Source organism: Embiotoca jacksoni, unplaced genomic scaffold (assembly GCF_022577435.1).
Source record: "Embiotoca jacksoni isolate LCO1_2020_lvr unplaced genomic scaffold, fEmbJac1.0.p SCAF_34, whole genome shotgun sequence".
NCBI classification, from domain to species: domain Eukaryota; kingdom Metazoa; phylum Chordata; class Actinopteri; family Embiotocidae; genus Embiotoca; species Embiotoca jacksoni.
The window spans coordinates 1,382,409-1,649,807 of record NW_027185386.1 but is presented as its reverse complement, the minus strand read 5'-3'; the positions used below and the strand labels follow the sequence as shown (position 1 = coordinate 1,649,807).

The 267,399-nt window shown below is 43.2% G+C and overlaps 17 protein-coding genes, 1 long non-coding RNA gene and 1 other non-coding gene across 28 annotated transcripts; 9 read left to right on the top strand and 10 right to left on the bottom strand.

Annotated features, from left to right (window-relative positions):
* Window positions 1-32,094: 32,094 nt before the first annotated feature.
* tmem104 (transmembrane protein 104) lies at window positions 32,095-74,696 on the bottom strand. Its single transcript, XM_069165456.1, has 10 exons — window positions 74,448-74,696; window positions 73,877-73,930; window positions 72,922-73,043; window positions 72,281-72,362; window positions 69,297-69,390; window positions 68,573-68,653; window positions 63,262-63,361; window positions 61,503-61,599; window positions 42,938-43,031; window positions 32,095-35,042 (listed from the first exon to the last, which is right to left on the bottom strand). The coding sequence occupies exons 2-10, from the start codon at window positions 73,919-73,921 to the stop codon at window positions 34,279-34,281; spliced, it is 1,479 nt and encodes a 492-aa protein (XP_069021557.1). The 5' UTR covers window positions 73,922-73,930; window positions 74,448-74,696; the 3' UTR covers window positions 32,095-34,278.
* Window positions 74,697-75,427: 731 nt separating this feature from the next.
* On the bottom strand, window positions 75,428-79,960 carry LOC138207735 (5-hydroxytryptamine receptor 3A-like). Its single transcript, XM_069165215.1, has 9 exons — window positions 79,921-79,960; window positions 79,663-79,826; window positions 78,839-78,883; window positions 78,589-78,698; window positions 77,638-77,810; window positions 77,400-77,560; window positions 77,109-77,319; window positions 76,874-77,032; window positions 75,428-75,943 (listed from the first exon to the last, which is right to left on the bottom strand). The coding sequence occupies exons 1-9, from the start codon at window positions 79,958-79,960 to the stop codon at window positions 75,657-75,659; spliced, it is 1,350 nt and encodes a 449-aa protein (XP_069021316.1). The 3' UTR covers window positions 75,428-75,656.
* Window positions 79,961-81,052: 1,092 nt separating this feature from the next.
* tsen54 (TSEN54 tRNA splicing endonuclease subunit) lies at window positions 81,053-87,158 on the bottom strand. Its single transcript, XM_069165505.1, has 12 exons — window positions 87,095-87,158; window positions 85,897-86,055; window positions 85,741-85,804; window positions 85,568-85,651; window positions 85,375-85,473; window positions 85,011-85,063; window positions 84,498-84,629; window positions 83,277-83,757; window positions 83,066-83,201; window positions 82,634-82,694; window positions 82,103-82,216; window positions 81,053-81,481 (listed from the first exon to the last, which is right to left on the bottom strand). The coding sequence occupies exons 1-12, from the start codon at window positions 87,148-87,150 to the stop codon at window positions 81,331-81,333; spliced, it is 1,590 nt and encodes a 529-aa protein (XP_069021606.1). The 5' UTR covers window positions 87,151-87,158; the 3' UTR covers window positions 81,053-81,330.
* Window positions 87,159-89,185: 2,027 nt separating this feature from the next.
* On the top strand, window positions 89,186-90,548 carry LOC138207839 (C-reactive protein-like). Its single transcript, XM_069165368.1, has 3 exons — window positions 89,186-89,237; window positions 89,813-90,020; window positions 90,143-90,548. The coding sequence occupies exons 1-3, from the start codon at window positions 89,186-89,188 to the stop codon at window positions 90,546-90,548; spliced, it is 666 nt and encodes a 221-aa protein (XP_069021469.1).
* A 553-nt stretch (window positions 90,549-91,101) lies between these two features.
* trnat-cgu (transfer RNA threonine (anticodon CGU)) lies at window positions 91,102-91,173 on the bottom strand. Its single transcript has one exon. It is a non-coding gene; the product is annotated as a tRNA-Thr (tRNA).
* Window positions 91,174-91,845: 672 nt separating this feature from the next.
* LOC138207907 (uncharacterized) lies at window positions 91,846-94,846 on the top strand. Its single transcript, XR_011179048.1, has 2 exons — window positions 91,846-92,027; window positions 93,028-94,846. It is a non-coding gene; the product is annotated as an uncharacterized lncRNA (long non-coding RNA).
* Window positions 94,847-97,099: 2,253 nt separating this feature from the next.
* LOC138207899 (polycomb protein suz12-A-like) lies at window positions 97,100-108,172 on the top strand. 2 transcript variants are annotated; one of them, XM_069165470.1, is made up of 16 exons: window positions 97,100-97,271; window positions 97,854-97,900; window positions 98,021-98,085; window positions 101,071-101,139; window positions 101,254-101,303; window positions 101,396-101,481; window positions 101,569-101,815; window positions 102,494-102,596; window positions 102,691-102,796; window positions 103,775-103,949; window positions 104,036-104,124; window positions 104,564-104,707; window positions 104,810-104,967; window positions 105,277-105,475; window positions 105,606-105,685; window positions 106,255-108,172. In XM_069165470.1, exons 1-16 carry the CDS (start codon window positions 97,100-97,102, stop codon window positions 106,739-106,741), a joined length of 2,277 nt encoding a protein of 758 aa, XP_069021571.1. In that variant the 3' UTR covers window positions 106,742-108,172. The 2 variants fall into 2 exon arrangements, with proteins under 2 accessions (XP_069021571.1, XP_069021572.1); XM_069165471.1 differs by lacking the exon at window positions 97,100-97,271 and adding an exon at window positions 97,300-97,404.
* Window positions 108,173-108,751: 579 nt separating this feature from the next.
* Window positions 108,752-119,614, bottom strand: crlf3 (cytokine receptor-like factor 3). The gene is given in 10 exon segments (XM_069165480.1): window positions 108,752-111,017; window positions 111,560-111,672; window positions 111,773-111,911; window positions 111,999-112,188; window positions 112,190-112,246; window positions 113,008-113,185; window positions 113,279-113,366; window positions 113,485-113,692; window positions 115,675-115,802; window positions 119,535-119,614. Coding segments are annotated over 9 exon segments (1,341 nt in total). The 5' UTR covers window positions 115,792-115,802; window positions 119,535-119,614; the 3' UTR covers window positions 108,752-110,766.
* A 1,682-nt stretch (window positions 119,615-121,296) lies between these two features.
* On the top strand, window positions 121,297-123,579 carry mpv17l (MPV17 mitochondrial membrane protein like). Its single transcript, XM_069165507.1, has 4 exons — window positions 121,297-121,603; window positions 122,113-122,183; window positions 123,039-123,068; window positions 123,364-123,579. Exons 1-4 carry the CDS (start codon window positions 121,297-121,299, stop codon window positions 123,577-123,579), a joined length of 624 nt encoding a protein of 207 aa, XP_069021608.1.
* Window positions 123,580-127,797: 4,218 nt separating this feature from the next.
* Window positions 127,798-137,009, top strand: LOC138207885 (nuclear distribution protein nudE homolog 1-like). The gene is made up of 9 exons (XM_069165454.1): window positions 127,798-127,819; window positions 128,624-128,768; window positions 129,538-129,691; window positions 130,875-131,023; window positions 131,122-131,258; window positions 131,708-131,923; window positions 132,218-132,303; window positions 132,870-133,015; window positions 133,122-137,009. Exons 2-9 carry the CDS (start codon window positions 128,662-128,664, stop codon window positions 133,168-133,170), a joined length of 1,044 nt encoding a protein of 347 aa, XP_069021555.1. The 5' UTR covers window positions 127,798-127,819; window positions 128,624-128,661; the 3' UTR covers window positions 133,171-137,009.
* A 2,797-nt stretch (window positions 137,010-139,806) lies between these two features.
* LOC138207793 (myosin-11-like) lies at window positions 139,807-156,939 on the bottom strand. 4 transcript variants are annotated; one of them, XM_069165301.1, is made up of 41 exons: window positions 156,775-156,939; window positions 156,528-156,698; window positions 155,486-155,642; window positions 154,598-154,625; window positions 154,270-154,369; window positions 153,560-153,580; window positions 153,367-153,459; window positions 153,206-153,269; window positions 153,016-153,114; window positions 152,533-152,676; window positions 152,355-152,450; window positions 152,135-152,253; window positions 151,895-152,047; window positions 151,206-151,379; window positions 150,825-150,998; window positions 150,584-150,698; window positions 150,291-150,484; window positions 150,091-150,212; window positions 149,410-149,479; window positions 149,062-149,222; window positions 148,867-148,975; window positions 148,501-148,632; window positions 148,221-148,427; window positions 147,331-147,468; window positions 147,115-147,238; window positions 146,380-146,551; window positions 146,023-146,235; window positions 145,596-145,740; window positions 145,295-145,501; window positions 144,659-144,763; window positions 144,422-144,574; window positions 144,082-144,330; window positions 143,179-143,391; window positions 142,872-143,084; window positions 142,625-142,786; window positions 141,797-141,925; window positions 141,577-141,662; window positions 140,781-140,904; window positions 140,278-140,486; window positions 140,078-140,186; window positions 139,807-139,983 (listed from the first exon to the last, which is right to left on the bottom strand). In XM_069165301.1, exons 1-41 carry the CDS (start codon window positions 156,937-156,939, stop codon window positions 139,807-139,809), a joined length of 5,796 nt encoding a protein of 1,931 aa, XP_069021402.1. The 4 variants fall into 4 exon arrangements, with proteins under 4 accessions (XP_069021402.1, XP_069021403.1, XP_069021404.1 ...); XM_069165302.1 differs by lacking the exon at window positions 153,560-153,580 and adding an exon at window positions 141,407-141,409; XM_069165303.1 differs by lacking the exon at window positions 153,560-153,580 and having other exon boundaries at window positions 153,367-153,492; window positions 156,775-156,858.
* A 3,702-nt stretch (window positions 156,940-160,641) lies between these two features.
* On the top strand, window positions 160,642-161,260 carry hoatz (HOATZ cilia and flagella associated protein). Its single transcript, XM_069165306.1, has one exon. The coding sequence runs from the start codon at window positions 160,674-160,676 to the stop codon at window positions 161,166-161,168; it is 495 nt and encodes a 164-aa protein (XP_069021407.1). The 5' UTR covers window positions 160,642-160,673; the 3' UTR covers window positions 161,169-161,260.
* Window positions 161,261-166,877: 5,617 nt separating this feature from the next.
* On the bottom strand, window positions 166,878-187,900 carry gsg1l (gsg1-like). Its single transcript, XM_069165445.1, has 5 exons — window positions 187,329-187,900; window positions 181,590-181,637; window positions 176,677-176,829; window positions 173,949-174,060; window positions 166,878-170,998 (listed from the first exon to the last, which is right to left on the bottom strand). Exons 1-5 carry the CDS (start codon window positions 187,615-187,617, stop codon window positions 170,632-170,634), a joined length of 969 nt encoding a protein of 322 aa, XP_069021546.1. The 5' UTR covers window positions 187,618-187,900; the 3' UTR covers window positions 166,878-170,631.
* A 31,007-nt stretch (window positions 187,901-218,907) lies between these two features.
* Window positions 218,908-224,365, bottom strand: LOC138207832 (uncharacterized). Its single transcript, XM_069165363.1, has 4 exons — window positions 224,324-224,365; window positions 222,086-222,217; window positions 221,056-221,185; window positions 218,908-220,394 (listed from the first exon to the last, which is right to left on the bottom strand). The coding sequence occupies exons 2-4, from the start codon at window positions 222,201-222,203 to the stop codon at window positions 220,157-220,159; spliced, it is 486 nt and encodes a 161-aa protein (XP_069021464.1). The 5' UTR covers window positions 222,204-222,217; window positions 224,324-224,365; the 3' UTR covers window positions 218,908-220,156.
* Window positions 224,366-225,497: 1,132 nt separating this feature from the next.
* Window positions 225,498-237,631, top strand: ift70 (intraflagellar transport 70). The gene is made up of 19 exons (XM_069165418.1): window positions 225,498-225,665; window positions 225,963-226,028; window positions 226,940-227,149; window positions 228,125-228,181; window positions 228,263-228,398; window positions 228,797-228,901; window positions 229,031-229,159; window positions 230,512-230,561; window positions 231,743-231,895; window positions 232,231-232,296; window positions 232,413-232,466; window positions 232,868-232,933; window positions 233,127-233,203; window positions 234,048-234,255; window positions 235,079-235,150; window positions 235,431-235,534; window positions 235,946-236,024; window positions 236,693-236,822; window positions 237,255-237,631. The coding sequence occupies exons 1-19, from the start codon at window positions 225,618-225,620 to the stop codon at window positions 237,389-237,391; spliced, it is 1,947 nt and encodes a 648-aa protein (XP_069021519.1). The 5' UTR covers window positions 225,498-225,617; the 3' UTR covers window positions 237,392-237,631.
* Window positions 237,632-237,731: 100 nt separating this feature from the next.
* Window positions 237,732-243,678, bottom strand: cunh16orf89 (chromosome unknown C16orf89 homolog). 2 transcript variants are annotated; one of them, XR_011179042.1, is made up of 9 exons: window positions 243,418-243,678; window positions 241,728-241,880; window positions 241,043-241,193; window positions 240,682-240,799; window positions 240,319-240,481; window positions 239,660-239,764; window positions 239,490-239,579; window positions 238,511-238,666; window positions 237,732-238,347 (listed from the first exon to the last, which is right to left on the bottom strand). XR_011179042.1 is itself a non-coding variant. In XM_069165419.1 (8 exons), the coding sequence occupies exons 1-8, from the start codon at window positions 243,593-243,595 to the stop codon at window positions 238,563-238,565; spliced, it is 1,062 nt and encodes a 353-aa protein (XP_069021520.1). In that variant the 5' UTR covers window positions 243,596-243,678; the 3' UTR covers window positions 237,732-238,562. The 2 variants fall into 2 exon arrangements, 1 of the variants encoding a protein (XP_069021520.1); XM_069165419.1 differs by having other exon boundaries at window positions 237,732-238,666.
* Window positions 243,679-244,869: 1,191 nt separating this feature from the next.
* Window positions 244,870-251,255, top strand: alg1 (ALG1 chitobiosyldiphosphodolichol beta-mannosyltransferase). The gene is made up of 13 exons (XM_069165578.1): window positions 244,870-245,190; window positions 245,787-245,864; window positions 245,969-246,072; window positions 246,515-246,663; window positions 246,748-246,837; window positions 247,339-247,452; window positions 247,763-247,878; window positions 248,203-248,241; window positions 248,329-248,388; window positions 248,659-248,769; window positions 249,238-249,352; window positions 249,844-249,919; window positions 250,666-251,255. The coding sequence occupies exons 1-13, from the start codon at window positions 244,899-244,901 to the stop codon at window positions 250,798-250,800; spliced, it is 1,479 nt and encodes a 492-aa protein (XP_069021679.1). The 5' UTR covers window positions 244,870-244,898; the 3' UTR covers window positions 250,801-251,255.
* A 2-nt stretch (window positions 251,256-251,257) lies between these two features.
* eef2kmt (eukaryotic elongation factor 2 lysine methyltransferase) lies at window positions 251,258-254,771 on the bottom strand. Its single transcript, XM_069165579.1, has 8 exons — window positions 254,643-254,771; window positions 254,088-254,150; window positions 253,846-253,926; window positions 253,629-253,730; window positions 252,693-252,826; window positions 252,317-252,552; window positions 252,078-252,221; window positions 251,258-251,358 (listed from the first exon to the last, which is right to left on the bottom strand). The coding sequence occupies exons 1-8, from the start codon at window positions 254,751-254,753 to the stop codon at window positions 251,258-251,260; spliced, it is 972 nt and encodes a 323-aa protein (XP_069021680.1). The 5' UTR covers window positions 254,754-254,771.
* A 1,010-nt stretch (window positions 254,772-255,781) lies between these two features.
* Window positions 255,782-267,125, top strand: pigq (phosphatidylinositol glycan anchor biosynthesis, class Q). 5 transcript variants are annotated; one of them, XM_069165405.1, is made up of 16 exons: window positions 255,782-255,848; window positions 256,297-256,359; window positions 256,928-256,951; window positions 257,091-257,282; window positions 257,625-257,811; window positions 258,362-258,588; window positions 258,709-258,905; window positions 259,789-259,920; window positions 260,083-260,203; window positions 260,568-260,694; window positions 260,825-260,978; window positions 262,936-263,047; window positions 263,177-263,257; window positions 263,903-264,017; window positions 264,107-264,168; window positions 264,627-267,125. In XM_069165405.1, the coding sequence occupies exons 4-16, from the start codon at window positions 257,130-257,132 to the stop codon at window positions 264,777-264,779; spliced, it is 1,821 nt and encodes a 606-aa protein (XP_069021506.1). In that variant the 5' UTR covers window positions 255,782-255,848; window positions 256,297-256,359; window positions 256,928-256,951; window positions 257,091-257,129; the 3' UTR covers window positions 264,780-267,125. The 5 variants fall into 5 exon arrangements, with proteins under 5 accessions (XP_069021506.1, XP_069021507.1, XP_069021505.1 ...); XM_069165406.1 differs by lacking the exon at window positions 256,928-256,951; XM_069165404.1 differs by having other exon boundaries at window positions 255,794-256,359.
* Window positions 267,126-267,399: the final 274 nt, after the last annotated feature.

Sequence of the window (267,399 nt, the reverse complement as noted above, 5' to 3'; positions counted from 1 at the left end):
TCATATCTCCGCCTCTCATGCCGTGCAGCCTCTCGAGTGTGTTCACGTTGGCTCGGAGACAAACGGGGATATAATGGTGCAGCGATGAGGCATTTCTGTATTCTGCGCTGCTCTCTGAGACCTGCAGAATTGATGGGAGGGCTGGCTGATTGCACTGCGGATGATAAATGATTCTACACGTGCAGATAAAATATGACCGACAATTTGCTATGTCCCAACTGCCCACCGCCGCCGCCGCACACAGGAAGTGCTGTCGTGGCACTGGACTGCGTGCCGCTGGAGGGATGGAAGCCGTGGAAGAATCACGGGTGTTTTTAGAGCAAACGTGGAAAAAAAACAAAAAACTAATGCCACTGATTAGTCATTCCACATCAGCAGTCGAGTGAAGCTGTTTCCATAAGTGGCATAAATTCATCATATTTATAACTACCTTCATTTAGTTAACATGCAGTACAACGTCATTTCACTGGAGGTTCTGTCAAATGACGAAATGATAAGCAATCATACGGCATGAGGACGCGGTATGACTAACATAGGAGTTTAAACGGCTCAGTTAGGGAGCACCGAGATAAAAGTAATGTAATTCTCCATTTATATATTCATTGCAACCAAAACTGTTTCAGATACAGAAAGACGACGTTTACAGCTGCTGGAAGAAATTTGAGTGCTTTTAATGTGTCTTTTTTTTTTAATGTAACGATGTGTTAACTTTTTTCACCAAAGTTTGGTCAGTTCGACACTTTTCATCTGGAATTTAATATCCATTTAATGCACTCATGGTGCCCAGAGGATGAACCCGAATCACTCCGGTGAGTTCTATGAAATATCCCAACATCTCCTCGATGAATGGGGACAAAATTTGGTGTAAACATTCATGGTCCCCAGAAGATCAGCTATCATCTTGTGGTTTTTCAGTAGTTGAAGATTTTAGAGTTTTTTAGAGCTGCTAACACATAGTCCAAAATCATATCCAATTAGTTGAAAATTGCCTCAAAGGAAGGAAAAATGTGGTGTTGGTGGTATGAAATGTTACTATGCAAGACAGTGAGTGACTTTGAACGCAGCTTGAGCGGCCAACTACATCAATTACATGTCAGAAGGACAAGATTTGAAGTCCAATCTGGTTTTTCGTCAGGCAAAGCTCATTTTCATTGGTCGAAACTTAATAGGACACTAAATGGGCCTGTGGGTGATGATGCACACTGAACGACCTCACCGTCTCCTGCTCCTACACTTACTTCAACGATACGGACGCCATCATGGTTAAGTGATACCCGTAAACAATGAGCAGCTGCAGCAGTTGTAATATATTCCCTGTGTTCTTTTTTTCCAAAGAAAAGTTGACTTTTGATTTAATTTGAGAGGACTTTTCGGGGTTAAACGCTGCGCGGCTCCCTCTCAGCATGGTGCACTCACTTACTGGAGCTTCTCGCCGATATCGCCGGCCGATGGGCACTCGGTGTCGTACAGAAACGTGACGTTTAATTGGACGGAGAGAGATTAACGCCAAAAGCACTTAATAAGTGTGAGAACCGACTCTCAGCTGAATAAACTCATTTCTGAAACCCTAAAGTAAATCTCCACAGTACATGTATGATGTATGAACTCTTTCACTGAGCCCACTGGCCAGACCAATCTTCATTAATTTCATCCAGTAATTAAAGACTAATTCTGTGATCTGTGCGCTTTGTGATGCGACGAATTCATTCCTTCTCGCTCCTCTTTGAAACGTGTGAAATCACAGAATGATGAGCCGTGCAGGACAATTCATTTCCCAGTTTTTACCATGTAAATACTGGACAAGATTATATCTAGCATCAGGGGATACTGTATGAATATGATTTCACTCTTGATTCCCTCAGCATATTGGAAATATTGAAATGAGGCTGCCGCAGGTACATCTGGGCTGCTGATGTGCGTCTGAGGTCGGAGAAAAGTTGACCACCAGCGGCCTCAGAGATCCACTTTGTATGGATTTTTCAAAGGATGAGCTCATGTACTCTAATCCAAAACTGCTTGAATTATTGTCTCCTTTCTGATTCGCTGAGATAAACTACAAAGCAAACAATATTATCTGGGAATGACAAACCTCACAGACCCTGCAACAAACACCTGAACCTCACATGTCCACTGGATTTCCTCTGTAGCTCACAGGAAATAAGATACAACTGATCGTACTGGGCTGGGAACACAGGAGGGGTTTCACTTTATCTGATTGTGCTGGTGCATCTTACAGAGAAGCAATAAGGGACTATACATAAAAGTGTTCGTAGCTTCCAGGTCTGTAAAATGGGTCCGATCCAGAAGTGTCTTAAGATGCAATACCAGCGAGTGCCACTAGAGGTCGGCTCCAAAAAGCCTCCGGCTCCATAGACTCCCATTCAACTTCTCTCATCAAATCCAAAGTGAATAAAATGTGTCCATCAGTTATCTCGGTGTTGTTAGCTAAAGTCACTCCTTCTTATTAGTTTTCTGGAGGTCCATCTGAAAATAATCCCTCATTCATTAGAAAAGAAGATTCAAGAAGACCTGTTTTTGGGGGCGTGTCTGTTTGATTGACAGGCCTGTGGTGCAGTCAGGTTACAGCTATCGGTGGGCGGGACGTAGTATCGTCAGGTTTCCAATCAGATCGGTCAGATCCACCGCTGGCTCCTCCCCCAGCTCATCCAAATATGGTCACTTCCTGCTCCAAACCGCTCCGAACTAGCAAAGATGGTGACGGACAAAATTTGAACTTGAGGCTTCATAACGTTCACAAACCAACGGGTGACGTCACCCTTTTTAAAAATAGTTTTTTTTTTTTTTTAAATAGAGCATGTCAGTGCTCAGGAAGATGAAGGAAACTGTCAAGTCGATAAAATCGATGTCGAGTCGTGTGACTGGTGACGTCACTGCTGGTTGCTGCGATGTATTACATGTTTTGAAGAAGAAGACGTGGAATTATATTTCGTAGTTTGGCCTCGTTAAAAAAAAGAGCTTCCACACAGATGATTACTCAGTATGTTGCAGTAAATATCGGAAAAATAAAGTGTGTTTCTCTGGATAGAATAGTTCTCTCATTGTTTGTTTCCTCTTCCTCCACTTTACCCTTCACACGTTTTCCTCCCAGACCCCTCTGCTTAACCCGGAGACAATGTGTTAGTGATGTGTTTAATCAAACCACCTGGACGGGTAAGAGCTGGCCGGGAGCCATGACTTCACACACACACACACACACACACACACACACATGCACACACACACACACACACACGCACACGCACACACACACACACACACTCTCTCTCTCTCTCTCTCTCTCTCTCTCTCTCTCTCTCTCTCTGACCCATCGAGGCCCTTCTCATTAGCTCATTCGTGATGTGTGGACCTGAGCTGACCAGCTAGAGCAGCTTTCTGCAGAGACTGAGGCCTGCTGTTTGTTTGATGAATCCTTGAACTCCCCTTCCACTGGAGGGATGACAGCTCTGCGGATGGAGACGCGATGCCGCAGGGCTGGGTGGACAAAATAACAGAAACAGCACATGAAAAATACTTTTTCAACTTTTATCTTACCGAGTCAGAAAGCGACATGGAGCGTGTCACCTTTAAAAGAGTAATCTGCGCCTTTTATCAGGTAACTTTTCAAAGCTAAATGATGCAACTCCGAAGTGCAAACAGTTGGTGCAGCGCTGCAGGTGGATCAGTGAAAACTTGGCATCTCGGGTGAAGAGCCCGGTGATACCGGCGCGAATAAAATCTCACTCAGAAATGTGGTGATGAAGAAATTAATCCAGGTGAGAAGGAGGAAATCAATGCACTTATCTCTCTTTAAAGGTTTTACTTGATCCTATAAAAACAAGTAAAAAAAAAAACCACACAAATAAAGATGTTACGCGTGAGATACATGGAGGAGGAGACATGCGAGGTTTTTATTTCACATTACCATATTTATGACTTTTATTAATTACTTTTCTGATGGACTTTTTTTGATGTACGGCTGTCATACTTTGACAGGCATCACCTGAGGGAACAAATTAAAAGTGTGTATCGTATTAGGTCAGCTGTGTCAGTTTAGACTTGATGAATGGGCTGGATCCATTTCATCAGGATGTACTGTGTGGACGTCATTAATGTGTGAAGCTCAGAGGGTAAAATATTATTATTAATAATAATAAAATATCATGTGAAGGGTCAGGGTTATATAATCTGATAATTTTGTAAGATTACGTGGCATTGCATAAAAACAGCAAACATAATCTTGATCCAGGAATAAAAAAAGAGAGAAATGTGTTCATGTTGTGACTGAATGGATTAAAGCAGCTCCAGTTTGTAGAGGATGGATCCATAAGCCTGAGGAGACAGTCTGGTACCGGCCTCTGGTTGTTCACCCTGCAGCGTTATGTTGTGTTTGTGGGCAGATGCCCTGGCATCTGGACCCAGGGTTAGTAAGCAGCCATCAGCATGTGCTGGCGGTGGGCGAGCGACAGGCTACTGGGCCGGCCAGCGCGCTGGGCCAGGAGCCCTCAGCGGAGCAGCTTGGTGGCCATGATGGAGCCTGATTTCCATCATCCATTATCCAAAGGCCTGCAGATAAGTCAGCGTCCCACGGGGGCCTTCCTCTGAACCGCACTGTCAGGAAAAGATGCCGGGCCACATGTGAGGGTTCGTGGTGCCAGGACAGAAGGGGAATGAGATGACGCAACCAGGAACAGTGGCGGTACTTGGAGCTCAAAGAGACAGTGTGCAGCATGTCTGGCTCAGATTATGTGAGGAAGTTGTCTGGTTTGGAGCTGGTTGATCATGGACCAGACTGGATCGACATCAAGATACAACTGTTGTTTGGTTTTGGAGCAGAATGAGTGCCATTGTGTTTGTGTGTATTGTCAATCGAATTTTTGTTTTGCAAACATTTGCATGAAGAAAACACCCTGAAATTATATTATATTTCATATTTAGCTTGTATTACTTTAGTGCCTCTATCAACAGGTCCAAATCCCTTTTTTAACGCTCGTTGAAGTCTTGTCTTTGTTTGATATCAAATGCAGAGAAAAATATGACATTTTACATTAATTCCTAATATTTAATAGCTCAACAATACTTTTTATGTTTGGTACAATACTGCCATTGTGGCCTTTTTGCCCATGTGACATCTGTACCCTTCAAAATTTGATTCCACTGAAGACCATATGGCCTTCTCCTCAACGTTCACCCTTTAATCATTCACTTTTTTTAAATCACATTTTGCCATCTGGCTGCGCGTTCAGACCAGTGACCCACTGTTCGCGAGCACTTCGCCGCACCGCAGCAGGCGGCGATGATACGTTCGCCATCAGCTGCATCGTTCAAATTAAATGACAAAGAGGTTATTCAAAGTGCGTTTCCTCTGAAATGTTTTAAACCTGTCACAGAAAATATAACATAAAACGCCACATGATCCTCGTCCTGTTCCTGCAGGCGAGTCGGCTCGGCGACCTCGGGACACTGATGAGTATTTATTCTCCATTAAAGTGGCACTGCATTAATTATACCACAGTTTGATCAATTAACACACGAGGTGGTGAATCCAGACCGTTTAGAAAACACAATTGATTTTAAGACCTCTGCCGGTTCTCCTCCCGCCTGCTTTTAAGCCGCACTCACTAACATCATGCCACTTATCTGCTCCGCGGCAGACGGGCCTGCATTCAAATTAAATGTGTGTTCACGTCAACGGTGTCCCGTACGAAACCTTCTGTTTTCCTCTTCACTGCACCGGATACAGAAGATAACGAACGCAACATATAAAAACATATGAAGGGCATGTTTATGACTTTGCTTTTATGGATATAAATGACTTTCCGATAAACGGCCTTTTAAAGCGCACACACATAGAAACACACACCGGCTGCCGTCATCCTTCTGTCCACGCGTTCGTCCACACTTTGAACAAATTGTCTCACACTCCATAAATTTTCCCAGATGCAAGGGGCCACTTTGACTTTGGTGGGGGTAGTGATGGGGGGCTGCGAGGGTAAAAGTGTTGATGAGAATAAAAAGAAGATGGAGTTCAACAGATGAGACAGAAGAGGGTGAAAAAACTATCCGTAGTCCAGATAAATCAGGTTTTCCCAAAACAGGAAGTGAGCGTGCTGTAATCTCTTATTTTGAAATACCAGAGTCAAAAATACATAAAATACAATGCAGTTTTAAAATATCTGAAATAAAAATAAAAACAGGTTTTTTTTACATGTTTTTTTTATATTTGGATGAGGTAAAAGAAACATGTTTGGACATTAAAACTCGACATCAGAATCCCAAGGCATTAAGATAATTTGCAAACAACTGAATCCTGGAGGAGATTGTTTACTTGGTCTTGGATGTTTTTCGATGCTTAAATTTAAGAAGCAAGTAACTTATTCATAGCTAACTTTGAATAATAGATTATCTCATTAAAGGTTAAACCTCCACAATGGGATGAGACATTATTGGGCTGAGAAGGACTTTTTGTTTTATACTGTAATAAATATCTGGAGGTGAACACAAAGTTAATGTGTTTATGAGAATAAACCTTTCAGTGAATCTCATCTATTCATGCTAATAAAGTTGAAAAATATAAAATGAATTAGTTCTTAAGGGCTCATGATTTAGTTGTAGCTGAGATATTATCTGCATTAGTGTTTGCATAAAATACTGGACTGGATTTTTGTACCGCGTGAGACGAGTTCACAGAGGATCCGCCGAAGCTGAACGTAAGTATAAACCACTGTTAGGACTTTAAGAACTCACAAAGGAAGGAAGCTTTTACAATATTGATGTAACTGAACATATAAGATGCATTTAAAAAGTTCAGAGACAGTTCCTGTTGCACACAAACGGAGTGCGGCACAGCAATTTTTGCATGAAGCAGGAAGAAGCATTAACTTTAAACAGGAAGTATTCCAAGTATCGTTTCTTGATCAACATCAGCACCTGAGTTCCACACATTAACGTGACCACTGGTGCGTAAACATTTGTGATGTCACCATGGAAACCTGAAACTGGAAGCAAAGAAAAAAAATGCAGGAACAGAAAATCTTTAACAAGTGTTTCTGAGCCCATGCAGTGATTTCCACTACAGAATCACGGCTGAAGGCTTGTGTGCATCAACCAGATACAACACCATAGACACCGCCTGCCTTAAGATAAACTTTGACCAGTGTGTATGAATCCTGATCAATACGGCCCAGATTGTCTTTTGGTGAAAAACTGGACATCATCTGATCAGTGTATCAACCTCTGAATCAGTTCGACCTTCAAAAATACCATATCAGTCACATGCCTCTTGTCATCATGAGCTTAATCCTCTCGCATTGCATGTCTTTGGTTGTGGCTGGTGCAAGGGCAATGGGAGTGCTTTAATGGGGTCCTCCCTTTTCTTCCTCCATTTCATTTCCCCATGTCTATGGGATGGACATGAAAGGAGGACAGCCAGATCATTATGGAGAGCTATTTCCTTTTCTGGTGATGAGACACGGCCAAGGTTAAGCAAAAAAAATAAAAACTTCTGTTTCCCATTCAGTTGTTCACCTTTTTTCTTGAGAGTTCTTTTTTTTTTTTTTTTAAGCACATTGTTGAGATTGTGTTTGTGTGCACACAAAGAGGCCTGCGAGTAATCAAGGTAAAATCAATACAAGCTTAATGTCCCTCAAAGAAACTCCAATGTCAACCTGTTTGTCCATTTTGTCCCCCAACCACCACTTCCTTTTTAAAAAAAATTTTTTTGTTTTTTTTTGTTTAAAGGACTAGCTTTTGGTCAATCAATGGACCAAAGGGACTGAACAATATGAGACATGTTCTGGCATAAAAGGTTAAAACAGGCCGTGCTAGTTTGATCAGTCTAGACCGGAAAGTGAATGAGAAGTTGTTGGTTTGAGCTCAGAAAAACTGAGTTGCCCTCGAGCAAGGCTGCAGCAGCGATGACTCAAAGGTCTTTCCCTTTTTGCTTTTTGCCAAACTTCCCTTTTGACCAGGATCCGTCCAGACTCCAAAAGACAATTCCTATGTCGTATTTGCCCAAAAGGCGCCCGCCAAGTGCATCTCTAGTCATCCCGAGTGCCCTTCTTGTCAATGTAAATCCAGAAGGGCCGCCGGGGTTTGATTTAAATTACCTTTCCGTTCACTCCGGCGCTTCTCTGCTTAGTCCGAGATCCCTTCGTGTCAGTCCAAACGCCCGAGTGCCCTTCAAGACTGTTTAAATCACAGAGTAGTCCTTGTGGTAAATTGAAGGCCTTTTTTACTCGGTCTAAAAACTGCTGTTGTTCACCAAAGTGTTCTTCTTGTTGGTCGTAATCTTCCTTAGGTTTGACATGGTTAAAAAAAAAAAAAACTAAAAAAAAACCTACCCCTGGAATTGGTGACATTTATTCACATAGCTGAACTTGTTTGTTTTCTGTTCGTTGACAAAAGCGCGTTCATGCTCGGCGAGTCTCCCCGAGATAAATAAAGGTGGCAGCAGATATCAATCAGCGGCTGTACATCAACATTATAAACCACTCGAAGCGTCTCAAAACCATCTTCAAGGCCCGCGAATGTATTTACAGTACGAGTGTCATAAAGCACACCCTCAGCTCCCTCTGCCTCCAGACAACAACATCCATCAGCGAGACTTGATCCATGAATTGTTTTCTGCTTCGTGGGTAATGAGCCTGCGGTCCGGCAACAAGGAATCGACTCACCCTGATTCTCTCCGATGGATTTCACCACCGCGGACATTAAAGATGGTCGACTTGTGATCATTTCTGTTATCGATTTTCATCACAAGGCCAAATTTGGCACGGCCGAGACACACGGGGAGGAACGACCACATAAATCTGCCGTGATGCATGCAAGGAAGGTTCCACTCTGCAACGTGTTTTCAGTCTGCAACTCGGAAACAGATGAGCGGTAAGGTGAAACGTCAAGTTTGGAGTTTAATTTAAGTTTTGGACAAATAGAAACAGTAACTTTCAGGGGAAGACAGAAACCACAAAGGTTTGTTTGCTGTTGTGAGTCTTTTGGGGCGTTTTAGGACAAATAATGCAGCTCACACGAACTTAACTCTGGTCACAAACTGGACATAAAAGAGTTCATAGCTTCAGGTCTGTAAAATGGTTCCGATGCAGAAGTGCCTTAAGCTGCAATACCAGCGAGTGCCACTAGAGGTCGGCTCCAAAAAACCTCCGGCTCCATTGACTCCCATTTAACTTCTCTCATCAAATCCAAAGTCAGTAAAATGTGTCCACGAGTTATTTAAATTTAGTCTTTCCTGGTTTTCTAGCGGTCCATCTGAAAATGATCCCTCATTAATTAGAAAATAAACTTTAAAAAGATGTGTTTTTTTGTTTGATTGACAGGACTTGTTGAAAAGGACATCGGTAAGAGGAGGAACTGCATATATTTACACATTATTATATATTTCTTTTTACATTTCGTGCACCACACGGAAACAATTTCCAAATAAAAAAAAACATTTATTTGTCCGTTCACCTTGCTGCGAGAACTCTGAGAAACAAGAAGACCTGCTCCCACAAGGACAAACATTAATCTCTGCTCCTGCACACGGAAGACACCACAAGGCAAGAAATCTATGCTGACTGGCACATTTCATTAAAGGTGCTTTATATTATAATGTGTACAACAAAAGGATGACACGCACCAAAAAACAATAAAAAAAAAAACAACAAAAAAAGGGAAATGTAAGAAAAGACAAAGATAGTTTACGTGTGTGTGTGTGTGTGTGTGTGTGTGTGTGTGTGTGTGTGTGTGTGTGTGTGTGTTGGGGGGAGGGGGGGGGGGTTGATGAGTTTACGGCCACTCTTCTCTGAAGTGGAAATTTCCCCCGAGGAAATCGGTGAGAAAGTAGAAACCATTTATAACCATTCATTCAGTCCTCCCTATTGCACAGAAATTATCCCGTCTGTACAAACGAAACCCCCCCCCCCCCCCCCCCCCCCCCACACACACACACACACACACACACACGTCTCCGGGAGTCGAGCTAGCCTGACATCCAGCATGCTCCACCTGTAAAGCCTTTCAATTTGCAGCCCATTTTGCATTGAATAGAAAAGTGGAGCGCAACAGAATAACGTGCACCGAAAAAAACTAACTGACATGGGAGAAGAAAAATAAAAAGAGGCGCCCTGTGTGCTGCTGAAATTTAGGAGTAAACGGAGATATGCAACAACCTGCAACTCTGCACAAACTTTTACCGAGTCAGGTTATTAATCTCGGTTCTACAGATTACGTTCAGTCCAAACTCGGTAATGAAGTTGTTTTCTCAGTTTGTTGCTTTGGCAAGAAGGCTCAGATTTATAATAGTAGAGCATTAAAACTGTCTGAGCTGAATGTTTAAAGAACTTTTTCTGTTAGCAGAGTTGGAGTTGATGGTAAAATATATATTTGCACCGTTTAGATGAAAAATCTCTATAAATTAAGAGTTTCTTGCAGGAATCTTGTTCTGATAAAAGACTTGATCGGCCAAAACAGATTGAGAAATTCTTTGTACTTTTTTAAATGCATCTATTCCTGTTTACAAGATACAGGATAATTATTCATGTTAAGCACACTGATATTGAGACACTTTAACAGTTCAATTAAAACAGCAGCAAAATACACACTGATTTTCAACAAACTTATATAAAGCACCAAAAAAAAAAAAATATATATATCTACAATGCAAACCACGTAGAAAAGCAATATTTTAGTATATTTATACTAAATATAACCTGTTTTCTATGGTTGTATCTTTTTTATTCGTTGGTGACTGATCACATGACCGAAGATGAACTATAATCATTATGCCGATTGTGCGCCTGTCATCACGTGATTTAAAATCATCTTCATCAGTCAGCTGGAACTTCTGCACGAAGTTCCACAGCAGCGAGTTCAGTAAACGTTTCTGGTTACCACGGCGATGGTCTGATAGCGGGAGACACTGCGCTCATTGTTCCTGTTTCCCTTTCACAGCGGTCAGCGCACAGATAAGGCAAACAGACAGCTCAATGAGCAAAACAATAAGAGCTCGAGCAACGAGGAGGAGGAGGAGGAAGAGGAGGAAGAGGAAGAGGAGGAAGAGGCTGAAGGACCCAACAGCAGCACGAAGAGGAAGAGTTTTTATCAGGAAACAGGGGAACTGGTGTTTAATCTCTATCTTGTGAGGCTGGCAGACACTTTAATAGATCTGTGCAGTGTGTGTGTGTGTGTGTGTGTGTATGTGTGTGTGTGTGTGTGTGTGTGTGTGTGTGTGTGTGTGTGTGTGTGTGTGTGTGCCCTCTGCTGCACCTTCAGTCCCACAGGGCTCTCTCTCTCTACACAAATTTGTTCCCTCCTCGCTCGCCCTCTTGACTCTTTCCCACCAACTCAGGTTTTATTTAGCTTTTTATTTTTTTTATTTATTTACGAAGGGAAACATTTCAAAGTCACCGGAGACAAGGTCAAGAGTTTCTTTACATCCCATCACATCCCTCCGGAGGACACAAACAAATTAAAGCAGCCAAACAACGCTGCAATAAATATGAATAATAATAACTCTAATAAAATACATATTTTTAACAACATTAAAATATAAATGTTTGTGAGGAACTAGAGAGATTCGAGGGACGTTTTCTGATTGTATGATGATTTAAAACTGGCAGTACAACAAATTGTATTATTTGGATGTGCCTCAGTTTAATTCTAGAGTTTTAGATTCATGATCTTTCAAGTCAATATTTTACATTTTTATGAATTTCTTGTTGACATGAATTATATAACTCTGTCTCGCAAGCATAGTTTTAATTGTCTATTTTTAAGCGATGTCGCTGTAAATATGCTAATTTCCTCCAGCATGTTAAAATGAGTGCAGCAGAAAAAAACAGGAGAAAAAGCTCAAAGTATGACGAGTGAAACATGAAGAAGGCAGGTTGGTCTGCTCTTTTAACTTTGATTATAATTATTATAATATATATTTAATGGAGGGATGTTCCACAACTGAGAAGCTTTTATTTTGAAGTGGCCAAAGGATATTTTCGGCCGCTCTTATTTCTCGGAGTTTCTAATTGCTTCTGCTGTTGGAAGCCACAGAAGTTTGTGCCCTGCTGAGCATCTGCCTTTGCAAATTGATTACCCAGGGGGCAGCCATATTGCCCCCCCGCCTCCACTCCTCTACACACACACACACACACACACACACACACACACACACACACACACACACACACACACACACACACACACACACACACACACACACACACATAGCTTTGATTAAAAGCCAAATACAAGTCGCTGTTTTCTCCTCACAAAGGTCCAACAGTGAAGTGAGAGCAACGTTTTCTTCGGAGGACAGAGACACGGAGACGCTGTGGACGAGACAGACGACAACCATGAATAGGACCATCATGTCATTAAAGGTGCCACCCAACGTTCACTTCCATCAGTTTAAACAGCGTTCTCACCTGCACAGATTAAAGTCCTTTTTACTCCGTTTCATCAACATTTCTATATTTTTTTTAATTCACGCAATAAAATGAATTATTTGTAGAAATCCTTCGTCCAGGCAGCGAGAACACAGCTGGAGGTCAGCAACAACATTTAATGCTCAAACCAGAGTTTTGGGTGTAAATTGATTGCACAAATAAATTGAAGTTCACAGATCAAAAAGTAATTGGGTTCGTATTTTTCTATGCAACATTAATATCAATTAATACACGTCAATTTCTGCTTCGGTAAACTCTCGTATTACAACTCCAGTCTCTGTTTATTTGAATGGTTCTTTATGGTCTGACTGTTTGGGCTGAAACACTCTCGTGTCTTGTCCTTGATGTGTGCAGTAATGAGTGTTGCTATAAACAACTCTGACCTCTTCAAAACTTTGCTGCACAGTCAGAGAAGAGAGAAAGTTACACAGGAAATTGGTCTGTTGTTCATCCTGCCTTCACAAAATCACATCTTCATGCACCAACGAGAAGAATCTCGATGTGTCTGCGCTTCCAATAATTAACTCAGCCGCGTCTTACGGAAACAAGAATTGACCTTTGACTCTTATTTGACTACTCCAGGACTTGACATCGATTTTATCGACTTGACAGTTTCCTTCATCTTCCTGAGCACTGACATGCTCTATTTAAAAAAAAAAAAACTGTTTTTAAAAAGGGTGACGTCACCCGTTGGTTTGTGAACGTTATGAAGGCTCAAGTTCAGATTCTGTCCGTCACCATCTTTGCTAGTTCGGAGCAGTTTGGAGCAGGAAGTGACCATATTTGGACGAGCTAGGGGAGGAGCCAGCGGTGGATCTGACCGATCTGATACCATGTCCTGCCCACCGATAGCTGTAACCTGAATGCACCACAGGCCTGTCAATCAAACAGACACGCCCCCAAAAACAGGTCTTCTTGAATCTTCTTTTCTAATGAATGAGGGATTATTTTCAGATGGACCTCCAGAAAACTAATAAGAAGGAGTGACTTTAGCTAACAACACCGAGATAACTGATGGACACATTTTATTCACTTTGGATTTAATGAGAGAAGTTGAATGGGAGTCTATGGAGCCGGAGGCTTTTTGGAGTCGACCTCTGGTGGCACTCGCTGGTATTGCAGCTTGAGCTACATCCACTTTTATATACAGTGTATGGTCACGTCTAAGTTTGTTTTGGATTCCTCGGCTACATATTTAAACATAACATGGCAGAGAAGATGCCAAAGTTCATGTCCATTAACATCAGAACGAGTTGTTGCTTCCTTCTTCTCTGTTTTTTCTTTGTGTTGATTCAAATGAGAAAATAAATCCAGTCTGGTTTCTGTTGTAGAAAAAGAGAATCTTTGATTATGTGCACTGCATTAGTAGGTTACAGCTCTTTCAAACACGACGTGCTCCGAGTATAAATATGAGGATGAACAAATATTGATGTGCCCCTGAGTTGCGTTATTAGAGCGCTGCAGTGAAGATTCATCATCGCTCGCGTGCAGGCGCTTGATTTGAACTTTAATAGTTATTTATATTAGAGACGAAATGCTAAGTGAGTTTTGTTTGAGCGCTCTGATGAGAGAAGAAAAAGATTTCATGATCGTAAATATAGAACAGGACTCAACATTTGCTGACATTAACAGCACTTTGTTTAGAAAGTTAAAGATCCTCCTAAACTGCAGCCTCGAAAGTGATAATAACTTCATCTGAAAAGCACTTTTCTAAAGAATCAACAGCGAATCCTTCCTCCTCTTAAAATATTTAACATATTATCAAGTGCTTTGAAGACCTGAAGGTCACTGAAAATGGTTTTAAAAGCATAACCTGCCTTTTTAGTCTGGCCTTCTATTGGATTTCTTTCCATCTTGTTTCCTTTTTGTTTGTCTATTTATTCAGTTTGACTACCTGCTACATCTTTTTACCCCGTTTTAGTACTTTATTTCACTTTTAACAGATTTTTATTAATTTTTGACCATTTATGTTTTCACATCAGTCTGTTTTTACTAGCTGGTATATTATTTTTCTCTATTTTAGTATTATTATTATTTATTTTTTTTTACTGTTGACTGAATTTTATTGAATTTTTTCATTTATTTAAGTATCTATTTTGGTATATTTATAAATTTTAGTTGGTTTTCCCAGTCGGTATACCCTTTTACTCTATTACAGTATTTTATTCAACCTTTTAAAAGCCTGTGAATGGGGAGGAGAGGGGTGTGTTGTACTGCTTTGGTATGAAAAGTCTGATTGATTGATTCATTTATCCTTTAGGGGCCACCGTACATATATGACTGCACTGCCTGTACAGCCACTAAACTTCTTCCTTTTCAGTTAGTCGAGGTTATAAACATTTTGTGTCGATTCCATCCACTTCCCGGCTCTTATCTGAAGTCGGTCACGGTGGCAGCCGGCTGAGTCGGGTCGTCCCTCTTCTCTACAACGTCCCCCACTTCCTCTGCAGGGATCCAGAGGACATGTGAGATATATAATCCCTGCAGTTTGTTCTGGCTGCACCCCTGGGTCTCCTGCCGGGGAAACTTCCAGCAGGAAACTCCCACCAGGGGATGTTACGATCAGGTGCCCGGTGCTCCTCGACTGGTTCCCTTCAAACAGGAAGCAGCAGCGGCTGAACTCCGAACTCCCCGCGGACGTCTGAGCTCCTTACCTTATCTCAGAGTAGAAACCCTGCGGAGGGAAGTCATTTCAGCCACTTGTACGCAAGATCTTTTGGTCAATACGTAAAGCTCACAACCATAGAGGATTAATATCGTGACTAAAATATTCCCTTCGTCCTACAAGTCATACTCATAATGCTCAAGATAACAAATACAGACGGTTCACAGCGCAATCAGCAAACAAAAAGCAGGAATTTAATTGTAATTTCTCACGTTTTGGTAGAAATATTACAGGATTTAAAAAGGTTTCTATGGATTTTTTGGGATTATGTTTTTCCGCCATGAAACTGGGTCACTATTAAAGTCCATTTTAATTAAACAACCGCAGCTGCTGCCTCCAGCAAAAAGACCAATCTCCAAATGTTCCAGAGTTTTTCAATCGAAGAAAACAGTATTTGGGTGGAGTTTTCCTGTAATTTGAGGATGCAGATTGATTGAGCTTCAAATTTAAATGATTTTCTTCCTCGTGGTGCATCAAAGAGGAAGAGTATAAGTGGTCGTGTGTGTCCGACGTGTCATAATTCATCTGATGTGACTGTGTTTTGGTCGTAAAAGTAGACTCTCTCTCAGAAATAGCCTGCCGGCACCGTGACAGAAAAAAAACAAAAAAATGATGCCGGCGCGACATGAATTATGAGACAGGTCAGGTTTGATTGTGTAGGAGGCCAGCTCCCATTTCACTCCTTAGAAAACATAGACAGACAAAATAACATAATATCAATCCGCTGTAATTCCTGGAGAGATGTGGTGCAAAAAGGTGGTGAAGGCAGAAGAGGAGGAAGAGGAGGAAGAGGATGGCATGCAAGCAGAGGTGGTGCAGAAATAACATCTTTAGGATAAATGGAGGGAAATAAAGTAATGCGACTCTCTCTGCTCTCTTTTTCTGCTGCTTTATGTGACGCCATAAAATGGGACAGCTGAGAGGGGCAAAGGAGGAATGGCCGTTTTATCAGCTGGAAATGAGTCTGTCTCTCTCAGCCCCAAAGACTCATATTAGTTTTATTCTTGTCATGGTGTGAACTTCCCAGAAGCCTCCCGCCACATTTACCAGTGTGCTCGTTTAGCTCCTTCTGCTCAGATTTACACACTCCGCCTGCTTCCCTCGCCGCTGGAGGAGCCTCTTCTTTTTTATTTCATGTCCTGCCTGGAGTTGAGCAGGCAGAGAGGCGGTACTGGATGCTGAGAGATTAACTTTTCTTTCTTCTTAAATTTGCAGTAAGGATGGAAAATGGGCTTCAAACCATTCACGATTCATCCAAACAAATAGTCCACAACACTGTGCACCATGAAACTGTAACACAAAAGGAATCAGGAAATTGGCCAAAAACTTACACCAGACTACAGTTGAATGTTACAAATGAGTAAATAAAACCCACTTTGACACCTCGAACCCAATCCATCAAGTGGTTGACGACGTACTCATTTTCTCAATACCAAACATAACAAGCTCATGGTAACCATAGATATAAACATCACAGGATCTCTAAACCTTACAGGATACATCTTTTGGGAACCTTGAATGTCTGCACCAAATCTCATGGTGATACATCCAATAGATGTCAAGATATCTCCGTTTGGACCAAAGCGGTGGACCGACCAGAGAGCGCCATCTCTGGAGCTAAAAACAAACGAGCCCAAACTCATCACTGCACAGTCTCACACATACAGTGTCTTTGTGTCCAACCTTGAACCTTGGCAGCCTCTTCAACAAACGTCTTCATCATAAATTGACCCCTGAAGGCCACAGACCCGGAGGAAGACTGATTATCCTGCAGGTCTTACATGCATGCAGGAAGGATTTGTAGAAGCAGCAGCCCGACACTGCAACTAATGAGATTTCGTCATCACAGACGATCATCAATCTCAAATCCAATCTACGAGGCCGTGACAAAAAAAAAAAAAAAAACGAGAAAAGTATGAGCTTGTTAATATGGATCACACGGGCCACTTTTACTCAGTTTATTCAAAGCTGTTTTCTACACAATCACAACTGTGAACGCCTTCTAGCACGGCGCTAAACAACCCGTCAGCTGGCGCACAATGAATGGACGAACTCCCAATCTACAGCAAGGGCACCGGGGTTAACAAACAGATCCTTCATTACAGCCAAAACAATCTCCTTCTCCTACACAATTAGCGGCGGAGCTCCCGGCGGAGCCCCGACTGCACAGAGCTGCCGTCTGGCTGCTCCCGGCTCCGTCCGGGAGGACAAACGTCCGCTCACAGTGGCTTCCTTCCACTCTGCTTTCAGAGAGCGTTTCCAGAGCCAGCAGTGAGCAGACTGAGCTGCTGCTGCTGAGGGCTGGCAAAGAGTCCCTCAACACACCAAAAAGGAAAACAATAGGTTCAGTTTTCCAGAAGACTTCGAGCCATGTGGAGGTCTCCTGAGAAAAGCACCAATAGTCTGGATAAACTAACTATTTGGAAATATTTGCTGTTATGGCTATAAAAATATATCCTTTGATAGACCAAGGGTCACAAGAAGCATCAGCAAACATTGATAGTATTTAAATAAATCTGCTTAAACTTTTGCACATTTTCTAGCCAGATTCGAAGGATACGATATGAAAAACCACTAAAACATCAATGTGCTGTGGCTACTCTGCATGATATAGTGTTTCTTATCATTTTAGGTGGATGAATAAGTTTTTAAGGAAAGCAGAAGCACAAATGAAGAAGCTGTCCAATGAGTGAAGACTCCTTTTGCACATCCAAAATATTCGGAGTGTCAACCCCAACTGGAAAATCAGAAACTTGAAAAATTGGATTCAAACAAACACTTTCTTTGTTACTTTAAGAGGACTCATGGGTCCATTCAGTTATAAAAGTAGTAGGTGGTAAAAAATATGGAGAAAAACTGGGCCAATTCGGGGCTGACACCTCAGTACTAACCCAGTGCCAAAATCCATTGAGTCATTTACACATTATGAGCCTCCCAGACTCGGTATATGACAGCTGAAGGGCCCCTCTTTCATTGTCATGTTGGATTTACGGGGTCGAGCCAAGTGGCTCGTTGGGATGAGATGCCGGCACTCGACGGTCCAAGCTCGTCCCAGCGTGGTCGGCGAGAGAAAATGGATGAGGAAAACAAACATGACAAGCAGTAATGTGGCCATCCACAACGTGCTGTGCAGATATCCCATAATTGCTTCACACGTCAGGCTCCAAACATACATTAGCATTGATCATTACAGCACGAAGATACCTGGTTGAACCAACCGATGACACCAATCACGGCCATAATGAGTCCCACTTAGCACCAGTGGCTAGTTACTGCAGAGTGATTACTTTCCCAGTGAATTAGAGGCGCACATCTGTCACAAAGTGCTACGAATGCTTCAGTTTCCTGCACATCAACATGACAATCAGCGGAGGAAGTGTTACCGAGAGCTTGTGCTTTGCAGTCGTGTTCCGTTTCATGGTTAAAACAACTCTGAAGGTTTTTCCTCCCTGCTGGTTTTTCATGGTGCCCTTTAGGTGAAAGTAAATGGAAAAAAAAATACTTTGCATTTTTTTTTTTTTTTTTCAAATGACTTTGGTCATTTAGCGGAGCAACGAGCTGCTACACGCAGCCCTTTAACAACTTTCCTCTTTTCGGCGGAACAACTCAGTGGATTTACAGCTCGCGGTGGCTGAGTGTCAGATCTGAAGTAAAATGACCCGGATTATTATTCTCCTCAGAAGCAGGGCGGGAAGGACGGAGCTTAGAAAATAACAAGGTACTTAATGTTTGTGGGGGCGTACATTGTAGAAGAGAAAAAAAAAACTATGCTTGGAAGTGATGTTATTTAGTGTAGCACCATTCACAGAGTAAATATCACAAGAATAAAATGGTCTACAAACAGTGAAACAGACAGTAATAAAACCATAATAAAAAAGTAAAGAAAATGCAATAAATAATAAGTTATCAGACTATTAACGGGTTAATCACTCGTTAACCCGTTAATAGTCTGATTGTTACGTGCCTTTGCTAATGGCCCAGGGGATGAGTAGAGATGAACACAAAGCAGCCCAAATAAACAAATAGTTCAACGAGGAATTTGAACAATAAACAATATTTTTATGTCACTCACTTTCCAATAAAAGTGAGTCTTACACAAAGTGGGAGAGGATGGGACAGGTGTGGTCGTGCCAAACAAATGAAATCAATATAACAAAACCAAACCTGACTAACTACCTCTGAAACAAAAACAAAATGGCTTCTCTAGCTTCTCTAGATGTTACTTGACCAAACACAAATACAGAGGGAGCACCGACCAATAAACCTAATGTTTCTAGACACAGAAAACAACATGTGTGTACCAATGTACGTGTTTCATGTGATCCACCAGCTCGACGTAGCATGTGAAAGTATGAAAAGTGTAATTTCCCGTGTCCACCAGGGGGCGCTATGACAGTGAATATTACCACACAGGGGTCTTCAGGATGGGGCTGTTATCATACCTGTAATGTTTGGAGAAGGTAGGTCCATGTACATAAGATTTAAAGTAACTTGTAGTTTCATGGTGAGACCGTGAAAATGACCGCCACGTGACAGGCACACGCATCGACAAAAAGTAATTCTTTCGATAACTTTTCATCCCAAACATGTTAACTGTGCACAGAAAAAATTTCAAGTCGGTCCGACAAAATCCCTAGGAGGAGTTCGTTAAAGTAATGTGCAAATCGCCCAAAATGGTGACTAAATTCAAAATGGCGGACTTCGTGTCGAGGTGACATAATGGTGGGATGTAACTTTTTGGTACCTCTAGGTGTGATACACATGTCCACCAGATTTCATGCATGTAGGTAAATGTGGCCGCCGGGGCATCTCTTTAGGGGGCGCTAGCGATCCATTTGGCCACACCCCCTCGCGACTCCACTAGAATATGAAATTTTTCACCGGGAGAGATGTGTAAAACCTTTCATGAGTTTTTAAATATGATAAAGCCTAAAAAAAAATGCAGTTCTTTGCAGAGAAAAATAAGGAACTTTGGTGCTCGGGCCCTGATAATAATAAGGACGAAAAAGGGCCCTAATTAATGATCTCTATTAGCGGTGTGGTGTTTTTCCCTTAAGGATTTGTTTTACATCTAATAGAAACTGACACTGATGGGAAAATGTTCCCACACTTCCCTGCCAGCCGGCCCACCTTTCAATGCCACTCTCCTTCTTTAATTGGCGAAACAAAGGCAGCGTCCAACAGCAATTAGGCGCCGGTGCGAACAAAGGGAATTAAAGAAAAAGCTCAGGTGGAATCCAGAGGACGTTCAACCTGCAGCCGATCGCGGCTTTTCTCACGGCCGTGAAACAAATTTTAAAAAAAGAGAGAGAGAGAGTCTACCACATGCCAAGACGCATTAGCAGAGATTTAACCACGGCGTTCCCGGCTTCCCTCGGGAGCGCTGGACGCCGGCAATAGGAACGAGGCAGCCGGCGGCAGCCAGGAAGAGAAGGACACGTGTAAATCTCAGGGCGGCTTCAGAGACGATGTTTCAGGGGGACAAATATTGTGTCATGTCTCTGTAAATACCAGCAATAAAAACCGACGTATCCTTCGGTCCTTGGAGAGCTTTCAGACAAACCAGCTCCGATTACGGAGACGGCAAGGGCAGCGCTGTTTATCAAACTGGACGAACGTGTGGATCACGGCGGTGTTTGGACGGGATATTAAAGTGATATTTCTTTTTCTTTAACTGGTTTTACTCTTTAGCTCGCTTATCAATACAAAACAGGAAAGTTCTGTGAGCTGTGGTCGAGGAACGTCACTTCATATAAAAAAAAAAATCTAGATAACGCTTCAAAAAAAGAAAAAAAAAAGTTTACAACAAAGCTTCAGATATTACCATTTATTTTATATTTACAGGAATTTACAGGCTTCCAGGTAAATTCTTGCTTTCAGAGGTGCAAGTTTTGTTTTATGCAGAAGTAAAAAAAAAAAAGCCAAGAATGAGCTGGTAAAATGGGGATTCATTAATGTGCTCTTTCATCAAAAATTCTGATTTTCTTTGTGGATCAATTAATTGACTTCTTGTTTCAGCTCCATGTTGAACAGAGTTACCTTCCAATAAAAAACTAGAGTAGTTGTCCTCATATCACAGCTCTGGAATCCATTTTTCTCCTCTTCTCCACTTCAATAAGCTTTTTTTTTTTCTCCTTACCTCTCAGGCGTGACCTCGGGTGAGGTCGGTCCTGCCAGAGCTCATGTGTGTCGAGTACAAATTGATAGCAGGCTTTGGATGTCATATCTAATTAGTCTCCAGGTGCCTTTTGTTTCTCATCCCACCCTCATCGCTCCCTGACTTTGGTCCATTAAATGCCCCCCCCCCCCCCCCCCCCCCTCATCTCCCCCCGCCCCCTAAGTGTCAAACTGTAGTCGACCGATTTCCTGCATCGTAGCTACAATTGTGTTTTGCGGGAGAGAAACTCGCCTTGTTTTCAACACGTCGTGTTTGAGAAGTTGCAGAGCGACTCTTCAGCGTTTATTCACGGTTCCCAGAGGATGAACGCTTCTGATTTTAAAGGTCCAATCGAAAGTTTATTACCAAGAAGAATTTAGGTTTCTGTGTTCGACTCTTCTCTGAATTTCACATCAATAAAACTTCTGTTTTCACCTTCGAAATATTTCAAATATGAGGCATATTTTACCTTTTGAAATACAGAGGATTTAAGTCGGTGCTTTTGTAACCTCAGGGTTGGACTATAAGTCATCCGACGTCCGCCTCAGTCAAGGAGCCGCAGATCATCTGCAGACGACCTTTCCAACAAGGACGCTGCGCTCTCTCCACCGGCTCGATATAAAACGTTGGCTGTCAGACTCTACACGGTGAAGCTGCTGAATATATTTTAGATTTTGTTTGTCTGAACTGATTTGAAGTGTCTCAGACTTGCCGAGCTCTCGACTTTGTGGCCTCTCAAACTTTCCCAAAAGACACCCGACACCGGTTTTCTCTCCAGCTCTGCTCCGGTGCATTAACGAGGGATCACAACCGGATCTCCAAGACTTGACACCCGGCTGGAAACGAGCACCTTTAACCCGATTTAAAGCGGCGTGGGAACGGGACGTAGAGCTCTCCTATCTCTGATGACATCCCAGAGAGGCTGCAGTCATCTTATGAGTCTCATTAGTCCAATTTAAAATGATGCACAGAGAACACATTAAAGAGAAACGTAGTCCAACTGCAGTAAATAAAAGGAAGCTAAGCCATCTTTGAGCTGCGTGTCTACAGGGAAGGAAGCTGCACATATTCAAACCGACTATTAGCTGTGATCTACATGAGTCTGAGAATAAGTTTCACAAGCTTTGGAGGTCTTTTCAAACAAACTTTCAGAGCTCCTCTGTTGCATTTGGTGCCACACGGCTTTAACTTATTAATTTCGCTACTTTGCATAAAGACTTGTTGCAGGCAGGGAGGTGAAGTTCAAGGTTTTGTTCCAGACTGAAAAACATCTACTGTTGTGACATTGTTCATCTATTTCTTCTGGGTCTTCATCTATTTACTCCAAACTTGCCTTTCGGCGCATTTTGTTGGTGCATTTTTGTTTTTCCTGATCAAACAACGTCTGGAGATGCCATTAAGGACTGACACCGTACATAAAAGGTTTTTTTTACATCTTAGATAAACCAGCTGTTTCTTCAGAAATCACTTTTCTGAGAAAACAATTTTGAAAGTGGGATAAAACTTCAAAACCAACAGTTTTTTTCCCCAGAAAACAGCCGAAATCGATAGTTTTGTTCATCAACTTCCCACATCTGCCTCGACCGGTCGGAGGGGAGAGCGGAGAGAGAAAAGAACAGCGTAGAGAGACGACAAAATCATAAACACCGGGGCGGGTCGTTGGGGCCGGTTACCGTAGCAACATGCAGCTCCGGAGGAACCTACAGGAAGAGAGAGAAGACACGTCAGTGACATGCGGTGGTGGTTTATACATGCAGGGTTCCTGCTGTCTGACGGCCTCACGCTGAACACTCAGAACAAGATACACCATCAGATTTCAACAAATAACCGTGTCCGACTGCAGGAAGCAGCAGCAGAGGAGGGCTGAGACGGGGGGGGGACAGATGGCTTCGGACGGAGGAGGGGAGGAGAGGGAGGAGGGGGAGGAGGGGAGGAGGGGAGGAGCGTGTGTGTGTGTGTGTGTGTGTGTGTGTGTGTGTGTGTGTGTGTGTGTGTGTGTGTGTGTGTGTGTGTGTGTGTGTGTGTGTGTGTGTGTGTGTGTATGTGTGTGTGTGTGTCATTGATTCATTTGAACTGCAGCCTGAATCCCAAATGATGCTCCTGTAAAAAAAAAAAAAAAAAAAAAAAAAAAAAAAAAAAAAAGATTTCAAAGCAGCAGCAACAGATTGGAGAGCGAGAGAATCCGGGAGTTTAATTGGGAGCGAAAAACATGCAAATCCATCGCAGCATCAAAGATCCGCTTCGGTTCCTACAAACCTGTCGGCTCTGGGTGTTTTACTGAAAGGAGTCGCTCCGGAAGTTCGGTGGCGAGAAAGTTCAGTCCGATGATGTCACAGCAGCAAGCTGCAGGATAGACGCACAACGAGGTCTTCCACCCGCCGACTGAAGGAACTCTTTACTCTGCTGGACTCGGGCATGTCGGAAAATCAATGTCAGCTCGAGTCGGCGGAGTCAGACGGGGAGCCGAGGCCTCCCTCGGATTTCGCGGCGCCGAGGAGATCGGTCGCCGGCAGACATGCCGGATGGTCCCAACTTGTGCGACTGATACGACGCCGAGCGTCTTAATCTGCTCCGAGAACAGCGAGACGCCGGGATAAGATGCACGACCTCGGGAATCTTCTCGGCTCAGGCGTGTATTAAATCCAGGATCTGAATACAAGGACAACAAAGTGTGTGTGTGTGTGTGTGTGTGTGTGTGTGTGTGTGTGTGTGCGTGTGTGTGTGTGTGTGTGTGTGTGTGCGCGTGTGAGTGTGTGTGTGAGTGCGTGTGAGTGTGTGCGTGAATGTGTGTGCGTGAGTGTGAGTGAGTGTGTGTGTGTGTGTGTGTGTGTGTGTGTGTGTGTGAGTGTGTGTGTGAGTGCGTGTGAGTGTGTGCGTGAATGTGTGTGCGTGAGTGTGAGTGTGTGTGTGTGTGTGTGTGTGTGTGTGTGTGTGCGTGAGTGTGAGTGTGTGTGTGTGTGTGTGTGTGTGTGTGTGTGTGTGTGTGTGTAAACTGGGTCACCACCGCAGCAGCGACACCGTAAACACATGTTGAGACAGAGAAAAACAGAAGGTGAATGAAGCCGAGGATGAACGAGAAGTAGGTGAACTAAACAAATAAACAAACAAACAAACAAACAAACAAACAAACAGAGGAAGACATTACTGGAAATATTCAAACTCACAAACATCTCTGCTGGGAGATCAACACGAGGGCGCCGCTGTGTTTAATAATCTGAGTGCAAAGTGAGGTGCGTCGTTTAAACGGGTTCTACTTCATCTGAAAAGGTCATGAGACGAATTATAAACATGAGAAATAAACTTTCGCTCCATTAAAAAAAGAAAAAGTCAACGTTGATTGAATTTAAGTAACTCCGATCTTTTCCACATTGTTTACGGTGCCACAACATAAAGAACCTGAATTTTCTTTCCTTCTTCAAACTGTGGGACTCAGAGGTTTCTGTGCCCCCCCCCCCTCCCCCCGTCATCGCTCTGCAGTGTTTAAGCCGCTGTCACTTCCTCCACTTTGCATTCAGACTACGAGCTTTAACGAGCAGCGTGGAGGTGACTCCCCCCCCCCCCATCCTCCTCCCCCTCCTGTCCGTCCACATCAATCCTAACTGAATCCTCAGCGGGTTCCTGCAGACGAGGACAGCTGACCTTAAATCTACACAGGAAACTGATGTTACTGAATGTTATGTCTAAAAATATGGATGTCTAAGTATACGGTGCAAAAAGTTGTCATTATGGTTTCCGAATTAAAAATATCTATTTCACAATAAAAGTGACATAGGATGATTAAAAACATTACGTTTTGAGGGGACTGAAGGAATTAGTCGACACACAAACTGCTGTCCTGTTATAGGATGTAAACAAACCGTCACAATTCTTTCAAGTAAATTACATAAATCACCTGTATGCTGACTGTAAGTGAAGAAAAGTAATACATCACATTACTATTACTTATGTTATATATTATATATTACTATTACTTATTAGGTTGGAGATATACTGTACGTCCACAGAAATTACAACTGCAAGATGCAATATACAGGTGGCCTGTGGGGGCAGCGTGGAGGTGCGACAGTCCAAAACACATTACGTCCATTCATGGCGGGAAATGCTATAAAAGAACCAGAGTGTGGGCGGAGCCTGTGATCTCAGAATCAGCAAAGTGGCGACCCACTTGACTGTCATGTCATGTTTGCTGTTTACGTCATGCAAATCCAGATGTTCTAATTAAATCCTTGGTTCTCCGTTGCGCCCTCTGGTGGAGTCCTCCAGTACCACGCAGAGCACAGAGGAGAGTACGTGAGGGATGAAGCAAACAGAAATTCTCTCAACTTTACAGCCGTTTCACAAAAGTGTTTCAGAAAAGGCCAAAAACCTGCAGGGACTAAAAAGACATTTAAATAAGAGGAAAGGTGGCAGAGAGGAAGGTGACACTATTAAACATTTAAATATATCGGCAGGATAGTTTTTCTCTCCCTCCAACTATTTCTCTCTTTTCTGAATAAAGATCGTCTCCATAGCTGAAGTTTGTGTTTTCTCTCTCTGCGCTTCGCCGCCGCCCGACAACAACACACGACTTCATAATAAAGATGACGTGGTGAATGGATGATGAGTCGTCGTCACCCCGCGGCCCCTCGGGAGGCCCGTTAAATATGAAATAATTAACTCTGTTAACCTTCCCGCAGGTTTCCCACAGGTGTGGCTCCGACTTCACCTCGGTGAGCCGACGGAGACGTGGACCGGAATCCTAACGAACCGATTTGCGATGTAACCATGACGACGGAAACAAAGCAGAGAGATGCAGAACTTTTTCGTGAGAGCAGCTTGGAAGATACAGCAAAAGCAATAAAAACTCCAGAATAAAAAGAGAGTTAGTAAAAGTATATAACATGTAAAAATGCACAGTATGTACAAATAAAATAGAATAAAATTTAATTCAATGAAACAACAGTGTAACTGTTAATGGTGAATCTTGTCAGACTAAATGCAGGTGCGACAGATGTTTTTGGAGATGCATGCAACAAGCAGCAAGTTTGCACGTACTGAACATGTGCGTGACTCATGCAGGGATGTAAATGTGTGTTGTGGCGTGTAACACGACATCGACTGGTGAAGGATGAGGAGGATGAGGAGGATGAGGAGGCTTCAGACAGCTTTGAGGGATGAAGGAGAGTCTTCACAGCCTCCTCCTCCTCCTCCTCCTCCTCCTCATCTCACCGATACACCGGGATAATGTCGCCTTTTTTTTCTCCCGTGCGTATAAACTGAGGACGAACCTGCAGGCTGCAGTCAGGAGATGTCGGCTTGTGAACGTCTTTTAAGACAAATCCAAGTCAAGGTTCAAATCTAGGACTTCGTACTTATTCGCAGCAAGAAACGTATCCAGACTTTTTCCCTGCATCCTTGTTTCGCAGAGTTTCGGACGGCGGCCGCTCTCGAAGGTTCCGCCGCGACGCGGTAAAACGATCGGCAAACCTGCACTCGTTAAAACTTTGACAATAAAGCGACTGTCGGCAGAACTGTTGTAAAGGTTACACACTTCTAAAAACAACACTGACAAGGCGAGGAGATCCTTGTGAAAACAGAATTCCTGTCAGCGAGTTTTTTTTGGTTTTTTTTCAGCCGGCTGTTTGCGCTCGTCTACGGGACGACGTGACGGAGAGAAGAAAATACCGGCAGCTCCGGCTCACGGCCGTTTGCTCTCGGCGATCCTGTAACGCTGAGCTCGGGAGAGGACGCTACGCTGGTGGGATCCGCTTCGTCTTCATACCCGAGTTCAGTGAATCATCTCTGAGCTACTGGGGGATGATTCAGATCAGGAAATCAGAACATGCATCTGTATTTTCATTGGTTGAATTATGATGGTATAACGGTCACGGTCTAAAGAAGGCGATTTCAGGTGTTTACGGTGACCTCTGACCTTTTCCTTCAGCATCACCTTCAAGACCAAAAGGTCTTATAATCGAACTAGAAATATGCTGTGAATCCTTCATGCTGAGCCTGATCGAGGTCGTGACTTCTACCGTGTTTTGTCATTTCCTGTTTTATTTTGATCTCGTTCCTTCTCTCACTTCCAGGCGTCTTCACTTCCTGCCTTCGCATGTGTTTAGTCTTCGTTCAGACTTCCGAATAAATCGGATTTGTTTCTCAGATCAGATCTTTAGGACCCAGACGACACCAACCCTATCTGCATTAGTTGCCATGGTAACAATGTGGCTATGCTGGCGACGCGGCTTTCCAATTTCATTTTCGAAACCCGGAAGCTACGAACATTTTAAAGTCTGTGGTGGAGACCAAACCAGAGCTACGAGCAGGAGCTGAAGTGTTAAATAGGCGACTGTTTGCCAACATGTTAGAAATAGATGTCCAAGCTGTGTTTACAGCTGGTTGCAGTGAGCCTGAAAGGTCAAAAGGTCAGTTAATGAGAATGAAAGTTACTGAAGGTAAAAACATGTCGGTTTGTTTCCGTTAAGGTTGAATTAAGAAAGTAAATTTCAAGTCCTCCGTCCTTCCCTGTCGGAGCGCCTCTGCCTTCGTACTCCTTAATTGTTTCGGAGGAGCGGTGACTCATTATTTGTTGGCAGAGCAGCGAGCCAAAGTTCATTTAGAGGAGTACATTTGTTTTTCCTCCGAGACTGTTGGACTGATTCGGCGCAGCTTTAGTCCATTAAACAAACAGGTTCCGACTTCTGGAAGTGAAACGGAGTTAAACATTAAATTAACCCAACTGTCCACTGAAAGCAGTTTCTGGAGACTCTATTGATCCGAACGTGCTGAAAACACCGGCCGGTTCACTTTGTGTAAAAACCCGCTCGGGTGGTTCCTCCCAGCCGACTCGTCTCACGTCGCATCGTCAGATATTGTCAATTTAATCTGAGAATAAAAATACTGAGCGCAGCAGAGTGACGCACACAGGAAGTATTCCACGTGTCGTCTCCTGATCAACATCACGTGAACGTGACCACTGGTACCTGAATATTTGTTTCACCGTGGATCTGAAACTGGAGCAGAGAAACAAATTATGGATGAAATTTAACAAAAATTAACAAACAGCTAAAAAACGCTAACAGAGCTGAAAAAGCAGATACTTTGCTTAAAAATATTTTTATAGTTTGTCTCTAGTCATTCATTCATCTTACTTTGTCCAAAAAAATTATATTTATTCATCTTATTTTATTGTGTACGTAATTTTTTCTTATTGTGTTTCCCACTGTGGGATTAATAAAGTTTAAAGTCTAACAATCAGCTAACAAAGAGCAAATTTTGCTAAAAAAAAACCAACAACAGCTAAACAAGTTAAAAAAAACAGTTAACAACGCTAACAATCAGTTTAAAATGCAAAAGAATAAAAATAGCTAATTTAGCTGAAAACCAGCTAAACAAAACACTAACAACACCAACAATCACCAAAAAAACAACAATAAACAACTAATTTTGCTAAAAAACAAACAAACCGATAACAACGCTGAATCACGCAGTCTCTGAACTTTCTGCACGAATACTTTTTTCCCAGAATGATTCAGTGCGATATAAAATCAGCCCGATCAAAGAGGGAATTTTGAAAAGCATTTTAAACCCAGTTCACAATTCATTGTAATATATTACAGCTGTTAACATCTCCTCTCGTGTAATAAACCGACTGCCTGACTGACAAACTGCTGAGCGTGCACGTGTAGCACGAAGCTGCGATAAATCACAGCGGCCTTCTGGACGCACAATAAATCTACATGCAGGAGTTCAGCCGAGCGGTTCTGAGTGACAGCGAGCGGGACGGGTTGTCAGAGAAGTCCGGTTCCAGTAAAAAGGTTTTCCTCAGTGAAGCGATGAGCCGGCGGCCGTCGTCAGAGCTGCACGAGACGCCCGTCGGTCGGCACGACGACCAGCTCGACTCCCTGAAAAGTTAAAACTCCCATGAAAAAAAAAAAAAAAAAAAATTCATGGAGAAATTTGCCGAGGACAGAAAAAAAACCCAAAAAACAAGCTGCACACCTCTTTCTAACACATTTTTTTTTTTATTTATTGGACTTTCTTTTCACCCTCTGAACTCTGACGCTTCCCGGAGGTGCAGGAACGTAACTGAGTGGATTAGGATTAAGACCAAAATGTGTTTTTTTTGGAAGCTGATACTGCCTCAAAGTACAAGCATGCAGGATTAGTGTTTCCCTGACGGGGGGAGGGGGGGGGGGGGGTGCTCTGAAGCAGCGTTTCCTCCATCACGTCACACCTAAAAGTCTCGTTTTAGGTGGACGGACGTCACCTGAAGGGCTAAAACAAAAAAAACATTAGTCGTAATGAGTGCGGTTTGATGTTGGTGTGGAGTGATGAACGACCGCCGGGCTGCCGGGGTCAGAGGTCGGCCGGGAACGCCGCCTGAATGTAAACAAGCGTTAACGGTTATAAATCATTCACCGACACGACGCGGACAGAATATCCACCCGCTAGCTTCTTCCTTTTTCTGTCGACACGTCAAGAGACGGAGACAAACTGAGAGGCCGAGACGCGCTGCGAGAGAATAATGAAATATTTCTAAAATACAGAATAGAGAAAAATACTCCGTTTTTTAAAAAGGATTTCTGACAGTTAGCTCGACCCAACACAGCTGCGCTGATTCTATGACTCCGTGTGTGTGTGTGAAACATCCACCTTTCAATCTGTAGAAATCTTCGCAGCAACAGACGTAATTTGAAGCATCGTCTGTCGTCATGGCAACGACTTTTATCAGAACAAATTCCTTCGAAGTTTGGATGGAAATCGACACAGACGAGACGGCTAACTGATGATCAGGCTGCCGGAGCGGCTCGGTCGGGGGTTTGGCCACCGGCCCTAAAATACTGTGACCCTAATCTCTCCCCAAGACTTCTACTAAGCCCTGTTTGTGCTAATGAACCTCACAGCGGTGAGGAGAGGCCTAAAGGAGGGAGGGAGAGGGAGATGGAGGGGGAGAGAGGAAAAAAAGAAAAGAGGTCATTAAAAAAAGCATCTGTCCGGAATTAAAAGAAAGGCCATCTGTCATTCTGAGATGAGACCCCACCTGGCTGGTAACGACTTCCAAATGTGCTGAAAAGCTGCAGCAGGTAAATATGAAATGCGAACGATGTCGGAGGCGAACAAAGGGAGGTGATGGATCGGGGAGGATTTTTAATCCAGCAGCCGGTAAAACAACAAACCTCTTTAGCTTCCGTGCTCCTCGTGTCGTATCTCGTAGCGACTCTGTTTACCGCCACCGTCTGAGATGACTCCCATCTGTCCACGCGGTAGTCTATAGTGATGATTTGTTAGCAGGTTAACAGACCATCAACACCCGAGTTCTGCTGGAACCATCTGTGCTTCCTGTTTGATTTTTAAGTCCTTTGTATGATTGTTTGGCCCCGCCCCCCTGATTAGTTTCACCTGCCCCTCGTTGTCCTTCCCTCCCTGCTGTACTTAGTCTGTGTTTTCTTTTTCCCTTCGTCAGTTTGTTTCAGTTACCGGTCTGTTGATGCGTCAGACAGTAATATCGTCAGTAACGTCTTTAAAAACATATAGTAGAGGATAAAATGCAGCTTTTGCAACATATTTATTAAAAATGTTAAAGGTGTTTGCAAAGCTGTGCAAAGTGAGCTCCTCTTACATATTTACGGATATATATTAACAATTAATTACGGTATCATTATGTTAAATTTAAGGAGAACAGGAAAATAATATGTAAATTAACAAACACCCTTAAAAACCAGCTCATTAATGAAAGTTTAATTCTGCAGATAATCAGATTGTGTTGCTGCTTCAGTGAAGAAAAGATTCAATCTCAGGTTGTTGATTAGTTCTGATGAAGCCGGCAGTTAAACATTTGTGTATTTTTTTTTTGTTAATCCTAAATTTCCCTCCAGGTGATGAAATGTTTGTGAAGTCGAGGCAGCAGCTACCTGCTCTGCTCCAGCATGAGTAACCTCACTGTACACAGCAATTAAACACCCTGCGAATTAATTAAGCAGCGCTACGTTTGCATTTCCAATTACAGCTCTGCCCCCCCCCTCCCCCGAACACGCCGACGCTCCCCACATACAGAAAAGGGGGCAAATTGAATTACGGCGGAGCAGCTCTGCTGAGATTGAAATTCAGAGAGGGAGGTTTGGTTCGATAATAAAAACAGCGATCTGGTGTATCAATAAAAAATTTTTTTTTTAAAAACAACAACCGAGGTGCTTCGGGGAAGATTGAGGTGAACAGAGGAGGGAGAAAAAAGAAAAAAGAAAAAGATGCCAATTACCTGCAGAGCAAATAAAGCCAACCGAGAGTGAAATGGTGCTGAGGATGTGACGGGAGTAAAGAAACAGAGAACACACCGACTCACACTTTCCATCCTCAGGAGAGTTTTACTGTTGGAAACCGCTCGTTTGAGATCTTTACACTGAACCTGATGAACAGTTTAAATTTAAGCCAAAAAAATGACTCTCAACCTGATGAATTTATTTGCATAAAGAAAATATGCTGCAGAAGAGCTGTTGAACAAACTGGATGTTCAGACGAGAGCCGGTGCGTCTTTAAAGACACCAAACACGGATTCATGTTTTTCTGTTTTGTGCACTTTGTGTGAAAATCAGTTGATAAATGAAAAAAACAAAACTTCACTAGATTACTTCTTTAAAGCATCCTTACTTCAGTCTGAGTGGTTAAAACTTTTGCAACAAGACTTTAATGACAGAATAAACTCTGGAAACTGTCGGTAAATAAAATGTAGCACTTAAAACTTAAATTTTTTTTAGAAAAGAAGCCACAAATTCAAACATTTCTGATCCCCAAAAAAATCTGCGAAATCCTGGAGGGACTGACTGCAGCCGTCAGAGAAATGTAGAGGAAGATTCCAGAAGTTCAGATCATCAAAAACCTTTTTATTTTCTGAGTGAATCAGAAAAAAAATCAAACCCAACATCCATTAAAGCAACAAAACGTTCACATAAACAAGCAGAATGAATCACAGAAAAGTAAAAATCAGAAAATAAAAAAAAAAACAGTGAAGGAAATTTAAAATAAGAACATAAAGGAGAAGAAAACAGTTTTTGGCGCCAAGAATATTGTCAGAAATAATTAAATGGACTTACATGCAGATGAAGAAAAACAGAAGAGTTTATGAGTCGAGGGCGAGAAAGAAAGACCTAATACCAAAAAATAAAGGCACGAGTCGGCAGAACGAGAGACACACACACACACGCACACACACACGCACACGCACACACACACGCACACACACACACGCACACACACACGCACACACACACACACACACTGAGAATCTGCTGCGTCAGCGTTCTGGTTGGTCCGGAGACTCCGTAACCTTCCAGCAGGAGCAGAAAAGGCCTCAAAAACTCTGGAGTCACAGCACATTACCTTCCAATTTAAACTGCATTACAGCAGAGGAGAAAAAAAAGAAAAGCTGCACTGAAGTACAACATACTCAGTTTGCATTTTAAAATCGACAACATTTATTTAAATACGCCGCTCTGCTCGTGTTTTTCCTGTTTGAGTGCCGTCCGACGCTCTTCGCTGCTTGCGGCTGTTTCACTTCTTTTCAGCAGCTGCTGCAGGATTTCAGAAGAACCTTCATAGTTAATAAACCATGAAAACCAGACTCAGAACCTGGAAACGGGTCAGAGACGGACGTCGGAGCCGCCACGTGTCAGTAAACTGAAAGAGTAGGCGGTGAAGCCCCCCCCCACCACGTAGATCACCATTATCCTGTCAGGCGGGCGGAGCTGTGATGGATCCGGTACGAGGTGGTGAGCGGGTGCTGAGTGTCGACACACGTGAACTCCAGCTGTGATAAACAGACATCAGCTCGTCCTGGCGGCCGATCCGTCAGAGGATCTGTCAGCGCACCGAGCTTCACCGTTCATGGGGGGGGGGGGTCGCCGGTGGACACCGCTGAGGGATGGAGACGTGTCAGCTGGCGAAGACGAATCACCTCCGATCTCTTCGGTGCAGTAACGGAACACGAGCCTTCATTTTCTTCTCGCTACTCCGCCGCTCTAATATATTTCTATCGGATCTCCGAAGGATCCGGCAGCGTCGGGTTCTTCTCTCGTCGCTCTCCTAAAAGTCTTTATTCAAAATCCCAAACCAGAGAAGCAAGTGTCCGTCGGACCGAAGCTTTCCGGCATAAAAAAAACAAAAAACACACCCGACATCATCTTACAATAACTTTCCACAGCAATCAGACCTGTGAGGTGGGCGGCGTTCACCAGTCCAGATTATTTATTTGTATTAATAGTTGCTAATGAGAGAGACGCGTTGTTTTACCCAGCCGTCCAATCACAGTGAAGGAGGGGCGGGACCGAAGCCACTTAGGCCTGACATCAGACAGACGTTCCTTCCAGTAATTTGAGTCTTTCCTTGACATGAACCAAACTACTCCTCCGACCGGGCTGCAGCCAGCTGAAGCTTTCGTACTCGCCGATTACGTTTCCTCGAAGAAAGAATCTGATGAACCCAAATGGGCCGGCGGGTCCGTCTTCGATCCCTCCTTCATCCGGAGCGAGCGGTACTTTTTCCTGCCGGTTTTCACACCCGGGAATTTGTTGATTAAAATCTGAAAATGAACCGTTATTTCAGCGGAGATTCTGTATCATAGCAACCAAAAACCTCGCTGCCGGCTGGATGTTTCCAGAAGAAAAAAAAACGACACAGTTTTAAGTCCTCCGTTGTCCTCCGTTGTCCTCCGGATGGTTTCGGACGACGCTGCCGATGAACTTGTTCGTTTAAAACTCGCCGAACACTTTTTTTTTTAAAGTGCAACACCTCGTGAAACCTTCAGACTTGTCAGGCGTTTGTTGACAGAAGATCCTTTTAATAAATTCCCTTTTATTATCGTCATGCACCGTTCCAGCTCGGAGCAAAAACATTTGACATTTGGTCCCTTTTTATTTTTAATTTTTTTTTTTTAAACAAATCTGATAAATTACATTTAATCGACGCGACGACAGTTCCGATGAAAAGGCACACTGTCCGACCAGCAGTAGAGTAAGGCCTCTCGTTCGGGAAGGAAGGAAAGTGGCCGTTCATTTCTTGGTGTCGGTCAGGATGATGTTAGCCGTGACGAACATGAGGCAGAAGGCGGCCCACAGCAGGACGAACCACACCCAGAAGGCGTGGCGGAACGGGGACCGGTGCTTGTTGACGGCGTCCCGGCCCATCACGGGCTCCAGGTGGCGCCGGGCGTAGTACACCAGGCAGGCCGGGACGATGTACTGGATCCCCGTGCCGGCGTAGGACCCCGTGATGCCCACCAGGGACTCCAGGTTGTGGGTGCAGAAGGCCACCACGATGGGCGGCACCAGAGTGATGAGGGGGAAGACGACGCGGTCGACCACCCACGGGTACGTGCCTCCGTCGCGGTGGAACAGCGTCTTCCAGTTGTTGCGCAGCGTGACGGCGATGATGGGGAAGTTGGTGCTGATGGTGAAGACGGGGAACAGGCCCAGGAAGTAGCGCAGCACCGGGATGTCCAGCACGTGGCAGTTGTCGGTGAAGTTGAGCGTGTACATGTCGTGCAGCAGCGAGCTGTCGAAGCAGAAGATGGCGGTGAAGGAGAGCAGCACGTAGAAGCCCAGGATCAGCGTGTAGTCGGCGAACACCAGCGCGCCGACGCGCTTCTTGTCGGAGATGGGCGTCACCAGGGAGGGGAGGGAGTGCTGGCACATGAAGGAGTAGACGCACACCCCGAACAGGTTGGGCACGCCGGAGAGGGAGGCGACCGGCGGCCGGCCCTCGCCGGTGCCTTTACCGATACGGATCAGAGCCAAGATGATCATCATGGTGAACGCTGCAAGAAACAAAAACAGGAAATTAAACTCTCAGAAGGTGACAAAAAAAAAAAAAAAAAAAAAAGTTTATCCAGCTGATCACAATCGAGCTGCGACCAGCAGTTTGTGAACAAATGTTACGAAGCCTCCAGTTCAGATTCTGTCCGACGCCATCTTTGCTAGTTCGGAGCGGTTTGGAGCAGGAGGTGACCATATTTGGACGAGTTGTATATAAAATATATTTTTATTAAACATTAAAATAGCCACATCGAAGTTCGGTACCGAGCCCTGCAGCTCTTAGTTCATCCTCCCGGTGCTGAACTGACTCCCCGTTTGTCCCACAAAACATCAGGCGTATAAAAATACAACCTGGGGAACATTTCACGGGGCCGGTATAAAAACTAGGAGGAGTGTCTCCGCCTCCTCCCGTCCAACTCCTGCGTCCCCAATCGATTCCTGGACGGGCCTCGCTGGAGACAAGCAGGAGGCGTGTCTAAAGGAGGCTCCGAGTGCCACATGCGGTCCCGTTACGGGCTGATGATCATGGAGGCCGGGAGGCGCACACGCACACACACACACGCACACACACACACACACACACACACACACACACACACACACACACACACACACACACACACACACACACACGATCAGCCCGTGACACCAGGAGTTAGTCATAGCCCCTCCCCCTCAGCTTTCATCGGCCGTCCTTTAAACACAGGGTGACATTTAGGAAATGGCACTCGGACGGCGATCCTGCCCACAACACGAGGAGAATTATTCCATCCCATAATGCTCCACACGTTCAGGACCGGCTGAGATCGCTGCAGCGTGTGATGGAAAATACTGAAGAGACACGGAGGGAACTTTACGTCTCCGACGAGCTCCATCCGTCAGGTACACCGCGGCTCTTTAACGAACGTTGGGAGGATCGAATTATTATTCCAATTATCAGACAGAAATTAACAAAACGATCGGGAATTAAACAAAAGACTGAAAAATATTATAGAAGTAAGAACATTTGCAGTGAGGTTGCGAAAATCCAATTTTCTCCTCGAACACACATTAAAGCTAAAATGTTTCCTGAATTCATGTTTGGATAATAAAACCATGAGTGTTTCAGTGTGGACTTAAACGATCAGTGGGCGGGGCATAGCGTCCTTGGGTACCCAATCAGATCAAGTCCGAGCCACGGCTCTCTCCTCCCCCAGCTCGTCCAAATATGGTCACTTCTGGCTCCAAAAAAAACCAAAACAGAGCTGGAGACGACTAGTGGCCCTCGGCGGTACTACACTCGACCTCGACCCCGCTTTAAGAGGAAAGGCCAAACGTGTGGGCACGAGACCAGCTTTCAAGGACGAGCACACAACACGCCGTATCCCAAGAGACGCCCGTTATTACATCCTAACACCTGAAGCCGTAAAACAGCCTCCTCTCGTCTGCTCCGTCTTCCAAAAACATGCGTTAATGTGTGAAAGAGTCCCGACTACAACCCATCTGTCAGCTTTCTCCTTCAGGCCTCTCTCCCAACCTTTCTGTCTTTTCGGGAGCTTTTGTTGTGTGAAACAGAAACCGTCTGTACACGAGGGAGGAAGAGGTTGCTGGGACGGCACTCGACACTCGTGGGCGGCCGCAGGAATCAAACTAGCGTGGGACTTTTAATTAAGAGTGCCTCAGGGTGGCCGGACGCCGTCACATCACACGCAGCAGCTTTTTTTTTTTTTTTTGCGAGTCGGGCCAAGATTAAGCTGCAGCAGGAAGGACGGGGCTGCTGGGTGCACCGGGAGGCTCCCGGTTAAATGTTAACGAGGGTTAACGACTAAATAACATCCAGATTCTTTTCATTCAAAAGTTTTTTTTTAATGCCAATGAGATCATTTATCCAAACTAAGCCGATATTTATCAGAGTAACTCAAAATCAATCACGGCTGAATCGCCGAGAACGAAGCTTTTCCCGACCCCTCAGCTGCATGATGCCACACGAGGTCGGCCAATCGCATCCGCCGCTGACAATTTCATCGCTCTCTCGCCTGCAGCTACAGCTCCGGATCTCCGTGGCGAGGCCGTGAAATAAAAGCACGTTAGCTGTGATCACCTTGAAGGAGCCGAGCGTGCGAGTTTATTTACATATCTAAATTCGACGTGGCCTCGCGGGGGTCCGCGGCTCGGAGACGAGCGTGAATAACGCTCACATGCATTATTCAGTGACACGGGGGGGACGGAGATCCATCAACCTGACGCTCGCTTTAAAAACCGTCTCTTTTCTCGGAGACGTCACAGCTCCGGACCTTCCTTTCATTAGACGGCGCCGCCGACCGTCCGACCTGGCGAGGAATGCTTCAACTTAACAACCCTCCAGAGGAGCACTCTTATGGTCTCCGATAGCAAACATGAAGCGAAGGCTGGCGGACGCTGTCGAAGCTCCGAGGAGTCATCGAGCGCCTCGGGAGAGAGGAAAACACTCTCCGCTGACTACCGCCGTCCAGATTGGGAATCCTGGACTCGATTAATGGCTTGAAGATGGTGGAAGGTGAGAGGCGATTAATCTCGGGTGCAACCGAGCAGGAGGGAGGGTTGGGAGGAGGGGGGGGGGAGGGAGGGAGATGGGGAGGGGGGCACGCGGACACTTAAACGTGAGCGATTCATTGATAATGGCGGGAAGGTCGAAGGCTCCTCAGCTGTGGTTTTAACATTTAAAAAAAAATTAATAAGAAAAGCGCCGCTGCTCTGACAGCATCTTTAAACCCTGTCATGTGACGTGAGGTGCCGCTCCGCTGTTTAAACACCCCCCCCCTCCTCCTCTAGTGGTTTCAGAGCACAGCAATCATCCCATCATTAATTAAGAGACACACTCCTTCAGCACTCTTGGATAATCTCTGCGGTAATTAGCAGCGCCGCCTCTTCACCACGACTTTCTCACTCTGCTCCGGAGCACACTTCAAACCCCACCCGGGCCGGAGCTAGCGGCCCGCCGCCGCTGTTTGTGTTGGGCGACCAGGTGATAAGTGGCTGCTTCGCCTCGTGTGATGTCAGATAAGACTATCAGTAAACACAGCACAGAGCAGCGCAGCAGGAGGCCGCTCCGGTTCACGGCCGAAGAGCCGGCCGACCGCGGCGACGCTAACAGCTTCACCAAAAACATCAATTAGTCAGATCACCCGGACGGAAAGCGGAAAAACGTAAACACAGAAAGGAGGTCGATGCCTCCGTTTCCACAACCCGCAGAGGAAAGGAAGAATACAACGACCTCTTTTTGTTTGCTTGTTTGGCAATTTGTTTTTTTTAAATGTCAAAATAAATGTGCAAAATAATCTCCAACATTTCTCTGGTTTCAGTGTCTTTATTAAAAGGATTTTCTGCTTTTCTGTTTTATATTATTGTAAAGTAAATCTTTGACTTTTGGCTGGAAAAATAAACATAAATACGTCACCTGGATTAATTGTAATGAATTAAAACATTTTAAATGACAACAATCCTGCCAGCTACATCAAAACAAGCGCTCCTACTGTTTTGCTGCAGAGTTCTGCCCGCCCGCTCAGAATGAAATGCATCTCAGGACCGCGCAAGGCTGCCGTGAAAACTACACCGTAATGATTTGTCTGCTGTTTAAATGTATTTGTATGAAGTGATGATAAATCATCTGAAGTCTGTAGTTTTTGAACATTTTGAGTCATCAGTGTTTTATCAGACTCAGTAGCAGCATTTCATTGATACGATTTATCTGAAATTTACATTTCCTTGATTAATCGCAATATTTATAATATTGTTAATATTTTACTAGAATATCTTACTTCCTATATCAGGCACCATCATATTTTATATTTGTCTTGTGTATCCGGTAAATAAAGCAATAAAAATGTATATTGAAAAAAATGAAAAAACTTTTTTTCTTTTTTAATCGATTTTGCTGACAATGCAGACGATCATCTTTGGTCAAAATGGCAGATAAAATAAAATAAAAACTGGGAGCGTGACAGCGGTGTGCAGGAATTAAATCATCTTTAAAAATAACAAAACTGATTAATAAGGACAAACACCGAAATCAATAATTAACAAACCTTTTACTCTTAATTGAATGAAGCATTAATGATTTGTTGTGAAACAAAAGGCTGAAGCTGCAACTTTACGTCTGAATTCCTCTAATTAAATCTGTTTTTTTTTGCAGAGCAGTGAAGGCGCCTCGGAGGTAAACAGAGAGCTCAAGGGTCGTCCACCATCATTAAAAGCTTAGTTAGTGGGTGGAGGACCAATTGATCACGTTTCCCAAACATCCCTCTAATCGGCCTGAAACTCGACAGGAAGTCAAACTGCTCTGAAACATCGATATGAAAGGCAAAACAACTGTTAGTAGAAAGAAAGACGCCACAATCATCCCTGATAGAGAAAGTCGGATGTTTTAGTCCTCGAGTGTCATCAGAGGCCAGAACAGAAAGGAGGTTTCATCTGTTCATCAAGACCGGCTCATATTCCCCCAAAACACACGGAAAAATAAATATGATTGCGGCGTGTTTTTCCTGTTAACGTGGCCGCAGAAGTGAAAATGAAGACGACCGCCAGCCATTTCAAACAGAGATCACACAATACTGCTGGAAATGGGAGCCGTCGTTACACCTGCTTTGCTTTTCTTTTCTTTTTTTAACCCTGAACCAAACACAGCGTCAGCGTCTCGCCAGCTCCACCTTTCATTGGGATCTGTGACGACCTCTGGTGGCGGGTTGACAGCAGCACAACGACGCCCGCAAGCGAAGGCGGACGAACGCCTCCAACACGTGCTGTTTAAAAATCCCTTTCAGGCTCTTTTGAGCTTTGTGCTTCACGGAGAAAAAAAACAAAGCTTTCAATCCAGGAAATGTAAAAACCAATAACGAGCCGCCGTCGTTTCAACGAGGCGCTCCAGACCCCCAAACAAAAAAAATCTTTCATGGTCTTTCCTGAGACATGAATAAGACGGTTGTTCTGGAGAGGACGGATCCATACGGTGCCGCCTCAACAGTTAATCCAGACAGAAGCTCCTCCTGAGGATGCACACAGCTCTGCATGCATCCCGGGAGAGACGACGGGAAGTGATTAATACTCGCTTACTGAGCGAGGAGGCCGTTGACTTATTCCCTTCCTGTCACGCCACTCGGTATCAATTAGAGGAGCTGTGTGCTGCTGTCGGTGTTCGGGAGTCCTTCTGCAGAGATAACGATCCTCTCTGCTGACGGTGGACACGTCGACTGCAACGGACCGCGGCGCAGCCGGTGGAGAAGCTCTCAGCGCTTCACGAAACTAACGACTGAAGGCTTTTCTTCTCCACTCGCAGCCTCTGTGTTGCTTTAAAACATAGAATATATACCAGTAAATACAACTATTAGCAGTTTAAAAAAAACAAAAACTGCCCCTTAATAAAGTAAGAAATTACGACACGCTGCTGTAAAGTCGTACTAAATGAAGGCAGTATGGAGCTCAGGGTCGTACTGAAGGTGTCCCACTGACCCGGGCTAATGGCTACTCCACTAAAAAAAGAAACTCCCAGCATGCTACAGGAGCAGCAGGCGGCCGCACCATCACTCATGTTGGGTGTAAAACGCAGGGTTCGCCCGGACAACAAGGTGACTGCAGTTGAGTGGCAACAAGCGTGACCAGGCCGGGGCTGAGGGCAGGAGGCGGAGCCCCGGGCTCACCGGGCCGGGGCTGAGGGCAGGAGGCGGAGCCCCGGGCTCACCGGGCCAGCTGGTACCCCCTGACATCCAGCGCACCATGACCTCACTCAGGGCTGCACGGGTTTCAGGTCTGCAGCCTGTTCAGTAAAATGGACCCAGAAATGAAACTGAGGGAAGCGTTAGCATCTAAAAGAGTAAAACAGGAAGCTGAATTCACTCCGCAGCCGAAGTTATTGAGCATTTAGAACTATAGCCGACCTTGATGTCATTTATATGATGTAACCACAGACTGGATGTAAAAGTGTTCATAGCCTCTGGGTCTGAAAAGCTGAAATTTTATCTAAAAAAAACCAACCAAAAAAACTTTGGCAGTAAAAAGTTTTTACAGCTTCTTCAAACATGTCAACGTTACATCAACTTTCTAAATAGCCAGCTTGAAGTGAAACTGCCTCAATATCAGCTTTAAGGCATCAAAAAGTCACAAACACGTTTTTTTTTTTTTTTTTTTTACGAACTATGTTGACAGCGATGGTGGAGTGTGACGTCAAAATTAGGACCAGGCGATTATGTCCGTAAATATCTGAGCCATTAAAAAGACAGCGGTCTGTTTTCTGCAGCGCGTTACAGCTCCTCTGAAGAGACACTGGAACTTAATGGGATGATGCATCGTCTCGTCCTCCAGAAGCAGCTCTTCCAGAAACATAAACAATATATAACTCAAAGCTTTTGTCCACAATCGGGACAAGTGTGTTCGGTTCTCTGCACCGCAAACAAAGATGCACAACTACAGAGAGAACATGAAATAAAAATTTATAAAAGGGAGCAGAGCCGACGCTCGAGATTAACGACCTGACGGACGAAGTAGGCCGAGACAGAAAGTCTGGTTTTTAAAAGGATCATTTTCCTAAACTCTGTCGATCGTTATTAATGTTTGTGATCAGCACTTGTGTAGTTGTTGAATCCTATTTTTGCTTTTAATGCCGATTCCTCAGTATACATAGTGTAATAGTTGTGTTTTGGCCGTGATGTGAAAAGAACCAGAGTGTCTTCTTCCTTTAAAAGTCAGGTGAGTTTGCACCTCGGTGGATTGGTGTTTTGCAGGTGCAACGACAACTACAGCAAAGAATCTGATCTGAACATTATACAGGAAACGGAGTGAAAGTCATTCTGTTTCATTATGACGGTGGTCTCAGTTGTTGAGGTAAATCTTCTGGTTATTTTCTGGGGCTGAACACATTTCCTCAGAGAAAAGAGCTTAACAATAATTTCCCCTCGTTGATGAGAGAGCCAATAAAAACAAATCTGTTTTCAGATAATAAAAGGAAAGTGTGTTTAAATTCTGATTAACTCTCTTGGTTGTTTTCAGTGTAATTTTGTCAACTTTCCCATCTTCAGCAGGTCACATTTAGCCAGATGTTTACTGCAGAGATGACTCAACAAAAGCGAACAACTTAATAATATTACAGCAGAGTGTGTTTTTCTTTATCTTCTGTCAGAACTGAATCTCAGAATGATTTTCAGGAGTTTAAATCCATTTTTTTCTGACCGCTGGACGTCGGAGCATCCTCTCCCTCTCGCCCTGTTATTTGTCCCGACACATGAAGGAAACATGAAGCTTCCACCGGAGCCATTTTGAATCATTAGCCTGTGCTGTAAAGAGCCCTGCAAAAGTGACACGGCCAATCAATTACTGAGCCGGGGGGGCGGGGGGCTGAAACCCGGCCGTGCGGGCGGTGGACAGCGCTCGCATGTCGCCATGTTTGTGTGTTGTTTGTGCGAGGCGGCGCGTGGCCGTGCGGGGGCGGTGGCCATGATTCAGCGGTGTTGTGATTTTAACAGCGGGTCCAGGACGGACGGTTTATTTTCATCCGTCGCCCTGTGAGTGACGGTCCAATCAAGCTTGGGACGGGCTGTCAGGCCTGTCAGGCTGAGGAATGAGAGGAGATGGGAATCAAAGACACAGAGCAGGACCGAACCATGATGGACGGACCCGGAGCACAGCGGCCAGAGACGAGGGCAGGAGGGGGGATGAAAGGGAGGAAAAGAGGGGACGGGGGGGGGGGGGGGGGGGGGGGGGGACGGGGGGGGGGGGGGGGTAAAATGGAAATATGTGTGGGTAGAAAGAGAGGAGGATCAGACGAAGCAGAGGGAGCTTTAAAAGAGGGAGGAAATGGTGACAAATACCATGTTTGAAGTAAAAATCTTCAATATGTCAGTAAATGGAAGAAATCAGAGTTAGCGAGGAAACACTGGAAGTTTCTTCTTACCGATCCAGCGCATGAGAGACGTGAGAATCTGAAGGTATTTGGTCTTCTGGGCGCTGAAGAAGGTGAAAGGTCCCAACAGGAGGGTGAACACACTCTGCAAGGAAGGAAAGGAAACAGAAAACAACTGTTCAAGTTGAGGAACGCTGAATAAAACGGGCTAAAAACACTCGAATTATCACAGTCAGGGGCAACAAATCAAAGTCACGCTCGTGTAAAAGCTTTAAGTGAAGACGGCGTTTTACTATTTTATAGATTGAAGCAGGAAAACAGGAATCAAGACAGAATGCATCAATTGAAATAAATAGAATAAATTAAACCAGACAATAAAAAATTTTTATTAAAAAAAAATTAAATAGAACTTAATAGAAGAAACCAAAACAAAAAGTAACATTTAAAAAAAAAAATAACATAAATTTAAAAAAAAAAAAATATATATATATATATATATAAAACAAATTAATTAAAATTAATAAAACAATGAAATACAACAAAATATACAATATATTGAAATAAACTTACAAAATAAAACAAAACAAAAAAATTAAATAAACATAACCTGAATATCTTTGAATTGTTTACCACTCAATACAAGTCATATGAAGACTTTCTTTCGAGCTCTGAAAAATTGTAATCTGCAAACGATTTGTTTACCTTTTAAAACAAATAATGTTAACTGGGAAGACCCTCTTTGCCTTCATCAGTGACATTAACCCTCTGTTAGGTGTTTACTTGAACACTGCACATTTTACCTCGCAGCGTCGTTTATGACTTGTGATTCGCTCCTGACATGCAATTTAAAAAAATGCATCACCCCCGCCCCCCTCCTCCTCCCAACAGCTGTCACAATCCCATCAGCGCTCTCTCATAGGTGACGAGATGAAGAGGTGCATCAATCCACAGCACACCTAAAATTTCAAATCCTCCCAGGCCACAGCTCTGATTGCCTATCAGATACTTTCTTTATCAGGTGCTGCAATCAGAAGCCGCAGCTCGGCGACTGGAGCTCCAATTCCACCGGCGGCCTCCACTTCGCCGCCTCCCAACTTATTCCCTTCATCCATTTCTTCCCGCCGCCCTCCGACACTCTCAGGTCTGACCGCCACCGTTTGAGTGGCGTGTGATCTCAGAGTGCAGACACTTGTGTGCCATTATATCTGAAGAGCAGCCTGCAGGGGTTTCACAGGGGGGAACTCAGCCTCCCATTAAAACACACACACACACACACACACACACACACACACACACACACACACACACACACACACACACACACACACACACACACACACACACACACACACACACCTGGGACGACACGGAATACGATCTCACTTCGGTGTCTGACATGTTTGAAGAAAGACAGCGACTTGGGGCTCTGTAGTCACTTTCTCTGAGCTCGGATCAGTTTTTTTTAAATCAGCAAAAAAAATATTTCTGCAATTAAGAACAAGCGTGTAATATATAATGAAACTCAAGTAAGTTGCTAATCATAAGCCCCCTGCTCTGAGAAAACACCTGCTGCCGCCGACTGAGGATTTTTGGCATTTTGGTCGCCATCTTGTTTTCTTTTAGCCAGCCCCTAGTGGTTCTGAGTGGTATTGCGCTATACGGCTTCTCTTTTCATACTGGATGGCTGCATCTACTTATATATACAGCCTATGATTACCATAAATAATTCCCATTACACCTGCTGGAGTATAATTATATCAGACACATACACTTTAACTTAAAAGTTTCAGCAAGTTCTTTATACATTAGCAGATATATAATTTAAACTAAGGCTTGAGAAGCGGAGCTCATCAAAGCAGTTTGGGCACTTGACACCAATCTATGTTGTAAATGATTAATTTGTTCAATAAAAGACAAAAATGGTTTACGATTTAAAAGTGCCCATCAGGACCTTAAAGAAGGTTTGAACTTGTGAATGAGGGAACAAAGGAGCCATTTCAGACGCAGCAGAAAAAAGTGTCCAAAAGGTGTCCACATGGACAGCTGTGGAAAAAAAACCAAAAAAAAAACATAACAGCCTTTAATTCTGCTGAAAAATGATGATGCCTGCGTGTCTATATATTAAAGTATTACCAGCTGTCCTCTCGGGGAAGTGCAGTCGAAGCTCGGGCCGAGCCAAAGCATAAATCTGGAACGGCCATTGGAGGTAATGAATGAACCATTATGAAGAGAGATGTGTCTGAATAAGAAGCTGAAATTAATGGCAGCTGGCTGACACACACCACTATTTCAGCCCTCGAGTGTTTTCGGCCGTTTTCCAGCAACCTTTGCTTCCTGTCTAAAGATCACTTTGTATACAACGGCATCACAATCAGCCTGCGTCTGATTCTCGATATATTTACCTTTCAAACACATTTGTCATTCTCAATAAAAAAAAACAATTCCTCACGGAGTAACTGAGGTGACGCTGATGTGACAGCATTTCCTTTTCTGTTGTCCACAGTTGATGTGCAGGTACTATGTAGAGCAGGGGTGTCAAACATACGGCCCGCGGGCCGGATCCGGCCCGCCAGTGGGTCCAGATCGGCCCGCCGGATGACTTGGCTAAGTGTGAAAATTACAGAAAGACATAAATTGCATTTCTATGAGAATATGGAGGTTTATGAGTACAAACGTTTTGTAATTTTTTTTAATCGATCCAGTAATTGCTTCAAAAACAGTGTAAATGCGACGTCTGCTCCGGAGGCAGCAGCGCTCGCTGCCACAGGCAGCAGCGCTCGCTGCTCGCTTTGTGACGCGTTTGACGTCAAACGCGTCACAAAGCGAGGGAATCTGCAGAGGAGAGCCGGGGCAGATAAACAGTGGGCTGATGTCTGAGTTTTTGGTCTTTATGTTTCTAGTTTATTGTAGAAAGACCTTAAAATAGGGTTTATCATCCAAAAACCTTCACCAATGATTTAAACATAGAGAAATATTGTCGTTATGTATGCTACGATTTTACTGGTCTGGCCCACTTGAGATCAAAGTGGGCAGTATGTGGCCCCTTAACTAAAATGAGTTTGACACCCCTGATGTAGAGTATCCTGTCGAGTTCTGCCCGCCCGCTGAGAATTACATGCACCTCGCAGCACCGCGCGCAGCTGCAGGAAAGCTACCAGATATTGTAATCATTCGCTGAGTTTTGATTTTAAATACAACGTAATCTTCTCTGTCAGGTTTATCAGTGGTGACAAATCATCTAATAGTCTAATGAAACACTAATGACTCAAAATGTTCAAAAACTAAGTAGCAGCATGCCATTGATGCGCTCGATCTAAAATTGACAACATTTCCGCGATTAAGCTCAATGTCAGAATATCTCGCATCCTGTGTTAGTAATTCGTAAGGAGACATGAACATGTATTGGTATGAGGTTGAAACTCCGGCCCAGTGTGGCAGAGATTCTAGTAATATCCCCGAGGGACCGGTGGGACCACTGCTAGATGAATCTCCCAGCAGTTTCTGGACCGCTCATGAATCAAGGCTGCAGCTCCAACAGCTTACAAACGCCTATAAAACCCATTGATGGCCCGATGGCTCGATGGCCCGAGGACAGGGGACTGCTCTCAGCTGCATCTCAGCAACGAGAGCCAAATAAGAAAACACAAAGTAACGTCTTATTTGGAGAAATTGTCGCAAATAGAAGTAGATTCAACAGGTTTCATAGCAAAAAAAAAAATACTACTTCAACTAAAGTGATTTATCTGTTACCTCAATTGCGGTTTTCATGATTTTTCACCTTGCAAATATGCTTCCATGCCTCCAATTAAATTTTCAAAACCTAAAAATACATGTTACAACCACCAAGACAGTCCGTTAATAGACAACAAGGACATGAAGCAGATACTATAAGATGTGCAACACGAACTCCAACAGGAGAAGCGAGAAAGTAAGTTTGGTAGAAATCAGATCACGAAAGCACGACGGGTGAAGCCGATAGAAGCGGAGCGTGGGAACGGAAGACAGGAAGACAGGAAGAGGAAATGCGAGCGCGGCGGGATCAGAGGTCCACGTGTTGAAGGGTGACTCAGACACGCGGAGAGCGGCGGGGTCGGCGTGGCGGCACGAGGTCACACTTCACCGGTCCTGCTCGGAGCCGCTGACGTCAACAGCCTTCAGTTTAAAAAAATAAAAAATACAAAGTGTGGCTGCAGGCAACAAAGCCAAAAGCAGACAAGACTCATGACAGACTAACATTAGAGGAATCACCCTTTTTAGATGTATCATTGTGGACATTTATTATTATTTTCTGAACCCCCTGTGAGTCGTTGATGTCGTTTGCTTTAATTTAGTCACTTTTAATAGCAAAATTATGTCCAATTTCAGATATTCAGTAATAATCCCCCCCTTGCTTCCACTTTTTTTTGCAACACTTTCAGGTTAAAAGCCTACGAGCATCTTTCTATTTCCTTGAAGGCTTCAAATGTGAAACAGCTGCTCATGAATCTGAGTTTCTCGCCCACAACCACAAACATCGTCGCTCCTCACTCCCTGACTCGGCGGATTTGGTTCCCTCCTACTTCTTTCTGTTTCCCAAAAATGTTTCACAAACTTTGATTTCATAAAGAAATAGCTGACTCACCGTAACCAATATTCACAGTAATAATTCCACCTGCTTCTACTTTTAGTAGTTTTCCCCAACAATTTCATAACCAGCGCCTCAAATTAAAAGCCTACCAACAATTCCAACTCCATTTCCTTGTAGGCTTTTATTGTGAAAGCCCTGCTTTTTTTTTATAGATATATATATATATATATATATATATATATATCAGCTTTTATCTGAATATTTACATAATGTTTCATCACAACATGGTGGACTTTGGAGCAGTTTGCAGTAGAAGGCAGATATTATATATTTGATTGTATTTTTTTAAAGGTAGTGTGTCCTCCTGAAAAATCCCTCTATGCTAAATGTCACTAACGATGTCCCTTTAAACCGGCAGTAATCATATTAAAATCAAAAGACAGACTCTCATGCTCTGCCGCAGCAGTGTCAACTAGAAAACTTAAAAACTGCCAGACAGCGAGAGATGAATCCACCTCGGATCTCCAAATGTAGACAGATTGAATGACACTTGGCTCCAATGCATTTATTCATTTAATACTTTGTTCGAGCCGTTTCCGGCGGTTTCATCTCACTCGGTGTTTGCGAAGCCGACGTACAGAAACTGCTTACGTTTCATGCTCACTTTAATAAATGTCCCTATAAACAAAAACAAATTGTGTCGAGAGAAAAGTGGCGTGAATCAATTTTGTCTCGAAGCCCCCCAATTCCGCTTTCTTCCTCTTCCTCCTCCTCCTCAGACAACACTTTGAGCAGCAGCCGCCTGCAATCACACACTTCAGTGAAATGCAATAAACGGTGAGAGCGTGATGAGAAACTGCAAAGGTGACCACAGCGATGACGGATACAAACACCGGATCACCTCTCTCTTCCACAGAGTGCAAACCGATGGTGCATCAGCAAATAATGAAGAAAAAAACAAAAACAAGGTCTCCTAGTTACAATAAATTATAATTGTACTTTATAATTATAAAGCACAGTTTTTGATCCACCATGGATTTTTTTATTTTAATTTAAAATCCAGGACCTCCGGGCAACATTTGCTGAATACGGAATAAATAAAGGCCCCATACTTTACACTTTTACAGTCTTTTATTTGCAATCTTCATCTCCATAAAAAACATGTTTTTATGGTTTTAAGTACCAAAATCCATTTTAGTTTTGTTCTAAATCTATTTTCTGTGTCTCTCTGCAGGTCTACCAACAAAAGGCTGTTTTTGTATCTGTGTCTTTAAGGTGCATTGATATCAGCAACCATAGACCACCGCCCGAATTAATTGCATGCTCAGTGGACACCATTTTTTTAATCAAAGCCACAGGGTCCAACAACCTGTTTTCTAAACCAATTCCTCTAATTTCCATGGTTCCTTTACAAGGCGTCGCTAGAACTAAATTTAGGGTCCCGACGTACTCAATGTGGACCACAGATTGAGCGTTCATATGTGAATATTGAGCATGGTGGTCCAGAAAGAAAGCTTCACTTTCAGCAGAACTAACCTCTTTTATAAATGTATGATTTTTAAAGTAAAAAAAATAAATAAATAAATTAAAAAAAAACGTTTCTAGAACTTTTCATGCACTCTCAGTGACACAATGTTATTCCCAGAACAAAGTTATAATTCAGAAGCAAGAGATTAATGGGGCTTAGATATGGTGAATGATCTCAATAATGGTAAAAATCCAACACCAACTGGCAAACCAGGCTACAGCTGTCAATCATTTTCAGAGTCTATAAAGACCCGGTGTGTTTTTGGATTTGCTTGGTTGAGAGGTTGCAGCGGCGGCGACAACGGTGGGAATTTCATTTGCTTCGGGTTGCGTCACTCGGAGCTGGCGAGCCTTTCCTCCGGCCTCTTTAATCACCACACATGGGAGCGTTTTCTCCGGAGCCACGTGTTGCTCTTCATCCATCACAGTTGGGCTACAGAAGTCCAACCCATGACCCTTCACCCCATTTAAGTAATTAAATTGACATTTTTTCTGTTCTGTTCTGTGGGGTCGGCTAAACACTGGCGGCACAGATGTCCTCGAGCTGTCGGCTGAATTTACAGCCAGGAGGCTTTGGACACCTGTGCGATAAGTTAGTTTGACTGACACAAAATAGGGTCGATGGTAAAATACCCAGAGGACAGGCAGGGTTCACGTTAGAGAGTCCAACAGTGAAAATCATAAGTGACCCGGTGGTTCCGTGCGGTGATCCAGCCTGGACACCAATAATCCACCACATCAATCAAACACGGAAAACAAGGATTACAAGTCCCAAACTCCCTGAACATTTGTGCGGGATTTTCATCTTTATTCCAAACAGATTTTAAACAAATATGCCATCCATCGATTCCCTCGTTCATCACTTGTGTTTTCGGTGCGGTTTCGTATGTTTGTCAGCGGCATTACGGGAAAAACTACAGGCTTGCTTTTCATGTAAATTGGTGGAAAGGTGTAGCATGGGCCAAAGAAGACTAGACTACATTTTGGATTGGATCCATGAATTATTTTTCCACTTTCATTGACATTGCGACATAAGGCATTTGGCCTTATAAATCGACAAGCACGGAGAACGTTTCCACTTTATCTTCCTCCTTGAAAAAATGACATACAATCTTAAAGTACTTGAGAACGCCCGAGTTGGATGTTCCTAAAAACCAACTACACCAACCGGACATCCGCAACACAAAACACCAAAAAGAATTGACCGTTCAAGCAGCCAGAAGAGCTGGTTCATTAATATCGCACCTTTAAAACAACGTTCCTTCGGAAAGCGACCAATAAAAAAAACACTTCCACCACCATTCAAAAAAAATAATTCACTGAATTATAAAACAATAAGAAAACCCAGAGAGGAGTGGTTTCATTGGTTTTGTCAAACATCCCCACCTGTTTGAGCCATTTCCTTCTAATATTCCAAGTTTTCTAAACTAAACTCTGATGTTTTTTTTTTTGCTGAAACATGGCTGCAAAGATTCATGAAATGAATGTGCTGAGTGTTTGAACCATAAGACAGACACGATTCATCTTGGTATCATGGGGAGATGACGAGCGCCTCAATCATTAGTGTGGTTTTATATACGCTGTAAGTTACTGAAACAAATCCAATTTATCTCCTTTGCAGATGTCAAAAATTTTGATAAAAAGCCATGGAAATGTTGTCAGCTCAATAAAATACATTTTGCATGACATATGCTAACAATGCATCTTTCTGTTTAAAACGCCAGCTTTAATTACAAGATGCATTTCACAGCAAAGACGTATTTGCATAGTTGCAATGCTCCGCACATATTGAAATAGATGTGGGCCGCTTCCTCACCAGCTACAATGATTTAAGACCTCTGCAACCGCATGCATCATTTAATTTTAATTAAGACCTTGAGTTGAGACCTTGAATGAGTCGTGAGATCTCAAGACTTTTTTTTTTTTTTTAAACTGTCTGACAGTTTGACAAGAAATTAAAACGTTGCTCACATTCCTGGTGTGAAAGAACCAATTTGATTTTGGAAATCAATCAGCTGAGAAAATATTTAAGATACATTTAAATAGTTCAACAATATATATAATTTGTGTTCATGACAGGAATGAAAGCATTACCCCCCCCCACACCAAAAAAAAAGACAGATTATTTCGATTTCAGACGATATGTCATCTTAATGATGCATAACCAAATAAAACACCACTACAACTGCATCATACACAGACTCCATGTAGTATTGGACATTATGGGACAATTCACTGCCTTGACTTTGACATGTATGATGAAATACTTGGGAAGGTGGGGGTGGGTGGGAGGGGTGGGGGGTGGTAGTCACCTGACCGTGGTGGTATGGAATAAGATATAGGCCATAAAAGCCCAAAAGATACGCAAACCCTGATGATAGCAATAACAAGTCAACTGATTCAATGAACATACGGAAGAAAAAGATGCTCCCAGCATGATTTTTTGTGTGTGTGTGTGTGTGTGGGGGGGGGGGGGGGGGGGGCATGGAGACAATGCCCACGAGGCATCACTCTGCAGTTAAAACCATCCTGGAAACTTTGCTTTGTTTGACAGGATGAAAGAGAGACGACGTTCAGCTTCATTAATCACCAGCAAACAGCTCCATCACGCAGATATAATTAACTTTAAATAAATAAATAAAGAGTGGACGGACAATTAAGACATATGGAACATATTATGAACCTCAATGTTATTATGTTTGATAAGTCACTACGAACAATAAAAAAACAGAGTGTACTTCGATGAAGGGCATATATGATATATAACTATGACCGCAGCAAAGACTGAAACTTTAAGTTATACTGAGGCGTAGCGAGGCTACTTCCAGATAAAGGCGTAAGCAGAAATTCTGGTATATGATTTTTGATTTATTTACTTTGACAGCACGTCAGAGTAAATAAATTCATGATATAAGGAAGTCTGCTCCTTTAAGAGATTAATCAATAATGAAAATAACTGGCGGTTGGAGGACTGACGAAGAGACGGAAAAAAGAACTAAGAGTAAAACCTAAATCTGGAGTAAATTAAATCTTTAAAAAAACAGTGACCCAATGTTATTGTTTTTTTTTTCCTTCTGTAAACTCACTGATTTTGTTTCTCTTCAGTGTCTGCAGCAACTTTTTTACCAACGAGTTTCTGTCTGGGTGTTATTTCAAAGCGTCGACATGAAGGACACAAGTTGGCGCGGAGAGTTTTGGATGACAATCCGCTGACTCAGCGTGTAGAACAAAGAAAACGCTGGTCCAAATTGGTTCAACCTCTGCGGGACACCGAAACACTCCTCAGGCTGACGAGTACACTTACAAGATTCTAATTATAAACATTATTAATAAAAGATAGATTTAGGTCAGTGTTATGGTAATTTATCAGTGTGTGTGTGTGTGTGTTTGTTTTTATTTTGGGTGGGAATATAACAGAGCTCTTATCTGCTGGCAGCAGACGCCCCTCCATCCATCTCTTATGTGACCATCTCTGTCAGCTCTGGCTGCTGCTCTCGCCCCTCTGGGTCATCGTTTGGCCTCCATCGACACACACACACACACACACACACACGCATGCACACACCACGTGTGTGTGTGTGTACCGTATATAAATAAATCAGGCCGCCTCTCTCTGAACACGTCTTGTATCCGACAGATAACCGGAGCAGGCTTCAGGAAGTCAGTGACCCAGACTGGTGATGGAGTGTCAGGCCAGCAGGGAGTACCAGTGAACCGAAGTATTACAGTCATATTATGTTTGTAAAGTTACCCAACAAGTCAGCACATAAAATATATTCTTTCCATTTCAATAATTGCCCAAAAAAGATGTTGCAGTGAAGGATGCAGGTGTTTATTCGACGGATAAAGAACATTTGGAGAAAGATTTTATGGGCTATTTTACTTGGACGAGGTACTTTTAAAAGGCACCGTCGATACTTTTATGGCATCGACCGACTTACTTCAGTACTTTCTATTAATGCATCACCGACTTTGATGCATCCACACCACACAGTTTTTTATTTTTTTTTTAAGATGCATAACTTTTGCTACGTTTATAAAATAATAAATCTCAACAGCGTCAGTGAGCGTTTGCCACGAAATATCTACAGAAAACAACCTGGGTTACGCTCTCCCCCCTCTAAACTGCATGAGAACAAAAGATTTGTACCGTAATTTTATTTTATTTTTCTTAAAAAAGGAAACATTTTGAACGATACCAAACCTTATACTTTACAAAACTAACACCTGAGGAGGGAATATATTTTGCTGCAGTATCTGTGCTGCTGTGAAAAACCTCTTTCTAATGTTTCGTTCACCAGCAAAACAAACTCAAACGGAGCTTTTCCAACTGGGCATGGAGGAGGTGCAGCTTCGACAGCGACAATTCTACTTATATCAAACCTTAAAAAAACAAAAAACACCAGTGGGTCAGGCTTGATTTTTAACCACAACTCTTGCGAAATCCATCAACAATGAAAGGGACTAGTAGACACAGCCTGAGAATAAACTCGTTTCAGAAAGTACTACCGACTACAAATTTGCTTCCTTAAAAGCCGGCGAAAGCGAGCCGCCTCTGAAGCCTGAACTGTTAATTAAGCAGGAGTCCCTGGGGACAGCCGTGCCCCTACGATTAAAGATAGAACCGTAATGAGGGGAACTCTGACAAGAGCAGAGGTGGTGGAGGAGGAAGAGGAGGAGGAGGAGGAGGAAGAGGAGGAGGGATGAAGTCAGGGCAGAGATAACAGATCGTGGTTCCTGCATCGGTACAGGAGGACCGGTAATTACATCTTAAACTGTGAACGCGTCGCTTAAATACAACAATGGGGCCACGATGCAGAAAAGTTTAAAGGTCACAACGTCTCATCACGGTCAACCAAAGAATGTCGCAACATGCAGGTCATTAGTCGGCTGTTGTGTAAAAGTTAATCACACATCGGTCATCCGTAGTGATTAAGGAGGCGACGTTCCACTTAAGATTTTAATAACAATGAAAGGTCCTCCGACAGGGAGCTCGTACCCACAAACTTTCTTTCTGTCCGTCCGCCCTCTGATTCATCATCCTTTCATCGTGCCTCTTCAGTCACTTCTACCTGCCACTTTGCCGTTAGCCTCATTCTGTGAACTTCCTGTCCTCCCTCGCTCTGCTAAAAGCGTTGGACCAAAATAGTGTTTTGTAAATGAACACATGAAGGCATCTTTCAGTAGAATCAGACTTCTGGTGTCTTTCTGGAGTCACTACACAAATATTAACAACTCGCATATCAGACATCATTCAAAAGAGTGTCCCTAATTCATAATTACGGTGTTTAATAATGGGGGCATAACTTTTTAAATGATAACTCAAACCTGTATCGACAACGTTCTTTCCTTCTGAAAGAAACGTTGAGACAGAACAGACGAGTGTCCGTTTTGCTGCTGTGACTTTGAACGAGGCCTCATTAGAAACCTGTGCTACACAACTCTGCTCCTCAAAAAGGAAACCGAGCGAGGTAAAAATAACAAGCTACAGACCACGGGGAAGATTTATGACGGGCTGGGGACGTATCTGCAGGCGGGGGCCGATAATTTGCCTGTTGTTTAATAGGACGATAGCTATTTCACCTCCCAGCTACCGTGGAAATGAAACGGAGAAAGAGGAGGATGTGATACGGGACACTTTTCCTCCCAAATGAAGCAAAAGAGCAAATCAGCGAAGAAAGCCTCGTGTGAATCCGCAATATGTCTGGACCATAATTGAAAAAAGACAATGATTGCATATCAGGGGAGGTTTGGACGGGTCAGCGGGCAGCACTTAAAGCAGACGCTCCCTACAGAGTCGCTCCGGAGCTCCAGCCAATCAGTTCAGAGAGACGATGAAGTGCTCGAGCGGCCGTCTTACAGCGTCCGACCCGACGCACACGGGAACGAGCTCAAGGTTGTACACCGGGTCTCCGAGTAGACGGCTATTGTTAACCTGTCTGCATTTTAAACGTGGCCATGAACTCCTGTTTGTTTCAAGGAAATCACATTCATTTGACTTCAGCGGGTGAGACGATTACATCACTCCGAGACGTCCTTGTACCAGATAACCGGCTTTTCCACTTCTGGCGCTCAGCATGTAGATTTGACTGACTGCACCACAGGCCTGTCAATCGAAGACACACCCCTCAAAAACATGTCTTTTTGAAGCTTATTTTCTAATTAATTGCAGATTATTTTCAGATAGCCCTCCAGAAAACTAATAAGGAGTGACTTTAGATAACAACACTACAAGAAGTCGTTGAAAAAGTGGAATGATTTCGTATTTCATGAGAGAAGTTGAATGCGAGTTTATGGAGCCGAACTCTAGTGGCACTCGATGTTATTGCACCTTAAGACTCTTCTGCATAGACCTAATTTTTCAGACCTGGAAGCTATAAACAGTTTTACATACAGTCTGTTGGTAGAGACTCCAAATCTCGAACGACTGAACAGGAAACCTGCATTTACAGGGCAATAAACTTTAATTTATTGTGGGTGAAAACGTTTCAGCTCTAAAACATTATCAGCGTGGTCACGATGCTAATGATGTCCTTTGAATGTTAACACGTCATTGTGGGGTTGAAGCAAATGATGCTGTCATTTTTCTCATCAGTGCCACACATCTATACACACACACACACAAAGGTTGCCCTTGAACATGATAAAAAAAATTTTTTAAAAAAGCATGATGCATGAGTGTACAGCCCATTATCAAGCATGAATATTATGAATCATCCCGTTTAACAGGTTGCAACGAAACAGCCCGAAATAACTGGCTGATTTCAGAAGAAAAAAAAGAAAACCCAAAAGCCCATCAGTAATTCCTCCATGACCTCCGAGTCTCCTTGACAACTGCCTCCTCATCTCCAGCCTCCACCAGTCATTCAAGCACCACCCGGCATTGTCCTGCTGATCCACTCGCTCTGATAACCCCCCCCCCCCTCCCACCCACCACCCCTCTGTGGATCGCCACTCAAACACGTCTTCCTGCTGCGATAATCTCTATTAAACCATCTGCAGTGTCATCTCCCTGCAGCTCCGGCCCGCTACAGTATGTACATCCTTACTGTACAAATCAAACATGCTATTATATTGAATACCTGCAGTCAGATCGGTAAGACTATCCCGATACTGTGATTGGGATGATCCGAGTTTGGTGACCGTTCGAAACGTCTGCTTTTTGGGACATAAAACTCCAAAAACAAGCTGCTTAAAAGTGGTGAATTTGATTTTATATAACTTTACAGTACAACTTGGATCTCACTTTTTTTGTTTTGTTTTAGTCATCATTTCTCTGATTTGCTGCAAATCAGAAGGGATAGACGAACGTATTTGGAAGAGAAATACGAAGCCAAAAAATATATGATTATTACTCAAACCATGCACAGAACCAAGGGCGCCGGATTCATCTCCAAAAGTGGCCAAAAAAAAAAAAAAAGAAGACAACTGTGATTGGCCCCGGTGCAAATATTTTTCTTGGGCCCCTTCGGCTCAAATGAACATTTCCCAGCATGCCTTCTTCCTTTTTAACTGTTGAAAATAGAACAACCAAATTAAATAGGTTAGAGTGATAGGTCGAGAATAATTGTTTTTTGTTTTTTTTGTAAAACATGCAGTTTAAAAGAGATAAATAAAATAGGTTTTGACTCAAAGGTGCACAAAGTATGAAAGTGGTAAATATACACACATTATACAATATGTGGTATCAGATGTAACTTTGCTTTTCATTTTGCTGCACAGTTCCACAGGAACACTAGGTGCTTCACATGTGCCATTAACTCTGTGAAACACTGCGGTAAAAAGATGGCGGGAGGCCTCCGAAGGTCACTCAAATCCCTCTTGGAATAAATCTTTATTAGTCAGTTAATTAATCAATCAGCTGCGTATTGAGGGACGTGGCGGGTCGGGTCACTTCTCAACTCTTAGGGGAGGGACGAGCGCCAACTTTTTAAATTAACTTTATTCCAACATGTGAAACAGTGTGCGGTTTAATGGGACACGCGGTGTAATTGAAATATCTGCATGAAGATGGGCATCGAACAATGCAGCGCAAGCATAATCCGCCTTTTTTGGGCTCATGCACCGCATTGATTTTCCATCACTTCTCCACATACTGGGAGGACAATAAATCAGCCATTTAAATTGCGCTTGCCGTCCGGCGGGGTGGAGCGGGCCCACCGCTGCCTGGCCAGCCACTGTGACAAAGCCCCCGCAGTGAGATTCAAAAAGAAAACTGAGCAGGGGACAACCAAGGACAGGGAGGTTTAATTGAGGTCTGAGGAATCTCTGCTGGAGCTGAACAAAACCCCAGAAAGACCCAACTGTTTCACGGACGCTTAATCTTTTCAATCAAAGCTGTGCATAAGGACCAGGATCAACATGGAGCGCTGCTGTTACGCAACGGCCTCCCCGTCATCTCCTTTTCACACATCCCGGCGCCAACAAATATTGTAAGAAGAAAAGAGCCCTCGGCCGTCCACTCAGGCGACGAACGCGAGAATCAATCAGCGTGCCGGCAAATCGCAGTCAATTGATCTTCGTAAGAGCTCTCCGAAGCCTCGGATGAAGAGGAAGGCCATCGCGTCGTTTCCACAGCTGATCCTGCCGATGTGTGAAGTCAATACTGATTAAGTCGAAGATCCGGCCCGATGAAATATCAATCGGGCTGCTTTCAAGGCCTCGTTATTGTGCAGTAATTAGTCCGTCTATTTGTGAGGTCTTCATCAAAACCGAGAGCTTGATACGGTACTAACATGTCGGAGAGCAGAAGAGCACCGAGTGTGACGACACGGTGAAGATCTCCGCTAATTCAACTCCGTGGAGGCCACACAGAAGCCGACTTCCCTTTAGGTTGCACGTCAACGTCACGACTGACACTTGAGTTTTACGTGACTGACACATGATGGAGGACTGGGCCGAAGGTGTGGTGGCTAAAAACAAACAGCGGTGCCCGAGAGCACACGATATTCAATCAAGCGAGAAACAAGGATCCGACAGTAAAACAAAAGCAGAGACCAGAAGCAACAGGTGGAAAACTGACGACGACAAACGGTGTCAAAACTCAAGAAATTAACCGAAGATGGTGTCGGGCTTAATCCTCGTCTCACTCCTTTCCTCATCATCCTTCCTCGTTGCCGTGGCGCTGCCGGTAGAACGGTCTCGTCGTCTGCACGGGAACAGCTGTTCTCGAACCTAAAAATAACTCACAATCTGTTGTCCACTGCGAACAAAGCACCCCAAGTGCTGCGGTCCATCCGTCAGAGGGGTGTGGGGGGGGGACCTGCCAGAACCGTTCAACAGATTCACACATAAAATTTAAGAACTGACCGCCATCGAATAACCGACAATGACATGAAGCCCGAGTGGCAAAATGGCTCGAGAAGATGGATGAGGGTCGAGGTGATCGGGTCTGGACCCGGTGGCCGAATGGTTACAGTGCAAACCAAAGACTTTATATACAATCGTCACCGTTTTCCAGTGTCTTAAAGTGTAATACCATTGAAGGCCACTAGGGGCTGGCTTCAAAAAACAAACAAACTGCTGAATAAGAGCTTGAGCCTCAAACAGCCCCTAATGGCCCTCGGTGGTATTGCACTTTAACACTAAAATGGCGACGGCCAAAATGCCAATCTGGAGGTTTCCCTGACATCACCAACGGATGACATCACGATGGGGTTGGACAACATGCCCAAAGCAGGGAGTCCCCGGTTCGATTCCGGGACCAGGCGGACCCTTACTGCGTGGTCTTTCCCTATACTCGCCCTCATTTCCTATTAAGTGTCACTTCAAAATAAAGGCACAAAAATGCCCAAATAATAATGATTAAAAAAACATGCTTATGTGCTTAAATAATCATACGGACAGAAAATCAACCAGGAGCAGATGTAATAATCACCTAATTATTTAAGTAATTTTATTAAGTAAAAAAAATCGGAATATTCATTTGTTGCTTTTCCCTTTTATTTTTTGGATTGTTGGACCAAAAAAATAAATTAAAAAAAAAAGGCTCCACATTGGGCTCTGGGAACTTGCAATTGGTGTTTTATATACAAAAGAAATATCAATTAATGAGAAAAATAAATAACAAATTAGCTTATAATGAAAATAAATACTGAAATGAAGCCGGAGATGTGACCACTGTGACCCCGAAGTGGAGTCGTAAGAGTGCAGACGACAACTTGTCGCGCATCAGAGAGCCTCCGTTCATCAATACAACGTTGTGTGTGTGTGTGTGTGTGTGTGTGTGTGTGTGTGTGTGTGTGTGTGTGTGTGTGTGTGTGTGTGTGTGTGTGTGTGTGTGTGTGTGTGTGTGTGTGTGTGTGTGTGTGTGTGTGTGTGTGTGTGTGTGTCCGTCCTCTCTCAGCACCAATCACCCACACAGGGATTAAAGCTCTTTAGAGCGACACCATAATCAGGCTGCTTTTTAATCTCTCGTCATCTTCTAAACTCTAAAAATGTTATGGCGGCGGTAATGTCTCCGTTACCCCCGGTGATCCCTCTCACGGTAGCCAACAAATTATACTGCTGCAGGCATTTATTAGTGTCTACTACACAATACAGCGTAGTACAATGCGGTAAAGGGATGCTGGCCCGACAGCTCTAGAAGCCTCTAACAGCTTTTAAAACCAGAAAAAGACACTTATTCCACATTATATAATATTCCAAATTCTGAGATAATATCTAGTTTAATATCTTCATATAAATTTATTTCCCAGCTCTAAATCAAAACTATTAAAAGTTTAAAACAAGTATGTCCTTGCAACCAATGTGTTTTAACAACATCAAAGTCACAGTACGACTCATTTTATTTCTGCACACTGATGTTTTGATATTTCCAGATGTCGTATTTGTCTTCTAATAATTCATAAATCCCTGTGAGTCATGAGAGTGGACGAGAAGGAGAAAATAAAATAAAGAAAGAAAGAAATAAAAGGGAGCTGGAGAAGTTTCTTCAGAGGGACAAAGGTCAGATTTTTATATCACACCAGTTTATCTCCCAGCTAGTCATTTTGAGCGTGCCCCCCCCCACCACCACCACCACCACCACCACGCCCCCCGGACGAGCCGTCTGAATCTCTGCACCTCTGGAGGACCCGAGTGGAAACGGTCGGTTACTAAAACTACCGGAGGAAGGGCACCTCGAAACTCTGCAGCTCAGAACGAAACACCGCGAATACAAAAGGAGAGCGGGAAGGATGCCGGCTGGGTGGGATGAGTGGACGCTTCTCTCCACAGGGTGCAGACCAGCTAATGACAAACAGTCAATTATTTAGACTCATCATTCGGTGGCCGGCCGGCTTCTGTGGGCCAGAAGCTATGACCCCCTGTGAGAGAGCACACACACACACACACACACACACACACACACACACCACAGGATGCCAACAGGACTTTCCGAATGTTTCATCACAGCTCAGTCAATTCTCAAAAGGAATTTAAGGAAAAGGTCAAGCGGGACGAAAAGAGAGATTTCTGGGTAAATCATATTTATTTCCCTGACAGGACACGAAGAAACTGGAAAACTGCAAGTGTAAACAAACTGACCGGAGATGACACATCAGCATTATTTTAATTTGCAGTAAAAAGGCTCCACAGGGAGATAAAGGAAGAGAAAAGTTCATTTACTGGCAAATTATTTTTTTGAGGTCCGCTCATTCTATTACAATATAAGCAAGGACGGGGGGAGAAAGAGGGAGGGATTAAACCGGAGAAGGAAGATCAGCACATCTATCACTGTCGCCGTGCAAAGTTAAAGCTCGGGTTGAAATCGCAGAGTTTGGCTCGCGTCAACACTTCAAGGACGCCGAAGAGAAAACGCCTCCTGTGGGCAGGTGAGGCGTCGGGGGAAGTCGGAGGGGAGAGGACATGAAGTGTTGTTAGGAGACGGAGACGGAGGTGGGGCTTGGCATGGAAACATCCACGAGCAGGGATGTTTGAACCCCAAAAAACACAAGCTATATTTGGAGTCGGTGTCCAGGGGGGCGTCGCCACCATGGAATACTTTTCAAAGAGGAGAAAATAAAATAAAAATGCTTCCAATCCTCATCCAGGACGTCTTTATGTAAATATAAACAGGTAAACTGTGATTAAGGCAGATTTCAGTGGGGCTCAGCTCACAACCCGCATCATCGCCAGCGGTGGATCTGACCAATCTGATTGGAAACCTGACGATACTACGTCCCGCCCACCGATAGCTGTAACCTGACTGCACCACAGGCCTGTCAATCAAACAGACACGCCCCCAAAAACAGGTCTTCTTGAATCTTCTTTTCTAATGAATGAGGGATTATTTTCAGATGGACCTCCAGAAAACTAATAAGAAGGAGTGACTTTAGCTAACAACACCGAGATAACTGATGGACACATTTTATTCACTTTGGATTTGATGAGAGAAGTTGAATGGGAGTCTATGGAGCCGGAGGCTTTTTGGAGCCGACCTCTAGTGGCACTCGCTGGTATTGCAGCTTAAGGCACTTCTGCAGTCCCCCTTCCATCGAGCGAATAAGAGAGGCGGAGGTAAACAGAGGTAGAAGCACTTACCAGAAACACCCTGTAGGCATCTTTCCTGGAGATGGAGCCCCAGCACGGATCCGTGTCGTTGTACTTCACACTTCCAGCGCTGCAGGAGTGATTTCCACTGCAGGAACACAGACAGACCGAGCTTCACGTGAAACAGCCAGACCAATCACCGATCTACAGCATGAACTTTTATCCCAACTTTGAGATATAAAAAAACAAAAAAAAAAATTCTACATTCTATAAAAAAACAAAAAAAACACAAAATCTGCCTGAGGAAAAGCTCGATGTTGTGAAAACTTAAAGAGGATCTCCGTCTCGAACGCTGCCGTCGGACCGAGCTCGAGGAAAACCATCTGCTCCCGCTGCCGAGAACTTTGTGCCTTCAGGCGACGCAAACTGCTTCTGAAGTCTCCGTTACGATCCAACATTTGTTCTCGCCGGAAGGTGATCGAGGTTCGGAACACAGTGGGGGAGAGTTTGATGCGATAAGACAACGTCAGCGTGCCGCGCCGCGGGACAGGAGGAGGTAGGACGGCTTCGTCAGAACAACAATTACAAGGAGAAGAAGAAGAAGGAGATATGAAAGAAACTTTGAGAATTAAAAGTTGAATTGACAACTTTCGTCAGAATCATTTAGCTTTGTGTCCGTCTGCTTTCGTCTATTTTACTTGTGATTTTGAGACTAAAACATGAGCAGAGATCTGATGAGGGTCTGGTTCAGCAAAGATGTTGGTGACAGATTGAATCCCTGTTTCCACACTTAAACTGAGATTTTTCACACCCAAAAACAAGAGCGGATAAAAGTGAAAGTCTCAAATTTGAGCGAGGAGGAAGAGAATCGACCGTTCGAAAAGACATTAAAGCATTCAAGTGCAGCAGTTTACCGCCGGCAGCCACGTCGATATTTCACCCTCCTTCAGTTATCTGATCAAAATACAGTGAAAGTTTAACTGTATTAAAACAATACAGGAACAGCATGAACCTGATGTTTAATCAGCAGGGATCAAGCTGAGGAACCAGATCGTCATACCTACTGGTCAATATGTTAATTATGGTGACAATTTTGTTGTTTATGGACCAACAGAGTGCAACAACGAAGAGGTTAAGACACATCGTGTTGACTTGAGCTGCTGTCACAGCTAACATGTTTGGTCCGGACCCAAATTAGCAGATGGGAAAGCAACGTAACCAAATATTTGGAAGATGTTGATTTCTTTAGTGCGCTCACGGATCACATGTTTACGATGTGACAAAAACGTGAAGCTCGGTTCGGACTCTCGTGCTCCGACAGCGTCCGATTTACCCGGGTCATTCTGGGCGACGTTAAACACTGGACTCAGACAAAATAAAAAGGTGGTTGGTAATAAAGGATTTTCCCCCAAAACTTTTTGAAACTACCTGAAACTATCAAAAACATCGAAACTTTCACGGTCCCAAGTCTCACTGCAACAGCGCCTGAAGGGGAGAATGAGTTTTTCTGTGATCCAAGGGCCTCTGACGAGTCTATAACTGTATGAAATACCTCATTTCCACCCAGTCTGCAATAAAACTCTGTCTGGAAGCGAGTTTAACACGACTCAGAGGGAGGTGATCCGGCCTGAAGGCTTCTGTCAGCTCCGCTTTTATTGTCTCAATCTGGAGTTCAGCGGGTCACGACGGGACCGGATTGTGGGGACGGAGGGGGACGGACGAGACGAGGACAGACGGGCTTCGTCTCGCCAAAAGTGAAAAGAGGAAACATCGAGTTTTATTTCACAATAAATCCAGGTATTATTCTTACCAGGTGACCTCCATGAGCGATATCGGCACCGCTGCCGCGTAGATGGCCAGGTCTCCGTACAGATAGACGATGATGCAGATGTAAAACATGTTGACGCCAACTGAAAGACAAAAAGTGTAAAAGTTTGAGACGTGACCGACTCGAGACTGTTTTCTCAGCAGATTCATAAAATACGCGACATCAAAAAAGGTGACGAGCAAAACGCTTTTTTTTTTTTTTTTCCACCCAGCAGCCATCCAAACACTTCATGGTGAAATATGGCCGACGGACCATGCGTGTCCAACTTTACCTTCCGCGGTGCCGTCTCTATTAAAACTCACTCCCATCTACACCTCCGCTCGTCTCATCCCTCCATCCTCTTTTTTTCTTCTGGGGAAGTCGATGCCCATCGTACGGGTTCAATGAAAAATATTAACGACTTTAATTTAAAAAAACTAATCGCTCCACGAAGGAAGTTTTTTCACTCTCCACAGCAACGAGCCCTTAACCAGCTGCCCTCCTCCTTTTCCTTTTCCTCCTTTTCCTCCTCCGAGCCTTCACCGGCAGACAGATCAACAGCGCACATCCATCATCCTCTTCTCTTCTCAGACGGGGTTCAACCGTCCAACTGGACGTCTCGGTTAATTCATTATACTGCCGAGGAAATTAGAGCACAGAGTCCATTAAAAAGGAATAAAAGTTGACAGATTTGCAGCTTTACGAATGGCAGCGATTCTTTAACGGCTGAGGGTGCCCATCGGACCGTTGGTGTGATTGAAGTGGAAAATGGGGATGTAAACAAAGAAGTCAGCTGACTGAAAACACAGAATCAGAATCCAACATTAAAGACCGGAGGCCCAACAGAGGGTTGTTTCCTTCACAGCCTCGTCCAGACAGTTTCCTGATAAATCGATTCATGATTCAGTCTACAAAGCGTCCGAAAATAATCTGCACGTTAGTTTCCTCAGCAGTTTTTTGTTTATCTGTCAGTCCAACAATATTTCATTCACAACGATAAAAATCTAACAAAAGCAGCAAATCTTCATATCTGACCGGAGGGGAAAAGAAAATGGATAATTTTCTAATTTATGTGACTCTTATTAGAGCCTTGTTTTCACTGGCACCCGGTTATAATGTGTTAATACCTCCACAAGGTGGCGGTAATGCACCTAAAAGCTGTTTACCAAAAGCCGTTAAAGAGCAAAAGAAGAAGACGCTACGACCCCTGTTAAGAAAGAAAAGAATAAAACTGCATTTGTTTGTCCGACCAGTAAATGTGAGTTTGTCTCCATTATCTCATCAATCAATTCATTAATGAATTAGTTGAAAGCCTAAAAAGTCTCTTCAATACTTTGTTTTCTCCTTTTATATCCATAAAGGTAGAGTAGATATAAGTAATAATATATATTGTAGTGTAACTGAGCAGCACCACAAAACTAACTTTAAAAAGGTGAATCAACTTCTCTTTAAAATCAACAAAAATTTAACATTAAATTTTATATATTATATTTTCATGCTCCATTAAATATAACATACAGCATAAGAACATGTTAAAATTGTTGTCCAGCTTCAAACTCTGTCTCATTACCCACAATGCAGCACGAACACAGACAGGACGTATTCCCGCCTCGGCTGCAGATAGGAGGCAGAAAAACGGGACGCTCCGTACTGCCGGTGAGCGATAGCAGGCGGAGAGTGCCGCTTGGCCGCGGGGATGCCGGCCTCCGCGGCGCTGTAACTAATATTTCCAAATTACTCCGAGCCGCAGGCAAAACACGGCTGCAAAACGGGTCTTCACGCGGGAGCTCGGTAGTTTTGTCGAGCTGTGAAACGCATCTCGATCCATCAACACGTCGGCGCTGACTGACAGCGGACACGACGACCTGCATGTGAGGATACAATTTATTTATTTTTTAAAACACCGAGGCCACGTTTAGATGTAGAAATACAGCAAAGACTCAACAGCACTGATAGACTGAGACTTTCAGGGATCCAATACTACATCATTTATAATAGTAAAACACTGTATTTCAATGAGTTTACTTCGACCTGTGCCGTAAGGTGGAAGTGTGTTTTGTTTAAAATGAGGCGTCACTGAAAACCTCTCAAATAAAGAAAAGTAAAGTGCATTTTAACTTTTAATTTCCCCTTATTACTCTGTTTCTCTACTCATATTCAACCGGAGGGAAGTTTTGAGATAGTTCAATTAAAATCTTTCACAAATCAAATCTAAATTGAACTGGGCCGCGAGGCAACAACACCATTAAACAACGTAAGTAAATAGGACTGAACCCGGTGAGGTGACGGCTCATTTAAGGTGCAGTAATGAAGTTATCATTGTTCTGGGGAGGAGAGGCAAAGAAGAAAACCCCAAAGAGTCTGATCGATGGCAGAGATTTTCATTTTAAAAATCTGATAGTGATGAAGCTGACCACCAGTTAAAATCTTTAATTAGTCTGTTTTCTGTTTGGGAGAACTGGAAAAAGAGTCATACCTGTATACGTTATAAAAGCCAGCGCCCTCTGGTGGACGACCTGTGTAAATATGTAAATTAGACATTGTTATACTGCTTCGTTTTGATTCTTATCAACCAACAGAACGGACCTCGCTTGGTCTCATTTTGGGAAACAAATTAAGCCGTCGTGGAGCAGACTTCCTTCCTGGGACGGAATTTGTGGTATTGATGAGTTGGGGTTGATCTCAGTTTGCCATTATAAACACACCCGACATTAAAATGCATCCCCTCCGAAAGCCAGCGCGGGAAACTGTTGCAGCAGCGGCTTATGGAAAATAATTTCGAATTCAAAGCCGAGGCAAACAAGACCATTTATCTTCCCAGTGGCTCGGGCACTCTTGACTTTCATTTTCCATGCTCAAGTATGACATTTAAAGTAAAAGTCAGTCAAGTATTAAAAATGGATGTGGCCCATGTTTGGCTCTCATTAAAAAGACAGTGGCCTGTGTTCCAGCGGGGTGAATTAGTATTCAGCGCCACGGCCCCTCCGCATGTCAGGCGAAGGGCGGCTCGCGTCGGAGAAACAATTGGCCGCCGTGCCATTCGGCACCACTTCATATCTCAAAAGGAAAGAAAAAGACGAGATGCTGATGCAAGGCTTCTGTTAGTCTCTGCTCTTTTGTGACTTTAACCAAAGTCGTCTTCTAATCAACTTTCAAATCGTCGATGTGAAGGTTATAGTAACACCTTTTCCACGGCGGTGCAGATAAACCAGCCCCCATCAACATTCCTGTCAGTGGCTGCGGGTCAGGCTGATACGATATCCGTGGCCTTATTCCAAGCCCGCCTCACTACCTCACCGCCACGTCAATTTCAGCCCAGGAGGAAGTCAAATGTCCTCTAAGAGCGCTGCTTCGACAGCAGGAGATGCCTTTTAATTGCCTGCGAAGGTGCAGGACGGAAAGACAGCGTGCGATCACGCCTGCAATTTATCATCTTGGAGGAAGGGGGGAGGCGGTGTGTTAAAATGTAATGTCCTGTAACTTGGGCACAGAATAATGGACTGGTTCTTCTTATTTACCTCCCTCTTCTCCACATCGGTTAAAGAACTGTCAGGCGATTTTGTTTTGCTCCACTTTAGAATCAAAGGGAACTTCTGGTTACCAGCTGTCAACATCTGTCCCCTCACTCCCATAATCCCTCGCAATTTAGGGTTGTTTCCTGGGGTTGGTTTGGATTAAGTGTCACTTCTACCAAACTGTACAGCCATTCCCTTTGGAGGAGGTCAGAAATTTACGTTTTCAGGGATGTTGTTGCATTTTTAAATGCTTTGGACATAAATTTTGTAGATTTAATGCAGAACTATAAAATCTAGAAGCTCGCTGACCAGGAAACGGAGTCAGTACAAAGAGCAAAGCTTGCAACTAAAAGCTCTTTTCATCATCAATTAATCTGCTGATTATTTTTCCATTAATCAATTAACTGTTGACTAAGTAAATAGTAGTTACTGGACATAACTGCAGTTCTGAGAACGTTCATGCGTACATTTCTATGCATGTCTTGCAGAATTTGTGTATTATGCAGTATGCTTATGTTTTGTTTTAGTATATCAGTCCCAAACTAAAGCGTCGTATCAAACCTTGTAAACGACACCTTGGTTGACCCGTTAGGATTTTATCATTTGCACTTAAAAAGGGAAAGCTCACGTTCAGGTTTTGAAAACGGGAGGAAACGGGGGCAGGTCGTCGCCGTCGGGAGTCAAAGGAGCTGCGTTTCCCCCTTTTCTCCTCGTCCAGCATGTGCTGGGACTCGTGCCGGTCTTAATTCACATCTGATGAGAGTCACCGGGCAGCTGTCCAACCACACAGGGGAGAGAAAACTAATTTCCTTATTACCAATCGATACCGCCACGTGTCTCTATCACCTGCACACGGTCTGCAGAGGGAGAGGTCATCAGCAGAGAGATTTTTATTTTTCTATTTTTTTCCGGAGCACCTTTAACAGGCGGGACGGCGGAGTGAGTGATGGCACGCTGCAGCTTTAACGGCGGGAGCTGCACGGCGGCATGCATGAGTGCGTTCACACGTGTGGGTGTGAACATGAGCCCAGTGGATGTGTTGTCGCTACTACTAGTGTGTGTGTGTGTGTGTGTGTGTGTGTGCGTTTGTGTGTGTGCGTGCCGAGTGCTCCACCTACTGTTCAAACACTGAACAGCAGAAGATGTCAGCTCAAGATGATGTTGTGACCTTTTTTTGTTGTTCTTTTATTCGCTGCTACGACGAGGACGACGCAGACTGTTGAGTGACTCGCATCCGGTTACGAAGAGCCAGGTGGCTTAATGCGAGCGGACCGGAGAGAGGAGGAGGAGGAAGGAGGAGGAAGGAGGAGGAATGTCCTGCGTACGGACACGGCCGGGACAATACACTGATATGACTGAGGGATGTGAAGCCGCAGGGATCTCCGTCTCCAGTTCAACGTGATTCTGCTTTCAATCCACCAACCAGCAGTTAGCGGGAGGTTCATTAGCTCCCAAATCATTCAGGTGTTTGCCACCAGTACAGTTTTACACACACACACACACACACACACACACACACACACACACACACACACACACACACACACACACACACACACTTTGTCAGGGGATTTAACAGCCTTGATGGGGTCTCAAACAGGTAATTACAACCAAGGGCAATTTATCCATATATAATCACTTCCAATTAAAGCGCCAGCAGCCTTCCTTTGTAAATGTGACATAAAAAAAATAAAAAACCTTCAGTACTCCTCCATAAATGTTACACGTGGCTAATGATGGGAGGTAATTGAATAACGGGCGGTGGGAGCAGGAAGCTGGAGGCGAGAGAGGAGTGTTACCTTTGTTGAAGAACATGGAGGCCATCTGACCCATCTCGATCCGCTCCACGATGTCGAAGTGGTCGACGTGACCGGATCGCTCTGTGGAAACGTACAAAAAAAACAGAGGATCAATCTGATTTCTTTATAAAGATATTAAGTATGTTGCATCACCAACCACATCAGGACTTTTTCCACCAACAGCTAAATATATCGTATCTCATCCTTTGCTTCTGCTTTCTTCATCTCCTGTCATGAAATACACTCCGTGAGCACTTCATTAGGAACGGCTTTAGCTGTCATACAAATAACTGTGATTAAATATCTAAAAGGGCATGATGAATAAACTCCACAGAAATAAGAAAATACACGACTGCGTCAAAACCCTTTTTTGCAGCGATGCAAATTTGTAACGGTTGCAAGATTTGTTAAAATAAATAAAAAATAAAAAGGAAGATTTGACAAGATTTGCAGCTGTCGATTGTTCAGGAAAAAAAAATGATGCCCTCAACATTTCTTCAGCAACAAGAGAAAAGGGAAGAAGAAGAAGAAGAAGAAGAAGAAGAAGAAGAAGAAGAAGAAGAAGAAGAAGAAAGCTCCATTCTGCAGGTTTTTACCTGATTGGTTGATTGCATTTGATAAACGGGTGCACAGGTGTTCCTCATAAAAGAGCTCAGAGTGTAAATGATGCTGTGAACTTCCTGTTTACAGGTAAACAAAGGGGTGTTTGTTTCACGATACTCACGCAGGGACAGGATGGGCTTGGTCTCCGGCTCCGCCCGCCCTCGGGCCACGACGTCGTCGTCAGAGTACTCGGAGGTGGAGTCGCTGTCGTTGACCTGCGGAGGAAACGATACGAACATTTAAAAGCTGCCCTAATTTCACAGCATAAACAACAGTCAGTTTACAAGCTATTAGCGTTTATTTTCTCCGTATGTGACGGAGGTGAGGGGGGATGGGGGTGCAACATCTGGAAATTACAAGGCAACAGCTGTGCAGCGAGTTTGGAGGACGGAGGAGCTCTCGGTTCACACCAATCACAGACCCGCACGTCGCTTTTTATCATTTTCACAGAAGATTCTCTGCAGATTCATGTCAATTAACTGCCGGCGATGGCGAGGAGTGTCATCATCTAAATAAACGACCGAGAGAGGAGGAGGAGCAGGAGGAGGAGGAAGAGGAGGAGTAAACAAACAACTAGCAAACAGCAGCAACCCGCCAAAATAAGAGATTAACACGAGCGGCCGCGGAAGACAATCCGACTTTAATTAAAGCAGCGACACATAATTGAAGTGAAACACCAGGATGAGCAGCGGGAAATCCTCAACTGAGACTGATCAGGAGTTTTAGACTTTAAAAATAATTACAATGTGTAAACGTTGAGATTAATTACCTTTAAAAAGGTCTGAAAGAAATTAATCTAAACGACAGAACGGATCCAAGAAGTGTTTCACGTTTAATATCAAACAAATAAGAGAAAAAAAAACAGGCGACTGTTTATTTCTGGTGAATTTGTGTTAAATTCAACAAAACTTTATTTTATACGTCTCGTCATTTCCTGTAACGTCACACGTCCTTGACATTGTGACAATTACTTGTGACATTTGTCACTTTAACATTTTACATGAAGGATTTTGTTTTTAATAGTAAATGTAGGATGAATATGTGTTTATTCCTGTTTGGAAATCAACAACTTATGAACTAAACATGTTATAGGAATAACTTTGTGTCTCTTTTGCTGTCCTGAATTTTTCACACGACTCGAGCTTTTACAAAAATATTGATCCAGTCCGCAGTCATCCTGAGGTTCCAGCAGAGGGCAGCGATGACTCCCAAACCGGAGTCAAATACTGTTTAATCAGGACTTCACTTTGCTGCAGATGCAACACAACCAGGCAGTAAAAACACCTGCTCTGAAAACCCATCATGATGCATCACTGTAAAAAAACATCCTATATTTCTATTAATAGTCATCACTCAAGCAGAGGGAAATAAAAACGCATTTCCACTTCCATCCCTCCCTTGTTTTCCATTACGTGGGAGGAAAATTATGAATCGGTTTCAGGCCGGCCGATCGTCCTCGGGCTCGTAACCCCTCAGCTGGAAACCCGCAGGTATTAAGGGAAATGACTTCTGCACCGAGGGGGAAACAAAGAGCCAGTCGGAGAGCACAAAGTCTCTTTTTATTCTCGGTCAAAGTAAAAATGATTTAAGACTCCGGCTTCATAGCAATTTCTTTTAGACGGGCGGCAAGAGGCGCATTTCACTCCTGCTGGAGTTGGGCAATAAAATAACAACAGCCTTCAGAATAAAAGAATACAGCTTCCTATTAAAAAGGAGGAAAATTATTCTCAGGCTTTAAAGCTTAAATATTGGGCAGTCAAGTGTGTTTTACAAGGACAGAAATGAAAACAGTCATTGTTCCTCCTGTGAAGAGGCTCGCATGTTGAAGAGGAGGAGATAAACCCTGATGTGAAAGGACGGTCAGGTTTTGAGCTGCAGAAACACCGTGAACTTCAACAAACTGAGGTTTTATTTCATGTTTAACAGCTTAAATATCTGAAAGGATGTCAGACCGGTTGAGCCTCAGTTCACTCATAATTTAGAAATTCTTGTTTTGTGTACAACTAAATCAAAAAGCAGTTTGATTACCGGTTGGATCTCATTCAAATGTTTGTAAACAGGTTTAGGACTAGACAACTCTGACTTTTCATTTAATTCATATCTTTTTTTTAATTTATTTCATATTTCATTCAGTTAAGATTATTGAATCATGATGAGTATCATCAGTTTAAAGTAATTTAAAAAGCCCCTGTAATTAAAAGCAAGTCCGATTTTTTATTTCATCGAGTTTTCCGCCCTTGTTGCACTTTTTTTTTATTTCCCGTTTTTAACAACACATCAAGGGGTCGTGTGTAACTATAATATTTTCTGAGGAAAGTCAATCTGAGTGGCTAAAAATTGCTAAAATTTGGGTGGTGACCAACCATCTTGGTTTTTTTTTGGAGCCAGAAGTGACCATATTTGGATGAGTTGGGGAGGAGCGAGGGGCGGACATGACTCCATCTCCAAGGACGCTATGCCCCGCCCACATTTACTGACTTGGTATTTCAGAAGAGGAGCCTGAAGCTTTTTGAATGGGAGTCTATTGCAGCCAGAGGTTTTTTTTTTAAACCAGCCCCTAGTGGCCCTCTGTGGTATTACACTTACTTCCAGACTCACCTCCAGTTCTACGAGTCATTTCAGAATAAATGTTCTTCAAAATAAAGTATTTAAGAAGATTTTCACTAGTTTCTTTTGCAGCTATAAAACAAAACAGGGTGGTTCTTATCTTACTGATCTGTCCTGTAATGTAGCTCAAAAATATTTCTTCATGTTTGCTATGACGCAGAGTGTTTCACAGGTTTATCGCTGTTAAAAAAAGTGACTCTCGTTCTGTTATTAGCTGCTTCAACAAGTCAGAAGACGACCTGTGAGCACGTTAACCAGAACTAACTGTGCTGCATTAACATTACTTCTACTGTCTTTTTTTGCCTGCGGGTTGTAAATAGTGTTTGGCTTAATGTCATATTAGATAAACTCCCCCCTGACGGGAAGGAACATTTGCTCGTTTAATATTTGGTTTGTCTGACACGGCGAATGGAGAACCATCCGTCCAGCCGACATCCTATTAAAGATATTTACATATAGAGTAAGACTCCGCTTCTTTCTCGGGGTGTGTTATCTCACCTCCTCCTGCTCCCTCCTCTTCCAGCGCAGCTGAGCGTTGGCCGCCGCCATCGCCTCGATCACGAAGGTGGTGGTCATGTAGCTGGGGGAGGGGGGGGAGGGGTAACAGACGGGTGAAGGAGACGGTTTTAACAACATGGATGTGGAAATTAATAAATATGATAACAAGACCTTTACTTTCACACTTCAACCACATTCTTGCGTGGACTTTAAATTTTACTCTTTTAATTAAGAGTCTGAATACTTCCTTAAAACATTTCGGTGATATCAAAGTGAAAGATTGATGACTTATTCAACGGCTATTAATCTTAATGTAGTTATTTTTGTATTTCGTTTTGTTTTTATATTCTTGTCCTTTAATTGCTGATTTTTGGGGCAAATTTATTTAAAAAACAACAACATTAAAACACTAAAAGGATTAACCTTTGCCATTAAAGTCTGAATAATTGTGTTCAGCAGAGAGCGAACATCTTATTTAAATAGAATTGTTGTTCTGTTCTAATGATAAAAAAATAAATAATTGAAACTGGGAAAGAAGGCAGATTTGGGAGAAAGTGTCAATCAAACAAACAAATCCATCGTCCCTGCTGACGCGCAAAACTTTTATTCTGAAATTCAAGTCGTTTCAGAACCAGACTCACCTCATAAATCCCAGAAAGGTGATGAGCGCCATGCTGACCACCCAACCGGCTGCAGCGAAGGCTTTGGGCATCGTCAGAGCACCCGTTCCTACGATCAGGTTGAACATATACACCAGCCCCACCTGGAGGGGAAACGAGGGGAAGGTGAAGAAACGTCTAACGCGACCCTGCTGGTGTTTAACTGGAACGTTTTTATTCTCAACTCCACCAGACAGAAATCCAAAACCTAAAACCTTAACAGATGTCGTTGATTTTCCTGCAAGACTGAACTTAAAGGTTTTGACATAAAGACAAAAACATCATCGGCATATTGAGAGATTTTAAGGATTTGATAAGTTTATCATCCTCTCTGTGCTTGTCCGGTCTGGGTTTATTAAAGTAGTCGTAACAGACTCCAGTATCATGTGCTTCTCCGAACTCTGGTTCATAAAGATCAAACTACCGGCTGGAAGAATCCACCATTGTCAAGGGAGACGACCAGGCTAATTGGGCAGCACTTACACTATCGGGTAGCAGAGTGCTTTAATGATTCAAAGCTTTAGCTTCCTGGAAAAAAAACAAAGAAAACTTCTAATCAGCAGAAGTGAATCTTCATGGCGAAGTCACACGGAAGTCAGCGGCTTTGCAAAATGAGTTGTCAGACCTGAGACTATAAAGAGGCCGGGGGTGAGTAAAACAAAGAAGATGAGTAAGCATTCATGTTTCCTCTTTCACTATATTGTCATATGCACAATGCCCCACTGACAAAGATATTAACCTAAAGAAATGCTCCTTCAAATAAACTACTTTCTTTTACAATGTGTATTAATAATGACTGGTCGACTTTACTGGGTGAAGACAGGGCTCCTCGAGTGCAGCTGATTGGGTCAAAGTTCAGGAATTTGAAAAACAACTTAAAAAGCTCTTAAATATTTAAATATAATTTTTTTTTAAAAGTGTTCTGCATTGTACTCACAAATGCGGAGTAGGGTTCCCCGGTGTCTGTAATTCCACCTGCCATGGTTGGTGACTACGGAAACACACAAATACAAAGAAACAGACAAGTTTGTCCTCCAGACTTTAAAATTCACATTTGCTTTACTGGCATGCACATCGTGGAAGTAAAGCATTCAAAATAAAGGCTGTGAAATGTTTCTGGCGAGAAGAAAAATGACTCCAATCTCATTTCATGCAATTTAAGTTTGATTTCAACTGTGGCAAAAAAAACACGTCGGTTGGAAATCTAACAAGGAACATTTTTTAAATTATAAGAACAGCTGTTTAATTCGGCATGAACATGAGCCAGTAAGCGTGACGTATTTCAAAATAAAAGTCAAATGTACTCTGTGTTGAGGAGCATTAAGTTGGAGCCTGAAAGGTTGACGTCACGTGAGCAGTTATTTCGTCTGGATGACGTCTTGTTGCTACGTTGTTGTTGTTGTTGTTGTTGTTATCATAAACTCTAATCAAAGTGGTGTTTGTGGGTTTTATCTTGCAGCTGGCTTTGCGCGGGGTGTCGAAAGACAAAAGTAAACAGTGCCGCTCACCTTCCCGTTTCCAGTCCGTCCTGCTAACGTAGCTGCTCGGCTAGCAGCACGACGACCGCGTCCGCTCGATCAAACCCTCACGAGCGAGCCGGAAGAGACCCGCCGAGCCGACATCAGCTGTTCGTCGCCGTCGGACAGTCGGAGGGACGTCGGCGTCAACACGTGAAACACATTCCCGCGAGCCTCTTAGCTAACTTAGGCAATAAACTAACCAACCAGCTGACCCGCTTCCGCGTGGCCACGCTACTTTTAATACTAACTCTCACTTCCGGTACTCACTTTCAAAGTAAAACTTTTTTTTGTCGTGCGCGGTTTCCGAACTGTATCTGTTATAATCAAGCTTTTATTTTGGAGAATTATAAAACATCCGGTTTTGTTATTGTTATATCGAACTTGATGCTGCAGGTAAGCGGTTTGCTCGGTTTGTTGTTGGTGCAGGAGTGATCGCGTTGTTTTTGTTTACCAATGTCGTTGCACACTGTAACACTATGCTCACTATTACTGGGGAGTGTTACTCTCACTGTACTCTGAAATACATGACGACCTGCTCGTTAAATCAGCAGCTGCTTACATCGTTTTGTTACGGGTTTGTTTCAACCCCGCCCCTCCCTACTGCCTCGGTTCACAAAACGACCGAACCCTTCAACAGCATGTTGTCATATGACACGTATACATATCATATGATCAGTCCATGACACGTGTGAAGTAAAAAAAAAAAAAACATCAATAAATGAGCATGATTAATTAAAGACAAAATTATTATATAAACTGGATTAGTAAGCGATCATTAAATTTGTATTTCTGTATTTATTCATTTCTATATTATTTTTTCCCCTGTTTTTGTAATCATTCATTGGTCCTAGAGTTATCCCATATAATACACTTTTGCACTCCAGTAATCACCTAACTCACATTGTTTGTAGCTCTAACCTAACAAGAAGAAATAAAAACAAACTACAGTCCAATATTTTTATTGTTTCACAACTTTATTTTGAGCTTAATAAACAAATAATTCAGCCATTCATTTCCAGTGGAGACCGAGCATTTATAACACACCATCTTTTTCATGCTATAATCTGAAGAAGGAAAAGCTGCAGAGACATCTATAGAGGACGGCTGGTCTAAATTAGCAATGTTAATGCCCAGGTAATATTTTGTTATTAAAAACCTTGTCATGGTGAAATAAGAGCATGCACTGGCTGGTTTTATCTAACCACTAAATAAAATCACTTGTTTAATCCACTTCACATACATGATCCACCCAAAAATTACAACAGTAAGAAAATAAAAGACAAAGTACACGATGTCAATGGTGTAAGCCAGTTTTCTGTAGCATCTCGACTTTCCCTTGTCTCGGTCAGGTTTTCCGGCTCCCTGTCGAGCCGCCTTCACCTCGTCCAGGATCAGTTTCAGCAGGTCGCGGTCGCCGGGCCGATCCGAAGGACGGTAACTCTTCTCCGGTTTAACCGGGCCTTTCTCTTCAACTCCAGCAGCCTCTGTGGGGGAAACAGGGAAGATCACATTTTTATTCGTCAGACCTCAGGACAGTTTTCCACTTCACCTCAGTCCATCCTCAATGATCTCCGGTCCAGAGAAGGCGGCGGTGTTTCTGGATCATGTTTATATCTGGTTTCTTCTTTGGAGAGTTTTAACCTGCATTTGTGGATTGTTTGAACACAAATAATGGTTTTCAGAAGTGTTCCTGAGCCCATGCAGTGATTTCCACCTACAGGATCGTGTCTGTTTTTAATGCAATGCTGCCCAAAGATCATAGAGTTGTCCCTTTCGTACAGAAATTCTCTGAATCTTTTAATTATATTTTGAACAATAGATGAGGAAATCCACTAATTCTTTGTAATTTTACGTTGAGGAACATTATTCTTAAATTGTTGCACTATTTTCCCACAGTCTTTGAACCTCTCCCCATCTTCACTGCTGAGACTCTGCTTCTCTGAAATTCTCCTTTTATACCCAATAATGTTACCAACCTGTTGCCATGGTAACCTAATTAGTTGTGAGATGTTCCACCAGATGTTTTTTTTTTTTTTTTTTAGCATTACATAACTTTTTCCAGTCTTCTGTTGCGCCTGTCTCAACTTTTTTGAGACGTGTTGCTGCCATCAAATTCAAAATGAGCATTTATTTTACAGAAAACATTAAAAGGTAACAGTTTTAACATTTAATACGTTGTCTTCAGTCTATTTTTAATTAAATATTTGCATTCTGTTTTTATCTACATTTCACACAGCGTCCCATCTTTTTGGGAAACAAAGTTGTAAAAGCTTATTGCATCATCTTAGTGTGTGTAATCATCTGTAAAGTAACTGAAGCTGTCATGGAAGTATAAAGTAGAATCAAATAAACTGTCTATTCAAATCTATCGCTGCTTCCATCAATGTATAACATGTTTTTGTGTGGAATCGTACCTGCGCTCGGCTCGGCTTCCAGCTGAACATCCACCCGGACGTCCTCGGAGCTTCGAGCCTCCTCGCTGCACTGACTCTCGAGGTCGACTAGGAAGCTCACCAGCATGACCTCCAGGACGCTCAGCCCCACCAGGGCGAACACGGTAATAAAGTAGATGGCTGGAAACAAAGACGCGGAGACGTTAGCGGCCGGCGTGACACCGAACACGGTCAAACCTCTGCTCGAGCCGCTCACCGATCATCGGCAGGTTCTCTTCGGTGGAGGGCAGCATGTCCTGCAGGATCAGCAGTAAGAGGGAGATGGACAGCAGCACGGTCACCTTGAAGCTCAGCTTTTCGCCTCTGGCCTCGTTGATGAAGAAGGAGGCCAAATCCAGGACCAGCAAATAGAACAGGGGGAAGATGAGGTTGATGACGTACAGCATCGGTTTCCTCTCGAATGACACCTGTAAAAACAGATTATTCAAACACTTGGAAAACGAAGGTGATCTGTGATCTAAACGTCATTAAAAAAAGATCTTCTTACCATGTAAATGAGTTTGCTTTCATGTTCGCCATCATAGGGGACAATTTCTTGGGAAATGTCCAAACTCTTGAGTTTCCACTCTCCCTGTGTGATCATGATGCGCTCAGAGATGAACGACAGGGTTGTTTTGTTGTTGACCGTTCCCAGCATTATACTTCTCGCTGCGCAGACAATTAAATAAAGCGTTGAATAGTTGTATTTTAGTTGCATGTAAAATAATGGCTGCAGTTCGATTTACCGTTGCCGCTCATGGACCAGTAGGTGATGTTACAATTCTGCGTGTCGAAGGGGAACAGATTGAGGTTGAACTGGCAGGTGTAGGTGAGCCGCTGCCGGGCCTCTACGTTCATCGTGCCGCTCGGAGACACGGTGACAAACGGGCTTTTTTGAACGGTCCCGGTATCGGAAGCACTGACGGAACAAAAGAGGAACATTTTCTCTCGGTTAGCTTTTCGATATACGCGCTCGTCTTCATCAAAAACTGCTCACAGATACAAACGTTTTATCAGTAAACTTTCTGAGATCTAGTCACACCACATATCGTCAGGATTTTTAATTTAGCAGCTGAATAGTGTTCATAAATGTTGTTTGCAACCGGGTGTCTCGCTGAAGCGTGTAATGCACCCGTCTATCCACTAGAGGGCGGCGTGTCAGTGTCACGGGATAACGTGCGCGGAGGAACGAGGTCGGGAATGGTTGGATGGAACGAATACACGACTTTCACGAATCGAGTTCACGAGAGAGAAAAAAATCAATGGGGATTTTTTTTTTTTTTGGAGTAATATAAGTTAAAATTTTTACTTACATAACAAATATAACTAGTTAGCATACGTTAAATAACTTACATGTACGTCACGTTTTTTGACAAAAAAAAAAACTTATTCTAACCCAAACTATGATCTTCGCCAAAACCAAACTAGGCCGCTATCTTTAGGCATCTTACTTTACAAAGAAAACATGACACTGACACACGGCGCCCTCTAGTGGACTGGCGTTTGTATTACATGCTTTGGCATGATACTGGGTTGGTTTAATTTAGTTCAATACATTTTTACAAAAATGTTCTCTTGTACATAATTTTAATACAAATTCACCAACATTTCATCTGCAGCATGAGAATAGAAAACTTGTTTTTCACGAATATGATCGCGTGGGTACAAGCGGGATGTCTGTAACGAATCGTACGTACTCCTCTTGGATGCTGATATCTGGGATCCAGACCTTCGATCTCGGGATGCTCAGCGAGTCAATCCCACAGAAATCCGACGGATTCCAGGTGAGGAATTCATTTGTCCAACGCTGCAAATAAAATAAAAAATAAAAAAATAGGAAAAAGCATCTTTGACACAGGCTGATGAGTGATGAGAACTTTAATGTGTACTTTAAGTTGATAAATCGGATTGAAAACGTGTCTTTAACGTGCCTCTGCAGAGACTTACTATACTGAGCCAGATGTGAGCCGTCACCGTTTGAGACTTCTCGTCCTGCAGACAACCAGCAGCACCGAGGTCGCAGTTAAAGGGCAATTACAACAAGTTTTTAGACAGATTTACCATTATATTAAATACATCTTTCATAGGTATTAAATGTAACACTTTACAGTAGGGTACACTAATTATCATTAATTCATTAAAAACACATGAATTAAAGCAGTTTATCATGTTTGTGTTCACTATCTATTGTGTACAATTACTTCATTTTTACCTACAATAGATCATAAAGATTAAATGTTCACTACTTTCTTTTTAAGGACCACAAACATGATGAACTCATGAGTAACTAATACTTAATTAGTCACGATGTGTTTTGTGTTGCAGACTTTGGTTCACAAGTCCAAAATTGTTTGCACAGAGTTCCTGATGATCATGTTTAATAAATCAATTCTTCATGATGGCTGTACTCACCTTAGTTAATGCTGTAATTAATGTGTTGTTCATACACTGAAGACTTCCTGATGATTTATGAGACATTAACGCATTAATTAATGTTTAATTCAGAAGTGTTTCTGTATATTTCCTCCTTTCAACTTTGTAAACTTACGGTGTCGAGTCACAGCTTATTTCATGTACACAATCTTGAATTTTTCTTGTTGCATGTTTTAATCAAAAATAAATCAAATTTCTTCACACCCCTGTCCGACATATCGACTCTTTTTACTTCCTCATATCAGTCAGGCTGTAATATTTTGGGGTTTTTAAGTGACCTGAGCCGTTACTGGCTCCCTGTGAGAGCTCAGACCAGAGAGGACCGTGAAGACACTCACCACCTTTAAGATGCCGTACACCAACATGTCCAGCTGCACCAGGGTGGAGGCGGTCCAGTTCTTCACGGGTCGCGCCATTTCCAGAAGGGCGTTTGTTTCGGTCAGGTTGAAGTGTTCCAGCAGGACGGAGTAGGAGCAGTCCGACGTCTGACTGCTGGAGACACCTGAAGGAAGGAGATCGAAAAATCTGTACGAGCCTTCCAACTTTTATAAACAACATTATGCGTTATTATTGAAGTTTACTAAAATATAACTCACAAGTTAAAGCCAGAAGAGCGAGAGTCCTCAGAGCCGCCATGGCTTCAAGCTCAGTCTCAGTCAAACCCCTCTTAAAGCTGCTTATATACACAACCATACAAAAGTGCGGATGAGACGTCTATACATCAAATTAATTGTGCTATCGAAGTGTAAAATGAAAAAGCGTCTTTGTTCCTGTGTTCTGTGCAGATGGACAAACATTATTTTTCTATTGTCGAGCTGCAGCTGCAGCAGAAAGTCAACATGAGAAAATCTCAGCGTGGCATCAGGTGAGGAGAGGACAGGTTCAGAAAGAGGTCAAGTGTTTTAATGTAAAAGCTTAAAATGCACGTAAATAAGAGTGAATTTGCAACAAAAACATTTGAGGAAAATCTTTATCCAACTTGATCATGTTATGAGGATTAAAGGTTAAAAATTACTTTTATCTGACAGATTCTAACTTCATGTCAACAATCACTGTACAATGAAGGTAAAAGTTAGTCGTGGAGTTCCACAGGGTTCTCTACTCGGACCGATACTCTTCATGTCATACATGCTTTCCCGATGCAAAATTATTTGAAAGAAAGTTTCTTGTTCTCTATTCGTTGAGGGTCTTGAAAAGGCTTGAGTAATTTAATTTGTAATTTTTCTGTATTATGCATCCTTTCATTTTCTTCACCATTGAAGCAGTTTGGAGCAGGAAGTGACCATATTTGGACAAGCTGGGGGTGGAGCCAGCGGTGGACCTGACTCAATCTGATTGGAAACCTGACGATACTACGTCCCGCCCACCGATAGCTGTACCCTAACTGCACCACAGGCCTGTCAATCAAACAGACACGCCCCCAAAACACATCTTTTTGCAGCTTATTTTATAATTAATGGCAGAATTATTTTTAGATGGACCTCCAGATAACTGCAGTCAGGTTTCGAGTATAAGTGGGCATGGCATAGTGTCTGCATGTTCCCAGTCAGATCCACCCCATGCTCCTCCCCAGCACGTCCAAATATGGTCACTTCTGGCTCCGAAAAACCAACTAGACTATTAAGTGTTTAAATTAACATCAGTTGGGCTGGAAGGGAAATGTGGTGGGGTTGTTTTAAACATTATAAATGCAAAATCAATAAATCAAAAACAAAAAAAATTTTTAGTCAATTTTTATTCCTCAATTTTTTTTTTTACAACAAAAACAATAAATTAATGTGATTTCCTGAAGAGATTGAAGAAGAACAGTCTGATGGTCCCAAATGAAAAAGAAAAATATTCAAACATTTAATTTTCTATCAACATAAAGTCAAAACAAAGCAAACTGATGAAGCCCCTTTTTACAATCACAACTTCGGCACTAAAACGTCCATTTTAAATCCCATAAAAGATCTTCGTATTGTTACGTATGCAACAGACACAGATTTACTGAACGGTCCTGTTCCTCAGGAGAACACGTCAGTGGGCAGCTGGAAGTCCTTGAAGGTGTAGAAGGAAATGTCTCCGTGGTCGACCACGGCGACGACCACCGGGACGTCTCCGCTCTGGAAGGCCAGCAGCTTCATCGCTCGCAGGTCGGGAGCGGGACCGTCGAAGCTGAGACGCAGAAAAACGCAATTAAACGTACTCGATCCAAAAATCAAACCACAGGAGCAGCAACAGAAAATGAAATATTCTTCTAGCGTGCTGCTTTACAAATAGCAATCAAAAAGTTCAGAGTCGGTTTAGCAAAATTAGCTGTTTGTGAGCTGATTTTTGTTTGCATTGTTAGCTGTTTGTCAACTTAAGTCAACAAACTTATGCTGTTTTTATTTGAAAAAATAAGTGTTTGTTAGCTGCGAGTGACGTGTCGCTGCAAGAGGACACGACTTTTAGGGGAAAAGTTAAACCAGTTTTCAGTTGTTCCAGGTGAAGTCTCTGACCTTTCTGATCACACGTCGTATATTTTTAATCATTTTGAATTAAATTCGTGCATTTTTAAACAGATAAAACAACCACACTGCCGATCACACAGGTTGTCGAGCCTTTTGTTTCAGTCATTCTAACAAACCAAAAGATTAATAATAAATACATGACAGATTCATTATTTGATGGAAGAATCACAGACAAAAGGCCCGTTCCATCTCCGACCTGCGGAGCATTTATTTAACGAGCGTCGGCGTCCGCTGCGTTTCTGTGAGTCAGTCCTGAGGAAACAGTGTGCGTGTGATTTCCTACCTGCACACACACATGCGGGTGTCCGGTTTCCCCGGGTTGCTTTTCTTGAAATCGGCCACCGAATCCGGCTGGTAAACATTGAAACAAACCCTCCACTCGTCCGGAGCTTTTAAGCTGTGTGGGACAAAAGACGAGGTCGTCAATACCTCCCGGAAGATCCGCTCTCGTTATCGGAGCACAATGCATCGGCCGCAGGGACATTTAATTCAGAGTCCGAGCCTTCACGGGTTTGTCAGCTTGTCAGTTACAGATCATTAACTGTGATTTATTCAGGGTTCACGTCAAGTAGCTGCACGAGGTCACAGAGTGATATGAATATTATAGAAAATATATATTGTATAAGGAAAATATGCCAGTGAATATTCGATTAATAATCCTGCAGATTAAATTTACGTCAGTCGGCATTACGAAGGGAAAATAAACGACGTTTGGGGCAGGTCACATGATGCAGTGAACATGTGGTGACTGGAAGCAGGAAAAGATTCAACACAATAAACTGATATAAAAAAAAATGTAATAACAGAAACGTACTTGGAGGCTCCTTCAAGCAGATGTGTTGATTTTATCACACTGATTTTATCCAACAGCTCCTCTGGAATAAAAAAAAAAAAATTTTAAAATCAGATACAGCTGATCACCACGGCGACGTATCAGGGACACATCAAAGAAAAAAAAATACAATAGGAGGATTTATTTTTTTGCTTTTATTTGAAAAAAGTATAAATTTCGAGAATAAAATCAAAAACTTGAGAATAAAGTAGAAATTTCAAGAATGAATTGAAAATTTTGAAAAATAAAGTTGAAATACAATTTCAAGAAAAAAGTCAAAATGTTGAGAATAAAGTAAAAATTTCGAGAATACAATCGATATATAAAAAAACAATTTTTTTTTTTTTAAGACGAGAGCTTGTATTTCAAACTTGTATTTCAAACGCGCAGGAAGTATTTTCTCTGCCGTCTCACCTGAAGAAATCGGCTGAGTCGGGTCGTGTAAAGGACAAACTTCTCGGTTCCACAGGTGAGCCGGTCGGCCATCACGCTTCCCCCGCCGCCTCGCCAGGAGCGCCTGATACGCCGCCCAGTTTCTGCACCGCTGAACCTTTAAGGAGCTCAGAGTGTGATTTCCCATCATGCATTGCTTAATTTACATCACTTAAAAACTGCTGCTACAGACCTCTCTGTCTCTGTTGACGTCCCGCCGCTGTCTGTGCTGGTCCTCCTCCCTCCTCCGCTCCTTGGAGGACATCTTCACCTGCCGCAGGTTTATCTTCCGCCTCCAGGGGGCGACGTCACATTCTCCCACAGTCACGTCTGCAGGCAGCAGCGAGGGATCCAGCGGGGCCAAACAGCTGGGGAGCTGCTCTCTGCTGGAGCCCAGGTCAGGGAAGGAGATGGATCTGAAGTCCCACCGTGATGAGTTGGAGGCGGGGCAAGGGGTGGAGCCAGAGGTGGAAGCTGGGTGCCGACTTTTGTCCCTGTGAGCATCCTCCATCCACCAGGTCCGGCCTCGGTCTCCCCCTGATGAACTCGTGGTGGCAGTCTGGACCTCGGGTGTCCCCGGAGAGGCCGTCAGGTGCAACGCCGGAGGGTCTTCATCCTCCTCATCTTCACGCCGGCAGTTCTCCTCCATTTTCTCATCCTGAGCCTCAGTGTGACTGCAGAAGAAGAAGAAACTGTTTTATGCACAAAAACTTCATTAAGTAGAAGAAAGTCAGGAGTTTAATCAAATATTCAAAACGCTGAGCGACAAAAAAATAAATAATGAAATGTTGATAATCAATCAGTTACGAAGGAATTCAAACACAAAGCTAACAGAAAAAAAAGAGGATATAAAACACTTTATTATCTGTATTTCCTTTTTATGTTAGTATCAAATTAAAAACGTGTTTAAAATATAATTACTCAGCTTTTTGTCTGATTTTCTTATTGGGATATGAATTAAAATACTCCTTCAAAATACTTGTTCTATAATGAAAAACAATTGCTGTAATAATAATCTATTCATTTGTCTATTTATTTATAGATTAGACTTTTTAATTTTAATTGATTTTAACTATTTTATTCATTAGTTGTTTGTGTATTTACATTTATACAGTCTGCGTTGCTACTTCCTAAATCCTTTTACTCTATTTTAGTATTTCATTTAACGTTTAATATATTTTTTTGTTTAGGTGTCTTTTTATTTGTTTTATTCATCTGTTCATCTGGTTTTGTTTTTAAGTCTTTTATTTTGAACATCGTCACCTACTGGTCGTGTGTGTTTAAATAAAGTCCGAGTGATTGAATGATAAAATCGAGTTTTCTCATTGACACTCGATGTTTAAATCAAATATCAGGCGTTACAGTCCGTACAGAGAAGAAAATATTAAATGGGTTTGTCGAGGTCTTTGTTTACCTGGCTGTTCGGGTGGAGGTGGAGGTGGAGGTGGGCGTGGGGCTGACGCTGCGTTTCCTCTTCAGCTGTCGCCCTCCTCGGTCACGTGACTGAAGCAGGTTCAGCTTCCTGCCGTAGGACGACGGCTCAGAGCTGAAAAAAACAACCATCACATCCCATTCAGCTGACGTGGAAACATCCACGGTAACTTCATCTGAAATACTCCATCACTGAACATCCACCTTCTCAGGATCATAAAATGATATATATCATACAACGAGCGTGTCAGGATGTCACTTTTAAAGTGTCCTCTGGCGTTTTGAGCTCTCAGGGCCACCGTAGATTCATTTCATCAGAAACTGCTCTCACTGAAGCAAACAACACAGGAATTGAACATTTCTCGGAGTATTTAACGTCAGAGAAACTTTCTGACGCTTTTACTTTGAAGGGCTCAGACGGAGTAAACATGTGCCATCCATTCAGCCGTGTTATCTCGATCGTCTCGTCTCGGTGGGACATTAAAGGTTGCGTTACCTGGGATCAAATCTGTGCACCACGTAGCCGAGCCTCTTCAAATGCCCGAACACCTTCGTGACGAAGAAAAAGAGCAGTTAGATCAATTCGGCGGAGAGTTTCTCGGACGAATACGCTCGACGAAAGTTTAAGTAAAGATCTAAAACTGCTTTTATGCACACAAAAGGTTTATTTCACTTAAATTTGCTCCATAAATTTGTACTTTTGCAAAGATAAGCCATCCAAAAAAACATTTTAAGAAAAAAGCCACTCTAAAATGTGTAGTTTCACCGCATCAGCACATTTTCACATATGGCAACAGATGTGCATTTTTTTGTTGTATCTGAGTGTTGTGTCCATATTTTTGCTGAGTGTTGAGCTGTACCTGGTACTGCTGGAGGCTCACTGTGCCGGAGGACAGAAACCTCTCGTACCCGTCCTGGATGGAGAGCGGTAGCTCTTCGTGGAACACCTGCAGGTTTCCCTGTGCACACGGAGACGTCATGTGACGCAAAACCAACCTCCCGACCTGTCGAATAAATGTGGAACCTGACCGACAGGTTTCATCTGCCACTCACAGACTCCATCAGGTAGAGAGCTTCTTCAGGGAGGAGGCACTGCTTCCCGTTTGCAGAGAAGCCCATCGTCTGCCAGAACTTCCCCTGAGAAGAACAAAAAAACAACAACGTTAAATGTGACGGAGGAGGCGGGGCGGCGGCGGGGCGGAGGCGGGGCGGAGGCGGGTACTCACAGCTGGAGACTCAAGCTCCACAATCTGCTCGCTTTGAATCCACGTGGCTTTCACGAGACTTCCTCTGCATGGGAAAAAAATAAATCAACTGAATTTAGCCAACAGTTAGACAGATAATACAGTCGGTGGTCCTGGATGGTGGCTCCGCCCACTCACAGCCTCTCCACCCTCTCCTCCGACACCAGGCTCCAGTGTTCGTTCAGGCTCTGCTCCAGACGCCGCCGCTGCTCCTTGGAGCCGTCGGGGAAGAAGTCCTTCTGTCCTCTGACGGGGATCTTGTGGCTCCTCGAGCGCGCCGCGAACAGATCGGAGGGACTGCGGGCGGAAAGAAAGACGACGACGCTCAGCTTCAAACATTCACACGGGATGAAATGTTTTTTGAAAATGATGTTGGTGATTGTACACTACACATCAAACTTTAAAGGAACAGACACAAAATTCAACGAGAAGCTTTAACGTAAAAAAAATAAAACCAAGGAAGGTTGTTAAAAGGTAAATAAAGGCCTAAATAGTTAAAGCTGTTTCCTAATTTTTCTCACACATACAGGTGTTTTTTTTTTTATTCCCTCCTGTTTCCACAAATTAGAAATCACTGTGTGCATTTTAATCTGGGCTCATTTGACACCAACTTTTTGTACTAATTACTGCTTTTAAACGGGCCCCAAAAACGCTGCAAAAAACTCAGACAGTGGTGGCAAAAGTTGGCCTCAAAATATGTTTGAAATGTCAGTTTGTTGGTGTATTTATTGTGTATTACTTAGCTGCATGTAAAAGCTCACATGACTGTATTTCCAGTCTTAAGGTCATGACTCACCACCATGGCATCTGCCAACACTTATTATATTGATTTAAAAAGCCAGACAACGCCCTCATGTTCTGCCTGTGAGCATAAATATACTCAGTAACACGACTCAAACAACCCAGAGAGAAAATCTTTTTAATATCACACTTCTAAATCTCCCCAAAAAGTCAATTTACTAATATTAATTCTGCTTTTTTTTTTTGGCCCTTTTTTGTTTTGTTTTCTCTTTAAAGCTGTTATTCACCAAAACACACCACAGAGGGCGACAGAGAGTCAAAAACAGACTGTCAAACAGGCATTAAATACATGAGCAGAATATTTCTAAATAAACCTCTGGAGAAACTAAAGCTTCAGCTGCACAGCTGCTTATCTTTAATTTAATAACAATTTCATCGATATGTCTCTATCACGACTCTCCCACCATGTGTGCACGAGACAACCGACCGGTAACAGTAAATATAAAACAGACACCGACAGACAAAAGGTGACACTCAAAATCACCATTCTGGGGATAAACATACTGATAATTGATGAATAAACGCGACTACGTACCTTAAAATTTCGCTGTAGAATCTCCCGTCGGTGTCCGTCTTGTTTCGGTCCGCCATGATGATTCCCCGACCACCGGCTGCAGTTCTGCTCTGGGTCCTAGTGCCCGCCGGGTTCAGTAGTGACAAAGGCTGGCCGGCAGAGGGCGCCAAGGCACACTGAGCTGTTTTGGATGCTTTGTGTGTTCATTTACAGGAAGGTGATTTAAACTCAATATATATATATAACTAATATATATAGTTAACAGCTAGCATTAACCAATAACAAAGTTCGTTGTAATGGAATATTATTATGTTGGCATGAATCAAATTGGTTAAGTAAAGCTAAAGAAAACAGCCTTCTGTTGAATTTATGTTGGTCAGTTCAATCAGCTGGACACGAATCTGTTAATTGAATCCAAGTTGGCCACATTATGTTGGAATTGCCTAATAGTGTCATGTTGGTTGTACATAAGTCAATTATTGCCATCTTAATAATGTTATTAAGTTATATTTAACACAACCTCGTTTGGTGGAAATTGTTGACATAACTGGATTAAGTAAATCTAAAGAATTTTTTTTTTTGACAGGCATTTGTGCAAAAACAAAAATGTGCTGCATGTCTTTCAGTACATTCAGACTTTCCAATCCTCCCTGCAGGCCTAAATCCATTTGTTCCCACTAAATCTTTAAAACCAGGTCACAAATATTTGGTTAACCGCTCTGAAGTTCAATGAAAAAAATGACTCAAACAGGAGGAATTGATGCTTTTGGGGGTTATTTTCAATTAACAATTGATGAGCGTTTGGTGCTGTGGTGAGAATGTGGGTCAGCAGGGCAGTTTAGTAGGGCGATGGATGAATAACTTTAACTCAGTTGGATCCTCAGAATTCAACTTTTTAAGACTTTAAAAAAAACAGTTTGACGGATTTTACGGAGTATTTGGTGGAAATAAGTGAAAGTTAAAACTGCAAGCAGTGATGTGCCCTCGCATGGCTGCACGTCGGAGATCCAGCGGGTCGGGCCGACGAGGGCCCGCATATTCTTGCTTTTCAGTTTTAATTTTTTTCTCAATCTCGTTCCTTATTCTTCTTTAAAAAAAAAAAAGTCCTTTTTTTGGCGGCTTTAACATCTTTAAAAACTCATGACTGTTGGTGCCTGATGCATGTGCAAAGTTTTGTGAGATTTGGAGCATCGTTTGACCTGAAACATCAAAATTAGTCCCACCGCCCTGGCTATACTATATACTATATACCATATATTACTTTTTTGACAACATGCCATGTATGACTTTTTTTGAATATTTCAGAGGACATGCTATAGTATGACTCTTTTTTTTTTTTTTATCACTTTTTGGAGTATGACCTTTTTCTGCCTCAAGCGAGGATCGAACCAGTTATTTCTCACTGTGAGGCAACTGCTCTAAACACTGCACCACTGTGTCATACTATAGCATGTTGTCTGAAATATGAAAAAAAAAAAGCTTTTGTATTAAGTTTTTAATTATGTTTCTGAATTGTTGTTGGTATTAGTATGACTGCAAACCTGAAACCCAAAAGCATGTAGCTTCCCCTTAGGGGGACTCGCCCTCAGTGAACCGTGTAGCTTACCCTTAGGGGGAATCGCCCTCTCAGCGTCTCTTCTCCATCCTGTTTCTATCTTTTTTTTTTTTTTTTTTTTTTTGTCTCATTTGTAGTATCTTCAGGTCTTTAAAAGGTCATTTTAGGTCACTTGCATATCAACCCGTGCTGTCCTCATCTGAACTCGGCTGCATGCTGCTAGACTTTGTGCCCTCTGAGCACTGATACAATATCTTTTCAAGATACACTTATCTAATCTGAAGCCATTTCATAATGTAAGGAGGACTAAACAGCACATCAGCAGGTTGTAATGAGGAGGGCTTGGGGTGGAATCTGGCTATAAAACCCTCCTGTTGACCGTCTTCGGCAGGACTTTCCTGGAGACACAGTACGTATACAGCTTCATCCTCCATTTATATTTTCATATAACCTTTTTCTGCACATTAAAAATTGCTGATGCTGCATATGAGGTCAAACTGCATTGAAATGTTTTGAAGTAAATTGTCTTGTTTTGTGCAGGTTTGCTCAGAAACAAAATGAGACTCTCAGCCGTCCTGTTTCTGGTTGCCGTCTCTGTGGCTTTTGCCGGTAATTGTTTACATGTTTTACTTTTATTTATATATTTATTATAATATTAGTCAGCTAACTGATGATGTGTTGAACGGAAAATGTTTTGTTTGTTATTTTTTCGGCAAAAATTTTAAAATATTCTCTGAAAAAATATACATATTTTATCGTTCTTAGGAGAAAGAACACATTTTGAGTGTCATTTTAAGATTTGAAGTATTTTAATGTTTAAAAATGCTCATTTTATTTGTGTGATGTCAATTAACACTGAAAACTGACAACAATCTGACATATTTGATATAAAATAGGGATAAAACGATGTTAAAGTCTGAAATGGAAACCAAAACTAACCCAAACTCAAGCGAGACAAAAATATTCTTTTGCTGGTCAATGAGGGGCATCAAAAAAAAAAATCATATAATAAGGATTTAGTTCCAAACAATATTGATTGGCTGGGATCTTTGGGGCCCTCAGGCAGCACTGCATGAAAAACAGACATTGGAAATCACTGCATGGGCTCAGGAACGTAAGACATTTGATAAATAGTTCCTGATGTTTTTTTTCCTGCTCTTTGAAACTCCTTTTCTCGACCCCAGCGAGCGTCACCGTGAAGACCCTGGTGTTCCCCGTCGAGACGGACAACAGTTTTGTTGAGATGGTCCCGAAGAAACCGCTGACCCTGAGGGCTTTCACACTCTGCATGCGCGTGGCCACGGAGCTCACCGGCAAGCGGGAGGTCATCCTGTTCGCGTACCGGACCCAACAGTTCGACGAGCTGAACGTGTGGCGTGAGCTGGACGGCAGGTAGACAAACTCGCGAGTCGTGCTGCGACAAACGAGTTCAAATTCATAGTAAAAAACAGACATAACAAACATTTTGCACAGTTAGACTCTGTGTTTAATGCGTATGAATGATCTGTGCTCAGGTTGTCCTTCTACCTGAGCGGAGAGGGCGTCTTGTTCCGAGTCCCGCCGCCCGGCCCGCTGGAGACCCACCTGTGTTTCACCTGGGATTCCAGCTCAGGTGCGTCCGCCATCTTCGTGGACGGGAAGAAAAGCTTGACCAAAATCTACAAGACGGGCCACACTATCCGCTCCGGGGGCAAAGTCCTCCTCGGACAGGATCCGGACTCTTACCTGCAGGGATTTGACGCCAAGCAGAGTTTCGTCGGGGAGATCTGCGACGTCAACATGTGGGACTCGGTTCTGCCGGACAGCGCGATCAGAGACATGCACTCGGGGGAGAGGATCCAGAGGGGGAACGTGTTCGACTGGGAAACCACACAGCTTATAATTACTGGGAATGTTGTGTCCATCAATAAAGAGCTGTAGGATATTTCTAAAGATGTTGACTTATTGATCAAAATGTAAATCTGTGCACAATGATCAAAGTCACGCTGGGTTTTTTGTTCTAATAAAAAAATTTACATTCTGTGTTTGTTGTGGTGAAATAAATTTATATAATTGTTCTATTTTCAGTTAATTTCAAAATAATAAGTCACAAGTTGATCAAACATAAGTCTTGAAAAGCAGTAGGAAATACATATATATATATATAGGCCTACCCCAGGCAGTTTAACCCGGCTGTTTTAAATTTGATAAAATTTAAAAACTAACCAAAGTTACACTGCCCCCCTTTGAAATGCAGGAGTCTCTGCATGCACATCAGCCGCACATGCGTCATCCACCACCCCAGGTAAATTCTCAACCTGGACAAAACACTGTATTCTATAGTATGCTGGGAAGTACTCTCTATTTTTGCTCAAAATTAAAAACAACATATATCATTGATCGCTTATATTCAACTACTGTTTAGCAAAAAAGGCCATAAACTGTGGGATGACCAAAATAAAGAAAAACATGATTTATCACTGTCCCACGTCTCAGGCACGGACGGGGTTCGAACCCGCGATCTTCGGTTTACGAGACCGACGCCTTACCACTTGGCCACCGCGCCTGGTAGGGACGCATCGGCAACATGTGGTAATTTAAACATAGTTAAACACATCCACACTAAACTATTTTTTCCAATTTCTACCAATTTAGTAACATATAAACGGAGTTTTCATGTCGGTGAATGCATTTTCCAAATCATTCCAAGTCAGGCTGAAATTCGGCAAAACCCACAACACCTAAAATAAATTATTGTATTAACTTTTGAAAATAATTTACCTGTTTTTGTGATGGATTTTCTATTTATTAATTGTTTTAATCTGACAACGTGATGAACCTGATGACCTGATGAAATGTAATCCCGTTAAAATCAAAAAGCAACTTGAATTTTTTTTTTAGTATGTCCCCACAATTGGAATTACTGATTATAAAACGTCTTCTGGGATGTTTTATTCTCCTTATATGGGGTTAAGTTATAAAAAGCGTCTTATACCCAAATAAAGTTCAACGTACCTTTGTCGCTATTTATAAGAGGCATTTATTTCCTCGATGGTGACGGTGTGACCCGCCCTACTCTACCTCTGATTGGCTAATGCTGAAAATCTTTCCCTGACTCGAACCAATCATCGCTCCTCATTCCAAAACCTAAAACAACCCAACCAATGAAAGTAGCGCGTATTTGCCAACCATAGGCTGAGAAGGGCGGGGTCATTGCCTTCCCTATCCTAGGAAAGAAATGACGGACTCTTGATAGAGGGACGCACCCGGAAGTAGATGAAATGCCTCAGCATCTGAGATTTCCTGAATTATATAGTTTCTGCTCATGTGACACGACGCTGCGAAAGTTGACACATAAATGTTTTTGGATGCTGTAAATATTTGTTCAGTCCTCGTGAACCCCCGGAAGTAGCAGATGCTGTAAGTTAAGACGAACCGTGATTTAAAGGAACAAGAACTAGCTTGTAGCTAAAGCGTTAGCTCGCTAAACAGGATCTCGTACGTCATAACTTTCTCTTGAAGGCGTTTTATTATTTCCGCACACTATTCCGCAGAATGTGCGCTGATACCGGCGTCGTGTTACTCATTAAATTGTGTCAGAAAGCCGCGTTACGTCCCGCAGAAATGCAAATGTATTTAAACAGTGACGTAGCACAGAAATCTGTAGCCTGTGAAGGTTGTGTGTCAGTGGCCCCCCCGGGCCACCGTAACACACCTTTAAACCACGAGGGCTGCAAATAACAACTGTTTCTCTACTGGACAATAAATAAATGGTCATAACAACTGATAGCCAAAGTCTGGTTCATAAGGATGGAAATCAGCTGAGATTGACGAACTCACAAAGACTAAACTTTGAGACTCATTTAAAGTCTTGGATATCCTCTTATTATGACCTCTTTTTTTTTTTATCTTTGAATATCTGCATGTGCTTCTACTTTAAGTAAAAAAATAAAATTAAAAAAACTTGATTTCATGGTGTTCAGAATAAAAAAGAAAACGTCCCAAACGATTACAGCATTGGATGAAAACTGTATTTTAATATCCTAACTTTTACAAAAACTATGCTGTCCAAAATTATATCAAAGCAATATATTTTTTGAAAAAGTTAAAGAGCAAAATTAGCTGTCAAAATATTTTTGAACATTTTTGTTTTGCAAGAGGGATGTTTTGTAAAAAGACACCCTCGTAAATGTGATATTGTGATCGTTCTACATCTGATACGCTGCAGATTTTAACTATATTTAAAATAAAACTGTTGTAAACAGCAGGTAAACAAATCATTTTAACAATAACAGGATATAAATACAGTAGCTTGTGATTTTTTAAAGTAATTTTAGAGAATTTAAACGGCACAAATTGAGACTTTTGACATCATGTTGGTACCAAAACTTAAACCAAATTCTCTTTTTGTTGTTCAAAGTTGAAGTGACCACCCCTCTTCTGCCCCCCCGTCTGCCTCGCCATGCCGCTGGTGATGGACGCCGTGTGGGCGCTGTGGAGCATCGGAGCCGGCGTCTACGACTACTTCCACACCAGCGCCATGGAGGAGAGGATCGACACGCTGGAGAACGTCCTGACCATCCACCAGATCGTGATCGTGGCGCTGTCGGCGGGCCTCATCCTGCTCATGACGTACATACTGTGGAGAAAACACTGAAAAAAAACGCAGCTTCTCCGGGCCAAAGGCGGAGGTGGTTTTCAGCGCGGGATGTCTTCCGTTGCCCGCGGCAACCTTCATCCCGAGTGACGGTTTGGTTCGCAGTTGAAGTTCCGACGTCAGCGGTCGGGACGTCCCAGATGAGGTCAGGAGACTGATGGACGACTTAAACCGAGCAACACGGCTCCATAAGGACTTGCAGTGGGATCTTGGTCTGTCTGTCTCTCTGTCTCTCTCTCTCTGTCTGTCTGTCGCTGTGTTTTAAATGTCAAACTAGCCTGAAACAGTCCACAGACCATCATCCAACATCATAACAGCTTCAGTGCTCAATGAAGATGATACAGTACTAAAAGATGGCGCTCGGTTGTGACAGGTACGTCAGTCCCTTCAGGATCTCGCTGCCTTTTTTGTGATCGTTGTGATAAAAGAAAATGCTTCAATTTACAGCATATTTTCCCAAAAATTGCAATTTAGCGATTGCAAAAATGAGCAAAAATTTCAAGTTAATGAAACAATGTTTTAATTTTTTTTTAACAACTACCTGATAAAGAGTAAAAGGCCTATTTAATAACTCCCTGTGATAATAATCCTGCTGCACATCACAGAAATAGTTGACTTGTAGCCTTTTTTTTTAAATTTCGGTTGACGATGTTTTTTTAAAGAAAATAATTTAAGGAATTTTGCAAAATCGGCAAGCTGCTGCAAATACAGAAAGGTTTTCTTGAATTTGCGTTATTGCAAATTGCTAAATTGCGGTATTCTGGAGGGATTGTTACACAAATGAAGAGAAGCTAATCTGTAAGTCCTGTCAACTCCAAGATTTTTTTTTTTAAAGGGTTTCTGGGATAATAAGGAAATTAAAATCATCCAGTCTGGAAGTGAAAAAAAAAAAAAAAATCTTACATCCTCAGACAAAGAATATACACCTGTAAAATACAATGTGGGAATTAAGTTGTGATCTTGAAGCTGCATTTCCCAACAGTTGTATTTCATAGATTAATAATGGGTTTAATAGGTTTTATTGGGACGTGGATACCAAATCAGTGTGAATCCTCTCTGTGAAGTTGGTGTCGGGTCTTTTGAGTTTGGAGGTTCACCGACGCTGGTTCGGACTTGCAGAGTGACTTACGGGCGGGAAGTGATGTCGTTGCACAGTTACCGTAAAGATTATAACTAAAGCCGAGAATAATAAAACTCCTGTTTGCCTTTGATGGCTGAAGTTCGTAATCATCTTGGTTCCTGCAGGAGAAGCACAAAAAGAAAAAACTAAAACATTTTAAACACTGGAAATAAACACTTTTATGTGTACTAGTATTTTTCATGCTGGGGAGAAATGATTGAAGGTTTCTGGTGGAGGTCAATGGATTTATTTAGCTTAAGTGTGTTTTGGAAAAGCTAGATTGTGTGTTTAATTTGTCCATGTTTACATTTTTACCGTTGTGTTTCCAGTCTGTTTGATCATTTTCATGTCTGTACCTGCTCCGGTGTTCATTACCACTACTGTATATTTGACTCTGCTAACCGCTACCATGGTTACTATTAAAGGGAATATGTTTGAATAATAATCATAATTTAAGTCCAAGCTGTTCTTTTCCTGAATTTTTAATTATGACCTATTTATTCAATGACGTGATTAAATCCACGCTGGGAAGAAAAGTTCAGTTACATTTTTTTCATCACAAAAATTGTATTATTTTAAATCAAAATGTTTGTTTCCATGTGGTTTCTTCGTTGCTTGGTAGAGTTTCAACGAGCATTAGTGGACGCAGCGATGAGCTTTCTTTTAGAGTTGTCTTCACTGCTGAGAGGTTCTTCCTCTCAGGGATGCTAATTTTCATTTTTTTTAGATCCAATCATGTTAATGATTTGTTTTTCAATTAACCTAATTACATGAGATGTTTGACCAGGTGTTTTTTTTTTGTTGCCAAGCGTCCACATTTCTTTTTTTTTTTAAACGGGGTTGTAAATTACGATAACATTGCCGTGAAAACCAAGTAGTTGCAGAAAAAGTCTTTGTAAAATGGGAAGAAAATCATCAACTCTTGAAGGCTGCAGCTTCAGCATTATGAGAAATAAAATAGAAATAACAGATATTATCAGGATAATGACACAAGTCAAGGCTGCACACTAAGAACCGAAGAGAGTCAAACTCTTCGAGTTCCTCGGACTATTGTTGCAGCTGAAAATATATCACCAGTTCAAGTGCAGTGTGTTCTGAGCTATTTCAGTCCTCATTATGTTTTTGGGTCAGTGGTTTAGTCATCTGCAGGCAGCACAGTGCTCATTTCCAACCATATGAGGAGAAATGATTCCCGTCTCTCTGAGCCTCAGTTCACAAGTTTTTTTTTTAAATTTGTATTTCTGAATCTATATTTAAGAAATCTTTGTGGTGTCTTCAGACTCAATATGAATGAATGAAGAGGATGTGATGTGCTGATTAAATCATCAAATTACTTAGTTTTTAACCATTAAATGTGGTGATTATATGCTTGATACAGGCATGAATTTTATACCATGTAGCTGATAAATTCCCCAAACTCACTGTTTTAACAGGTGGATGTCTCAAAATGATTATATTTTTAATAAGTTATGTCGTCAGGGAAAAAGAAAGATCAAAGGGAAACAATGCCATGCATTTTTTTTTTACAATAGCATTATGATTCATGACTAAACTTGAGTCAGCAATTTATCTTCGTTTATTAAAGAAATAGGAATTAAACAAAAACTCTAAAATAACTGTTTTTTTAGTAGATTTGTTGGCCGTGGATGTGTTGAGGAAACCCGGCTCGTCAGGCCGCAGGCGGCAAACATACCTCCTGCTTCCAATTCATAGAATGAGACCGGCCAATAGATCCACCAATGAGAGCTCAGCATTTCACCAACAAGCACGGTGATTGGGCAGAGCTATGAGAAGGCGGGATCTTTCAATATAAGTCACGGTGGAAGCCGCAACGTACATTTTTAATCAAGCCGTTAAATTCAGGCCGAAGAAGGCGGAAGTCGCATAGTTTACTTTCAAAATAAGAGCATGCAATTGAGTAACGTTACAATTTTAGAAATCCTGTGATTTATTACGTTTGGTTTTTAATGTCTAATTCTTTTGGTGGCGTCAGTGTCACGCAAAAACGGAGCAAAACACACGTTTAGCGATCTTTATGGTTTAATAATAGTTTATTTAGAAAATACCCACCGGATCTGACTTGGTTTATTGTGCGTCGCCTTCTAGTGCCGCTAACCCAACTTGCCAAACAGACGCTCGGGCGAGGAAAAGATGCGGGTTTTCGGTGAAGCTCGGGCGTGAAAAGGGATGAAATCGTGCCGTTTTTCTGTTGAATCAGCTGTCGCTCGGTAGCGACTTTACGGTTCTCCATCGGTGGCGCGAGCGCACCGGACAATGCTAGCCGGTTAGCCCGGGGGATGTTGCTAGCTGGCTAAGGAAGTTAGCCGGTTAGCTCGGAGCCGCGTCAGCCGGAGCTGCTCGCTTGTTTCGCGCATTTCGAGCCTGTTCGCCGACATCAGCGACTCTCAGACCGCGTCCTCGGCCACAAGGTTCAAACTACCTCCACAAATGGGACATTTTTAAAAGGACCGAAACTTCCGTAATCCGTTTTTTTTTTCCCCTAAATGAGGAATAAACAGTCTCCCGGAGCTTCTTCTGACGACGCCGCTTCTTTTGTTTTGACGAAACGAAAAACGACCTGAATTTTCTTTCCGTTTTTTTTCACTTCTTCACCTTCTTGGGGACACTTTTTTTTTTTTTTTTTTTTTTTTTCTGGGACTGTGGGGGGTTAATTTTTTTGGAGGAGGAGGTGGTGGAGGAGGAGGTGGGGGGGGGATGGCCCCGCACAAGCAGGGCTCGTCGGGAGGAAGCCACCCGGCGGGTCCCGGTTGCGGAGGGAAAGCCAACGGGTCGTACCAGCCGCCCTCCGCCGTGACGGCGGTGCCCAAGAAGCCCAACATGCAACTCGTTCAAGCCGACCACGAGTTGTTCCTGCAGGCCTTCGAGAGTGAGTTCGGTTCGTTTTGATCATGTCGGAGTTTTAAGTGAAGGTCACAGGTGTTGAGATGAGGAGCTGCACAGCTGGAGGAGCGGATCGGTTTACAGATGAACTCCACAAACTTTATTTATCATCAAGTCCTGTCGGTACCACACTTTGATCTTTACTATCACTTTCACACGTCATGCTTTTTAAATTGGACTTATAACCTGTAGCTGCAGGTTGTCTGGTTGTTGTTGTTGTTGTTGTTGTTTTACAAGGTTAAAGGAACCTTTTATTAAATGATCATAACCTGCTGCTGTGTTTTTAATACTTTCCTGCAGCCAAACAGGATTGTTAACAGTTTATTTATATGTTTTAAGTGCAAAGTGTGAAAGAGTGATGCCTTCAGATGCCTTTATTTTTGTCTGAGCAGTAACAGTCGGTGTAAAGCAGAGAAAAGGCTCATTTAAAGTGGGAAACATTTGGTGGACACATGAGTTTTATCTTGCTTTTTGTTTGGCTTTGTGTTGTCAAAGGTGTCTCGATTTGTATTTAAATGACGGGTAATATTTAAAGCGACATGCTGATGATGTAACTATTTATTTGCAGAACCAACCCAAATCTACAGGTTTCTCCGCACCAGGAACCTGATTGCTGTGAGTGTTTTCTTCAGGATTGACTTCAGTTTCTGCCCGTTTTAAGCATGTTGACGTCCAACGATAACAACTGTCCTTTTTCTTAATTTGTTTTTTGTCTCTCACCTGGCGACATTTCAGCCGATATTCTTGCACAGGACGCTCACCTACATGTCCCACAGAAACTCAAGGAGCAACGTCAAAAGGTAAAAGAACAAAACTCGCGTGAGGCTTTAAATGCGCTGCTTTGTGTGTTTTCATGATGGTTATTCACAGGTTGCTGTGATGCCCCCAAAAAAACAACAACAAAAAAAAAAACTTTAAGGATTCACTGGATTGAAAAAAGGGTGTCGTGCTGTTTGTTTCTTAGAAAAGCAGGTTGATTGTTATCTGGAGTGAAAGTTCACCAACCAGGCTGTAGGTGAGGGGGCTGGCGAGGTCGGTTGAAGCTGAAATAGGAAAAGCGTTTTCAGTTAAGCTGCTTTGCATACAGACGCTGCGCACACACGCACACACACCACACACACACCACACACACACACACCACACACACACACACACACAGAAAGAGATCCTGCTGATACACGTGGGGCTGCTTGTGGTTCCAGCTGTGCTGGAGGGGAGGGCGTATCACAGGGATCTGATGTGATGCCTTTTATTCTCTGGCGTGAAGGATTGTTTAAACTGATGACAACTAAGTCGTATTGATCAGCTACAACTGAGCCGAGTTGAATATTGGCTTGTTCTTTTTTTGTGTGTGTCTTTGTCCATGTTTTGAGGCAGTTTTTTGAGTTACGAGGCCTAATATCGTCAGAAAAAGTTAAGTATAGAAATTAAAGTTGTGTTGGAATTGATACCAAAACTCGTATCATTGGTATCGAAAGATTTGTAATGCTAACGTGCTGACGGCGGTGTATTCACATGCTAAAGAAAAATAGATCAACAATTTAACCTTTGGGAAAGAATCGGTCATTGCTTCTGCATTATATTTGTTATTTTTGAAGTTTGAAATGTCCCATATTTTTCTTTTATTATATTTGCAGTTTTTATTTCCATTAAAATATATTTTTATGGTTTAAGCTTTACAAAGAACAGGCTGTTATTGCGTCTGTCTCTTTAAGGCTCATTGATATCAATGACCCTCTCTTCTGATTGGCTCACGCTTTTCTGAGTATCTATATCTATATATATATCTATATATATAGATATGTATGTATGTATATGTACATATATAGTTATGAAACTTTGACAGTATTTAAAGCACCTCAACCTACTTCATTACATACAAAAAAATAAATCTGAATTTATACAATATGGGACCTTTAACTTCAATTAAAACTTAAACAAATGAAAGTTTAACTCGTCAGTGACGTCTTTTAAAACCTACTTTTATCAGAGTGCCTTTGCTGATTTTAGTGATCCACAAATATGTTTTTCACACTGTAGCTGTTTTAATTTGTTCAATGCGATTCCTGTGTTGCTGGATTTTAAGGTTTATTTGAATTCATGTTTTTTTTTAAATTATTTTTTGTCTTGTTTAATATGAAGCACTTTAAGTTCAGAAAAGTGCTATATAAATAAAGATTATTATTATTATTTAACTCTTGATAATAATCACGACTGTATAGGATTTTTTTTTCCAGTCCTTGTTTGTACATGTGCTCAGTTTTTCTTCTTCTACGACTACAAACGGTTGTTGAGTGTCTTCCTGATTTGAAGCGGCGCTCGTGAACCAGGTGTCTTCTTCTGACGCTCGGCTCGGTTTCACTTTCTGCAAACGCAACTTGTGATCTGAGATGAAGCAGCTCAGCTGTTACAAACATAGCGGTCTTTCTCCTCATGAACGCCGTTCAGTCCTCGTGTGAGGTGGTTACATCGTGCGTCTGTCTCGATGAAAATGTGTGAGCAGCTCCTCCGTCGTCTTGCCGACACATGCAGCCTCTGGTGTTGTTAGAAATGGAGCTGAGGCACTCGGCCAGCCAGATGTCCAGGAGCAGTCGTTAAAATAATGGCATTTATACTACAAACTTAATCCACCGGGAGTCTGTTGCAGTAAAAAAAAAAAAAAAGAAACAAGTTGAACCAGACTCCTCCTGCATTATATTTTTCTCTTTTGAAAGGAATCTGGAGGCTTTTATTTCTTACTGATTTGAGAAGATATGAAGGTTGTTTTTCGGAGCTCTGCGGAAGCCTCGCAGGTGTTTCCATTTACCGAGGCTCATTAGAGCTGCAGCTCAGGTTGAAGCTGGACGCGACTGCTCCGATTTATGGGAGGCGCAATTTGAGCCAGCTGCGCCCGCTTTTCAGTTTTTTGGATTTCAGGTCGGCGAACAGAACAGAACCACGAACCGACACCAGCGACATCATACAGACTAACAAGCAGAAACCTTTGATTGATCGTACGCTGATTATGCAGCTTTTATCCGAGTCTCTTTCTTCCTAGAAACTGCACAAACATTATTAGAGGCTGGCGCCGACAAACCTCCGTCTCCAGACTCCCATTGAAAAAGCATCAAGTTCTCTCCTCAAATACAAAGTCAGTAAATGAGTCATTGGATAAATTCCCTCCTTCTGATCAGTGTTCTGGTCCTTCTGAAAATAATGACATCATTGATTAGGTCTTGGGCTTCGAAAAGTGGTATGTTGGTTGACAGGCCAGTGGTGCAGTCAGGTTTCTGCTATGGGTGGGCGGGGCATAGTCAGTCAGGTCCACCGCTCTCTCCTCCCCCCCAGCTCGTCCAAATATGGTCATTTCCTGCTCCAACCTAGCAAAGATGGCGACGGCTAAAATCTTGAAACTTTTAAGAGATGGAGACTTAACTTGCCGACTGTTTTTAAAAAAAATATATATATTAATTGCAAGATGATTGTGATTGATGATAAGTTAAAAAAAATACATTTATTTTAAATCTCGTTATAATACAGGTCATCTGTAGCACTAATGTTGTTCCATAGGTTTAAACTACGTGAATAAATGTATGTTAAAATGCGTGTGAGCCCTGATGTCTGACGTGGAAGATGACTGGTCCACGTCGCATTGTCATCATACAAATAAAGAAGCGCAGTTAACGAGTCTTTTCTCCAGAAGAGATGAAGTTTCCTCTGGTGTCTGTCTGGATGAACGTCCGGATGAACGTCTCGGTTGTACGTTCGCTAACTGCTCCTGTATTTGTTTTTTTCTGGACGTACAGGAGAAGCGCCAAAGTCGACAATCTGCTGTTCAAAGTGGAACGGATGAGAGGAGAGCTGGAGACTCACAGGTAACCGCTCGGTGCCGCCGGACGCTCCGACCTCCATCCGACCTCCATCTGACCTCCATCCGACTTCGTACAAAACATTTCAGAGCTCTTCTGTTTTTTGTTTTTTTTCTGCAGCTCGGCCTCCAACCTGCAGCTCACCTTCACCGGCTTCTTCCATAAAGCCGGTAGGTTTTTGTTAGATATTTTTTTTAAAACTCTGCCATCTCTCCTTTTTTGACTTCAGCGTGACTCACAGGAAGTCTTGTTGTCTCTTCAGAAAAACCGTCTCAGGACAGTGAGAACGAGCAGACGTCCGTCTCTCTGGAGGTGCTGCTGGTCAAAGTCTGCCACAAGAAGAGGAAGGTGAGATCGCTGATGACGATGATGATGTTGATGGTGGAAATGTATTTAAACGAGACTTCAGTGTGAGATTTTCTTTCTCGCCTCCAGGACATCAGCTGTCCGGTGAAGCAGGTCCCGACGGGGAAGAAGCAGGTTCCTCTGAACCCGGACTCGAGCGCCGGAGTCCCGGCCAAGACGGGCTGCTTCCCGTCCCTGCTGGTCCCCAGCAGCGAGTTCGAACCCAGCAACTCCCACATGGTGAAGTCGTACTCGCTGCTGTTCAGGGTGTCGAGGCCCGGCTGTCCTCGAGCGCAGATCAACGGTCTGACCAACGGGGAGAATCACCACAGCAGAGGTGAGCGGAGCCTTCTGTTGCTTCAACTCTTATTTCTAGAGTTTTAACCAACATTTCTGTCTTTAATAACAACACTGTACTCGCCAAATTAAGAGCTGGCATCACAAAAAAAATTAAACTGGAAAATTATTCCCCAAACTGTTGAGTTTAAACTTGTGTGTACGAACACAACTTCATGCTTTTTCTTCTCGTTGAATGTTCGAGCTTTACGTTGCAGAACGACGTACTTCCCTTTAGTAAATACTCCTCCATGACTTGTGTGGTACTTTTTGACGAAGTAGTGGTGTCACACTGCTGGAAATAACTGTAACTTTTGAACGCATCACCAATTAAAATATCTGCAGCTTTAATTATTTTACCCAGAAATCTGTTTTTTTCGTGCCCTCTTGCTTATTATATATTTGAACTCTTTTTGTGTTTAATTTTATGCATTTTACCTGTTTCTTATGCATCTCATTTCTTTTCTGTTTTTAAATGTTCCTTTATCTGTTTTTATGTCAAACACTGCTTGTAATTCTCTTGCTGTGAAGCACTTTGAACAGCATTCCCTGTATGAAAGGTGCTCTACAAATAAAGTTGTTATTATTATTATTATTATTATTATTATTATAAACACACTGACTCTGAAGTAAGACCTGAAATAGAATTTTCCACTTTCATGTCACCTCTCTGTTTCAGACTTTTCGGAGGAAGTTGTGAACAGGAAGAGGAGGAGCTCCCCCGTCGGGGAGGACGGAGAAACCACATTTGTGGCTCAGATGACTGTGTTTGATAAAAACAGGTGAAAAACGCTCGCACACTAAAACTGTTGCACGTGGAAAACGAGCGCCATCGCAGGAAGTGACGGGATCGCTGTCGTGTTTTTTTGTGTGCAGGCGTCTGCAGCTGCTGGACGGGGAGTACGAGATGTCCATGCAGGAGATGGAGGAGTGTCCCGTCAACAACAAGAGGGCGACCTGGGAGACCATCCGGGACGGAAAGGTGTGTGTGGGTGCATGTGTAGTAACTCCTGCTTCCATACGATCTTATTTTCTATTTTCATTGGGGGACATCAGCTGCGTCAAAACAAGCATCATACTCTTTCCCCTCAACCAATAACAACGCGGCGTTACATCATGTGATGCAAAGCAGCAGAAACCGTCAAGAAGGAGAATAAACCAAGTGAGAGAAAAATCCTTTTTAAGAAAGTTGTGTTTAATACATAGATTGTGTTTAAAAGTGTTCGTAGCTTCAGGTCTGAAAAATGGTTTTAAAAAAAAGTGTTTTAAACTGCAATACCAGCGAGTGCCACTAGAGGTCAGCTCCAAAAAGCCTCCGGCTCCATAGACTCCCATTCAACTTCTCATTAAATACAAAGTTAGTAACTTTTTTCCATCAGTTATCTCGGTGTTGTTGGCTAAAGTCACTCCTTATTAGTTTTCTGGAGGTCCATCTGAAGTATCGTCAGGTTTCTGATCAGATCAGTCGGATCCACCGTTGGCTCCTCCCCCAGCTCGTCCAAATACGGTCACTTCCTGCTCCAAACCGGTGACGACCAAAATCCGAACTCTTCACAACGTTCGTTTGTAAACCAACGGGTGACGTCACTGTTAGTTGTCGCTTCTGTTTAACAAAAGAAGACGAGAGACTGAACGTGATTGTCTTTATACTCGGTATCAGATTCACGTTGAGTTCTGAGAACTGCATGCAGCATCACCGCACACAGCTGCAAGGAAAACTACCAGACCAAAAACATTTCAACCTCTTGATTTGGCAAACTGGTAGTTTAAAAAAACCCGATGTCATTTTGTCTGTCGGGTTCATCGGTGGTTGATAACTTGTGCTGATGAACCTGCTTGATTTCTGCGAAAACTGGATTTGAAGTATCATCAGCAGCTCGGGAACTTTTTAGCTTCACGAAAATCACAGTTTGGATTCAACAGCACGAACGACATTAACGTGACGCTCTTGTTCGCGCAGCGTCTGCCTCCTTTCGAGAGCTTCTCTCAGGGACCGACGCTGCAGTTCACGCTGCGCTGGACCAGCGACTCGTCCGACCGCTCCACTGCACCCGTGGCCAAACCTCTGGCCACCCGCAACTCGGAGACCAACCAGGACACCAGGACGAGCACGCTGAGGTCCACGAACACGCTGGGTGAGCGGGACGCTGCGGCGCCACAACCGAAACGGCATCTCTGACGTACGCACGCTCTAGAAAACGTTTGTCCTCTCTTCTCACAGCTGTTAAAGAATCCATGAATCCAGATGTTCAAACCAAAAGAGAACAAATCTCAGCCGAGCCTCGACAGAAACTACGAATCTTCTACCAGGTCAGAGTCTCACCTCACATCTGCAAACTAATGTTCTGTTCTCGTGCTTTTATTTTGAAAGAACACCTGTTTTCCCACGATGCAGTGTGTTTGCTGCCGGCGTTGTCATGACGATAACGACTAAGTTATTTATTCATTCTAGCATTTGTAAACGGGTTTAGGATGATTTTTATTTTTCTTTATTTCACATTTCATGAAGTTTATTTCAGATTCTTGACTGCTTTTCATTTTATTGTGTTTTCAGCCCGAGTCGTACTTTTATTTCCTGTTTTTAAAGACGCATTCGGACATCACTGCTCTATTTAAATCTTTGCCTGTTGAGATCCACGTCTGCAGACTCGTGCTGGTTTTAAACCGTATTTCCAGCCGGTCGGTCCCGTTGGACTCGAGTCACATTTTTTTCCTCTGGCGTTCACCGTCTCCGCCTCTTCTGCACCAGTTCCAGTACAACAACAACAGCCGGCAGCAGACGGAGGCCCGGGACGACCTCCACTGCCCCTGGTGCACCCTGAACTGCAGGAAGCTGTACAGCCTGCTGAAACACCTCAAACTGTCGCACTCCCGCTTCATCTTCAACTACGCGGTGAGAACGACGCACGCTTTTGGGTTTTTTTGTTTTGCTTTTACAGACTCGCCTCAAGTTGTCGACAGTTTAATGACGTATTTAATTCTCGTTCTCCGGCAGCCGCATCCCAAAGGAGCGAAGGTGGAGGTCTCCGTCAACGAGTGCTACGACGGGTCGTACGCGGGGAACCCTCAGGACGTCCACGGCCAGCCGGGCTTCGCCTTCAGCAGGAACGGCCCCGTCAAGAGGACCGTCGTCACCCACGTCCTGGTCTGCAGGTAGCGCGAGTCGCCCTCCGACTTCGTACGTACGACGTGCGATCGAAATGTTCAGAGGCGCCTTCAAACGACCGAAAACTAGATTTAAATGTGGCCGCCGTCAGCGTGGTCTCCTTGTAGAACGATACGAGCAGCTCGACGACGACGTTCAGCTCCAACTTTAGTCTTCGTTCATTCAGCTAACGACGCTAACACCGCTCCGACGCCTCGGTAGAACTCGGCGTTGACGGTCTGACTCCGGGGAACGAATTCACGGTCGCACGACCGCCGACGTTCGACACGTCTCACCGTCCTCTCTGCTCCGTCCAGGCCGAGGAGGACGAAGCCGAGTCTGTCCGAGTTCCTGGAGTCGGAGGACGGCGACGGGGAGCAGCAGCGCTCGCACGTCAGCGGACACAACCGGCTGTACTTCCACAGCGACTGCTGCGTGCCGCTGCGGCCGCAAGAGATGGCGGTGGACAGCGAGGACGAGGGGGAACCCGACTGGCTGCAGGAGAAGACGGCGAAGGTCGGTCGCAGCTAACGGAGGGGGCGGGGCTTAATGTGTTTTATGACTCGTAGTAGAAAGTAAAAGTCTGGAAACGTGGAGCTCGGCTGCTGCTTGTGGTGTTTCACTGACCGTCGTCGTCTCACCGCAGCAAATCGAGGAGTTCACGGACGTCAACGAGGGCGAGAAGGAGATCATGAAGCTGTGGAACCTGCACGTCATGAAGCACGGGTTCGTATCCGGGGGCAACCGCAGACTCATCTTCATTCATCCGGCAGAGTTTGACTTTTTATTTTTATGGAAACGACTTAAATGACAAATAGATTTGAAGAAGAATCTGTTTGAAGGTGTTGGTTTAACTTCTGTCTGCTCTCTTTACAAACGTCACGATTCTTCTTCCAGGAAGTTCTCCTTTCGATGACCTCGGCAGATTTTGCACCTTTTTTTTAAATTTTGTCCCCCAAACGATGTTGAATCTGATCTCTGCCGGATCGTTTGTTTCTGTCTCGATGAAGAGATTTCAGACTAATCGAACACTCGGTGGATTATCGCAGCTCTCTGCCGGTTTCTCTCAGACTGAGTTTTTAAAAGAATAGCGGGAGGCGGAGTCTCGTCTCTCCTGTGGAAGCATCAGACACCTTCTGTGGTTTTAAGATTAGACAGATTATAGTCTGGTGACCCTGAACGCTGCTTCAGCCCCAGGTTGCTACTTTATTGTGTTGGTTTTTTTAAGATCGTGTTGCATGTCGATCTTCACACAAAGTAAAACCTGAATTTAACTTCCTCTGTCGTCCCGCCAGCTTCATCGCCGACAACCAGATGAACGAGGCGTGTCTGCTGTTCGCCGAGCGCCACGCCGCCCTCGTCGTCCAGCGCAACCTGTGTCGCAACTTCCTGCTGCACCTGAGCAGCATGCACGACTTCAACCTGATCACCACGCTCACCATCGACCGGGCCGTGGCCAGGCTCCGCCTCCTCCAGAGGGGCGGCATCAGCGAGGAGGAGGAGGAGGAGGAGGAGGACTGGGAGACGGCCGTGGAGTCTCAGCCGGAGCCGGATCCAGATCCAGTTGAGTTTAAGGCCTTCAGCGAGGAGACCAGCTGCCAGCAGCAGGAAGAGGAGGAAGAGGAGGAGGAGGAGAAGGAAGAGGAGGAGGAGGCAGAGGAGGAGAAGGAAGAGGAAGCGGAAGAGGAGGAAGAAGAGGAAGAGGAGGAAGAAGAGGAAGAGGAGGGGAGCAGAGGAGGCGTTCACAACAAACAGAAACTCTCCGGGTTTGGTTTGGTTTGAAAGTGAGAAACAGACATCGACACACGATGTGGGGTCACATGTTCAGAGGACCAGGTGACCTTTGAACTTTGAAAGTCACATTTTGTCCATTTGTCACACGGAAAACAAAAACTTAAAGCTTTGACTCTTCTGCATTTTTTTTAACTTTATTTTTTTCTGATTCTGTCGATGTTTCAGGCTTTTACTCTGAAATTTAAAAACGTTTCCTTTCGTTTCCCGCCAGATGACTTTATTTACAACAACGAAACGGACTCGGTCGTCCCGGTCGTGTCGGGAAACACTCGGCAGGTTGTCGCTCAGTTTCCTTTATTAAAAACAACAAACAAAAAAAGGTCTCCTCAAACATCTGGAGCTGCAGATGTTTTCACTTCAGAGGGGACGAAACGGTGCTTCTTCAGGAGGACATGAATCCACGTTTTGGTGTTCGGACCCGCGAACGGCCGACACTCAGGACCCCGAACCTTCGTTTGACGTAGACTCAGTTTGACTTCCTGTGAAGCTCCGAGCAGAAACTCCACCAAAGTTTTCCTGACCGCTTAGAGGCTCTCGGGTGACGTCAGGTGACCTGGTCTCCGTCAGGTGACCTGAATCTTCTTCACTTCCTGCAGTTTCACTCTGATTTCCTGTTTTTGTGACTTTTTTTTTACCTCCTGGTGCTCGATGTTTCTCTTCCTCGCCAGTCGTTTCGATGTTTCTCTTCCGCGATGCGTTCATGAACCCGACTCGTGTTTTTCCGCAGCGCTCCTCGTCATCGCGCGGTTGTTTCTCCTCTTCGAAAGTTTACGAACTTCAAAATGTAGACACGACACAAGTCATTCTGACAGATATTTGATCTTCAGAGAAATGTCTTAAACACTTCCTGATTGGTGCTACTTCCACTTTCTTTCATGTGACAGACTTTGGCTGATCTGCAGTTTCCTTTATTAGATTGTCATTAATTTAAACACGTCGGAGGAGGCGGAGCCTGAAAGCAGCATCAACTGTTTTGTACATAAGACTCTGGAGAGTAGTTGTAAATAAAAAAAAAAAAAAAAAAGCTTTGAATTGTGGTTGTTTGGAATCTTGAACGATTTCCATGAAGTTTATTTGTTTCTTAGTTTACAGACCAAAGTGGATCCGTGGATTTCAACTTTGATGGGATCAGTTAGATTTAACACTTTTAAAAGCTTTACATGCGTCAGACGTCGCGGCAGAAATCCGGTTTGGGCTCAGAGTACTTCTCTCAGTTTCAGTAGATATGCAGGTTTTTTTTCTTTTGTTGTTTTTGTTGTTGTTGTTTATTCATAAAACCAGCAGCATTTTGCACAAAATGGGAAGAGCCATGTCAAGAAAACAGGACTTTTCTTCAACAATGATGTAAAACCAGCTCCACAATGTGAACGTTAAAGGCGTGTCAGGATGGTTTTCTATTAAAAGAACAATTTTGTAATATTCTCGACAACGTGGTTCATTTCTTTCAGTATCGTTTCATCTGTCGTACGTACAAAAAACACTTTGAACACGTTTAGACGTGGAATATTACAGATTACTGTATTATCAATATCTGCTTTTTTTACGTTTCTGTATAATGCAAAAGTTTTATTTTGAAGTTTTATTTGTCCTTTATGTCCGAGCTCATGTTTATAGTAATAAGTTGGTTGCCTCCCAGTGGTCACAATTTGTAACTACACCATTTTTTTTTTTTTATACGTTTTGAAAGGCAAGAAAATTGAAACCGTATAATTAGCACGGCCATATTCAGAATGAATGTTGCCAACGCAGTGTAAATACGAACATTTTGCGATAAATTCAGAAAATCGTAAAGTGGAAGATGAAAGAAATTCTACACCTCCTTGTCTGTAATATTTAAAAATCTTACAAATTTAACACTTTAAATGAGTAAATATGATGCGAGAAAATTTTAATTCCTGAGAACGTAGAACGACAAAAAAAAAAAAAAAAAAAGTACATTCTGCGTTGATGTCGTGAAAAAAATTTGGGAGTAAAGTTTAAGAAGAAACCGGAGCACACTGAAGGATCACAATACGACTTTTTATTGAACAAAACGTGAAGGATGCCAGCAGTGAAAACCCAAATGCAATGCAAAGGTTTGACCAGCAGATGTCACCGTTGTGACCGTCAAACTTCAGTCAGTTTTCCTTCCGTCAGAGGAGGACAAGGTAGTTCGAGGTTGTTTCGCCGGTTTCAGGACATTTGTACCATCGACTGGACCTCAACGAAGATCCCACAGTTCTCCACGAGGACAAAAACTCACTTATTGATCAGAAAAATAAATGTCTGCTGATGGACGATGATGCTGGACGGCTGAAATGGGCCCAAACGTGTCTTTAAAATAAAATGGTAACAAATGAATGGAAGTCAATGAGTCCCACGACCTCCACCAACAAACCACTGGTGTGTGCGGGACAAACGTCCAAAGATGTTTGTCCTCATTTCAGATTGACGTATGGAAAAAGACAAGTTGTAAAAGTCACGTCAGAAGAAAAAGAAACGACTTCTTCCGTGTTGTATTTTTGACCCATCGTTCATCCAGATTTTGTAAAAGCTGAAATATTGTGAAAAGTTTAGATTTGAAAAATCCCCTCAAAAAAAATGATTTGTAAAGATTTAAGAGAATAACAAAATAAACCTGACAGCATACAGAAAGAAACTAATGAAAGTCACATTAAACACGGCGAATAATCATCCAGAGCTGCGAAACAGGAAATAATACTTCTGACAGTCCCGTTGAAACTGAAAACGTTTTTTTTGTAACAAGGCAAAAATACTCTAAATAACAGCAACTCGGTTTAGTTGACAGAATATAAGATAGTTTTGTGTGCTCAAGGACAAAGCGCTGGTGGTGAAGCCAAAATACAAAAGAAATTTGACCTTTTTATTGCTTAAATATTTGTTTTTCTTCAGGCGCAGCCGATGGAAACGCGCCAATTACAATTTCCGTTTCACAAAAACTAAACGTCTGTTCTAGAAACGCAGCTCTCAATTAATAGAAACTACAAAACGGGAAATCAGGAGTTTCTTTGTGCTGCTTTTGTTTTGAAATGAGTACAAGTAACTTCCTGCTCCTTTTTATTATAACCGAGTGAATAACGGAGTTTATAGTTTTAGCGACACCCGTCTCGTATTTGAGCCCCTTTAAAATCCAAACTGCTGAATACTGTCGGGATTGTCAACACAGGAAGTTTCAAAAAAAGTCTTAAGTAACAGTTTGATGAAGTTAAAGGAACAGTACGCAAGATTTTTAGTTTAAACATTCAAATATGAACTAAACTTCTCCACAGAAACGTGACGACACGTCGATAAACGGCCGAAGAAAAGTCTTCATCACAGCGATGAAGATACCAAATAAGCTGTAAACAACCTTGTAAGAATGCCCGAACTAGAACAAAAACTAAGAACCAGGAAGGTGTCGTTAACAGAAGACTCCCTGAAGACTGAGCACGTTTTCTTTCTTTTTTTTTTTTTTTTTTTAATGAATCTGAACTCATCGGGATCGACCGGATTTCTCCGACAGATTCAGCAGGTTGACGAGAGAAACCGGGTCGGCACCAGATATGCACATTTTATGCTTTTATTTTTGAATGATTATGTGTCCAAACAAACACTTTTCCTCGTCTGAGGTCTTCAATATAAACACCTTGATCAGAAACTCGTGCTGTAATTCTTGTTTTCGAACCCGGTTTCTTCCGTTTCACGTAAACCAGCTGACGAACAAACCAGCTGACGCTCGTATCATCAGGATGCTCATTAAAACCTGCCGATCCGTCCTGATGAAACTTTCCCCTCCGGAGCGACAAGTTTCCACATCGTCAGCCGAGCGGAGGTCGGAGGTTACGAAGACGACTGCGGTTCTCTGATCTCCGGTGAAAACGTGTTTTGGATGGAAGTTGTGCTTCTGTTTGAGAGTCTCACAGCCGATGCTCCGGTTCTTGTTTTCCAGACTCTGCAGACGCCCCGTCCGGAGCTCCAGATGTGAGGAGGAGAGATCCGAGATGACCGAGGAAGCTCCACCCCCGACGGAGACCTTAAAACACCAGAACCTTCCAGCCGGAGTGGACGAAGGAGCAGCCGAAGAAGAGGCAGTCCACCGCCTGGTCCACCAGCCAGTCGAACACCACCTCCCGGTTGCCCGAGCCGATCGTCACCCGCAGCTTGAAGTTGCCGCCGGTGCCGATGGGGAACAAGTTGACCACCTCCATGTCGAAGGTGACGGAGGAGCCGACGGTGACGGCCGGCAGCTGGTTGGTCATCTCTTTACCGTTCACGAACACGGCGCCTGAGAGGAGAGACGAGCGACACTCGGCTGTCAGATCACGTCAAAATCCTTTAAATGAACACTTAGAAAAGAAAACTACTGAAAGAAAACTACGAGAATACTCGAACTGAGACTCGAGAGCGATTATAAAACATTTACAGCTGATAAAGATCAACTCGATCAGGCTTCACCTCAAATATCAAATCATATTCGATGAGAATTCACTGATTTTAGGAGAAATATTTTTAGTTTCTCTGCAGTTTGGCTGATTTTAGAGAAATATGAAGCTGAAACTGTAAAGAAGCGGTTTAATATTAGGTTATATTTTTATAATAGCGTTGACAAATTGTTGTAAACAATAATTTAAGGACTTTGCTGCTCCAAATACACTAAAAGTTCATTAATCCGCCACTAAAAATAGTTCCCTTATAAATGCACGACTCTCCTGTTTGCTAAAAGCTCCAGAGCTTATTTGGCTTCTGGGATTGTTTTTTTGTTGTTGTTTTTTTTAACAGTCATGTGACGCCGAGTCGGACCAATCAGGCGCGACCTGGTCGGCGTACCTTTGGTGGAGATGCAGACGGCCTGGTCTCGCTGAAGTGACTCCTCCCCCTTCTCGCTGTCGATGCACACGCCCAGACTGTCCCGCCGATCCATCTGACCGGCCGCGGAGATCCTACACACACACACACACACACATTGAGTCCAGGAGAAATGTAGTGTGTGTGTGTGTGTGTGTGTGTGTGTGTGTGTGTGTGTGTGTGTGTGTGTCCTACTTGAAGGTCAGCGTCTGCCCACAGAAGTAGGTGGGTGCGTTGGAGTAGAGGACGGGGCAGCGCGACTGGGAGGAGTCGTTACGCAGGGCGATGTTTCTCCTGCTGCTCAAGATGTAGCCGTCCGTCCCTGAACGCCACTCTGGATCACCGGCAAACAAACAAACAAACATTTAACTTAAAGCTGAAGCGCTGCCCCCTGCTGGTCGGACAGGAGCTCTCCACCCACCGTGCGCCACCAGCGTGGTGTATCCGGTCTGCGGGACGCTCCAGGGGCTCCACTCGGTGCGACCCTCCCCGCGGGCGCTCACCCTGAACAGGTAGTCGGTGTGCGGGTCCAGGTGGAGGACCAGGAACTCGCAGTCCCGACCGATGTAGGCGTCCTCGAACTGGCTCCCCCCGCTGCCCCCCGCCCCCCCCGCTGCCCGACCGCCGGTACTGCAGCCGGAAATCTGCCGCTGCAAAGTCCTCGTCCACCTGAGAACAATCACACCTTCATTAAAGATGTTCCAAAACAGCTGTTCACGTGCGTAGAAACACGTTTTTGCGACGCGTGTCGGCGCCCTCGCTGTGTTTTACGCCCTTTTTCCACCGCAGCAACCTTTAAGGAACTCGGTTCCCAAACTCCCGGGAGAGTTTTACCCTGAATGAAGGTCCTGCGTCCGGGTGGAAACGTTCACGAACTTTAGCGCCAAATGTCGCCGATCGGTCGGACACGTTTACGTTTTTACAGCCGCAGGAGGAGAGATCGTCGTCCCGTCACACGATATCTCCACAAGGCCTCAAAGGGAATTCGTTTTAAAAAAAATGGTTCAAAACAGTAACTTGGTACCAACGAAGACCTGAGAAGAGTTGGGTGTTTAAAAGGTCAAAGGTCACCTCACATCGACCCCGTGCTTGTGAAGGTGATATTTCAGCAACGCCTCGAAGGGAATTTCTTTAAATTTGTCAGACGTTCACTTCGGCTCCGCAACCAACCGATTGGAATTTAGGGGTCAAAGGTCAAAGTCTGAGTTCTATATCTCAGATATGCAAGTAAACTCCAACTCCGAGCGGTTAACAGGAATCCAACCGCTCGGCTGGAATTCTAGTTGGAAACCTGCGACGGTAAACGTGTTTTGCTTGAAGTTTGAAGGCGACTTTTTGATTTGTTGACGGACCGGTTCGCTTAATTTTCCTGCAGATTCGTCGGTGCAGAAACATCAGAGCCGCCGGAGGAACCCGTCTCGCTCACTGACCTTACACCAGCGGACCAGGACGCTGCCCGGCCTCTCCTGCAGCTCGTCTATCTGCACCGGCGGGTGGGAGGAGACGGCGCCGTGGCGGGACACCCGCTCCCTCAGCAGGCCCAGCAGGGAGTCGTCCAGCTGAGCCGAGACACACGGCACGTCCACCAACGCCGGAACCTCCGGCAGGCTGGAAGAGACACGGGAACGTCGACGGAGTGGAATAACTTCATACAAAAACAGAACCGACCGGAGAGGACGGGTCCCGGCGCCGGTCCGCTACCTGTCCAGCTGGATGTGCAGCGCCTTCTTGGTGAAACTGCCCAGTTTGTCCTCCTTCTCTCCGAGACCGCAGCGCAGAGCCGCTTCTCCTGCAGACGCAGATGAAGAATGAAAAAGACGCACAAGAATAAAAACAAACAAAAAAACAAATCTGACAAATTCTGCAGTTGACGACAGGAAGTGACGGTTTTGTGTCCGTGGTGTCACCTTCTCTCAGCAGCTCGTCGGCCTGTCCCACGCCGTGCTCGATGAGACATTGGCACTCGTCCAGCGGCTTGATGCTGTCCGCCTCGATGACGTCCACCTCGGCCAGCAGGTTGGCCAGACGCTCCGTCAGCAGCCGACCCGCCGCCGCCTGCAGCTCCGCAAAGTGCCTGCGGAGGGTCTCACGGGCCTGACCAGAGCTGCCCCGCACCTGAGGGAGGGGGGGGGAGGAGGAGGAGGAGGAGCAGGTGAGGATGTGATGGGAGGCGGTACTTCACTGTACTCGCTTGTTTTCTGTCCTCGGGTCGGCTCATCCAGACGTAACCCGACTGTTTGGCTGCATCCATCTTGTTTTTTTGGTTTTGTTTTTGGAGCAGGAAGTGACCATATTTGGAGGAAGTGGGAAGGAGCGAGCGGTGGATCTGACTGACTATGCCCCGCCCACCAATAACGGAGGCCTGCAAGTCAAACCAGACACGGAGCCGACTTGAGCAAAACATTTACTGACTGTTTCAGGGAAGAACTGCAAACTTTAAAATGGGAGGTTTTATGGAGCCCTAGTGGGCCTCAGTGGTATTGCACTTTAAGGCCTCACTTTTCAGACCCTAAAGCTTTTATATTCAGTTTAACGTGCACGTCGAGGAATATTTGTAGTCTTTTGACCTTTCACCTCCAGTCCGCCGACAACAACGATCTACGACCAGATATCCGACACACAACTTCAGCGTCCATCACACCACTCAGTACTTTCACTGACAAGCAGCTCGTCAGGAAGCTGGTGGATTTGTCGTCTGCAGTGGAGGTCGGGTTTCAGTTCCTCTTTGCAAAACACATTTTCTCACACACACACAAAGATTTCACAGTGAGTATGTAGAGATATATCAGCACACGGAAGGCTGATTGACAGCTGCTGCACTGATAAAATCGGGACGGTGTGATGTGAGGATGGAAACACACGACGGGCTTCTGCCAGAACACACACTGATCTGTGGTGTGTGTGTGTGTGTGTGTGTGTGTGTGTGTGTGTGTGTGTGTGTGTGTGGATACAGGAAATTTTCCACGGCAAGCATCATTTCCTGACGACTATCCGCCCCGACAGATTCCCGATGATCAATATTTTGGACTAAAGACTAAAAATATGATAATAAGAGAGAGTTTCTCCGAATGTTTGGACTTGAAGACGAGATGCTGCGGTGATAGCATTGTCTGAGATCTGTCGCCTGTGTGTGTGTGTGTGTGTGTGTGTGTGTGTGTGTGTGTGTCTGCTAGAGAGAAGGGGTCATGGGAAAAAAAAAAAGAAAAAAAAAGAGACAGCAACTTGATCCAAGATAAGTTATGACGGAGCAGCTGTGACCGGGTGGAGGTGGAGGTGGAGGGAGTCTGATATTAACACAATCTGTGAGCGAGGGTTCGTCTGGATCAGATGAGGGAAATGATCCTTGTTAAAAAGGTGAATTCGGCCACTTCTGGGAAGCTGCGTCACTTTTAGACACTTCAAACAGAAAGAGTCGGCACAGATTACTTTTTATCAGATAGTTTTTCCTCAAATAGAATTTTTTTTTCCCCAAGTATCCTAGTTTTACTGCAAAAAACAAAAACTCACTTAAAACTGCAAATTGCATCATAATTTTGGAGAAAAGTTGCTGCAAAAATCAAACGTGTGCGAACGCAACAAGCCTAAAAAAAGAAAAACTCCTGGAGGGGCTGAAAAGACCAAAGACACAAATCAGCTGCAGTGCGAGAAATTTGCTGTCAAAGCTGCACACGAAAGACATAAAAACTACCTTTCGACCCCGAACCGATGCGACTTATCAAAACCTGAATACTTTTGTTTTTTATTTTACTTTTAAAGGTCTGCAGCAGAAATGTTTTTGGACCAAAGATCTGTTGTCTGAGAGCTGCAACAGGAAGTAGCTGCATTGTTTACTGTGAGCAGCTAGACGGGTGAATGTAGACAGCAAGGGGAAGGAAGAGATAGCAGGGTGGAGGAGGGTGGGGGTGGGGGGGTATATAGTCTCCTGGGAGTCTGTCGGGTCAGCGGCTAACGCTTCACCTCACGGTTCAGTTCATCCCAGAGAGGATTCTGGGAACTGAATGCTTTCATGAAATCTCAGAGACGAGTTGCAGGAACCAGAACCCGTTCGGTGATTTATTAGCGGTCAGTAGGTGGCGCCGTCCGGCCCGTCGGGTTACCTGTTTGCGAGCCTGGTTGAGGCTTTGCAGGCGCTGCTGCAGCTCGCTGCGGTAGTTCTGGGCCGCCTCGATGCTTTCCTTGGCCTCCTGCAGCAACACGTCCACCTCCACAGACATCCTCCGGCCTCCTGACGCACCACGAGGGAAGAAAGGTTCACGGAAACGTCACGATCACGTCTTTAAATGTCAATATCACAAAAGAGTTAGAAAAAAAAAAAAGAAGAAGAAATCAGTAACAACAATTTCATTCAAATCCTTTCAGCTGAAAAAAAATCTCTAAAGCTCGACAGATAAAAGCCAAACTCCAAAACAAAAATATATTTTTAAGTAAAATTCAATCAAATTAAGGGCCGCAAAGATTTACTCTTTTTTTGTTTGTTTATTCTACCAATTTTCTTCATTAATCCGTAACGCAAACAGTGAAACGTGTCCATATACACAACTTAGTCTTCGAATCACTTCTCTCGTTATAAAGAATTAAAAGCTAAAACGAGGGTATAAATTCTTGATAAACTGATCAAACTAAATGAATACATTTTCCTCTGAAATATTTAAATGTTCAGGCACCATCTGGAACCACAGACTGTATAGAAAAGTGCTTTAAACTCTATTGGAGTCAGAGTTGTTGTTTTTTTGCAGCCAGCCCCTGGTGGCCCTCGGTGGTACTGTACTTCTGCATTGGCCTCATTTTTCATTTTGTGATAAATAACCAGGAATTTATTGGACAGAAAGTGAAATATTTTCTTGATATTCTCTTCACAGATGAAGTATAAAAGTCAGTATAAAAGCAGCATTAGGTGCCGTTGAAGAAACGTGGATAAATTCTAAATTTAGAGCATTTTACAGCTTTATTCATGAGAAAAACTACGAAGCAACGACAAACCCGCAGAACATTTCGACTGCTGGAGGATGTGTGGCAACGAGAAAAAAAAACCACTTCCTACAGTTAGCAACCAGCCAGAAACCAAGCAGTCAGTCAACAACTTCTGACTTCAGATCAGATTCATAATGACCTTTAGGTACAATGCTCACTACACCCGCCGCTGGTTTAACGTACGAGTAAACGTCTTCCTGTGAGCTCAGCAGCTGAAATCAGAGATCACAGAAACGATCGCTGCGTTTGGTTGTTTTGGCTGCGTGTTAATGTCAAAGCAAAAAAAATAAAACGTTAACGTGGAACAAAGCAGCATCAACACGGCGAGTTCATCTCGTGCTAAAAACAACAGATTTATCAGCCGCGGCGTCATAAAGTCGCTCAAACGGCCAAAATATCACAAACACTTTTCAACCCGACAAAACCTCGAAGAAATGAAATGGAAAGCATCAAATTTGCTGATCGACTTTCCCAAGTTGTTCGAGCAACAGTCGAAATTTAAATGTGTATAATTCACCGTCATAATTGACAACAAAAGCAGCACATCGTCACGTTTCAGGAACCTAAAGATGTGACAATAACTTAAATCTTTTGGTTGATCGACAGAAAAATGTATATAAAATGTTTTGCGTTTCCACTTTCCTTAAAAGTGAACATTTGATGCATTTCTTTGTCGTCATAATAATAATAATAATAATAATAATAAACTGATTATATTTTTGTCTTTTTGTTGCTCAGACAAAAACAAGACGTTGGGCAGCGAGTGTTTTTTAACTATTTAAAGACAAGATTTATCGTCAATTAATTGAGAAAATAATAAGTCAGATTAGTCCCCCCCCCCCCCAAAAAAAAAAAAAAAACCAATCATTATTAGTTGCAGCTCCAGCTGAAATAAGTAGATGTTTGTGGAATTTGTGGCTTCAAACAATAAATGATTTATCATCGTTTACTGTAAATATTCTAGAAAACGTCTGAATGAGCCGTTTGATGACAGTACATCTTATTTATGCAACACATGAATGCAAATGTAGAGCTGCACAATTATGCCGGCATGCTGCCTTCAGTTCACTTTAACACCCCCCCTCCACCCCCTCCACCCCTCCACCTCCTCCACCCCTCCACCCCCGCTCTGTCTCACTCCTCTTTTTCCTGTAACAAACCAGCAGCCTTTAAACAGACACCCACGATTTACATCTACATCCTCTAAAGAACCCGAGCTGGCCGTCCCTCGTTCGCTGTAATCCTGTAGTTTATAATCCGTCTTCCTCTCCAAAACCCGCTCGGCTCTTCGCCAAGTAAACTGGTTTTCCTCTGAACGCAGAAAACCTCCCGAGTGTTTACATGATACGTCTGTTGAACAGAAACGTGCCTCTTATTCAGAGTATTTAGGTCGACGGCCTACTGGCCTACTTTCACACGGCTGTTTACTAAAATTACAAAAAAAAAAATGCAGCAACACAGGAAGAAAAAAAACATCTTGAAGAAACTCCAAAGGCAAAAAAAGAAAGAAAGAAATCCAATAATGGAAATAACAAACATTGAGGTTTGTTTATTCATCATTTAGTGTTTTTATTTTCTTCTTAATAGCAATTAACAATACAGCCGCCTACGTGAGTTTAAAGAGGCGGTATGTAAGATTTTTTTTAAGATTCAAACATTCAAAACTAAACGTAAAGAAATAGACATTTTTACGTCGAGCAAAAGTCGTTGACGTACCGTGTTGCGCAGATATTAACTGAAGTAAGCATGCTAGCTTCAGCCCCGTCCCAACTTATAATACCAACCCCGCAAAACTATTTGAGTGTTGTGCCGGTGTTAAAGCTTTCTTAGCCCGTTGCCCAAATGTTACAATCATCGATATTACAGAAGAAAAGGAAACTACGAACTAACGGAAAGAAACGGCCGAAACTTTGAAAGTCCGACTGTTTGGATGCTACAGTGACTCACTATCGCCCCCTAACGTGCACAGTGGTACTACAAGACGGGGACTTCATTTTTATATATTGCTCCTTGAACAATCTGCATATCACCAACAGCATCCCCAAATACACTGAAAGACATAACGGCAAAAGAAATTGCACTTGTGTTATGACCCAGTTTTATTTTCATTTCAAGTGTCGTCTTTCATCAGAAATATGTCGCACATCTCGTGACTTCATAACGAAAGGCACTCGAGCGCAAACCCACATTATTATTATTAATAGAGCAGACCACTGACAAGAAGAGACAGTAGGACACATCCGACATGTCTCAACTCGGTCACACTTAGACTTCCGTATTTTGCAGTTATTTTCAAATGAAACCTGCGCACGCCCGTCAGCACTGCGGGCAGCTGTTCTGTTATTTACACGTTCAACAACGTGTAAAATGTCCGATTACACAATACAAGTTGTGTAACGTGACATATTTCGTGCATATCTGGAGATGAAGCTTTGATCATCTCGGTGTATCTGCAGCGTGGGGCGAACCTCACCCGAACTCCGTCATGAAATCTCGTCTTTTTAAATTCGCGGTTCTGCCTGCGAGCCTTTATCCCACATAATACAGATTTAAGGTTGTTTTTCCACATGATAAATATGTTTAAAAAAATTCGGCATAGAAGCTGTTCACGAAACAACAAGTGTACCCGTGAAATGTCAGGCTGAAAGGAGGCTTGGTGGAAGATGATGATGAGAATAACGGATGAAGAAGCAGAAAAAAGTTGCATATTATCAGCTGTAAATGAAACCGAAGGAGAGCTGTTATTGTAATAAAGAGTCGATATGAATGAAACAGAAGTTATTGTGACGAAACGACCACATTTCAGTGTTTCTAAACTTCTCAGAATAACGTCAGAAGACGGGAGGGGACGTCGGGGCTAGCTTGTGGTCAAAAGACAATGAAAGTACTTAAGAGCGCCAACACAACACTCCCATTAACAAAACAACAGCTGGTCGGTGATGTTAAACATCTCCCTTCATACGTGGGGAAAAGTTTCAAAACGTACCTGTTTGACTTCAGAGCTTTCTGGTGGCCATTTCGTCTCGAAAGTTATGAATCAGCTCGAAGCCGCCGCTGCTGCTGCTGCTCAATATAAACCGAAGTTTTGCTCAAGTCCAAAAATGACACTTCCGAGGGTTTAAGGACGGCAGCCAATCACAGACGACAGCGTATCGAGTGACAAGGAAACAAGCCAATAGGATTGAGATATGCTTCGTTTCCCCCCCCCCCTTCCCCAATTAAACGCCCCGTCTATCAAGGTGGAACTGATGAAACCTGGACCACACATTAGAAACACTGCGATCATATCGATATATACTTTATTAATCCCTCAGAGGGAGATCTTTACGTCCCAGCAGCACTATAACACCACATATGCAGAGCCTTTTAATTGTGTTACCTACATTTATATAGAAACATTAAAGTTATACTGCTACTGACAGCCCAACTTAATAATTGAATATATATTTTTCGTTGCACTGTTGGGAAAACAGTCTGTGTGTGGAGAGACGCCGCCCTCTAGTGGTCTGTAGTGGTTACAGCAGTTTGACCAGTTTGCAGGAGAGTGGTTTAACTCAAGTTTTTGCAAAGTCTTTACAGGACGTCCGTCCTACAAATAAAAAAATAAATAAACCAAAAAGCTCATTTTGTGCTGATAATACATAAATCTATAAATCAAATACTAGCCTCGATAGTTACTCAATCAACAGTGTGGGAGAAAAGAGGAGGTTCATATGAAGTATGCACAGCTGGTTTTACGCGCAGTTGGTTTGGTGTTTTTGATCAAAGTTGTACATGTAAAAGAGCTCTAATTGTCCGTTCAATTTACTGCTGAAAGAGCGGATCATAAAGTGTGTGTGCAGCTGACTTTGTGAATGAAACACGCATGCAGACCTGATTATATTAAACATAACAAACTGTAAGAACCCAAACTAAAAAATCACAACAACACGCCACCTTTTCTCTGGTTCTTTTTCTCCCCCTAATAATGTTCACACAGTCCTTGATGATATTTATTTTTATTATCAGCCTGAGAAGACGCCAATTTGAGTGAAGAAGGCAGACGGAGAGGGAGAAAGTACTGCGCTCGTGACGCGTTTGGGCGCCGCTGATCTGACACTGCATGGACCGGCTGAACGCGCCTCCGTAGAGCACTGCACGGCCATCCTGCTGCTGTTGACGTCAGTGACGCAGTTACACGGCGGTGTACTTTCTGAGCAGACTAGAGCAATCCCTCAAATTAGCGCTTGACCTGCAGGATTTGCTGTTGGAGAGGCACCTGATTCACCGGGAGCGACAAGCCGAGTCAGAGCAGACAGAATGATATAGATTTACTTTATATGTTCCTGTGGAGCCTTTTACCAGAAGCTTCTCCGTGTCTTTTATACCACGATAGGATGTGTTCTACGCGTTGATAACTGCGGGACGAAGTAGTTTCAGGAGAAAGGTCGTGTCCAAGTTACCACAGTGGAGTCATGCAGGTTTTACGCAGAGCACGGATGTGCCGAAGATACTTTTTTGTTGGAGTCTTCGTGTCTCCTTAGTCCTCTGAGATCTGATAATGTGTGATATTACTGCTGCCAGTGGACACGTATAATCCTTTCCTGATTACCGCGCGCAGATGGATTGCCTCCTGTCTGTCAGCCGGGTGACTTTAGGGCCTGTCAAATGAATCTAACCGCAATGTTCGCGTCTTGATCGCTGAATTGAAGCCATTTAGGGCAGGACATCTAGTAAACGGGACCCCGACTTCTCCATCAGGTGCCACAATGAGGAGAGCTGTGCTTAAAGAAGCCGCCAAGCGATTCCCCTGGTTGGCCAATGTCACTTTGTACGGGTGCTTATTCGCCGGCGGTGACCTAGTCCACCAGCTCATGGCTCAGAAGGAGCGCATGGACTGGAAACACACACGCAATGTTGCCATAGTGGCAATTAGTTTTCATGGGAACTTTAATTACTTCTGGCTCCGAGCCCTGGAGAGACGTTTCCCCGGGAAGTCCGCCGGGATGGTTTTCCGCAAACTTCTGCTGGACCAAAGCTTCGCGTCTCCTTTGGCCACCAGTGTCTTCTACACAGGTAAAATGGTTTTATTCTAGTCAATCCAGATTTAATGATAAGAAATAAACACCTGAGAGCACCCTGCTTCTGCTGAGAGGCAAAACATAACGCTTTCGTATAGAGGCAAAGATTTATCATCTAAGGTAAAAAAAAAACAACTTAAAAAAACCCAACATAAAATATCCAAGTTTAAAAGTCAAAAAGGCACCAGAGCAGGAGCACAGACAAAAAAAGTAATTGTTAAGATGATGAATTTAAAAAAAATGTCTTCGCTCCCTTCAATTTGCAATAAAATGCCGGACTTCCGGTCTAATATGGTTATTTTGTCACCCCTAAGTCATAAAAACAAGTGGTTTGTATGTCGTAAAATAGGAATTAAAAGCAATAGGAGGTTGAAATGAATTACTATCAAGGTTGTCCTTGAATCAAACATCATGTAGGCCAACGTAAAGACTCATTCCACACGTTTTACTCGTCCATCGTGCGTAATTACGCACAACTCTGCCTTAAACTCTCCTGTCCTGCAGGTGTGAGCTTCTTGGAAGGAAAGGAGGACATCTTTGAAGACTGGAGGGAGAAGTTCTTCAACACCTGGAAGGTAAGAAAAGGCCTCAGCTGAGAGTCACCTTGCCTCCACACACAGTGGAGCAGCCGCTGCCGGCTCACCACCAGATTATCACAGATTGTGCAGCCGCTGCTTTTGCGCACTGGGCTCGACACCCCGCAGCAAACCGGGCAATTTAATCTGCAGCCACAGATAGAAAAGTCAACGAGTTTACTGTGTGAGCAGTGTGGGAGCTGAAATCCTGCCACATGTGAATGACAGTATCATGATGCTGCTAATTGTGCAACCATTTTACAATAAGCACAATTTTAATGCAGGGAAATCTGACTGTTAATACAGGTTTTGTCTTTAAGCTTTTATGGGTGTAATTTATCACCTGATCTCTTTTCCAACGTTTTGGAACTCTTTAGACGTATATGGTGATAATAAAGGTTAAAAATGATGTGAAATTGCATATTTCTTTATTGAAAAAGGTTAAAAATGTCTTCTCCAAATCCCCCAAACAAATACATGCACCCAATTCATCCACTATTTTTTACTTAACTGTATTTACTAATTTTTACTCCCCTATTTTTATTTTCCTGCTTTACAAGATCCTAAACTTATAATAAATTCTGTGACACATTATTGAATGTTTGATTAAATCTCCACTTATTTCCAAAAGCTATTAAAGGAGATTAAAATCAGCAAAAATAATCGAATATGAAAAAACTTTGGGCATTCTGCTGCGCAACAAGAAGCCCAAATTCTTAATCTTGATACTTATATTTTACTGGATTTAAATTGTGATGAGGAGGATTCTGTTTAGTGTCTCAACCCTGACCTATTTTTAGGCGAGTGAGAGTTTCTCATTAAATGCGCTGATCATGTCTTGTTTTTCACTTTCAGACTGGACTCATGTACTGGCCGTTCATGCAGGTAAACTCAGACACGGTTCAATTTCTTTTTTTATTTGTTTGTGTAGTCAAAAAAAAACCAGAAACATCAAATTACTTTTTCAGTGTTTGCATGGATGGATTACCAAAATCAACCAGTCAAAAAATAAATAAACACATGAATAAAAAGTGCAAATGACACAAAAGTGCTGCTTCATGATGAATCTAATGATGGTGAACATGTGTGCACTGTATAAAGTCTGTTGATCCATAAGTTTACTGTATATTCCCACTGAAACTGGAACCTCGTCTGACTCTCCTCTGCTGCGTCCTCACAGTTCTTGAACTTCGTCCTGATGCCGCTGCACATGCGGACGGCCTTCATGGGCTGCTGCGCCTTCCTTTGGGCCACCTTCCTCTGCTTCTCGCGGCACAGCGGCGACGGCACGGCCGCCGTGGCTCTGGCCTTCGTCATGGACCCCCGCAAGACTCTGGAGGAAATGCGCGAGGCCCGGCTGGCCCGAAAGAAGCAGAAAGCCCAGAGGGGAAACTGAAGAGGAGGAAAAGGAGAAGGACGGGGACGACACAGATACTTTGATCTTTGACAGCAGGACAGAGGTTTCGGTTTTGTTTGTTTTTTACTTTTACTAACCTGGAAGAGATGAAAACCTGCAGAGTGAATGAAAACAATGTACTTTTACATCTGTCACATGCACACAACACTCAAACTGACAGATTTCTAAGGCCAGTTTGTGATATTAAGTTGTCATGAGACAGTCTAAAATCAAAAACATGCTGCTGTCTTCGGGAGATTCTTCGAGATTATGAACACTGGAGCTAAAAAGATATCAACTTTGTCCTGTGGGTGGCGCTGTATAAAAGGTCAGGGGTCATTAAAATGCAACGGGGGTTCATCCTGAAGGTCAATGCGCTCATTAGATCTGGATATTTCCTGTACAGAAGGGAATATTTTGACCAAACGAAGCTGTTAAAGATGAATGAAAATGATCAGGGTTCATCCTCAGGGAGCATAAAAAATAAGCATTGTTGATATGTTTTGGCTCTGGGCTAAAGTGAGCACTAAAATGGTCCGACAGAGTTTTGTTTCACATTGTTTACAGCTGCAGGGACGTACAAAGATCTGGACTCCGAAACCTCAAAGGTTCCCGTAGAAACGAGAGAGGGGAAGTCTTCACTTGAAAGGGCGGTTCAGGTGGGATGGAGGGCTGTGATTGGTCGTTGTCGAGACCAGATTTAAGGGCTTCGTCGTTCTGCTTTACACCCGTCGTGCCTTCTCTGACTGACAACACTGCCCCGACTTCAGGTCTGTGAGCTTGCAGTGCTTGGCTGACTGGTGACAGTCGTTAGTAATAATCAATACAATGACATGTACATATTTACACTATATATATATATATATATATATATATATATATATATATATGTACTTTTTTTTGTGTGCGTGTGTAAAAGTTTAATCGGAGTTGCTTTTTGAGTTTATTTTGGGATGCACTGATGTAAGAGGCTGAATATCAAAGCGGTTCATCCTCTGGGGAGTATGAATGTGCTCAGTAAATATCTGCACAAGGAACTTTGAAAATACCTGACTGTGGCGCTAGAACAGTGATTCCCAAACTGTGGTGCGTGTACCACTGGTGGTACGTGAGGCTCCACCTGTTGGTACGCACCAGACCTGCTGTCCTAAAACATAGTCATGTAATTACATTTTATTACAGACAGCAGTTCTTAAATATACACATACGTTTACAATGATGTAAAAAAAAAAATTAGTTTTTAATTGTTTCAATATTTTAGCTTTAAATGGAGCCAAGGGTTTTTTGGAGCCAGCGCCTAGTGGCCCTCGGTGGTATTGCAATTCAAAGCACTTCTGCATCGACCTCACGTCGCTTTTTGGTTTTTATTGACGTTAGAAAAGAAAAAGACGAGAAGCGAGGAGTTAAAATGTTAAAAACAAATCCACCTTTCAGTTCCTCTAAAGCTGAAATAACTAAATAACCAAAAATAAGCTGTTTGTGCAGATCGAACAGAAGCGATGTGATCGCTGAGCTTTAGTTGGGAGGTTTATTCCCTTATTCTGGTCTCAACAAACTACTGACACTTTTGTAGAACTTTCTGTGAGAAAGCACATTCCCCTAAGAAGTCCTCACCTTTAAAACAGTGTAGTGAGCTCATTACTCCCATAATCTGTTATGATTAAAGGATGCGTATCAGTGCATAGTGCTTGTGTTGTGTCTCCTAGTTTGAAACCACTCTGCCCTCTTACTTGAACCATCTGATAGGTTGCCATCAGCCCAGATACCTTATCGTCCAGCACATCACCTGTAAGCCAGACTCAGATTTAACTGTAGTTTAGATTTAGCGACACTGAACGACTTTAATCATTAAAGATTTGATGGTTTTATTGCTGAATTACAACCCCGTTCCCAAAAAAGATTGGACGATGTGTAAAACAAAAAAAACAAACAGAATGCGATGATTTGCTGATGATAATAGACCAAAGACAACATATCAGATGTTGAAACGGAGAAATTTATTGTTTTATGAAAAATATGTGCATATTTTGAATTTAATGGCAGCAACATGTTTAAAAAAAAAAAAAGTTGGGACTTACATAAGACTGGAAAAGTTGTTTAATCAAGGCCAAAAATCAATATTGGATGGCTGTGATCTTCGGGTCCCCTGAGGTGGCACTGCAATAAAAAAATAAAAAAGACCTAATTCTGCATGGGCTCAGGAACACTTCTGAAAAGCCTCGTCTGTGAACACAGGTCATCACTGCATCCACAAAGGCAGGTTAAAACTCTACCATGCAAAGAAAAAAACAAATATAAACAAGATCTAGAAAAAAACACCTGTTTTTATTTACATTTTACACAGCGTCCCAACATTTTTGGGGAAATGCTGTTGTACATCAGAAGTGAAAAGCGCTGGCTTCGTTGCTTCTGTAGATAAATCCTGTTTTTTCCAAGTACAAATCAAACCTCAAAGAATGTTAAATAGTTTTCAGAACGGTGTACGAAAGTCCGTCGTTCTGTTATTGTAATAACTGGTTTGCAGCTTGTGTTGGTATTTTCTGAAAGAGGCCGTTTTCTTGTGTGATCTCTTATTTTGAATCGAGTCCAGACTTTATATATCTGATGTTTCTCTGCTCAAGTTTCAGGTCACGAATGTTCACGTAGCGGCGGTGACGAAAAAATGTGAAAGTCAGGTGCTGATGTCCTTAAAAAGGAAGCAAATGAGCATATTTTTCAAAATGCAGAACTATTGCTTTAAATAAAATCCCTCTGATGTCAGTGGAAGTCACAGATTCATGTTTTTAATCTGCTGCCAGCGTAACAAGACTTACTGAAAACATGCAGCGCAGATATGAAGCAAGGACACAGTGGATTGGAGTGTGTGTGTGTGTGTGTGTGTGTGTGTGTGTGTGTGTGTGTGTGTGTGTGTGTGTGTGTGTGTGTGTGTATTACAGCTTTATGCTCTAGTGATGGTGCGTGTGGATTAACCAGGATCAGATAGGGCTGCTTAATCCTTCTGAAAAGGACCGAGTTGACCCAGTTTGACCTCTGACCCCCCGACCGACAGGAAGTGAAACTCTCCAATCAGAGTCCGAGATGCTGTCAGGTGCCGTTTAACGCGCCCTCCTTCACTAACCTTCGGAAACATAACCGACACACACACACACACACACACACACACACACACACACACACACACACACACACACACACACACACACACACACACACACACACACATGTCTGACCCGGAGGCAGCGGGAGGACTTAAACGCAGCACATGTTCCTGTATTCAGGTCAAATAAATGACAATAATAAATCACAGATTAGTTAATGGATGTTTACTTCACTGTTAGCAAAAGTCCTTCTGATTCTTTTTGTCTTCTTTAATCACTTGATCTGAATAAAACAATGTTGGAAAGTGGTTTTGGACAGATTTATTGAGCAGGTGCTGTCACATAAACTGTGTACTTAATATTGACTTTTCTGGTGAAAATGACATACAAACTTTTAAAATATCACTAGTAAGGTAATTTTCTTCCAATGTTACTACTATAGTATAAAACAATTTTTTTTCCAAATCTAAATTGTGTTTTAAACAAAAAAAGCAACAACAACAAAAAAAACTTTGTCCTTAAATGTGTGATTTGTAAAAAAATAAAGTAATTTACAATTCAATTCTTTGGCGCAGAAAACAGGTATCAAAGTGGTGTTGGTGTTAACTGTAAGTCACCACACTTCAAATGTAGTATTTGCATTTTTTGAATAGTGTAACATATTTTTTTAAACAAATAATTTGCAACGCCTCAGTCTGTAAAAGTACTTTTCTGCATGTTTTTAAATTCTTTTTAATTATGAAATATGTTAAATTCTCCTACTTCATCGATTTTGCTGAGTGATACGCAGCATTCAGAAATAAGCACACGGTTCCCACATGATAAATAAAAAACTTCCCATAACATTGTAATGTTCTCGTGTCCGACAGCCCTTGAAGGCATCATGCGGTAATCCATCAAAACGTCTAGACCGGTGCAGATTATGCAGCTACTCCTCTTTCACTGATATCGTTACTCTGATTGGATGACGATCCTGGTCCCGCCTATAATTACTTGATTGACAGACAGTTGACTAATAGCGACAGGCAGTGAGGCTGTCATCTAACTTGTGATTGGTGGATCGGTCTGGACAATATGAATGGCAACATGTATTGTTCGACGTCTTCCCAAAGCAGAAGCAACTTTGCGGCTTCCGATTCAAGGCAAGTTGTTTAAATGTTTTATTTTATTAATTCGATTTTAATTTTTAGCCGATAAACTCCGTCGGTAGTAAAAAAAACAACAACAACATCCCATGAAGAAGATTTAAGGTTAAATCCGTGAACTTTGCGTGTAACGAAGATGAAGTGTTGAGCGGATGTTTACCTCAGCTGGGATTTAAATGGTTAAACTTTGTCTCCATCTAACTTTCTTATTCTGTGTTGTCAAAGTTTTGTCCTTTTCAATGTTTAAAAAAAACACGTGTTACTTTTTAAGATGAACTCGATACGGGTGGAAGTTTTCTGTTATCTTTGATGTCTGCTTCAGGTTCCCGTTCTTCTCAACCAGACTCCGTATTCATTTTCTAACTCATTTATTTCAGGAATTGTTTGAGCTTCATTTGTTGAATTTCAGAAAGATTAAAATGTTCTGCAAATCGACCGAATGTATTCTTTAATTCGGCATACATCCAGTATAAAAATAGGCATTATTTAGTGGAGGTTCAAACTTTTTCTCCCCGAATTCCCGTTATTCTTAGCAAGTCAATTCACCGTTACACCGTCGATAGTCGGGACTACCGAAATCTGGAAACTGCGTTTTTTCATCACGCACATACGCCACCAGATAGTTCATTTATTTGCCGAATTAATGTAAAAAAAATCAAATGAATCGTCTGAAATCATGTTTGAAAGCAAATCATGATTTTATATCCGCCAGTGTAACGTTGACCATAAATTAGACGATTTTTAAATGGACGTTCGACTAACCGGAACTTCACTAGATGCCTTGTTTTAAATGAACCACAGACCAGCGCTGGTTCGTGACCGAGGAGCCGGGGCTGGAGATGGGGGAGCCGGGGCTGGAGATGGGGGATCTGCAGCCTCCAGAGTTTGGGTCCCTGGAAGAAGAGCTGGAGTACTGGAAGGAGCAGGCAGCCAGGCACCAACAGAGGTGTGTCTGCTTTCACTGCTGGTTCCTGCAGCTCCTGTACTGAAAAGGACGTTTTACCATGTATACATAATACATATGATTATGCATGTTTCAAGGATTTTAGCTATAAACATACACAAAATTCCAGCTATCAGTTGATTGCCTTTTTTTTGAAGTCTTAAAGGACAGTGAAAGTATATTTGTTTGATTTAACTGCTTAATTCTTTGACCACATTTCATTTTTAATGTTTTTTCACCTTCCAGGCACTCGAACAAAAATATTTTCATGCCCTCCATGAATAAATCACAAAGCCACATCTGTTAATATTTTGTTTAAACTCCTTTTGCCACCAAGAATATAACTTTTGTGCACAAATATTGAAAAAAAAACAAAAAAACATTTCAAGACTTTTTAAAGTGTGTTGTGAACATATTAATGATACCTTGTCTCTGCTCTCCAGTTCAGTTTATAGAAAGGCTCTTCTGCAAGACAAAACCTTTTGGTGTTTTCCTATTAAACACTTTTTGCGTTGTTTAAACTCTATTTTTTTTATAATGCATTGTGATTGTTTGGAAAAAGGTTCAGGTTATGTTGTTTGTCCAAACGCGTCGGGTTTAGATTAATTCTGGCAAATCTTCCTCTTCGACAACATCTTGGTCTGATTGTTTTTCTCTGAACCAGAGTGGGGATCATTGGTGTTTTCTTCTGTGCAACACCGGGAAATCCAAACTGGAGTGAAAACATCCAAAGGTAACAAACCTGTGGTTTATATTCTGTGTGTGTGTTCAGTGCGGACGAGGCCCAGGAGGAGCTGCAGGAGTTCCAGCAGATGAGTCGGGACTACGAGGTGGAGCTGGAGATGGAGCTGAAACAGTACGAGGCGCGAAACCGGGAGCTGCTCGCTGCCAATAACCGTCTGCGCATGGAGCTGGAAAACTACAAGGTACAGAGGACAACATCAATTACCAGATTCTGGCTAAAAAAAAAAAAAAAAAGTGAACTCTAAACTAAGACTCTACTGCTGGAGGCTGTTCAGAAATATTAGAAAAATATTGCAGAAAAGCTCTGCAAAGCTTCGTCAAAAATAAATGATTTCAGGACACTTAACACAGTAAAGTAAGAAAAACAAATTATCCTTCCAACAATATAGAGAAAAATCCAACAACCCAACAATTCCCACATGAGCGAAAACTGGAAGGAAAAAAACTCCCTTTTAACAGGAAGAAAACTACAACATGAAGTCTGTTGTTTCAGGGTTGTTGAATTATTTGTTAATTTGACATCAGACCTCAGCAGGGATTTCCATATTTTATATCAGCTGATTGTAAGTTGTCTTTTTATTTCTCCGTTTTGCTTGCAAGTGAAGAGGTTTCACTGGAGCTCATCTTCTGAACACACACACACACACACACACACACACACACACACACACACACACACACACACACACACACACACACACACACACACACACACACACACACACTCACTCTGACAGAGGGCTGATTCAGGGCAGAAGGAGGCAGCTGATGATTCCCGTGTCTGTAGGCGATGGCAGTTCTTCCCGTCAGACTGTCTCTGCCACAGTTTGTCCCTTTTAAAAAAAAAAAAAAAATCTCATTAGTTGCGTCATCGCTAACTTGTTTTAATAACTGTTATCTTCTGTTTTTTTTATTGACTTTTTCCTGTAAAGCGCTTTGAGCTGCATTTTATGTGTGAAAGGTTCCGTATGATCAAAGTTTATCATTATATTTTATTATAGACACATTTAGACATGTACGCTTATAGCTGATATTAATTCATAGAATAAGTAATATGAGAGGGCCATTTAAGATCTTATCAGAGCAGTGATGAAGCCTGAAGCTTGATGCAGTAAAGTAGTAATCAATTTCTTTGAATGTTTTGATTTTCTGTAGATGCACCAGAGGATGTTGGTTGTTAAATTTACTAAATATCACGAAATGTTTTGGTGAATTTATGTCTGTTAAAGAGTCGTGCTTTGTGGACGTTTAAGTGTTAATTGCTCAACATTTAGTTCTGCTGTTCTCCAGCGTTTTTCTTCTTTCTTTTTTTTTTTTTTCTCATGTCCTCTCTTGTTTTTCTGTCTCCTTCTTGCCTCCTGCCAGGATAAATATGAAACGCAGCACTCGGAGGCCTGCCGGCAGATCTCCAGCCTGGAGGGAGACCTGGCCGAGACCACGGCCGTCAGAGACCAGCTCCACAAATACATCCGAGAGCTGGAGCAGGCCAACGATGACCTGGAGCGGACCAAGAGGTCGGCGGCGAGCAGCACAATAGTTTCTGGGGTTGTACAAGTTTTTAATATTGATACTGTAAATATTTTTTTCTCCTCCTGTTTGTTTGCTCGTTCAGGGCGACCATCATGTCTCTGGAGGACTTCGAGCAGAGGATGAACCAGGCCATCGAGAGGAACGCCTTCCTGGAGAGCGAGCTGGACGAGAAGGAGAACCTGCTGGAGTCCGTTCAGAGGCTGAAGGACGAGGCCCGAGGTAGAGCAGCTGACTCGTCCAGCTGAAGTCACCGTGAAACGTTATTAGGAATATAATCAGCTGATTTCATTGTTGACTTTTTTTTAAATTTAATTTTTTTTTTTTTATCATGCTCATAAAAAAAAAAAAAAAGTGTAATCCAACACAAATATATTAACGTAGAAAATAAAATGAAGAGAAAACGGAGTGACGAGGGTTAAAAATGATCATTTTTCTAGTAAAATAAACAGCGAGTAGAAGATTTTAAGGAGCTTCTAACAGAAGTTGATAGAAATGAAAATGACAGGGGAGAAATGAAGATAAATAAGTGACGATTTGAAAAATATACTTTGTTTAACGGGATGGAACAGACGAAAAATCAAGAAAGAATCAAGAAATTTGGGTTTTCATTTCCTGCCTTAACTGTCTAGAAAGCTTTTGTTGCATTGACTTTCATTTATCTGTGTGAGACCTGAGGCAGGAGCTCGCCGTGCAGCAGAAGCAGCAGGTTCAGGACAGGAAGCCGTCGTTCAGCGGCGCGGCGGTCAAAGAGCCTTCGTCCTCCTCCTCCTCCTCGGCCGGGCTGCCCACCCCGCCTCTCACCCCTCCGGACAAAAGAGCAGAGGACAAAACGCTGTCCAGACCGCCGGAGTCCTTCAGCACGCCGCCGCCCTCCGTCAGCAGAGGTCAGTTCACAGTCCGCGTCCAACGTTTTACATGAAGACTAATTATTAATAAATAAATAAATAAATCAGGACTGATTCAAATACACACCGGAGTGTTGTGACGAGTACTTTTCATTGAATTTATAAGTTTAAGGTCAGAAATTTTGTCCCGATTTACTCAAAAATCGTAACTATCTATTCTCTGTTGGCGTTTTCCCCGGAGGGAGGATTTTCTTCCTCTCTCTGTTTTTATTTTCACCGCGAGCTGCACATCTTCACCGGCCTGTTTTTATTTGTTGTTGTTTTTCCCCTCAGGTGAAAGCCTCTCGGCGACTCCCCTCACCACGTCGGCGAGAATCTCGGCTCTGAACATCGTCGGAGAGCTGCTGAGGAAAGTCGGGGTGAGAAGACACGCTCTGTGTTTTGTGTTTTGTGTTTTTTTTTTTTTTTTTTAATCAGCTGATCATGCGACGCTGCAGGCTGCTTCCGCTGGCGCTCAAATAAAAGCACAGAAACCGCTTGTTCTCCACTTTTAGAAGAAACAAACATGAAACACTCGAGCGGTGGCTCGATTTTATTGACAACACAAACGATAAAGACGACATTTGATGGAAGTCTTTTACACCGATACGGGTTGTCGGGTCTAATATGATCACTTCCTTTGATAATAAGCGGACTGCACATCACAGAAATATTTGTACTTTCATCTTTTTTTTTTTTAAGATGCTGTCAAAATAAGAGCTTTAGATGCTTTAAGTGCTTCATTTCCCATCAACCCCGTCACTTCCTGTTTTTTTTAAGTCGAAGAGCCTGCTTGACTATAAATGAGGAGATGCTTTGTCAACAAAGCAAAGATTTATTTTGAAAAGGCAGTCGAAGCTTCTGTTAACAAACTTTAGTGTGAAAAAAATGCCATATGTTGATATTAAGCAGTTTTGTTTGTTTGTTTTTGTTCCTCTCCTGGTAGAACCTGGAGTCCAAGCTGGCGTCGTGTCGAGACTACGTCCACGAGCAGACGGCCAACCGCAGAGGACAAGGGGGCGGGCCGGGGGCGACGTCGGGCCAGACCGGCTCCTCGGAGAACCGTCCTACCAACGGCCTCTACAACAAGGGGTGAGGCGACACGGGGAAGAAGTGGCGGGGAGCCGAAGAGTTAAAGAGGGCTGAGGGGGGAAACGTTCGCCACAGACCGTCTGAAGTGTTTTGTTGTGTTTCGCAGGCTGGTGAAGAGGTTAGACTTCGGAGCGGGATCCAAGCTGCTCCTTTAATCCTCCTCCGAGCTGCTCGGCCTCCCCCCAGCCCCCACCCCCTCCCCTCTCCGTCCGGCCCGGCCGTCCCGAAACACAACGGTACCGCGCGTCACGCGTCCGACAGGTATCCGACTCACCGGGACACACGGACCGCTCCATGTAGAGACGTTACTGTGGTTTCATTAACAGGACTTCTTTTCAGCACTCGGCTTCACGAAACTCACCGGACTCTCTCTCTCTCTCTCTCTGTCTCTCTCTCTCTCTCTCTGTCTCTCTCTGTCTCTCTGTCTCTCTCTCTCTCTGTCTCTCTCTGTCTCTGTCTCTCTCTGTCTCTGTCTCTCTCTGTCTCTCTCTCTCTCTCTGTCTCTCTCTCCCTCCCTCTGTCTCTGTCTGTCTCTCTATCTCTCTCTCTCTCTCTGTCTCTCTCTGTCTCTCTGTCTCTCTCTCTCTCTCTCTCTCTCTCTCTCTGTCTCTCTCTCTCTCTCTCTCTGTCTCTCTCTGTCTCTCCCTCCCTCTGTCTCTGTCTGTCTCTCTCTGTCTGTCTCTCTTCTCTCTGTCTCTGTCTCTCCCTCTCTCTCTCTGTCTCTCTCTCTCTCTCTCTGTCTCTCTGTCTCTCTCTCTCTCTCTCTCCTCCTTCTGTTTTTGGATTGGCCGAGTACGCTGCACTTTTTTTTTTTACCTCCGTCGCTCCGAAGCCGCGTTCAAAGCGAGATTTCGTACGCTGGAAAAAACCCAGGTTTGCCTGTTGGATGCGCCGTCGCTCCGACGACTGGAGAGGAATACACGAATGTACGTAGACAGCAGGAACAAAACTGAACCCATCCACACTTCAGTTTCGTTTCAAGCATCTTTTTACTTTGAATAAAGTCTTTAGATTTGATGCCGTTTTGTTTACACTCGGGCCACATACAGTTTATTCTTCTTCGTCAGCTCGATCATAAATCAGCGACGCGGAAATCTGGCTCGGCTCGACTCCAGCACAGAAAGTGGTGTTGATGCACTTTAGCAGTTACAGTTAATTTAGCAGCTGCAGCTATCTAAATACCAACTAACACACACACACACGCTCAAATAAATATTTGCATTGTCTTTATGAGCTCCTGCGGCGGATTTATCATCACATTTCATTTACAATTTTCTTTTCCATGGAGAGAAATTAGACTCAAAACGGTCTCAAATACAAAACAATAACATTTAAAAATGTGTACGATTCGTGTGCAAGCAATCTGAACATGCACGTGTTCACACAAACAACACGTGATTCGCTTTATTTACAGATTAAACCCGGATGCGCCGATTTACACGGATCGTGTTCCATTTGTGTCGGAACTTTTGAGACTTGTCGCGCTTCCCAGATCCACAAAGACATGCTGCGTTCAAGTGCAGGTGGAAAACCGGGACATCGTTGATGTGTGGAGAAGACGTTTATCTATAGAGACAGAATAGCTCGTCACACCTCGGTTAAAACACATTGATCATGTGTACGGAGAAGATCCAGCTTAACTAGAAAATGTATTTACTGAATAAAATGCCGTGTGAATGCTGGAAGCTGAAAAGGTCCGAGAAAATGCAGAAGCCAAACTTTAAAATTTAAAACTGAAGGAAATATGATGAAACAATGCTGGATATAACTTCATCCATGCTGAACACGGGGTAAAAAAAAAAATCTGCTATCGAACAATAGCGAAGGAAATGTTTTTTTTGAAACTGTTAAAAATTGTTAAAACCAGCTGTTGGTTGATGAAGCCGAGTTCTGAAACATGCAACAACTACAGATTTTATTTGGTGAACCATTAAAAAAAAAAGAAGGAAACGGGAAGCTAAGTAGCAGTATTGAAATGAAACGTGTATTTACATGTAAAGTCTGCTGTGTAGAGTCTGTAGTTGGTAAATATGAACTAATCAAACGGTGATGAGATATTCTGTATAGAAATTACACGCGAACTCACAAAAGCTAAGATGTCCCAGTTTTCCAGCAGCACTCGAACGCAGCATGTATTTGTTGTGCAGGAGACGTGAAATGGACCTCTAAATATAGGAATACAAATTCAACGTGATCCGTGCACATTTTAACATTTAAAGATCTGTGACAAATACTTCAGACATTTATCTGCACGCGTTTTCAAATTGCTTGGCTTGCACTTTTTCTATTTTGTTCTATTTGAAGGTGTTTTTGAGTCTAATTTACCGTTGTGGCGTCACCTGACTCGACAGGCTGCATGACATGAAAACACGTTGCTGGTGAAACTCAAAAAAGCCTTGAATTTTAGACAAGAGAAATATTAATAGAGTGTTTCCTTAGTGAGCACAGAGGAAAAAAAGAAGTAAATATTTACAAGATTTTAGATTTGATTTTTACAGATGAACTAGATTCGTCACCGCCGGCTGCAGAAAAATTCACGCGCTTGATTTTGAAGTGTGGAATTGGGATTTTCTGCTCGATCGAGGCCGGAAAACTCGAGCGTGCTCAAAGAAGGAAGCTCGAACTCCATGAAGCAACATGTGACTGATTGGATACAAGTGACATCACTTATTAGATATCAGCCTTTCAAAAAGAGATGTTATTTTCAAGGCTCTTGTGACACCTAGAGGCCATCGGTGGTTCTGCATCTTAAAAACTGCCTTGACTGATGTTTTTGTAGCAATGAATCAAATACGAAATGTGCCCGCTTGTCGCAGCTTTTTAGCCTTGTTTAGTTCCTAGTTTTGGTCGTATGGCTCGGTGACTGTGGGGTTCACTCGTAACCTTCTGGTTCTCCCGCAGTTGGTCATGAAAATTCTTATTTTTCGGTTATTTTAAGACGACTGAGGAAGTCTCCCTTCTGTTTTATATTTGTAATACTGTAAATGTGCCACATGGAGGCAGGATTTCAACTCGAGGTTTGGTTAGCACTGAACTTTTTTTTGTACTAGTTTGTAATGAAGTTGTTGTTGGGAATGTCCTGAAGGTTTGTTGGCCCCTATCCCCATCCAGGTTACTTTTATTTACTTAGATATGTACAGTACTGTATTTGGCTGGTGACTTATTTTTTCTCACCTTACTCAATACTAAAGAAACTTCTAAAATTACATCGATAACATTTTCTGATCACATTCGTGCCCACCAGAGGATGAACCTTTATAGTTTTAATAACAATGTGATCTCGGCTTTAGCGCCACCTTCAGGATATTTTAGACCTCAAATAGGAAAAACTGCCAAAATGTTGTTTGTTTCCGTCCAGTAAATTTAATATTATCGTGTGAGATTGGCGTCGTAGAAGTGACGACGCCGGAGATAAGTAGACGAGGCACCTTTTTAGTTTGAGGAGACGATGTTTGAAATAAAGAAATCCCTCTGCAGAACTCGACTTCTGTCTCCAGGAGTGAAAATGTTTTCTGTGAATGAGGCGTTAACGAATACTTCAGTGAAGGCTACTTGTGTTTTATGTTAAAAAGTACGTTATAAGTGGACATGTGGTGTTATCTACTGTAGGGTCGCTGACGTAGGTTGAATATTTGTAGGTTGCGTGAGTCTGTAGGAAGGATTGACGTACGAGTAGCTGCTCGGGACGCGACTCTTCCCCGTGAAGGTCGACGTGTGGAAGGAAACGAGGCTTCGTGAGGTTTTTATTTTGCCTTATTGTGACTTTATAAAACTACTTACACGCTCACGTATGAAGAGCTGAAGACCTGTTCTGTCCTTTTTTGTTGTTGTTGTCTTTACCTTCGGTGCTGCTTACGATGCTTCTGAAAAAGCAAATAAAACTTGAAATGAAAAGAAGTAATGCACGATTGATTTTATTTTTTTCACAGGAAGTGAAAATGACGACACATCGTTTTGGGAGCTATTTAATAGCACTTCTTTGGTTCACAAAGCAGAAACGTCACTTTTAAATAATATTGTGTATCTGTGAGGTTTTAAAATCACACAATCTCAAGGATGAACATAAAACAGTTGGGCTACAAATATACTTTTACATTCAGTTTCCAAACAAACAGGTTCTCTCTAAATATTCGTAAAAACCCTCGGAGGAAGTGCGTAAAGATCTCGTCCCGATTTGTGCGTCTCGCGTGTCATTGTTACATTCGAGTCACAGAGATGAACAATATGATTTCCTGATCTGTTCTAATTTAAGTTTTATTTCACCTTTTTCAAACAAATTTTAGGAAATATTTTTCTTAAAATGTATTTTAAAAACTTGGTATTGAAAAGCAATGTGACTCTGATGTAATGATGAGGCCTGAGAGACATAAGCAGAAGCTACAGGAATTTATTTATATATATATATAAATAAGTAAATCTAAATATATTTAGACATAAATATGTTATATTAATCCACAAACATTGAAAACTTTTTTTTTTGCTTCACATCACAAAATCTTAATCTGAAAAATTGAATTGGTCATCTGATCTGTTAATAAAACAATTATTTGGATTGCAAACAAACTCCCTCAGTTTTGTTGTTTTTGATTTTTGAGAAAAGACACAGAAGTACCTCCGTACATATAACAGGTTCTTTAAGTCTGAGACTGAAACTGAAATACAAATGTAGGAATTCAAATAAACTTTCTTTTACATTTTGAGAAAGATTCCTTCACCGTTTTCTTCCTAATTGCAGTTACAGTGTCCTGAATATGCAAAAAAAAAACAAAATATATATTTCTTTGGGTGAAATTTCACTATTTCTCAGGAAAAAAAGATGAAACATTTCAAACTGGTGAACATATAAAGTTAAATAACTAATAATTTGCTATTGACCCTTTCAAAGAAAAATAATACTGTATTTCACGTAGCTGCACCTAAAGACTAAAGATTTTAAATAATGTATTCTTATTTATTCTCGTAAATCTTACCTAATATTTTCTTGAGTGACTGATAAATTATTTTTCTTTATAAAAGTCTGAAATTAAGACCCAGTATAATTTTGCATTGTCTTCAAAATGCTTGTTACATCTGATCAACAGTTCAAAACTCTAAATTTGCAGCTTCCTGTCATACGTGACAACAAAAGCAGAAAATTCAGCAAATGTTCGGCTTGAAAAATATAAATTAATTGTCATTGTAATTTTTGCAGAGGAATAATTTAATGAATAAATAGAAACATTTATGATTACAAGGACTTTTTGACTTGTTGTTCTCGTGAATGTTATGATGTAATTTTTCTGTTGGGAATAATTTCCTTTATAAAATTGTTTATAATTAATTACAAACCAAAAAAATAATTTCCAATTCAAACATAAACCTGTGGTTGTTTCTTTTAAATTTAAAGTGTAAAAAATATCAAACACAACACGGCGTCAGGTCCGTCTACTCGTCGGGGTAGTAGTCTTCCTCGTATTGCTCCGGAGGGGGGGTGCTGGCAGGAGGAGGAGGAGATGAGGAAGGAGGCTCCTCCTCCTGCAGCTCCACTGAGTTCTCTTTGATGGTGCTCCTCCTGCTGATGCTCCCTCCCAGCCCGAGGCTCCTGATGCCGCCGCCGCCGCTGCTCCGAGGACTGGGGCTGCTGAACACCACCTCCCCGCCGCCACGCCTGGGAACACCCGACCCCATCAGGAGGAAGAGAAAAGAGGAGGAAGAGGAGGGTCAGAGGGAGGTGAAGGACAGAGGAAGAGCAGAGAAGGAGGCTTGTTGCAAAGGGAGATTTAAAATAAAAAGTTGAAGCCCCTGAAATCTCGACAGGACAGTGATGAGGAAATAAAAAGCCCGTTAGGGGAGGAGCTTTGAGGACAGTTTGCAGATCAGCAGTTTCTGAAGACAGATGTGAAACAGATGAAAGGAGGAAGAGGAAATTTAAAATCACAAGTGATCTCACGCCTTCACAGCTCTTTACTAAAAGGTTTCATTATAAATAATTACTATTAACAATTATCTATATATAATACTTGAAATCATTGTATTTATTCGTGGTTTGTTCACTATTACAGGTCTAATAGCTTATTTAGTTCGAGTTAACACAGATTATTATTGACCTTTAAATCCATTTTTATGAACCCAAACTGAACTTTCAATTAATTTGGCCCGACTGATTCTGGATTTTTGAGACCGATAGTGACACAATGGTAAATAAATCATTGTGCGAATTTGTGCATGTGAACACATTATTATTGAAAAATGAAGTTTGAAAAGTTGAGAAATTGAAAATATATATATTTTTTTTAAAGTGAAAATTTAGATGTTCTAATGTACGATTAGCTAAAGTTGAAACCGAGTGACTTTTATGTACGTTAGCCCAAGTACAGGCTACGTATCGCAAATGCTGTTAAATTTCGTCGTTAACCATAAAAGTATTAAAGTTCAGTCCCCATCCTAGAAACCTGAAGACGACGACAGTTTTTTTGAGTTGAAGTAATGACAGTTTTGAGAATGACCGTTTTTTAACACGTCAAATGTAAGAAATAGACGAGGGAGTCGTCTGCGTAGAAACTGATGTGGAGCTTTTGAAGGATTTATCCGGGACATGGGAGAAAAAAATGGAGAAAAATAATCAGCTGAGACATAACATAGTTAGTATTTGCCTCAAAAATCCAGTATCAGTCTGCCTCCGAATCGAGATCTCAAACAGAATATCATGAATCTGGATAAAGCTTGTTGATGTTGGGTTTATTTGTAAAAACGTGCTTCCGGCTTCAACACATTTCTCGTCGCGGTTGTTCGGCGTCTCTGCGTTCAGCTCGTTACCTCAGTTTGCTCCTGAGCGAAGCCACCTCTCTGTTCAGGGCGTCGTTGGCCTCCGTGGCCTCGTCCAGCTCCCTCTGCACCTTCCTGCGGCCCGCCACCACGCGTTGCGCCTCCTCCTCCGCCTCCTCCAGCTGATGCTTCAGCTGCTTCACCCGCACGTTGCCCTTCTCCGCCTACAGGGAGCGGCCAATCACACAAGCGTTTTTTTTTTTTCATTTCCGGGTTATGTGGCTGAAGGCGTGATGATAAATGATAAACGATGGTTACCTGGTCTTTGTACTGCTGCGCCTGCTTCCTCTCGTCCTCCATCTGGATGCTTAAATCCTTCAGTTTCTTCTCTTTCTGACGCAGATTCTTGCCGTTGGCCTGGCGCTCCCTGCACAACGGAAACCGCACAAAATGTCGTGTCTTTCAGCGTCTGGATTTCTTTCTGGATTTTGACTCCATTTCCCACCATGCACCAGTACCTGCTCTCGATCTCCAGCTGCTCCTCGACCTCTCTCAGTTTGGCCTCCAGGGCGGCGATGGAGGACTTGAGCTTGGAGCGGCCCTGGCCCTCCATCTCCTGCAGCTTGGCCTTCAGCTCTCGGTTCTGCTTCTCCAGCTGCTGCTTGGATCCCTCTTTGCTCTGGGACGAAGATCTCTCCGCCGCCAGCTCTGATCCCAGCTGATCCACCTACACAACCGGAGACAGGACGACGAAGATGAAAACTCGTATCATAATTTTGTCAAATAACTTTTTTTCTATCTGTAGAGGACCACAAACAATATAAAGTTACCCTACGGCGCACCACAAGGATCTATTCTAGGACCTTTACTTTCTTATTTGTGCATGAAATCTGTGTATGAGCTTTTGTTGTTTCATTCTGTGTTACGTTTTTTTCAGTTTTTTAGGTTGTACTAAATCAAAAACCGTAAATAAGACGCTTGAAATAGGCCCCGCCCCTTCTCTTGTCCACACCAAACCTACCAGCTGCTGGCTCTTCCTCAGCCGGTCGTTGAGGCTCTCCACGTTGGTCTGCTCCTCATCCAGCTCCTCCTCCAGCTGGCAGATCTTCGCGTCCAGACGGCGCTTTTCGTCGGACGTAATGGACCTGAGCAGGAGGACGAGGAAGTTACGGCGCCACACTCGGTCCAGTTGTACAGACGATTTGCACCGTAAATCTTTACACTTTAATTTGCACATCAATGTATATTTTTGAAACTGCTGTTTTTGTCACCGCGTGATGTTGAGTCCATTTTTCTGAAGCTGACGCCGATCTATTCCAACCTTTTTATGAACAACTGTCGGAAATTCACATCGCTGCTGGTTGGAAGATTAAATATGCAAAAAAAATGCAAAATATTCTGCGTGTCGTTATTCGTCCTGCACACGCTGTCTAAAGGCCGTAAGATTAAACATTTAGATAATGCACATCTTTATCTATAAATCCCCAAATTCCAGTTCGCTTGCTGGACTTGCAGATTCCTGCCAGCACCACAAAACCTTTACGATCATTAACCTTCGGCAGATATTCACGGTCCCCAGAGGATATTTCTTACAAAGTTATTGACCCACCTGACTTTTACTCCATCAGGCTAAATCTTCCTTTAAACCCTCTGTAATGTATGACGATGTATCTCAATGTAATGATGAGCCAGGAAATGTTTGGTGAATATTCATTGTCCCCAGTAGAATAAAGGCCCGTATCATCACAGTGAAGGTGACGCGCAGTGAGACGTGCTCGTTACCTTCAAATGTATATTAATAAGACAAAGAAACCTACTTTCCAGAGTTGCTGGCCAGTTCCTCAGACAGCTCGTCTCTCTCCGTCTCCGCCTGCTTACGAGCTCTCTCAGCTGCTGCCAACATCTGGACAGAAAGAGGAAGAAGAGAGGTGATAAATTCATTCAAAAAAATAAATTGATGATTTACTGACTAAATCTGCACATGCAGTTAAAATATTAAGATCTGATGTCACAAAATGATCCCAAACGATGGCTCGCCTCATGCAGCTGGACGATGTCGGCCTCCATGGCCTTGGATCTGCGCTCGGACTCCCTGGCCGTGGTGATGACCTCCTTCTGGGCTGCACGAGAGTCCTCCAGCTCCCTCTGGAGATCCTTCACCTGGCCCTGTGAGGGGAGCGAAGAGCGGCACGTACCAAAGCGTTAACCGGTTCAAATCGGATCCTATAGCGAGGTCATGCCGAGGAACTGTCTGAACAGGAGTTAAAGAATACAGGAAGCTCTTGGTCATGATTATAAGAAACATTTATGTTTATTCATTCAGCAGATTATTTTAATAAATGCTGATTCCTTCCAAAAGAGGATGTTTATCATTTGTTTTTCAAAAGAATACCTTTAGTTGTTATGGAGCTTTGAATTCTTATTAAATGAAAAACATATAAATAATAATAATAATAATGATAATAGAAATTATTCACTGAAAAGTAAAAGTGTGTGTGCTGACTGATCGAGTTCGGATTTTGGCCGTCGCCATCTTGATATTTTGGAGCCAGAAGTGACCATATTTGGACGAGCTGGGGAGGAGCGAGGGGGGAATCTGACTTAGAGAACACTAAGCCCCGCCCACCTCTACCAGAAACCTGACTGCACCCCAGGCCTGTCAATCAAACAGACACACCCCTAAACATACTGATTTTTAAGGACTAATATCGAACTAATGATGGAATTATTTTCCGATAAAACACCAGAAAACTAGGCAGCCTTTTTGGAGGCAGCCCCTACTGGCCCTCGGTGGTATTACACTTGTACACATTTTTCCGCCCCACGAAGCTACGTCCACTTTCATTTACAGCCGGTGGTGCTGACCTGGAGTTTGCGGAGCTGCTTGATGGACTCGTCGCGCCCCCTGCTGGTGGCCTCCAGCTGGTCCTCCATGTCCTTCAGCTCCCCCTCCAGCTTCTTCTTCCCGGCGGACGCCTGACCTCGCTGCTTCCTCTCCTCCTCCAGCTCCGACTCCAGCTCACGCACCTGACGGAGACGTGGAGAGACGTGACGACGTGATGAAGCGCTCAGTAAATTCTCTATTCTCAGGTATTTCAGGAAGTTGCTGCACCTGTTTGACGAGCTGCTTCCTCTTCTCCTCGCCCATCTCCTCGCGGGCCTGCAGCTCCCTCTCGTGCTGAGCTTTCATCGCCTGACTGTTGACCTCCAGACGCAGCTTGGCGTCCTCGGCCACCTGCAGCTCGTCCTCCAGCTCCTCCATCTGCATCCTCATCTCCTCCACGATGGCCTCCAGGCCTCGCTTCGCCTTCTCCAGGTCATGCACCTGACAAATAATCACAAACGTTGTCCATCTTTTATTCTGATGAACCCACCTGAGTGAAGCTTTTGTCTCTTTTTTTTTTTTTTTAGCCTCTTACGCTCTTCCCCACGTCGTCCTTGGAGCTGATGAGATCCTCCATCTCAGCTCGGAGCGTCTTCATGGTCTTCTCCGCCTCCTCCAGGGAGTCCTGGTTCTCCTCCAGCGCTCGGCCCAGAGCCAGCACCTTCGTCTCCTTCTCCCTCGCCTCCGCCTCCGCTCGATCGCGCTCCTCGGCGAACTTGCAGGACACGGCTCGCTCCTCGGCCAGCATCTGACCAACCCGAGGAGAGTGGAGGTAAACGGGAAGCACAAGCATTTAAACACCTGTTTCTAAAGGTTTCGCAGCATTTTTACCTGCAAAATGTGACCTTTTTAAAAACCCAAACAGATGAACTTTAGCTTTTTAAAGAGCACGACATTGTTTCTGACAGCTGTTCGTCCACATCTGGCTCTTAAGCCATCAAAAATACCGTTTTTGCGCTGGCACGGTTAAGTTGTAGCTCGTTTCTCAGGTCGTGTAACTGCTCTTCCTACGGTGGCAAGTTTACGTACAATAATATCCTGGAAATGTTTCACAATAAAAGCCTTGTTAAGAAAATGAAAGATTTCTGTCTCCTGAAAACCTAGAGGGCTTTTAATTTGATATGCAAATAGGAAGTGTGGAGTTTGTATTTAAGGCGTAATGCAGGAACTTTAACGGCAAACGGGGGCGGATAAAAAAAAAAAAACAGCGAACATTTTATTTTCTAACTCGGAGAAAGAACGTTTCAGAGCGAAACCATGAATGATGTCGTCATTGAACAGTAGCAACTTGGTATTTAAAAAACATACTGGGGCCCTCAAATGAAATATCAAGTCTTCTCTCCTCCTGTTTTGCTTCACTTCAGGTGGTAATTTTCTCCTAATTGTCGCCCGTATGTCTGCAAAAGCCTCCAGAACATTATTTCCTCGCCAACCGGACCTGATCGAACTTCTTCTGCTTCTTCTCCAGGTTGGAGACGAGCTGCCGCTGGCCGTCCAGGTCCATGAGGACGTCCTCCAGCTCCTGTTGCATCCGGCCGCGGCTCTTGTCCAGCTTGTCGTAGGCCGAGGCCTTCTCCTCGTACTCGTTGTTGGCCGCCTCCAGGTCGCGCTGCAGTCGCTTCTTCCCCTCCTCCAGCAGCTCCACTGTCCCCGACATCTCGTCCAGCTTCTTCTTGTAGTCCGACACCTGACGAAAGGTAGAGAGCAGATACGTGAAGACGTATTTTGTCCGTCGGAGCCCCTCTTTCTTTTCCTGGCTCTCTTTCAGGTGTCCTCACCTGCACGTTGAGGCCGGAGACCTGCCTCTCCACGGCCCGTTTGGCCTCCGTCTCCTCCTCCAGCTGCTCCATCAGGCTGTTCCTGTCCTCCTCCATCTGACGGAGACGCCCGGACACGTTCAGCTTCTGACGCGTCTCCTCCGACAGCAGCTCCTGGAGGAGAAGAACGTGGACAAAGCTCTCACTTTGGGTGTAACTGGTACATCAGGGAACGTGAACAGGTGTGTTTGTCCTCACCTGTGCGTCCTGGAGCTGAGAGGACAGACCGGACACGTCTTTGCTCAGCTTGATGTTCTTTCCCTCGGCATCGTTCAGCAGAGCCGTCGTGCTGTCCAGCTCCATCTGGAACACAAAGACAGTTCCAGTTGGTCCTGAGCTGCTTTCGTCTCTTAAACGCTGAACGTCACCAACTCTCCTGAAATTTACCTCCAAAATTCTTTCTTTGACTCTAAACTGCTGAGTAATTTAGTTCAAGTGATTCGCGTTTTATTGCGTTTCCTAATTGTATTGTTTTTATTTATTCACTTGTTTTTAAGGTCTGTCAAATATTTAGCAAGATTTGCAGAAATGCAGAACTATTTTAAGTTGCTACCAGAGTTTAGTGGCGCACTATTACAATAACTCATACTTATTCTTCTCCTGGTTTTTTTTTTACTGCGTAACTCGTCCTGCAGCTTTAAAAAAAAAAAAAAAAAATTGCGACAAAAAAATACATCAAAACATCAATCTGGAATAATGTAAAAAAAATGGCCAAAAACTCTCCAGTGAAATGAACGTATCCGCAAGTGTACGTAAAAGCTTACCGACCCTTGGAGCGGCGGGAATCGTCATAGCAACCAGTGACTCATTGGATATAGTATTCTGGTGACTCACCGTCATCTTGGAGACCTTCTCGCCCAGCTCGGTCCTCTGCCGCTCGCTCTCGTTGAAGCGGGAGTGCAGTTCGTTCAGCTGACCCTCCACCTTCTTCTTCTTGTGCTCCACGTCCTGCTTGGCGCCGGCGAGGGATCGCAGGTCGGCGCTCAGATCTGCCGACTCCTTCTCCAGAGCCTGCTTGGATTTCTCCAGACCGGCCCGCACCTGGACGAAGAGAAGCGGCGCCGAATGAAATTTAATGTTTAGGACAATTCTCCACGAGACGTTGGTCACTTTTCAGATTTTTGGGTCGACCGACCCGTTTGGCCTGCTCCAGCTGCTCCGACAGCTCCTCCACCGCTTGGCCGTGTTTCTGCCTCAGGTCCTGGATTTGGGCCTCGTGGCTCCGCCCCTCCTCGTCCATGGCTTTCTTCAACATGGCCACCTCTTGCTCACGCTTCGCCCTGCCGACCGCAAACAACGTTCGCGTCACAACAACTCGTCCCACAGGAGGAGAAACCCGATTACAGCTGCTTGAAACCAGCTGAGCTCCGCTTTTATGCAGATGAACCTGCTGTTTCCTGCATCGGCTTTGTGCCGTTTATAATCTGTGTTTAGCACCAAGAAATGTACTCAGGATGGGTTCTGAAGGCTGAAAACTAAAGGAATGTTGTTTATGAATAAAACATTTAAAAAAAATATATTATTAAGCTAAAAATGTGGCTGATTTAGAGGATGGTGCAGACCGGAGCTCCTGCTGGGCGGCCGTCGTGTCCAGACTGTCCTCCAGCTCGGTGCGCAGAGCGTTGAGTTCGTCCCCGAGGTCCCGCCGAGACGCCTCGGCCTTCCCCCTCGCTGACCTCTCGGCCTCCAGGTCCTCCTGCAGCTCCGAGAGCATTGTCTCCAACTCCCGAACCCGCTTCACGGCTGCCCCCCGCTGGCCGCTCTCCTCCTCCAGGCTGTGGACACAAGAAAAGGATGATTTTGTGCGTGGAAAGGCTTACGTTTTGATAGATATTTTCTGTGAATATTCCTGGTCCCCAGAGTCTGAACCTTCAACCCATATTTTATAGGAGCGTTATCTTTGGTCCGGTCCGTCTCACCGGGCCTGTGTGGCCTGCAGCTCGTCCTCCTTGCCGGCCAGCTGGCCGCGGACGTCGTCCAGATGACCCTGCAGGTCGGCGTGCTGCTCCTGCAGGTCGGCAAGCTCCGCCTCCACCTTCCTCTTGGCCTTCTCCATGTCCAGACGGCCCTTCTCTTCCTTCTTCATACGCACTGGACACACCGGACAAAAGATTCAGATTGTGCAGAGGTGTGACGGGAAAACAAATCAATAATCATATTCAGAACTCGAACTTCTGGAAAGTTTGTTAATACTGATTTTGTCAATAATTATTTTCTAATGAATGAGGGATTATTTTCAGATGGACCTCCAGAAAACTAATAAGAAGGAGTGACTTTAGCTAACAACACCGAGATAACTGATGGACACATTTTATTCACTTTGGATTTGATGAGAGAAGTTGAATGGGAGTCTATGGAGTCAGCCCCTAGTGGCCATTGGTGATATTGCATTTTAAGGCACTTTTGTCAGACCTGGAAGCTACGTCCACTTTTATATACAGTTTATGGACTTGATGGTTTTCCATTATTGTAAAAGACTGAAAAAAGTTTGATTTTTTTTTTCAGCTTTTTAAGTATTTCTATTAAAAACAATATATACTAAAGCTTTATGTTCTACAGACAGATTTTTGAGTAAATTATTTTCATTCTCCGACAGAAGTCATCAGAAGTGAGTAAAACCAGATAGATCGGATGCCAGTAGAAATACGACTGACACTCCAGGTCTGAGATCATGGACTCGTGTTTGCTCTTCAGTTTGGTCAGATTCTTGGACTTCTCCTCTTCCTCGGTCAGATTAGAGGTCACGTCGGCCATCCTCTCCTCCAGCAGCTTTCTCTCCTACAACAACGAGAGCGCAATACTGTAACAGGTATGAAACACTCTGCATACATCTGAAGCTGCACCTTGTTTTTTTGGTGTTTTTTTTTTACCTTCTGCAGTTTGTTGTTCTGGTCCTCCATGATCAGAACGTCCTCCTCCAGCTTCTTCACTTTTCCCTCCACGGTCACTTTCTCCAGCTGCAGCTTCTGACGAGCGTCCTCCTCCTCGACGATGTGGGCCTCCATGAGCTGCAGCAAAAAAACACCGGACAAAATTAAAGCAGCTCAAAATATAACAATATATAGAGAACAAGCTTTTATCTGGAACCTGTTTTACTTCTGCTTCATCTTATTTGACTACAGTTTTTAAGATAGTGATGGTGAATGTGGTTTTAGTTATAATAAATGCAGATGATTCTGGGTTTTTAACGTTTTGTTATTTTGCTTTATATATTTTTCTTTTTAACAAATATCAATATTTGAATTGTTGTTTTACTTGTTGAATCTTTTATAAATCATTTTGAGCCACATTTTGTGTATGAAATCTCAAATTATTTTTTTAATCATAATTATCATTTTAAGTTGATAATATCCAGTATATAAAATTTTCTGATTAAAACTTCTTAATTGTACATTAACATTTTTTGATTTTCTTAATATTTATATTATATATTCACTTTTTGGCTCAACTGGAGAGATAAAATAGTATAATAAAATAAAATAAAACCATTACGGATGAGACCATCAGTCAAATAATCATAATCAATAGAGATAATCGACATAAATTTAAATTGGTAAAAGTTTTGTCAGTCAGATAGTTGTTGAAAGCATTTTTTTTTTAAACAGAGGTGACAGTAATTTGCTGAAGATTTACTGAGTTCTCACATTTTATAAACAATTTTTTTTATTTATAATAATAATAATTAAAGGCCAAAAAACATGTAGGTCAGTGGAAAAAGAATATGAATAATACCCATAACAACAATAATAGTGTGTCAGACCTGTAGTTGCTGCTCCATGTCCTTCCTCTCCTGCTGCAGGGAGTTGCTGCGCTCCTCCTCCTCCTCCAGCCGGGACTCCATGTCATGCAGCACCTCCTCCAGCTCCTGCTTCTTGGCCTCCAGTCGCACCCTCATCTCCTCGGCCTCGGCGTACATCTCCGTCTCCGCCTGCAGCTTCGTCTCCAGCTGCACTCGCTCCTCCATCAGCTGCCGACAGACTCACTTCCTGACTTCCTGCTCTTTTTAAGGTTAATAAAGTTCAAACACCTGCGCGTCTCACCTGCGTGTGTTTCTGGGTGATGGTCTTCAGCTCGGTCTCGCTCTTCGCCGCCACCTCTTTGGCTGCTTTTAGCTCCTCATCCTTCTGACCCATTTCCTCCTCTTGTCTGGTCACCTGCAGCAGCGGCTTCACCTGATGATAAACCAAAGAAAAAAAAGACCCTATTAGTTCTTAAATAAAAAAACATTTTTTTTAATCCACTTTAAGTGTCAGGTTCCGAAATAATCTGTGTAAAATTACACACACAGCTCTCCTGTCGAAAAACTGTTAATGGGAGCACTATCTTCTGCTTCCGGTAAAACTTTGTATTAAATTGTTGTGATAATTAGATGTCTCTGATTATAAACACAAAGATTTAGGTTTAACCTTCGTAAACAGCCTCCACCACTGCCAGTTCTTGAGTTTGAGGTAACAGGCGCAGTTCCTCTGGATGACCTTCATGGCGCTCAGCTGCTGCTGACGTTTGCTGAAAGCTCTGAAAGCACAAACAGAGAAGAAGAAGAATCAGCGGTTGGAGCCCCGACGGGCAGTGACAGGACGACACCGGCTATCACTACTTGCTTGCGGGCCAGGAAGCCTCTCGCTTGTGCCTGGAAGGCGATGATGACGACGGTCAGTTTTAAGTCTCTTTCTTCCTCCAGCTGGGCCAAAACGCCCGTCCTGAAGAACATCTTACTCTGACCGATACGGTACAGGTTGGTGTCCAGATCCAGGTGCTTCACCTGGAGACAAAGAGAAGGGTGTGTTTAAAAAGAGGGAAGGTAGAAAGAAACCTCTGCTTCTCTGGTTTCAGAATCCAGTTAAATTCACATTCAAATGACGTCCAACTAAAGTAACTACCTAACCTAATGTTTCAAAACAAAACATCTTCAGTAATCTTGTGACTGTGTTTGTTTCCGTCCAGCTCACCATCAGACTGCACGCCTGCTTCCCGTCCATGAAGCCTTTCGGGATGGCGTTGGCAGCCAGGATCTCGTACCTGCCAACAACACAACAGCTGTCACCTTCCTGTGACGTCACAGGTACGAGGTTTATAATCAGCCTGTTTATGGGAAATAAATACATCCTGCAGAGTTTTGTTGTTTTGTTTAATAGTTAAGCTGCTTTTTAAAGGTGTCCACGGTTACGCAGTTCTCGAGCCATCCATGGACAACGGAAAAAAACACAAAAAAGAAACTAGTAAAGTCGAGCCGAGCCGCTAAATTCAGTGGAGAAGAGGCTTGAGCAACATTTTGGACCACTTGTTTGCAGACGAGGGAAACCTTGTAAAGGCAGGCGGAAAGGGAATTAAGCTAATGAGCTAATCGTCTCAATATATGCTGGTTTCAGGACCAAACCAAATCATTTACGTCAAAGCCGGGAAAATAGAGATGCCAATATCTCAGAGGATCGAGGATCCGTCGAACGATTTCTATAAAACGGAGGTAATTGTATAGTTGAATATCATCTGTGTAGAAAATCTCAATTTCCTTCCGAGAGGAAGCCTCAACAATGCAAACAGAGAACTTAAAAATGAAATCTACATTTCTAGTATAAACACCGTTAGAATTATTACTGATGCCTATAAAGAAATAATAATTAGCTCATCACCTCTGCCTGAACTCCTGGAACACGATGCGGTTCGGGAATCCCTGCCTGCAGATCCGAATGCCCTCCAGCACGCCGTTGCACCTCAGCTGCTCCAGCACCAGGTTGGCGTCCATCTTGCCGGCCTGCAGCCAAACCAACAAGCAAATGAATGTACAAATCAGAGTCGGGAGAGATGCACGCGGACCACGACGACCTCTCACCCTCTTCTCGTGGTTGGGGATGATGCACCGGATGAAGTTGGGCTGCGTCTTGTGCAGCGTAGTCATCAGTTTGCCCAGAGACTCCTTGTACAGCTGACCCACGGTGCGGAACATGCCCTTCTTGGATTTGGTGGAGGTGGGTGCCGAACTTTCGGACATCTTGGCCATCGTCTCGAGACCCACCACTCGATCCGCTGAACGGGGGGGGCGAACGACAACACAGGAAGGATTTACACTACGTTTGATTACTGCGGCTACACAATGTGATGTTTGGCCTCTTGCGGAGGACCGACCGTCTTTCCACAGGTCTTGGATGAAGTTGCTGGACGAGTTCTGGAGCAGAGCCGTCACGTTGTCGTTCAGAGGGTCCATGTTCTTTGTCAACCAATTGGCTGCATTATAGTCGACCTGGAAATACGTAGATGCTTGGTTATTAAAAACACTTCACAATTTCCTAAAACAAAGCTGTTGGCAAACATGCTGTTTTGATTGTTTACTTAAATGTACAGTTATAAAGATCATTGTTCCCTTCACCTTCCCAGCGTAGTGCAGCACCGAGAACATCAGTTTGTCTTTGTGCTGTTTGGGTTTGGAGAATTTAACGTGACCCGTGTGGGTGTTCAGCAGCTTGTCCACGAACGAAACGTCGGTGGCTTTGGGGAACCAGCACTCCTCGTCCAGCAGGGCCAGGATGCCCGGAGGGTTGTTCTGCACGACATCCAAGGACACACAGATAAGTCCTTTCTTAAAGCCTTCAGGAAGTCCACCTTTAGACGGATCTTTAGGTGGAACAATTTCTCTTAGATGTTCTTCTTACGCTTTGCTTATAAGTAAGAATGATTCAATACTTTAAGCGTAAATCCATGAAACTGTTGAGGTGGATCATGTGTGTTTGTGTGTGTGTGTTGTGCTGACCGGCCTCTCGATGAGCTCGATGCACGGCTGCAGGTCGAGACCGAAGTCGATGAAGCTCCACTGGATGCCCTCCCGCTTGTACTCCTCCTGCTCCAGGATGAACATGGTGTGATTGAAGAGTTGCTGCAGGCGCTCGTTGGTGTAGTTGATGCACAGCTGCTCGAAGGAGTTGTCCTGCAAGAGACGAGAGGTCTGAATGGACGTGCCTAGAAAACCTCCAACGTCCAAGGATCCATCCTTATAACTGGCTTCTTTTGACGTGAAGGAGCAGCAACTCTACTCCGAGCTTCCTCCGGATGTCTTAGCCCATCTGAACCCTGAGGAGGAAATTCATTTCTTGTATCTGCGATCTCATTATTCTGGGCACTACCCAAAGATCGTGACCAAAGGTGAAGGTTGGAGCGTAGATCGACTGGGACATCGAAAGCTTTGCCTTGCGGCTCAGCTCCTCTTCCTCAAAACAGTCCAGTATAATGCCTGATTTACCTGCTGGACACCATTAATCTCCCGCTCCATCCTTCCCTCAATGTGAACAAGACCCAGAGATCCTTAAACTCCTTACATTGGAGCAGGAGCTTGACCTAAAGGGAGCAATTTGCCAGAGAAACACGACCTTCTGACGCTCGACTGAAAACCGCCTCAGTTCGTGCTAAAACATATTTAGATGCTTGTTTTCTATGAGAATTTACCTCAAAAATCTCGAAGCCAGCGATGTCCAGGATGCCGAGGAAGGAGGACGACTGTCTCTTACTCTTGTCCAGCGTCTTGTTGACTCTGGCCAGGATCCAGCGGAACAGACGCTCGTACATGGCCTTAGCCAGAGCCTCGATCGCAAAATCAGCCTGAAGGTGGAGGAAGATGGAGGTGAAGGGAAACTCTGTATAATAATTGTTTTCTGTGTTCAGTTCAATGTTTGCTTTTTGTGTTACCTGTTGCTTAGTCTGCGCCTTCTGCACCACCTCCCGGCCCACTTTAATCCTGGGCGTGAGGATGGCGCGGGTGAAGTCGGTCACGTTGATGCCCTGCAAGTGGCACACCTTCTGGGCAGCTGGGGTTGATGGGTAAAGTGAGGAAGAGGAGAAGGAGGTCAGAGTTGGACGATGAGAGGGTCAGTTACAGAACCGCTTGTGGTATTTTCTAAAGGGTTACCCGTGTTGTCGGGCAACGTCGCCTGCTCGTTGTTCCTCTCCTTCTCAAACTTGATGTTGCCCAAGTGCAGCACAGTGGACACCACCTTCATCATCCCTGTAGGGAGGAGGAGGAAGAAGAAGACGAAGATTAGAAATGTCCTAAGAGTGGTTTTCATGAGCAACTGCTGCTGCAGTACCTAGTCTCTCGTCCTCAGTGAAGCCCATGATCTCCATGGCCTCCAGCGTCTCAATGAACATCTCGTCGTCCTCCTGACCGGAGATCTCCACGTGACCCGCGACCAGGAACCGATAGCTGCTGAAGTCCTCCAGCAGCAGCTCCTCTGTGCACAATACAAGTTGGAAGACATCAGTTTGATCTGTGCAGCCGGTTTAGAATCAGCCATCTTCAAAAAGGCACAAACAGTTTGTTTATTAGACTTATATATAACGGAAAAGTGGGAGAAAGAAGCAAATATTATGGCATTAAAGGAGGAATGGGAAGAAATCAATGAACAACCATGGAAAACATCCTGCTCTACAATTTGGAAAAACTGGATTAAATAGATATCACCAAAATGACCAGATTTCATAAGATAGAAGATGGAAAACTGGACAACGTCATGTTGTTCCTTTTAAAGAACAGGAAGTGCTGACACCGTTCGGATGTTTCAGTTGCTCACCCCTTATCTTGTCTTTGGCTCCTGCCACCATGTAGTAGAAGATGTGGAAGGCTCTCTCGGTCATGGACTGCCGAATACAGCGAGACTTCTCCAGCAGGTCTGATCAGATCAGGAAAACGTCTTTAATTTAAAACTTGTATAATTCAACAAAGAAAAAAAAGGGGAAACTCTGAGATCAGATAAAGGATACAGGTGTCGATATTTGCCCCGACGATATATCCGGTCACATCGAAGTTGAGTTTGATGAACTTTCCCTGAGGACAGAGAAGACGGACAACGTCTGAGACGTACAGCTCGTTGTTGACATTTATTTTTGTGTCTGTTGATTAACAGGCTGATTACAACTCTTACAAATCGTGATGAGTTGTCGTTCTTGATGGTCTTGGCGTTGCCGAAGGCCTCCAGGATGGGATTCGCCTGCAGAAGCTGCTTCTCCAGCTCGCCCTGCGACACCAAAACCACGTTACACATCTCTGTCTTCTGCACGGCGTTTCACCGCTGACGTTTACCCAGACGATACTCACACGAAGACGTTGATACTTACGTAGGCCAGCTGCTGCTGTTGCTGCAAGAAGAGGTAGGAAAACAAAACCATCAGCGGAGATATGACAGAAGAGAAGATTTATTTTAAAAAGGTGCTCCATTTAGGTTTTCTCCATAATTGGCTGTGTACAGGAGAGCTTTAAATGCAGCAGGGGTCAGAGGTCAAGCGTCAATAAATCCAGACTAAAAAACACAGACAGAGCAGCTGTAACGTAGAAATGCAGCACATCTCTATTAAAAGCATCTTGTTAATGTGGTTTTATTCAAGGTTCCCACTCAAAGTAAGAAGTTCCACGTCTGTCACTTACTAAAAATGAACTTCATGACCTAAAATGAAGGAAAAACTGTCACCTTTGTGCCGATCAGACAAAATCCAGCCACATTATTTTGTTCCCAGCAGTTTGTGAGCTTAATTTACTGGTTCACAAGCGTTTTCAAGCCTTGAGGTCGTGCAGTCGTTAAATGAAATCAGAGCGAGTCGGGCTCAAAGTCAGACAGAAATATAACCGTCATGCCCGGGATCGAACCTGGCCTGGGTCATCTCAAACTAGCATATTAAAATGGATAAATCCCTGAAAGGTTGTTTCACATCCGCTGAGTCTGACTATTTAAACCTAAACCTTTCAAAATGTTGTGTTTTTATCTTGTTTGGCTGCTACGAACAGAAAAGAATCCTCACAAACTTCTTCCGAACATCTCGTCTCGACTCACCGGGCTGGCGTCCTTCTTGCCTTTGTGCGAGGAGGCGACGACGGCCAGGTACTGGATCACCTTCTTGGTATTCTCCGTCTTGCCTGCTCCGGACTCACCTCTGGGAGGAGGGACAGATGAGTCCCGTTAGCTCATCTGGATGGCCCGAAGGTCCTTTTTTTTTTTTAACTTAAGATCATATTCTGTGACAATATTTGCTGTTTTTTTTTTTTTTTGTAAAAGTTGAGTAGTCAAGAAAATAATCAGGAAATAAAAGATTGGTGGGATTCTTTGCTGATGCTCTCTGTGAGTGATGGAAAAAGGTCAAGTGTTGCATGTTTTGACTCACGTGCAGAGAATAGACTGATCCTCTCGGTCTGTGGAGGGGAGAGGGAAGAGAGGATAATGTGAGCTGAACCCAAGCTGAACAGACCAAACATGAACTCGGGCCGCTTCACCCGGACACGAAGCGGCTCTGAGATCCCGTTCGGAGGAGAGGGGAGGGGGGGGGGGGATTAGCTTCCGTAGCGCACATCATCTAAAAATAGCAGGTGGATGCAGGGCTCCCCGCCACCGCTGTGATCTTGTCTCCTCTGCTCCATGTATGGCCATCCCGGGGCCCGAATGGAAACTACAGAGTTGATGTGAGGGTCGCCGGCGGACCGTCCGGAGACACGGCGGCTGCTGTGAGGCTTCGGTTCAGGGCTGCTCACCTCTCATCCGGTACATTTCCTTTGGTAACGTGTGTGTTTGCTGCTTTATAAAGTAGAAAAAAAACCTACATGACTGCATCTCCCTCCCTCCCTGATTTGTAGTTGTACCAGGAGTACTGGCAAGTAACCTCAAAGGAAATACAAGGTAGAGGTTCAGAGGCTGGTCCTGTTGCACAGAAACACAGGAAGAAATCAGAGTTTTGTCTCTTGATCAACGTCAGCACCCGAGTTCACACGTTAACGTGACGACTGGTACGTGAACATTTGTGATGTCACCGTGGACCCTGAAACTGGAAGCAGAGAAACTCAAAGAAGTCCAGCTGCCTTCACAGAGATTTACGCTCATTTGTGCATCATTTGTAAAAGAAATAGTCAAAAAATTCTCAAAATATGGGAATTACCAGAAATCTCCAGATCTTAAAAAGCTCTGAAATTCCTAAATTGTAAATCCCTAGTGGCCGTCAGCGGTATTGCACGCGAAGACTACGAACATTTTCACACAGTTATTAGAGCGAATCCGTTACCCTGCATCATGTTCCTGTAGGCGTTGTCTGTGATGGAGTAGATGTGCGGCGGCACCTCGTGGCGTTTCTTGCCCTTGTACATCTCGATGATCTTCTCGGAGTAGATGGGCAGCATCTTGTAGGGGTTCACCACCACGCAGAACAGACCCGAGTACGTCTGGGGGGGGAACAAACCGGCAAACCATTTATCCTCTCTTATCTTCCTGCGAGCATCGGACTCTTTTTTACCAACATCGGTTTAAGTTAAATTCTGCATCATCCTCTGCAGGTTTCAGCTCAAACTCGAGTTCAGTCTCGGAGACTTTATTTATTTATTTTTTGTGGCCGCCTGCTCTTATAAGGCCACGCAGTGATTCTTCACAGCAGTCCGAATCAGATGCAGAAGCTTGGATTTTTTTTAAAATGTTTTTTTACATCCAGTTCCCTTTTAAGACTTTCTGGAACTGACTGAAAAAATAAAAGTTTAAGCTGTTGATCCTCCCGGTACATCCTGAGTCTACGTCTGATCTTCAGGCCTGAATGTGGAGGCCATGTGAAGTCTTATTTCTTTTTCTTTTTTTATTTTTTATAAGGAGCCCTCTGACTTCGGCTTCACCGCCTAGTTTTCTTTATATTAAGTCGCGCGGTGCTCGCAGACCAGGAGAGTGAAGCCGGTCTTTGTTTTTCCTCGGTCGGTCGGTTTAAACTGATCCCAGTTAAGCACCTCGTTCTTTTTTGTGGTTTCTGTCAAAAGAAGTCTGGATTTATCCTCCGCTGTCAGTCCGATGTTCGTACCAACCTCGTTATGTTACTTCAGTCGAACATTAGCTTTCATATCGACGTGATTTGTCTGTATTTTCCTTTTTGCTGATGTTGAATTAATGCTTCATTGATTTGTTTTTAGCACAATAAGTCGTTCAATTTACTGATTTTATTTTGGTTTCTTGTTGCTTTTTGGTTTTATTATGACGTTTTCACGCCCGGTTTCGTTTATTTCGGACCAAAATATCAGGTTTGAAATGGACCTCAAAAATTTGGTTGAACTAAAAAGAGGCGGTCTCACATAGATCAGGCTGGAGAAGTATCTCTCACGCAGGTTGTTCAGGACGGACGCCTCGTTGAGGAAGGTGAGGGCGGCCATGTCCTCCACTTTGCTGAACTTGGGCGGGTTCATCTTCTGGATGTCGTCTTTGTTGACCGTCGTCTTCTGACCGTTGGCGAGCTCCACCAGCACCTGCGGCACAGAGTCGGAGATCAAGCGGCTTCCCTGCGCTGCGTTCAAAGACGATAACTCTTGTTGTCGTCGGTACCTGGTCGCCCTTCTCCTCCTTGATGCTGGCCTGCTCGAAGCCCTGCGTCTCCGACGGCACCCACACCATCTTCTTGGCCGCCCAGTCGGCCTGGGCCACGCCGCTGTTGCGGAAATCATTTTCCAGGAAGAGGTACGATTTGTCTTCGGCGGCCGGGTCAGCCATGTTGGAAGTGTCACCGTCGGCAACTGGCGGGAGGAAGTCGGCGGCGGCGATGTCAGCGGAGGAGGAGGAGGAGGAGTCTAACGCTGGGGGTTCAGAGGCGGTCGAGTTGACGTCGGGTTCGTTGTCGGGGTCGGCCTCTGGTGCGCTGACGGGAGCTGAGTTGACCTCTGACCTTGGATTGACCTCTGGCCTGTTGACATCACAAACAACAAAAGTACTGAAAATGTGAACGGCAAAACACAGCAAGTCCTTCAGCTCAAGTTCCTGCAGATTTATGAGCATATTTGATGTTCTTCTTTTCATCATTCAGTGTCGTCCCATATTATATCAGGGTAGTATGGACAACTGGAAAATTCACTGGTTACTATGGTTGCACCTGCTGAGTCGGCGGTTGCTATGGCGATTCCCGCTCCTCCAGTGGACAGTGAGCCTTCGCGCGTGGACACAAACAGTCGGAGCCTGACTCGGAAAAGAGGTTTCGAGAAATACCTCACAAAACGAAAACTACAAGTCCTACTGAAAGAATTCTTTCACCGTGTGCGACAGAAACTTGTTGTTAATAACCGTATTGGTTTTCACGTACTTGCTGTGTATTAACCAGCCGTGGTCGCAGGTTACAGACACCCTACGTTTCTGTTTTCAAGCACCAGTTTCAGAGCTGAGATATAATGGGAGTCTATTGGAGAGTTGGTGGGAGCACTCAGCGCTCAGAGGCGATTTCAGCAAAAACCATAACTCCTATCGTGATGAGAGTCACACTGGGTGAAAGCCAACAAAAATCCCTACAGTTTGATGTATAAATTGTGGATGTAGAGTGAACACTGTGGGCAGAAAACAGGATTAACACCACATTTTTTTGAATGATTTCAGGGGGTCAAAAGAGTGCGTGACATCACGTGTGACGTCATCACTCTAGATTCCGTCCAATACACACCCATTGTAAACTAAGAAATAGTCTAAAAAAGTTCATAAAACTTAAACTGAGATTTCATAAAAACGGTAACAGATATCAAAGCATCACTTGAGTCAGTAAAAGTTCAAGGTCTCATGACGAGTACAAACTTTGAATGACGTTTCTAGTGTGAAGCATGCTAGAGATGTGGGGCTCTAAATTTGGCTGTGTTTGAGACTAATCTCGCGTTTCCAATTTCATCTTTATGGGGAAAAAAGTGAGACTTTTTTCCAGTTTTGGAGCCAGAAGTGACCATATTTGGACGAGATAGGGAGGAGCAAATCAAAAAGACACGCCCCCAAACATACCACTTTTTGAGGCCCAGTATCTCATTTATAATGGGGTTATTTCCAGAAGGACCAGAACACTTATCAGAAGGAGGGAATTTAGCTAATGACACCATAACGACTCGTGGAAAACATTTACTGACTTTGTATTTCAGGAGAGATCCTAGTGGCCCTCAGTGGTATTGCAGCTTAAGGCACTTCCGCACGAAAGCTACGTCAACTTTTAAATACAGTCTATGCGTTCAAGCTGTGCAGAGAGCAGCTGAACTCACACCCTTGGAATCAGGTTAAAGTCAACACTTTGTCACGAAAAACTTTCAGGTAACCCCGATGACATCACTGTGACATCATCATCAGGATCATTTCATCAGGCTTTAGAAAGCTTACAGGCAGAGCCAAAGAAGACAGACGAGTACTCGTCATGACAGGAGAAAGGAGCTTTCTATATTCAATCGGTTAAAGTCGCATATAAAGAGTCCAAAGGGAAAAAAGACAACATTGTAAAAGCAGAAGTTTACATTTATAAAGTAACACGAACGTCTGGAATCAAAATACTAAATATCAGAAAGAAAAACTCATCAACAGAGCAAAATTTACCCACGAAGCACAGATACAGCAGGTCGAAATCAAGGTAGTTTACTCCTCCTGTGAACTCTCTAAAGTGCGTCAGCCCGAGGACGAATATCTACCACCTGTCAGATCTGTGAAACCTTCTGAAGGAACTGCAGATATTCAAATGATCACACGGCTCTTTATTCACACAGCAGTGATGAGAGCCGATGAGCATCAATAAAACCCATCAGCTCACCTCCATCTCGCTGCCTCTGCATCACACACATCCTCCACAGTTAGTTCCAGCAAACTTGCCCCACTCATTTCTGCTGGTGCCGGCCTTCGGCACATTTTCCCACCTGAAGTTTCCCCATTGAGCTACTTACTCACTTATCCTTGTTTGCGCCTCCTCGTGTGGGTCACGAGGCTGCTTTGACCTCCCATCAAACAGCAGGCAATAAAACAAGAAAAGCAGCACACAGATCACCCCTGGAATCAAACAAGTGAGCTGCCATGCTAGAATGCCCATGTTTGGCTAACCCTTTTGCTCCCTGGTAGCTTGGTAGCCCAAAGAGAGGGGATGCTCGAGTCTTAGCCGGCATACTACCTTATAAGGTGCAGCAGCACCGTGTGTCCAGCCAAGCTTACCGTTTACACCAAAATGGTGACTTGTCACAGGGTGCATCGGTGTGTGGCCGCCACAGTGTGGGCACAAATCAAAAACATGTAGCATCTCTGCAAAGACCATTAACGTGTCAGAGAGGCAGGTTTAATGCAGCAGGCTTTTACACTTTAAAAAAAAGGAACATTTCTCCTCAATTCAAAGGGAAACATTAACACAACATGTTTCTCTCGATGTGTTATAGTCAAAAATTTTACTTTTAGATGCCAAAACTTGCTTTTAGTTTCTCTTCCACCTGTAAAGTCATTCTTGGAGACTTTGTGATGAACTAAGCAGGTGAATCCTCTGCATGGAACCAGTAACATCCACCTGTCCTGTGTGTTAAAAGCTTGCAGCTTCATACTCACTGCTCAGAGCTCCGGTCCTCGGTGCAGGATGCAGGCTGAACTCCGGGGAAATGATGATATCATGGCAGGTAAATGAAGGGGATGGTTGGTGGTGATGATGATGATGGTGATGATGTCCTCCTTCCTCCGCCTCCTTCTCACTATTTAAACCGCCCTGACACCTGGGGGTCGAGCTGTACTGAGACCCACCTCCTCTCCAAAGTTTGCAGCACATCTGTATCCAGCCAATCACATGAGGTTTAGTCAGTCTGCCTTGAAATGAAGAGCCTGGAGTGTGATTATATTTGGCTGCTGAACAGAGAAGTAAACAGTGTATTATAGTGAAACCTTTTTTAGGTTTATTTTTGCTACTTTGTACGCAATTTTAGAGGGAAAAAAATCTTAGTTTTTATTCCATTATGTTAATTTGACAGCTATTATTACATTGCAGATTAACATTTTACTTAGTTTTGCTGAGACGTAATTGCTTAACAGCTAAAAGTCATTATGAAATAGCCTATAACTTAATTACTAAAAAGATGACATTTTAGTTGGTGTAAAAAAGATAAAATGCATCTGATGAGACTGTTTTCATTTGGTAAATTTAAAAAAAAAAGTCTTTGTTGGCCTACCTAAAATCCCTCTCACTTATTTGGTTTATTGTTTTGGATTAGAATAAATATCTAAAAGACAAAGCCTGCCACCAAAAACTGGGGTAAGTACTCTAAAATATATACAGTTTTCTAAATTCACCCCAATTACCCCTCGTGTGTCATGTACTTCGCTGCTTTTATTCTGAAAGGTTTACGCGAATAGTCTGACTCTTGACTCTGCCTTGCCGTAGTCTCGTTTCCATGGTGACCATAGTAAACAGCAGCCCACCTGTAGGGGAACATAATTTGTACAATTCACAGCTTTGCGTCCTGAAGGTAGAAATGTCCGTCCAGCCGGAACCTCCGGAGCAGGACGACGTTGATAAGTTCTTCACCGTGTTTGAGGGCTCCTCTCCGGAGGACGTGTCCAACGCCAGGCAGCTGTGGAGCTCCGTGTCCCTGCAGCCCCCGCTGGAGTCCCGGCTGGTGTCGGCAGACATCCGTCAGAGGCTGCCGGTGTCCCGGCTGCCGGCGGTGTCCCGGCCGCCGCGCAGCAGCACCGCTGGTCCCGGTACCAAACCGTCTGACCCGGAGCCGCCGAACGTCCATGCTCTGCGGCTGCAGCAGCAGGAGGAGAGACAGCGGTACGAGGCCATGGCCGAGCAGAGGAAGGAGATCCTGGCTCTGCAGAGGAGGCAGAGGGAGCAGAGGATCCAGAAGGAGCTGCTGCGTGCCGGCTTCAAGCCGAAGCTGAAGGTCGGCAGACACGAAGTGTTGAAGCCAGAAGAAGCTCCGGAGACTGAGGCGGACAAGGAGCTGGTGAGAAGACTGCAGTAGGACAGGACTGGGAACTTATAGAGGAACAAATATGTCCAAATGAAACATCAGGTTATGAGTCCTACATGCTATATTTATTCAATAAAGAAGAAATATTTCAAAAATACCAACCTGAACACGGATGTGACTGTGATGTGGCGTGAATGAATAAATGGAAGTATTATTTTTAAATGTTATTATTACTGATTAATTCCACAATGAAATAAACAGTTAGTCAATCAATCATCAAGAAATGGTGAAAAACCTCCAAGGTGACGTCCCCAAGTGTCTTATGTTGTCCAACCAGTGTCCAAACACCAACGCATGTAATACACCCTTCAGTCCACTAGAGACACAAGAGGTCCAGTTCAACGTGGCATGACTCCATCTGATTGGAGAACCCGAGGACACTAAGCCCCGCCCACGGACATTCATCACGAAGTCAACGAGACAGCAGTCGATTGTAAGTAAATTATGTACATAACATCACATATTTCACAAAATTATTAGTTTCCTAAACCGTCAACTTAGTTTTCACGCGTCTGCAAGTAAACACGTGACATCGTCGTGATATCGCGTGGATCATTTTTGGTCTCCAAAACCAGTCGTTGTCGATTCGTTTGGTGGTTCTAGATTGAAAACATCTGCTGGTTGATAAAAAATAAAATACAAATCTGGTCAGACCAAACATGACATCTTGTATGAGTCAGCAGTCCATCACAAGGACATGAAAAGACTCTGAATATAACATCATATTTAAATCACAATCACAGGTTTTGACTGGTGTCCAGTCGAGCAGCAGCAGTTAGCTTCAAACAGCATTACATAAGGTGAAGTGAAGCCTGTGTGGATATTCAAATTCCAAATGTCCAGTGGAGAAGGCACCATAATAGGATAAGAAGAGGCCTGCTGACTGTTGACTTTAACTAATTTGGTTATAGTTTTCGGAGCGGACAGATCGTGCAGGAGCTCGTCAGTCTGTAAACGCCTTGTGAAACGATGACACCCGGACGAACGGCAGGAAAGCAGATTATCGCTCGTTAGGTCTTGAAAATATCCACTAAAAACGTCACATGATGCGTCTTTAGTTTTCATTGTTTTAAAAAGGTAAGTTGGTATCTCTTTATAAGGCGGAATTTGTAAAGGGTTATTAAACTGCAATTAATATCTTCATTAATGGTTGAGAAATGATTTTTATGGATACGTTTACATCCATTAGTACAACCAATGAAGCTCTTTTCATTTTAATGCATCTTTACGTTAAACTACATAAAACTGGGTCAGATAAGAGGCCGATGTAAAAAGCGCCTTCAGCTGCAGTACCACCGAGTACCACTAGAGGGTTGGCTCCAAAAAAAACTGTCTCCAGAGACTCCCGTTCAACTTCTCACATGAAATAGCATATACATTTTTTTTGTTTTTTAAGATTTTAAATCTTCAGTAGGAGCCTTGAAGTCTTGAAGCAGAGAGCTACAGACAAAGAAGGGAAGTCGTGAAACTTTGATTTGGTGTTTTAATGGAATATGTATTGAATAGCATCATCCTAGTCCTTTTACATGAACACTTTCTAACTGTGCAGGTTCCACTGTCCAGATTACAGTCGGTCATGTAATGATGAAATTTGACCATTAGATGTCAGTAAAAGCCAATTTATAGTGTCTTCATTACACACAGCAACCTGTGTTATAATGTGTACACTATGTCATGTGTGAGTAGCAGAAAGCAAACATGGTAGAAATCAGTTCGTTTCCTCTTTCACTCCAATCTGTCTGAGCGCTCCTGATTTTGAACCCTCGACCGTCCTCCCCTCAAAAATAATTCCCCGTCAGGGGCAGCAGCTCCGGTGTCTCATCTCCGCCCGGCAGTGTCGTCTCTCGGTATTTTCTTGAAATATATTTGCAGACGATTAAAATTTAAACGTAAATATCGTCAGATGTTTTGGATGTTTTTCGAATGTTTGCGTTAAAATTTATGACCACTTCATTTAATATATATCCTCAATTATAGATATTTATCATTTAATATTATAATTAGTATACTAATTAGCTCCTCCTCCAACTCGTCCAAATATGGTCACTTCTGGCTCCGAAGTAGCAAGACGGCGACGGCCAATGTCCGGGCGGAGACGTGGACGTAGTGATGTGATGTACGAGCGGGAGTCTGCACAGGGTGTTTTATTTTGCTTTCCTCCGTCTGACTTCCTGCTCTGAAAACTCGAAGAGTTCATGAGTTGTGACGTGTTTGCTGACATTTTCTGGAAGTGGCGGACGATGTGGACGTTCATTCATCGTCGGATGGATTTCATCAGGTTTTTTTTAGTTTGTTTTTTTTAATAACGCCCCGAGGAAAATGTTGACGTTCCCAGCAGCATCGTCTTCATTATACCGTCGGCATTTCCTGTGTACGTTACCTGCAACGTTAATATCAGCTAATGTTGTTCTCACAGCTCGAACCACTTAAATACGCCACGAGCTCTCGAGGTCCAAAAAATGTCTCTGGTTAAATAATGGAAGACTAAAAGCATCAAAGGGGCCACTTCCTGATGCAACCTCTCAGTAAGAGTCCGGTCAAACAGCCGACCTGCCTCTCAGAGCTCTGCAGAGTCCGGCCTTCGGGGTGGTGGTGGTGGTGGGGGGTCACGGGACTGATCTCTGTGCAGAATATCTAACCAGCAGATATGAACACTGAAGTGCTTTATGAGCTCAGGTGGAAGGAGGGCCGGGAGGATATTTACGGCTCCGACAACCTGTTGTGTAACACAAGAACAAAGATGCTCATAAACCGCACAAGGGGACACAAATGACAGCGACACGTGAGCTTTTCCAACGGCACACACGTCCCTGAGTTGGAGTTTAAAGTGAGGTGATATATAACCGTGTCCCCGCCAATAAAAGTTATGCACCCAGAGGGGATGTTTTACGGTTGATAAGTACCGGCAGCAATCTTGTAAAAAAAAAAAAAAAAAAAGCTCTGACTTTCAGACGTCTTTTGGGATTCACCGGCATCGCCTCGGAACATTTAATCTTTAATGATGTTTCTCTTACTCTTGTTTCTCGGCTGGAGAGCTACTAAAACCCCAAAACAAAAGATCATCTGCTCAGCTGAATGTTGAACGTTTATATCTCAGCCCCACTTACATTTTTATCATCGTACTGGACTCCCAACTAACTGCCTCAACGTAAACTTACGGTGGCTGTAATTTATATTTAACACAAACAATTTGAAAACGGACGCTCGCTGCAATGAACCTGTAAAGAATTATTAGCTGATTAACACGGCGCAGCGTTCAGCAGCTAAAGAGCTGTCGTTCCCTGGTGGAGACCAAAAACAGATAAAAGGCCACTAGAGGTCGGCTCCAAAAAGCCTCCGGCTCCATAGACTCCCATTCAACTTCTCTCATCAAATCCAAAGTGAATAAAATGTGTCCATCAGTTATCTTGGTGTTGTTAGCTAAAGTCACTCCTTCTTATTAGTTTTCTGGAGGTCCATCTGAAAATAAAGATGAATAATATGAAATAAACTAACCTAAACAACAGTGCAATGAATTAGAATAAAACAACATCCAAAACAGCAGTGGAAGGGAGTTATTGTTGTGTGATGGATTTTGCCAGAGGTGATTTATTGTACAGTTACCTCCAAAAGTATGTTAACAGCAAGTGAAATTTGATGTTTTTGACGCTTTACACCTTTTAAAATGAAGCTTTAGCTTTTATTTCACACTGTCTACATGCACATACATTTTGTCATTTTATCCAAAGAGCCATTTTAATGTCGAGTGCTGTTCTTCACATGTACACGTTAAAATATAAGTTATAAAGTCTAATATTTGGTTGCACAGTCCTTTAATGCAATGACGGCTTCAAGCCTGTGACCATCTGACCCGGTTAAATATTCAGTGTCTTCTTTGAAAAACTATTTTTTTCAGGCCTTTAACACCTGTCAGTCATTTGTTAGCTTACTTTTGCACATCTGGAAAAAAGAGGACTCAGTATTTATAATAGCTGTTTAAAATGACAAAATGTGTGCGACCTTGGTTTCTTACCTTTTACGTCACAGAGAGGGAGCAGAAATTGAGCTGAACTTTGACATCCAAGTAGACGCAGGCGAGATCATCACTTTTCTGTGAAAGTTGAGTCTTGAGCCAACAAAAAAGAAAACTCGCATCCATAGTCCTCACGTGTAAAATGTCACTGTTAATGAGAGAAGCTATGCATTGATCAGTTCCAGGAAAAAGGTCCAGGCCGAGGATGGGTGGTTCAGTTCATGGAAATAAAGGGCATTGATCGCTGGGGTATGTCTTATTGGAAGTGAATAGCATCAGGATTAATTTCCCCTCTTGTTTCTGATGGAAACAGATAACCTACTTCCCTCCCATCAAGACCTTGAGGCCAATTTATTTGTATTACAACCTGCAAACACCGAGCCACTGATGTATGTCCAGCTCAGTGCAGTGTATAAAAGCTCTTGTTTAATATGGCGTGGTCATTAAAAGAGAAGGTCATACAGGCAGCTTTGTTTACACTGACTGAAAAATGCAGGTCCACCTTGAAGATGAAGCACCGCTATCATGAAGCCCCATTAACACGGAGCAGCACAGAAAATCTGCATCTGCTGTCTTCTCCAAGGACCCCGTTTAGTACCAAACAAGAGGTTTATATCGTCATCTGGAGGCTGAACGAGCGCGTCATGTTTCAGCTGTCGAGGTGACGGGAAGTGAAGTTTTTTTTACCCACATCTCCGCAAATATGCGTCTTTTTTTTTTTTTTTTTAACTGCACAGATTCAATATTTTATGCAGCACATTTAGCTGCTAAAACCTTTTTGCCAACAGCAACTTTTTAAAGTCATAATATTTGTTGTGTTTGCAGCTTTTTGCATTAGCTGCCCCCATGTGGCCATAAAAATATACTTTTTTATTTTTTGTAACTTCATTTTTTAACAAAAACATTTTAAACTGGAAAATTTACAGTCAAACTGCCAGTCTGCTCTATAAATTAATTAATTAGCTTTGGAGACCAATTAAACGAGCTTTGTGTTTCGCTAATTAGCAAATGCTAATATGCTAAAATAGGATGTTAAACTTGATGAATAAACCTGTTAAACATCAGCATGTGCGTGTAGTTGAATGTAGAATGGCTAAAATGTAAGTTCATTTTTTGACCTCAGAAACACCCGTTACAGAGAAAACAATCTTTCAATCCATTCATCACGCGTGTCCGTGCAGATATTATGGATCAAAGCGTGTGTCGTCGAGCTGTGTGGGAGGGAAAGGAATCCATAACTGCAGGTCAGCATGGAGCTGGATTCATCTTCAAAGGTCTCAGCAAATCAAAAAAATAAAAAGTTCAGGTGATGGCAGTAATGAGCTCGTTTCTATAATTCATGCCTTGAAATCATAATTCATGCATACAAATGAGCAATTTTACACCTCGTAATGCTTCATTTGTTCACTTGAATTAATCATTTTTGCACACAAATTACCAGATGAGGAAAAATGTGTTGTTTAATAAAAGCAAAATCCAGATTATGTGAATATGGCAGTCACGTCTGTGAGGCTGCGGGTCGATAATCTGTTGAGTATTTTATTATTATTTATTTATTTGGTCGATTAGAATATGGGTCGGATTTCATGAATTCATGTGATAACTATGCATCTTTTTAATGTAAAATTTGTTTCACGTGTGATTTTGCGCCGGAGTAAATGTGAACAAAAGACACAGGAAACAGGAAGTGTAATACATAGATAAATATAATGTAAGCAAATACATTCAGACAGAATCAGTGTCGTCACCAGCGCGTTTACATCAGCGTACAGAGGACTCGTGACCACCAGTTCACAGCACGAGGTTTTAAAGTTGCGTTTGGATTAAATCGACCCCGAAAACCTTCCCGTTACCACCGTGACTCCCGGCCCGTTTAATCCCACCATGCGTTACGTAACGGAGCAGCAGCAGCAGCAGCTTTGACAAATTTAGATCAACAGACGTGTCTCCATCGGTGGATGGTCGCTGATTTGACTTTGTTTTGGTCGGTTTATTTCCCTTGACGAACTCACACTAAGCTGTTAGTTATGTTCACATGGTCTCGGTCACGATGCTTCAGTTCCTCTCAGTTCTACAGAACTCTTCATCGAGTCTCAGCTCGTTGTTTTGGTTTCACAATACCCAACTTTACTGCCGTTGTACTGGTACCGGTTCAACTTTGGTACCAGCTTCTTTTATTGATTTTGTTTTCCATTTCAGATAGTCCGGTACGACCTACAACTTGTGCCCAGTGGAAAAACCACAAAAAGCCAGTAGAGTAGAGCCAGTAGCCCAGATAGCACTGGTTTGGTGATTTTAAAGGACAATTTTAGTTAATTTCAGGATGCTGTTTTTACCCTCAACGTGTCTTTTGTGTCTCTATGGGTCGGGCTAACTTTGCCCTTCCAACCTCCATTGTACACGAATATAGAGCACATATCGGGGATAAAAATCAAGGTCCCTGCAGCTTTCCAAAAAAACCCAGCTTCATTTTAATAGTTTGTTTTCAGTCTGACTGAAGAGAAACACAGAGATTAGTCGCCTAGAACGGACATTTTACTGACCTCCATCCTGAAATACTCGCTGTCTGACCTGATTCCTGGTTTGTTTACATGTGTGAGGCTGATTTTACTGGAAGCTCGGCAGCTAAATGTGATGGCAGATCACCATGCGGGTTATTATGAGGACGGTTGCGGGTCATTTCAGTTGGATGGTATTTATTGGAACTGCTACAACCACAAACAAGGAGTTTAAATCAAATGGAGCACAGATTTGGAGGACGGAGGGTGAGAACTAGAAGCTGGACTGAACGCTCAGCTCTCCAGACGTTGGTTCAAAGCGCTTACAAAGTGTAAAAAGTAATTGTATGTGCTGGATTTTTTTTTTGCTTGCTACAACCTCTGCAGCACCAAAGCCTACTTAATATAAAGCTATCCAAAGCGTTACAAATGTAAACAAATCAGAATGCTCGGGTGAACATGAAGGTGATTAGGTCACCCAGAAAGTTGCCAAAGAAAGAGATTGGTAACGTGGTTGGCGGTTCCTTCCAGTGAGACTGTGAAAAAAATCAGGTTTTTTTGGGAAGCAGAACTGAACAAACTAGTTGGCGATTCAAAGGTTAATCTCTCCAGATTTAACGTCTTTAGTCAAGAATCAGATAAACAATCACAGAAGTCTGTTTCACATCAGGCCAGTGATTCGCTTCCCTCCGCGCCTTCCTTTTCTGTACGAACTCCATCATTTACCGTGAGGATTTACATCCTCCACACGTCCCCATGAGACACGCAATACGGTACATTTCTGCAGCTAATTTCCAGACGGGTCAAAGGTGAACGGTTCCCCTGCAGCAGCAGCTCGAGGCCCAGCGACTCTCCAAGGACACCAGTGACTCGGAGCACGTTCTGTTTCTGAGAGGACTGACCTCTGACCTCTGACCTCTGGGTGATGGGGCTGTCCGTCATGTGGCTCCACACACTCAGTGGAAGATATATGACCTGCAGTCCTGTCACAACATTGAAACCTTCTGTTATTTGTTTGCTGCCTACAAAGTTTGGTTCAAGACAGAAAGCGAGCTGCACGAGGTCGATATGAATTCCTCCGCTTCTTACACAAATCTACAGAGCAAAAAAAAAAAATGGCAACCAGCTGCAAAGCTTTTTTGAGTTTACTCAACTAACGAGTGGTGAAGTTGAAATAACAAAACATTTCAAGATAAAAGGAAAGGTTGTCTCAACAAAAAATATACAATGCTGTCAGGGCACAAAGTTTCTAATGTATAATATTTATTAGTTTAAAAGTTAATCGTAATCTTAAATTGGACAAAATTTAAGAAAGCACTTTGGTTAAACTTCTCAACCCAACACATGAACTGTTAGTTGAGTAAACTCCAAAAAGGCTTTGCAGCAGGTTGCTCTATTATTAAAGAAAAAGGTTTTCTCAACTTTTCTGTTTTACAGTGCATAAGATCAACTCGGATTCAACAAACACGGCAAAACTTGCAGTAAATAGCTCGTTTTTTTAAAAGTTGTTGAATGGTTACGGGCCGTCAGTATTCACACCTACACTGGAAACTGCAAACAGCAGTAATCTTTGTTTTGCTTTCAGGAAGCCAACAGGCTTTTTGCTCTTGTACCAAACTCTCTCTGAGGCTGAAGGTAAAACCATCAGAAAGCTGCTGAGGAAACACAGTTGGCATTATTCTCCACCAATTTCACCGATAGCGTCAACAGGAAAATAAACTCTTAACACTAGTTTGAACAATAACCGTCATAACAGGACATGACCCTGTTTAAAACTGTAGTATTTTATGTTCAAACAGACTCGAACCAAAAAACAATCTGTGTTGCTTCCTGTCCTGAGGCAAACCTGTCTCTGATATCAGACCATGTGACGTCTCCGTCTAACATCTACGTTCTCTGAAAAAACACGTTTGTCAAAAAGAAGCCCGATCCGCAGCATGTCTGTTTGACTGGCAGTCGGGTCTCCTGGGAGGCTCTCCGGGGGCCGGGCTGACCTGCAAGTCGAGGGTCACCAGAGTTTTTATCAAGAAATAGAAGTTGTAATTGTTTGGAACTGAACTCGGATTTTGTTCTGCTTTATCAAAGAGAAATATAGATGAAAGATTTTAGAAAGCCTGATTAAAAGTCCTTCCCCTTTGCTGCAGACAGTTGTACGAATGTTTAACTGCTGTTGTGCGATGCCAGCCTGGCTCAGCCCCGCTGCTGCTCACGGCCTCAACATTTGATGTGATTACAGTGTGGAAACCCTGTTAGCATTAAGGCTTGCCCAGCTGCTCTGCAGGGCGGACAGATCAGCGACCGGAGGTCAATGCTGACCGGATAAAGGCGGCTTCTCTGCCTGTTAGAATAACCGCTTGAAACAAGTGATTGGCCACCGACACCTTGAACGACCTTCAGCCTGCAGGTCCCGATCCAATCAGCCTTTTTAACAGAGATTGTAGCAGTATTTCCGTGAAGAAGAGCCGTCATTATGCCAGCTTATCCTCTTCGCACTGAGCCAAACGAAGCCGGTATGATGGGTGATGTTAGCTTCATCCTGTAGTTTCCACTTCTGGCCAGCAGTGGCCGCTGTTCAGCAAAAGTTACGCAGGCTCACGTTATAGTATATAAGTGTGATGTTAAATTACTACACATAACGCCTCAAAATACGCTGGAGCACAACTACTTTCCATCCACAAGGTCACAGATCTTAACAGAGTTAAAGATCTTAGTCCGCTTTTCACATTTTCTATTGATTTTCACGAGAACATATTGCCAGTTTTTATTTGTTTGTTTCCTCTGCGTCTCTTCAAATGGATTATGAGGGCTGCTGTACTTTCAGATTTGGTGGATAACCTAGTGGCCGGATCCAGACTTAAAGGTGCAGTCCGCCTTATCGTCTCATCCCGCCTCCTGTGGCCACACCTCCTTCCTAAATACACTTCCCATTTTCATCGTCGGGGGCTCAGCACTGCTCCTCCCCCAGCGAGTCTGTGTTCTTCCCCAGGTCTATGGAGGCTGAGGCGGCTCGCACATTCCCACGTCCTGGACCGGGACCCGGACCAGGTCCAGGACCGGGAGCCGGCCCTCCGACGACGAGCCCGGCTCTGGCGCCGCTGTGGCCGGGGTAGACCTCCACGGTGCTGGAGATGGACTGGAGGGAGCGGTCCCGGAAGTAGTGGAAAGCCTCCTGGTCCAGGTAGTTCTGCTCCTCGCGCAGGCCCTGCTCGAACAGCTTGCGCTTGTGTCTGAACTCGATCACCGTCTTGGTGTAGGAGTTGAGGGTGGTGACGGAGGCGGCCATGCAGCAGGTGAAGGAACCCCACGCCATGCTGGTTAGAGACAAAGACAAGGAGAACAACAACTTCAAACACGGTTGTCATCTGTGCAGTAAGTGTGATTGTTTTCTCGTGAAAAGGAGCGTGGTGATAAGAGCCTGTTCTGGATGACGAGCTGCCAGTCAGCAAACGTCCACAAGTATGAAAATATCCAGTCAAAAATATTAATGATCTAGCACCCTTTTGAACATGGACATAATCCTACTAACTCTTCTGAGTTACAGTAAAAACAAGGTGACTTTTTTTCTGCTGGTTCAAAATGATTGGGACTGTCTTTGTACTTTTTGGAGCCCGTGTGTGGTGGTTTAATTCTGGAGTTGTCTTCACTCCCAACAGTCACTTCCAGACCTTCAAAGAAAACAAAAAACTGACGTGGTAATCGGTCCAGAATTTGTCAACCCGAAGTGTTGGACAAGTGGAGGAAAAACAGAAGAACATCATTGTCCTGGTAGAAACACCGGGAGGAACTGGGCGAGAGACTGAGGAGTGGTTGGTGAGACGGAGAGAGAGTTTCCTCTGGGAATGAAATCACTCCGAGAAACATCTGTGATGAATTCTCTGAGCTCTCCATCCTCAACCTGTGCTCCAGTTAATGTTCGCGGCCTCATTACTGATGGGCTGCTAATTGAGGGAGTGTGGAGGCCCTGGGGGGGAATAAGCCTTGATATTAGGTAGCTAATTGGGAAGCAAACAGCACGTGTGTGCAGAGCTTAAATACTGACGAAAATATCAAGTCTTTAAAAGCTGCTGAGCTGGAAAACCACAAAAACATCAAAACTCAGAGGTCGATGCAATCCATCACTCTTTATCAGGAAAAACAGGGATTCAAACCGGGGTAGGCTTTAAGTTCATAATGAACCCTCCATATTTGCAATTATTGTCTCACTAAGGAAACCTAGAACGTTTTTAAAGTAAAACCCCCAAAATATTCTAAAATTACAATAATAAATCAAAAAGTAGAACGACAGTGAAAAACTAAACAAATCACCAGCGCTTGTATCACGGAAATAAAAAGCCAGACACTTGACCAAAAAACTATTCTTTCAAAAAGTATTTCTTCTCCGAGGTGGTGAATATGAGTGATGACTTATTCATTAGAGACCTGATTACTGTCTGTGGTTGTTTCAGGCTATAAATCAGACTTCTAGACTGTTGAGAACAAAACTCTGTTGAAGTGTGACTTTTATTTGTGTTGCATGAAACTGAATGTTTGTGATGAACTCTTCAGAGGCAGCGAGTTTAACGAGATCAAACACACGAGGACAGAGTTGGTCTGCAATGAAATAGCTCTTTTCTACCTTCATGGCTGTTATGACCCCCGTGGTGCTTATGTGTTATCGGCTGCAGGTGAGCTCATCTGATTGGCTGCAGGTGAGCTCACCTGTAGGCGATTTTATTGGCTAACTGTTTTAATTGGCTGCAGGTGAGATTTTCTGCAGGTGAACTCGTCTGATTGGCTGCTGGTGTGCTTGTGTGATTGGCTGCAGGGGAGCACATCTGATTGATTGGTTCTGAGTGAGCGTGCTCCAGGGAGCTGATTGGTTGCAGGTTAAAGGTCAGCTCTCTGCAGACATGTTACTGTTTGGAAAGTTGTAAATATATATTGGAGTTGGGGTTAGTACCTTGTGTTTACATTTAGTTTATGTTCTTTTTTTTTGAGTAGGTCACTTATCACTTATTTTTCTTAAATATATATGAATCAATATTCATATTAAAGGGAGGCTGACTCCATTTAAGTCATGTGGACCCTCGTTGATGTGGATTTTAAGGAATTCCAACATCCATACGAGGAAGAGTATCCGTGGGTTTGGTTCCATCTTAGACTGAAGGTTTCATCAAATGTGTTCACCGACTGTTATAACGTCTGGAGGAAAGTTTAGGTTTCAGTGGAGCTTCAAACAGAATACGTGAGCGCATCTCGGAGCTGAACACATTCACACTTCTCATCTGTCCTGAAGGAGCTTTTTTGGGCTCCTGCTCCAGCCAAGGTTAATCCTTCCTGCTGAATGTATTCCACTTTAACGATCCTGAACGAGTCTCTCGTGGCGTTAAATGAGAGGACTTCACTCGACTGACTGACAGAGAAAGTCTTGATATTACCAGCAGCAGGTGTTCTCGTTCCGGGTGTTTCTCTCCTTCTGTCAACGGTTTATTCTTATTTCCTGAAAATTACTTTTTTATCAGTTTACTTTTCATCAAACTGTTGGTAATGCTGGTTTGGGTAAATACTGCATCAAAAAAATAAAATAAAAATAAAATTAAAAAAAATAAAAAAAAAATATATATATTACAGAGGTCCAAAGTTCATTCTTGAGTTGAGACAACAATATCAGGAGCTTTCAATAATTGCACATAACTCACCTTTTAAGCCAATTTATTATTTATTTATTTATTGACTTTTGAGATTATCGGATCTCCAAGCATTTAAAAAAGTAAATAACTGAGAACGTTTTGTTTCCACGAACAACATAAACTACGCTCTTCTTCTCTGAGATTCTCCGTCCACAAATGATCCGATCTGAGACAGCAGCTGCAGCTCGGCTCTACCTCCTGAGCCGAGAGCAGGAAGGTCGGATAATTATCTGACAGGTCTGAAAACCACCTGACGGGCTGACGGGCCGCCGCGCACCTCCGGAGACGGTCACTTTAAAGACACGTCAGATAAATGGAGCAGCGATGGATCTGTCTGCGTGTCCTTAACGATCTCTGTCTGTCCTTCTGTCGTGCAAAATATTTGTTCTTCAGCAGCGATGCAGGAGAATTTAACATTACTGGATATTGGTGTGTTTGTGTGTTTGTATTGGTCACGTCGTGGGGACATTAATGTGTTTGCAGGCTCAGGTGAAGGTTGTGTAGAGTTTATTAGTGTTCGGACAAGTCTTCAGGAATGTGTCCATCTGATGGAAACGTGTGTGTGTGTGTGTGTGTGTGTGTGTGGACTGACCAGAAGGACCAGCCATAGTCCCAGCTGTGAGGCCTCCAGTCTTCGGGACCCAGACTGACCGTGATCTGGAACACCTGAGTGTACATCATGTGGGCCACCATACCCAGAAGACCTGCAGCACCAACACACACACACACACACACACACACACACACACACACACACACACACACACACACACACACACACACACACACATTTATTTATTGCACAACATTAAAGACCTTCTAACGATCTGAATGTGACAGTGCTGAGAAAAACTTCCTCTGTTTTCTTACAATTATTAGAAATACATATAAAACATATACATTATAAAATCCCCTCTTTTCCTGTAGCGGCAACACGAGCATCAAACTGGTCCAAGAAAAAAAAAAATACACAAAATAACCATGGTTGGATTTCCATAAAATCGCCTGTGGATATTCATGGTCCCCTGAGGTTTCACCAAATAACATTTTATACATTTTAAGACCTTTGAGAGCACTAAATTATTAATTATTTACACGTATTTCTTGGTCATATGGGTTGGATAATGATGGAAAACCAAGATAATTAATTTACTTTAAGTTATTCTACTTTTTCTGTATATCACAAAACTCCAAATATAGATGATTAATTAACTGACCTGGACCCAGATAGCAGCAAAAAAAAAGAAAAGAAAAGATAAACACGATTTAACTGCTTCATACTGCACAAATCACCGTAAAACAATCTCACTTTTACTATAGATATATACAATAACTCGGGTGTATATAGATAAATATAACAAGGCCAAAATCAGATACCAAATCATTTTATAACTTACTTTTAACACTAAATGCAGGCAAGAAAAACAAAATTTAAGGCCTTTATAAAAGTTATTTGAGACTTTGTAATTAATTGAGTAAGTTTTTTAACTGAACTCAAAGCTTTTTATGACTTAAAAGTAATTTCACACAAATTAAGATGTAAAAAAATCAGCTGTTTACCAATAATTTAGTGATCACATTCCTGCTCCCCAGAGGGTGAACCCTTTCCTGTCATGCCAGGTGAACCGTTAACGTATGTTCTTGTTCTACCTATAGTAACTCTCAGCATTAGATCATCTGCCCTGATGATCACCGTGAAGAAAAACAGCAGTAAATCTCTTGTGGTGTGAGATGCAGCTCGCCGTATCATCCGTAATAAATCAGAACACGTGTAATTATCATAATTAGTCATTATGCAGAATCAATTGATTTAACGTGCTGGTTGGGAGGCGTCCAATCAATTAGAGATGGAGACGTAATCACTCATAAGTTTACAATAAATCAAAGAGCTGCGATGTGACGTTAATGCTCCAGCTGTGTGTGTGTGTGTGTGTGTGTGTGTGTGTGTGTGTGTGTGTGTGTGTGTGTGTGTGTGTGTGTCACATGGAAGTGTGTGATGGGTCTGAGCCATGTGTCTGTGTTTATAATCAGTCTCGCTGAGGTTGTGTGTGTGTTTGTTTGTGTGCTTGTTTGTGTCTGTTTGTGTGTTTGTTTGTGTTTGTTTGTGTGTTTGTTTGTTTGTTTGTTTGTGTGTGTGTGTTTGTGTGTGTTTGTTTGTATGTGTGTGTGTGTTTGTGTGTGTTTGTTTGTGTGTGTGTGTTTGTTTGTGTGTTTGTTTGTTTGTTTGTGTGTGTGTGTTTGTGTGTGTTTGTTTGTGTGTGTGTGTTTGTTTGTGTGTGTGTGTTTGTTTGTGTGTGCAGCATCGTGCCTCCACAAACTCAGCTCCTCCAGATTTACTGTTCACTATAAAGAGAGCATCATTTCTCCTCGACCTTCACTCCATGACATCTCGTACTTCTATGAAGTGTGTGTGTGTGTGTGTGTGTGTGTGTGTGTGTGTGTGTGTGTGTGTGTGTGTGTGTGTGTGTGTGTGTGCACGAGGTCATTCATCGTCTCTACTGTATCATCAGCTGTATCGATGCCAAACTTTAATGTCACTGTCACTTCCTGCTCCAAACCGCTCCGAACTAGTAAAGATGGTGACGGACAGAATCTGAACTGGAGGATTCATAACGTTCACAAACCAACGATGACATCACTGATGGCTGATGACATCACTGATGGCTGATGACATCACTGATGGTTGCCTTTAGTTATCAATTCTTAGAAAATGATTTTTAAAAAGTCGTTGTTGTCGTGACCTGCATGTACTTTCTTGTCTTTTTAAAATTCCAGCCTGGATCCTGTTTCTCTAGTCGAAGCCGGATTCTCTGAGCTGCCGTATATTGATTTTCAAAAAGCAGATTAACATTTTTCCCAGGCGAGGGAATATTCATCAGTTTTCCGTGTCGTTTATGAATGTGATTGAGATCAGATCCATCAGTCGTGGTGTGACGGGAGAGGAGCAGGAGTTACAGCTCCAGAGGTTTCAAAAAACCAAACGTCCTCGGAGAGACCCGAGACGAGCGGCGTGCAGCTCGGCCGAGGAACAGCCAACTTCTTCTGTAAGAGGTTTAACGTGAGTTGGGAGAAAAACGCCTGGCAGCGACACAGCGAAGGCTTCCCGGGGATAACCTCCGACCCCGGACGGCCGCTCACAAATCTCCCGCCGCTCGCCTCGTAATTCTCAGAGCGCTTCTCCATGTGAGAGTTGGTCAGAGGAATGTGCTGCCTTTCAATCAGAGGTTGTCATAATCCACCAGTGTTGAACAGAAAACACACGCGTGTTCACTTCGCCTACTTCCAAAGAAAAGGGGAGGGGGATGGGGGGGGGGGCTTACCGGACAGCACGGTGAAGACGGCGGCGAAGGCATTAAGTTTGAGTCCGTCGATGACGTTGCTGGAGTGGAACAGCTCCAGACACATGAGGCTGAATCCGACCACCAGCAGCAGGATGTAGAGCACCTCGGACACCACCGACAGCCACAGGACGCCTGCGGCGCCAAACACAACAGCTGGCAGCTGAGACTAACGTAGCACACATATACACACATATTCATACGAGGTGCGATCCAACGTGAACATTTGTGATTTCAGGTCAGAGTTTGAGTCAAACTCTGGAAACAGAACTTTTGAAAAGCTTCAGGAAGTCGATGAAGTGACGACCAACGTCGAAAAGACCGAATTTTACGCCTAAAATTACAATATATTAATTTACTTTTTTTGGTTTTGTGAGATAAATGTATTTTTTTCTGCCCATAAAATTCGAGTTGACTTTCACAGAAACGCACAATAAATATTTGATTTATTTGGAGTGTTTTCCTCCCGGGGACGAAGCTTGGATGGATCTCTGCAGGATGACGGCCGGCTCCCCTCCGCCGGCGGGACGCTCGCAGCTCAAAGACAAGCTGAGATATTAGTTTGCGATCGGCCCCACGGGAGGAGGGGAGGGTGCGTTTGATTTCCCCACCTGCTTGTTTCACACATTGATTGGTGCTCTGGTCTTACAGACAGAATAAAAAATAAAAAGCCGTCAGAGCAGAGAGATATTATGCAGCGCGATGAAGAAGTGTTTCAACCCGACCGAACGTCTTCATGCCCCGACAACGTGCACATTTTACTTTTAAAGCCGAGGAGGGTCGTCGTCCCGCTCGCGACCAGAACTCAACACATTTTCCTTCGCATGCTTTATTTAAAGTTTTTCTAAAAGGCAAGAAGCTGCTCTTTGAACGGTTGACGGGTTGAACGGGATTATCTGCTCCGCTCCGTTCTGCCGGGTTTCAGTCCGACGACGACCTCCCGGCTGAGTTTTTCAATTTAACTTCTGAGGAGCTTCACGATCCCCGAACTGCAAATACCGATTGCTAAATTCCTGTCACACCTCTCTCCGGGCAAGGTGAGGCACATGTCCACACTCAATGTGTCTTTACATCAAAGTTAATAGTTGAATATTATGTCAGTAAATCAAAAAGGCAGAATAGCACGAGTACAGAGCAGATTTTAATGAAAGGAAAAGGAACTCGAGGCGAGTCTCAGATTCTTGGGAAGTTTTAGCTGCAGGTTTTTGATGCTTAAAAATAAAAACCCGTCTTCCAGCAGCTATGAACACACGACCATCGTTAACATCCAACTATTGTGTCCCACTAAAGACATCGTCCTTCCTCCAGCTCCAAACTTTGTCCTCGTTTTCAACCGTTGCTTCCCGCTGACAAAGTTTAATAACTTCTTTTGTGCTTCACATTCGTAGTTGTGTGTCGCACGTCAGCTAGAAACCATTTTACTCTACATGTATTATGTATTATTAACGGGATACAGCCTGTAAAGATGGCACCCAAGTAGGTTGCCATAAATCTGCCATGTTCCCTCCATCTGGTCAGTGTTTCCTTCTGAAAATAACTCCAGGGTTCATTAGATATTAGGGCTCAAACGAAGCTATGTTCGAAGGGTGTGTCTAGTTTGATTGACAGGCCTGTGGTGTAGTCAGGTTTCCGGTATAGGTGGGCGGGGCATAGAGTCTTTGGGTTCCCCAATCACTGGTATTACACTTTGGGCTCACTTTTCCGACCTAAAGACTACAAACATTTTCGATACTGTCTACGCTTCTAAACAGCCATCGACATTTTGCTGTTACGAGTGATTCTGTATTAAATCATTTTCCCTGCAAATTAAACAAATTTAAATTTAAATTTGATGGAAAAGATGCAACGGCGGTTCGGTTCCAGATTTCATGTTTCATCTTCACTTTCTCGTTAGCTGCGACTTTAATTTACAGCCGGTCGATAGAAATAAACTCCAGGAGGTACAACAAGCCTGTAAGGGGAAATTCACAATGCAATATTATTGATCCAAAATAATTTTGTCCCGTTTCTGCCTCGTTGAATATGTATCAGCAGACTTCATTAAACCGCAGGCGGTAAATAAAAGATGTTGCGAAGGACTGAAGTGATAACAGGAAGGAGGCGGCTCATCAGACCGAGTCTCATCACGTCTTTAATTACTGTACTGTGTGTGTGTGTGTGTGTGTGTGTGTGTGTGTGTGTGTGTGTGTGTGTGTGTGTGTGTGTGTGTTCAAAAGTGTGTCAGTGGTGCAGGGAAGGTCTGAGTGTGACACGTTTTCAGACCCCATTTTTTCAGGGTTTCTCAAAACATGTCCACATCGAGAATTCAGATTTAATTAGCTTTTGATCCACAGAGAAGCTCATTAAGCAGATCATTTATCAATTAATTTAGTGCTGGATTTTTAAGATAAAAAATGTAATTATTTTCATACGCTAGGGTAATAATTTCAAGTTAATAACTGGAGCTGCAACACAGGATTTATGTCAATACTTAATATTTCAATTGTTTCTGAGATGAGTCAAAGAAGCCAATTTTATAAAAGAAAAGGAAAATGAACAATAAAAGTTACAGTTCAAACTCCTCAAATTGGTTGATTAAAAAAACAAACAAACTTCCTCAATTGTTAAAACTTTAAAAGATGAATTGTCTCTGTTAACAGATCAGCTAATCACGTTAGCCGTAAAGTTAGTTACAAACAATGGAGATTTTTATTTTGTCGGCGAGAACGACGCTATCAGCGCGAAGGATTAACGAGAGGACGATCTGGGTGGAGCTCAGCCATGTGAATAAATGTTACTAAACATGAGGAGCTCTCAGAGGAAAAAAAAAAAAAAAAGGTTGAAGACGTAATTAAACAACTTCTACAGCGAAAACACCTCGACAGTTGAACAGTTTTGGTTTTAAATGTAAAGAAAAGGATGGCGACCCATCATGCATTTCTTCTGGTCGATCTGGAACTTTGCATCCCTGACCGCAGTATTTTTATTTTTTTGTAAAACTCTGGCTGCCATCCGGTCTCCGAGTGTTTCCTTGTAATCAAATTAAGATGTTTTTTGTTTGAGTTTTCATTAAGAGCAGACTCGGATCTGACTGAGGAGCAGCTGTGCGTTATAAAAGCCGGAGGCGGCGGCGGGAACGTCGGCCCGAAGGAAACGCAGATTAACATATTGTATCCTTGTGTGCGAGGCAAGGTCGGCCCGCTCCATACATCACATCAGCCGCCGTGCAACGCTGCCGCTCTTCTTCCAGATGGCATTAACAGATGAAACCATCAGAGAACTTTCATTATTAACTACCTGCTCTGCATGAAACAGCGAATTAGCGGCTACGCCCACACGCACCAACGTATTCTCTTTCTTCTGGACGCTCAAATATTCCTTTCATGCCGCACGCAGGATATAAACACCATGTGCCGCTAGGAATAATCTGATCTTGTTTTGAAGTTAGGACAAGATTCCCTCGTCTCTCCGCATCCCTACACAGAAATATATGATGCTTAATGCATTCAGGCTCCAAAAAAGGGAAATATTATACAGGAGGATATGCTGATAAATTCAGTTTATACTCGACAGAAACATTCGTCGATTTTCTTTGTGACAACTTTGTAAAAACTATCTTAAAATCTGCTTAAAACCTGGATGAGAAGATGAAGCATCATTCTCATCTTCATCAGACTACAAGCTCCAATAGATTCCATAAATCAAAGCTGACAAGACGCCGGAGTAGACTGAGCTTGTTTCAGATCAATTAATACGTGTCACTTTCCATCGACTCCCTCCTTCATCAACATAACAACGGTGAAGTCCTCAGGATGCTTCGAATGAGGCGTCATCTCAAACATCTGACACCGGCTTTACGCTGATAGAATTCAGGCCTTTCTTTTTTTTTAGACACTTCACTCAGTTTTGTGGAGGTTAAAAATCGTCACTTCAACTATTTCTGTCACTTTTTTTTTTTGTGTGACTTTAACTGAAGTGCGTCTGGATTTAACTCGTCTCTGTGTGAGTCGTGAGCTTTGTAGGCCCACCATCCACCCCGACCACCTCCTGCCGACATTCATCAATAAAAAAAAATAAAAAAAGTTGTGCCTAAACATAATTGGAAAAACAGTTTTGTACATGTTTTCTTGATCCTTTATCCTAGAAATTAGATTAGATTAATCATTGAACCCCCTAATGTTGCCTGACTTCGTACGAATAATCTCAAAGCGTTTTTATATCGCAGAATACTTCTAGAACTTCTGTTTTAGTTCATTTAGTGTAATTTTTACCTTTTTATTCCAGTGGTTATTTATTATTGAGGTTTTTTTGTTTGCTATTTATTAGTCTTGATTAATAAAGTCTTTGAGCACTTTCTGTCACGCCTTATTGTGCTTGAACATCGTCAGTGTTGTTTTTTAAGTGTTTGTCAAGATGGATGTCTTCTTTTTACTGCGAAACAAATCTACCTGCAGGTACAAATAAAGCAACTTCAACCTTTTTTCGACATCCTCATGCGACCTTTCTTTTTCAACCTGTCTCCTCACGGCATGTTTTGGGAATGAGATCGGTTTGTTTGGTTCATAGCGCACTAAAAAGCGACTCCAGCTGGAGCTCACGGTTCGATGTGATCCGTCCTCTCTGCGACAGACTGTCAGTTCACATGCAGAGATGTTGGAAAGCAGGTTTTTTTGTGTGTGTGTTTCCTCTTGTGAACTCTGTAGAAGGAATCATGACCCTTCAGGTGAGCCGACTTTAAAATTCAGCTTCATGTGAACTCTCTGCGCTAAATTCAACTTCTACCAAACCCTGACAGTCTACATGTATTTTTGATTCCTTTTTTTTCTGTGTTTTTTTTGTTGTTGTTTCCTCAGCTTGGCGAACAGGTGGCGAGCAGCAGGGAGCGGCGGCGGCGCCTAACGACCGTCATTACTCACCTCTCTCCGAGGCCGGGGCTAGATCAATGAAGCTGCGACACTTCTCACCTGAGAGGAGAGAGCAGGGGAGATAGAGAGGGGAGAAAAAAGAGGACGTAAAGAGGGAAAAAGAGGTGAAGACGGCAAGGTGAGATGAGCTGGGAATGAAGCAGAGGAGGGGGAAGGTGACGAAGAGGAGGGGGAGGAAGGCGACGAAGAGGTGCAGAGGAGGAGGCGATTAGTGGGAAGGAGAAAATGGATGAGAATTAATGCGCAGGGTGGAGAGAAAAGGAGAAAGTGAGCGTTAGTGTGTCAAACTGATACGAGCTCATAATGCATCGAGGCTGCAAACAAAGACACGGCGACTCCTGAATGTCACTCAGCTGCTACTTCATTATCTACTCATCCTCTGCAGCTGATAAAACCACCACTTTACTTTCACTGACACTAACAGTATCAGCAACATTTATTTGCTTTCAGACACTTCGATAAAAAGATGGATATCAGTTTTATGTTTGCGAGATAAGTTTGGAGCACAAAGCAAACAAAGCAAACGCACTTATTGTTTTTTTTTTTAACGACTGTAGTCGTTGCCATCTTTTTTTTTTTTCTTTTTTTTTTTAACCAGAAATGAGCATATTTGGACGAGCTGAGGGAGTGGAGCTTACTGAGGACTCTAAGCCCCGCCCACCGGTACTGGAAACCCAACACGCTCAAATACCCAAGGCATTAAATACTGACGTTTAATGAAAGCCGTTGGCATCTCATATTGGCGCACAAGCTGCTTTGCGTTTAGGCACCAAAAAAAAGTCGTGGTTATTGTTCGGAAAAAATACAGTTTGGGTTGAATATGACACAGTTGCGGTTTAGTTAAGGTTAGGCGTAAAAACTTCTTGGCTTGGGCCACTTGAAAGAAATTCACGTTGACTTTTGCTTTGTCCTGGACTTGAATATCACTCTCCCAGGTGAAAGTAAATGGTTTGTTCCATCCCACTTCCTCCCTACGTGGACACCTCACCCCTTTGTACTTCGTCACGTGACCTTTTCCGACCCGCATAAGACGTAAGGTAGCGTGTGCGAATGCTACTGACACCAACGGCTGTGACAAAATGGAAGTATTTGACGCCTTAGGAATGAAAACGGGCTGGGAAACCTGACTGCATCACAGGCCTGTCGATCAAACAAGACACGCCCCCAATAGTCCTAATATGTAATGGATGATGAATTTTCCAGAAGGACCACCAGAACACTAATCAGTGGGAGGGAATTTATCTAATGACATCTTGATGAACTTGATGCTTTCTGAATGGGAGTCTATTGGAGATTGTTTTGGAGCCAGCCCCTAGTGGCCCACTCTGGTATTACACTTTAAAGCACTTCTGAATTGGCTTCAACTTTCAGACTCAGAAGCTCCGTCAACTTTTATATGCAGTCTGAGACAGAGCTGGAGTCTGGATGTGAACTTAATAGAGATTTAATGATATATTATGGATGTTGTATCAGCAGTCGCTCGTGCAGGAAACGTTCTGCAGACTCTGGTGTCCTCTCGGCTGCGTCGTATTTCTGTTTTCGCTTCACTCGGGCTGCAGCAGAGTTCATCAGAGCTCAGTGGGACCCTGCAGGTCACAGATCAGCGGCCACAACACGAGCCATAACTCAGCCTCCGCGGTGTCACCGGCAGCGGGCAGAACCATCCATAACCCGGCCCGAACACCGACGCCCCCCCACGCCGCCACATACTCACTGAACCCCCCCGACGCAGCGGGCCGGACGACAGATGAAGACGCTCTCTTTGTTTGTCTCCCGGATACTCGCCAATAATTCAGGTTCCACACGAATAGAAAGAAGAGAACCTTCGGGTCTGTCGACCTCGACTTCATATCGTCAGAGTTTCACACGCAACAACAAACAGCTCTCAGTCCTGTGGGTTTAGAGTTCATAGTGATGAGGAGGTTTCCAGGTATCGAGCAGCTAAAAGCGAAACGTATAAACATTTTACTCTCTCTTGTAACTTGAAATTCCCAACTTACTTTACTTAAAAAAAAAGCCGATCATCAGTCTACCACAGCGATGCACCGAGCAGATGCTGCTTCCACAGACCCGATACTCAACCGCCAGACGAAGTGAGTTTGATGTTGGATGTGCAGCGCAAACAACATCCCTCATCTCCAAAATAAAACTAAAGTCGTGCTTCTTATCGGCTCTGTACAAGGCGGCGGTTTTAGAAGTTGGATGGTATTTGTTGAGCCCCAGTTTACGGTGCAAGCGAGTCTCTTTCTCTTTTATGTGTGTGTGCAGAAGTGCAGGCTGGAGGTGTCGACGGTTAGATGATAGTTGAGCGCTTTTGAGCTTGAAGCATCCACCCGTCAACAGCTTCGTCTCCCGTTGCTCTCAAAGTGAAAACAAAACTGCAACTAAAAGTTATGACTTTCCTTTCATTTATACTGAATGGCTACTTGGGGGAGGGTGAGGTGACGGGAGGGGGGGGGGGGTAACTCCTGTGAGGTCGTTGAATTTCCAAGGTCAACAGAGAGCGAGCGTTATGTGCTCCTGACTCGGTGATCTGCAGTGTGAAAATGTGGCGCAGCCGAAAGGTGAGCGGCACGCTGTCTGATTAGGACGGGAATCTGAAATGTAATTAAAGAGTGAGCGGTCGCGTCTGTAACCTGACGACAGGACTAACAGTGCAATCAGTATTCCTGCAGCTTCCTGCAGCTCACAGAAGACGGCGCTGCTCTCAAATGTCAATTATCCCCCCCAAAAAAGACAAAAAAAATCATCAGGTTGTAATGAAACGGGTTCATTTCAAAGAGGCTTCAGGTGCTTTCAGATGTCTTTTCTTGTATTTTTAGTTCACAGACTCTCAGTTTGAGCCCATTATTCTGTCTCCCTGCAGCCAGCAGCACCGCAGTCTGTTTAATCAGCGATCCGATGTCATTCGGGGGTTAATTGCAGCTCTAATGAGTATGAATGGCTTCGTGAAACAACAGCTAACGTACCATTACTTCTACGCTCGCGTCTCCATCTGAATCATTCAGCTGAGAGAACCAACTAAAAACAGGTATCTTTTTCTGAAAATACACTTTTTTGTTGTGATTGAAAACATTTCAGCAAACCTTACTTACTCCTGGATGCTACATTTAAGTTCAAAATTATTTTATATACTTGCTAATAAGTAAGTTCTCCTAATTCGGAGAGTGTTTTTGTGACAAAGACAGTTTTAGTAAATTAGCAACTTCCCTCTGCAAGGAGGTAACACTTAATTTGACTACTTTTATTTTGAAAAACTTTGTGGAGGAAACAAAAAAATGTTTTTAAACCTTTACAAACTGCCAAGAAAATGAGACAAACAGCTCAAAGATACAGAGAGTTTACAGAAAGGCCCTTTCAATGTAAAAGTGAACTTTGTACAAATTAAAGTCAGCAGCCGCTGTTCTCATTACTGCTGTTAAAACGCTGTCGGCCTGAGCTCCTTACGACTCTCTTTGCCAGATTACAGTGATGTAATGAAGTGAGTAAGCTTCACTGGAGCGTTCGCGGCAGCATGGCTGTGTTTTTTTTAATTTAACCTTTAGCTGCCCAGGTGGCCTGGTGTGTCTCCATGGATACAGATGTGACAGCAGCGGGACGAACAACGGCACGAAACATCTGCAGATGTCAAACACCGAGAGGTCAGGAAGTTCAGTGAAGTCAAGACAGAGAGATCTGAAATGAGTTCTATTCTCTGAGAGACTCGAATATAAAAGTATTTTCAGAGCAGAGCAGCAGTGAAACCGAAGAAGCAGTAAAGTTGTCCGACATCGATTAGAGAGTTACAATGATTACTGTTTTTTTTTATGCTAAAATTAAAGACTACATGGAAATGGACGTCGCTTCCGTGTCCCAAAAAAATATGAATCCAATGCAGAAAAGCCTTAAAGTGCAATACCACCGAGAGCCACTAGGGGCTACCTAAAAAGAAACCTCTCCAATACACTCCCATTGAAAAAGCATCAAGTTTTCTCCTGAAATACAAATAAACAGGAGAATTTAGAGCCGTCCATGGATGCTTCAACAAAATACCCAGAAATGAATGAGGTGATTGTCTCTTCGTTCTTTCCAAACCTGCCACTTCGATTAGCTGACAGTCCGTGAGTGACGTGACCGGCTGACTTTGCTATGAGCTGATTGGCTGTTGAAACTGCCCAATGGAGCTGAGTAGCAGGAAACATCCTAAACTTGTTCCTGCGACGCTCTAAAACAGTTTCATCTCGTCTTGAATCTTTGGTCTGACTTTAGATGTCTCTTCAGTTCAGACTTCTGCGGCGACCCGTTCTTTAGATTTGAGGTGAGAAACGTCTAAAACCTGCGGGTCAGCGGCTCCACAGGTCCAGCGTTTAAAGGACGCAGCTCCAGGCTATTTTTTAAATAACTTCCACCAGGAAAAAAAAAACGTTTTAAAGTTCAGCCGCATGGAACATAATTTTAAAACACAGTACGTCAACAGGTCGGAGAGAGATCTGAGACACGTGTCAAAGTTCGGGTTTTCCTGTCACCTGACTGGCCCCGCCTCTCCACTCACCGGATTTTCACTTCTCTAATTATTATTCCTTTACAGTTAGCACTTCCTGGAAAAAGTATTTTTTGGGGTTGGTGTGCATCGCGTGATGCTGCAGTTTCTACGGTAACCACTGAGGTTACGTACAGCGTTGCCTCAGCGCAGCGCTGCTCCTTCATTTAATCTCTAAAATATATTATGACAGCTTCGAACATCACAGAAACTGTGATGCACTTCCTACTTTGATCTCTCTTTACAGACTAGAAGCAGCTGATGTTTGTTTGTTTGTTTGTTTGTTTGTTTGTTTACCTTACATTAGTAAATGAATGCTCAAATGCATCCTCTGAGATGGACAAAATAATAGAAACAATTAAGAGCACAGTAGAAGGGATCTCCACAGATAAATTCGCTGCTTAAAATAGTTAAAAAAAGTTTCCTCTTGTTTGTTTGATTAAAACTGACTTCTTATCGTTTTAGTAAATTCCTGGTCTTATTGAAAAATAAAATTCCTCAGCAGGTGTTAATGAACTCTGAGCCAAGAGCCAAAGAACAGTCAAAGTCCTGAAACATTGTAGGTTTGGATCTTTTTGGGGGATTTTCTGATTGTAAACAAAAGTATAAAATATATTAAAGTGAGAAGAAGGGCTTTAAATAACAATTTAAATAAAATATTTTAATTATTATTATTATATTTTTTTTTATGAATTGTTTATTTTAAATTAGAAAGTAGTAGAAAACTACTTATCAGTCAACCTGCAGGAAAATCCACTCCAAAGGACAGTTTCAGCCTTGAACGCATCATATTTGTACCTCATTAAAATCTAAATTTTCCGACCAGACACACCTTAAACTAAACAAAATATAAATATAAACTAAACGAAATATAAACGACACTTTGGCCGGAACACAAACTGAGATTCTGTCGGTTTTACGCACGGAGGTTTTTTCTTTTGGCTCGTGCGTAAAAACTGACCTGTTGGCTTCTTTTTTCAGCAGGAAATATTCCCTGAACTGTGACTGCTCTCAAACAAATGATCCAAACACAGCTAAACTTTTGTGGACAGGAATAACTGACGCTGATGGGCAGGATGTTCAAGTAGCCTTTAGCCGAAACTGCTTCCAAACGCGCTCCTAAGGTTTGATATTTTGGAGCAACTTGGCTGTTTTAATCGGCAGCTTCAGCTCCGATCCTCTCCGGATGCTTCACTCACTGACGTACCCACCTGCCTCGTGGATGTTCTCCTCGCAGGAGTACCAGATGCCGGTGTGGAAGCGGCGGAAGAGGAAGCGGTCGTCTCCGGTCTCCCAGCTGTAGTGCACCTTGTTCTGGTCCGTCTCGTTCACGCCGTAGTCGATGCAGTTGTGGTGCCGCTGCTTGCTGCAGTTGGGCTTGGGCACGCGCTGGGTGCCCTCGCACCAGTACGTGGTGATGAAGGCGGTGGTGGAGAAGAACAGAGCCACGAGGTTCAGACCCACCGACAGCATCGCGCGACATTTCCGCGTCGTCTTCATGTTCTCGGAGCGAGCTACCGCGTCCCAGCAGGCGGCCAGAAAGTTCCTCCAAGGCGGTCAGAGGAAGAGGAGGAGGAGGAGGAGGAGGAGAAGAGGCATGGCTCGGCGAGGACGCACGGAGGAATTACGCGCGTCCTCTCTGCACCTGTTGTCCTCTCTGTGCTGGTCTGTCCTCACTGCGGAAGGAGGTGACGGAAAGTCCGGACACCGAGAGGCGGCAGAAACGTCTCCTCCCATCTACTTCAGCATCACCGCGGACTCCTTCCAGACTCCCGGAGAGAATACAGAGCTGCTGCCCGTCAGAGAGCAGGACTCTCAGTGAGAGGCGGGATGATGAGAGCCGAGCAGCTCCCTCCCTCTCTCTCTCTCTCTACCGGTGGCTTGTGCGTCATCACCATGAACGGACTGTTCTCATAAAAATAACAACAACTGGCATCCTGTGAGCTCCTTTCTTCCTTTCTGATAATCAGTTAATAAAGATCTTTTGACCGATCCAGATTTCCAGTTTACTGTGACGTAAAAGGAAAGCAGCAACAGAGCCATCGATAATGTTATCGACAGGAGTGCGGTTCTAACGACCTCCAGATACCTGCTGTAAAAAAAGTTTGTTTAACTGAGTCTTTACAAAGCCGGTCAGATAAAATTGAACATCTGAAGACAATTGGATGAAATGACATCAGATGTTCTGCAGTCAATCATGTTCTCCCGAGGATGAACCCCAACCTCCTCCCTACAGCCCCATGCATTACTCCCTCCAAAATGTTGATCTCACAATAAAAATATGATGATTGTTGGCCCCGCCCTGATTAGTTTCATCTGTCCCTCGTTGTCCTTCCCTCCCTGCTGTATTTAGTCCGCACGCTCTTCTTCCCTCTTTGTCAGTTTGTTTCAGTTACCCGTCTGTTGCTGCGTCTTTTGAAACCCAGAGAACACAAACCACCTGAACTGTGGCGCCATGGCAACAAGGTTCACCAACATGACAACACGCCTGCTCACAGCGTATTGAAGATTTTCTGTTTCCCAAAAAGTTGACCCAAACTCTGATGTAAGGGACAAGGCCAGAAACTAATATTGGATGGCTGTGATCTTTGGGCCCCCAAAGCCACTATTCTGTCGTGGAAATCGCTGCATGGGCTCAGGAACACTTAGCTGTTAGCGGTTTCTTTTGAAGATTTTCTGTTCCCCAAAACTTCGACCCAAAAATCTGATGTTTCTCTGCTCCAGTTTCAAGTCCGCAGTGAAATCACAAATATGAACGTACCAGCGGTCACGTTAACGTGAGGAACTCAGGTCGCTGATGTTGATCGAGAGACGACACTGAATACTTCCTCGTGTAGGTTACTGCTTCCTGCTTCTCCATGTGCATCGGTGTGCTGCGCTTCGTCCTCTAAATACGTTGTTTTATTAGTTAATAAATAATAAATATAATAATATAAGTTAATAATAATAAAAGAGAGGAGGGTTAAAGATGGCAGCTTCTCCTGGACTCTATCAGGGCTTCACTTTAAAATCCAAATCAATAAATCAAGCTGAAAGAGACCAGATGTTTCAGGTGTAAAGCTCTGCGATAACCAAACATACCTCTCTGTTATTTGTTGTTGCCGATGTGACATTTTTCGATGAATATGTGGAGACCGACCGGCCCGCTGTATCGATCGGCCGGCAGAGAACTCACATCTCCAGGCGTGAAAATCACCGGCGACAAGGCCGAGCCGCCCACCGCACCGATCCATCACCGCTCATTTTATGGCTCCCACCTACAGATCAATACGCGTCACTGTGTGTGTGTGTGTGTGTGTGTGTGTGTGTGTGTGTGTGTGTGTGTGTGTGTGATGTATGGACGCCCGGCCTGATTCAGACTGACGAAGCACCTCAGCAGAGTCAATAAACCGAGCAGAAAATGGTACGTTGATAAATGTGTGATAATGCTGTCGGATTTATCTGCAGTCAAACTCCAAACACTTCAAATATTCACACCGTCGACTGAAGCTGTTTTTTTTCTTTAGAACTGTAACACCGGCTCAGAAAGAAAAAAACCTCCAGAGGGATGATGGAACACATTTAACCTTCTGGATCACATTTTTTTAAAGTTTGTAAAGGAAGGAAACTTTTGGTAAAAACACCGTATTTCAATTATGAGCTTCTGAAAACTTTTTATATAAAATTTGTATTCACTTGTAAAACCAAAAGTAAATCTGAAATTGTAAAAATTACAATTACAATTCCACACTTTTAAATAAAAAATAATATGTTTAAGTTAATTAACTAAATGTTCAGGTATCAAAACATAAGCGCTACGTGATGTAAAATGTTAGCTAACCTACAAAAAAATGAAAGAAGTTATTGTATTTATGTATTTAAATTATTTGGAAAATCATGGGTAGGATGTATAAAGCTTAAAAAAAAAAAAAAAAAATAAGTATATCTCATCTTTTCCTCACCTCATTTCTAGACTGTTCCTTCGGATGCTTTAAATAATTTCCGAAACTTGACTGACTGAGGTTGAACTGGACGCAGTTTGAGCCCGTCGACATTACCTGCACGTAAAATCCAACTTTGCGTTAGTAAATGGTTTATTAAACTGTTAATAAATCATACGGTGGGAATAAAAAAAATATTATTTTGGCTTTTACTTCAGCATTTATTTTGGGTTCTTTTTAGCTCTTAAAATAGAGCTGTGAATCATTTTATCTGTTTCGACTGAATCCTTTTCCTGTCTTGAAAATGCACACTTACACACACACACACACACACACACACACACACTTACACACACACACACACACACACTTACACACACACACACACACACACACACACACCCTCTTACATATATATTTTGTTGTTGCCCTTGACAAGATTTCTCTTTGGATATATGGGACCATCTGTGGGTTCGCCCCAGCTTTGTTTGCCGTCTGAATTAAATCCCGTTAGCAGCCCGTAGATCACGATGTCCGAGTCGGGACAGCTCGCTGCAGCAGCGGCGGGAAACACGATACACCCCAACAGCATCAACACACCCCCGCTCTGCACACACACACAACTCCAAACTCACTGCTCAGGATTTTATGTCAGGACCTCCTAACTTCAGGTCTTTTACAGATGGAAGCTTTTTACTGTTTCTAAGCCTCCAGTCTGGTATTTTGGCCATCGCCATCTTAATTTTTTTGGAACCAGAAATGACCATATTTGGATGAGCTCTCGATTGAGAACCCGAGGTAACTATGCCCTGCCCACCATTGCTGGAGAGGCGCATTTTAACTGTAGCCCAATTTTAATTGAAGCCCAAAGACATTGAGGCAAACCTGTAGTCTTGCTTGTTAGCATCTTTAAACTCTTTGGCTGGACATAAACATGCATATAAACTTTCATCATCCACGAATTGCAACAGAAAAGTAGCAGTTGAATACAACAACTGTGCTCCTCGCGGGACAAAAATCTCCATCCTCTCACAGCGTTTCAGATTTAAAACACATTTACAACTCCGTTATCATCCGTTCCTCCAAATTCCCTGCAGAAACCAGATAAACAGACTATCAGCTGTAATTCGTGCCGCTGCTCGGCGTGTATTTACTCAGGTTTTTATTGCAGCCGTCCACATCGTCCGGAACAAGAAAATGAACCATATTCTTGATAAATTTGTATGCCACAAATTCAATAAAGGAGCAGCGGAGCTTTCTCTTTATCACAGATCACTGTCTCCAAACTCTCAGGCCTGAAACTGGCTCAGGTTGATAAATGAAGACGGTTATTAAGCTTGGTAAATGTTTGAAGTTTGAATGTTGATCACAGGGGAAGCAGCGCGGCAGTGGAGGAAGCTGCTGCTGCTGCAGCTCACACCTGTATTTAATTCAGTCAATCAACCTCGCTGTTTTTTTTTTGTATTTTGTGTCAGTGTCCAACAGTTTGCAGTGAAAATAACCTGCGAATCAATTCCACGCTCAGCTGATTTCACCTGGTTGTGTTTTTCCAATTATGTGTCTGGATGGGAGCGGGGAAGGGGGGAGGGTGGGGGGGGGGGCTGTTTATTTTGGCCAGTAAATGACATTTATGCTAATTCCCTGAGGATGGGCTGCTGACAGCGGCGTGTGTGGCGCGATAACACAGATGTCAGATGGCGAAGCAGCCGTATGGATTCTGAACCACCGATGACCTTTAACCTTGAGCTTCTTCCTCCGGAGAACTCGCAGGGTGAAGGTGTTCGCTTCTGACTTTCCACTGGGCTTTACAAACTGTGAGGGACCGGACAGAGACCTTAAAAGATCTGTAACATTCTAACTAACGGTGGTTAATGATGTGTTGTTGTGTTTGTTTACACGACCAATCACAAGCAAACTATTTTTTTTCCATATTTCAGATTCCTCAAAGTTTCTTCCGTTCATCTTGATGGCAGCTTCACACTCTCGTTGGCCGTATGTTCGGCAGCTTCATGAGGTCGTCACCTGGTTTCCGATTAACAGGTGAGTTTAAAGTGACCTGTTGGAATTTCTTCCTTCCTAATGAGTTCTGTTGACAATTTCCAGGCAGCACTGCTTAAAAAAAAGATGCCATGATTCTGTTGTGGAAATCACTGCATGGGCTCAGGAACCACGTTGCATGAAAATACACAAACAGTATCTTAAAGAGTTCGCGCAGCGAGATCAGCCAATGTTGTGAGAACCTTGTTGCCATGGCGCCACAGTTCAGGAGGTTTGTGTTCTCTGGGTTTCAAAAGATGCAGCAACAGACGGGTAACTGAAACAAACTGACAAAGAGGGAAGAAGAGCACACAGACTAAATACAGCAGGGAGGGAAGGACAACGAGGGACAGGTGAAACTAATCAGGGCAGGAAGTGAAACAAGACAGACGCAAGAGGTTAGTAATTTCAAAAATCCAACAGGAAGCACAAAACCCAGAGATGCTGGAGATTAAAACTTTAAAGTGTGTGAGATGTTCACATGTAAAGTCAGAGTTGCCGGAAGGAGGAGATCAAATCAATTTAGAGAGATAACTGCAGGAGATGACGGCTCTGAAGGTCTTCTAATAAAAAGTTCTGTCATCACAGAGGAGGTTTCCGGTTGGTGCAAGTTTCCTGAGTCAGAAACTGCAGTGAAAACAGCCTGATGATTTTTGTTGGACTCCTCCTCTATTAGCTTGTCGTGGGATTTTTCTGTCCCCTTAGTGGCCGAAAAACATCTTTAACGCAGCTTTGAGGTTCAGAAAGGTCGCGAGGAATCCTCTTGCTCTGCGACCAAACGCTGACTCTTTCTTTTTTTTTAAGCTGCAGAGCAGCTGCGTGAGCATCTGTCCATCCGTCTGTCCGTCGGCCGCTCGACACACTGCGGCTGCGTTGGCTTCTCCGAGTGCGTGTTTGCACCGCAGCTCATCCACACTTTTTCCTGATTTCCCGCCGGTAAAGAGCTTTGGCTGCGTGCTGACCTGCAGCTCATTATACCCTCGGCTGAACTTCCTCTTCATGCTTCCTTCCCTCCTAATCTAAAGGGACTCTCTGTCTGTCTATCTGTCTCTGGCAGCCATCCGTATCGTGGTTCCACCAAAATGACTTTCTGGAGGCCGCTGCCAGTATTTTTATTATCTTAAGTCATTATCTTTCACTGATTTTATGCCAAAACTTCCCCCCAAATTACAAAAATGTTTCTCTGACAACTTTTATTCTTGTTCAAGGGGGAAAACCAGACGACATGAATGCATGTATCAGTGTAACTAGTTATGAGTCCGCTAGATGACACAAACACATAAAAATTACATGTTGCGCACTGATATAAAACTGCCCCAGAAGCAGATGGTGTGGGTGCTTTTAATTGTTTCCACATAGCTTTAAAAAGGGTGATTATGGGAATTATACATTCAGATTATAAACATTTAATAATGTGTCATGAATCAACAATTATTATTGAATTAAAAGTTCCCATATTTAATGTGAAATTTCTTTGTAATATATTCTCAATTCATTTGTCTTTTAAAGGTATTTGATAACTAAACATGATATCATATGTGTATAGGCATGAAGACAAAACCTAAAGATTTTCCAGTCCGGCCAAAAGGATCAGCAGAAGGTAAGACGATGTTTTTTTGGGTTGTTTGTTTTGTATTTATGGACAGTTAATTTGTCGGCCTCAGCAGGATAAAGGTGTTACAACAGGTTGGGTAGTCTGCTTTTTTTTTCAGGTTGTCTGTCTGTCCTTCCTGAGATATTCTCATGATTTCTCCAAAATTGGCACAAACATTATCTTGGTCCCAAAGACGACTGGATTAGATTTTGCTGGTCAAAGGTCACAGTGACCTCACATCCCTCCCAGGTGTCCATCCCATCGTAAACAAGAACACTTCAAAAGAATTTCTCCAAACTTGGTACAAACGCTCTGTTGGCCCTAAAGATGAACTGATTAAATTTTGGTGGTCAATGGTCAAACACACCTCACAGTCTTTCCATTTGTCTAACCCATTCTCATGAACACAATATCTCAGGAACGCTACGAGGACATTTCTCCAAACTTGGCACAAGCGTTATCTTGGTCCCAAAAATAAACGGACTAGATTTCGGTGATCAAAGGTCACGGTGACCTCACATCTTGTCCATGCATGCAACACCTTGAGGGAATTTCTTCAAATTTAGCAGAAAAAAAAAAGAAAAATGAAGGATGAACTGATTATATTCTGGTGGTTAAAGGTCAAAGGTCACTGTAATCTCCCAAAAACATGTTTATTGCTGTAACTCAAGAATTTATACGCTAATTATCATAAAATTTCACTCAAATATCTGACAGGATAAAATGATTAGGAGATTTTTTTATGCAAAGGGTCAAAGGTCAGATCCGGATTGGAGGCATCGTCTGCTGTCAATCAGCTTCGTTGGCTGAGCATGTGAAGACGTGTAAGGATTCCTTTAAAGTCTTCACTGCATATATTACATTAGCCTGAGTTTAAACTGCAGCATCACTGGTTGGTGGAGGGAAACAGCCGAGAGGCCGTAATTCCAGTTATTTAATGACATTTAAATGATTCGTGCAAGCTTCAAAAGAATATTTGCTCAAATTAGTTACGTGTTAAATAAACAAGACCTTTTCTTCCAGAGTGACTCCTGGTACGAACCAGCTGAAACTACTGTACGCAGAGTTCAACGTAAAGACTTCTGGACTGTTCAGTTGTTGTTGAGCTCAGAAGTCTCTTCAGATGCAGCGGAACAAACGGCACCACTGCACTCAGAAAGCCATTATTTCCAATTGCTTGGACAAACAGCTATAATCCAGAACAGAACTTTGAACAGACGCCAGTGAGGTTTTTTTTTTTGGTCCATTGTCACAGCGAGGCCGTAACATTCCCACAATGCACCGGTCCTCCATCGGATCAATGGAGGTTTTAAGAGGCTTTTCTTTTTTCCTTTTTTTGCCTTTGCTTTATTTCATCACGCGTGAGTGTGAGATAAAGAGGGAAGCTCGGACGGTGAGGCTGAAGCTGTAAATCTGCAGTGTGCTCTCAGAGAAAGTTGGCCATTACAGTATAGAGGCAGAGGTGATGGACGGTCACAGCTCTGGAGAGGGAAGACGACAGGGAGGGAAAGTGACGGACGAGGGACGGACGGCAGGAAGTAGACGGCAGATAGATCGTCCTTCTGTTCAGTCTCTGCAGAGTCTCCTCACAGCAGTCGGACCATCGGGTGTTTATGAAGATGGACGACATGAGAAGGAAGCCAAAATATCTTGGTTGCCCCCTGGTGGCTGGTTGCAGTATAGATTATAAACCCCGCCCCCTCCCTGTTAGCTATATCTATATATAGATATATACTGTACTGTATATACTGTATATACCATGCATTTTATATTTTATATTTTTTACTGCTATTTACTGCTATTTTATTGCTTTTCTATTATTCTACTATTATCTTATTGCTTCTGTATGCTGCTGTAGTGAAAAAAATTCCCCTCGGGGATTAATAAAGTAACTACCTAACCTAACCTAACCTAACCTAACCGAACCTAACCTAACCTAACCTAAACAAATCAAAGTACATGTCAAATAACTTTTTCTCAAATCTGGCTTCTATCATATTCAGTATTTATTTTTCTGAAAATTTTAGTTTTAAGTCGTTATTTGATGTTATAAAAAGGGAGTGAGACATCGTGATTGACAGCTGAAATCTGGTCAGCCACGTGTATGGGCGGGACCTTGATAATGACGACAATCAATACTCCAAATGATATCATTCAACATTAAACCTTCAACATTAAAGATACATTTCTTGGAATAAACAAAACTAAAGACATTAATAAAAGACTCCTGAAATCTGTTTGAATGTTACTAATGTAAATACTAAAACAGAAGCTCAGTGAGCGTGTGTGTACTTTTAAACATAAAAAAGTTTTGTCTCAAGTTAATGTAAAATAAAGCCAATGCAGAAGTGCCTTATAGTGTAATACTCCCGAAGGCCACTGGGGGCGTTCTGGTAGTCCTTTTGAAAATATTTCCATATTTATTACATATTAGGCCTCAAACAGAGCTATGTTTGGGGGCTTGTCTGGTTTGATTGACAGGCCTGGGGTGCAAGCAGGTTTCTGGTATAGGTGGGCGGGGCATAGTGTCAGATCCACCCGACGCTCCTCTCCAGCTCGTCCAAATATGGTCACTTTATGGCTCTGAAAAAACCAAGATGGCGACGGTTTTAATGTTTCTATGTATTGTTGGTGAACAGTTGCATGTCTTTCTAACCGGAAATTGCTGGCAGGATTGTGTTTCTCATCACCAACAAAACTCCATAGGGGACCTTTGTAAAAAACTAAAAACTCTTCTCCCTGGAGGATTCACTGCAGATTATAAATGTCGGTATTTGTATAAAATCAGACGGCGGTGTTGGTGTTGCAGCCATGTGCTGGTCAAACTCCGGAAGTCGCTGTGAGTCTCTGCAGCTCCAGAAAGTCTCGGCTCCTTCCTGATCCTTTGAGCCCTGATTGAAATTCACAGGGACCGCCACCGCCCGGGGGTCTCGTCCAATTCATAACCCGCCCCTTCCACCAGGGACCCCAGCGTGAGTCGAGGCCATCCTTCTTTTTTGAGGGCCCGTCTGTCATGTGTCAGGATTAGTCAGGCGTACAGGTGGACCTTGTTATTGAAAAGCCCCCGTCTCGCTCACCTCACTCTCTCCCACTTCCTGATCTCCAGGAGGGGAAATGTCCAATTTCTCTGATATTTTACTTTGTAATGAAAGTGTCAGGGGGATGTGAAAAGGAGGCGATGCGCCATAAATCCTCACCTTTAGAGAGCCGGGTGGAGTGTATTCATGTCGGTGCCGGTCGGGCTGCTCGCTGAGTGCATGTTTTATTCACGCCGTCTGTTCTCTCTTCTCTGGAGTTTGACGTCGATGAGAACGGGCCTTCAGCCGGCAGGTAAACGAAGACAGACAGTTCGTGTTGGGTTTTTTTGGGTTGGGTTTTTTTCAGCCTTCATCTACGACGTCCGTTCATTCATCTTCGAAAAGAGTTCCAGAAAAGAAAATGTTCTTTTGTTTTATTGCGGATTAAAAACAGAAAATCAGTGTCTTCGTATTGAAATCAGAATCAGCTTTATTGGCCAGTTATGTTTACACACACAAGGAATTTAACTGTACATACACAGAAACAGACATAAATAGACATGAATACTGTTAAATGACATATATACATGAATATATATATATACAGCTACCCATGGTGCATTCATGCTATTGTATCTTGTTTGGTGTTAATTGTTCAACTGAGTGACGGCCTGAGGGTAAAAAAAACATCCTTGTGTCTGGTTGTTTTATCTATCTATCTATCTATCTATCTGTCTGTCTGTCTGTCTGTCTGTCTGTCTGTCTGTCTGTCTGTCTGTCTATCTATTTATTTATTTATTTATTTATCTCTGCTCTGCTCCATAACGACGCCGTCCGAGCCGTCAACGACCATTCGAACTGAGCAGATGGCCGATTGGTCAATTTCAATTACGGCCTTCCCTCCTTATCAGCCGCCAGAGAGCCGTTTCTCCGCTGCTGATTGGACAGCTTCATTAGCTGATGGCGAACGCATCAGCTCTCCCTTACCACCTGTCTTTATCTCCGCTTTTTTTTTCCCTTTCGTTTTCTGACGTGTCGCCATGAAACCAGGCCGGCGGCAGTGAAATACGAGCTGCAATAAAGTGAGAAAGTGTGACAAAAGTTTGTTTGCGCGGAGGATCAATAGCTAATCCTGGGTCTTAATCTGGTGTCTCCGGTTTACAGCGTATCTGTCCTCCCTCTCTGCTGCCAGCTGCTTGCTTATGAGGAGAACAAGATCGTTTGTGTCTGACAAAAAGCTCCAGTGATTTAGGAGCTAATGCCTCCACCCGAGCGGTGTCTGCACGCCGAGAGGAAGACAGAGGGACGGCTTATCTCGGCTTGACGAGATGTACAGAGACAGAGGAGGAAGGAGAGAGAGTTTTAAAGTTTGTGACGCTTTCAGCGTTCAACATCTGAGACCAGCAATCCATCCATCTGACCAGAAAACGCTTCTGTGTGATGAAGTGTTGCGTTCTGGAGTCCAAAGACAAACGTGAGTTACGACAAAAGCTTTGAGGACGTTGAGTTGTGAAACTTTACTCTGTCCAGATGTTGAAGGGCCCGGCTCGAGAAACTTTTCAAATCTTTATCGTCTCTTTTCGTATTCCTCCAAAACCAGTTCAGAACCAAGTCGCTGGATGGACTTTATTTCAGACTGGTGTCGGGTTTGGTTGTAGACAAGTTCTAAACTGGTTTTGGACTTGGTTTCAGACTAAGTTTTGGATTTGGTTTTCCATCATTTCCTAACTGCTTTTGGACTTGGTTTTATAATGATTTTAAACTAGTTCTAAACCGGTTGTGTACTTTGCTTTGAATTGGTTTTGGACCTTGTTCTGAACTGGTTTTGGACTCTGTTTTTGCCTTCTCTCTTACTGCTCTAAATCTAGTCCAAAACTAGTTCAGAACTAAGTTGTTGGATGGACTTCATTTTGGACTTAGCTTTAGACTAGTATTGGGTTTGGCTTGAAACAAGTCCTGAACTGGTTAGTTTTGTACTAGTTTTAGAGGAGTGAAGGAAGAGAGTATAAATATTTGAAAAGTTCTAAAAGTGAGCCGAACCTTTCAACACCTGCCTGCTTTCAACACATCTGGAGAGAGTAAACAGTTTCACAACTCAAGGTCGTCGAAGCTTTCATTGGAGCTCATGTTGTTTATGTTTGGACTCCAGAACACAACACTTCAGTACGCAGAACTAGTTTCTGATCAGATGGATCATTGGTCATCAATAAAGAATTGATGATTTAGGATTTCTCTACCATGTTGGATTAAAAGTTAAACCATTTATTTATTCATAAACCACCTTTCCAATGTCACCAATCAATTTTCATGCTTCTTCACAAGTGAAGCAGTTTTAATTTATCATGTTCATAGTCAGATATTCTATTGATTTGAAAGTGAGACTTTGTGGTATTTTAAAGAAAAAGTAGGTCAGATCTTATGAAACCAGAGAACATTAATATTTCATGATTCTGGAAGCAGAAGTCTGAATTACATTCAATAGAAAAAATAATATTTTTAACTCTTTAGCTTGAGCATGCTAACAACTAGCACATGAATGCCAGTTGCTAAGGTTAAGGCTGTTTCAGTTTCTTCTGTCTCTTCATGTGACCCACTGAGTCTAGGACATTGAGATTGGGCTCTGGGCTTTGACTGGTTTAAGTTTGGTGTTGGAATTGGTTCTGAACTGGTTTTGGACTTGGTTTTAGAACAGTTCTGTGCTGGTTTTGGACTTGTTTAAGACATTTTCTGAACTGCTTTTGAACTTCGTTGTGAACTGGTTTTGGATTTGGTTTTACACAAGTTCTGAACTCGTTTTGGACATTGTTCTAGACAAGTTTTAGACTTGGTTAAAGATACGTTCTGAGATGGTTTTAGACTTAGAGAACTTCTTCCTCCTTTTTCTGGATCCAGTCCTTGTCTTTCTCCTTATAATCCCAGTCTCACTCCATGGTGTGTAAATGAGGACTCTGGGTTTGGATTTGGACCTGATTCAGATAGTTTTTCGGATCGGTTCTTGTCTGGTTTTGGATTGGGCTTTGGGCTTTACGTGCATTGCCACACAGACTCCCTCTCATATTCTCCAACACATGAATCTCCCTCTTAATATCTTGGAGTTTGTGTCTCGTCACATCCAATCCAGAGCCAACGCTCCAGTGCTCAGACTCGTCCTGCGACGCCCTCCCTCCTCCATCAGCCCGCTGCTGAGCTCGGAGGAATAACTCACCACCGGCCCACGGTAATATCAGGCTGCCTATCGATTACGGAGCCGGCCGGGGAGAGATTGACTTCTTCAAACACACACAGAGATGGAGTACGAGGATGTGTTCGAGGAGACACTCGGAGAGCTGCTCCGGTGTTGAGGGAGCGAACCAGAGAAATTATCATATAAACGAGAGAAAAACACCGGCTGAAAAAGCGCCGTGTTCGTCAGGTTCAGGACACGCGAGGCTTCGTTAAGTTTGTCGGGAGGAAGAACGAAAACAAACCCGTGGAGGTCGTCATCCTTCACCGTCCCTCACCGTCAGAATCAGAACGACAGACGAGTGATTGTGTTTTCGGGGCTGAGACTTCATACGTCCTTCAGGAGCTTGTGTCCTCAAACCAAACCTCCCACTTCGACCTTGTTTACATTCGACCTCACGGTGGCACTGCCAGCAAAATTAATTAAATTAGGGCCGAGATGTCCGATGGACCGGTGACCTCCACGTCGTCTTCACACACAAATATATGCACTGCTTACACACACACACACACACACACACACACACACACACACACACACACACACACACACACACACACACCTCCCCCATGTATCTCTCCAGATGAAATCAAACTCCACTCTGATCATCAGCCTACTGAAGTCGGAGTGAACCATCCCGAGCCCAAAGTACCCGACGCAAACTGAACAGCCCAACTCTCCATGCTACGACTTGTTTGTGTCGTAGTTTTAACCGAAGGGAACAAAGGATCACAAATCACACAGATTTGACCTCATAAATTGGTTTTGCGTTCATTTTAAGGTGCTGCTGCTGGTCAAACACTCCCGTACGTCCTTGTATGTCCAATCAGGCTCAGAGGTTTGCAGATCAGAAGTTACTGGCCTTTAAAACCAGAAGTTTTTCAAACTGTCGCGCCTACTTTATGGACCGCTCTCCTGCTTTGTCATTGTGATCGTTTGACTCTTGCCACATTTTTTAAAAGACGGTTGAAAACATCCGGAGGGAGTCGTCCCTGATAAAAAGGAGTTTTTCCTTCCAACTGCTGGAGGTTTTTCTTCCTGTTAAAGGGGAGATTTCTCCTCCCAGCTGCTCGTGGTAATTGTTGAATTGTTGGCTTCCTTTCTATAATGTTGTAAAGTTCTGTTGTAAAGGACTTTCTTTGTTAAGTTCCCTGAAATAATTGTGATTTGGTCTCTATAATCAAAATTGAATTGAATTGAATTGTTGTAATTTTTTATGTCTGTGAAAGGTGCTACTCAGAAGCAGTTCAAAAAGGCTGCGATGCTTACCTGAATTAAAAACTGGCAGTATTTTGGAGTATGTGTTGCTTCCTGTCTCCACATCGAGCCGTTAAGGAGACACTTCGTTCTGACTCGTGTTTGCGTCCACCTGATCAATGAAGGTCTAATTTTCCTGTTTTTTCAGACTTGTTTTTTCGGCCTCTACGAGCTCCTGAGGGAAATATCCGACTCTTTAGTTGTTAAATGCTCCGCTGTGTTCACCAGTGTGTCTCTCTGCTGTTTGCTGTTTGGTTCCGAGCAGGACGAGGACAGGAGTTTATCTTGAAAACAGATTCCTGCTGTGAGACTACGTCGATATTAACCCTTTAAGCCCCGGGCTATTTTTCAAAGATTTCCACCTGGGGAGGAGCGAGGGTTTTTTAAATCGGACTTTTAGGCTCTTTACATTGCCTTGTTGTTAAATAGGCTACAGAAATAAACTTGCTTTGCTTCATTAAAGCCAAGATAAATGGAAACTTTTTTTAATCTGAATTCAGACATCAGGAAGTTGTAAACTGCTCAAACGAAGACTCACAAAGAGGAGAGACAGACGGGGTTTATGGAGAGTAATTACAAGGAATGGAAAGTGAAGAAGGAAAATCGTTCAGGATGGAATGATTGTGTGTGTGTGTGTGTGTGTGTGTGTGTGTGTGTGTGTGTGTGTGTGTGTGTGTGTGTGTGTGTGTGTGTGTGTGTGACCTGTTGAGCTGTGAGCTTTACAGAGTTTAACACACATTATCAGAGAATCTAAAAAAGAAAAGAAAAAGCAGATACACGATTAAAGCTGACGGCAGCAGGAGTTTCCCCGAGAGGCGGCGAGGTTTTTTACACCCGACAACACAATTAAATGTTGCACCACATAAACAGATTTAACAATGTTTAAAAGTAATGGGGGTAAAAAAATGCCTCGTCGTCGTCCCTGGTGCAGTGACACAACGCGAGAGTCGGTGTGAGCGGCGCCCTCTTGTGGTGTTCACGACGTCAGAACTCAACATTTTCTATCAGCCTCGAGTTCACGAGTTGTGACGTGTTTGCTGACGTTCACAGAAAGGTCAGAGGTCATGGAAGTTATATAGTTATATAGCTAATATTTGGTCATTTTAGTCATGTAGAGTTTGTCTTCACAACTTTCATAATAGCCTCATCTCTTCCCTCTGTGCCTTTGTATTTCTTGTGTAACGTTATCCCATTTGCTTCTAGACGGCGTCCATGTTGCAGTTGCCTAGCAACTGTGTTTTTACACTTGAACGCCAAGCGTGCGTTGCACACGACTTCCTATGTTGTAACCACGAGTTCACGAGTCCCATTTGAACGCAGCAACTGACGCGGACTTTAACGAAATTTGCGGACAACATTTTTAGCAAAATAAAGTTGTGGGGAAAAAAAGTCGTTTACTTGAACTCGTGAAAACAAAAGTGTTGAGTTTAGATTTACGTTGAGTGGAGTTTCATTTCTGTTGCGTGACATCTGGTAAAGTGACGTGGCTGCTTTTGCTCTCCAGTTTACAATATTGTTTGACTGGAAATTCATATTTATATATGTTTTTTTTTTTTTTTAATCTCATTCTGATGGTGACACGCAAACTTATTGCATTTCAAAATCCTCCCGAGCGTCTCTCATCCACGGAGCAGGAGGTCGTTCGTCTCTTCCCGTTCTTGTCTGAATGTGGATGTTATTTTTTTCCAGGCGTAAATGTCTAAAGGGCTCATGACACATTCACATCCTATTTTTTTCCGGCCGATAATTATGTGCATCCACGATGGGGAAAAGCTATTTTTGTCTGTCAGCCTTTTGGTTGTAATTCTGCGTCTGAGGTGACAGAAAAATACGATTTCTCCCACCGAGCTCATTTAAAAAGAGTTTCACTTGTTTCACAAAAGTGCAACGCGAGGTCAGATATCTCCATGAAAGCATATTTTTGGCAGCTTATTCTCCTCAGGTGTCGCAGCAGCAGCGTGCGGACGGAAACCTTTTGGAAACCAGACGGCGAGCAGGAGGTTTCTGTGACGGCGGCGGAGTCGGGCTGCGGTGAGGGAATCCCTCGTGGACGTCAGGGAGGCCGCGAGTTGTGTCAGTCAGGCAGACATCGGTGGAGGTTCTCGACCTTTCCCCTGCTGTGGCACCACGCTGGGTCCCGCCCCTGCCCCCCCGCCGTCCTGCCCCGGTGAAGTCAAACATCCCACCTCCTGCAGTTTTATTTTTTACTGGAAGATTAAATATCACTCCATCACCTCAGTTCACTGCAAAATATCTACACAGCTACTGAACATTTGAAGTCGGGTATTCATGTTCTCCAGGGGATGAATCTGAAGATTTTGGTGAGAGAGTGTGACTGTTGTACACGGAGCAGCAGGAAGCAACGACCTTCACGAGGAAGTATTCAAAGTGTCGTCTCTTGATCAACATCATCACTGACTTCTACACGTTAGCGTCACCGCTGGTACGTGAACATGTGTGATGTCACCATGGAAACCTGAAACCGGAAGCAGAGAAACATCAGATTTTGAGTCAAATATTTGGGAAACAGAAAATCTTCAACATGTCTGTTTATAGCCAAGTGTTTCTGAGCCCGTGCAGTGATTTCCAATCCTCTGGAAATGGTCAACAAAGACCCTTGAAATGCTTCAGAAAGTCTCCGACGATGAAGCGATGAGCCGGGCGAGGTGTTTCTGAGTGACGTTCACGTTTCAAGAGGGGGCGGAGCTTCACTGTCCAACACAGGCGCGTCAGGTCAGGAGACACCAGGAGGCTTTTCTTTGACGTTGGTGTGGTTGTGTCACCGTGAATTCGTCCCCCAGAGTCAGACTGTCAACACCGAATTCCACTGGGACCTTCTGAGGCGTCGGAGGGTTGTTAACATTGTTGGCTGTTTGTTCAATTAAGTTTATCTTTTTTTTTTTGTGCAAAATTAGCTGTTTGTTAGCTTCGTTAGCTGGTTGTCAGACTGTTCTATCGCTCGGAGGCGTCTGAGGGAAAAACACTGGCAGCAACCAACAGTGATGTCACCCTCCTCCCGTCAGTGTGTCTGTAGCGTGATGGATGTGCAGGATGTCTTTAATGTCTCACGGCTCATGGGGCTGCTTTCACGTGTTGTTTTGTGCACTTAGGCGTAATTATTGTAGGACAGATTGGCAATCTTGGACCGGTCGGTCCGCGGCGCTCCCGCCAGCACATCCAATCCTGCAGCTGCTGTCGCGAGGGACGAGCTGAGTGTCCCCTCCGTCCATCAGCAGCCGGGACGTCGGCGCCCTTCATGCTCACACGCCTCTCCGAAGCACATTTCTGCTGGACGTCAGCCACAAAGATTTCAGAACCGCTTTCCATTGAAAGAAAGATGTCCACATTTCTCCTCTAAGCAGCTCGTTTAATTATTTTTGTATTTCTCTTTGAGTTTTTAGGTGTTATAATGCAGAAATAATAAAGCCTCTGTCCGTCTCTCTTAAGAAGCCGTCCAGGTATTTAACGTGAGACGTAACACCTCTAAAACACTTAGCAGAGCATTGAATTAGCTTAACTTGTTCTTTTAGGTGCCAGAAGGACCCCTGCGAGGCAAAGTGTGATTCAAATCACAAGTTTTTCCATTGTAGAAAAATACCTACCAACGCAGATAACTCCACTACTCCACAAAACTATTTTGTTCGAGGGCAACTTCCTGGGGACAAACTTTTGGTTGTTGTTTTTTACGAGACGACAGGGACGACCTGAACGCACCAAACGTCTCACATTTTCCACTCGGAGGTGATTCTCTGTTTACAGTCGGACGTAATGAAACACGTCCTTCTGTCTGGCCAGCACACACACACACACACACACACACACACACACACACACACACACACACACACACACACACACACACACTTACAGACCTCGTGGGGACAGTAATAAAAGGAGATGATTTCTAGGTGAGCAGAGTTCCTGCTGTCTCACACACACACACACACACACACACACACACACACACACACACACACACACACACACACACACACACACACACACACTTACAGCGGGAAGCATCTGGTCTCTGGGATGACAGGTGGTGGAGTGTGGCACCGACCACCTGGCGCTCTTTAAGTATCCTTTTATAGATGAAATGAATGACATTATGTCCGCAAGTGTGTGTGTGTGTGTGTGTGTGTGTGTGTGTGTGTGTGTGTGTGTGTGTGTGTGTGTGCGCGTGTGTGTGTGTGTGTGTGTGTGTGAGTGGTCTCATCAAAGCACTCGCCCTGTGGAGGCTCTTTATTAAAACACCTGTTGGGTTTTTGTCTGTTAAGCTCACACTTGTCCATCACGATGACCGAAGCTGCCGGGCAGTAGGTGTGTATTCCTTATTTTTTCTCCAGTGGCGGAGGGCGAGGAGTCACGGACTTCCTAAACTCTATCTGTAATACTGTTTGCGGTCTGTATTTATTTATTTATTTTTATCTCTCCATCGTGACTTTTATCGTTCACCATTTCCACACTTAATAGCTATAGATAGACAGTTTTTTTTTGGTGCCAGAAGCAACCATATTTGGTCGAGCGTGGGAGGAGCAACTGAGAACCTGAGAACACTATGCCCCGCCTACCGATACCCAAAAACCTGACTGCACCATAACCCCTGTCAATCAAACCAGCCAGGCCCCAAAACATAGCTGTGTTTGAATCTTAATATCTAATGAATTCTGGACTTATTTTCACATTTATAGGAAATAATTCACTGACTTTGTATTTCAGGAGAGAACTTAATGATTTTTCAATGGGAGTCTATTGGAGGTTTTTTGGAGCCATCTATCCACCCCGAGCTCCATTCTCCACGAACTTTGTTGTTTCGTAACTATGTTGTCCAACTTCCACCTTTGCCCCTGTTGTAATATCTACAGCCAGTAGGTGGCGATGTTTATGAGAGGATGGTCTCGGCTCCAGAGGTAGCCATGTAGGCTAATTATCAAGTACGGTCTCACAGAACTGTTAGTGTTTCTGTAGCCTTGTTAATTGATGACTTAACACTTGTTTATCTATTTATTAGCAAACACCTGAAGCCACTTTACAATAAAAATTCTGCAAAATGTGTGTAAATCTACTTACATTACCAAATATAAAATCTACACACTTCCTTTTGACTCTTTTTCAGAAGTAGTTTTCACTTTCTGACTCTTCACAGATTTTCGATGAATCTCATAATTTCCTCTCGCTTTGTTAGCTTTAATAAAGCCTGCTGTTATTACATTGTTTCACTGTTTAATCAAGCAGCACAGATCTTTTCTTATGTAAAACATGTTAATATTTGCAAATTCTCCATCTTCGAACGACCTCTTTCCTTCAGGATGCTTCCGCTCCACAGTTTTGTGGATAATGAATAAAAGCAGAGAGAAGCTGTTTGAATGAGGCTCCTGCTCAACATTTAATTATTTTCCAGTCTGATGGATACATATTTTTTCCCGAGCCTGTGTTGTCTGCGGGGCACGAGGATGTGAGGTTTATCTTTCCTGAACTACCGTCTCGGAGGAATTGCCACAGTTTCTCTGCAGATTCTCCAAGACTACAAACCAGAATAGAACCTCAGAAGGTCCCGGTGGAACTCAGTGTTGACAGTCTGATCCTGGGGGATGAATTCACTGTGACACAACCCCACCAACATCAAAGAAAACCCACCTGGCTGCTCCTGACCTGACGCGCCTTCTTCGGTCTTGGACGGTGAAGCTCCGCCCCCTCTTGAAACGTGAACGTCACTCAGAAACACCTCAACCAGCTCCTCACTTCATCGTCGTAGACTTTCCGAAGCATTTCAAGGGTCTCGACGATTTCCAGAGTTTAACACGCAAAATATCCAAAATTCTGTGGTGGAAATCACTGCACGGGCTCAGCAACACTTGGCTATAAGCAGACATGTTGAAGATTTTATGTTCCCCAAAACATTTGACCCAAAATCTGATGTTCCGCTGCTCCAGCTTCAGGTCCACGGTGACATCACAAACGTGTGGAACTCAGTGAAGATGATGATGAAGAGATGACACTGAATACTTCCTCTCGAAGGTTGTTGCCTCCTGCTGCTCCGTGTGCATCACTGTGCTGCGTTCTGTTCATGTGCAACAGTGCAGTCTCCGAACTTTTTAATCACATCTTGTAATTACAAAAAAACCTTTCCACACAGAGGCCCCCCTCCTCTTCTTCTCTTTCTAATCTGCAGTCGCTTGATTCTGCAAACACTTCCCCGTCAGCAGTCGGGAGGTTTTGCTGAGAGTTGGTGTCGTTCCACTGACAGATCATCTGCATTATTGTCTGCTTTAGAAACACTTTCAATTGCTCTGTTTCTCAGCTTCACTCTGGTTTTTCTCCTTTGTTATTTTCCAATAACGGAGCAGCCGCACAGGCCGACACACTCAGCCTCCCTCATTTCGTTTTGTTTTTTATTCTTCTTCTTCTTTCATGCAAACAAACTGTGGCAGGGAAGCTGAAATGAGGCAGGCAGAGTAATCCCTCCTCCATCTCCCTGTCATGGCTTCTAATCCAAGTCCCAGATGCCCCGGGCTCCTCAGCCAGCTGTGTGTGTGTGTGTGTGTGTGTGTGTGTGTGTGTGTGTGTGTGTGTGTGTGTGTGTGTGTGTGTGTGTGTGTGTGTGTGTGTGTGTGTGTCGTTAGGTTGCTGCAGCTCGGCACACACACTCGGGAGGGATTTTGTTTGGAAACAAAGCAGGAAACAGCTGGAATCGGGGAGCATCTTGTTAATTTGTTTGCCGACTCTGCAGACTCCTGGATGCGAGTCACCAGCGGTAGAAGGTGACTCGGCTAATGGCTCACTTTTGTGTTAAACCGGTGGACGAGTTGGCCCGCCGTCAGGCCCCAAATTAGATGAATTTAAAAAAAACAACAACAAACAAACAAACCAGAGTGTCATCGCTATTGTGGTACAGCAGAGGCGGCTCGGATCATCTTGACAGCTGCTGGATTAAAGACTTCCTTTAAACTTTGGGCGACAAGTGGCTAAAATGGAGGGACCACCTCGTAGCACCGTGATCGAAACCGATGAAGCATCGGTTGAGTTGAAGTTGAGAATTTTAGAACAAGTTCAAGGATGAGTGTGACCGACTCTGTTATAACGCTTGTTTTTAATCTTCGAGCTAGAATTTCTAAATTTTCTTTTTTATTACCTGAAATAGTCAAATATTACAGTATGAAATGCCTTATTTTCCTCCAGGGAATGAATAAATGGTTCAAAGGCAAGAATATCTCGGGACTTAAGAGCTTTGACATCCTTCAAATCCATTTGCACCTGATCGGGATCCTCCTGGACGCCTTCTGTTGGAGGTTTTGTTAGTACGACCAACTGGTCGGAGACCCGGCGTTTACCCAGAACACACTGGAGGGGACTGTACATCCCATCTGGTCTGGGAACACCTCGAGAACCTCCAGGAGGAAGTGGAACATGTCGCAGGAGAGAAGAACATCTGGGCTAACTTTTTCAACCGTCACAACCCGACTCTGGATAAGAGACAGTAGATGGACCCTGACAAGAATAAATACTCCACGAAACCTTCAGCATGAAAAGGAATAAACTCCTTCATGCAGCTGGAACAAAAATAACTTGGAGTCATATTTCTTTCTCTTGATTTGGTTGCTCGCTCTGAATTCATTTTACATTGAACATAATCACACTGAATAATTAATCTGATTTGTGGCCCCCCCCAAAAAAAACCAAAAGAACCTCCAAGCAGTGATTCACCCAAATCATTTCCTGCAAATGACAGGCCTGGTTTTTAACGGACTTTTAAGGGGCACTGCAGAGAAACGTCAGACGATGGCGGTGAAAACAGAGGAGGCTCTTTTCATCGGCAGACACCTGAAAATGTTAAAGAAAAAACCAGAACAGAAAAAGCTGGTGTCATGTGTTTCCCGTCGGCATGTTTGCCCCTCGACGGCTCCGCTGACATTTATAGGGACCTCGGTGACGGCAGGTCGCACGCTGTCTCTCAGCAGGACGACGTGTCTGTCACAGGAAATCTGGAGGACGACAATAGGCAGGACGCGGACACTCTTCAGAAGCCAAATTGGCTGCGCAGACAGACTGGTTAGCGTGATTAGGAGGCTGAGACGATGGCAGCTCCATTTTCTCGCCGAGGCAGTTTGATTACGGACACTTTGATAAACAAGTAGGCGACACCTGAAGCGGAAAATTTCCCTTGTCAATTTGATTCTCTCATCTTTGTCCCCTCACACACACACACACACACAACACACACTCTTGTCATCTCTGTCTAATAATGACTTAACTGTGGTCCTGATAGAAAGCAGTGTGCCGTGACTGCACCATAATAACCTCATCCACCTTTACCTGCCTGCTGGAGACCATCTGTGGTGGAGCTGAAGGTAAACTCAACGAAACTCATCAAACACCTTCTTAGTACACTTTTAGAACCTGATAGAAATCTTTTTATTTTATATTATTTGGTTAAAGAGTACAAAACTAACAAATACATGCCGTCATGCAAGTTGTTTTTTGTATGACAGAAGAAAAATAGTTGTTTATGGTAGTATCCGTCTGTCCAAGTAAACAATCGTGCCACAATTTAAAAGAAAATCCTCCTGAGATACTGTACACATGACAATGTGACAGTGAGGACAATGTGACAGTGAGGTCACTGTGACCTTTGACCTCAAAAATCTGATCAGTTCATCCATCGGTCCAAGAGAGCGTTTGTGCCAAGTTTGAAAGACTTCCATCAAGGCGTTGTTTCGATATCACAACAACTTAATGCCTCTGGTTATGACTATCATTGTTGCCGAGGCATATAAATATTGTTTTTCTATTTATACACATAAATACAACTGAAAAATGTTGTTTTTAAGTTACTTCTATTAAAAAAATCAAGTGAATTCCCAGATTTAGAGACGGACTCTGGAGGGTTAAAAAGCTGCTCACATTAATACAACAGAAAGGAGAAACGATAATTGTTTAATTTCACTGCAGTTTTAATGTGATTTAACTTCTGAATGCAGAGTTAAAACAACATGAAACCCGCTGCAGGACATTCAAACGTATCTTTAAGGTGTTACTGAAGACGTAACATTTTTTTCAATATTAATAAATAAGATAAGTCGCAGTGAGGCTGACATGTCAGCTGTCAGCGCGGACTTCGTATTGTGATTCACTTTGTGTTTAAATTTGAACTTACAAGGTCAGACGGTAATTGACCTGCCAGGGATTCACTGTCTTTGATTTAAGGCCGTCCTGATATGCAGCACACATCCCTCCGCTGGGAAACGGAGGAGAAAGTAAATAAGGCTGTTGCTGCTGCCGGAGGGATGAAAACCCAACAATGTAAACAAATGAAATATCTCAAAAGCTGAAATCCAGTCTGAATGTTGGGTTTTTTGAAGGCAAAGGGGAAAGCATGTTTTTCTTGAGGATGATGTCACGTTTTTTTAAACGATATACAAAAATAAGTATGTTACTAAATACTATACATTTTTTGGGCTCCAGTCTGATGCCTTTATTCGCAGTGCAAAAGCTAAAAAAAAAATGTACCTTCCAAAAAAATCTAAAATTCACGTTTTCACCATGAAATGCTCAGTTCGAAAAAGTATATTGAAATACAAATTAATTCCATTAAGGCCTTAAATGTGCATAAATGAATTGCAAGTCATCAAACATTGTTGATGGAGAAAATGAATGAGACTCAAAATGTCCAAAATATCTTAACAACTCTATTAGAATAAAATACTAACATTAAATAAGATAAACGAAGGGTTTGAATTTATGATTCACAAATCTCTGATCGTGACAGACTGACTGACATCAGCCTCCATTAACCAAACATGCCGATTCCCGTGTCAGTAAAACTATAAAACTGGAAAGCGTTGGGTGACTTTGAAGTGCGTGGGACAGAAGACCGCCGTCCTCTGGGAGACGTGTTTGTCTGTGATCCTGTTGGCTTTTATTTTGGAGCCCCTCTGCAGGGCTGGATTTATCTGAGTCCAATCAGTCCGAACTAAAGCTGCCAAGTTCTTCCAGCGGCAAATTGGGTGTACTGGGAACGGCACAAATCCCGGCCCTGAGATCAATACAACTCGTCTCAGTCAGTCACAGACAGAAATTGTAATAAATACATACAGAGGTGGCCTTACTTCATGTAACATCCCTAAAAAAAAAAAATTTCTTCCTACATTAAAATAAAGGTCAAACTTTCATGGTTATCAGGAGTGTAGTGATATTTGTTTCCATTCTACTGATCCTCCGTTAGCACGTTTACACACAGTCATCTCTGATGTGTATTTACTGCCGATGTTTCACAGTAAAAACCTTCTGCTGAAAAATGCTGCACGGCTTTTAATTTGAAACAGGAACAGGAAGTGTAACGCAGTAACTTTGACAGGGCAAACGGGAGCGGATCAAAACGAGGCTTCGAGTTGACGTCGTGAATCGATGAATACACATTAAATATATAACATGACAACTTTGACCAATCCATTTGTTTTTATTGGCTCTTATTTTATGACATGCTTTAAAGATTATTTGATTTTCAAGCACTTAAAACAAATTTTTCATTAATTTCAAGTGGCTCAAGAGAACCGCGATCATTTTATTTCCTAACTTGGAACCTCAACCTCAGAAATCTGCGTGTTTGTTCGTGACACTTCAGAGGTGAACACTTCGCTCCCTGTGGGACGCCGAAGAGCCTCCACTGTCATCTGATGCCAACCACAACAGATGTAACACACACACACACACACACACACACACACACACACACACACACACACACACACACACACCTCTACACTCCAGATCACCGGCTGCCTCCACACCAGAAAACAGCAGCACACCGACACAGTAGCACACACACACATCTTTCATTCATAAGCCTGTCACGGAGACGGAGCAGGCGGCGGAGGTTGGCAGCGGCGGGCGGTGTTGTGTGTTGGCCCCCGGTCTGAAGGCCTGTGGGGCCCATAGGCGGTGGGACGGCAGCCCGTCTTCATGTCTGGATGTCTGTCACACAAACATCGGAACAAAACAGATAACCAACGCACACACCAAACCTCAACTCAAGGAGAACCCCGTTGCCATGGCGCCACAGTTCAGGTGTTTTTTGTTCTCTGGGTTTCAAAAGATGCAGCGACAGACGGGCAACTGAAACACACTGACAAAAGAGGGAAGCACCAGAGCAGAGACTAAATACAGCAGGGAGGGAAGGACAATGAAGGACAGGTGAAACTAATCAGGGGGGCGGGGCCAACAATCATACAAAGGTGCCGATGTCGATTAAGCGACAATTAAGCTAAAGTTACAGCTTCCTGCTGCTCCGTGCAACATGTCACAGTGCTACTCGACTTGACGCGAAACAGGAGCAGTCTCTAATTTTTTTCTCGTACTGTTAAGCCGTTTTTTTAAGAAAACGTTCTATCAATTAAATTCCTGTCCATATTCTGAAGTTGTTGGAGATGGGTTTGTTCATACAACATTTTACACATGCTAACGTTTTGTGAATTTCGAGAGAAGCCGACACAACGGAGTGAAACGAAGACCTAAACGTGTATTTCGATGTGTCAAAATGCAGAAAGTCTGAAAATCAACATGCTATGGATGGAAAACATTGACAAGTGCATGCACAAACAGTTTTTGCCTAAAATGTCTCACCTTAAAGGACGATACTGCTTTAAAACATGCTCGGGTTTCACATTCATAGTTCGAATGATTGCTAATAAATGAGTATTAAAAGGTTTAACGGACCTCAAAATGGTGTCGCAATTGTTTTAGTTTTGGTTTCTTTCATTGGATTTTCTTCATGTTAGAAAATACCGAGTCGCTATTTTTAATGCTCAAGCTAATGTGGAGCTAATTAACCGAACAGACTCATCAATACTTCCTTATAATAAAGGAGTTAGTGACTGTCGTTGAGTCCCCTCCTGCTGCACCGATGAATATTCATCTTTCTAAAGCTGAATAGGACATTAGAGTGCGAGGCCGCTCACATCGGGCAGGTGTTCGTCTGTGGTCTCGTCTCTAATCAGAACCAGAACTCCGCGGCTCCATCTGGACCCTCCGGCTCTCCAACGCGACAATCCATTTATCCTGCCGGAGAGCAGCACCCCTGGGTGACACGCTGACACCGAGCCACGACGGCGCTGCGACATATGGTGAGGGGATGAGTCATAGGGAGTCACAGTTCTGCATCTACTCAACACGTTTTTTGTTGTTGTTGTTGTTGTTTTTATTAAGGCAGCAGCAGACTCAAATAAGTCTGATCCAACTTCTGCTAAAATGTTAATCTGAAAACAAAGATACAACAGAGGTACATCAGGGTATCGGTATTTTTTACTTTGGGTTCGACATCATTAGTCTTGGAATTATCTTCTAATTATGAGAAAATTACCTCATAATCAGGACTCATGACTGATAATCTCATGATTATGACGGTTAATGTTGAATAACTAATTCATCCCGTACTCGTTTTTATAAAGTGTTCCTGCCAACTGCAGCCGTTCTGTTTTCCGGTTGTCTTTACGCCCATCTTTCCCATTCTTGTGACCACGATATCTCGGGAACGCACGGAGGAAATATCCTAAGATTTGGCACAAACGTTTATTTGCACTCCAGAACGAACTGATTCGAATTTGGTGGTCAAAGGTCACTGTGAGCTCACCAAACATGTTCGGCCATAACTCAAAAATTCATACACTAATTATGTTTCACATAAATGTCAAACAGGATAAAATGATGACTTTTTATAGTCTAAGTTTAAGGTCAAAGGTCGCTGTGTGTAAATTATTCAGCACCATAACTGAGGGACACAAGAAGGATTTGGTCAGACACTGAATTGGTGTCAGTCATCTTGGGTGTCCACCAATCAGCAACCAACCGTGACGTCACCCGTCGGTTTGTGAGCTGCCGTTATGAAGCCTCCATTTCAGGTCTTGTCTGTCGCCATCTTGTTATTTTGGAGCCACAAGTGACCATATTTGGCCGAGTTGGGAACGAGCGAGGGGGAGATCTGACGGCATCACAGGCCTGTCAATCAAACAGACACGCACCCCCCCACCCCCACATGCCGCTTTTTACGATTATTTTCAGTTGGACTGCCAGAAAACTCATCAGAAGGAATAAATTTAGCTATTGACCCCATAATAACTTAAAAAATTATAGACTTCGTATTTCATGAGTGAAGTTTTATGGGAGTCTATTGCAGTCAGAGCCTTTTTGGGGTGGCCCTCTAGTGGCCCTCGGTGGTATTGCATTTTGAAACACTTCCACTTTGGCCTCACTTTTGGCACCCGTGAGCTACGTCCACTTTTATATACAAAATGTAAGTGAGATGCACATCACACAAAACAGGTCATGTGACCAAGTACAAATGCTATGAAGTTATTTTTTGTAAAAAGATTTGCGGCGGTCGGATGGACAAAACGCCGAACGGTCACCCAGGAGACCAATGTTCGTGTTCATGAGAATCCGACAAGGACTTCTTAAAGGAAATCGTTAGCAAACCTCAACCATGCGGCTTTGTTTTCCAAAACGTAACCAGGTACTTCTTCACGGCAAAGCGAGGTGCAGGTGTTGCACTGACACCAGACAGCAGACTCTCCGGTCAGTAAAACCAACACAGAGTTGGGTGGATTTTCTTAAACCACACAAAGTTTAATGAAGTAAATCCGCCTTTTGTTTTTCTTCTCCTGGTACGGAGGTTTGGTGTGCAGATGTTTTTGCTTCCTTTTGATGGGAACCCCTGTGAGAAACAAAGCTCATATACATCCTCAGTCTCAGAGAATCGAGACAATAAAGAGAAGAACCCGATGAATAATAGAAACCAGAGCGGGATTTTGATGTTCGCGAGGAGTCGGCGGATTCTGCCGAGCTTTTATTAACACAGGAGACCGGTTGAGGATGCGGTGCCGGTTTGTTTACGTGTCTGAACGTTTTACCATCCGAACAACACCAAACTGTCACGAGTGAGTAGAAAAGGAAATGCAAGTCAAAGGGAAAGAAAAACCAAGAGAGTAAACGAAGCTGTAACGTTGGACGGACCGTCGGTGGAGTCTTTCGTTCGATCTCTGAGTGAAAGCTGCCGCGGTGAGATTCACTCCGACGGTGGTGAATTCAAAATGAGGCGACTTCTCCTGCCTTTGATGGCGCTCCGCTGCTGCTTCTATCGCTGCACTAAGTGACGGCAGAGCGACTGAAGTTTTGGAGAAAGAAAAACAAAAAAGCCTCTTCACCGCTCAAAAGGAAGCAGCGTGATCAGAGAGGATCGGATGAAAACCAGCCGTTGACATGGAAACGATCACAGGGGTTATTAGTCGTGTTTAGCCGGGTCAGTGATGCGGCTGTGGGAAGAGCAGACGTTCGATTACGGCACAGAACATAAAAAATTATAGATTCTATTTTTTTTTTTAAAAAGAAAAATTTTAATATCAATTAACGGTCGATCAAAAGGTTCTGCGACAGCTCCTGTTGCACGTGATGAGTTGGCAGCTCAGCGGAGCAGCAGGAAACCTTCACGAGGACGTTTTCCAAGTTGGATCACCACCAACAGAGTTACACGGTTTTGTGGCCGCTGTCGACTTGACTTCAGCTGTTTGTTTGCTGATTCTCAGCGTTAACCGTTCACTTGCGTTTAGCTATTTTTCTTAGCGCCTCGTTAGCTGGTTGTCAGACTGTCGACGCCGACTTCAACTGTGACGTTTTGAGGCGTCTGAGGGGAGAAAAATGTTCGAACTGCGGCGCCGTGGCAACACATCCACTCACAGCACCTTGAAAACGGACGAGTTCTCAGCTCATTTGCCACAAATCTACTTTTTTTTTTTTTTTTTTACATCTGTCACAGCTCTGCGTCGCATCGTGTGAATAGTCCAGAGCAAGTGAGTTTTCTAACGTAGTAACTATCGGTGCAGGACGAGGTTACAACCTCCCGGTCGGTGCACAGAACACGGGAGGGCTTTTAATTTGACACATACAGGAAGTCACCGCATTTGGCTGACCGGTGGTGTAACTTGATCTCTCGGAAAGGGACGCTCACATTGTGACGGACGTGAGGTCAGAAACTTCTTCAGATGGAAAGCAGTCTGTGATGTGGTACCTGGTTTGTTGACCTGCCTTCTTCCTTTTGGGAGCAGATGAGACGCTTCCGGTCGACACAGAGACCCGCAGGGCAAACAATTTGTAAAGCATCTTCCAACTCACGCAGATTCAAATCTTACCCGTTGATTTCAATGTCATCTAAAGCCGACTGAAAGCGCCGGCAGCTGGCTCTCTCTCTGTGGGAATCAAACACGGCGAGGTATCGACAGGAGATGTGTCAGAGCAACCACAGAGGAGACAAATAAGGAATCTTAGTTTATTCATGCAGGACTCTGCTGGAATTGAACCTTTCTAGAAACCCAGACTACATTAGAAAAAAAAAAAAAAAAAACGAGATCAGTGTCGTACGGGACCACGCTGACGAATCGGCCTCCACTGCAATGTTCCCTCGCCGCAGTTTATGAACGATCGCTGTCATCTCTCAGCCGCTGGGTTTCCTGTTAAGTCGTACCACGAGAAAAGATTCTCCCCACCGAGCTCCGTCTAATGAAAGTCAAAATTAAAACCGCTTCTCGAGGTCGCCGAAGGAAAAGAAATGATGCAATCACTCCGTGTCCAAACACAAGAATCACCTGAGTCTGAACAGGTCAATTTTTTTTAGAAGATTTAAACACAAAAAAGACATCCTACTGAAAAATGCCTGATACTTATGATTCCTCTGAACCACAGAGTTTATTTCAATCACCAAATGTGGATCAATCCACGACAGAAAAAAGTCCACAATAAATGAACCTGTTTGAGTAACTTCTGTTAAAAACTATTTTATGAATTAGATTTTAAGCCTCAAACCGATCTGTCTTGGAGCGTGTTGGGTTTGATTGACAGGCCTGGGGTGGGCGGGGCTTGCCTGTCAGATCCGCCCAAATATCCAAATATGGTCACTTCTGGTCCAAAACACCGAACTGGAGGCTTTAAAACATCCGTTCACGAACCAACGGTAGTTGGGTTGGTTGCCACTTTGGCCAGAGCCATTAAACAACCTCAAGGGAATACAAATGACTATAAATAGACTTATAAAGTAACTGAAGATCACGTAAAAGAACTACAAATAATGCATAATGACCATTAAGGGAAACAAAGAGACATTTTATGGCCCCATTTTCTAATAATCCATCCTTGCCTGAACTTAACGTACTGGATGCACAAAGATTAGAAAAAAGCCTCCAAACTTGTCATTTATTGTCCGAAAATTAGTGTCACGTTTCAGCAGATGACTGAAGACTCGTCGTGTTTTCAGACGGAAGTGGAAAGTGTACGTGTAAAAATCAATAACCACATCTGAACTGTGACACACAATGACACACGACAGCCTTTCAAATGAAGGGTCAGAGGTCAAAGTGTATTAACAACATCACGGAAGAGGAGAGGAGATGTTTCCCTGGTCGTGGAAGGAGCTGAATTCAGACCGTTCATTCAGATCTGCCGGCCGGATGATCGGCGACGCCACTCCTGAAAGCTTCAATAAGCAGCGCGGCTCTTCTCCAGCGCCGTCGTCGCCGTCGCAGCGTGTCGCTCACACCACAAAGCATGAAATTTATTATTGATCTGAGTGCCCCTTCGACACTGAAGGGTAACTTCAGTGGGACAGTTGAAGAGCTGCAGCCAGCGAATCCACTCAAAACCGCTCGACTGAGGCGAACCGATAATAACGCAGCGCGACCACCAAAATTACGGCATGAAAGTGAGTCCCGGGCTGCGGCCGTTCTCTCCACCAGACGCTCTCATGTTGTATTCATCAGACGATTCGCTCGGATCAGCCGGCCGAGTGGATCTGGAGTTCATGGGATGGTTTTGGAGCTATCGCACGCACACACACACACACACACACACACACACACACACACACACACACACACACACACACACACACACACGTCAAGAAATACACACCACAATGACCAGGCAGAGAGGAAATCCCAGATTTTGTTTTGGAACAATTACATTTCAACTTCAAACATTTGATTGGATGTAATTGTGTGAGATAAGCTGCATGTTGAAATGTCCCGTCGAGATCTGATCAAGTACGAGCGGCAGTACGAGGACCTCCAACAACCGAAAACCTGATTTCAATCTGGGCGTTACCTCCTTCAAAGTCGACTCTTTGTGCAGCTGCGGCCACGCTGGGAACCCTTCCTGGAATCCGTCGGTCCTGTCAGCTCGTCCTCCTCCGTTCTGTCTCCGCAGTGTTTCCTTCACCCGGTTTCACCTCCTCGCTGCGATCCGTCCCACTTCGTCTCCAGCCGCGAAGCAGAATTGAGAGCAACGACAGATTACACACAGTATGTTAGAGTATATGGGATTACTGAAGTTGGTCTCAGTGGCTCTGATGTAATACAAATTGGGTCGGAGCTCATAGACCCAGTTGCGGCAGAGTTTCTTTTTCTTGTTGCAAACTGTTTAGAATTGAAGCTTCTGATGGATTATATATTTTGTGCCCACGAATCTTGAACAATTTCAGCCCCACAATTTCCACGGATTTAAAGCGTTTACTTAATCTATCAGGAAATAAAAGTCCTAAAATTAGGTTTGACATCTTCACCGGACGCCGAGTTCTTCTGAGTTCTTCTTCCTCCACTGAAACACAGAGGATCCGGTAACTGTGAGAATATTTCAGCCGAAATTCAGACATCAAAGTAAACTTTTTTTTTTTTTTTTTTAAAGAAGCAAGAACTGACACTTGAATGCAAATAAAAGAGTTTATTCAGAGCTCGTATAATAAAGCAGTAAAACCCAAAGCAGAGTAGAGACGTCAGAAGTCAGAGGAAAGTTAAGATTTACATCACGGGTCAATAATTAGGTTATAATCACACATCCAGGTCCACCTTGATATATTTTATTTAAGAGTTAAATTTCTCCACAACATCGTGCCCTCAGAAATTCACACAATGGACCAAAGTAAAAAGTGAAGTATTGACTCATAGCATTTTATAGAAGCTCATTTTAATCACCAATCAGGAGCCTAAAAAACACAAAGTTTACTCAACTTTATTTCTGTTTAATTGAAAATTTGTTTGAAATAAAGTATTTCATTTCACTATATGTCGTCTTTCCTCCATCATGGAGCCTACGGCCTTAAACGGGACCAAAAGACCCTCAAATCTGGTTTTATTTCACATCCAGCTCCTTTTTTTAGAAAGTATACTTCAATTTTTCAGTTTGTAAAGTAATTAAAACACATGAAACCTCCATTGAAGTCGTGTTATTCCATCACAGAAGAACTGAAAAGCTGCGACCGACAGACAGAAGTAAAAACAATGCTATTGTTTGTTTGATGGGTTTTTTTCAGTCCATTTTTCATTCAAATGAAACTTTCAAATTAATGTTAAATATCTTGTATGATTGATTACTTTGATTTGATTTTATATTTTCAGTTAATTTTTTTTAATAACTGAATGTTTTTGTAATGAATAAAATCGTAGAAATGACTGAAAAAGGCCCATCATTGATTTTTAGAAACCGAATTAACATATTTAAATCTTTTTTTTTTCTTTCTGCGTGATCAACAGATTTTGAGTTAACTATCATGGAAAACTGGGAAACTGGCTCATACTTCCATTTTAGGAGCTGCGGTCAGAGAATTTTTGCCCTTTTTGCTTCAAAAAATACGTATTTTCTATAAAAACTGTTGCTACGTGAGTTCTCGAGGAGAAGTTGGTTTCTGTAGCGTGAATCCACGTCTGCACACTAATGTTGACAACTTGGCTAATTTTAGGAATAATTTTACATTTTAAGGATTATCCTGGTTACATTTTTATTAATTTCAGTGTTGAACAGCCCGATGAGGGCGCCGAATTTAGGATCTGTCTGAAAATAAAAAGCTAAACTTACAGTGCACGATGTCGTATAACCTCATAATAACGAAGATAAAGGAACGCTCGCCGTCAGTTAAGACAAACAGCGGAGTAGGAACGAAGCTCGTGGTTGAGGCCGGTTAGGAAGTGGCGGCGGGGACCTTCTTCTTCACCAGCCTCCTCCCGACCTGTCTGGGGGCCGTGGCCGGGGGCGGGCCGGGGGCGGGGCCGGCGTTGGCGTTGTTAGCGCGTCCGGCCTTGACCTCGTCGATGAAAGTCTCTATGTTGGAGAACTTCTCGGTCAGGTCTCCCAGGTGAGCTTTGAGGGCGTTGAACTCCTTGTAGAGGTCGTCCAAGGCCTCGGACAGCGGCTGGATCCTGAACGGGAGGCAGGTGGAACAGCTTATTACCCAGAATGCACTCAAACAGCCTGATACAGACGCACTACTTGATGTTTAATGGACTGAATAACATGCTGACTTTTATCACCAACAGCAGCTCTGTGCAACAATATAAAACTCTACTTTAAAATCTGATTAATAACTCGCTCCACAATTGAAATATTTCAGAGTAAAACTGTGAAGTAGAGACAGAAAAGGAGAATTAAAGTAAATAAGGGAGAAACTGTCTCATAAACAATGTCGACTGCTGCTTATTTAGATTCTGGACCAGAGTGATGTCTCGTCCTCTGACTTCCTTCGTGCTCTCTAAAGAGCGGTTTCTATTTTTGCAGCCTCGTATGACGACATCGGCCGCAGACTGAACCCCACAAACTCCCGCCTGTGTTTTAAACCACATTCCTGTGGCGGCTCTCAACACTCAGACTGTTTCATTTCACTCATGAGAGAACAGACGTGTGGACTTCATCTGCGACGGGACGATTCCTCCGCCCCCCCCCCCCCCCCCCCCCCCCCCCCCCATTAAAGGATCATTCCGCTTTATTTCAGCCTCCTTGGTGTCACGTGACTCATCTTGAAGGTCCCGTTAGTCCCTCTACGATCGGAGGCTTCATAACGTTCACAAACCAACGGGTGCCTACCTGGCGTAGTCCGGCAGGAGGGACTGGTGGTCGTTCTGCAGGAGTCCTCTCATCTGGTTCAGGATGTCGAACCTCCAGTTGTCCAGCACCTGAGTCAGGTTGGCGACGTTGCGCATGTTCACCTTCTCAGCTGGAGCAGAAGGTCACAACACACGTTCACGTTCAGATTACCGTCTTTGTACACATCTGATCAGTGAGCAGTCGGTCACAATGAGGGTCGTAATCCTCAGTCTCAGAGGTCAGAACTCGTATTTACTGAAAATTCAGGTCACAAATTGAGCGGCTGTTTTTTTTTTTTTTTTTTTTTTTTCAAATAATTGCATTTGCTTTTTGACAAAGAACGTCCTTAATTATAATTTTTATGCAGAAAATACTTCATCTTTATTCGTCACTGCATGTGGAGCCTGTTCAGTCATAACTCATGAAGCGTAAAGTTATCTGAAGGCACAAAGAACAAAGAAAACGGAATAAAATCTGACAGGTGACAAAGTTAAACTAGCAAAATACCACCCAGTGTTAAACGGTGTAATACACCCATTAGTCCACTAGAGGTCACCGTGTCAGTGTCATGTTTTTCCCTGAAAAGTATATATGACCTGTTTGCAGTCTTTATGCTAAGCTAAGCTAATAGTTTCCTGGTTTCAGTTGCCTATTTCGTGTGTGAGGGTCGTGTTAACATCACTGAGCAAGAAAACAAAAATAAAGCTGTTTCTTTAAAGAACTGCTTCGTTCAAGTTGATGATAGAAGGTCCTTTGATCGACTCAACAAAACAAAATCTTTTATTTTTTTTGCTGAATTTAAAGATAAAACTGGTATTCGTTGCATCCAGGCGGATAGTTTGAGTGTATTCTGACTCTGAGCATGTTTCACCTTCTTCTTATTCTCAGCTTCGTATTAAAACACTGACAGGTGGGTTTTTTTAAGCTCGGAGCAACGTGATCTTTGACCTCCGGCATTGACATCGCCATAACTAGAGCCCTGAACTCGACCTTTGACCCCAGAGAGGAAACAGTTAATCTAGGTGCTCACATCCATCCCGGTAGTTCCACTCGTTGGTGGTTGTCGACGTCTGGCGTCGCCTCTGGGCCAGCACGGTTACCACGGCGACAGCCAGCAACAGCAGCAGCACGCTCAGTTTGGAGGCCATGATCAGACCAGGACCTGCAGCAAGAGAGTTTCATTAAATTCTACATCATTTTATGTTTAAATTTAATCTTTTTAAGTCTTCATCTCTTGTTTCTCTTCTGTCTTTAACATGCTGTTAGTCTTTATGAAGCATTTTGATTAATCTAACTAAATTAAACATTAATTTCCGGCAGGCATTGAGGATATTTTTGACGACATGATATGATTTCAAATTTCGAAGTCATAGAGACCACAAACATGGTCCAGATATTTATCTCCGTCTTCTTTTATCGGTCAAACATGCAGACACCATTTTATTTTATGTCAACTCGTTGAATTACAGCTTGCTGTGTAAAAACTGATTGCTCTACCGTCTGATTGATTGATTGCGGTGGTTTGATGAAGAGCAGTTTGGTCGTAATGTTTCTGCATGTTTTGCATCTTCCTCAGACTCCAGTGACTCAGAAGCACGACACGTCATTATGTTTAGTTAATTGCATGATATTGAAATAATTAAATCCCACATTCAGGCTCAGTCTTTGCAGATTTCCTCCTTCTGAAGAACATGATGTCCTCTGACTTCTTTATTTCACTCTAGAAACGTTGTTCTGTTCAGTAAGACATGCTGGAGGGATTTCCCTCATCCTCGGCTCTGTGTTTTTAAAACTTGTATGGATTTGCTGCCGCCGTGGCTATCAAACCTAATAAAGCAGAGAGAAAGGAAATCTAACTTCTGTGCACACAAACTTCTTCAAGTCTTCCAGGCGTGTCAGAGGGTGGAAGAAGCCCCGAGGCTACAAACTCTCAGCTCCTGCAGTCGGCTCATTTTAAGGAGCGAGTCGAAGCTCCGGTTGCAGAGCTGACGCTCAAAACTGAACCGACAGAGCGACTTGGAAAACTGTTGGTGAGCTGCAGAGACACGCCGAGTGGAAACCGCATCGGCAACTGCGTGTCTGTCCCACACAGGCCTACAATTATACACAGAGGTGGAGGTAGACTACACAGCTGATCTTCTTAAACACCACATGTTTAAAAGAGGAGCTGACACACATTCTTCTTTATTTCCATTACTGTGTCTGCTGTGGGTTGAGGCTGACCTCAAGTCTTTAACAGTCGGAAGGAAAAACTCCAACAGAACCATCTTCCTCGATCCTAAACCTAACAAACCAGGTTTGCAGTACGAATTGCTGATTAAGGAAAATATCATTATGAATATTTAGATGTTTGTTTTCTTTCTTTGAACAAATCCCATGAAAAGACTAAATCTAGTAAGTATTGTCTGCTCTACAAAGTCCAGTCCAGCATCCTTGGAAATACTGTGTTTGTATATCGCATGATGATTCTTACTTAGTTTGATAGCCATAATGCTAACAGCACCTATTTTTTTTTTTATTAACTATAACCCAAGTTTTTCTCCAACCATAACCACAACTTAATGTGACATGAACACAACCTTTCTTTGTGATTTGTTGGAAATAATAACTAAATATAGAATATAATTTCAACACAGCATGTTCCAAGATCTACGCGGGCGGGACAGCTGGAGGATTTTGGTGCCAAACTCATCTTTAAATTATGAATGAAACATTTCCTCCCCAAACCATTAAAACACACTTAAACACCTATAACGCAGGCGTACACACACAAAAACACACACCTAAAGTCGAGTTTCTAGCCTCCCTCTCCGCTGCAGGTTTTTCTCCTAATGAACATTTTGAGCGACCAAAAATCTCATCAGCTCTACCGCGGCTCGATCTGGCAAGCATGAAATAAGTTTTGGCCTCGCAGTGGAGGGGAAGGCACATGGAAGAATTACTGAATTCCCCTGAGTTTTTCAATATTTAAATGTGCAGATGCCTGATTTAGATTCATGCTCAACGTTAATAAAAGAGGCTCATTCAATTTGATGTCGAGCAGGAATTTACCCTTGTAGTGCTTCGACACAGCGTGAATAAATCATTTTCTCTTACAAAGCGGTGAACAATTCAAAGATTTGTTCTTTGACTTTATCAATCTCAAAATAAAGTAATTCAGACAACGAGTAGAGCCTGAAAAATAAAGACAAGAAGTAATGTGTCGTGATTTAACACAGCGCGCATGTGACTCACCAAACAAATCACTGATCGATATGTGATCACATACCTGCTGATGATGAGTTGTTCTGCAGCTCCTCTTCAGTAAAGCTTCAACAGACGTCTGACAGGCGCACAAGAGGTGCAGACAGAGAGAGAGAAAACACACACACCCCTGCTGCACACAAGCATGAATTCACATGCATACACACACATGCAAACTTACACTCTCACTTTTTAAACACACACAGCATCCGGCCTCTCCCCCGTCATTATGGCGGCCCAGTGGTCAGCGCAGTCGGGTTTGGGTTGGAGGCGACGCTCCAGCACCTTGGCTGGTTTCTTCTGTTTTGACCACTGTGTGTGTGCATTTGTGTGTGTGTTTGTGTGTGTGTGTGTGTGTGTGTGTGTGTGGGTCCTGAATCCTTCAAATATGAGATCATTGCTAGATATTACCAGTCTGTGCTTGTGCTCTGCTGTGCTAGAAGAAAGAAAGAGGCCCAACAGAAGTCCCTGGTCCAAAGCTTCTATTTTACTGGCAGGTCAATCAAACAGAAAACACTCAAAATATTCAGAAACAGAGGCAAACCAGCCGCTAAGAGAAGAAATTGAGGATAAAGAGACAAATACACTCAAAATGCCAAAAAGAAAGAAAGATGGAAGGCAAAGAAAATACATGCAAAATGAACACAAATAGATGCAAAACTCATGCAACTGCGACAAAGTGAGACTCAAAATGACAAACAAAATGATCAGAAATGAACACGATGATGCACAATCAATGCACACAACCAAAAGGACTGCAAACATACACACACTAGGACCACAAAGCAACTCAGAACAACTACATATAGATGGAAACCAACCACAAAGAGAGACAAACAACTGTAGAGAGACTGAAAAGAAGCAAAAAGAGATGCAAACTAAAGAAAACGAGATGTAAAATGAAACGAAATACATGCAAAACAACAGCAGAGACGGACCTGACAACAAGACGGATTCAAAATGAGCACAAACAGAGACTAAACAACTGCACAGGGACACAAACAAACCTCAAAGATTCATTATTTATTCAAAGAAAGAAAGAGACGTGTTAGTTTTGGCCGGTATCCGTCGCTCTCGATCAATAAAATAAAGTTTTTAGAAAAGAAAAATCTAAAGTAGCTTGTTCTCTGAGCTGATTGGCTGTAACACACGTCCGTCAGAAGGCCCTCTTCCGGTCTACTGTGTTGCTAGGCAACAGCTCCTACGCGTTCCGTCCGTCCACTACACAGAAGCGAGCTAAATGTCTCATTTAAGAGTCTGGGAAGAATACGCAAAGGTCCCGGTAGTTTGTCTTTGAATAAATCTGCTGGGTTGAAGCCATGACGGCTATAAAAGACGGAGAGTACACGGCTACGATCTACAAACTGGTGAGAATACTGTTGTTTGGTGGCGGTTAGCTGCTAAACTAGCAGCGATAATAGCCTGAAGCCCGAAACTCCATTAAAAAAAAAGATCATTTTAGTATTTCTTGCTTATTGAAAAAAACGCAGGCGACATAACGCGGTCGTGAAATTGCGGTCGGCTGCTCGTGAATTCGGCGAACATTTCGGCTTAACTTTCCGTTATTTTACTTGCAGAAGTATTGTTAGTAAACAACACGTGTTGTTAATAAACAACAGTTCATAAAGTGTGAAACCATCACAGCTGATTCTCCGGTGTTTCAGATTAAAGACGGACAGTATTTGGACGCGATTCACATCCTGAACGGACAACTTCAGAAACACACCAAGGTGAGCTCCACGAAACCTGCTGGCTCTGTTTACACTAAACAAATAAGGCTTTTTATTGTTGTTGTTGTTATTGTTGTTGTTATTGTTGGAGATGCAGTTATTACTTTAATCAAACAGTTTAACCAAACAGAAAATGAATTGTCAGATAATAACCACGATAATATGTCATTTACTTGTTCCAGTTTCTCAGAGGAATTTAATGTTTTCTGTTTATTGCAAAGATTTATGACTTTGGACATCAGGACATTATAATGGAGGATTAAAGCTAAATGAAGGAAAACAAATAAGAGGAGGAAGACTTTATGCCATGAAGTGAAATGATGTTCTGTTTTATTACATGTAGCTCTAAAGTAAAATTTTACCAGATGGTCCACACAAGGTGTTTTGTAGTTGTAGTCATTTCTAAAGATACTCCAGTAGTTTGATTTATTCTCAAAAGTTCAATATCAATCTTTAAATGTTGACTTTCCTCTCAACATTTTAACTTTATTCTCAATATTTCAATTTTAATCTCGATATTTTGACTTCAATCTCGCCGGTTCGACTTTATTCTCAAAAACAGCGGTTCAACTTTATTTATTTTTTATTGATGTTTTTTAAATGATTTTGAAGCATTTTATAGACCAAATATTTAAGCGATTATCTGAGAAACGGATGTAACGGCGGCTTAACGGGAATGAAGTGACTTACTCCTTAATGTTTGAGCCAAATAGAAAAAAAACAAAAAACACTTCATCCTTTTTCAATCATTTACATTTATACATTGATTTATGATTAGTTTCACATTTCATACTGTGACAATTGCAGACGTCCTGATTTACTTCGATTCATTCTTCCTTTGTCTCTGTCACAGAGGGTGTTAGAAGTGTGTTATAGGTGTTTCATCAGTGTGTCTCTCCTCTGTGTCTCAGTCCCGGGCGGCTCTGTCTCTGCTGGGTTACTGCTACTATCACATCCAGGACTTCGGCAACGCCGCCGAGTGCTACGAGCAGCTCAGCCAGCTGCACCCGGAGGTGGAGGAGTACAAGGTGTACTACGCCCAGTCCCTCTACAAATCTGGGGCTTATCCAGAGGCCACCAAGGCCTCGTTTGTACTGGACAACACCAGCAGCCGTGGCAAGGTACACACACACACACACACACACACACACACACACACACACACACACACACACACACACACACACACACACAGGTACACACACACAGACACAGGTACACACACACACACACACACACACACACACACACACACACACACACACAGGTACACACACACAGGTACACACACACACAGACACACAGGTACACACACACACACACACAGGTACACACACACACACACACACACACACACACACACACACACACACACACACACACACAGGTACACACACACACAGACACAGGTACACACACACACACACACACACATACACACAGGTACACACACACAGACACAGGTACACACACACACACACACACACACACACACACACACACACACACACACACAGGTACACACACACAGGTACACACACACAGACACACAGGTACACACACACACACACACAGGTACACACACACACACACACACACACACACACACACACACACACACACACACCACCGGGCTCAGACAAAATGTGAAACAGTTAAATTCTCTGTTTTTTTAATGAGACCTGAAAGTGTTTCGGTCTCAGGTGTTTCATCGATGCTTCAAATCTGCAATCTAAGAAGAACTCCATCTTTATTTAGACTTAAATTTTTACTCTCCGTCTCCACCATCTGTTCCAACACTTTTCCTTCACCGGGAGCGTTTGTTCAACAGAAAGTCTTCTCACAAATGCATATTGGGGCCCATAAACGAGACGAAGCTCGACAGCAGGGAACAAACTTTTATCAGCAGAGCGTCGAAGTAACGCTGCTTTTAAAATGGAATCTAACTTAATCCTGTCGGCGATGTAGAAGAATTATGACACTTCTGCAGAAACTTTATGAATGAAAAATTAGTTCTTGGTGACAGTTTGGATCAGAGATTGCAGCTGATTTTTGGTGTTTTGATGTTTTACCCTTTCTCTCTCTCCTGGGCACAGATGGTGAAGCTACAAGCTTGTATCAAATATTGTGAGGAAGACTACTCCGCCGCCAAGGTGAGTCATTATTATTAGCAGACAAACGTCTGGTTCGTGTTCTGCTGAGACTGACTCCGCCTGTCGGTGTGTTTTCTGAAGTCCCTGTTGGAGCAGCTGCCCCAGGACGACCCGGACTACGTCTACAACATGGGATGTCTGCTGTACCAGGATGGCAAGTACGAGGAGGCCTGCAAGAGGTTCATGTCGGCCATGCAGGTGCTGGGATACGTTCCAGGTGATCAAGCGAGGACACGCGTGATTCTCAGTGAATCGCTGTCTGTGTACTGAAAGATGTTCAGTTATTAAAATCACCCAATCCTCCGAGCAGGAAGTGACATGCAGCTTTTTTAAATGCAGTGGGGGGTCTGACACTGACCTGTGTTGTATGGAGGACACAGGCCACACCCTCCAAGCCTGTCTCTCTATAGAAAAAAACAGGAAGCGGCCTCGCTGCCATAGCTGTGCTTGGAGCCAGCCCCTAGTGGCCCTCAGTGGTATTGTACTTTAAAACAATGGCTTCAGTTTTCAGACCCAGAGACTACGAACATTCTTATACAGTTTTTGCTTTGGGTTAAAAAAAAAAACTGTCTACTACACTTAAAGTTCTTCTTTATTTCTCTCTCTTTGCGTCAGCGTTGTCCTACAACATCGCCCTGACCTACTACAGCCTGAAGAACTACGCTCAGGCCCTCAAATACATCAGCGAGATCATCGAACGAGGAATCAGAGAACATCCAGGTATCGTCACGTCTCGTGGATCTGTTATCTCGACTGCAAATAATTCAACAGACTGACTCAGTTCTGGTTTCACCTTTATTTTGGTCGTCTTTTTGACCCGTGTGTGTGTTTTTTTTTTCTTCCTGCCAGAGCTGAGCGTCGGGATGACGACCGAAGGCATCGACGTCCACAGTGTGGGAAACACGCTGGTGCTTCATCAGACAGCCCTGATCGAAGCCTTCAACCTCAAAGCAGCCATCGAGTACCAGCTGAAGAACTGTAAGAACCTCAGTCAGTCGGGGGCCTCCGAGTTTATACGCCTTATACGCATGAATTAAAGTGAGACTCATGCATCAACAGAAAGTTAATCATTTTAAAAACGAGCATATAAATGTTAGAAATCAGTCAAATAGGAACAAAATAAACCCTTATTTTGCCAAGACCTTTGTTAAATTAGACTCCTGTTACTTTGACCCAGTGGGATGAGGAAGATCTGAAACTTTCAAAGTTCCTTTTGAATGTTTTAAAAGTTGAACAAACCCAGAAAATCCATTTAAAAACACCAACAGTAGAGATAATATCAGCAAAGAGTTTCCATAAAAACGTGTTCACTGCTCCTCCAGTCTGAGATCACCTGCAGCTACTCGACTAATCCAAGCATCACAACAGCATCAGTCAACTCTGAGTTCAGTCCAGAACCGGGTCAGTGCAGCAGAGACAAAAAAAACAAAGACAGAAACGAATCGAAGGAGATGAAAATCACCTGGAAAAAAAAGATGTAAATCTTCCTTTTATCTTCAAACATCCTCCCTCCTGTGTCTCCTCTCTGACACATTATCAAACCAAAGCTGTCAAGAGTCGTGATCAGAGGACGACGAAGCAGGAAGCAGGATGTGAGAATCCACATCAGACGGGTCGGCTCCATCAGGAGGACGAGGAGCTACATCACCTGCTGACGGAGGGAGGAGGCGCTCGAGGACAGAACTGAACTCAGGCTGCAGAGAGGAGCGGGAATATGGAGCTACAACAGCAGTTCATCAGGGCCTGATAATTAAGAGACTTAACTCAATAACCTTTTCACTTATTTTCCTCATAAATATCTCATTATTCTCTGTTTTTCAGCTTTCTGTTAAAGTAGCGCGGGAAGTTTTAGGAATTATGCAGATTTTACTCAAAATGTCTCCAAACCACCGCGTAGATGACAAAAAAGTAAAACAGAAACTAGTCAAGTAAAATCCAAATAATATCCCATTTAAAATGAACTTCTAATACATTTTATTATCATATAAAAAATGCAAATTTAGCTTTTGTCAGTTGTGTTTAATGTAATGTAGTTTTAGTACAAAGTCTGCAGAGGCTAAAATGTTTTTATACGAGGATGTAATTGATGCACGATTTAAAATGTTTTAAAAGAAAACTGCTTTATAATGTCTGAGGAGGGGAAATAACTCGACACCTTTCTGCAGGATAACTTTTAAGTGGGTTTTTTTTACAATCAAGCTGTGAAGACTCTGATCTGTTTGATTTGTGCTGGTTTTGTAAAATTCATCACACGAAGAGAAATCTGCTGCAAAAAATGCTCTGAAATGAACTTCGTCTCTCCTCTTGTGGTTTCATGTTGATTCCTGCAGTGAAAGGAGCTCAGGAGGCGTTGACGGACATGCCCCCGAGATCAGAGGAGGTAACCATCGCTGCTCAGCCATGCCCACTGCACTCTGTGTGTGTGTGTGTGTGTGTACACTTATATTACATACATCTGTTTACACAAAAATACAACAGACCCCAGACACACTTCCTGACATAAATGAGTCATTTTAAGGGTGAAAATTTTAATGTCTTTGCATGAAAAAAAAACAATATATAAGGAAATATGTGCGAGTAATTTAGGAACTTAGTTAGGACGGTGAAGGTCAATGTAAGGGGATAGCATGATGTCAGGGAATTTCCTCACAAAGACAGTTGTTCATATGTTGTCAGAGAGTCCAGAAAAATACCTGTAATCAAGGGACAAGGGCACAAAAATATTATTGGATGGCAAAAATGTGTGTGTGTGTGTGTGTGTGTGTGCGGTACGGTGTGATTTTAGGGTTAGGGTAGGGAACTAGGCACTGCATTATGTCAATGAATGTCCTCACAAAGATAGCTGTACAAGCGTGTGTGTGTGTGTTTGTGTTTGTGTGTGTGTGTGTGTGTGTATATTCTTTCCGCTGTGCGTAATCACCCTGTAATAATGTGCCTGGACTCGCCTCTCCAGCAGCCCGGAGATAACAGAGATGAATAGAATATGAGTCGTAGGTGTGAAGGCTCACACGGAGGTGATGGCGAGAGTTTCATCTTCCTCACTAAACTTAAAGTACAAGCTGCAGCTCCCTCCTCTTCGCTGCCTCTCCGTTGTTACCGTCTCTCTTACAAGAGGTGAGCAGCTAGTGCCCCCTAGTGGAAGCTAACACTTAGTGCATTCTGTCATCGGTGAGAAAAGTCAGTTTGAGAGTCAAATCTTTTTTTCTGTAATATTATTACTATAAAGAAACCCAGAAATTAATTGATTTCTAATTAAAAGGAAGGAAGAGCAACGAAGCCCCTCCAGCAAAGAGCAGCTCAGGACAATCCAATCTATCACCCAAAATAAAGGTGGACAGACAAAATATTTCAAAATAAAAGTCTGAAATCCCTTTAAGGTGCATTGAAGTTGCACTTTGAATGTACTTTTTCTTGTTTTTCATCACACATCAGATCAAACAGCGTAAACTTCATCTGTGTTGTCTTATTTACAGTATTTTACAGAGGCGGGTGTCACATAATTTATAAACTGTGTGTGTGTGTGTGTGTGTGTGTGTGTGTGTGTGTGTTGTGTTGTTGCAGGAGCTGGACCCGGTGACGCTGCACAACCAGGCCCTGGTGAACATGGACACGAAGCCGTCGGAGGGCTTTGAGAAGCTGGCCTTCCTCCTGCAGCAGCCCTCCTTCCCCCCCGTCACCTTCGGGAACCTGCTGCTGCTCTACTGCAAACACGAGGTACGTAGGAGGACGAGTCGCAGCGACTCTGAGCTTTCACTGCAGGCTGGACATAAAATCCGGAGGTTTCTCTTTCTCTGTATGTCATACGTCTTTATTTTCATGGTGTAAGTACATTTCATGTGTTCCCAGATCCACTTTTACTAGTTTAATGTTGAATAATCTGTGTGCAAAGTGAGGCCCATACACAAACAACTCACATCCTCACATCGTACTGTACAGCAGTGAAGGTGCAGGCAGTGTTTGGAAAGGGATTTGGACTCGTGTGGTTTGAGTCCCGGTGGTGCCGGTCTTTCATTAAAATGGCATTAATGTCTCTGCTGGGTTCTCCGCAGTACTTCGACCTGGCAGCTGACGTCCTGGCAGAAAACGCACATCTCACCTACAAGTTCCTCTCGCCGGTGAGTTCCTCTGCAATCACACAGGAGCTGGAACAACACAGACATGATGTTTTTTTTTATTTTAAAATCTGTAAGTATATTCATCATGAAAGTTCTTTTTTTTTTCTGGTTTCCAGTACATGTACGAGTTCCTTGACGCCTTGTTGACCTGCCAGACGGCTCCAGAGGAGGTCAGTGGAGTGTTCATCATTTAAACTAGAATTACCGACTGGTGGTTGTTTTCAAGTTGTAGTTTACATGCAGTTCATGTACATGAATACATTTATGCAGAGATTTCTTCAAGGCGTTCCTGAGATATCACGGTGCAATAGTGAGAGGCGGATGTGAACTCATAGTGACCTTTGACCTTTTCCCCGCAAATTCTAATCACTTCATCGTTGGTACCAAGTGAATGTTTTGGCCAAATTTGAAGAAATTCCCTCAAATTGTTCTTGAGATATCGTGCTTTATGAACATAAATAAAACAGTCTTTCCTGCGTGACCTTTTCACTTCAGTCTGATCTCGTCTGTATTCAACGTCGATCGTCTTCGTCCTTAAACGTTCACCGTCGTGCTTCGTTTTCTCTTTCAGGCGTTCAGGAAGTTCGAAGAGATGAACGGCAAATTGATGGAGCAGCTACGCAAGCTGGCGAAGCAGGTGGTTCACCTCACTGCTGCTGTTTTTAAATACATCTGCACCGTCTCACCAGACACACTAACATGATCGGCTGCAGCGTCACTCTGCCAGATGTGCAGTTAAGAAGAGTGTAAAAGAAAAACCCAAAAAACCACGTTTTACGCCTGTATGTTTATAATTATCGTGTTATAATAAAGATGATGTCGTCTCTCAGGTTCAGGAGGCTCGGCTCGCTCGAGACGATGAAGCTCAGAAGAGATCGCTGCACGACTACGACCTGATGCAGGAGAAGTGAGGACACACACACACACACACACAGGTTTTCATCACTTCAGGGGACATTACACTTGACTTACAGTCTTTATCATATATTTAGACGTCTGAGGTGGAAAAACAGGATGTTTATTGACTCGACCAAAAAGAGACGTGAATGTGAAGGTTTCCGCTCGATTCAGTTCATATCGTCCTCCAGTTTTTTATATTTCCAGATAAGGAGAGGCAGCTGCTTCATCCTGGAGACTCCGTTGACCTTCACACGGCAGATCGTCTCCGTCTGTAGCCACAACAGATCTTCTCCTATAGGAACACACGAGTCCAGGAGGGACACAGTGACCTCATGAGACTCACATGTTAGAGAATCTTTAGTTTTTCTGTCTCCAGAAGGGAGTCAAGTCCAAAGATTTTAACCAAACGCATCAAATCAGACATTTTTATGCAAAGAAAAATTGCCCCTTTACAACGGCCCAAAATACACTTGAGCACTTAAATACTTAATAGAATATTTTTTTTCCTAATTATTAGCATATATTTTCACTCAAAGGCATCGATCCAGTTCAAGACATTTTTATATACTGCTAAATGGCCCAGGCCAGTATAAGAGGAAGTATTTTCACACTTAATAAAGAGCATATTTTTAACAAGTGATGATAAGAAACGTGTTTTTGAAAGCTAGAAAACAAACCTCCGATCAGGCGACTCATTACTATACATGTACTAATGCTTATTGTTAAATTATGATCCTGTAATAAGAGAACGTGAACTTTTTGAACCTAAAACTGTAGAAATTGGTGAAAATTAGAATTGAGCTGTTACAGATGAATCTGTCAGTGTGTGTGATGGTCCGGCCTCCAACCAGGTACATCGTGGTCCTCATGGCCCAGGCCAAGATCTACTGGAACCGGGAGAACTTCCAGATGGTGGAGAAGATCTTCCGCAAGTCGGTGGAGGTCTGCAACGAGGACGACACCTGGAAGCTGAATGTAGCTCACGTGCTCTTCATGCAGAACAAGTACAAGGAGGCCATCAGCTTCTACGAGCCCATCGTCAAGAAGCACTACGACAACGTGAGTGCAGGAAGGAGGGGGGCGGGGGGGGCGGGGCTTCTCAGCAAGGTGGGTCCAGACCGAGAGTGCTGTTCACCCGTCAGCACCAGTCTGAGGTCGGTTTGCCTTTCTGTCCAGGTGGAGCAGTGTAACATTCAGGAGTGTCCCTGCAAGTGCAAACCTTCGGTAAAAAACAAACAAACCCCAAACAGCTGATTTTATTCTTCTGCAGTGTCTCCAAGTCTGCGCATGACCTCTGACCTCTGTTTCCGTGTGGGACTCTTTTTTTTGTTTGTTTGTTTGTTTGCAGTGGTGTTTTTTGATATTTGTGGCAACTTTTGTCCAATTTCAGATCATTGATTCATGATTAACTCACCTGGGGTGTCACGATTTCTTTACTAGAAAAAAAGGCACAAAACATTAGAAGTAGCGCCAACACATGTTGTGGTCGTCATTAATCATGACTTATTTACAAGACTGACAACCAAAAAACTGATTCCAAAAAATAAAAAAACTGTAAACTATTAAAAAAAAAAAAAAAAAAAAAAAAGAAAGAAAGAAAACGGACAATATTCTATAGTGGAAATCACTGCTTGGGCTCAGGAACACTTAAAAAAAAACAACTGTTCTTTGCCGCGTCCACAAATGCAGGTTAAAACTCTTGTCTTCAGTCTGAATATTACCAGTTGTGTGCATTTACATTGCTTTTTGTTCTAAAACTCACCTGCAGGGATCCTGCAGGTAACCTGGGTTAGTTTCAAAGGTTTTAAAGGTGCTGACTAAGAATTTTGTTGGATAGCGTTGGACAAGCTACTGATGACTAAACGTTCCTGTTTTTCTGTAGATCCTGAACGTGAGCGCCGTGGTCCTGGCCAACCTGTGTGTGTCCTACATCATGACCAGCCAGAACGAGGAGGTGACCCACAAACGGCGCTGAGGAGCGGGGTGTTAGCATCGTGTTAGCAGCATGTTAGCATCAGTAGCAGCAGTTTGTTCTCTATGCCAGGAGAAGGACTTTAAAATAGAAAGCTGTTACTGCAGACAGTAAAACACTGTTGATCATTACTCTGTGTAAAGAGTAGTTCTGCCGTTTACTCTTTAAACTTTTTCTGTTCGTGAATGTCGTGTCTGTCTCGACGTTAGTTGACGTTCCTCCGGCTCGCGTGACTTTGTTTCGTGTCGTCCCGCTTCGACAGGCTGAAGAGTTGATGAGGAAGATCGAGAAGGAAGAAGAGCAGATCTCCTACGACGACCCGGACAAGAAGGTGTTCCACCTCTGCATCGTCAACCTGGTCATCGGGTGAGTGACAGGGGGCGGAGTCTTAACAGCTGAGGAACCTTATTATTTTACATTTATTATTGTTTGTTTGTCTTTTTTTAAATTTTAGTCAGATTTGGGCTTATGTTGTGATTTTTGTCTCCTTTTGTGAAATTTTTTTGGACTTGACATGTTTTGCGCGTTTACATGTGTTGTTGTCTTTGACCCCCTCCACCCCACCCCACCCCACCCCCCTCCTCCACACTCCCCTCCTTTGAATACAAGATGGTACATCCCACTGGGTTATTTCTGATAAAGGATTTCCAGGAAGTTTAGAGTCACTGGACTGATGAAAAGTGAAGTTATTATGTTGATTAACGGTCCAGTGATCAGTCCTGTTGGAGGCAGCTGATGATTAGAATGAAATATCTGTGAAACTGACTGTTCTTTCAGGACGCTGTACTGCGCCAAGGGGAACTACGACTTCGGCATCTCTCGCGTCATCAAGAGTCTGGAGCCGTACAACAAGAAGGTCTGATTTTTATACGTCTAAGCAGCTCCAACACACAAACCTCCAATCTTCTTTCTTTGATTTGGACTCTGTTGCAGAATTTCAACAAAAGATTTTATGCAAGAATCCAGATGATTCTGCTCCTCACTGTGTTTTTATGAAAAACTTTTCACATTTAAAAACAAAAACAAAAAACAAACACAGCCCGAGTTATCCATCAGTTTTCCACCAAAAAATATCCACCTGAGCCCCCCAGGACTCCGCTTGTGAGGCCCGAGCTGCTTTGATCCGGTCCGGTCGGAACAGCTGAGTCCACTAAAGCTCCCAGCTGAGAACACAAGCCGTCATCCCGGAGTGTTTCCCCTCCCGTCCTCACAAACAATCTCACATCGCATTCACAGTGAAAGCAGAGAGCGACTCAGGAATGTGAAGCCTGGCGAGACTCTCGCCTTCTCACATCCCCGAACCGCCGGCTCCGGTTCCTTCGGACCAAACACACGATTTATCCTGCGTAGTTAAACCGGGTCTGTGAGCTGTGAGAGTCAGAACCACAAACAGACCGACTGGAGGTTCAGATTTATAGAGATTACTATTAAAGACTATTAAAAATGTCTCATCGCATGTGAGTGATAAGTGTATTTCTCTGTGTGTGTGTGTGTGTGTGTGTGTGTGTGTGTGTGTGTGTGTAGCTGGGGACGGACACGTGGTTCTACGCCAAGCGCTGCTTCTTGTCCCTGCTGGAGAACATGTCCAAACACATGGTCATGCTGAGGGACGCCGTGGTGCAGGAGTGTGTTCAGTTCCTGGAGCACTGCGAGGGTGAGCAGCCGTCTCACACACACACACACACACACACACACACACACACACACACACACACACACACACACACACACACACACACACACACACTCACTTTTTATCGGAGCACAACAGGATTTTGCTCAGTTTTGTTGTGATTGTTTTGATCCAAAATGTTTGATTTTGCAGCAGCTTCTGTCAAAAGTCATTTGTGGAGTTTGAAATTAATTTTTTTTTTGCAGTAAAATTGCAGGAATTAATAAAAAACAAACAAAGCTTATTTTTTTTATTATTTTTTTACCTGCAGGTGTCTAAAAATAACACAGCATGTCAACACTGAACATAAACAGGTTGCTGGGAAAACAGAGTCCCCGTTTTCTGTTTTCTTTTTTCGGTCCCTTCGTTAACCTCGTCCTGTTTGCGATGTCTCTGCCCGTCTCCTCTCTGCAGTCTACGGCCGGGAGGTTCCGGCCATCATCGAGCAGCCGCTGGAGGAGACGCGCATCCACATCGGCATGAACACCGTCACCTACGAGGCCCGCCTGCTCAAGGCCCTGTTCTACGAGGTGATTGGCTGGAACAAGTGACGTCACACAGGTGTTTTATCAGTTCCTTTGAACGTAAAGACAATCGGCTCTCACTGATCAGGACTGGAAATCTTCCAGACCTTCTTCCACTTCCTGTCGTCCTCTGGCAGCTTCTCCGTCTTTCTCTCTCTGAGTTGAGCTGCAGCAGATTTTTTTTGGCGCTCAGACATAATCCTGATCTGCTCCAACAAATTTACATAATCACACTGTTGAAGGAGCCGCCGACCTCAGATCCCTTCTTCAACTCTCACAACATGCCAACAGAGATGATCAAAATTTATTTTCATAAATACTCGGCGGATTCCGTGTAAAAATGTTTGTAGAGAAACAGCAGACTTTATGTCGTTAGTCGTCTTTATTCTGATAAATTCACATGAAAACAACTCGTCAACGTACATTCATAGTTCATGCAGAGCCTCTTTGGTCGGTGGGGACAGTCGCCTTAATCTTCCTGCTCTTTGTAAATGTTTGTGGAAAACAAAAAATAAAAGACAGTTATTTTTGGAAACAAATCTGAAGCTTCCTGCGTCTTCAGAAAAACAGCTGATCGTGTTATTTTTCTTAAAACGTTTTTTCTGGGATTGTTACGATCAAAAATGTTTCATTTGGAGAAAGATTAAAAAAAAATAAAAATTATTTGATGAAATTTGTGGAGTTTTTTTTACCGCTGTCGCTATGGATACCTGGATAAGATAAGATAAGATAGCCTGTGTTTGGAGACAACAGGGCCATCTGGAGACGAAGTGGAGCCGAACAGGAAGATCAGATTTACCTTCAGTTGTGAATATCTGGTCGTTTCCCTTCAGAGTGGAGCATCCAATTCCTAAAGGCTCACAATATACATACATACATACATAATGATGATTAACAATGTTGCCCTGAGGGGGCGTATATGATGAAAACAGAAGAGGACCTACAATACTTCCTTGAGGAACTCCGCAATCAACATCAACGTCCTAAAAATAAATCGTAAGTAGAAAAAAAACAATTCTTTCATTTCCATTTTTGTGCCAAACGGCCACATCCTAGCACGTAATTATAGATTTACACCATCTCACGACTACTTTCATAAAGCTGCGTGTTGTTTCAGTCTGAGAGAAACGTCTCTACCTGACGGACCTGCGATGTTTCGCTCGTGTCGGACGCCCCGCTCGGTGAGCGAGGAGGCGCTTCAGGAGAGCGGCCTCTTCGTGATGTCCTGCTCCGCCAGGTAGTAGTTCAGGTATCCTCCCAGAGCGCCAACCGCCACCGCCGTCATGTGACTGGAACAGCCATCTGTCGGACAAGAGACGACGGAAACACAGGAAGTAAGAAAAGTTGTGTGGAGGGAAACTGAGGAAAAAGTTTAGAAGAACTGAAAAACAAATGATCAAATACATCAACTTGTATTTTCTGTCATTTTTAACATGCCATCCTGTTGACAAATTTTTAAAAAGGAGCAATTAAACTCCAAAAGCTCCAAAAACCTTAGATCCTACATTTCCCATAATGCAACTCTGCAACCTTTTGATGTCACCTGTTGGTTTATGAACTGCACTCCTTAAACCTCCAGTTTGGTATTTCAGCCGTCGCCATCTTGCTAGTATTTGGACAAGCTGGCAGTGGATCCGACTGATGTGATTGGCTGACAATGCTACGACCCGTCTACCTGTGGCAGAAACTTGACTGCACCACAGGCCTGTCAATCAAAAAGATGCGCCCCTCAAGAATAAAATATTTTCAGGACGTAATGATGCTGGAATTATTTAAGATAAATAAAAGTCTGTTGGGGACAGATGTTTTTTAGAGCCAGCCCCTGGTGTCCCTCGGTGGTATCGCACTTTAAGGCACTTCCGCATTTTTCTTATTTTTTTTTTAGACCCGGAAGCTTCGTGCACTTTCATATAAACAGTCTATGGTTCTGAAAGTCTTCCTGGTCGTCGTCACGGTTACGTACGGCTGCAGTATTTTCACAGGTGAATATAACTGAGCAAGCTGAACTTCACGTGTAAAATCTGTGGGAGCGTCGCGGTCACAGTTTCAGTAAAACCGACAATATGAAGCTGGAAACAAAAAAAGGGCCGATTCTGATTCTCAGCAGAGAAAAGCACAAAGTGACCTGGAAGAATCTTCTCCCTCCTCTTCACTCTCCTGTGAGGCTGCAGCTGCTCCAGCAGCTCGTCTCCGATGATCTGAGACATGATGCTCCCTGAGGACACAAGCAGCAGAGGATAAACTCCCCGTTCAGATCTGGATGGTTTTAAATAATTTAACGCGACTGATACTCACTGTCTCTCCCGAAGCAGCCCACTTCCTCGTCCTGCAGCCGGAGGATGTGCTGCAGCCAATCAGCTTTGTGGAAGTCAGAGAAACCAGCCAATCCACAAATGAGGACTGCGGACAGAGAGGAGAGGAGGTCGAGTCGGTCAGGAACAAAATCATTTCTCCGAACAGTTACAGTACAGCGTCTGAATTTAACCTTTGAAGTCGGCTTTTTTTATTCTCTCTGCAGGTTTCTTTTTATTCCATGAATCTTCTAAGAAATGAACTTCAGTGTCTCATAAAAAGAAAGTTTAAGGCAGAAATCTGAATTGAAATCAAGTAAATCATCAACGACAACCGTGCTAATAAGTACATTTCTGTAGAACCCACCAGGTTTTACCAGGTTTTCATCATTTTTTAGAAACATTAATAGTCAACATAAAAAATAAATAAATAACCAAGCAGAAGGAAACTGTTTTTTTTTGTTTTTTTTTAAATATAGAAATTAAAACGATTAATATAGGTGGAGACAAGGCATCATTTTTGTTGCTGTTTTTGGGTGAAAACTTTTTTTGTTTTTGTTTTGTTGTTTTAACGACAACAAATATTTGAGTTTTTTAATATTCAGTTCGAGGATTTTTTTTTTGCTTATTTATGAGAGAGAAATACATTCCCTTCTCGCTCACTGTTCTCAATGAAGATGTCGACCGTCTGCTCGGTCAGTCCGTCTCTGATGATGTCCTGGTTGGTCTTCATCATGTTGGAGCAGAAGATCTTCTGGTAGTTGTCCTCCGTCATGTTGGCTCGGGACGCTCGCGTGTCGCCTTTCAGCAGGTTGGTGCAACCTCTCTGAAACACAAACCGGTCGGATGAGGATCTCTGATGAAGTTTAGGTCACTCTCTTCACACTAAAGAACAGAAATCTTTTGATGAACCGACGGCGTTCCTCAGGGATCCGTCCTCGGTCCTCTGCCGTTTCTCTATTTATGACGACGTCTATTCGTTGGCGTGCAGGTGACACTCGGACGTACGTCGGCCGTTCAGCTCACCATTTTTCCGATCATGAAGTAGAGCAGCTGGTGGGACAGGGAGTAGTGCGGACAACCGAAGCGGGTCATGGTGTCCCGGCAGGGCTTGGTGACGATGCAGGGCGTCCCGTTCATCTTCCTGTCCACACAGACAGACACACATGACTCCTGCAGGCGAGTTTCTAAATCTGATTATTTCACTTAACAGCTAAAAATCAACCTGAAAAAGAACATGGTGTAATTATTATTATTATTATTATTTTTTAGCCCTGAGTATCATCCGAGGATCCTGACGGCTGCATGCTTCATCCACGTGAAGGCGGAGCCTGACAGGTAAAACCGAGGGTAAAAAAACAAGAGAAGCGATGGTGCGTGTTCGTACCAGGTTCCCAGCAGTAAGGTCAGACATTTGTCGCTGAGCTGCTCGTCGTAGCACTCGGTGGTCATGGTGGAGGGATACACCAGGCTCGCGTCGGTGGAGCACCAGTTCTGAGGAATCAGCCAGAAACTCCACGACAGCAGCGGCTCGAACTCTGAAGGTTCAGATTGGCAGGAAGTCAGAACTGGACATTGATTTTTAGTGGTAAGAGGTCAAAGGTCACCGTGACCCCACATCTGTCTGGTCTATTTGTCCTGCTCTCGTGAACGTGTTATGTCAGGGACCGTCTTGTGGGACATTTTTAAAACGTTCACTTGGACTCAAGATTGAACTGATGAGAATTTGGTGGTCAGAGGTCAAAGGTCAAGCTCACTGTGACCTCAAATCTCTCCCATTCTTGGGAATGCGACACCTCAAGAATGTTAAAATGGAATTTCTTCAAATTTGGCACAAACGTTCACTTTGACTCAACAATAAATGTATTAGATTTTGGTGGCCAAAGGTCAAAGGTCAAGCTCACTGCGACTTCACATCTGTCCCATTCTTGTGAGCGTCGGTCTCAAAAGTTTCTACGGTATCGGCAAAATGTTCAAGAAGGGACATTGACTCTGAACCCAGTACTTTTTATTCTGGTCTTGCGAAGTTCAAAGATTACTTTCTGGGAAATGAAGTCTGTAAAAAGTCTCACCTCTGTAGTATTTGGGGTCGTTCTGTTTCAGGGCGGCGACGGCCTTGTCGAGGTTTTGGTCGAGACGTTTGACGAGAGCGACGGCGGAGGTTCTCTGAGCCCAGCTGACTGGGTCGGTGTGAGGCCACGTCCGAACCGCTTCCTTCAGTTCAGCTGAGACGCAAAAACAAAACGACACAAAACACAACCAGTCAGTCCGTCGGTAAAATCAGGGTTCAGTCCTTTGTGCCGATCAGACAAAATCCAGCCACATGATTTTACTCCCAGCAGTTTGTGAGCTTTTATTTACAAGTTCACATGTTTTCAAGACAAAACTTCAAGTTTTTTTTAACTGTTTAAACAACAAACTGATGAAAATACTGGGGGCAGCATGCTTCTTCCTGTTGGCATGGTAACGAAGAGCTCCCTCTCCCACATTTTAATACGTCGTCGTTTTGTGAGCCGAAGCGCTTTTCCTGCATGTTTGCTTTCGTTAGCAGCTACAAGAAAAATAAAAAAGAACATGTTGACTGAAGTGATTGTTGACGAGTAGGAAGGAGATAAACCCACTCAGGAAACAAGCCAGCCCCTAGTGGTCCTAAGTGGTATCGCAGTTTAAGGCATTTCCACATCTGCTTCACTTCTCAGACCCAGAAGCTACGTCCACTTTTATATACAGTCTGTGGTTATTAAGACTATTTGATGGAAAGGAAAGATTTGTCTCTTCCTCTTGTTTGCATTGTGGCTCCGGAAAGTCTCAGGCCCCGAAAAGTTTCCTTTGTTTTCTGTCTTATTTGCAAGTGATTCTTTCCGAATCTAATTGACGACGATCTTGTGACCTACAACCAACTCTGTGTTATCATACAAAAGCAGGTACAAAGGGGACGGGGGTGACGGTCTACTGTTTGTCCCACTGTATAAAAGCTGACCTATGGAGGAGGGAAGGCCCTTCTTTCCTGGACACCTCTCTTTGAGGGTGCATGTAGTTGCTCCTTCTTGTAAGAATAAATGTCCAATGTGTTTGATTTTGAACCAAGCCTCTTAAGTAATTTTTCCAACACTATTACATCTTAAAACTCTCTCTAGAATACGCCTTTAACTTAGTTGGAAACACGTTTAGTGCAAATTATAACAAGCTACCCAATAAAAGTTTACCTGCCTTGTTTAAAACTCTCAACACTTGGTGTATTAACAGCTGACATTTCTGTTATAAGTCACTGATTTATTGTTTGTTGGAACCAAATAACTTCTTGAAAGTAAGTTGTTACATTCACGGGACAAGTGTAGTTTGCAAACTAAAAAAAGTTGTTTCCCTTTTTGTTTTTAGGCTTAAAACCAGGTTTTAATAAATTAAAACTTCAGCATACATCTTTTCTGTCAACAATATTTTGTTTTACTATTAATTAATTAAGCCTTATTGTTATTTATTTGTTTCTATTTGTATATTATGTTTTATATTTTTATGTAAAACCTTCATTTAAATAAAATTTCACGAAGTAATTTGTCACCCAGAAACGAGTAAATAAATCCACTTCATTACTTTCAGATCTGCTTTTCCTTCAGTAAATTCTGAAGCAACAAAAACAAACAGGAACCCCCCCCCCCCCCCCCCCCCAAAAAAAAAAAAAAAAAAAAAAAAAAAAAAAAACATGCAGATATTTTCCAGATGTTTTTCCCTGCAGCTGTTTCCAGAGAGGAGCTGCTGACCTACCCTGCAGCATGACGAACCCCACCACCCCGTCCAGGTTGATGTGCTCGTGCTGCTGCTCCAGGAAGGACGCCCCGCGGGAGAGGCTGCTCAGGACGTCATCGATCACCTCCGCCTGCGACCCGCACACTGCGGCAAACAGAGCCAGCGCCGCGGCCAGCTGGAGCCTCGCTGCCCGCATGATCCCGCTCGGACTATCCCGGTCTGCGGGCTCCGGGGCAGACAGATGTAAGAGGAGCCGAGAGGACGGGCTGCCTCTCCTTGAACAGGGGGAGGAAAGTGAGGAGGACGGGGGGAGGGAACGGCCGTGACGTCAGCGGGACTAACACTACGAAATATAGTCAAATATATTTTATTTAGATTTTTTTTTTGAGAAGGATAATTTGCACATTTGTACACAGCAGCATCCCCTCAAACCTCACATCAAGACATTAACTTTTCCTCAAAGTTTTTAAGGATTTAAAATGATGCACTTTGAGCCCAATTTATTTATTGTCTTGCTGCTTTTAAAATAGAATTGAACACAATAAAAAAAAAAACAACTTACTAATAAATCCGTTTGTGGCAGAGCAGTTGCAAAGTATGGAAGACCAAAGATGTTGAGAAAATAGTTCATATTAAGTGACTTAATTGGACAATAAAAGTGGATTAATAAAATATTTTCACAAATGAATTCATGAATCGAAGTAGATAACCGAGTCAATAAAGAAATACACAGAAAATTACATCGTTGACAGAAAAATGATATTTAGATGGGAAATTGAACAATTGCATCAATAAGTGAAACAGTTTAAAAATATTTCAATATAAGATTAGAGATTTGAAAATGAAGTTTTAGAAAAGAGAAATTCTCTTTATCCACTTCATTTTTCCGCTGTTGTCTATTTTTTAAGGGATGAAATCATTAATTTAAATTACTTCAATGACCCCTGTTTTAAATATACAAATTCAAATGAAAGAAATGTACTGAATGTTATTTCCTGCAACGTATAGTGTACTGCATATAGTGTAAAGTTTAATCTGACCAAAACTGTCTATTCATATAAATTAGTTGTCAATTATCAGATCAGATGTGTGGACTTCTTCATGTTTTCCACTGACTTGTTGGTTATTTATAATTTTTTTCGTTTTTAACTACAGTGTTGTAACTTTTAAAAAGTCTGAAGTCATACGAAAAACTAAATAAGTTTACAGGGATAAAAAGGCTGTTCTTAATTTTTAAGGTTTTTAATTAACATGGCTGTGAAAGCGTGTGTCAACAAAATGTTTATAAATAGAGGAAAAAACTGAATTAAATGGTCCCGCAAATAGTTACTAGATGGATATAATCCATGAAATAATTGAAAGGAGATCTCTTTTATTTGATTGTATATTTTGAGGATTTCTCGCTTTGCTCATAAACGAGGCGTTAAAGTCTGGGGTCCCTTTAAATCCGAAGCCCCGCCCCTTTCACTGAGCCGCGTCATCACTAATCTCAAACAAACATGGCGACGCTGTGCACCTGCACGGCTTTCCTGTCAGTTTTGGGGCCAGTTTCAGCGCTTTTAGCGGCGGATTACTGGACCGACTCGGACCTAACGTGTCCGGTTGCGTCTCTGGCTGCCGTCGCCGGGCTGCTGCTGCTCTGCTGGCGGCGGCTGCGGCGACGGGACGGCGGGACCGACCGGCGGGTGTGCGTGCTGGTGTTGGGGGACATCGGTCGCAGTCCCCGGATGCAGTATCACGCCTTGTCCCTCAGCAGACACGGATACCGGGTCACGGTCGTCGGGTTTTTAGGTGAGACGTCATTTATTAACGTGTTTGCGTCACATCGGTCAGCCCCTGAACGCATCACCTGCTGCCGTCAGTGGATCTCAACGTGATCAATTCAACTTCATATAAAGTTCAATTAAAGTGTATAAAGTGTATTCTGTGGAAGGAAGAGGAGTTACTGAGATTATGGATCAAAATATACAAATAATGGACTTTGAGACGTTTGTTGGAACATTGAAACTGTTTGAACTGAATAAACTTATTGTTGAAAAGTTAATGAAATAAACATTAAGATGCTCAAACCAACACAAAAATGATGCAAACTGGCAAAAAAAAATACTTAAAATGCCCACAAAGAAATGCAGAAACACAAATATATAAAATATGATCTCAGTTACGCTCAAAATGATGAGAAAAAGATGCCAATAACTACAAAGAAGTAAAGAATTACTAGTAAACCAAATTAGACTTAAAACAGAAGCTCCACTGAGATGCTGAAAGATGCTAAATAACTACAACCAAACAATAAAATAAATTCATTTGATCATAAACACACACAAAAAAAAATTGAGGCCTTCAAAATAAAAGTCCATAAAATGTTTCCTCTGGATGTGTTTCAGACTCTAAACCTCATCAAGACGTGCTGAGTGAGGAGAACATCCACATCCTGCCCGTTACAGAGGTGAAAGGTGTTCGAGGTAACTGAATCTGTGATTTAACAAAAATAAAAACAAACTCCTCGGACGTACCGATGATGACGTCATCGTTCACGCAAAACAAACCGGCTGCTCTCGTCTTCCAGCGGGACCCCGAGTCGTGACGTACGTGACGAAGGTGGCGGTCCAGTCGCTGCAGCTCCTCCGTGTGCTGCTGACCACGGAGCTCCAGTCTCACATCCTCATGCAGGTTTTGTGACGTCGTCATTATTTGGGATTCAGAGGTTGTTGTTGTTTTTTCCATCACAACATTAGATTAAGTTATTATTTTTCTCAATGAAGCTTTTATTTGTTTTAAATTCAGAAGGAAACAGGTGAGAAGGCGTCACAACATTTCAACCAATGAAAGACTGATAATAGTTTGTATTTTTTTTCAAATTAAAAGACAGAAATGTTTCTTCTGCTGAACCCCAAAACGACCCGAACGAATCACCAGCGTTTTCCACATTTTGCCATTTCTGCTGACTTGTTTTCCGAAGTATCGTAACATGCCCTTCAAAATAAAAGCACATCCTCCAACTACTTTTGTCCTCATGCCTTCCCTTAAATTAAATTACCACCTCTGTATGAAGCTGCTTTCATAGTTTGTCGCTCTCAGCTGGTCCCTCAGTTAACGTCTGTTTTTTTCCCAGAATCCTCCTGGGCTGCCCGGGATCGCCGTGGCCTGGCTGGTGTGCGTCCTGCGCGGCAGCAGATTCGTCATCGACTGGCACAACTACGGCTACACCGTCATGGCGCTGAGCCTCGGCGCGACGCACCCCGTCGTCCGGCTGGCCAAGTGGTCGGTTCAGATCCGTTAACGATGGCTTGATCGCTCGGACCGATGGAACTGATCAACTCGGCTGTTTTTATTCCCGTCTCCCAGGTACGAACACTTCTTCGGACCTCTGGCCGCCCACAACCTGTGCGTTACCGAGGCGATGAGGAATGACCTGCAGAACAACTGGGGCATCAAGTAGGATTTTCTTTTCACTTTCACTGCGTTGTTCGTCTTTATTTTTTTTGCCGGCCAAAGACGTCCCGCGGAGAAATTCAGACACTTTAGCAACCAAAATCTTACAGTTAAGAACCACGACTTAGAAACCGGCCAATCAGAATACAGCAGGAAGTGACTCGTGACGTGTTTGAATAAAGTTCAGGAAGAAAAGACACAAAACAAAACAAAGCAGATAAAAAAAAAAGTTAAAGAGGTATATCACGTTAATATGGAACAGTGAAAGCCCGACTGCTCTTTAGCGCCCTCTGATGGCAGTTTTTTAAAATGCCAATGAGGTCTTCGGGGTCAGTCTGAGGTCAGTTAGGTTGCCGTGGCAACACCTGTGTTTCCCTATGTAGTTTTTCTTCTCCGCTCTTTGGCTGTAAAAAGAGAGTTGAATCCTGCGGAGACGGTTTAACGGCCGATTGAAGCAGCGTGAAAACAACCGAATGAACGCCGACGCCGCTTTGACCTCCGCAGGGCGACGACTCTGTACGACCGTCCCGCCGCCGTCTTCGGAGAAACGCCGCTGACGCTGCGGCACGAACTCTTCGTGAGGCTGGGAGAGACTCATCCTCAGTTCCAACATGGAGGGTGAGTCTGAAACAGGAAACCATTTGATCTGTGAAAGTCACCGACCGTCCTGTAAAAAGAAATAACGTCCGTTTCAACATTTTTATTTCTGTAGTCACAATATTCAACTATTTCATTCGGTTTCGTGAACATTTTGTATTTATTTATTTTTCCCAGGTCGTGTTCATGTTTTGAGTCTTTTTTTTGTTTTTGAATATAAAAGTGCTCACGTTGATTTTTTGGGGGGGATTTTTTTTTTATGGCTGAATTAAACCAAATCGGACCCCTGAAGTGCTCGTGCTGCCTTCACTGACCTGTCTCGTGTCTTCAGTTCTGGGGATCCGGAGGCGGAGACGAGCGTCTTCTCCGCTCGCGACCCGGCCGACGGCTCGGTGGCGCTGAGGGCGGAGCGACCGGCGCTGCTGCTCAGCAGCACCAGCTGGACCGGTGAGAGGAAGTGACGTCGCTCCCATAAACTCAGCAAAATATAGAAAGTTAGGATACAACTTCCAGCGTGTTTGTTGCTGCTCCGACCCACAAAATAATACAAGTTTATTTACTGGCAGGATTTATAGAATATTTACTGCTGAGCAGGACAAGTTCATTTTTATATTTTACATAAAACATTAAAGACAGAATAGAGAAGCAACACGTTGAAATTAAAAAGCTGTTCATGCCGCAGTGTAAGAAATGAAGGAAATAGCTGTTTTTAATCCAGCTGTTTTTAATCCGGCTGTTTTTAATCCAGCTGTTTTCATCTTCTCTCCTCAGAGGACGAAGACTTCTCCATCCTGCTGACGGCTCTACAAGGTGCGACATGTTTCCCCTCTGAAAATACATTTAAAGTAAATAAATAGATGAATAAAAATGAAAGTTGTTCTCCTGTTTGTTCTCCAGAGTACGAAGGCTTCGTTGAAGCCGGAGCTTCGTTACCGTCTCTGCTCTGCGTCATCACAGGTGATCGATCGTCCACATGCTTGCATTCAAGCTGCACGTTACTTCATCCAGATTCACTAAAAACAACAAAAAAAACAAATCAGAGGAAACAAATCGTTGTGATTTAAAGTTTGTGAAACATTAAGTTTCTGTATTTGTGCACAAATGTGACGTAAAACATCATCAGATATGTTTAAAAAAAAAAAGAGTGATTATTACTGTATTTTATTACTAATAGTTTGAGGTTTACTTTCTCTGTGTGTGTGTGTGTGTGTGTGTGTGTGTGTGCAGGTAAAGGTCCTCAGAAGGAACACTACAGGAAGCTGATCGACTCTCTGCGTCTGCAGCACGTGAAGATCTGCACCCCCTGGCTGGAGGCGGAGGACTACCCCGTCTTATTAGGTATTTATTCAACTTTATTTAACTCACTGAAGGAGGACGGAGGCGACAACAAGTGGAGACAAAGTATGTGTCGGTGAAACACGGCGACTCAGGTTTCCTCCTTCTTTATTTACGCTCTGTCGGCTTCCAATAAAACAACAAACCAGGTGATGACGGACGAAAGACTCAAAAATCGGAAGGTTTCAAAGCGTTAATGACCAGCTAATGTTTGAGGAACGTTTACAGGAAATCATCTGGAAAAATAAAATGTAAAATAAAGAATTAGTGAGTAAACTTTGATACCTTTGCAACAAGACAAACAATAATAATACAACTTTACAAAACAACTAAATACCATCATGACAAAACAAAATGCATCTTTCAGTGTTAAATGTAACTTTAATACATTCAAATGTGCAAAATATCGAGACGCAACAAGTTAAACATTCTCACAGCTTGTTTGTTTGTTTGTTTGTTTGTTTCCTTCAGGCTCTGCAGACCTCGGCGTTTGTCTCCACATGTCGTCCAGCGGTCTCGATCTGCCCATGAAGGTGGTGGACATGTTCGGCTGCTGCCTGCCCGTCTGCGCCGTCCACTTCAGCTGGTGAGACACAAACAAACAAACAAACAAAAAACCAAACAAATAACAAACAGCTGACGTCTCTACACGGCTGATGAAGACTCAATCTGCGGTGTTTCATTAAAGGAAAAGTCCAGTTTTTCAAGTCGATTATATCTGACAGTCAAATGTGAAATTCTTTGAATTTAAGAACTTTTAACGAAGAAAAAAATAAATCCAGCCAGATGATTTGATTCTATTTTTCTATTCCGTGTACTAGTTCACAGGTTTTCAGGACAAAACGTCCAAGCTTTTTTTTAACTGTTTAAAACAAGAAACTGATGAAAATATTTCTTAAATGGAACAAAATGAAGGGAAATGATTTAAAAAGGGAATTTTGAGAAAATTGTGCTGAAGCTCCAGAGTCCAAATACTCTCAATCGGGACTTTCAACTATCACGCTGCCGTTAACGGTTTCTTTCTGTTTCTATAATAAAGTCGAATAAACTTCTGTGTTTTGTTTTTTTTCTCCTCAGTTTACACGAGCTGGTGAAACACGAGGAGAACGGTTTGATCTTCAGAGACTCGGCCGAGCTCGCCGAGCAGCTGAAGGTGAGACGGACGCCTGGAAACGTTATTCTGAAAACCAAAAATACATCTTTCATGATATGAAACATCATTTCTACCAACAGTCTGATCTGAAATGAGTTAACTTTTAGTCCAACATGTTGATAACGTCTTCTACTAACGGCTAAAATAAAACATGTTGAATAATGGATTCATAATTAAATGATCTGAGTGTAAATGTCGTCCATTGTTTTTGTTATGTTTTATTGTATTTTATTTATTTATTGTTTTGTTTTAATGAAAATGGCTGAATTAGCTTGATTATTATTACATATTTTGGAAGGGAAGTTGAGTACTTATTAAAGCTTTTATTTAAAGTTATCAGGTAAATCTACATGTCGGCAGATGAGTTTTTTTTTTTTTATTGCTTTTTTTTTTTTAAATACTTAAAAACTAAATTATTAAAGTGTGTTTTGCAAAGTATTTTGACCAGTTACCACACCCACCGTGAGGTCCCGCCTACTGCCCCGCCCAAATGTGAGGCCACACCCCTTAAATTTAACGGAGACCAGTTGCCAACATCTGGACTGGCGTGAAAGCTGATGATTGATTTAAAAACGGCTAGCTGTCGAAACTGTTTGCGATCTATGCTGCAACCAGCCACTAGGGGGTGATGGAGATATCACGTCATCCGTTTTTATTTGCTGTCTGTGTTTTAAGACCTTTTATGAACCTTCTCTGTTTGAACTTCTTTTTGAAACACTAACGTCGATGTCCCGTTTTGTTTCCAGTCTCTCCTGTCAGAGTTTCCCCGGTCGGACGGCAGACTGGCTGCGTTCAGGAGGAACCTCCGCACCAGCAGGGGGCAGCGCTGGAACGACAACTGGGACCAGAACGTCCTGCCTCTGATCACCGCTGCCAGATGAACTGATTCGTCCCTGGTGGCCTCTCGCGGTACTGCGACGAAGACATCCCAGAAAGGTCTGCGAAAACGGTGGCGGTGACTCTAAACATGAACAGGGTCGGGTTTTACTGAGCGTGTGCAGTAGGGGGCGACACACTACACGCAAGCGAGGAAGCTTTTTTATTTTATTTTTTTGCTTCCTGCAGTTTTTCCTGCAAGACAAGATGAGCTCTGAGGTTGCAGCAGCGGAGTTTAAAGGACCAATTCCAATATTATTTTAGATAATTAAACATTTAAAATCAGGCTGGATGATGTTCAGTTTTATTCAGAGGAAGAAACATCGACCAACACTGCTCGGATTAAAAGACTTTCCATCGGCACAGAAACACATTTTTATTTTTTTTCTCTCCACTTGAATGTTTAAAGGAGACTTTGATACGTTGTACATTTTGTAAATAAATATCTTTATTGAGCGACTATCATCTGTACAGTCTGATCAGTTCGATGGCGGCGAGCCGGACGTAAGGAAACACGCAGCCGACGGGTCCCGAGATCACCTGATGGAGGATTCCTGCATTTTCTGCCCAAAAAACAGACAAATTAAAAATGTGAGACGAGTAATGAGACGGTCTGAATACTCGATTCGCTAATTTGCAAAACTTTCCAACGTTTTTTTTCTTTCTTTTCTTTTGAGTTCAGATTATACAACAAGTAGTTCCGCCCCCAGAGATCTGATTGGTCAACTGTACATTTGGAACAAATCACTATGACAACATCCTCTTTGTTGCTAGGGTGGTTGCTAAGGGTCGGACTACTTCCTGGAGCGGTAAACGTCGCGTACGTTACATTCGCTTCTACTGAAACGACTGCTTGTTTTCCAGTTCATAGTCACACCCCATGTGTTGCCGTGGAAACGGAGATCACACTAACAAAACGTTTTATATTTTGAGAGTGAATTGCTCCATAATATGAACACATTGAGATGACAGGTTTTATTAATTTGGTAACTTGTATAATCTCAGTATCACACTGGAGGGTGATTTAACGTGACTATTGGCTCTTCAGTGATGCGTTCAGGACGCTGACGAGGAAACGGATTTAAATGATTTTTAGCACGAGGCTGCAACATAAAATATAAAAATTTAAAACTCTGTGATTGTTTATCATTGGAAAGATGTTACTTTAAAGGAAACAGCATCACTTTTTTAATGTGTTTTAAATGGGTTGTGTGGAGAATTGGCTTGATTATCTATCCAACAGCTGATTCACCACATAGACTGACTGACGGCGGTCGCTCACCGAGCTGCCGTTTGAAGCCGCCGTACGTCTCCGGGTTCCTGACGGTGGAGCAGATGAGGACCTGAGGGACGACTTCAGAGGACGTCAGGATCCTGGACAGAAGCTTCACCAGACTTCCTGCCACCTCGGGGTCGTACACCACATCTGGAGGGGGAGGAACCGCTGTTAAGTCAAGCTGCTGATGGAGAGGGGGAGCGAGAGGGAGGGAGGGGGGGGAGGAGTCAGGTGTGAACTCTGACCTGCAGCGATCACCGTTTCCGCCCTGATGTCTCTCATCTCGTCCTCCGTCGCCGTCGTCCAGTCGAGCCGCTGCACGCCGACGGCGGGAGACATCAGTCCGTTCAGACGGACGTTGTCTTGAAGTTTCCGCAGGACGGTGGGATGACAGTCGCTGAACACGAACCTTTGGGGGCTGCAGGAGCGACAGATGGTGATGCCGGTCAGCCCGGCGCCGCTGCCCAGCTCCAGAACCGTCCTGCACACCGGAAACGCATTTTTAAAAGGTGACGTCACTATTTACAGCCACCGTCCCTGAAAACACTGAAAAGTCTTAGTCGGGAAGGATTTGAACCGTTCGGCTCCGTCTGTCCGGTTCAGAGCTGGCGGTGCTGGTACCTGCCGGTGAAGACCTGCCGGTGGTCCAGAGCCCACTCTGCCAGGTACATAGCCGCCTCCCAGGTCACCAGGCCGGTCGTCCCCTCGGAGATCAGAGCGACGTTCTCCAGCAGGCTGACGGAGTCGCCGCTCGGCTGCAGGACACGAAGAGTTCACGTCAGCGGAGACGCTTTTCAAAGTTATTCGTGTGCCGACGAAAGCTCAAAATTATTATTCTGAATACTTCACTTTTTTTTTTAGCACAGCAGGAAGTGACCATATTTGGATGAGCTGGGGGAGGAGCCAGCGGTGGATCTGACCGATCTGATTGGAAACCTGACGATACTACGTCCCGCCCACCGATAGCTGTAACCTGACTGCACCACAGGCCTGTCAATCAAACAGACACGCCCCCAAAAACAGGTCTTCTTGAATCTTCTTTTCTAATGAATGAGGGATTATTTTCAGATGGACCTCCAGAAAACTAATAAGAAGGAGTGACTTTAGCTAACAACACCGAGATAACTGATGGACACATTTTATTCACTTTGGATTTGATGACAGAAGTTGAATGGGAGTCTATGGAGCCGGAGGCTTTTTGGAGCCGACCTCTAGTGGCACTCGCTGGTATTGCAGCTGAAGACCTCATTTTTCAGACCTGGAAGCTACGAACTCTTTTACATCCAGTCGGTGGTGCAACCATAGCAACCAGTGACTCGAACGTTTACGTTACTTCTCTTGCAGTGTGATTTCCATCATGGCCGCCCCGATGGGGACATTTTGTTAGCGGGACATGTCAAACTTCAGCCGCTGCATTCGGCACACTCCAGATTTCTTCTGGTATTTTCTAGTTCCTCGTAAACCGAGACGGGTTTTCCGTTCATTTTCAGACCGTTTTAACAAATAAAGTGCCGCTTGTCGTCGACGTCACGAAGACCCCCGCCGTGTGTTCGGTACCAGGAAGTAGTTCTTGAAGCACTCGCCGGTCTCCTCGGCTCCCACCACCTCGGCCAGGGCGTCGTACAGTTCATCCAGAGGGTCGCAGCCGGCAGCTTCCTGCTGCGGACAGAACGGACCACAAGGAACATTTCAGGTCTGACTGATCGTTTGAGTCATTTTAGCTCTTTAAAGGAAGTTCATCTGTAAATGTTTATCAGACTGACGGACCACCGACCCGTCTGATGAGCTCAGATAGAAACAGCCGTCTGTATCTGCCTGATGGTGGAAACGTACGACACAGAGGATGAAGACAAGTCTGGAATAAAAAAACAGAAAAAACAACGTTACTGATTATTTTACTGATCGATCAGAGGCGTTTATAGATCAGGATGTGACGACAGGTTTGTGTGTGTGTGTGTGTGTGTGTGTGTGAGAGAGAGAGAGAGAGAGAGCGAGCGAGCGAGCGAGCCCTCTTACCTGTTTCACAACCTCTGAGATGAACTCTGATGACTTGTCGCTCTGAAGATCTTCTTCTACAAACTAAACAAAGTAGAAACGCAGCAGAGATTCACTTCACTGTAGTTTTTACTTTCATTGTCTCGGAGTGACGTTCAGTTTCCTCCACAGTTAAAGTGCTTTTTTCTTTTGTTCTGTGTCTTTAATAACTGTTTCAGCTCTAATTTTACAATATTACTGTAATTTTTGTTTTATTATTTAAGTGCCAATAAACAATTAAAAATCAATATGGGTCGATTATAATTTCAACTCTCATGAATGTACATTCAGGTCACTCTTTAAACCTGAAACCTTTTGGGTCACCTGAGAAGTTTGTGAAGATTCAATATAAAGTTATATTTGAATTCAGATTATGTCCGAGCCGAATTCGGCCGAAAGGTCCACTGATTGATTCCTGATTGATCTCATTCATGTTCTGTAGGTGAGCGTGTTGCTGGAGAGCTCAGCAGCACAAACTCACACATTTCTGAATGGAGTTTGGCGCAAGTTTCTCTCCGCGGTGCGTCTCATACTCACAGTCCAGGGAAATGACGGCAGACGGCACATAGCGAAGAACGACGTCCGGAAGTCCCTTAAAACTTCTAATTTCTTTTGTGAGGTTTGTTGCTGCTGCTCTGAACGTGCCATCTTCAACGTGCGTTTGTTTACTTCCTGCTTACCCACAATCCACTGCGATGTCCTCCGCCGAAGCTGCTGGGTGGTGTTGGTGATTGGGATTTTTTTAATACTTATGAACAAATATAAAAAAAAATAAAAAAAAATACATACACTGAAATAAAAATTTTCCGAACTATAGAAAATTATAAAAATAAAAAACACAATAAATCTAAATAAATAAATACACATATTTTAAAGTATTAACTACAAAAAGAAAACTTTCAAAGTTCCAAATGTTTTTCAAAAGTTGAAAACCTTAGAGTAACCTTGAGATACACACATTCATATTAAAAATACTAACACATGCATGAAGACGGTTTCATGTTCATTTTTTTTTTTAGGTTGGGCTTTGTTTTCCCGCTCTGTGTCACTGCAGAAGGAGATAAATCTCTTTACAGTTGGTCAACTCCTTATTTACAGCAACAGCAGCTCAGACGCAGCGTCTGCCGGTGAGTAGCAGGCAGAGTATTAGTAGAAGTTTCTATATTTTATTTTAAAGTTTTACAGAAAATGAAACTGAAATTTGAACTTTAAAACAAAACAAAAGGTCACATTTTAAATACAGCAGCTTTCTGTTCTGTGAATTACTTGTAGTACTTACTTTTTAAATAAACTTAAAAAAAACAACAACTCTGAGATCAGCTGGTAAATACATCATCAAAGCTCAGATTCTTGACTCTTTAGAGATACGTGGTTCTTACAGAACAGAAACCATACAAACATATGACCATTTTATGGAGTATGATGCATTACTGTAGATTAACTAACCCACATTATTAGTAAAACTAATTTAATTAAATAATACAGTTTAGGTTCCTGACCAACTCATTAAAACGTTCAAATAAATGTATAAGAATTATTTTACATTTTTAATTGTTTATCCTTTAAAATGAACATTTTCGATTTTCGGAGACCTTAAAAAACGACTCGACTTTACCATGCGAGGAACAAAAAGCACCATAACGCGTGTTTCCCGCCGGAGCGTTTAGCGGAACGGACCGTAAACAAATAAAATGGCGGCGGTCGGAGATGGAAGGTGAACGCTGGTGTTTGTGTTAAAATAAGGTAACAAGTTTATGTTGTTTTTTTTTACATCTATATCTCGTGTCCAGACTGCTGGGACACAATCGGACCGTTTCCGTGTTTGATTTCAGCTTCAGTTTAATTTGGGTTCATTTGAACGCGTTTCGTGAAGCGACGGTTTGTAAACCAGAACAAATCGCGTCGTTCAGTCTCACAGCTGCTTTCTGTCCCGCGCTTTCTCTTTGTTTTATCGTCTGCCAACATCACCGCTGACCTACTTTTGTTCCGCCGCTGTTCTGATTGACACCATTGCCTCTAAAAAAATAAATAAATCGATGTGCTTCCCGCCTCCGGCTTCCTGCCACAACGAGCCGCCGCAAACCCGGTGGTTGAAGGACAGAAGAGGAGGCCAGGCCGGCCGGTCCTGCTCCGAACTCCCTTCAAAAACCGGGAACTTTAGCGTGTTTTCTTTCTACGCTCTCATCCGTAGACCTCGAGTTCAACACGGGACGATCTTTGATGAAAAACAAGGATCCGATCTTCAGTTCGGCAGGTAGAATCTGTTTTATAACAGCTCTTTTTCTTTTTTATATAGTGGAGGAATATCACAGTGCATTTGATGTACAATACATATTTCCTTGTTATGCTACCTTCTACTTCCATTCCACTATTTTTAGGAGGCAAACGTTGTATTTACATTTATTTTAAAGCGCTGGCTGCGTGTTATTTCACAGAATATTACTATGAAGTCAACTATGAAATTCTACCGTATTGTCATAGATGAAGCTCTATAAAGTACTCCAGCTGCAGCATTAAACCGATTTACACATGAATGAATCAAAAATACATTTTACCGCGTATACTGTTGTATTTTTACTCGGTTGAAGTGCTACTTTAGTCTTGTATCTAAACACTTCTTCCACAACCGGTTTTATATACTTAATATACTTTATATACTATACCCAAGATTTGCTGAGTGAAATGTAATTTTTTTTTTTACTACTAGATTAAAGATTTTACAAACCAGAAACTGTTTTAAAGAAAATTACACCTCAAGAACAGAAACAAATATTCTTGTTTACACTTAAACAGTCGAGTTCTTTGTTCTGCATCACTTTCAGATCAATAATCAAAATTTCGTGCAGGTGAGAATTAAAACGATGGCAGTCGTCTTCATCCTCCATCACAAAGTTCTAACTACAAATAAAACCCGGCTTTTAAGTTTGTGCATAAAGTCTGCATTTTCTCCCGTCACCGTGGTAACTTGTAACTTTGCCCCCTCAGACTGTCGGAAGCCGCTGGAGGCTGAGCTGCAGCGTCGTCATGGTGATGAAGATCTTCTTCCCGCAGTGCTGTAACCGGGCCGACAGCGGCCTGCTGGTGGGCTGCTGGACCTCGGGTCAGGACTCGGCCGTGGTGCTGGCTGTCATCCACTACCCGTTCATCCCCGGGCAGGTCAAGCAGTACGTCCAGCAGGTCGGTGCTGCAGCAGGTCATGTCGGCCCCCCGAAGGAGCCTTTTTTCTGTAGGAAGATGAGAACGATCTGAGCTTGATGCTGGGTGAACATTATTAGAGACCATTGAAACGTTAAGTGATGAACTTTCAATCTAAAGCCAGAATAACAAAGTTGGGACTTTTTTTCTGGACACTAGTAAACTGCTGTTTGTTCAGCCTGTCAGTGGCTTTAAGTTTAGTTTACAGCCTCCTATGGGACTTATTAAGTTGGACTGACATGTGTCCATCGGTGTAAAAGAAAGATTTGTCCAGTTCGTACAACATGAAGTGAAACGAAAAACTTCTCCGCCGTTCTCTCCCAGATGCAGGCGCAGAGCGGGGTGGAGCTGACGGTGCTCGGCTCCTGGAGTTTACCCAAAGAGGGCCAGGAGGGCATGGAGAGCTTCCTCAGGGACCTCAGCACCATCTTCCCCCAGCAGCGCTGGCTCCAGGTCAGCCGGGAGATCGGGAAGACGGGCTTCACCTGCGACGTCCTCCACCGCGATGAGAGTGAGACATTCAGGCTGAAATTCACCAAACACAGACTGACTTCTCTTCTTCTTATACCCAAGTTATTGATCATCATGTAGTATATTTATGTCGCACGTAAATGGCAATTAAAAGCAGAACAAAACTATAAATTCTCCAACACATTCAAATCAGTTATTTACAAACCCTTGGAAAAAGAGGAATGAAAACATACAACCCCGTCTGATTCGTCAGACCTCAGGACAGTTTTCCACTTCAGTCCATCTTCAATGATCTCGGGTCCAGAGAAGGCGGCGGTGTTTCTGTTTCTATCTGGTTTCTTCTTTGGAGAGTTTTAACCTGCAATTGTGGATGCAGCGATAAACTGTGTTCACAGATGATGGTTTTCACAAGTGTTCCTGAGCCCATGCAGTGATTTCCACTCCAGCATTTCACTACTATGGGTTTACACGTTTTGCAAATCATTGCCTTCTGTTTTTATTTACATTTTACACAGCGTCCCAACTTTTTTGTTGAGAATAAAGAAAGCTGTCTCGAGTTCATAAGGATTTATTTATTTTCTTCTGTTCAGATGGAAGAGCAGTTCAACGGGACACAAAAAAGAAGAAAAAGAAGGAGGAGGAAGAGGAGGATGGGGGTGATGGTGGTGAAGAAGAGGAGGAGGAGGAGGAAGATGATGATGAAGAGAAGGTGATCTTCGTCCACTACGAGCAGAGGAAGGTGATGCTGTCGCAGCTTCACCCCGTCGAGAGCGGAGACCCCGACCCCCGAGCGGACGCCCCGTCTGAGCTGAGACAGGTAGAGACGAAGGACGTCGAGGCGTGTGACTCTTCGCCTCCGAGTCTGCTCCTCGTTTATCTCTAACACCCTCCTCCTCCTCCTCCTCCTCCTCCTCCTCCTCCTCTTCCCCCCGTGCAGATGTTCCGGACCGTCTCCCTCAGCCAGCCTCTGTTCTTCCTGGACCGCTACGATGACGGGCCGCTGAAGTCGACACACTGGCAGTCCGAAGGTCGCGAGGCGAGCATCATCGTGGAGCTGCTGAAGCAGGCGTCGGTGCCGCTCTGCCTGCTCGTCAGCTGGCTGCTGTCCGTGTGGACGTGGATCTGTAACATGAGGTGAGAACATGTCATAATTACACTGAGACCCTCTCCACCTGAAAAAAATAAAAATACACGTCAAACAGGGTCATTATCTCGAATAGAAGAGCAGCAGAAAGCTTTTACTGCAAGTCTTTCATTCAACGGAGGTGTTTAATAGCGGGAAAACTCCTAAAGGGATTCTGGAAATGTTTGTAAAATATTTTACTCGGGTTATAAAAAAATCACTTCTGAGGTAAATGAGGACGTGCTGAGAGGAGTCACTCAATTCCAAAAACAGGAAGTCTTCGTCAATAAATCTGTCTGAAGAGCTTGAAAATATTTAAACAATAAATTCAGTTCCCTCAAAAAAAGACTATAAAGGTTTCAAAGTCTCTCAAATTTTGTATTATTATTTTAATATTCTGAGTCTTTTGTGATTAAACATGATGGGAAAAATATCAATTAAATGCATTTATTATATTTTAATGGGTTAATCTGTCAGTTTTCTGCCATTAAATTGCTTCCGGGAGACATTGATGGATTATATTATTTTGAATTATTGTCGTACACAGATGACAAAACTCTGATATGCTTGTAAATCCATGTTGTTGGTGTGTCCTGGTTCTCTGTCGATCATTGAGCCATGTTACTAGGAAAACATGAAATGAACTAGATTTCACTCTTTTAATTCACACACGTAAACATGCAAGAGGCATTTTTCTAAGGCAGATATTTTGTTGTCAGATTTAAAATGTGAAGCTTTGACAAGCTTTTTGAAATTAGCTCGTAATAAATCTGGTTCAAAGCATCTTTCCTTTTTCTCATAAACTAGATTGATGTTATTTCTGCTGCACATTTATTCTTAAAGTGCCTCTAGGCGTGTTGACTCTGTACTGAGCAGCTGTCATCTTTGTTCCAGGATCTTCAGTCTTTACCCGCTGCGCTTCCTGTCCACCAAGCTGTCCACGTGCGTGCAGCTTGGCTACCGGACCGAACACATGAGGACGATCGGGTCGTCCAAACCGGCCGCCGATCACGCGCAGTTCATGAGGTGGGCATCTGGTGAAGTCGCGAGCGTATCCGAAGATGTGACCGTCATTTACTGGTTTATTGTGTCTCGTTTGAACATGTTTATGTTATTTACGTATTTAAGTGAAAATAAATTCAAGAAACGTGTTTTAAAAGTGTCCCCCTCCTTCATGTCTGTCGGCAGGAAGGCCAACATCGTGGTGTCGTTCCTGGTGGACGTAGTTCTCGGTTTGTTGCTCATGTCGTGGCTCTACAGGGATGACCACATCGCCATGCTGGCCAACACGCTGGTGCCTGCAGCTGATGTAAGCGTGTGCGTGTGAATGTGCCTGTGCGTGTGCGTGTGCGTGTGCATGTGCATGTGCATGTGCGTGTGCGCTAAAATACCAGCTGTGACAGTAACTGCTGTCTCTACACTGTCAAAAATGAAAGAAAAAAAACAACCTTTAAACACTCAGCAGGCTGCACCTGCTAAGTGCCTGGTTGCTATGGCGATTCCTGCCCCTCCAGTGGTCAGTGACCCAAAGAGGCTTCGAGAAATAACTCGCAAAACGAAAACTACGAGTCGTATAAAAAAAAAATGTTCACCATGTGCAACAGAAACTTGTTGTTGGAGATAATTTCAGATTTCTTATTTCCCACCTTTAACCTCCTGCTCTTCCTCCTCAGCATGTGGCTAAAGAGCTGGAGGAGCTGCTGCAGTGGCTGATGGGAGCTCCAGCGGGGCTGAAGATGAACCGGGCCCTGGACCAGGTTCTGGGCCGCTTCTTCCTGTACCACATTCACCTCTGGATCAGTGAGTCACATGAACACATAGAAGGTTTTGTATTATGGGAGTTGGGAGTTTTCTATGTTTATATCTGATACAGTGCCCCCTAGAGGCTGCAGAGGTCAGTGAACCCATCAGATGTGGTGTTTCCGTGCAGGCTACATCCACCTGATGTCTCCGTTCATCGAGGGGATCCTGTGGTACGGAGGTCTGTCGGCCTGCCTCGGCCTGACCTTCGCCCTCTCGCTGCTCTCCGACATGGTCGCCCTGCTCACCTTCCACATCTACTGCTTCTACGTCTACGGAGCCAGGTCTGTTCCATTTAATCCTCATCGGCTGCTTCAGTTTCAGACCTTCCTGTATAACCGGAAACACAGCAGCTGTATCAAATCCAATATACTAGTTTTAATACAGTATGAACTATACAGTATAATAACCATCATGGTACATTGTTTGAGCAGTTACTATGAGGAAAACAAACACGCACACCTTGCAAGGCTTACTTGCTGTTTTCTACGATTTTTTTTCTGGAGCTGAGTCAGCGCTGCTGTGAGGAGATCCTCCGTTTCTTCTGTTATGTGACAGCACATTATTTATACAGCACATTTAAATACAACAAAAGTTGACCAAAGTGCTGCATAAGATTAAAAAAATGTTTTTAAACAATCAGCCTTGAAACATTGAAGGCATTAAAGACTTAAATAAGCGATAAAACAAAGACATTTAATTTCATTCATTCAACCTTTATTTAAGATGCTTGAGAGGGTGGCCCTCATTGATGTCGAGATTACACACAAAAAAACACAAAACAACAACAAAATCAATAATAATTATCAATAAAATCGGTTGAAACAGTTACAGACAGGCAGTGGGCGCTTATGGATTAAATTAAAACCAATATTCAGCCAAAACAACACACCAGCAGTCAATAAAATCAAATTCAAATCAAATTTCCCAGCATTACATCCTATTTATGTGATGTTACTGTTGATGACCTGCAGGGGGCAGCTTTTTCCAAATCTTCCCACTTCTCTGATGTTTCACTGAAAACACTTTAACTACAGTAATCTGGTCCAATAGAATTAGATATTTTTTACAGTGTAGAAAAAGGACATTTGCACCTGATTTCTGTTTAACAGAAGGTCAGAAGACGAACAAACCTGCTGACTTTAGTCCCGTTTACATGTATTAATTGTAAAGAAATGAATAGTTTTTCATGCGCGTGTTTTCTCAAGCTGCAGTGTGTTGAGCTCTCCGGGCCACCGTAGGAACATCTACCTCTTAAATCCACAAGACAAACGCAAAACCGTCTTTTTCTGTGTGAAAGAGCAAAAATAAAACTAATTTTGGTGGTTCGTTGGAACCAGAAAGACCTAAATATAGTTTGGATTTGTTTTTTTATTTATGGAGTTTCAGATTGCAGAAGTATTTTCTCTTCATCCTCTTTGATTTGATGACATTCTTGACTTTCTTAAATCAGGGCTGTTCGGTTGAGTCTCACCTCCTTCGGCCTCCATTCAGTCCTGTTTTAACCAAGTGTGATGGAAGTCTGAACGCTGGAGAAGAGAGGATTGACTAAATTATGCATTTGCTCTAAAGATAGCTCTGCCTCGCCCGTGGTGCATAATGAAATATTACCCACTTTACGTATTTATGCTGCAGGAACTCGGTGTGTTTGAATTCAAACCTTTTGTCGGAGTACTTTATGGACCTAAAAATACCTCCTCCTGTGATCAGCGCTCAGCGGCAGCTCTGCTGAAGTTGGAAGATGTTCAAAGTGAGCTGTCGCTGTTCAGGCAGGATGATGTCGACCGAACACCGAATCAACAACTGTTTCGGGAAGACATCCAGTGGCTCTTTTTGTGGCTACATCTTTAATATTATTTCCATTTTACGAACCACCATCCTCTACCTAAAGCTGGAACTATAAAACACCAGAGTTAAAGGTTAATTCAGCTTCATACACAGGTTATGCCTTTCCTTCCAAGTGTGTAAGAGACTCTACGGTTGATCAGGAACCTCCAGAAAAACCTTAAAAGTTCCTCTAGATCCACATGCAGTTTGGTTTGTCCCTTCTGGGCTTCTGTAGAAACATGACGGCTGGGTGGAAGAGGGTTAGGCTAACCCTCACCCTTTCCGACAGCAGAACACTCTTGAGGAACAAAAAGACAACACGTAGGACTGCATCATCTCTACCTGTAAAAACTGATGAACGCGGCAGCTGGAAGACGTCCTTTTAACTGCCGTCTGTCCCTTCGTCTCTGCCAGGCTCTACTGTCTGAAGATCTACGGCCTCTCGTCTCTCTGGAGGCTCTTCAGGGGGAAGAAGTGGAACGTCCTGCGGCAGAGAGTCGACTCCTGCTCCTACGACCTCGACCAGGTGACACACACACACACACACACACACACACACACACACACACACACACACACACACACACACACACAGCTCCGTCATCCTTTCCACAGAGATTTGGGGTGTTTACTGTCAGCGTTTCTGTTGCTGCAGCTCTTCATCGGGACGCTGCTCTTCACCGTCCTGCTGTTCCTGCTGCCCACCACGGCGCTCTACTACCTGGTCTTCACTCTGGTAAGACGAGTCACAGAGGACGGACGCTCTGACAGGGAAGCTGTCTGAGAAGTGAAGCCAAAGCCTTAAAGTGTAATACCACTGAGGGCCACCAGGGGCTGGCTCCAAAAAAACCCTCAGTCTCCAATAGACTCCCATTCAAATAGCATCAAGTTCTCTCCTGAAGTACAAAGTCAATAAATGTATTTGCATTTGTTTTCTAGCAACCCAGGAAAAGCAAACGATGACAACAAAAAAAGAAATATTGCCACAAATTTGTCATTTTTCTCTCTTGTTTCTTGGTTGTATTTTTTGGACACCAGTTTGTCACTATTTTAATTCAGTGTAACGTCGTTCACAGTAAATCCAGAGAGCTGCTGTTTTCTGTGAAGCAGCATGGGTGTGTTTGATAGTTATAAATAGATTCTGGGTGCACCATCTCCTCACAGCATGAAACGAATGCTCGGCGTTCGCTTGACGTGATTGGACAGCTCGGGTGCAAACTTCGAACATGATTAATTACGGAAGCTTTCTAGTCGTCAACACGAACTGGTTCCGAATTTTAGCAGGAAACGAGTGAAAGTTGCAGTAAATACGACTCCGACCTGACCATTTCCTGCGGGGGTGGGTTTGTTTTTGACGCCTGTGTGTCCCTGTGTTGTGCAGCTGCGTCTGGTGGTGGTGCTGTTCCAGGGCGTCCTCCACCTCAGCGTGGACTTCATCAACTCCTTCCCGCTGTTCGCCGTCAGCCTCCGCGTCTGTCGCTCCTACCGGCTGGCAGGTGATCCACCGTTACGTCTCTACAAGCCTCGTCTTTACGTAGAAATGTGAAATAATCGAATGGACTCTCGTGTGTGTTTGGTTTTACAGAAGGTGTAAAGTTCAGGGTCCTGTGTGACGAGCCGGGCACCGCCCTCCACCTGCTGATGGAGGTGAGGCGTCGCACCATGTTCCTGTTTAAAGCTCGTACATGTGAGGTTTGTGGGTTTTGGAGGTCAGCTGACAGAAGCCCCGCCTCCTAATGCACGTTTCTGTCTCTGGGGACAGGAGGTCTGTTCACGATTCAAATAATCCAGATTTCCAGCTGTTTGTTCCAAATTGCCAGATGTGTATTTAAGAGCGTTTTCATACCTGAAAGTTCAAACCGTGGTTCATGTGTTTGTTCCGGTGAAACATTTGATCCGGCTAGTTTTGATTTCACGATGTCATTTTGCGAGCTCACTAAAGAACTTTCTACAACAACTTATGTCCTTTTGTCGTTTCCTTCGTTCCGTTTGTCGTCTCCTACGTCTTTTTTTTATTTATTATTTATTTTTATTTTTTTTTATTCGCCACCTTTTTCCTTTTATTTCTACACGATAAGTGATGATTGTAACGTTTCCCTCCTCAGATTAACCCTCTGACGTGCAGCACCGTGGTCCAGACCTACCGCACCCCGACGTACAGCTGCTACCCCAGAGACTCGTGGGCCGCCCTGGTCAAGAAGCTGTTCGTCGGGGAGCTGGTTTACCCCTGGAGACACAAAACCACCAAGACCGACTGAGCGACGTGACGCAGAGGAAAAGGGAACAGACTGAATGACTAATGAGACGGAAGCAGACAGAAGACCTTTTTAGATGTTCGACGGGAGGAACATCAGGGAGAGAGAGAACCGACTGGAACTGCCGAATCATCATGTTTGTAATTTTCCGATCAGCTTGAAGGTGAACGATAAATACGAGCGCAGTAGTCACATCCTGCTGTTGAGTCTAAAAAGCTGTGTGCTTCCTTTTACTCGACAAAATTGTTCTTGTCTGTTTATATATATATATATATATATAAACTCATCATGTTTATCCAAGGAGGCAACAAAGGACCAAAACTGTTCCTTTATATTGATACATGCAGCATAAAGCTGAATCTTCACAATCTTTACTTGATTTATTTTACACTTTAAAGGTGTTTTTAAAGCTCTGCTGCGTCCGAGAAAAAGAAACTGACCTCCTTTTTTGTTGTTGTTTTAATGTGAGTGAAAACCAGCAAACACACATTTACTTTAGTTCACACTCCTTTTATTCTCACACCTCCTTCAAGACAAATGGAAAAAAAAATGTTTTAGTGTTGTTATAGCAAGTCCCTGAAAACTATTCTTGCAGCCACGACGTCCACATGTGCCAATTACGGGATGAAGCTAAATGCTAACGCTACAGTACCGTACAGCAAAGCAACAACAGCAAAGAAACTCAACAGACGGAAAAAGTATTTAAAATGTGAACACAAGGTCAAGCTTCTTTTCTTTTCATTTGGTTTTGTTCTAACGGAAACCCAAATTGTAGCTGAAAGTTCTGGAAGAAGCTCGTAGATCAGGAGGACTTTAATTTTTCTACGTCTTAACGTCATCATGCCAGACTGGGAGTCTGCAGCAGCGAAGCTTCATGGAACTTAAGTTTTATAACTTTTTTTAATTTCTAAATGATTATGAGGTGAGATGTTACGTAGTCTTTAAACTTTTAGCAGCCTTTACTTGAATCATTTAACGGGGGTGAAACGAGGTTCAGTGAATTAGATTTTTATTTATAGACGAACTGCTCCTTTAAAACCTGAGTCTGCTAAATAGACGTCAGGCATTCGTGTATTAACTGCACTGATTATGTAAAAACTTGAAATCTTTTAGACTTTATATGATTAAGCTTAACACGAATCGAGCAGCCTGGTATCGCGCCAAAACGTGTAATACACCTGTTAGTCCACTAGAGGACACTGTGTCAGTGTGACGCTTTGCTCTCGCACTCAAAACACCGGACGTTCAGGTCAAAGTCAACTTTGATTTCTTTGGTTACGTACATAACGTAACACATTTAACTTGCGCAACGCACATAAAGTTACATACACAGTAAGTTACACAAAGTATGTAAAATACTTACAGAACGTACATGAAGTAAAATACACTACGTACGTAAAGAAACCCATACGATGTACGTGAAGTAACTCACTCAAAATTACAATTTTTCGCTCTCAGTTTTTGGTGCCTACTCCGGATGCGTCTACTTTTCAGACCTTTGCAAAACCAAACGTGACACTGCCACGGCGTCCTCTAATGGACAATCGGGTGTATTACTCATCTCAAGGCACTTAACAGAACATTACACTATAGAGAGGAACCCGACAGAACCAGCAGCGGTCGGCCTCGATTGGTTGGAGTGAGCAGAGCGAGACAAGAACAGCATAAAGATCAAAGACAACAAATCTGTTGGCGGGGCTGGTCACCGCATTCGGTGTGATACCAGGTTGTTGAATGATGCTAACTGGACAAATTAAAATAAGATTTTATATATATATATATATATATATATATATATATATTTTATTTTTAATTAAAAACACTGTTTTCTAATTTGAATAACATGGTTCTTATTTTTGTTGCCATATTTCTTGTAAACATTCAAACTATTTGACAGATTATTCCGGTGCCTCATTGGTACCTGAACGAGCTCTCGTTAACAGACAAAACAACCCAGCAGCACTTTTATTTTTTCCCTTCGGTAGAGCTATGCTAACAGTTTCCCCCTGTTTCCAGTGCTTGTGCTAAGCTAGGCTAAGCACATCGAGGACCTATTTCTGGAAGTCCTCACATCACACAGTGAGCGAAAACATTTCCCAAGATGTCAGACTGTTACTTTGATGTGAGTTTTTCCTACTTTCTGCCTTTTAGCCTCCTCTGTACGTTTCATTTATGAAAGTTAAATTAATTATGTGAATTGTCTTTTTTAATTCTTATTTTTATCTCTAATTTCATTTTAATAGAACCCTCCATTGATGGGCTCTAATGATTCCTAAGTATTTACTGTCCTGGTGTGTTTTCTTTATGATGATCAGTTGATTAACTGCAAATAAAACAATTAGAGTAGAATCCAGTCTCTCTTATTTTTTGGGCTTCTAATGTCTTTTTATATCCAGTTTTTGGTGCTTATGAGTTAATTTTTTGAGTTTTTATGGTAGAAATAATTGGCTTTGCCATGTTTTTTTTTTCCTGATAATGACCCAGAAAGCAATTAACACCACCCTGTGATAAACAATCTGCAGCTTTTCAGAATAAAAGCAGATCCTTATGCTGGATTCGGTTAAATCATAAATACATTTGAATCTTTTTCTATTTCCAACGCTGGCATTTTGTGTTTGTTGGA

Excerpts from the sequence above, each read along its gene's own strand:
- tmem104 (XM_069165456.1), bottom strand. The coding sequence starts at position 73,921 with ATGGCAGGTGGAATTACAGACACCGGGGAACCCTACTCCGCATTT. Across the intron at positions 63,362-68,572 it reads CTCCATGTTCTTCAACAAAG|TTGGCGTCAACATGTTTTAC; the intron begins GTAACACTCCTC and ends TTTGTCTTTCAG. Across the intron at positions 61,600-63,261 it reads TCGCTCATGGAGGTCACCTG|TGGAAATCACTCCTGCAGCG; the intron begins GTAAGAATAATA and ends GTGTTCCTGCAG.
- LOC138207735 (XM_069165215.1), bottom strand. The coding sequence starts at position 79,960 with ATGGCGGCTCTGAGGACTCTCGCTCTTCTGGCTTTAACTT. Across the intron at positions 78,884-79,662 it reads TGTACGGCATCTTAAAGGTG|GACGAGAAGTCTCAAACGGT; the intron begins GTGAGTGTCTTC and ends GGTTGTCTGCAG. Across the intron at positions 77,320-77,399 it reads AAAGCAAACTCATTTACATG|GTGTCATTCGAGAGGAAACC; the intron begins GTAAGAAGATCT and ends CTGTTTTTACAG.
- tsen54 (XM_069165505.1), bottom strand. The coding sequence starts at position 87,150 with ATGGCGGACCGAAACAAGACGGACACCGACGGGAGATTCTACAGCGAA. Across the intron at positions 85,805-85,896 it reads GAGGAGAGGGTGGAGAGGCT|AGGAAGTCTCGTGAAAGCCA; the intron begins GTGAGTGGGCGG and ends TTTCCCATGCAG. Across the intron at positions 85,474-85,567 it reads CTCTCTACCTGATGGAGTCT|GGAAACCTGCAGGTGTTCCA; the intron begins GTGAGTGGCAGA and ends CCGTGTGCACAG.
- LOC138207839 (XM_069165368.1), top strand. The coding sequence starts at position 89,186 with ATGAGACTCTCAGCCGTCCTGTTTCTGGTTGCCGTCTCTGTGGCTTTT. Across the intron at positions 89,238-89,812 it reads CGTCTCTGTGGCTTTTGCCG|CGAGCGTCACCGTGAAGACC; the intron begins GTAATTGTTTAC and ends TCTCGACCCCAG. Across the intron at positions 90,021-90,142 it reads TGGCGTGAGCTGGACGGCAG|GTTGTCCTTCTACCTGAGCG; the intron begins GTAGACAAACTC and ends ATCTGTGCTCAG.
- LOC138207899 (XM_069165470.1), top strand. The coding sequence starts at position 97,100 with ATGGCCCCGCACAAGCAGGGCTCGTCGGGAGGAAGCCACCCGGCGGGT. Across the intron at positions 104,708-104,809 it reads GCTTCATCTTCAACTACGCG|CCGCATCCCAAAGGAGCGAA; the intron begins GTGAGAACGACG and ends GTTCTCCGGCAG. Across the intron at positions 105,686-106,254 it reads CTGCACGTCATGAAGCACGG|CTTCATCGCCGACAACCAGA; the intron begins GTTCGTATCCGG and ends TCGTCCCGCCAG.
- mpv17l (XM_069165507.1), top strand. The coding sequence starts at position 121,297 with ATGAGGAGAGCTGTGCTTAAAGAAGCCGCCAAGCGATTCCCCTGGTTG. Across the intron at positions 121,604-122,112 it reads CACCAGTGTCTTCTACACAG|GTGTGAGCTTCTTGGAAGGA; the intron begins GTAAAATGGTTT and ends CCTGTCCTGCAG. Across the intron at positions 123,069-123,363 it reads TGTACTGGCCGTTCATGCAG|TTCTTGAACTTCGTCCTGAT; the intron begins GTAAACTCAGAC and ends GCGTCCTCACAG.
- LOC138207885 (XM_069165454.1), top strand. The coding sequence starts at position 128,662 with ATGGGGGAGCCGGGGCTGGAGATGGGGGATCTGCAGCCTCCAGAGTTT. Across the intron at positions 131,024-131,121 it reads GACCTGGAGCGGACCAAGAG|GGCGACCATCATGTCTCTGG; the intron begins GTCGGCGGCGAG and ends TTGCTCGTTCAG. Across the intron at positions 133,016-133,121 it reads AACGGCCTCTACAACAAGGG|GCTGGTGAAGAGGTTAGACT; the intron begins GTGAGGCGACAC and ends TGTGTTTCGCAG.
- LOC138207793 (XM_069165301.1), bottom strand. The coding sequence starts at position 156,939 with ATGGCTGACCCGGCCGCCGAAGACAAATCGTACCTCTTCCTGGAAAAT. Across the intron at positions 143,085-143,178 it reads AGGACGACGTGGGGAAGAGC|GTGCATGACCTGGAGAAGGC; the intron begins GTAAGAGGCTAA and ends ATTATTTGTCAG. Across the intron at positions 139,984-140,077 it reads CGCAGCAGTACAAAGACCAG|GCGGAGAAGGGCAACGTGCG; the intron begins GTAACCATCGTT and ends CGCTCCCTGTAG.
- hoatz (XM_069165306.1), top strand. The coding sequence starts at position 160,674 with ATGTCCGTCCAGCCGGAACCTCCGGAGCAGGACGACGTTGATAAGTTC.
- gsg1l (XM_069165445.1), bottom strand. The coding sequence starts at position 187,617 with ATGAAGACGACGCGGAAATGTCGCGCGATGCTGTCGGTGGGTCTGAAC. Across the intron at positions 174,061-176,676 it reads CGTCTTCACCGTGCTGTCCG|GTCTTCTGGGTATGGTGGCC; the intron begins GTAAGCCCCCCC and ends TTGGTGCTGCAG. Across the intron at positions 170,999-173,948 it reads GACTATGGCTGGTCCTTCTG|CATGGCGTGGGGTTCCTTCA; the intron begins GTCAGTCCACAC and ends GTCTCTAACCAG.
- LOC138207832 (XM_069165363.1), bottom strand. The coding sequence starts at position 222,203 with ATGGCCTCCAAACTGAGCGTGCTGCTGCTGTTGCTGGCTGTCGCCGTG. Across the intron at positions 221,186-222,085 it reads GTGGAACTACCGGGATGGAT|CTGAGAAGGTGAACATGCGC; the intron begins GTGAGCACCTAG and ends CTTCTGCTCCAG. Across the intron at positions 220,395-221,055 it reads CTCCTGCCGGACTACGCCAG|GATCCAGCCGCTGTCCGAGG; the intron begins GTAGGCACCCGT and ends CCTCCCGTTCAG.
- ift70 (XM_069165418.1), top strand. The coding sequence starts at position 225,618 with ATGACGGCTATAAAAGACGGAGAGTACACGGCTACGATCTACAAACTG. Across the intron at positions 227,150-228,124 it reads ACACCAGCAGCCGTGGCAAG|ATGGTGAAGCTACAAGCTTG; the intron begins GTACACACACAC and ends TCCTGGGCACAG. Across the intron at positions 232,934-233,126 it reads TACGCAAGCTGGCGAAGCAG|GTTCAGGAGGCTCGGCTCGC; the intron begins GTGGTTCACCTC and ends GTCGTCTCTCAG.
- cunh16orf89 (XM_069165419.1), bottom strand. The coding sequence starts at position 243,595 with ATGCGGGCAGCGAGGCTCCAGCTGGCCGCGGCGCTGGCTCTGTTTGCC. Across the intron at positions 241,194-241,727 it reads CGACCCCAAATACTACAGAG|AGTTCGAGCCGCTGCTGTCG; the intron begins GTGAGACTTTTT and ends CTGAACCTTCAG. Across the intron at positions 239,765-240,318 it reads CGACATCTTCATTGAGAACA|TCCTCATTTGTGGATTGGCT; the intron begins GTGAGCGAGAAG and ends CTCTGTCCGCAG.
- alg1 (XM_069165578.1), top strand. The coding sequence starts at position 244,899 with ATGGCGACGCTGTGCACCTGCACGGCTTTCCTGTCAGTTTTGGGGCCA. Across the intron at positions 245,865-245,968 it reads AGAGGTGAAAGGTGTTCGAG|CGGGACCCCGAGTCGTGACG; the intron begins GTAACTGAATCT and ends CTCGTCTTCCAG. Across the intron at positions 248,242-248,328 it reads CCTGCTGACGGCTCTACAAG|AGTACGAAGGCTTCGTTGAA; the intron begins GTGCGACATGTT and ends TTTGTTCTCCAG.
- eef2kmt (XM_069165579.1), bottom strand. The coding sequence starts at position 254,753 with ATGGCACGTTCAGAGCAGCAGCAACAAACCTCACAAAAGAAATTAGAA. Across the intron at positions 252,553-252,692 it reads CGGCAGGTCTTCACCGGCAG|GACGGTTCTGGAGCTGGGCA; the intron begins GTACCAGCACCG and ends TCCGGTGTGCAG. Across the intron at positions 252,222-252,316 it reads GGAAACGGTGATCGCTGCAG|ATGTGGTGTACGACCCCGAG; the intron begins GTCAGAGTTCAC and ends CTCCCCCTCCAG.
- pigq (XM_069165406.1), top strand. The coding sequence starts at position 257,130 with ATGGTGATGAAGATCTTCTTCCCGCAGTGCTGTAACCGGGCCGACAGC. Across the intron at positions 260,204-260,567 it reads CGCTGGTGCCTGCAGCTGAT|CATGTGGCTAAAGAGCTGGA; the intron begins GTAAGCGTGTGC and ends CTTCCTCCTCAG. Across the intron at positions 264,169-264,626 it reads CCCTCCACCTGCTGATGGAG|ATTAACCCTCTGACGTGCAG; the intron begins GTGAGGCGTCGC and ends TTCCCTCCTCAG.